The 247806-nt window shown below is 41.9% G+C and overlaps 7 protein-coding genes, 4 long non-coding RNA genes and 1 pseudogene across 16 annotated transcripts; 5 read left to right on the top strand and 7 right to left on the bottom strand.

Moving 5' to 3' along the window:
• The first annotated feature begins 3887 nt into the window (after positions 1–3887).
• LOC144302930 (uncharacterized) lies at positions 3888–8347 on the top strand. Its single transcript, XR_013369918.1, has 2 exons — positions 3888–6864; positions 7269–8347. It is a non-coding gene; the product is annotated as an uncharacterized LOC144302930 (long non-coding RNA).
• Positions 8348–22578: 14231 nt separating this feature from the next.
• Positions 22579–36200, bottom strand: EMC7 (ER membrane protein complex subunit 7). Its single transcript, XM_077880433.1, has 5 exons — positions 35879–36200; positions 31923–32042; positions 26840–26978; positions 25502–25582; positions 22579–23051 (listed from the first exon to the last, which is right to left on the bottom strand). The coding sequence occupies exons 1-5, from the start codon at positions 36109–36111 to the stop codon at positions 22899–22901; spliced, it is 726 nt and encodes a 241-aa protein (XP_077736559.1). The 5' UTR covers positions 36112–36200; the 3' UTR covers positions 22579–22898.
• Positions 36201–43394: 7194 nt separating this feature from the next.
• On the bottom strand, positions 43395–49259 carry LOC144302916 (uncharacterized). Its single transcript, XR_013369912.1, has 2 exons — positions 48381–49259; positions 43395–43492 (listed from the first exon to the last, which is right to left on the bottom strand). It is a non-coding gene; the product is annotated as an uncharacterized LOC144302916 (long non-coding RNA).
• LOC144302917 (uncharacterized) lies at positions 47744–48643 on the top strand. Its single transcript, XR_013369913.1, has 2 exons — positions 47744–47842; positions 48101–48643. It is a non-coding gene; the product is annotated as an uncharacterized LOC144302917 (long non-coding RNA).
• Positions 49260–64280: 15021 nt separating the features above from the next.
• Positions 64281–124256, bottom strand: KATNBL1 (katanin regulatory subunit B1 like 1). 2 transcript variants are annotated; one of them, XM_077880448.1, is made up of 10 exons: positions 123979–124256; positions 78621–78751; positions 77649–77689; positions 75634–75913; positions 70547–70665; positions 69384–69434; positions 69210–69299; positions 68768–68857; positions 66800–66893; positions 64281–65297 (listed from the first exon to the last, which is right to left on the bottom strand). In XM_077880448.1, exons 2-10 carry the CDS (start codon positions 78735–78737, stop codon positions 65265–65267), a joined length of 915 nt encoding a protein of 304 aa, XP_077736574.1. In that variant the 5' UTR covers positions 78738–78751; positions 123979–124256; the 3' UTR covers positions 64281–65264. The 2 variants fall into 2 exon arrangements, with proteins under 2 accessions (XP_077736574.1, XP_077736572.1); XM_077880446.1 differs by lacking the exon at positions 123979–124256 and adding an exon at positions 107730–107863.
• A 62-nt stretch (positions 124257–124318) lies between these two features.
• EMC4 (ER membrane protein complex subunit 4) lies at positions 124319–128985 on the top strand. 2 transcript variants are annotated; one of them, XM_077880450.1, is made up of 5 exons: positions 124319–124535; positions 124853–124967; positions 127776–127929; positions 128220–128380; positions 128606–128985. In XM_077880450.1, exons 1-5 carry the CDS (start codon positions 124450–124452, stop codon positions 128639–128641), a joined length of 552 nt encoding a protein of 183 aa, XP_077736576.1. In that variant the 5' UTR covers positions 124319–124449; the 3' UTR covers positions 128642–128985. The 2 variants fall into 2 exon arrangements, with proteins under 2 accessions (XP_077736576.1, XP_077736577.1); XM_077880451.1 differs by having other exon boundaries at positions 124518–124535; positions 124853–124975.
• Positions 128818–217207, bottom strand: SLC12A6 (solute carrier family 12 member 6). Of its 4 annotated transcripts, XM_077880436.1 has the most exons (26): positions 216422–217207; positions 215750–216032; positions 174799–174843; positions 158335–158432; positions 156298–156429; positions 153939–154085; positions 152580–152634; positions 151274–151404; positions 150113–150354; positions 148805–149019; positions 147845–148003; positions 147569–147667; positions 147304–147361; positions 143700–143874; positions 143264–143382; positions 141960–142058; positions 139939–140058; positions 139041–139145; positions 138473–138641; positions 136088–136283; positions 135322–135491; positions 134454–134585; positions 133776–133883; positions 133380–133564; positions 132856–132989; positions 128818–131960 (listed from the first exon to the last, which is right to left on the bottom strand). In XM_077880436.1, the coding sequence occupies exons 2-26, from the start codon at positions 216018–216020 to the stop codon at positions 131869–131871; spliced, it is 3456 nt and encodes a 1151-aa protein (XP_077736562.1). In that variant the 5' UTR covers positions 216021–216032; positions 216422–217207; the 3' UTR covers positions 128818–131868. The 4 variants fall into 4 exon arrangements, with proteins under 4 accessions (XP_077736562.1, XP_077736561.1, XP_077736564.1 ...); XM_077880435.1 differs by having other exon boundaries at positions 215750–217206; XM_077880438.1 differs by lacking the exons at positions 215750–216032; positions 216422–217207 and adding an exon at positions 200563–200819.
• On the top strand, positions 138339–194439 carry LOC144302933 (uncharacterized). Its single transcript, XR_013369921.1, has 3 exons — positions 138339–139194; positions 154601–154755; positions 192960–194439. It is a non-coding gene; the product is annotated as an uncharacterized LOC144302933 (long non-coding RNA).
• Positions 217208–221938: 4731 nt separating the features above from the next.
• NOP10 (NOP10 ribonucleoprotein) lies at positions 221939–222744 on the bottom strand. The gene is made up of 2 exons (XM_077880432.1): positions 222589–222744; positions 221939–222310 (listed from the first exon to the last, which is right to left on the bottom strand). Exons 1-2 carry the CDS (start codon positions 222640–222642, stop codon positions 222164–222166), a joined length of 201 nt encoding a protein of 66 aa, XP_077736558.1. The 5' UTR covers positions 222643–222744; the 3' UTR covers positions 221939–222163.
• A 330-nt stretch (positions 222745–223074) lies between these two features.
• Positions 223075–234391, top strand: NUTM1 (NUT midline carcinoma family member 1). The gene is made up of 8 exons (XM_077880410.1): positions 223075–223296; positions 224965–225060; positions 226682–227372; positions 229392–229520; positions 230566–230705; positions 231201–231472; positions 231742–231858; positions 232211–234391. Exons 1-8 carry the CDS (start codon positions 223209–223211, stop codon positions 234266–234268), a joined length of 3591 nt encoding a protein of 1196 aa, XP_077736536.1. The 5' UTR covers positions 223075–223208; the 3' UTR covers positions 234269–234391.
• A 608-nt stretch (positions 234392–234999) lies between these two features.
• Positions 235000–242474, bottom strand: LPCAT4 (lysophosphatidylcholine acyltransferase 4). Its single transcript, XM_077880431.1, has 14 exons — positions 242281–242474; positions 241032–241174; positions 240490–240710; positions 240018–240130; positions 239849–239909; positions 239510–239568; positions 239287–239321; positions 238635–238689; positions 238437–238519; positions 238051–238176; positions 237602–237734; positions 236377–236475; positions 235839–235995; positions 235000–235604 (listed from the first exon to the last, which is right to left on the bottom strand). Exons 1-14 carry the CDS (start codon positions 242383–242385, stop codon positions 235450–235452), a joined length of 1545 nt encoding a protein of 514 aa, XP_077736557.1. The 5' UTR covers positions 242386–242474; the 3' UTR covers positions 235000–235449.
• A 2085-nt stretch (positions 242475–244559) lies between these two features.
• Positions 244560–245999, bottom strand: LOC144302845 (elongation factor 1-gamma pseudogene; annotated as a pseudogene).
• Between the last annotated feature and the right edge of the window lie 1807 nt (positions 246000–247806).

The following is a 247806-nucleotide window of genomic DNA, read 5'->3' as shown; positions in this document are numbered from 1 at the left end:
GCACCTTGGCTGATTATACCTGCGAATGTGTTTTAACATCTCCAGGCTTCATTTCCCTTAATGTAGACCATTTGTTTACAACCCTATTTGCTGAGGGAATGGAAAATAGCTGCTTTAGTGGCCCCAGGAATTGTGAATGTGCTTGAGTGTAGGAAAGTTTCCACCTCCCCCCTGAAAAGGGAGTCAGCCTGTTACACCAAGTCCCAAGAAGGTTTCAGGGCAGGACAAAGCAGGTACACGCGGGCCTCTCCCCAGGCCTTGTGGGAACTTGGTGAAGTTGAGATGAAGCATCTCAGAAGCAATACAGCTGCTGAGCCTTCATCAAGGGCAGGTTGAAGCCTGCCAAGAATTTCACGGAGAAAATTAATTAACTGGCTCAGTTCTCAGGAGATGCTCCCAGGCCGACATGAGGCCAATGGGGCTGTGACTTCATAAGCAAACCTGCTCCAACAGCTCTAGGTAAACAGTTGGTTCTTTTAGTTTAAGGCTTTGATTTGTGACAAAAATGAAAATCCCACTTGGAGCCTACATTGGCCATTCACTGTCCACAGTAGAAACATGGTCTAATTCAAACAAAAGAATGCAGAACCGGGGAGGGGGAGGGGGCGCCTTGAGTGGCTCAGTGGTTGAGCATCTGCCTTGGGCTCAAGGTGTGATCCTGCATCGGGCTCCCCACAGGGAGCCTCCTTCTCCCTCTGCCTGTGTCTCTGCCTGTCTCTCTTGAATGAATAAATACAATCTTTAAAAAAGAAAAGAATGCAGAACCAGTGGGGAGGGATGGAGGGAGGGACACTAGGGCACATTTTTCATACTCAATTGCCTAGGACTTGCCCTTTTGTGTGTATCTTTTGTGAAGTTAATTGAAAGACCTACACTTCCTTTTCTTTTTATATCACCGGCTCTCGGAGGCAGCCAGTTTTACATACTACTATGCCCCTTGACATTTACAGTGGACAACTTGATATTCCAGTCCAGAGATTAGGTACAGATTTCACAATTACAAAGAGGCAGACCTCAGCTTCGCCCTTAAAGGACATTCCCCTAAAAGAGCACAGCAGTGGCCAGGAATATTTAACAAAAATTGTACTGAAAACAGATCCCTTGACAAGCCATCAAATTCACAGTCAAGGGGAAACAAACCACAACGTCAGCAACATAGCAGCATCCAGCAGGTAACGAGTCAAAGCTTACATGGTCTACCACACACAGAGCTGGGGAGACTGAGGGTGTAAAAGGCTAAGATCTGCAGTCAGCTCATGCCCACCCACCCGCCGGGTCCCTGTAGTTTACAGTTGGATTCATTCATTCTGAGGACCTCACCACAGGCCCTGTTTTAAAGAAGTTTCGTTTCCCCTAGGTGTTTCTTTCTTTTTTTTTTTTTATGTCAAGGTGTATGTCTGGTACAACAAGATGCTCCGGGCTCATCTTTCCTATTCATACGTCAGCCCAGGAGTCAGCCATTTTTCAGGGAGTGCTGGTTCTAGGGGCACCTGGCTGGCTCAATTGATGGAATACGTGACTCTTGACCTCAATGTCGTAAGTTCAAGACCCATGTTGGGTGTAGAACATATTTAAAATGTAAAAAAAAAAAAAAAAGGAATGCTGGTTTTATCAAGTAAAGAATGATACCTGGCTCCAATATAGACTTAGGATATATTTGTTGCTATTGAGCCCTTTCAGGAATTAGAAATATGTACAATGTATACTTACCAAAAATGAGTTCATATTGGCATCTGCAATTCCAATCATCATAGGGTTCTTCCCACTCCATATTTATATCTGTATCTCTTGTCTCCAACAGTGAGAATCATCATTTATTCATGTGCTCAATTTGCTCCATCCTTTGATAATAGTTTCAAAATTGCAAAACCCCTATCATTGTGAAAAACCAACCTTTTAGTAAAGTTCCAATATTTGTTTGCGGTTCTTCCATCTGAAGGTTGAAGGTGCATAGTCAAGTTACTAATTATTTGTGTTCATCTTATTTCTTTCACTTGAAATCTGTTAGATTTGTTTCTCTTGGTATTCTATTTAAGAACTTTGCATTCTTATTTTTTTTTAACAAGTAAAATGTTAACATGGTTGTAAAAGTCAATTCTATACAAAATGATGTACTTAGCTCCATTCCCCACCCCTTTCATCCCATTCCCACCTCCTCATACAAGAGAATGCAACAGATTTTCTTCATTCTCTTATGGAGGCCAAGAAAAATTAAGGCCATTCCACCTCAAGTTTAGCATTAGCACAAGTACAGCCATCTTAGGCCCCTGGGAATAAGAGCTGAACTTTACAGGAAAAACTGCAGAATGTCCTAGGCAGGGAATCCCACATCGGAAAGGCAATAAAGCTCAGAATGCCCTCAGCAGAGAATCCTGTATCAGATCTTAAGAAACTCCCTCACCCTTTCCCCCATATTAGAATGGAAAAAATTCCTCCACCCCTTCTGAAGATCCCCTAGACCAGCCCATAAAAAACCCAGCTGTAACCCACTTCGGGTCCAAGTCCCTGCTCCGCTGTGTGGGGTGCACTTGGACCCAAACTCGAGCTTGTAAATAAACCCTCGTGTGTTTGCATCGGTGTCGGCTCCTTGGTGGTTTCTCGGATTCGCGATCTTGGGCACAACATTTGGGGGCTCGTCCGGGATCCGAGAGACCCCCAGGACCCTATCCGGAGGGTCCCACGCGTGGAGAGTGCACTCAACCTTTTCCACCTTTTGCGCGCATATTTTCTGAGAGCTCTAAACTGTCCTTTTACCTGTAGGAATTCCAATCTGTATTGGGTCGACATTGGCTTAGGCGGACGTGCTGGCGGGCCACGACCGGGGGATCTTGAGGAGACGTCCTTTGCCCCTGCCTGGAGGACAGGGTCCTCATCTGTAAGGAGGGCCGCTGCCAGCCCTTCGAGTTACTGTTTTATCTCCGCGGCTGCACTGGGACGTTTGTCTGTTACTGTGTTCTTGTTAACTGTTTTGCACGCCGGTCTGTGTTACTGTGTTCTTGCGTTTGACTGTGTTATTTGTTAACTGTCACAACTGTCTGTGCCTTGGTGTGGACGAGGGACATAATGGGGCAGACACAAACCACTCCCCCCCCCCATCCCTTATGGTCTCCCACTTCTCAGATGTTAAGGAAAGAGCTCACAATCTGAGCACAAACATACGGAAAGGGAAATTTCGAACTTACTGCATGTCAGAATGGCCAACCTTTGACGTGGGATGGCCCCGAGAAGGAACTTTCCACCTACCTATTATCTTACAGGTTAAGGTCGCGATCTTCAGGGATAAACCAGACAGCCACCCTGACCAGATGCCCTACATCCTGGTCTGGTAGGACATGATTGAGAATCCCCCTCCTTGGCTAAAACTATTTTTACCCCCCAAAGCAGGACCTACCAAGATTCTAGCCTTGCGGAAAGGCAGAGAAGGAGACCAACTCTAAGACAAAAGAGCCTCTTTATCCAGTTTTACAGGATTCCTCACTGGAGGACCTGATCCTCCCACCGCCCTACTGGGCACCCCCTCGCCCTTCCACCTCCCCCACCATCAGAGGTACGGGGGGCTGCAGAAGGGGCGCCCCCCTCCCAGATGAGGGAATTCCTGTGCCAGCAGCAGGGATGTGCGGTGGGACCCACTGGGTGGTCCCACCCCCTAACAGGGGCCTGCAGACTCCACCGCCCTTCCCCTCTATGCCATGGGGCCCCCCAACGAGACTGGCGGACAGCTAATGTTGTACTGTCCATTCTCCACCAGTGATTTATATAATTGGAAAACCCAAAATGCAAAGTTCTCTGATAATCAGAGATCTTTTTTTTTTTTTTTAAGTTTCAGTTTATTGTATTTATGATAGTCACACAGAGAGAGAGAGAGAGAGAGAGAGGCAGAGAGAGAAGCAGGCTCCATGCACCGGGAGCCCGACGTAGGATTCGATCCGGGGTCTCCAGGATCACGCCCTGGGCCAAAGGCAGGCGCCAAGCCGCTGCGCCACCCAGGGATCCCCAATCTGAGAGATCTAATCGGGCTTTTAGATACTGTTCTCTTTACTCACCAGCCTACTTGGGACTGCCAACAGCTTTTGCAGGTTCTCTTCACCACCGAGGAGAGAGAACGAATCAGGTGGAAGCCCAGAAGTCTGTCCTGGGAGAGGACAGACAGCCGACTCAAAACCCAGACCTCAGAAATGCTGCCTTCCCCTTATCCCGCCCCACCTGGGACCACAACTCGGCTGAAGGTAAGGAGAGACTCCGGGTCCACCGCCAGACTCTAATGGCAGGCCTCCAGGCTGCCACGCGCAAACCTACCAATCTGGCCAAGGTATATGGTGTGAGACAGGGCAAGGATGAGAGTCCAGCAGCCTTCTTAGAGAGAGTCATAGAGGCTTTTAGGCAGTACACCCCTATGAACCCAGAAGCCCCAGAAACAAAGGCTGCAATTATCATGGCTTTTGTTAACCAGGCGGCTCCCAACATTAAAAAGAAATTGCAAAGAGTAGAGAGACTGGGAGAGAAAAGCTTGCAGGACTTAGTAATAGTAGCAGAAAGAGTCTGTAATAATAGAGAAAGTCCAGAAGAGCAACAAACCAAACTAAGCGACCAGTAGACCTGAAACCTGGTCAAGATCCTGCTGGCCACAACCATGGATGACCCACGGGAAAGACAGAGGCACCTCAAGAAGCTTGGATGGCTTCTTGGTCCCCATCGGGAGCGCCCTAAACTGAACAAATGTGCCCATTGCAAGGAAAAGGGCCACTGGGTGAAAGACTGTCTTAACAAAAGGCCCCTGCCAAGATCTTGGAGATGGAGGACCTGGACGATTAGGGGAGTCAGGGTTCGGCACCCCTCCCCGAGCCCAGGGTAACTCTCGGAGTGGAGGGGCAACCTGTTGAATTCCTAGTGGACACTGAGGCACAACACTCAGTTTTATTACAACCCCAAGGGAAATTGGCAAGCAAGACTTCATAGGTGCAAGGGGCCACAGGCATCAAACAGTACTCGTGGACTACCCAAAGAATTGTGGATCTCGGCATGGGCCAGGTATCCCACTCCTTCATGGTCATCCCTGAGTGTCCTACCCGTTGTTAGGTCAGGATTTGCTCACCAAGATGGGGGCACAAATTCGCTTCCACCCCGAAGGAGCAAAAATCCTAAACAAGGAGGGGCACCCAATTCAGGTGCTTGTCCTGAGTTTAGAAGACGAATAACAAGAAGACCATCAATTACTTAACACTGCCCCCTCCAGATTCCCCCACCAGTGTCTCAGATAAAAACTGATGATGGGGAGCAAATTGATTGACTTTAAGTGGATCCAGATGGGACATAGCAAATAGGTCTTGAAAATTATCACTACTAAGCCTGAAACTTTTATGCTATTGAGGCTTACTGAAGGTCACATAAGTTGTTATCATTTTGCAATTTGTTAGTAAAAAATTGGCTAAACTGATGGCTAATTGTCTGTTTCCAAGTTTTCATAAGTAATTGTTAAGATACCTTTCAAAGTCCTTGGTAACCTGAAACCTTAGTTACACTTTGATGATAAATGGAATTAAATTCATCGGACATCTAGGTCTTTTCCAAACAGGAAAAAGTGCTGAAACGTTGATTTGAATCTGTTGGTGAACATGCTTTGTACTTAACTGTTTCATAAATTAGCCGTCTAAAGAGTTCTGGTGTTCAAAAATCGGTTACTCCTTAGTTTTCATTGGACACTAAGGTTCCTAAGAATGGAAAAACTCTGCTAAAGTAAGACTGATGACTGATAAAGAAAGCAACTCTGTATGTAGAAAAGGAGATATGTAAGAAAAATGTAAGGAATGGGAATATATTTTTGTTCAAGGTAAAAGAAAGTAATTTTGTCCCAAATGAGACTGACTGGAAAGAAATGGCTTGGGACAAATTCTGAATGCAGAGGAAGGTGTAAAAGGGTTGTGAAAGGAAATCCTTGGAAAGGAATTTTAGATGTGGTCAGGACAGACTAAGATCAAAGTAAATGGATTTTAAAGTACAAGAGTATAAGATTAAAAGTCTACTTTCTGTGCAAAAGTTTCCTTGATTTGTTGGTCTGCTCTTGATAAGAGCAGCAGTTTTGTCCGAGAAGGAGTCAGAGATGCGGGGGCAGCCGCGACCTCGGAGACGGAGACCGTCTGGGCGGAGCCACTGGCAGCGGAGCGTCGGCTCAACGGGCAGAACCCGCACTGGCCAAGGCGCTGACCGTGGGGGAAGGTGAAGGAATCAACGTCTACCCCGACAGCGGGTCCGCCCTCGCCGCCGCTCACGTCCACGGGGCCCTTTACAGGGACAGAGGGCTCCTGACCGCAGAGGGAAAAAAACTACTAAAAACAAAACAGAGATCCTTGACCTCCTGAGGGCCCTCTGGCTGCCCAAGGCACCATCATCCACTGTCCAGGACACCAGAGAGAGACACACCAGTAGCGGGGGAAACCTGCTGGCCGACTCAGAAGCTAAGGAGGCGGCCCTTCTGGTGACCCAGGTTTTAACAACCACGCGACCTGATCCGGGGGCCCGACCCTGCCTGACACCCCCAACTATACTGACGCTGACTTACACTGGATCAAGTGCTTGCGTGGCTGGTGGAGGGCCGCAGACTCCAGCATCATCCTGCCAGAGGAACTGGGACGGCGAGTCCTATCCAAAACGCATCGGAGTACTCACTCGGGAACAAGGAAGATGGAAGACCTCCTACGACATGCAAAGATCACTATTAAAGACTCTCGAGGTAAAACCTGGAAAATATGGGTACAAGTATTTACTAGTGTTTGTAGATACTTTTTCAGGATGCACAGAGGCATTTCCCACCAAACATGAAACAGCACAGACCGTGACCAGGAAACTGCTGGAAGACATCTTACCGAGGTATGGTTTTCCTGTTAAGATTGGGTCAGACAACGGCCCGGGATTCGTCTCTAAGGTAACACAGGGAGTGGCACTAGTACTTGGGGCAGATTGGAAATTACATTGTGTATATAGGCCCTAAATCTCAGGACAGGTAGAGGGGATGAACAGAACGTTAAAGGAGACCTTAACTAAACTAAGCGACTAAATTAGCCCTGGAGACTGGCGGGTACTGGGCGACTCTCCTCCCCTTCGCCCTATATAGGGTGAGGAACTCCCCATATAAGATGGGACTGACTCCCTATGAGATCATGGTCCGTCTTCCTCCACCTGTTATCCCCATTTTAAAACTTGAGGTGCTTGCTGAATTTGATGATCACCAACTCCTTTTCTCCCTCCAAATGTTACAACGAACCCATGAGCAGGTGTGGCCTAAGCTGAGGGCCCTCTACGAGACTGCGCCACCCCCGGGCCCCCATCAATATCGGCCAGGTGACTGGGTGTACGTGCGGAGATACCAACACCAGACACTTCGACCTTGCTGGAAGGGACCCTACCTCGTGATCCTGACCACTCCCACCGCTCTCAAGGTCGACAGGATTACTCCCTGGGTCTGCTACATCCATGTCCGGCCAGCTGATCCAGAGGCCTTCTCAAGGACTTTGTTCCAGAATGGAAAGGCCAACCAGACAAGGACAATCCCCTAAAGCTAAGACTGCGCCGTTCTCACTTACCCCACTAATGTTGCTTATGCTCTGTCCCTTCGTGCCAGAACCAATCCCCATCAGCCGTTTAAAAATGTGCACCCAATTCAGCCTTGCTTTTAAAGTCTTTTAAGGTTTAAAAAGATAGGAGCATCTTAACTGTAGAGAGGCTTTTGCAAGGGGGGGGGGGGGTTATGTGCTGCCCCAAATGAGGAGTGTTGCTTCTTTACTGACCACTCAGGAATAGTCCGGGAATCTATGGCAAAAGTCAGAAAAGGTTTGGCTAGTCGTAAACGGGAGCAAGAACAGCAACAAGGTTGGTTTGAATCATGGTTTAATCATTCCCACTGGCTCACTCTGAGACCAGCCTGCACCCATGATTGGGTCCTTCCTTAGGTCCTCTGAGAGGGGAAAATGTGGAGGTGGAGAAAAATTAAGGCCATTCCACCTCAAGTTTAGCATTAGCACAAGTACAGCCATCTTAGGCCCCTGGGAATAAGAGCTGAACTTTACAGGAAAAACTGCAGAATGTCCTAGGCAGGGAATCCCACATCGGAAAGACAATAAAGCTCAGAATGCCCTCAGCAGAGAATCCTGTATCAGATCTTAAGAAACTCCCTCACCCTTTCCCCCATATTAGAATGGAAAAAATTCCTCCACCCCTTCTGAAGATCCCCTAGACCAGCCCATAAAAAGCCCAGCTATAACCCACTTCGGGGTCCAAGTCCCTGCTCCGCTGTGTCGGGTGCACTTGGACCCAAGTTCGAGCTTGTAAATAAACCCTCGCGTGTTTGCATCGGTGTCGGCTCCTTGGTGGTTTCTCGGATTCGCAATCTTCGGCACAACACTCTGAATTATTAGTGTTATTTTTTTTTAATTGGAAGATTTTTTTTTAAGATTTTATTTATTTATTCATGAGAGAGAGAGAGAGACAGAGAGAGAGAGAGAGGCAGAGACATAGGCAGAGAGAAGCAGGCTCCATGCACCGGGAGCCTGATGTGGGATTTGATCCCGGGTCTCCAGGATCGCGCCCTGGGCCAAAGACAGGTGCCAAACCACTGTGCCACCCAGGGATCCCCCCAACAGACACATTAAAAAATGCTCTATATCACTCGGCATCAGGGAAATACAAATCAAAACTACAATGAGATATCACTTCACATGGGTCAGAATGGCTAAAATTAACAAGACAGGAAACCACAGGTGTTGGCAAGAAAGGGGAACCCTCTTGCACTGTTGGTGGGAATGAAAATTGATGCAGCCACTCTGGAAAACAGGATGGAGGTTCCTCAAAAAACTAAAAATAGACCTATTCTATGACCCAGCAATTATACTAGTAGGTACTTACTGGAGGACACAAACATAGTGATTCAAAGGAGCACTGCATCCCAATGTTTATAGCAGCAATGTCCACAATATGGAGGGAAAAATAAAATAAGATGAAGACTGAGAGGGAGGCAAACCATAAGAGATGCTGAACTCTTGGAAAGAAACTGAGAGTTGCTGGGGAGGAAATGGGTGGAGGGGACAGGATAATTGGATGACGAGCATTAAGGAAGGCACTTGAACCCAATGAACACTGGGTGTTATATGCAACTGATGAATCACTAAATTCTATCTCTGAAACTAATTAAAAAGAAGAAGAAAATAGTGTACCAAATTATACATATAAATAAATTTTCCCAGGTGTTTATAATAAACCTGAATGTCTTCTATAATGAAAAAAAGGAAGTATCTACAGACTTCCTACCATGAAAAATTAAGATCAGACTCTTACACAGTGCTGGCTAATTGCCAAACACCAATCCCTCCAGTGTTCAATTTATAAAGCTGTGCATATATGGGTACCTTGAGGAAGTAATTGCTGTTTGGGTACTGACTGGGTAATAGCACTCTATCAAGCTAAGGACATGGATTCTAGAGAAGAATACACATCCTATGCCTTGTTTGAGTATATGCCAATACTGAGAGCTGGGGAGACCAAGTAGAGCAAGTTCAACAACCCTGAAGACATGAAGTAATGATAGGCAAAAGACTGACACTTAAATATTCATATTAAAATCAAAGAGAATGGGACACCTGGGTGGCTCAGTGGTTGAGCGTCTGCCTTTGGCTCAGGGCGTGATCCTGGGGTCCTCGGATCAAGTTCCACATTGGGTTCCCATGGGAAGCCTGCTTCTCCCTCTGCCTGTGTCTCTCATGAATAAATAAAATCTTGAAAATAAATATCAAAAAGAGCACATCCACAGGGTAAATTATCCTCCCAATGAACTGTATTGTCCCCGATCTCCTTTGATGAATTACTGAGGGGGAGGATGAGTTACAACCTGAAGTTTATTGTGATTAGGCAAAGAAAGCCAAGTCCTGACTCTGCTCACTGAGCTTGACCATCATCCAGACTTGTCTACACAAGTATGCCTTATGGCAATCTATTTCTCCAAAAAGTTCTCATCTTCTTATTTTATATGGCCCTTGAACAAGCCTCATACCACCAGATGCCTCCAGGATGCCCTTGTGCTCCTGTTAAGAGCAGTTCTCCAAAGTTTTATTCCCAGCAACGATTTTCTAGAGAGTTATCTTGCATAAATGCATCTGCAGTGGCATTCTAGTAAAGCAATGGGCACGGTTACTTACCTTCAACAAAGAGCAACTCATACTCAACCCACTTATTCCCAATATCAGTAACTGGGAGCTGGTGCTTAATTTTAGTCATCCAGCTGCTTTCAACCAAAATCCATGAAGCTCCTGCCCATGACATGCTAACTACAGCCAAGTCCTCCCAGTGTGCAGTGGAAAACACCAGCAGCAAAGAAATGGAAATACAGATTAAACCTGGGAAGTGGAGGACCACTCTTGTCCCTAAAAAACTAGATTGCCATGGTTGAACATCTTTTGACAGGTCCTTTATATCCAGAAGTAGGGCCTATGCAGGAGAATCTGAAACAAAAAAAAAATTATACTAGGTTTGGTTTTATAGTCACTATATTAATATAATGATTAATATAATATTAATTAATATTAATATAATTATAATTATATATTATAATTATATATTATATTATAATTATATTTATAATTAATAAATATTAATTAATATAATGATTAATAAAATAATACATACTTGCTTGGGAAATAAATCAGCAAATCATAAAAAATTACAGTAATTCTATAACCTCTGATAAATACCTCAGCATGCATCCTTACAGCCTTTTTTACTATGAACAGACATACACTTTTTAAAACTCACAGAACTGCTATGTATAGTTCAGCAACTTATATGGTCATATCTTGCAGGAAATATCTAGCTGCTCAAGCTCTTCCAAAGCAGAAACTCTTAAGGCTTCAATTAACACGGGGAGCTCCCATCCATAACTAGGTTAGAAAGGTTATTTCTGTCCTCTTTCATCTGTTAGAGACTCACAATCCTTGGCTTAGCCCTCTATAGTTCTGAACTTTGAGAAGAACCAATTATTATCTGGAGAGAGGTTTTTTGTTTTATTTATAAAGTCTAATTTTTTAAAATGACTGTATTTGTTTCTTAGGACTGCAGTACTGGGTGCATGGCAAACTGGGTGGCTTAAAACAATAGAAACGTATTCTCACAGTCTGGAGGCCAGAAGTCCAACAGATACCCAGGTATCAGCAGGGCCATGCTGCTAGGGAAGGAGCAGGGGAAGTCTTCGTTCTGGGCTTGGTAGCCTCAGGCCTTCCCTAGCTCTGCAGTGTCATCTTCCCTGGTGTCTGTCTCTGTGTCCAAATTTCCCCTTTTATAAGGACACCGGTTATACTAGATTAGGTCACATTAAAGATCTCATTTTAAATTGATTACTTCTATGAAGACCTCATTTCCAAATAAGGTTACATTCTGAGGTACTAGGGTTTACAGCTCCAATATTTTGGTGGGACACAATTCAACCCATAACAATAACCAAGCAAGAAAAATACATTCCTATTTAATAGGTGAGCAAACTGTAGACCAATGCTGAGTAGTACCAAATGGGAAGGATTTCAGGTCCTACTGAGCAAATAAGGTGTGCCCTCAACTGCCTTATGGAGGCCTGGCAGGTCAAGGTAGTCTTAACTGGAATTAGACAGTTACCTATAATACCTATTTTTAAAATTTATTTATTTATGATTTTTAAAAAAAGATTTATTCATGAGACACACAGAGAGGTACAGGCAGAGGGAGAAGCAGGCTCCCTGCAGGGAGCCCGATGTGGGACTCTATCCCAGGACCCCGGGGTCACGCCCTGAGCTGAAGGCAGATGCTCAGCCGCGGAGCCACCCAGGCATCCCTTATTTATGATTCTATATTTATTTTTTCCCCCAGAGGTATTTTTTTCTTATTTTTAAAACTTTCTATTTCTTTTTCAAGTTTTTAATTCCAGTTAACATACAGTGTAATTATTAGTTTCAGGTGTACAATATAGTGACTCAACACTTCCATACATCATCACCTGGTGTTCATCAGGACGCGTGCCCTCCTTAATTTCCATTATCTATTCTCCCAGTCCCCCACCCACCTCTCCTCACCATCAGTTTGTTCTACAGTTAAGAGTGTTCTTGGTTTGTCTCTCACTCCCTTTTTTTCCCTTTGCTCATTTGTTTCTTAAATTCCACATGAGTAAAATTATATGGTATTTGTCTTTCTCCAACTGGCTTATTTCACACCTAGTATTTTATATCTATATTTTTTAAGATTTATTTTTATTTGAGAGAGAGCACATGAGTAGGGAGAGGGCAGAGGGAGAGACAGACTCCCCGCTGAGCACAGAGCCCAACCAGGGGTTCCACCTCACAACCCTGAGATCATGAGCTAAACCAAAACCCAAACTCAAGATGCTTAACCGACTGAGCCACTCAGGCATCCCAACACTGAGTGAGTATTTTTAAAATATGTTTGCCTCTGCTCTCCCAGCCTGAAAAAACTGCATGAAACTAAAGAAATGAAACTAGATTTTTGAAGCTCCTTTTCTGTGTGCAAGGAACATCTCTGGAGGCTTTAGGGCCTCACATCTTGAACCTAGCTACAGGTATGCTCTCTGAAACTCCAACTCAGAAATTCTTTAAAGGAAAGTTTCCTTCCTAAGTTCCCAGCATCACCTCTTTGGGAGACCAGAGAGCTTAAATCTCAGAATAGGACAAAATAAAAACCTTGGGCTACTTATTACCTATAATCAGGACAAATGCCATTAAGTCAATCCTGACCAATTTCTTAGAAGTGTTCATGAAAGCACTCAGGGATTTATCTCTACAGTGAACAGGTTCTATTCAAAATTAGGAACCCTTGTTTCATTTTTACTTGTCATTTTTTTCTCTACTTTTCACTGTAGCCACCTTCTCCAGATGTCCAAAACCTATGTACCCTCTTTCCTTCACCATCTTCTTAGATCCAAGAACCACAAGTAGGTAACTTGACTTCTCCTTTGATTATTCATTTGTTCAGCAAATAACTACTGACCTATGTGGGAATCTTGGGATACAGAGGAGAGTAAGATACTGTCCTGCTCCCCAAGAACACAGACTAACAGACTATGAGGCACAGAACAACTATAGTACAGAGAATCAGTCCAGTGATAGCTGAAGGCTCTTCTTCCCAAGCACAAAAGTTTCCCTTCTCCAGGCTTCTTTGTTTCTACTCTATGGCTCAAATGGGGAAACTAGCACCTGAACGGCACAGGGTAGACCTTTATATGACTGAAAGGAGAAGGTAAGTGAAGAATGACAAGATGGATGTAGATTACACCCAACATCCCACTTAGAAGCTCTCAGGAGCACAGTCCTTCTGGTCTTTTTTTCCATCTTGGTTCCCAGTTCCTGGGCTATATGCCGAGATTATATGCCTTCTAGAAAGGAGTCTTTCCCTGCCTGGAAATAGCCTAATCCTCCTTTTCCACACTCCAACCCCTTCTCAACCGTAGAGGTCAGGTAGGAATGAAGAAATTCAGTAGGATCCTATAAGGACACTTTCAAAATCAAATGCATATCATCAGGAATATATTTACATAGTGAAGCCAGAGAAAAGCCTCAAGGCCTAGGTGGGGGCAGCCAGTTCAAAGAAGGAGGGATAAGAACTTATCAGAGGCTAAGAGCCCTCTAAGAGACCTTGAAAAGAGCAAGAACCTCCTTCCTAACCAACCCCTACCAGCTCCAAAAACAATGGAGGGAAGGAGAAGCCATCTTTATGCCAGAGACCTCAGCTGGATCACATCATTTAAAGATTTGAAGTAGGGCCAAAGGTGGGTGGGGAGCAAGGCAGGAAGACAGGCAAGTTTGGTTTTCTTCCAATTAACATTATCTCAGTAGTTTGGGGGACCCAGGCATTTTTACTAAGGATTCTGGCTTTGGGGCGAGGATTTTCATATGCCACAGTTTGCTCAGACTGATTATAAGTAGTAAGTCACAGCAGAGTGAAGGGCTCTCCCTTATGGTTTGTCCTGGGGAGCAAATGTATCCATGGGAAAATAAGGCAAATTCAGGCCCTCGATGCCTCGTGGTGATTTCCTCTCTTCTGGAAGTGCTTCCCTACACTGTTCCTTCAGCCCCTTCAGGGGCTGACTTCTCCTACCTCAGCTCAGGCTGGGAAGCTCCTTTCTCATCCCACTTCTCAGCCTCAGCCTTGGTAATTCCCATAGTCTTTCATCTTGCCTCCCAAGGAAGTGGCCTGACCTTTGCCCTCTACTCTCCCATCCAGGTGCCCATGATGTAAGCTATTATAGCACCTTGGATTTTCCTAGGAGCACTTATCAAGGTTCTCATTACACATGTGTATGTGTTTTGATTGACGTCTGATTTCCTTATATTCTCCCGCGGAACTCTTAAGTTCTGAAACACTGTTTCAGTGCGATTTTGCTCATGATTGAGCTAACCCCCTCCCCTCATGAAATAATAGAGATGCTTCACATGAGTTCTTTACTAGATAAGTATGTGCCTACCCTAACATCGGAAGCAGTGGCAAGGCAAGGTTCCTGGGTTTTGTGGGGAGTTTTTTCTGGCATGACTAGTATCTTTGTGGTTCCTGAGAAATAGCTTAATTCACCATGGGTCTCTGGTCTTTGTCTAATGATTTGAGTTGGGATCCCAGCAGTACATGCTGAAGCTCTATATGGCAGCCACTCTAGAACTACTATAGAAGATCCCTTCTACCCTTCCTTGAGGACAGGACTATTATATTACTAACACTTTACATCCAAGAGCTTAGGGTCTTGAGATGGAATTCAGAGAAGTAAAAATCCAATAAAATAAAGTGCTTACCTAGCTCTGAGGGCATCTGGAAGGTTTCTTTTCTTTTCTTTTTTTTTTTTTTTGTTTTACATGTCTTTTTTTTTTTATAAAATATTTATTATTGAAGTAAGGTTGACATACAAGTTTATGCAAGTTTCAAGTATACAATACAGTGGTTCAACAATTCTATACATTACTCAGGGCTCACCATAAGTGTAGTCACCACTTGTCACCATTATCACAATAATATCGACTATATTCCCTATGCTGAATTTTTCCTCTCTGTGATTTATTTTATCACTGGAAGTTTGTGCCTCTTAATCCCCTGTCTGGAAGGTTTCTGTCAAAGGTGATTTCCACACCAAGTCCTGAAGAAGGTGTAAGAGGTAGATAAGGGAAAGGGATAGAGGTGGGGCAAAGCTGAGAGGAAGAAATAATTGAAAGACCTAGGGGTGCTTGGTTGGCCAATTGGTAGAGCATGTGACTCTTGAACTCAGGGTCGAGTTTGAGGCCTACGCTGGGCATGGAGCCTATTGGAAAAAAAAAAAAAAAAAAAGAAAGAAAAAGAAAAAAGAAAAGGTCCGGACAGAGGTAAGAATGTGTATAAAGCATCCAGAGAACGGCAGAAAAACTTAAGATCTATGTGGGGAGGAAAGTGCAAGAGGTGAGTCCGGTGGGAATGCGGTTAGGGGGTTTACCTGAAGTCTATCATGTTTTAACAGAGAAGTGACCCCCAAGATTTGCCTTCTAGAAAGATTTTTATGTTTACAGTGTCTGAAGCTCTGGACACCAGAAACTAGGACTAGGACTGCTTTCTCTTGGAAGTCCATTTCTCTTGACTATACCACCATTCCAAGCAGTGTTTCAAGAAGAAAGGTAAGTCCCTAGATCATGCCATAGAAACACACAGAAGATGGAAAGTTGGAACAGACGTATGCCTCTGCATTAAGCATATAATGTTTAGTATAAAAATGTTTAGTTTTTTTTCAGTTTCACCTGTGAGAGAAGCACTAGAGGAAATAGTTAGGATTCACTCCAAGTTACCAGCTGGTGATCCTAGGAAAATTTTAACTTGTTTCCTCATCTGAAATGTAAAAATATTAATAATTACAAACTTTTTTTTAAAGAGGGGAAAGGCAGAGAGCGGGAGAGAAGCTCAAGCAGGCTCCATGCCCAGTGCAGAGCCCAATGCAGGGCTCAATCTCACAACCTTGAGATCATGACCTGGGCCTAAATCAAGAGTCAGATGCTCAACCGAGCCACTCAGGCATTCCCAACAATTACAAGCTTTTATTGAGGACTTATGCATAGGGTTAATGTGAATATTAAATGAGATAATACGTGTAAAGTGTTCTGAAAAGTTCTACTCATGAATTAGTTATTTCCCCCATTTTACAGTTGAAGCTTTTGATCCATTTTATACATGATAAAACTGAGGTTCAGAAAAATTAACTCTCAAGGTCATATAGTTAGTAATTAAACCCATTCATTCAAGATGGATGTGGAGGCAACACAGCCAATTTTGTATTGAATAAGGAAAAAGGAGGAGCTTTCAGCAAGTTGGAGCTCATTTTGGTCAGTTCTGGAAAAGTGTGTAAATTAGGTGCAACTTTTTTTTTTTAAGAGTGAGGCCATGTGCAAGCAGTTGGTGGGGGTAGGGGGAAGTGACTAGGGAGAGGGAGGGCAGAGAGAGGGAGAATCTCAAGCAGGCTCCACACCCAGCACAGAGCCCAATGCAGGGTTCCATCCCACCACCCCATGATCATGACCTGAGCCAAAATCAAGAGTTGGACACTTAACTGAGCCACCCAGGTGCCCCAAAATTATGTAAATGAGGACACATGGAGTCAGGTGACAGAGACCCTTTGGAACTAGCTTCAGTAAAACACACAAACCCTACGTTATAAGACACAGCACTGTTCCATGGAACCCAAGGGCAGGAATGCAGGCATCTCAGTAAAGAGTTTGAACAAAGGAAAAAAAAATTTTTTGAACAAAGGCACAGTTCTCAGAATTCATCTTCCGTTGCAGCTCCTGTGTATCTGCTCCTTTCTATATGTTCTCTTTGGAATTTTTTTCTCTTTTTTTGTGGTTTGCATGATAGAATATATAGCCATGAACATCCTGCAAGTTTTTGTGTTGCCATTTCTCCTCTACTCCCTCAGTTTTAATTTCTAATTCCCAAGGAACAGCCATCAGCCTAACCTGGGTAAGATGCCCTTCCCAAAAATCAGCCATGCCCAAAAAGCAGGGCCACCTGCCATGAACTCAACCACTGGGACACACTCTTGTGGGGTACACCCACTCCACAGGGGAGAGCCAGTTACAAGGTGCAAACTGGATGACAACTCAACAGATAGATGTACATTTAAGGAAAAAAATCATTTACTGTCAGAGTTTACTTTTCCCTCTCCCCTCTCCACAGCCCAATTTTATTGCTATGTCTCATTTCCTCCTCCATAAGATATTGATCTTATCATTCTTCACATTCTAGGAATAAAATAATTCATTTTTTTGGGAAAGGAGACTATCAGGTAGGTGTAGATATTATAAGCCATCCTCAGAGGTGAATTTTGTCCAGTTTTTTAAGAACTCCAAGAAAAGTCAATCTTATAGTTACTAGCATTTCACAATTTGGTTTACTATGCCAAGAAATTCTGCACAACAAATTCCTTCTGCTACAATTTAAGTCCATCTCCTTTCTCAGACTTCATGGAGCATTAGGAAGCTGATAAAATTGGCTTTAAAGGGACTATCAAGCATTTGAAAACTCCTCAGCATTCTATTTACCAAACTGCAAAAATTACAGACCCTTCGATCCTTCCTTAATTAGTTCTAATTAATATAGTCATGAGGTGAGTAGAACCATTTGTATAGACAAACATGAATATTACTCACTGGCAACTTACTTGTCTCTCGACCTTCTCTGAGTGTCCTAATCTAGAGGATAAAACTGGATGCAGGACTCACCTAGTCAGGATAGATGATAAGGGGTTAGGGTGGGGAAAGTGAGGGAAGGGATTCAAGAAGGCTTCATGGAATCCACTGCAAGAAGGGCAAGTGAACCTCTGTGGACCTGAAAGATTATCCAGCAATTACTCTCTCCATCACTCTCTGGGGTCACCATGGTCTCCAAGCTGGATATTTGCTATATTCTTTGCAGGCCAGATGCCTTAGCTTTGTAAATTCCGTGGTTGATTCTGCTTCCCTGTAGCTTATAGTCAACATGATGCCTTCTCTGATCCAATACCACCTCACTGACTGACTCAAGTCCCTCCCTTGGTCCAACTAGCTGTTGGTGGGGAGGTCCACACAGTCCTGTGGAAAGACGAGTGTAAAATGGTATTTCTCTTTTTAATTAATTTAAAGTAGGCTCCACAACCATTGTAGAACTCAAACTCACAAACCCAAGATCGAGTTGAATGCTCCACTGACTGAGCCAGCCTAGGTACCCTGGTATTTCTTTCTTGTGTATAATGCACAAGATTCCATGATAACAGTTATTACAAGGGAGCTTTCCTTATACATCTTCTCACGGTCCTTTATGATTCATCTCATAACACTTCTAGATGATTCTATTTTATTTATTTACTTGAGAGAGGGCAGGAGGGGAGGGGCAGAGGGAGAAGGGGAGAGAGAATCTCAAGCAGACTCCTCACTGAGAGCAGAGCCCAACACAGGGCTCAATCTCACAATCCCAAGATTATGATCTGAACTGAAACCAAGAGTCAGACGCTTACTAGACCAAGCCACCCAGGCGCCCCTGGATGATTCTATTTCTTACTTTGCATGGCAAATTTTCATAAATTCTAAATATTTTCTAATTTTTAAAAATATAGTTATTTAGAAATATGTTTTTAAATACTCAATTATAGGGGTGTCTGGGTGACTCAGTTAAGTGGTACTCTTGATTTCAGCTCAGGTCATGATCTCAGGGTGTTGGGATTGAGCCCTACATCGGGCTCTGCACTCAGCTGGGAGTCTGCTTAGGGAGAATATTCTCCCTCCTTCTTCCTCTGCCCCAGTTTGCTCGCTCACTATCTCTCATAAATAAATCTTTAAAAAAATACTCAAATATATATAGGAGTTCATTATAAGTGAGTGGAATAAATTACCTACATTCATATGGGAAATCTGAGATCTAAGGAGGTACACATGTGAATCTTGAATTGCTAGTTTATTAAATTTTAGTGGAATTAAATGCCCTGTCAAATGTTTTCTATTGGAAATGCCGTGCACAGTTAGTTTTTTTTGGCTCTACCTATTCGTCTTGTTTACTACTTGACCCTCTTAATTCACTTGCTTGCCTGGCTGGCTCAATCCCACCAGAATGTAGCTGTAATGAACACCTTCAGTTCCCCTATGCTCCCATAATAAAGTCATGTTACAAAGGGAAAAGAGATGTTAGTATTTGGTGATATTGGAGGGGGGACTTTTTTTTTTCTCTAAAATAACTCTTTTAATAGTTCATCTTTGTTTCAAGAACATTAAGACAATGTTCATAATTTATAGTCAACATCTGAATTTTGTAAAATCCATCCTCAAGTTCTCCTGAATAATACACTTTTACCAACTGAATATTTTCACATACCTTACAAATTAAAAAATAATTAACTCCAAATGACAATAATCACACCTAAAATGCTACAAGAAGAGTACAATACAACTAGGTCCTGTCTCAACATAGTCCTTGAACAGAACTGAAGGACTCAGCCACTAGTTTCTATTATATTCCCTGAGATTAGTACTTAGCAGAATTTTTGTTGAGTTTAAACAAAATGGCACATGAATAATTGTAAACATGGAAAAATAGGTCTATTTGTAACCTAGAAGGCAATAAACAAAAATGAAAATAATTGGTTTAATTTTTTCTTTAAGATATTTAATAAAAATATTTTCAATAGATATTTTTTTAATTTGAGCACTTCCTGAAAGCTTGAGTGACTACTTAAATAAAAAAGCTCTCCTGTATCATTATTGACATTCCTCATTGGGACCTTGAAACCCTTCTAATTACTGAAAAGTATGTTAGTTGGTTGTTTCTTCCCTCCTGTCAGAGGAAACATAAGAGAAAAATAAGATACTTTACTATTCTGGGCAGGCTAGGTAAAATCTTAAATCTTTTCAAAATGATAGCCAGACTCAGGATGAGTCCTGAGGTTTTCACTTCCAAAAAACTGCTTAAAAACTTGGGAACTATGGATCCTCCCTGGGAAGTCATTCTGGGCACTCAGGACTTCCTGGCAAGAATGGGCAACAAAGGGAGGCCCGGGTGGCTCAGCAGTTGAGCATCTGCTTCGGCTCCGGTCATGATCCTGGGGTCCTGGGATCGAGTCCCACATCGGGCTCCCTGCAAGGAGCCTCCTTCTCCCTCTGCCTGTGTCTCTGCCTCTCTCATGAATAAATAAATTTAAAAAAAAAAAAAAAAAAAAAAGAATGGGCAACGAAAATTTGTTTTGCAAAATCACCACTCAGGTTTAAATTAGAAGTGAAAAATTTTAAAACACAAACTTATATTAAGGAGATATGTGTACACTGAATCTAAGGCCCTAAAGAGCAAAATAATACTTTGCTCTGTTCCAAATGGGGAACAGCAGAAAGAATCTGAGGAAGTGGAAAAGAAAAACTTGGCACTGATTTATGGTTCTTGCAGGTAGGAAGTAGTAGGACCAGCTTAGAATTGTAGCGGAGTAATTTTAGATCTGAAAAGGAATTTACAGGTCTAATCTAAATCTCTCAATTTACAGAGGAGGAAACTTGAGGCCCATTTATTTATTCATTTAACAAACATTTATTGTGTGCCCACACGCTCAATGCTGGAAATACAACAATGAACAAGACAAGACAGGGCTCAAAGAGGGAAAGTGACTTGCCCAAAGTCACAAAGCAAGTTAGCAGCTAAATGGGTTCTTTGTACTGAACCCAATACTGCCTAATAAAATACAATCATCTCTGTACTTGTAAGCACACTAAGCATTTGATGAGGGTTCTATGCAAAGATAAGAGTTTCATATATAATTGATGTAATAACATTCTGTACCGTAAGGGATGTATTTTATATTCAGATGGCTTTATAATTTATGTAAAATAACCACAAAGTTTCTTAATTAGCTCATGAAATGATAATTTCCTTGGAAGTGCTTTCCTAATTTTTTGGTCATTAGGTAGTCTGTGTGCAAATTTTGACAATTCAAATTTTGAAAATTTTCAGGATAATTTCTAGCCATACAATTGTGACTCTCACTATATTCTGTCTCCTTTAAATTGCAACTTCCGGGCAGCCCGGTGGCTCAGCAGTTTAGCACCACCTTCAGTCCAGGGCATGATCCTGGAGACCCAGGATCAAGTCCCACATTGGGCTCCCTGCATGGAGCCTATTTCTCCCTCTGCCTGTGTCTCTGCCTCTCTCTCTGTGTGTGTCTCTCGTGAATAAATAAATATTTTTATAAATAAATAAATAAATAAATAAATAAATAAATAAATAAATAAATAAATTGCAGCTTCCATTCAAATAGTATTCTAGTATTTTAATTATTTTCAATAAATGACTATTTTCAAAGACCTACCTGGTTCTACCATTAACCAGTCTATCCACCTTAATCATTCATAGCTTAATCAGCTTGGTAACTGTAGTATATAATTTAAAAATAGATATAGTTAATAAAATGTTCTGTATCAGAACTTACATCTTTATAAGAAAACTTACGAACCTCATTTCAAAACGAACAATGGTACCTACACAAAAGGGAAAATAAGACTTTGGAATCAATCTTTTGTTGTTATTGTTATTTTTGGCTGATTTAACAACCTTAAGAAAATAGGGGGGTTCTTTAACATAGAAAAGGATAGGAGACCTTTATTAGAGTATAGTTTTGGAATTCACATTTAATTAAAATAAAGCAAAAGAAAAGGTCTGAAATTTTTATGACTTTTTGAAATAAAAAAAAGCTTTTGAGATAATCCTGAATGGAAAGTAAGGTAATCTATATTCCAACAAGTCTGAGAGTGATAGAAGAGATGACAGGATTTACTTACTTACTTACTTACTTACTTACTTATTTATTTATTTATGATAGTCAGAGAGAGAGAGAAAGAGAGAGAGAGAGGCAGAGACATAGGCAGAGGGAGAAGCAGGCTCCATGCACCAGGAGCCCGACGTGAGATTCGATCCCGGGTCTCCAGGATCGCGCCCTGAGCCAAAGGCAGGCGCCAAACCGCTGCGCCACCCAGGGATCCCCAGATGACAGGATTTAAAAGCTACCTGTGCTATACTACCAACATTACACCAGGAGCTCGAAGGTTGATTTTCCACCCTTAGTTTCCAGGAGGCTCTGCCACCACTGCACTTCCTTCCCCTGACCATTCATAACCTGTTATTATTTGTGTTTCCTCCCTACATAACAAGCTCTATTGTGGACTGGCACTAGACATCATCCATCTCTGACTCCCACCTTGAAGCACAGTCTATTACTGAGAGTCAATAATGAATCCCATAGACGGTAACCAAAATTTAAGAACTAGTAACATGTACTCTCATCCATACTCTGAAACTAACTATAATAACATAAGTTAAAACTACATCAGGAACATATGGTTCCACCCCAAACATTCCCTGATGTTTAAATGCAGGGCAGGGCTAATAATTTTGTAAGGTCTGGCTACACAAAAAAACCATGGCACATGCAGCTCCAAAAATATAAGCCACTTCTTTTTAAATAGGAAATGTCAATTTTAAGCCTCATATAATGAAAGAAGAAAACTGTTTGGAATAAAAGAAACACTAAGTGAAAGAGAAGTAACAAGATCATTTCATCTCTGGATTAAGACATTTTAATATACATAATGTATAGTACGTCATATAATTTATTAACGTCATTTTCTATAGGACACTGTAATTAATTCAGTGACATCAATATTGACCTCATACAGATAAAAGATGAAAGCTGGGTTTTCTTGTGTACCAAGTACAAAACACGTGCTGAAGAGTTACCACACACAACAGTTATAAGAGATCAACTTTAAGGATGACTCAAATTTACAGTAGTTGCTTCACACGGTTTCCCCTCAAGACTTGGATGTCACCCAGTGTTGCTGTGTTTGTGCAAATGCTATCTCCACATGGTCCAACTACCTTCTTTTGCCAGCCCCACTTTTGCCTGTTTTACTGCTGCCGCTGCTAGACTTGCCAGACGATTTTGAAGAGAAGAGTCTTGTCATGAACTCAGAAACATCAGGCAATTCATGGTTGGAATTCAACATGTTCATTGACTGTTCCATCTCCTGCAAGAGGACAAAGCACAATAACTGGAAAGGCACTGAGATCTTTCAAGTCAGTTAACAACTATCACTTCCATTAAAGGAGAGGAATACAAGTAGAAGCTACTGGTTCTCAGCAATGTTATACCCACCAGCCCTTCAGAAACCATGTTTCATACCTCCTTTTTACTACTAAGTATTGTGATCCTTAATTAATCCCCAATAAATCTTGCATAGGGTTTGATTCAGCTTATGTTTTCATAACGGGTATTTTCTAAGATTATATGTGATCATATTCTTGCCATCTTATTTTATGTTTTCTGATAAAAATGCTTTTTTACTGTTTTACCAAGTGTTTTTTTTTAACTCATGCTTTCTTTAAATGCATATAAAAAAGAGTATCAATCTTTAATTATATACCAAGGTTATCAGAAATGTTTGAAAAGTAACTACAGTATTTCCAATATTCCATTCCTAAGGCCCTTAGTGGTAAATCTATACAGCCCGAGTAACCTCATCACAGCATCTCAAGCAAGCAACATAAATGTTACAAACAAATCACTGGCAGGACCTCATGTGGATTTGGTATCTTCATTTTACAGTTTTGTCCTCTACTGAGCCAACAATCTATAAAGTACTGTTCTACCTTTAAAAATACTAATGTAAAAAAAATAAAAATAAAAATAAAAATAAAAATAAAAATACTAATGTAATACATGCTACATTTAAATTTTACATTACATTCCAAAAGTGAACTTAAAATTGTATTAGTTCACACATGAAAAACGAATAGCAAATACTGTATTATCTATCATTTAAAGTTGAACAACACTACTTGGATATTAGCTTAGGCTTTCTTCCCAAAGGTAGAATTTATACACAGGTTCTCAGGGAGAAAGTGCTTTTACATATATGGCTAGGAAAAGAAATGTTATAAGCATAAATAAAAAATGTTAACATGCTCTAATAATCAGGAATTAAATGTATATGGCAAGAGATCTTGAGACCCTGCATAAAACATCAATTCTATTTTTTAATCTCTCCAATTCTGAAGCTCTTTTTTTTTTTTTTTTTTTTAAAGATTTTATTTATTTATTCATGAGAGACACAGAGAGAGGCAGAGAGGCAGAGACACAGGCAGAGGGAGAAGCAGGCTCCACGCAGGGAGCCTGATGTGGGACTTGATCCCGGACTCCAGGACCACACCCTGGGTCGAAGGCAGGCACCAAACCACTGAGCCATCCAGGGATCCCCCAATACTGAAGCTCTTGATTAAAGAATTTTTATACTGCTTATTATGTGCAAAGCACTTTGCAAGGAATGAATTTTTGATCCAATGTGACCACTAGTGTTTCCTTCTACTAATGCCACAGAGTTAACTGGCTTAATAGATACAAGGATTACAAGGATGTACACTTTCTGACCAATGCTGAAACTAAGATGTCAAATTTGGGAATAAGATATTCTGAAATATCATAAAGCTTTCTTTAAACATGAGGTTTTTTCTGCTATTCCAGTTTGGAATAAATGCCTTGCCTTCTACAGAACTTGATCACCTACTACCTCAGCAAACATTTGTATTTATTTTATGTGTATCTTATTTTCGCATTTAAAACACACACACACTCACACATACACCTACATTCCTGATAGCAAGATGAGTGTTCATAAATCCATTATATTTCCTTCATTTAACTGACTCTGAGCTTGTTGACCACAGAGATGATATACAATTTATTTTTGTATCCCAAGTGTCCATACCTAGCTATCAATCAATAAATGTTAATTCAGCAATGAATAAGGTGTCAATACATCAATATATTATATAAAATGGAAAAACCTGGAACTCAGGAGATATTTGTTGATGGTTTCCAGGTAGAAGAAAAGTAATGGTTAAAAAAATTCTGAAGATTTTATGGAAGCCAAAATTTTAAAAAGACAAAGCAGTGGCACCCAAATTTGAAGGATCTTACTTGGCAACTCCCCACCCATTGACAAATCAGTATGATTTTGTGGTGAAGTCTGGAAGCCACTATTCTAGTTTTCTCCCTTGGTGATCAGAATTTGTGTGTGTATGTATCTGAACATATAAACTAAATGTGTATTCTGAAGGGTTTTGTAAAGTAAAAATAAATTGTAAGAAGCTATCATTTTGCAAACTATTTGGATTGGGATACCAGGATTATTATGCATTTCAACTATTTAACAAATGAGGCACAAACACAGTACTAGGCAGAGTTTTTTAGCTATACGAAGAGATCCAGGCTTTTATGAGGCAGAACCAACAATTTATCTGGTCCAATGGAAACAACTAATTAAATGGCTGGAACACGATACCGTGTTAACACAACCTCTGAATGAATTTGGCTTGGGAATTAGGATAAAGCCAAAAAAACCCCAAGCCGGTCAGCCACAACAGCTGGTTCAGGCATCAGAATACCATTCAAAAATCCACAGTGGGGGAATAATCTTACCCGTCTCATGTCAGGATCACTTGTGTTGACCACTTTGGGCAGAAGCACAAATATTAATAATGGTAGAACCATCATCATAACCTGTGGAAAGAAAAAAAAATCCAAAAAATGTTTGAAATGATGATAAAATTAAAGACTCAAATGTTATATACACAATAAAACTAGCGGCAGCACCTCAATTCTACTGACCCAGTCCTGTTGATATAAGGTGCTCCTCAATGTTTAACTCCTATAAAGTATAAGAGCCTTACCTACGTAGGTTTGGACTTTATAGTCACCTCACTTCCTATCTACACCACTTACCATTTTGCAGAGTTTACAATTTAACACAGTTTGCTAACATAACTATTCACTTTCTTTAATCTGCAGTCTGGCATTAAGAATGATGATCCTGATGGCCAGCTAGGCTCTTTCCAGATAACTTTGTGGTTCTTGCAGAAAATATTATATGCCCCTCTAATTAATACACATCCTCTCGAGCCTGCAATATAGGCTACTAGGTGACTACTATAACAGATGAGTTTTAAAAAATGCCTTAGAAGCTTCTAGTAGTAGGTATGTTTCCATGGAATTTCAGAAATGAAAACATGGAAGATATTTCTTAATAAGCTTTGGAGTCTCATTGCTGATTTCCCCTATCCACTCTACTCTCCTGCTTCTTTATGCCTGATAGCAGATTTTAGGTACTATTTATTCCTTTCAAAAAATGTACAGTCCCCAAATATTCTGTGACTTAAATAAGCTATCAGAAAGGAATATGATCACCACTTACACAATTGCAAGATAATAATTCAATTTCCAGAAGCAGAAAAACAAAGTCCATTTGTTTCTAAAGAATGCATTCTATTAGTGTTTTATTATCAGTGGATACCATAACATTAGTTTCATACCTTGTATTTAAATTACCACAGAATAATTTTTCTGTTTACTACACATAGGCAAAAAGGAGAAAAACCCTTACTCAAGCCACCAATAGTGGCTGATCAATAAATGATGGCACATTCATCAGTGGACTGATATGCAGGTAGTATGAAGGATGAGACAGCTAACTCCATGTGACTTGCCACATATTCTTATTCCATTTGCATTTTAAAACATTTCATCATATTTATCACATTGCTGTTGCACATTTCAATGTCAAATCTACCATGCAATTCTCACTATATTCTTTTCATTAATATTCCCAAAGATACTATTTTCCTGAAATCAATAAAACTATTCACAATTATCCTTTCATCTTAATAATTTGACTTTTCCTCCTCACCAGGGTTAGAACTTTTCAACTACCTGGAATCAAATTAGAGATTAGTAAAGATACTTAATTGTACAGATACATACCATCGGATTCATTAGAAAGTCTGTCCAGCCCCATGATTCCCTTTTAATAAAGTAAGAAGGTGGACCTGAAGACTTCATTTGAAGAGGATAAGGCAGTCTGACCACTTCTGATGTTTTGATATAATTCACATATCTTGCTCTGATAAAGCAACATGAAAAAAGCTTCAGTAATTTCATCAAAAACACTACTAATTAAAAAAACTACTCATAATACATTAGCAGTGCCTTATAATTACCTTTAGCTTTTTCTAAAATGCTCTGGCATCTAAATTTTTTATCTTAAAAATCTGATCAAAGTAGCTTTATCTGTATTTCTAAAATATTTAGCAAACTGTAGAGGAAGAACACTAGACTTGGAATCAAGAGACCTAATTTCTAGCTATAGTTCTGTTATTACCTAGGCCTGTGGGATTAAACAAATTCTTCTCTGGTTATATCAAAAGTTCTTTGAGAATTCTTCTAGCTGTAAAGCTCTTTGATTATATTTAATAATAAATTGTTACAAATATATAAAAATGCTAGATTTTACTTCTTTGATTGCTTGAGATATGCATTAATGAACACACTCAATTTTCACGTTTATTTTGCAGGAAAAATTTATCATTTAAGAAAGTCCTGCAACAGTGCCATAGGTAATACTACATTTTCACCAGAGATGCCACTAATTTTAATTAACACTCTCACCCATGTTCATACATGTTCCGGTTTACTTCTTGAAAACTGCCTCCCCACCATTCGCTCATTTCCTTATGGAATTTCTACTTGACACTTGTTCCACTTTTTTATTCTGTACTTGGCATCTTATTAAATTCTTTCACCATGTCCATTCCTTTAGGTGTACTGCATTCTGGGTAAATTTCTTCTGATCCATCTTCCAGTTCATCAAATCCCTGTTCAATTGTTTAATACACGCATTGAATTTTGTATTCCAAAACCTGTATTTATTGTAGAAGTTCTATTTTGTCCTTTTTTCAAATATATATGGTCTATTTTTATAGTATTTTACTCTTACGGCAATAAATCTTTTATTTGTATAAGCATTTTAAACATACTTTAAACTATTTCATAGTTCATATCCAAAAATTCTATTATCTGAGGTTCTAAGACATCTAATTCATCTACTGACTCATGTACATTGTTTTTTGGGGAGTATTTGATAAGTTATATACTTTATTTATGTGTGGACCTGGACAGAGTATTTCCCTGCAGAGAGGTTATGCATTTGTCTCTGCCAGGAGTCCAAGATTATGAAAACGGATGATCTTGTTAATTGCACAGCTTCAAAGTTTCTGGATTATGCAAGAAGTAATAAATTCACACCCCAAATTTCAGTGAAGGTAGGACTGTGACTATTAAATTTCAGGACAGATTTTTCAGATTGGGAGCCTGGTCTTTTGGATTTTAGTGCCAAGGGTCAAAGGGGGAATCAAGTCTTAGATCTAATTCTGGCTCAAAACAATCTTAAGGCTCTTACCTACATACTGCTAATAAAATCTAAGCTTTTTTTATCCCCCCAGTCTCCACAAGCTGAGACCTGAGCTAAGATCAAGAGTCAGATGCTTAACTGAATGAGCCACCCAGGTGCCCCAAATCTAAGCATTTTGGTTAGAGTATCAAAACCCCCAGGTGGGAAAATGGTTTATAGTTTGTCCTCCCAGGATTTCCCTTACTCATTTGGGTGCTATATATTTAAAAGGAAATGTCTTTCATATTACCATGCATGTTTACAAAATGTTGGTCACGAATATTAGGATCTTATATGAATCCCACTCTGTTCTCTATTCTGTCCCACTTCCAATTATTAAAATAATAAGGGCCATGATTTTTACCTAGTTTCAGGCATCCAATCATCAGGAAGGAAACCGAGAACATGAATCCCACTGCTGCAACTAGTCCTTAAATGCTAAAGCAAGAAGTACTCTTTACCCACAGCAAAAAGCAAAAAAAAAAAAACCTTCATATACAGAAAAATATTTCCATCTTCTTAGACTACTTTATTCAAAATTTAGAGCAAAAGTAAATAAAAATGTAGTTTCTAACAGACAAGTATCCCTTTTAACAATCCTCATTTCCTCCAGGATTTGGCATTTTTGATATTAAAAAAAAAAAACACTTAAATGTGTATATAATAGAAAGTGTAATCTACATACCCACCCAACTCTAAGCTTACAATTCTAAAATTTGTAAAAAGTCATGATAAGTCCTTTAAAGTTTAAATTTAACATACTAGGATTTTACCTATTTAATTAAAAATCTTTATGTCTCTAAAAAGACGAGAAATTTGATACCTAATGAGGTTCATCTACTTTGAAATTCAAAGTCCATTTATTCTATCAAAGAATATTTATAAACATATTTATAAGATATTACCTTCAATTCAAGCTTCACCCTTGCTCTAAATAGACAACAGCAAGAAATATGATTAGAATTTGGACAAACTAGACTATTCTAAGACAATAATTTAACTTCAAAAATAGAGGGGAAAATTTTTAAATAATTTATTTTTAGTGCATCATTATATTAGTTTCATGATAGTATCAAGAATTTAGGGATCCCTGGGTGACTCAGTGGTTTGGCGCCTGCCTTTGGCCCAGGGTGTGATCTTGGAGTCCCCGGATCAAGTCCCACATCAGGCTCCCTGCATGGAGCCTGCTTTTCTCCCTCCGCCTGTGTCTCTGCCTCTCTTTCTCTCTCTCTCATGAATAAATAAATAAAATATTTTCCAAGATCTATAAAGAACTTATTAAACTCAACACCAAAGAAACAATCCAATAATGAAATGGGCAAAAGACATGAACAGAAATCTCACAGAGGAAGACATAGACATGGCCAACAAGCACATGAGAAAATGCTCTGCATCACTTGCCATCAGGGAAATACATTTCAAAACCACAATGAGATACCATCTCACACCAGTGAGAATGGGGAAAATTAACAAGGCAGGAAACCACAAATGTTGGAGAGGATGTGGAGAAAAGGGAACCCTCTTACACTGTTGGTGTGAATGTGAACTGGTGCAGCCACTCTGGAAAACTGTGTGGAGGTTCCTCAAAGAGTTAAAAATAGACCTGCCCTATGACCCAGCAATTGCACTGCTGGGGACTTACCCCAAAGATACAGATGCAATGAAACGCCGGGACACCTGCACTAGCAGCCATGTTTCTAGCAGCAATGTCCACAATAGCCAAACTGTGGAAGGAGCCTCGGTGTCGATCGAAAGATGAATGGATAAAGAAGATGTGGTTTGTGTGTATACAATGGAATATTACTCAGCCATTAGAAACGACAAATACCCACCATTTGCTTCGACATGGATGGAACTGGAGGGTATTATGCTGAGTGAAATAAGTCAATCGGAGAAGAACAAACATTATATGGTCTCATTCATTTGGGGAATATAAAAAATAATGAAAGGGAATAAAGGGGAAAGGAGAAAAAATAAGTGGGAAATATCAGAAAGGGAGACAGAACATGAAAGACTCCTAAAAAAAAAAAAAAGAAAGAAAGAAAGAAAGACTCCTAACTCTGGGAAACAAACTAGGGGTGGTGGAAGGGGAGGTGGGCGGGGGGTGGGGGTGACTGGGTGGCAGGCACTGAGGTGGGCACTTGTCGGATGAGCACTGGGTGTTATTCTGTATGTTGAAAAATTGAACACCAATAAAAATAAATTTATTAAAAAAAAATCTTAAAAAAAAAGAATTTAAATTGCCACCAAATAATCATCTCTGTTCACTCACATTTAAAATGGGGAGGAGGGGACCCCTGTCTGTCCATAACAGGCAGTGGCATAAATGGACTAATAAGCAGCTGATATAAAGGATGAGACAGCTCTATGTGTGACTCATTCATTATATGTGAATCATAGCATATTTATACATTATACTTTTATAACTTTCAATGTCCAAAAACAAAAGGCAAAGAAAGAAGAAAAACATTTTAGGCATAAACTCAAATGTAAATATTATGGCCAACTGAACATTATTTCTATCGTGTCAGCTGAATTTGGGGTCTCTACAAATCAATCTAAATATTCTTTGCACATACCAAAAAGATCAGTAATAAAACAGAGCTCCTCGAACCCCAAATCTATTTTTACCTTTGCAAGACCTATGTTTTATTACTATAACATGGAATTATTTTGCGATAGCTCAAAGAAGAGGCATTACACCACTCAAAATTCTTTCATATTGGTCACCATACCTCAATAAAGCTAGAAAAAATAAACAAGTACATAAAATAAATAAAATCGTTTCATATACTTCCTGGTCAGATTAGACCAAAGAGAATATTACTGGTATGGGACAATAAAAAAAAAATAACTGGGGTTATAACAGAAAGAATAACTGTGGACATCTACACAAGGGATTCCAACTTCAAACGGATTTGTGATATTCCATACTCACAACCTGAATTAGTCCAGCATTCTTTTCACCTAAACTTCAAAGCGTATGTTCATCTACTTAGAAATTTTGAAATTTTTCCTAGTCTGCCAACCTCTAATACTGTGCTTTTTTTCTTATCACGATCCTTACTTTGAGATAAACTAAACAATGTAATCTACCATTTGCCTAAAAAATACTAAATTTCCAATGTACTCTAAATATTTCAGAAAGGAAGAACTGTAGAAATTTCTAGATCAATACAACTATTAAATAGGTATTAAGAGGTATTATCAAGATACTCCAATGAAAAACAGGTAGTAATATTTCTAATTTAGAAAAGTTAAATTATTTCCCACTTCAATAATCATATTGCAATTATAACCCTCAGAGTTTTTGCTCTCATGATAGGTAATCTTGCCTCTTCTCTATTATAATCATATTAGGAGCTTTAAAATAAATTTTAAATCAGAGCAGGAGGAAGTTCAACTTTGCAATATTACCAATACTCAGATTAAAATAATATAAGGATATTTTAGGTGGCAGAGGGGAAAAACTTAATATTAAAGATAATGTAAGGATGTTTCATGGAATATCTGTAGTTTACATGAGAAACTTTTCAACCCTAACTATAAATTCTAAAAGCAATATAGGAGGTATTTGGTATCCTCGCCTTTTGTAAAAACTAAATCAGATGCTCTTACCTCATTTTTCCTTTTGAAGTGATATCGACTCGGACAGGATCAAATCTGTAAGCTGGAGATATAACTTCCACTACATAAGATCCAGAAGGTATATCATGAACCACAAAACTCCCATCTGTCCTGGAAAAATGAAAATCATTATTTGGATACTGCTGATCAACAGCTTGCTTTCTTCTTATGTTTTAAATCATCTGTTAACTCCTAAATCAAGCTCCTCCAAATGACACAGAAGTTAGAAAAAACAAAACAAGAAACAAAAAAAACACCCAAACTGGCAAGAATTGTCCTCATGCTTCAGCTTCCACAATCACGCTGAAAGGATTCTGACAACTCTGAGCACTCCACAGGAGCAGAGAATCCTGACATAGAAAGCACTTCTAATTCCTTCTGTGGGACAGCTGATAAAGAGGGTACTGTTTCAATTCTGAAGCCATGTCTTCATTCAAGGGAAATTATCAATAGGCATTATTACTACAATATTAAGGTTTCAATTTTGCCAACCTCCTGCAACAATTCCTTAATTAAAATTTAATGGCTTTTTCCTAGTTTTTGTTTGCATTTTGTTGTCTTTCTAAGAAAAAGGTCATCAAACACCATTTGTTCCACATATTACATATAGTTCCCATCTACTTTGGTTACTTTTGTTTGGATATATAGAAGTTTAATAGATTTATGTGGTTAAAACCATTTGCCTTTTCTTCCTGATTTCCTCTATTACCTTCTAGACTTAGAAAACCATCCCACGAAGAGTTGATAATCTCAGGTTTACAATCAAAATTAATTTGTTTTGATAATGAGAAACTGACCTTCTGAAGAAAAAGAAGTATCTGTTTCAGGAAAACAAATGATCCTAAAAAGATCTGCTTTAGGGACACCTGGGTGGCTCAGTGGTTGAGCATCTGCCTTCAGCTCAGGGCGTGATCCCGGGGTCCTGGAATCAAGTCCCACATGGAGCCTGCTTCTCCCTCTGCCTGTGTCTCTGCCTCTCTCTGTGCGTCTCTCATGAATACTAAAATCTTTTTTAAAAAAATCTGGTTTATCAAAGAAGTCCTAGTATAATACATTGAATAATGCTTCTTAAATCATTAGGCTCTTTCATAGCTAAAGAAAAAACTGATTCTGCCACATTCACAATACTTACAAAGAAGCAGGAGGAAAAGATACTCCTTGCTACTTCAAAGTACACACTAAACTAAAACAGAATTGAAATGTAAACATCAAACTAACTTATTCCTGGGCTGGAGGTCTTCACTGGCCCTTCAGACCCACTCTCCACCCTTTTCCTCCCTCTTTGCAGACCGGAAGGAAAGAAAATGAGCTTAGCATATTTTTCCTCAGCTCTCTCCCTGAGAGGCCATCTCTGACTTGCTCCATCACAGGGCAGAGCTCCTCTTGCGGCAGTCCTTTCCTGCCCCAGTAACCTTTACTTCCCCTACTTCCTTCAGGCTTAGAGGTGACAGTGGCTTTGAGGTTGTAAACTCCAGAGTACTGCACAACCTGGCTGTTTCCCTAACACCATGACTACACTGTTTAATCCTTTCATTAGACTTCCCTTGAATTATTTATTCTGGAGTGTAAATTATGCTTTATATACACAGTGATGAGAGCAAGAAGTGGCATGAAGCATCCTCAGTCAAAACTCCCCTCACCTCCATTAGCCAAGACCCAAGCCACCCTCAACAAGCAGAACTATAAGTCAAAATGGCATTGTAGTTATGCATAACAGGTGTAAGACAAATTACTATCCCTCTTCCAACAAGAGTCCCACCATAAGCTCTTCATATTCTTTTTTTTTAATTCTTAACATTTCTATATACAAATGCCAGAACATGAAAGGATGTCATAAACTGCTCACAAGATATTAAGTGGAAAAAAAAAAAAAAGGCTACAGAGTACTATATATTGTATTTTACTATTAAAAACAGGTCATATGATTACAAAAAGGCTGGAAAGGATACGATAAAATGTTGTCTTATCCCTTACCTCTTGTTTATGTTTTCTTCAACAAACATATAACTTATACCTTATTTTAAAACAAAAATTATAAATGCTTCTTAAAAGAATTATATACCACAGAAAAGAGAAGCCAAGTGGTCAGTTTAGGCTAATTTCCCAAGGTTTTTATTATGTTTTTTTTTTTTTTTAAAGATTTATTTATTCATGAGAGACACAGAGAGGCAGAGACACAGGCAGAGGGAGAAGCAGGCTCCATGCAGGAAGCCGGATGTGGGACTTGATCCCGAGTCTCCAGGGTCACACCCTGGGCTGAAGGCAGGCGCTAAACTGCTGAGCCACCCAGGGATCCCCAATTCCCAAGGTTTGAGTTTCTTCATTAAAACATCATTAGAGGCAAACCCTAAAGAACGCCCTAACGCCAGATTTGTAAAAACAAATAGCATTAAGACTAGCTTCTCGGGCAGCACAGATGGCTCAGCGGCTTAGCGCTGACTTCCCCCAGGGAGTGATCCTGGAGACTTAGGATCAAGTCCCACCTGCGGCTCCCTGCGTGGAGCCTGCTTCTCCCTCTGCCTGTGTCTCTGCCTCTCTCTGTGTGTGTATGGCTCTCATGAATAAGTAAATAAAATCTTAAAAAAAAAAAAAAAAAAAAGACTAGCTTCTCATCATTATTAATCTGAGATTCAAATTCTAATTCAACAGCACCCGGGTGATCTGAATATTTGCAAATCAGATTTAGAAATAAACGTCCAAAAAAAGAAAGAAAGAAAGAAAGAAAGAAAGAAAGAAAGATCCACATTTACGATGTCTGGTTTTCAAATACCACTTGCTGGTATACAAACCAGTCAGGAAAACACTTTTTCCTAAATATTTTTATTTTTTTTAAGATTTTATTTATTTATTCATGCGAGACACACAGAGAGAGGCAGAGACACAGCAGAGGGAGAAGCAGGCTCCCTGCAGGGAGCCCGATGTGGGACTCGATCCCACGACTCCAGGATCACGCCCTGGGCTGAAGGCAGACGCTCAACCGCTGAGCCACCCAGGCATCCCCCTAAATATTTTTAAATTATTTATTTATTCACGACAGACACACACACACACACAGAGGCCGAGACACAGGCAGAGGGAGAAGCAGGCTCCATGCAGGGAGCCCGACGTGGGACTCGATCCCGGGTCTCCAGGATCACCCCCCGGGGCCATCGGAGCTGCCCTAAATATTTTCTTTCAGTTCAGTTTCACACCCCAAGCAGCGAATGAAAGACTTAAAACATCACAGTTGTGCCTAAACATCTGAAAAGCAGGTTACTGCAAAACTGGAGTGCTAATAAATTCACCACGTTCTTTAATAGAAGTTGAAATCCCATTTTTACAATGAGCTAGAAAAGACTGAACCATGTTAGCAAATATGGAGAAACCCCAGTCTCACACAAATGCCCCAAATGTAATGTTGCAAATCCCTCGATGAATTCAACTGTAAAAAAAGAATAATCCCACCTCCAGGCAAAAAAAAAAAAAAAAAAGGTGCTTTGATTAGGGACTTCAGGGCCCATTATTTTCAGAAGCAGCAACATTAGCCTCCCAGTCTATGCCATCATAGAAATCCTTTGGGCTTTGAGAATTCCCACTCGCTCAGCATATTTCTACACAACATCAAGCTGCCAAAAGACAGAAATGAATGCAAAAGTGGCCAGATTCGGGGACCCCTGGGTGGCTCAGCGGTTGGAGTGGTCGACCCCGTAACAAGGCAAAAACGGAGTTGAAGAAAACTGACCCCCCCTGCTCCGCCCTGGGACAAGCACCTGCCACCCTCGCTTCCGAGGTACGGGGAAACGGGGTGATGGGGAGGAAAGGGGAAGCGCAGGGCTGCCCCCCAAGGTCTCCCCGCACAGACCGCTACCGGCGCCCACCCCTTCGCCCTCCGCTACTTGGCTCGCGTAGGGGCAATTCCTCTCTAGCGTCCACGCCAACCGCTTTCCCGCTGCCCACAGGAGGCTCACTTAAGAAATCCGACATGCTCTTCTCCGTCTACCAGCACTCGCGCCGCCGAGATCCAGTCCTGGGGCTTCACCCCTGGAACAACCGCACGTCCCTCAATCTTGAAGCGGTCTCCTGTGCCGACCCCAATCCCGCCTGACCCATCGGCAGCAGCCCCAGGCAGCTCCGAGCTCTGGGCATCCCCTGAGAGCAACAACAGGAGGAGGGAAACGAAGCCCCACTGCACGGCCGCCATGACAGCAGCTCGCACCAGCCAGGCCTGCAGCCCAGGAAGCCCTAACCGTCCCCCAGTCTTCGCCGCCGCCGCCGGCCGATGTCGTCATCACTGCGCGCAAGAGGCGGGGGCCGGCTCGAGCTGTGGGCTCCAAGCCAAGGGAAGGAGGCTTGCGCCAATCGCTTGCGAGGCGGAAATGGGGCAAAGTACTTCCGGCGCGCGGGGCCGGAAGGCGGTCTGAGGCGAGGGTCGGGTGCGTCCCGTCGTCGCTCCACCCACGGAGCGGCAGTGCGGCCCTGTGCGCGGCGGCGGTGGTGGCGGCGGTGGCGGCGGCGGCGGCGGCGGGACCGCGCCGGAATGGGAGGCTGTGAGGCCGAGAGCGACGACCCTCTGAACCGGTGTCTGCAGATGAGGCCCCGGCTTCAGGAGACGCGGGTCCGGAAGAGAGCGCTTAAAAAGTTGTAGGGATGCTCCGAGACGTGCGAGATGCAAAGGCTCCCGCTTGTGTGCGAAGGGGATGACGTCTGTGCCTAGAAGAGTGGGGCCGGTACACAGACTGTTCACTGAGGGTCGCCTCCGGTGAAAAGGGAGAGGGTTGAAGGCCGCTTACCCGCACGACACCGATCCCGGTTTTCAGGGCTTTACCGTAAACAACGGCGGGGGTCGGGGGAACCAAGCTAAGATGGCAGAGAGCATCTCCAGTATTTTCACCTTCTTGATGACAGAAAGAGAAAAGACTTCTGCCTAAGATTTCTGTTGGTTATAAACGTTGTGCTCTCGATGACACATTTCTGTTGAAGATTATCGAGCGAAATGCGTGTTTCTGTTCTGTGAACTTAGACTTAGCTTCCCGAAGAAAAGTAACAAAAATTGGGAAAAGGGATGGAAGAGCCAAATACTCTTGAGCCCCTGGCAAGGGTTAGAGACGCGGTACCCGCGGCCACCCGTGCTCTGTCCTCGGGAGCGCCCGCAATTGTCGGGCGGAGGTACTTCCCCCTTTCTTCACAGTTGATCCTTGGAAGAAGCAGAGCTACTGTAGAAAGGTTATCATGTGTTATGGCCCTACCCTCGACCACCTCCTGTCAAAACTGTACTAAACCATGAAATAAAATTTCACTTTTCAAGAACGATACAAAATTTACAAACATGCCAAAATAAAAATAGCTTCATCCCTAAATGTTCACATATTTTTGGTGATCTGCTTTGCTGGTGTCTCAGACATGTTAATTTGATTAATAGGTAATCAGTGGGGATCCCTGGGTGGCGCAGCGGTTTAGCGCCTGCCTTTGGCCCAGGGCGCGATCCTGGAGACCCGGGATCGAATCCCACGTCGGCCTCCCGGTGCATGGAGCCTGCTTCTCCCTCTGCCTATGTCTCTGCCTCTCTCTCTCTCTGTGACTATCATAAATAAACAAAAATTTAAAAAAAAATTAAAAAAATAGGTAATCAGTGTTGGTCTTTTTTTTAAAATGATTTTATTTATTCATGAGAGACACAGACGCAGAGACACAGGCAGAGGGAGAAGCAGGCTCCATGCAGGGAGCCCGACTAGGACTGGATTCTGGGACTCTGGGGTCATGCCCTGGGCGGAAGGCAGACGCTCAGCCACTGAGCCCATGGTGCCCCCAGTGTGGGTCTTAATACCATATAGGAGCGGTGGAGTTTACTTTTTTGAGGGGCAATGTGGAAGAGGACCAGCAGCAAACAGCAACTGAGCTCTCAATTTCTTTCTCCTTGTTCCCCTATCTTATTGTCACTCTAATGCCAAAGGATCTAATGATCTGAGCCCCTCGAATGCCAGGCTTCTACCTCCATGAGCACAGCTGGAATAGAGAAGACTAAGGAATGTTTTCTGGTAGTGTGAAATTCTATGACCGCTGGTGTTTGCCAAGCAAACCGTAGGAACTGCATAGGTTTCTAACTCTAAATTATACAAGAGTAATTCCATAATGTATCCCTTGAACTCATGCCTTATAAAAGAAAGTATAATTATAATGAAATATTTTAGAAAAACTATGTCCTGGACCTACTCTGTTTGTCCAGCCAGATGCACTCTACCCCTCACTCTACTTTGTGCCTTAGAAGGCAGGATCTTGAAGGATTGCAAAAACTTGGTTCCTTGACTTCTGGAGGAGGTATATGGAGGACACTTCAGTTTCCTTTACTTCTGCCCATACTTGGAAGAAGTTCAACAAAGGAATAATTTACAATAAGTCCTTCAAGTCTTCCATCTATTATTTCCTGTCAAGATCTTGACCCATAGAGATTTCGAACAGACTTACTTACCTTGATTATGGAAAATACTGTTAAAGTGAGAGGTGATCCGTTTATTATCCAGGCCCTTTGGTTTTCTCTTTCTCCTCTCTTTTTTCTGCCTAGCTCTTGGCTTCTTCATATCATGGCCACAAGGGGGTGAACAAGGATAGGAACAGAGAGACAACCCTCAAAAAAACCACACTAGGGCAGACCGGGTGGCTTAGCAGTTTAGTCCGGCCTTCTGCCCAGGATGTGATTCTGGAGACCTGGGATGGGTCCAGCGTCGGGCTCCCTGTGTGGAGCCTACTCCTCCCTCTGCCTGTGTCTCTGCCTCTCTCTCTCTGGGTCTCTCATGAATAAATAAATCTTAAAAAAAAAAAAAAAAACAAGGCACTTAAAATGTTGGATTGTACCAGCGGAGGTTGAGCCTGGGTTTTACAGGTAGTATTTATTTCCTTTTTTAAAAGGGTGTTATGTTTCTGATTTTTTGCAATATTTTTATAACAAATGTTTTATCAATGTAAATTACAAAAATAGAAAACCTTTTTTAAATAGAGACACTAACATATATATATAATAGAATTTACTTTGAATTCTTATGGTTTGAATAAGCCAAAAAATGGTTGCCATCCTTATCTGGACTTTTCATGACCACTTAAAGTGCCATCTTTTATGATAGTCTTTTCCTCCCTGTCAATAATTTGCTTGTCAGCATCCTCCAGAGTGAAGGTGCTTTTTAAACAATTCTTGGTGCATTGGCTATTATGGAAGAAGGTAGTAGGTTAATGAGGTGTGACTACAAAGTAACGAGGATCATGTCCTTCACTACTTCTATTTAAATCAGGGGGCTTTAGGTTTTTTTTTTTTTTAAGATTTTATTTATTTATTCACGAGAGACACACAAAGAGAGAGAGAGATGCAGAGGGAGAAGCAGGCTCCATGCAAGGAGCCCCACGTGGGACTTGATTCTGGGTCTCCAGGATCACGCCCTGGGCTGAAGGTGGCGGCGCTAAACCACTGAGCCACCCGGGCTGCCCGGGTTTTAGTTTTTAAGAATAGAATAATATTAGCAGAATGCTTGGGAAACCTCACATGTGCTGATCCCCAAACAGCCTGCTATTTACTTTAAGTGGTTTTTGCCCTCTGAGTTCTCAAACCTCATTTACTTCAAGTAGATTAGCTAATCTTTTTCACTCAAGCTGGAGCCAATTTCCTTAATATTTTAAAATGCCCATCATCCACTAGGACTCAAGTTTGACTTTCTGAAGTTCCCTGTGGAGTCCTCTGAAATGGGATGTCATCCACTGTTCTCAGAGGGGGTTGAAGAGATATCCAACTTGCCTTAATGTCCTGCAAAGATAAATTCAGTGGAAAGATTTCACTTTTCATTTTACTCATAAGTTCTCATCCCTTCCACCAGATTCTGTGAAAATCCTAAGTAAAATAAATTGGGGTAGTGTGAAGACACGCTAAACAACTTATAAACATGAGGAGGAAACCTTTAATATTAAGAAGAAAGGCAAAATTCTCAACATCCAGAGAAATTCTAGAGAAAGTGCTTTGTAAAGACGAAAATATAAACATTGTTACTGTGGTTGGACACTAGTGTATAGAGAACTAACATGTTAAAAGGAAGGAGTGATGTAACTACCATCTGTGCATTTGGGCCCTTTTGGCCTGACGGACCCAGCTTCTTGCTGGCCTGTGGCTGCAGGATACCAATGTTCAATGCACCACAGGGACAGAGGCTGAAGGATCTGCTCCAAAGCCAGTCGCGAAAGTGGAGAAGTACAGTAGCTGAACTCATTTCACACAAGGCGTCTCTAAGCCCTCTTTGAAACATCTGTTTTGTCCACCCTGTCTGCCAGCCTTCACAAAGTGTCCGCCCTCTGTTTACATCTGTGCGTAAGTGTAAGTGTAAAAACTAAATCTTCTTGATTTATGCCTTATCATCTTTTTTGAAAATTGTGGTAAAATATACATAACATGAAACATACTATCTTAACCATTTAAAAAAAAGATTTTATTTTTTTTATTCATGAGACACACACGCACACAGAGAGAGAGAGAGAGAGAGAGAGACAGAAACATAGGCAGAGGGAGAAGCAGGTGTGACGTGGGACTCGATCCCGGGTCTCTAGGATCACACCCTGGGCTGAAGGTGGCACTAAACTGCTGAGCCACCTGGGCTGCCCCATCTTAACCATTTTTAAGTGCACAGTTAAGTAGTGTTAAGTATATTTACACTATTGTACAGCCAATCTCCAGAACTTTTTCATCCTGTAAAACAATACTCTATTACTTAAAGGAATCCCCATTTCCCTCTGCCCCAGCCCCTGGGGACCACCATTCTACCTCACTGATAGCTCATGTAAGTGGAATTGTATGGTATATACCTTCTTGTAAGTAGCTTATTTTACTTAGTATAATGTCCTCAAGGTTCACAATGTCACAGTTTTCTCCTTAAGACTGAATAATATCCCATCGTATGTTTATACTACTTTTTTAAACCATTCATCCACTGGTGGACATTTGGGTTGTTTCTAAGTTTTAGTTATTCTGAATGGTACTGCTAATAGTGCATGGGTGTACAGATACCTGTTCGAATCCTTGTTTTTACTTCTTTTGAGTATGTTCCCATAAGTGAGATTGCCAGATCATATGGTATTTCTTTCTTTTTTTTTTTTTTTAAGATTTTATTTATTCATGGCAGAGAGAGAGAGAGAGAAGCAGGCGCCATGCAGGGAGCCCGAGGTGGGACTCGATCCCGGGTCTCCAGGATCACACCCCAGGCTGAAGGTGGCGCCAAACCGCTGAGCCACCGGGGCTGCCCCATATGGTATTTCTATGTTTAATTCTTGGAGCAGTCTCCATACTGTTTTCCACTGCAGCTGCACCATTTTACATTCCCACCAGCAATGCATAAGGGTTTCGGTTTCTCTACGTCCTCACGACACTTGTTAGTTTTTTTTTTTTTATAATAGCCATCCTAATAGATGAGAAGCAGTATCTCATTGTGGTTTTGTTTTCACTTCTCTAATAACTAGTGCTATGGTCAAATATTTGCGTCCCTTCAAAATTCATAGGTTGAAATCCTAACTCTTAAAGGTGGTTGTATTAAGACGTGGGGCATTTGGGAGGTGATTAGGTCATGAAGGAAGGGCCATCATGAATGGGATTAGTATACTTGTAAAAGGGACCCCACAGAGATCTCTAGTGCTTTCCACTATTCAAGGACACGACCAGGAGATGGCCATCTATGAACCAGAAAGCAAGCCTGCACCAGAATGAGATCATGCTAGTGCCTTGACCTTGGACTTCCTAGTCCCCAGAATTGTGAGAAATTTCTGTTGAATATAGGCAATCCAGTCTGTGGTGTTGATGTTGCTGCTGAGCATTTTTTCATGTGCTTATTAGCCATTTGGATTTCTTCTTTGGAGAAACGTCTATTCAAGTCCTTTGCCCATTTTTAAAGATAGTTACTTTGTTGTTGTTGAGTTATAGGACTTTTCATATGTTCTGAATATTAACTCCCGTTTAGATATATGATTTACAAATATTTTCTCCCACTGTGTAGGTTGTCTTTTTCACTCAGTTCATAGTGTCCTTTGATGTACAGAAGGTTTTTTAAAATTTTCATGTATTACAGACATATATATCAATGGAATAGCTGTAATCATTAAAAATGGTCCTCCATTTATGGGTAGGCTATGAGTATCCTCCAGTCCAGATGCCAGAATTGAAGTTCTTTCTTATGATCACATGACAAGCAGTTCTGTAGGGTTTCATGTAACACTAAATGCTATATTTTTAAGTTATTAAGACCCACTAAGATTTGGAATCCGTGGATTACATTAGCAGAGTATTAACAGTTTACCATAGGGCCTTCTGATTTGGGGAGGTCCTAGGCACTTTTGCTTTTGTTGACCTATTCTTCCATAAAAAAGATTAAAATTTTATTTTATAACTGCACTGGTATAAAGACAAATATAATTCAGGCAGATCCTTATTGTTTTGCTTATTTTCTTCTTATTTTAAAAGAAATTAAGATATTTATGTGGGCTCCCTAAAAGTATCCTGGGCCCTAGGCATTATGCTTACTGTGCTCAATACATCAGTTGGCGTTGGTTTGCCAAAGCTAAAACAGAATTCCATGAGGAGTGCTGGCGGTCATACAATACTTGGCAGGCTGCTGAGCTCCCACAATTAATGAGCAGTCAGATAGTTAGAATTCCTACAATTTTCAGACAGGATGCTGTCTGAAACACTGCATCAGCACTGTTGTGAGTTGGTCATAATTTTCAGTTGCTGCTCTTCGTGCTTTTCAATTATAAATCACTGCTAGTGTACTTTATCTGTTAGTTTGTGTGAGTCAATCCAAGGAAGTCTAGTGACATAAACCAATGTATTTTTCCAAAAACCAGACTGTAAGACGTACATGTATTATTGTAGTTCTAAATGCCATTCAGTCCCTTTTGCTAAAGCAGATATATAGTTTCCCATGGTGTAATTTTCAGTTGTCAGAGCATGTTTACACATTCATATTGTTCTCCTATAAGTACAAATGATTCATAAATGGGTTTTTGTTACTGTTGTTCTTTGTTTTACATCTGAAGAATCAATTTGAGGGTTGCTTGGGTGGCTTCGTCAGTTAAACGTCCAACTCTTGATTTCAGCTCAGGTCATGATCTCAGAGTCATGAGATTGAGCCCTGTGTTGGGCTCCTGCTTGAGATTCTCTCTCTTTCTTTCTCTCTTTATTCCCCTCTGTCTTACCTCCCCTCTCCCTTTAAAAACATAATTTTTAAATGTTTTTATTTATTATTTTTTAAAATAATTTTTAAAAAATAAAGAATCAGGGATCCCTGGGTGGCGCAGCGGTTTGGCGCCTGCCTTTGGCCCAGGGCGCGATCCTGGAGACCCGGGATCGAATCCCACATCGGGCTCCTGGTGCATGGAGCCTGCTTCTCTCTCTGCCTCTCTCTCTCTCTCTCTCTCTCTGTGACTATCATAAATATATAAAAATTAAAAAAAAAATTTAAAAAAAAAAAAAAATAAAGAATCAACTCAGCTGTTGAAGAGGTCATCAGTGATGGTAGGAGTCCAGATGCTGAAGAGGTGGTGGCAAAATATCTTGGATAGGTTGTCTAAGAGCAACAAAGAGAGATCAGAGTCATTTCAGGAAAAGATCCACAATACAAAGACAACAGGCTGGAAGTATCAGGGGAGCTAGGGGGGGAACGGTGGCCTCTCATTCTGACCCCAGGAAAAAGATATTGGAAAAGGGACCATCTCGCATTCTGGTCTGTAGAAAGGATGGTGAAAAGGAAATGTACACCTGAAAGAAGACATGTTAGAATCGAAGTTCTTGGGCTGTGAAGACATACATGTTCTTTTGTCTTTCCAGCTCCACAGGAGCAAATCAATCACAGGAAGCTGATGTGCATTATATTTCTCATTTAGAAGAGACCTATTAACAACCACCAGGTTTTTAGAAGGTTCTGAACATCTCACAGTGAAAGTAAACATCTTGAATCTTAAGTATGTTTGCTACATCTAACCTAGCAGGCTAATGATATTAATCTAAGATGGAACACTTAAAATGCTTTGAGAAAATGTAAGTTCATGTTTCTTTTTCTGTCATTTGGACCTCTATATTTAAGTACCCCAGATATCATCTGTTTATAAAGAATTGCTAAAATTTACTTCTTAAAAAAACAATATGAATCACAAATATAGTCGAAGTCCTATAATTCTAAGTTCTTGTGTCAGAAAATAGCCTGACAGATGCCCTGGTGGTGGGACAAACAGCTTACATCAAATAGTAAAGCATCCCGTGAACTTCCCAGAAAACAGCAAGGGAGTTACTTTCTTAAGCCAAGGTTCTGGCTGATTTGGGTAAGACATTCTGATAGAGGAGAGAATTAGGACCAATATATGAAAGCTCTAGAGAAATGGATTTCACCTTGTTAAAGGGAAGCATCTGTAAGTCAGATGGAATAGACTATTCCCAGGAAGTGCCAGCCATGTAGCAGGAATAGGCCACTCCGCCCCTTGGCAGAGATGCTGTAAAGGAGAATCAAGTAACATATGGCTGCACGTGACGACTGTAATCTTGGGATTTTGTGATTCTTTATTTGGAGTCTGAACAGTTGTTTTAAACTGCCTAAGAGTTTATTAATACTAGTTACAGGAAATACAAATACCATTGCTCACATGCCAGGTAAGAAAGCCTTGAACACACACAAAGCAGAGTGCTAGTTGTTGTCATTAACAAACAACCTTTCAACAGGAAAAAGGAAACATGAGGTGACAATCAGCCCCATGATGAGGGATCATACCATCAGTGTTGCCAACTGATAGTCACTCTGTTAATTTAGGATTATGGTTTGAAATTTTTGCATTACAATTTAGCCTTTCCCAGGCTTCCTGTGAGGCCCTCATTAAATCTGCAAACCTGAGCATTATCATTTCTGAGAAGAGCCCTCCTACCATTCACAGACCTCAGTGATCCTCAGCCTTCTGTTGTGTCAGAATCACCCGGGAAACTTATTAAACATCAGATGCCCTGTCTCCACCCACAGAGATTCTGACTCAGTGGGTCTGGGATGGGGCCCTGGGCATTTCCAGGTTTATAAGCTCTACGAGTCATTCTGATGCACCCGAAATTTGAAAGCTGCTGACCTAGCTCAGCGGAAAGCATTTGCATTAAACAAGTAGCCTTGTAAAACTCTTTGAAAACAAAGTAGAACATAAATGTCGACCTTTATTTTTAGGCAGAATGCTTGCTGTGTGGCTACTAATTGTCAGCAAATTCTCAGAAGCAGAAATCATCACGTCCGTATATCAGTTTACTAATGAATTTCTCTTTAGCTCCAACCCAACACTTGAAAGTATAGGGGTTGATGGGATCCCTGGGTGGCTCAGCAGTTTGGCGCCTGCCTTCCGCCCAGGGCGGGATCCTGGAGTCCCGGGTTCAAGTCCCACATCAGGCTCCTTGCATGGAGCCTGCCTCTCCCTCTGCCTGTGTCTCTGCGTCTCTCTGTGTGTCTCTCATGAATAAATAAATAAAATCTTAAAAAAAAAAATAAGTAGAGGAGTTGAGAACACACAAACAGGCTGTGGGGTTATACCAGCGTTTGGGTCTTGGCCGTGTCAGTCACTAACCGGGAGACCTTGGCTAAGTGGCTTCACGTTGCCACACCTCAATTTCAGGTGGAAAAAAACAGGAATTAGAGAACTTCTTTCACAGGATTGTTATGGGAATTAAATGAGCGACTATGAATGGGGCATCTAGCACAGCTGCGGGTGCGTGGGAAGCACCCAATAAATGGAAGCACTGTCATCATGACTAGTCACCCCATGATTTCAGTGCGACGTGGCTGTGATTGATGCAGGATTAGAAATAGAAATAGAATCAGTTTAATGAGGGATCCCTGGGTGGCGCAGTGGTTTAGCGCCTGCCTTTGGCCCAGGGCGTGATCCTGGAGACCCGGGATCGAATCCCACGTCAGGCTCCCGGTGCATGGAGCCTGCTTCTCCCTCTGCCTGTGTCTCTGCCTCTCTCTCTCTCTCTCTCTGTGACTATCATAAAATAAATAAAAAATTAAAAAGAATCAGTTTAATGAGATTTCTGTGACCATATATTTGTTCCAGGGGGAGGATGAGATAGATATGTGTCTCCATTAGAAACTGAAATCAGGAGCAGCCCCGGTGGCGCAGCAGTTTAGCGCTGCCTGCCGCCTAGGGTGTGAGCCTGGAGACCCAGGATCGAGCCCCACATGGCTGCATGGAGCCTGTTTCTCCCTCTGCCTAGTAAGTAAATAAAATCTTTAAAAAAAAGAAACTAAAGTCAATGTTTTGTTTTAAAGCATGTCATTTTTAAATGACATGGAGCCTGTTTCTCTCTCTGCCTAGTAAGTAAATAAAATCTTAAAAAAAAATAAAAAAGAAACCAAAGTCAATGTTTTGTTTTAAAGCATGTCATTTTTACCTAGTACTTTCCATTCTTCATTTGTTTCTGTCACTTAGAAGTAAACGGGCTATCCCAGGGCTATGATTTCACAGAAAAAATTAATGCCCTGAATGGGCTGCCCGTGTCATACTGCAGAGCATACAGCAGACAGAAGCCATGGAAATCTGAGATTTGGGAGGCTGATTTCATACCTCAGAGCAAAGCTCTCCCTCCAAACCAGAATGCTTCTCTGAAACAAAAATGAGTATTTCAGTGGTGACAAGCATGTGTCCTAACAGCAGAAGGAGAGCGGTAGCAGTGCCCGGCAAACGGTAGCCCTTTGCTCTCGTTGGAGCGCTCTGACCCTTTCCATTGACATGAATGTGAACACTTTTCAGATGAACAATCTTCAGCAACCGCATTTCCAAGAGAGAAGCTTAACCCGCTTGCCCCAGATTGCCCAGCTCGGGTTCTCGGAGATCTCTGGTCTTCTCCTGGAAGAATGACTCTTCCTTTCCCAGATACTATGAGTTTGTAGGGGTGGAGGCGGGTGAGGTGGGGGCAGAAAGGCTCAGGAGCTAACCGGCAAGTCCCAGAGGCCACAGGCCGCCCCGACCCGCGGCCGACGCAGAAGCGCGCGGTCCCCGCGGCGGCGGCTCAGGGGAGCAGCGGGGCGCGGTGAGCCGGAGCCTTCCCGCCGGGTCCCAGGTTCGCCACTCGCCCCTGGCCGTCGCTCCGGGCACTGGAACCGCCCGGGTGCGGCGTCGGGCACGCTGCGGGGCAGACACCCGACACGGAATCCCGCCGGGCCGGGGGCCTCGGCCTCCGGATCCCCGGGGAAGGCGGCAGGGGCCGAGGCTGTTACGGGACTCGGTGACCCGGGCAACCGCCCCCGGTAGAAACACAGGTGCCGGCGGCGGGCTCCGCGGAGCCGAAGCCCCGGTGAGCGCGCACCCGGCCCTCAGCGGAACCGCCCGGCGACCACGGCCAGCGGCCGCGCGTTCCTGCTTACTCAGCTACTGCGCACCTTCGCACCCAGCATTCTCGCTCGGGGCGTGCAAGGCCGGGGGGGGGCCCAGGGCGCCTTAGGCAGGCCGCCCCGCCCCGCCCCAGAAGCTGCCGGCCGGCCACCGGTGACCGCGCAGCCCCCGCCAAACGCGCGTCCCACGCGAGGCAGGAGCGCGCCGCGACCCGAATCCCGAGGGGACGATAAGCCGAGTCGCTTTAAGAGGAGGTGGGAGAGGAGGGCGGAGAGGGAGAGAAGCGAGCTCTTGGCAGAGGGCACAGGAACCAGGAAAGCTGGGAACTGAGATCGCAGGCTGTGCGGGGCCCCTGGCTGCAGGGTGAGGTGCGGCCCTGTGACGTCAGGATGCCACGAGGCCGGAGAGGAAGACCAGGGAGCGCCGAGGAAGCCAAGGCCTCCCCCGGGACCATGGACGACCGCATGGCCCTGGAGAGCCCCCCCCCCCCCCCCGCCCTTGCAAAAGAGAAGAGAGAAGACTCAGTCGCTCTCTCCACGCCTGCCTCGAAGACAACCTGCCAAGTAGGTTCACCAAGTTTTACACCCCAAATGGTAGCCTGTGGTATTTCCTAAATTTACAAAAGCCGTTGGAAGGCTGGGGGAAAGAAGGCCTGATGGGGTCACCGGCCGCAGGGAGGCCAAGCGATCGACTCCAGGCTCTAAGCCAAACTTTAGAGGGCTCGGCTTTGTTTGTTTCTATGGTAGGTGTTGATGCCTTCACCCCTTATCTCCCGAAGCCTGTCTGATCCCAATTAACCATAAAATTACTTTGGTTTGTAGCAGTAATGAAAGTATCCTGATTGGAAGACAAAGGTGAAGACATTCTATCTACCATGAGCTTATAAAGGTATTTGAACAAATTGGGCGTGTGATATCTACTGCCTGAAATTGCTAATTTAGGTGCAGAGAGCAAGTTTTCTAGATTCCCTCAGGCTAACCTAATTGACCTCTATCCAATCACATCCACCAAAAAGAAAACTAAAAACAAGAGCACACACAACCCCGCTGCTCCCTCTACATGTGTGACGCCACTTATTTCCATTTTTCTGCTGCGTATTACCTTATAAAGCCTATAAAACCTTGTACAAAGCAGGTGCCTCTAGCGGGGTCTTTTTTCCGTGGAGATACTCTTCAATCTGTGTGTTCACATGTATAACAGTCTGTTGGTCACCACACACCAGGAGACTCTCCCGAACTGTGGTGCTGAATCCGACAGGAGAAGTAAAGTCATAGGGACTTCAAGAGATCAACCCAGAAGGTTTCGTTCCTAACACGGACAAGAGGGTTGCCAAAGGGACCCTACCTGTGCTGATTTCATACATACCCCCCGTTGCAAAAACTTCACGTTTAAAATATTTGAAATTATAACTGCTGTCCTCGAAGGGTAAGGGCCAGATTCCTGGGTGTTTCTTGGTGCTCCGTGGGATTCCTGGCCTCTACTTTTCTGACGTGGAGGATTGACACGGACTGGCTGGCTGGGCCCACGGGTGGGTCCTGGCTTCACACAGGGCAGAGATCACACACGAGTGTGAGGTGAGGAAGTGAGAGCAGAGCTGATTGAAGCAGGGAGGGAGCGCAGATCCAGACGGGGCATCGGGGGGCTTGGGGGGTGGGGGGCACTGAGCCTCCTCATTCTCAGGATCCAGGGTTTTTCTTAAGGCTCGTGGCCTGGCGCACGTGTCTCCACAGACCTCAGGAACCGGTGAATACGAAGAAGGCAGGGTTTAGGTGTCCTCCGCCAGCTGCAGTATGTCCTGCACCCGGGCCTTGGTGAGGCGGGCCCTGGGGCCCTGGGGCTCTGGGGCTCTGGGGCGCGCGCGAGGCGAGGCTTGCAGCTGGGGAGCGCGGCGGGCCCTGCCGGGAGGGCGGCCCTCGCCTCCTGAGCGGGACAGCGGGGATGCGCCTCGTCTGAACGGCCGACCGGCGCGTGGAGGGCGCGTGGAGGGCGCGTGGAGGGCGCGTGGAGGGCGGGCGCGGGGGCAGGCGAGACCAGACCGAGACGAGACCGCGACCAGACCGCGACCGCGGGCGCCAGGCAGGCAGTGGGCGGGCCCGGGTCTCCGTCCCCGCGGCGCCCGGGGCGGGGCGAGGAGGCTCCCCAGTGTGCGGGGGGGGAGGGGGCCTGGTCTCGACCTGTCTCTGCCGTCTTAGGCGGACGCGCCTGTTCGCGGCCCATCCCTCACGTTACAGTCGCAGTCGAGACACACAAACCCCAAAGCACAGAATGGTCTCTGCCTTCTCCAAGAAAGGCCTCCGGCGGCCGGGCCTCCGCGGTGTGCTGCGACCCCAAGTCACTCCGTGCCGTCGCACACGCGTATTTCTGCCGCGGCCGGCGACAGCCGCCTCCGCACCGCCGGGGCAGGGCCGGGCCCTGGGGCAGGGGGTCGCCCGTGGGGCCTGTGACCAAGATCCCGCGGCGCGGAGGAAGGGCTGCTCCCGCCTTGCCCGAACTCCTGACTCCCCACATCCTGAGCGTAGTAGAATAGTTGTTTAATGCCACCAAGGTTTCCTTTTTCTGTTCTTTTCTTTTTTCTCTTTTTGCCACCAAGGTTTTCTTTCTTAAAACGTTACTGAAATACAACCCACATGCCGTGTGATTCACCCCTCTCAAGTGTACAGGTTAGTGACTGTCCCTCTGCTCGCACGGTTCTATGTCCATTGCCATCATTGGTGTCAGGACAGTCGCACTCCTGCCACCCCTCCAGTCTCACCTCCCTCGGCTGTCGCCGCCCCGTCCTCCCGGCCCACCTCCCAGCCGGCGGCAGTCGGTGGCCTGTTCTGGGCATTCACATAAATGGGATCGCGCAGCACCGTCTTCCGTGAGTAGCTTCACTCACTTGGCCTGCTGGTTCCCAGGCTTGTGCTGTAGCCCGCAGTACTCTGGTCCCCTGGGGGCACCTGGGGCTCCGCGGTTGAGTGTCTGCCTCCGGCTCAGGGCCTGACCCCAGGGTCCTGGGATCGAGTCCCGCATCGGGCTCCCTGCAGGGACCCTGCTTTGTCTCTCATGGATAAATCTTTAAAAATAAATACCCCTGGGCAGCCCCGGTGGCTCAGCGGTTTAGCCCCGCCTTCAGCCCAGGGTGTGATCCTGGAGTCCCAGGATCAAGTCCCGCATCGGGGTCCCTCCATGGAGCCTGCTTCTCCCTCTGCCCGTGTCTCTGCCTCCTGCCTCTCTCTCTCTGTCTCTCATGAATAAATAAATAAAATTTTTTTTAAAGAAATACCTCACTCCTATTATGAAGTAATATTCCATTTTATGTCTACATCACATTTTATTTATCCTATTATCACTTGATGGGATTTTAGTCTTTGTCTTAGTTCAGGCTGCCATAATAAAAATGGCATAGACTGGGTTGTTTCAACAATAAACACTGATTTTGTGCAGCTCTGGAGGCTGGGAAGGCCAAGGCCAAGGCCCTGGCAGATTTGGTGGCTGGTTCGTGGGTGGCTATCTTCTCCGCCTCTCCTCGCATGGCAGGAAGGGCCACAGAGCTCCCTGCGGCCCGTTTTCTGAGGGCACGGATCCCATTCACAAGGGCGCCCCCCCCATGCTCCAGTCACCTCCCAGGGGCCCCACTTCTGACACCACCACACAAACATTCTGTCCATGACACACTTTGGTTGTTGTGAATCATACTGCGATGAACTCTCACGTACAGGATTTTCACAGATGGACATTTTCATTCTCTTGCATGTACGACTAGGAGGAGAGCTGCTGTGTCTTACAGTACCTCAGCTTCCCTACTTGAACAACGACCACAGTGTGTTCCAAAGTGGCTGTGTCACTTTACATCCCCACCAGCAAAGCACAGAGGCTTCAATTTCCCTGTAACGTCACCAACACTTTGTGTTATGCATGTTTCTCGCTGTGGTACGTTCCCTTTGTGGCTAATGATTTGAGCAGTTTTCCTTATGCCTGTATGTCTTCTTTGGAGAACTAACTGTTCAGAACCTTTGCCCATGTTTTTTTTTTTTTTTTTCTTTTTCAGTTTTTTTTTAATTTAATTTTATTTATTTATGATAGGCACACAGTGAAAGAGAGAGAGAGAGAGGCAGAGACATAGGCAGAGGGAGAAGCAGGCTCCATGCACCGGGAGCCCGATGTGGGATTCGATCCCGGGTCTCCAGGATCGCGCCCTGGGCCAAAGGCAGGCGCCAAACCGCTGCGCCACCCAGGGATCCCCCTTTGCCCATGTTTTAATCGGGTAGTCTTTTTATTGTTGAGCTGTAATAGCTGTTGATACATTTTAGATAGGAGTTCCTTATCAGACATCTGACTCACAAAAATTTTCTCTGATTTGGTGGGTTCATCAAAACCCAAGTTTTGGTTTGGATGAAGTCCAATTTATCTGATTTCTTTTCTTTTGTTGCTTGTGCTTTTGGTGTCTCACCTAAGAAACTACTTACTAATCCAAGGCTGATGACTTATATCTATGTTTTCTTCCAAGAGTTTTATAGTTTTTGCTCTGATATTTAGATCTTTGATCCACATTATGTTAATTTTTGTGAGTGATGTGAAGGGTCCACATACATTCCTAGGCATATAGTATTTGGTTGTCCCAGTGATGATCATCAAAAAGATTATTCTTTCTGCATTTGCTTTAGCGCCCTTGTGAAAAATCAGTTGACCATGCATGTGAGGGTCTTTTCCCCTATTCTCCATTCCACTTCATTGATTTATATACCTCTTCTTCTGCCAGCACCACCTGTCTTGATTACTGCAGCTTTGTAGTAGGTCTTGAAATCCTAAAGTGTGAGTCTTCCAATTTTATCCTGCTTTTTGCAAGACTGTTTTAGCTCTTCTAGTTCCCTTGCAATTCTATATGCATTTTAGGATCAGCTTATCAATTTCTGTGAAGTCAGCTGGGATTCTGATTGTGACTGCATTAGATCTGCAGATCAACGTCAGGAGTATGGCTATCTTAATAATGATACCTATTCTGAACCATTACCATGGGACATCCTTCTATTTCTCTAGGTCGTGTTTCGTCTCTTTCCACAATGTTTCATGGTTTTCAGAGTAGAACATTTCCTTTTTTTTTTTTTTTTTGAGTAGAACATTTCTCAGTTTCCATTTATTTCTAAGTATTTTATTCTTCTTGTGCTACTGTAAATGGAAGCGTTTTCTTAATTTCATTTTCTTTTCTGAATGTTTTAGTTATTTGGGGGGAGGGGCCGAGGGAGAGGGAGGGAATCGGAGTGCACTCCCCACTGAGCCAGGAGCCCTAGGTGGGTTTCCATGGGCTCTATCCCAGGACCCTGAGATCATGACCTGAGCCAAGTCGGAAGTCAGACGCGGGATCCCTGGGTGGCGCAGCGGTTTGGCGCCTGCCTTTGGCCCGGGGCTGATCCTGGAGACCCGGGATCGAATCCCACATCGGGCTCCCGGTGCATGGAGCCTGCTTCTCTCTCTGCCTCTCTCTCTCTCTGTGACTATCATGAATAAATAAATAAAATCTTTAAAAAAAAGAAAAAAAAAGGAAGTCAGACGCTCAGGCGACTGAGCCACCCAGGTGCGCCCTTAATTTCATTTTCAACCGTTTCATTGGTGCTCTACAGAAATATGATCGTTTTCTCTACGTGGACCTTGTCCTCTGCAGCCTTGTATTTCAGGGCAACGGATAAATGGCGCAGCAGTCCCTTCCTTACTCGGACGGCAACGTCCCTGCTGACTGACCCCTTCCCGCGGTGTTCTTCGCGCACGAGCTGAGCTGCGGCTCCGCACAGGGCCTCCTGCCTCCGCACAGCCCCTGCGGCCGCCGCTGCAGCCTCGGCTCCGGCTCCGGGGTTGTCTGAGGCTCCACCTCGCCTGCGCTTACCTGCTTTGAGCCCCCTGCGCCCGCGCACACGGCCTTCCCCAGCGCCCGCCCCGGGCCGCGCCCTGCGTCTGGGCTGAGCTCCTCGCGCCGCGCGGGCGGGGACGGGACACGTGACGTCGCAGCTCCGCCCGGCGGCTCTGACGTCACGGTTCCGTCTCCGGACCCGCTGCGGGTTGCGCGACCGCGGGAGGCTTGGGGGGAGCGAGGGTCCCCGCGGACTCGGGGCTGGGGACGCCGGGGGGCTGCGGCGGGGCTCCCCTCCCTGCGCGAGCACCTGCCTCGGGCCGCGCCGGGACCCCGGCTTCCGGGGATCCAGTCCCGCTCCCGGCTCCCCGGGGGCAGGCGGCTGCTCCTCGGCCGGCCCGCGGCTCTGCCTCTCGTGAATAAATACAATCTTCAAAACAAACGTTTTTCCGGTTCGTTTAATGGAGGCTTCACCCCAGCTCCCAAAGGCATCACCTGCTAAAGCCGCCGTCGTTCACTGCAGGTGCCAGGTTGCGCAGCAGGCGCTCTCCTGTGTCCGTGCAGCTTTGCATCCTTTGAGCAAGTCCCCTCCCCGGCAGCCACCATTCCATTACCTGCTCCTACAAATTCAGTTCAGGCACCTCACGCAAGTGGAATCCCGCAGTACCTGTCCTGTGATTGATCCCACTCAGATGGCTCCCAAGTCCGTCCAGGCTGTCACAGACGGGGACAGTTCTTCCTCCTGCCCAAGGCCGAATAATAGTTTATGTATATGACATTAAAAAAATCCACTCACCTGTCAGTGAACATTTGGGTTGCTTTCTCATCTTGGTTACGGTGAATAATGCCATACTAAGCTAAAATTTTGATGAGCACAGATCTCATGTTAAGTGTTCTTAGCACATACACAACAAAGGACACAAGGAGACTGGAGGTGATGGATCTGTTTACTGCTTGGATTGTGGTCATGGTGTCTCAGGTAAGCATCTGTGTGCACAGATCTAAACGCATCAAATTGTGTGTATTAAAGATGTGCAGTTTCTGTATATCATTGATACCTCCATAAGGCTGTAAGAAAAATTAAAGCAAGCTTAAGGTGACGTGGAATTGGTGTAATCAGAATTCCTCTGGGTCAATTCTTGTAAGAAAAACCTCCCAGCAGCTCCCCATTACACAAGTAATAGTATGTAGGGAAAGGTGGAAAGATAAAATGTCCTTGAAAGTTGTAACAACCCACTGATGCCACTATTCTCAAATGACATACTGGTGGATAAATAATAAGCTAAAAGTATGAATCTCATGTGTCGAATTTAAAAATAAACGGTATACAAAACTCCCTATTAAACTTATTACTTGAGTTTTAATTATAAAGTTCAGAAGAACTTATCAACACCAGGGCAAATAGCTTCCTTCTTCTGTAGCCAGGCATCTAGTAAATACACTGCATAAGGAAAAGACTTCAGTACATTTAGTGTTTTTGAACAACTCTCTGAGGACAGGGGTTGTACCTAACCTTTGTGCTTAAGGTCAATAAACAAAGAGCAAGTATAACCTATTGATTATGGACAGCTTCACTATCTCACCCAGCTGACATCTTACTATCCACTGGGTGTCTGGTAGCTTAATGCCTATGTTTGTTTGTTTATTTATTTATTTATTTATTTATTTATTTATTTAGATTTTTATTTATTTATTCATAGAGACAGAGAGAAGCGGAGACACAGGCAGAGGGAGAAGTAGGCTCCATGCAGGGAGCCCGACATGGGACTCGATCCCAGGTCTCTGGGATCAGGCCCTGGGCTGAAGGTGGTGCAAAACCGCTGAGCCACCAGGGCTGCCCTTAATGCCTATGTTTAGCAGTAAATGAGACATGCAGTAAATAGAGAACTTTAGATAGAGCCTCAATCATACCTTAGTATTCATCAGACTTAAACCATGTCCTTACTTTTCCAATAAAAGTTTTGGGAAACTTAACTTGAAGTATGACTTTTAGAGAGCTGTATAATCAAACCAACAGGAGAAATTTCTATTAGTCTAACATGAAAAAGGAAAAAAAAAATCCATAGATTTAACTTGAATTTTGAGGCTGGTTTTTTTTTTTTAGGCTGTTTTTAAAATAAAGCTTGTTAATGACTTCTTACATGATGAACCTAATTTTTTGGGTATTTATAAACATTTGGCTGTACACATATATTTCTAAACTATCAGTGTTAGAATTTACTCAGATCACTGGTAATACATATTACTAGGATGTTCTTGAAGTTTTTCCTTCTGTGTAGTCAGCTGTCACTTTTTTTCTAAAAAGACTGATCAAAAGATAAAAGTAACAGACATGAAACTCACACCATATGACAAATGGGAGTGTACCAGCTGCTGCAAGCTGCTCATGGAGGCAGTGTATATTTTATAAATATCCTGAAGTATTTCATTTCAAGGATATAATGCAGTTCCTCAAATATCACACTAGTCAATAGCTGAATTAGCATTTAAAAGCACTAAATTCTATGTCACTTAAACACAAAACAGGTAACTGAGTCCTCCCGTAACAACTTATGTTTCTAAAGAATTATTAGGTCCCACTGCCTAATAAAGATAACAGAAAAAGAAAGTCACATTATTTTCATTTAGTTCAAATTACAAAAGTATATCAAGAAAACTTTGTCCAAGAAAACTAAGAAACAATGTAATATAATTCTAAAACATTAGCTACCCTTTTGAATACTACACTAAATACACATCAATTATCACGGCCACTAGAGCTTTCATTATTTAATTCCAAACTTATGTCGATATTTAAATAATTTAATAATTTAAATAATTACTTCAGTCCCACTACTCCTCTCTTGTGCCTTGCAGTCTGTTCTCAACAGCAGCAGCCACAGGGATTCAATTATTTTAAAGTATAGTTTCTCATCATCACCAAAGCCTTTTATTTTTTATTTTATTTTGTTTTTTAAGATTTTATTCATGAGAGAAGGCAGAGACACAGGCAGAGACACAGGCAGAGGGAGAGGCAGGCTCCATGCAGGGAGCCCGATGTAGGACTCAATCCCGGGTCTCCAGGATCATGTCCTGGGCCGAAGGCAGACAGACGCCCAACCGCTGAGCCACCCAGGTTCCCCACCAAAGCCTTTTAAAGCAAACTTTTGCCATTTCATGTTTTGAAGATTTGTAGAATGAAGTCATTATATACATTAGCTATGTAAATTCTGACAAAGCAAGAAGTGATTAAATTATTAAACTAAGGCAATAATAACATGGCCCTGGATCAATACTATCATTCTTTTTTTTTTAATTAAGATTTTTAATTTACTTATTCATGAGAGACACATACACAGAGAGGCAGAGACACAGGCAGAGGGAGAAGCAGGCTCCCTGCAGGGAGCCTGACACGCTAGATCCCAGGTCTCCAGGTTCATGGCCCGAGCCGAAGGCAGATGCTCAACCACTGAGCCACCCAGGCGTCCTTATCAAACATTCTTAAAAACCTAAAATGTTGGGATCCCTGGGTGGCGCAGCGGTTTGGCGCCTGCCTTTGGTCCAGGGCGCGGTCCTGGAGACCCGGGATCGAATCCCACGTCGGGCTCCCAGTGCATGGAGCCTGCTTCTCCCTCTGCCTATGTCTCTGCCTCTCTCTCTCTCTCTGTGTGACTATCATAAATAATAAATAGAAAAATTAAAAAAAAACCTAAAATGTTAGGTTTACTTTGTTTCAATTGCTACAGTTACCTTTGATTAATATATCTTTAAAGTTATTGAATAAAAATATCAAAATATTTGAATATTTTAAAATTATTAGAAGGGTACTAACAATTTTCTGACCTATTTTGCTGTTGTCTTAATAAGTTCAAAGAAAACAAAACTATACCTGGCTAAATCACCAATAACTTTACAAATAATATGGAGAGTAAAGTTTTATTGCTATTCTTTAAAACAAACATTTAAATGGATATGAAAGTAAACCAATGTAGCGGGACCCTAGAGTTGACAAAGACTAAGTTGTTTTACCTAGTTAGTATAAAAACATTCATATGCTATAGAAGAATTCAGTAAAAGACATTAGTGCCTCCATTTGTAAGAAAACCTCCCTCCCTGCGGTGCCTGGGTGGCTCAGTGGGTTGAGCTGTCCCACTCTTGGGCTCAGCCCAGGTCATTATCTCATGGAGATGGAGTCAGCAGGGAGTCTGCTTGAGATTTTCTATATCCCTCTGTCCCTTCCCTCCTTCAAGTGGTCACAAGCTCTTTCTCAAATAAATCTTGAAAAAAAGAGAAAATCCTCCTTCTTTATTCTATATAAAAATATAACAATCTTTATGGTTTATTAGCATAGAATAGTAGGTTGATGCTAGGCATAGAATATTCATACTTTTCATACATATATGAGTGTGTATATTTATAATTGTTAGCTTTACCTATCTCTGTTCCTATTATTCACCATTAGTTTTTCTCCATTTCTAGCATTACATGACTTCAGGATAGAATGCAAAGATTTTTTTTTTTTTTCGTTATTGAGAGAGAGAATGCATGTGGGGAGGGGCAGAGGGAGAAGCAGACACCCCCCACCTCCCCAGGGGAGCAGGGAGTCTGTCATGGGGCTGGATTCCAGGACCCTGAGATCATGACCTGGGCCCAAGACAGACTGATCCAGTGACCTCAGTGCCCCAGGTTCTGTATTCTTAACTAAAAAGTAATCATGGCAGGGCATCTGGGTGGCTCAGTGGGTAAGCATCTGCCTGGGGCTCTCAGGTCAGGATCCTGGAGTCCTGGGATCAAGTCCTGGGGTCTTGGGATGGAGCTGGGTCAGGCTCTACGCTCAGCGGGGAGTTTGCTTGTCCCTATTCCTCTGCCCCTTCCTCCCCCCACTGTTCTCTCTCCCTTTCAAATAAAATCTTAAAAAAAAAAAAAATACAGAATCTAAGGAAAATTATTTAGGCAGAAAAGAAAATTATCCAGCTAGAAGCACTTCATTAGATAGACCTTCTGTAAAAAATACATTGAGAGTCAAGTTATTAGGAATTGATTTATTCAGATAGAGCTGAATCTTAAAAATAAAATCTTAGTTCTATACTGACTTGATATTCATAGTATTGCTTAACATTATGAGTTTCAGAAATAAAGGGCAATCTAATTTAGAAAATTATGCTTGATGGCTAGAATACATCAGAATATAAATTGAAATTTTGTTCCTAATTACTTAAGATCATTTAAACACACTTATATGTTTCTTTTTCAAAATAGAGAAACTGTTTTTCCTTATAAGCACTCTTGCTAGCATTTTTTAAAAATTAGGTAATAATTAGCAATGGTCAAAGAAAACAGAATCCTATATTAAGAATGCTCCAAAAGTAATTCTCTAATTTTTTTTGGCTACTTCCAATTTCTCCACAGAAGTTAATAACTGCTCACAACATATAGCTTTAATAGGCAAAAAAGTTTTTCAGTTACCTTCAAGCTTTTCCAGTGTATGAAAGTAGGAAACAATATACCAAGTATCACTATGTAGAGTTTGAATTCATTTGCAATAAAAATATACATACACAAAAAAGAAAATCTGGAAGGAGACACATTGGTTCCTCTGGGTGGATGAGATTATGGATGATTTTCTTTTTATTAGTCTATTTTACAGGGGAAAAAAAGCCACTGTACCTCACATGATTCTCAATTATTTTAAGACAAAAACAAGAGAAACACAAAACACTGTGAAGAGATACCCTAAATTTCAAGCAAATGTATGTTTTACATATTACATGAAAATACCTTCACTTTGCACTATATAGATAGTCCTCTCTTACATGGATCCCATGTGAAGAGTAGACAGTACACAATAGAAAAACAATTGCAACAACCTTTAAGAATCAAACACATTTTATTTTTTTTTAAAGATTTTATTTATTCATTGAGACACAGAGACAGCGGCAGAGACACAGGCAGAGGGAGAAGCAGGCTCCATGCAGAAAGCCTGACCCGGGACTTGATCCAGGGTCTCCCGGATCACACCTGGGCCACAGGCGGCGCTAAACCGCTGAGTCACCAGGGATGCCCTCAAACACATTTTAGCTAAGGTTTTAACCTGTTGTAGCATGAACATTTACAAACCAATTTCCTAAATCAAAAAAGTGAGAGAAGAAAACTGGATATTCTTATTCTAAAATTATTCATTTTTAGCTGCTGTCACAAACAGCTTTGGATTATTCAATAACTTCCTCAAACAATGTATGCCCAAAGATGCCAATCCTTGCATTATTCTGTAAGAATCAATGCCTACTGTTTGCCCGGCTTTGTGCTCAGTACAGGACACGTGACGGAGAACAGTCTCGGCCTCAGGACGTTACCAATCTAGCTGGGACAACAGATGAACAGTTAGAAAACACTGACATAACAGTAGTGTTAGGACGACAGGGTTAAGATGAGAGTGTGTAGCAGATACCCCAAATGGTTTTAGGAGGTGTTTAAACTCCGTTTCCGTTGAGACCTGAAGGAAATGATAAATGGGTGAACTTGGGGAAGATTGTTCAGGCACACAAAACATTTGTGAAGAATGTCTTCAGCTTTGCAGTTTTCCCAGAAATGGAAATAAGTTCATTCTAGTTGAAGCACTGGAGGAGAGGAGGAGGAGGAGTCAACAGACTGTAAATCATACTGTTTATTCTAAGAGGCCTTAGGAAGTAAAATTTGTGCTTTATTGACTATGCGAGGGCAGCTTGTGTGGAGGCTAGCATAGAGAGATGCAAGAACAATGCCAGAGACCAGCAGGGGGCTGCTGGAATAATGTAGACCAAGGTCATAGCGGGAGAGGTGGAGAGACGTAAGATGAGAGAAACTGAGGGACGTGCACCAACAGGATCTGATGACTAATTTGGAGATGATTCAAAGCTCCGTGGCTTGATCATTGCTGACATTAGGGCTATTCTGTGAGAACGGAAACCCAGGACCAGGATACTTTCTGTCCCTGGGGGTGGAGGAGGGGGGGAGTGAGGGGTGAGTAGGGTTGGTGGAGGTGGAGAATGAGGTCAGTTCTGGATATAACGAATTTAACGGGTCTACAAGATGTCCCAATGGACGTTCTCAGTAGGCAACTGCAGATATAATTTATGAGCTAAGAGATTTAAGGCAAGATATTTCAGAATGATAAACATGTTCAATGTTTTCACAACCTTTAAAAAAAAATCCGTGTCCATTTGATCCATCAAAAAACAGCCTCTCGTCCACCCCCAAAATGAGAACAATGAATGTAGACAGTACAGGAAACTATGGGAATAAACAATGTTTTTCAGGGAACTGGTAGAGTGAGAAGAGACCTTGAAACAGAACTTTGCTGACATCTAAGGGATAGGCAGAGAAGTCTTCAAAAGAAGGGACTGAGAAGTGAATTGGTTGTCCCCTCTACCAATTTCTGATCTAAGGAGAGGAAAAAGAATCTGGAAAGCTAAGGGGAAAGATAGGTCCCTCCTAAACTTTCTGAGCTTTAGAATCTGCGTAAAAGTATCAGCCTTCGTTTTTCCTGCCATTGTTGAGGCTAAACTACAGTTGTACAGAAGAGGACTGGTGAGTATACTAAAGGCAAGTCAGGGGTGAATTAGGTCCTCGTTCATCTAGTCAACTAATTGTACACAAAGGGCTAATGAAGTTTTTTTTCCTCTCTCTTTTTAAAATCAAAGTAAAAAAGTAAATGGACACTAAACCTCTCCTCCTGACTTCTGGAAGATGAGGTCCAATTCTAACTCAAGCTCCATGTTGCAGGTTTGGTTGATAAATAGTTAATTCTAGAAGCAAGTAATTCTGGCAATTCATGGTGTCATAACAGTCTTGGCTAGGTTCAGGAATATATATATATATATATATATACACACACACACACACACACACACACACACATATATATATAAAATCCTGGTCTAAATCTGAATGAAAGTACAGGACACTGTAAAGGATAAAAATCAATACTTGTTCAAGTGTATTTGGGGGCTGAATCCTCATCTAGACTCCTGGCATCTCTTATTTGAAAACTTTGTAATTCAGATAATGGTAATGCTGTTTATCAAAGCAATAATATATAACAAGCTTTGCTATGAAAAACACTGGCAGCTCTGGGGCTGCCTTTTTTATAGAAGTCACTGTCTTTTGTGTTTTATGATTAATCACAGTCTATAAGAGAAAATACGGTGGTATATACTATGTTTCATTTGTACTTGATTTTTACTGACATTTGATTTTAGTAGATGCTGTTAAGTCAATGATCTTACCCAGAGAACGTTACAATGACTACAATATTTTATTTATTTACTTATTTATTAAAGATTTTATTTATTTATTCATGAGAGACAGAGAGAGAGGGGCAGAGACACAGGCCGAGGGAGAAGCAGGCTCCATGCAGGGAGCCCGACGTGGGACTCCATCCGGGGTCTCCAGGATCACACCCTGGGCTGCAGGCGGCCCTAAACCACTGCGCCACAGGGGCTACCCAATGGCTACAATATTTTAAATATTAAGTACAGCACTGGAAAATATACTCATTATACTGGGTATATAATACATAGTATTTTTTATTGTTATACCTATTGTCATAGCTACTGAATCAATCAAGCTATCTTGCAACTTAAAGGCATACAGTGTTTAGGGATGAATTTTTTAATTCTATATTCTTGTTACAGAATAAAAAAGTAGGAGTAGTTGGTCACAAAGTTTTATGTCAATTTTCATATTTAGAGTTAGAAATTAAGGGAGAATGAATACCAGCCAATGTCCAGCAATACTATTTCCATTTGAAGTAATCCAGAAAATAAAAATTTGAAATATAAGTAGTGCATCCACATGGATCACTCCAGTTAAGTCAGTTGCTTGTGATTCTTTTTTTCTTCTTTAAATCAACAAAGGCAATTGACATTACCGTCTTGCTCTTAAATAGGAAGATAACTGGGAGTGACTGCTAAAATATTAACTTAAATTTTGCTTTTCAAGCTCCTTGACTGATTTAAGTAGCTAAATATTTAAATATAATTCCTACTATCTGCATTTAATAGCTAATAATCATTTCTCAAGTTATCCATTCATGTTAATTATACCAACAACTTGCCAAATACAGAAATGTTCTAAGTTTGTGAAAACTATTACTATTTCAAAAGCCAGAAATGTAGCCCTGAGTCCATATGACCATTTTTAAGATTAGGATATAACATGTATCAAGAATGTTTAAGGGCATAAAGATTTCATTCCTCAGTAGCCCTTAGAGTTTAGTGCTGATATTAATGATTTCCCCAAGTAGATACAGTATTTATATCCAAATCCTCATATCTCAGGATTCAAGTAAATAATCTGTCAAATTACTTTTGAAATTACTGCCAAATGATTAATTTTAAAAACCATCTGATAATGCTTGCTTCCTAATTTTTAACCCTTATCTGATCATGACCACTTATTACAAAATTCATTCACCTTATCTCTAGTAGAAGCAAATTACTTGATTACAACCCTCTATCATCTCCATAAACTTCCTGTTCCTAGACCTGCAAAGTTAGCAAAGTCAAGTACAGAATACCTAAGAAGGTAGAAGAGGTAGAAAGGCATAGAGATGTTGGGTGGTCCCTCAGTTCTGTATACTGCTCAGCAGCACAATAACAAATGAGTGATGACAGACAGTAATTGTTCTAATGTAGGTCAATATAGCAGCCAAAATACTTTGGAAACACTTTCTTTGGCTCTTTCTGAAGATCAGATCAACACTGTTCTGATTAAATAGCATAAGAGGAGCTTAATAGCAACCAAAGTGTTCAACAGTATTTACTTACCTAACATCTTTTATCCAAAAATCTAAAAGTAGCACTAAAAATAATACTAATAATCATAACTCAGTAACTGAGAAACGTAGGTACTAACAGAAACTGCAATGGGGCCAAGAACATAAATTAGGAGTTGTGTGGTACTGAATAGTATTTGTGAGCTAAAGACTCTACTGCCTCATATACCTCCGAGTATACTTTCCTTTAACAAACTCAAACTTAGACACAAGAACTCAGTGTTAATAGGATTTCACCTTTTCTTACTATGTTTTATTTGTATCTGATTTTTACTGAAATTTAACTTATTGAAATTTGATTTTTAAAAGATACTATTTAGAAAATGATCTTACTCAGAGAAAATTACAGTGACACAATATTGTAGATATTACATTAATACTATGTTTAAATATTAGATTAAAAGTCTATACTATCACAAATACCAATTATTTGAGTTGTTTATCCATTTGAGATGAATGTTTTATGCTAAGCTATACACATCACCTTCCTTGTGACTAAGCTGAATTTGTAAGATATGTACCTAAGAGAAGTTGTAATCTGTAGCCATGAATAGTTCTGTTTATGTGTATAAAGCTAATCAACCTATAAAAGGATTGAACTCCTGTCCTTAGCCTTATTAGCACCTGCTCCAACTGAGTTAACTGGTTCAAACTGTTAGATAAGACAGTGATAATTAAAGGAATAGGAACAAAGAAAGGTTATATTTCATCATCTTAAGGTTTCACAGAGATGACGCAGGTTGACAATTCAAATTCCCACCTTCTGAAAAACAACTTCTAAATAACTCAACTCTCAAATCACCGAAATGCCGTACTCTTAAATTATTCTAAAGACTTAAGAAAATAGCCAATTATTAAAATTGATGTTCACTGTGAGGAATACATAGCTATGTGAAATATAGGTACACAAAAAGTAAAGCTCAGTGACAAATAACATTTTTAAGGGAAAAAAGTTGGGATTCACATCAATACTGGCTAACTGGATACATGCTAAAGATTTACATTCAAGTGCTTTTAGAATTATTGCAGAGAAATTACTAAAAATCTTTGCTCAGATACCTCTCAGGCTTATAAAGAGATGATGCACAAACTACCAATAGTGGTATTTAAATCCCAATCACTTTCAAGATAAGATATACAGCTGTTAAGACATTCCAGAAGTGGGTGCACTGACACTCAAAATGGTATAAAAAAAAGGACCTCATATGGTCTGCTGGCATTTTATACCAACCACTGGAGGAGGTAGTAACGTAAAGGGTTGGAATTTAAAACAAGGTCAGCACTAACTGTAAACGTTTCTAAAGAACTGTATGTAATTCTTTAAAACATGAGTAGTGAAAAAGAATTGGAACTGATATAAAAGTAGAATTAAATGAAGCAAAAATTAGAAATATTTAGTGAATTTACTCAAATGAGGAAAGCTTAAATGATACAGAACTGAAAATATTAGAAATCTATATACAATAAAAAGTGAATATAAATTAGCCAATTCCATGGACATTTCCAGTTAGCATTCACACAAATACATATTCACTTTTTTCTTTTTATATAGGAATAACACATACATACATGACAATGATTCTGACAAAAAAAATCAAAGATACTAAAAATATTCTCAAGTTTTAAAAATGGTATGGAATAAGTTTTAACAACAATGTTCTACATGAATGGAAACCCTTGATTTGATTCCATGATTTTATCATGCCAGAAGCATGGCTGGTTTTAATTTTTTTAAACAGATATTGGTACACATTGGCTTATTAATAATTAAGGCTTTTTGTATACACAGTGTCTCAGTGTGGACAAATTTTTAGTATTGATTATTTGCTATGACATTTAAACTTGCAAAGTCTTTTCAAAATAAGAAAATAGCTGCACACATTTAAGTGTTTTCTTATAAAACACAATCTTCAAAAAGTCATTATGATAGGTCTTTGTGATTTCTAGTAATAAGTCCTGTCTTCTTTTTTTTTAAAGTCCTGTCTTCTTTTTGACACAGTATAAATTATATTCTTAAACAAGATTGCATTAAGACCCAGTAGTTCTTTTTTTTTTTTTTTTAAGACCCAGTAGTTCTTAAACAATGTTACCAAATAATCATATAAATCCCAAATGCAGCAAAGGTGAACCATCCTCATAGTGCACTTTCACCTCACTGAAGTTGAAGCTGCTCCTTTTGGATATTTTCCCACTTCAATGTGAAGTAGATTGTTAGGTTTTCATTAGTGGTTTCATATGCGGCTTTTTAAAGAAAAAAAAAAGTTTTTATTTCTTCCACAGTTCACAGTTCTCAGATGAAAATTCTTTTTGGAAAGCTCAGTCTAGGGATGTTTTGAATAATCAAATGCTCTTTAATAGACGGATTCTCTCAATGCAACTGTAATAAATAAGCGTCTACATCCTTAGAAAACAAAACAAAAACATTTCATTAGCTGGTACGGCAAATACACAGATGCACACCCCATTTTCCTCTCCCTTTTTGTCACTTGACTTGCTTTTGCTTTCTTTTGTGACCTTCTGAGGGTAAAAAATGTGTCTTACTGAATTAAGCTGCATTTTGTTTAGCCAGGGTCTGGCTAAAAGCATACAGCACATTCTCAATAAATGTTTAAGTGTTGAGTGAATGCTTTGGTTCCTGTGATCAAACAACTCTGCTTTTATAGTGAAGCAAGATCATGAAATCACTTCCAGCAATTCCTGCAGTGTTATATAAACTCTAGGCCAGCTTGATGACACAGCCTTTCTGATTTCTACCCTGGAAAAATTAACAATTGAGGGTTTAACACTGTAAAAGAGGTTTTTATCCCAGTTAAAGGAACTTCACAGAACTTGTAATCATTCACTATTCTATTCAATAATAAATATAGTATCTTAAGGTCATAGTCACAATAAAGCTTCTCTGGATAAAAAATTGCAATTGAAAACAAATTTCTAAGGAAACAATATTTTTTCAGTACTAACAAGAATGCAAGGTGCCTCCAGAATGAGGTGATATATGATGCATGCTCTATATCCATTTTCTATCAAATTTTACTTTCTTTTCCCTCCCATTATTGAAAGAACAAATTAAAACAACAAAGCACTGGGAAATTGATTTTATGACATTTTCATTAAGAATTCTACAAAGTAAAATTACACACACTTATAACACACTTGATACATCATTTTGCTTTTCTTGAAGGTATACAAGTAGAATATCGCAACTAAGCCCATAACATAATTATCTCTTACTTAGAATATTGTGTTTTTAAACTAAAGAATGCTTGTATATTTGTAATTAATGCCCATTTATGCCCAGTAAACAGGTGCAAATATTTCTTAACAGTGATTTTTTTCCCCCTGAAATTATATTTTAACTACCAATGTTTTCTGGAGTTTAAATATTAAAATCCAAATTAGCAATGTGCATTTTCCTTTAAGAGATAAAAAAATAAAGACTAATGTCAAATTTGTACTGTGATTTGAACATTTACTTTCCCAAAAGCATGACATTAGCAAAAGCCAAGTAAGAATTAATACCCTGAAACCACTTGATCAGGTTCCTCATCCCCTTGCTTCCTGAGTGTCCCTATCTTTTCAAATGTCTTCCTAACCTGGGTTCTTAACCTTTTCTCTAATGGAACTAGTTCATTAAATTCCCTCTAGCACATCATTTCCACAGCTATATCTGAAACATATTCAATGGCTAATTCCTGTGTTCCTTGCAAAAGTCATATTCATACCCAGAGGACCTTAAGCATTTGTAAATATGAAACTGACTTTAGGCCTTATTAGAATAATACTATATTGGATATTTGAAAGACTTCCTTTATGGATGCATAATACCAACATATTATTTCTAATATTTAATTAAGCTTAAATAGAGATTTTAAGCTTAACTTTTTAAGCTTAAATATAGATTACCTTGGCTATATTACCAGTGTATCCTGGAACCAAAGTAAGATGGTTTTCCTGTTCCCATAATCCACTTAATTGTTGTTTTAAAATCTGAATATTTCTATGAGAAAATAAGAAAAAAATGCAAATATAAGAATATGAACATAGTAAATACACTTAATGAACAGTTTTTAAAATTTCAAGTATTTATCAGGAGAATTGTACCACTTGAAATCAAGGAGCTATTTATTTATTTATTTATTTATTTTCAAGGAGCTCTTTAAAATAATATTTGCAAATCATGGAAATGATTTAAATGATTTACTTATTTGTTTTTGTTTTTTTTTTTTAATTTATTTGTGATAGTCACAGAGAGAGAGAGAGAATGAGGCAGAGACACAGGCAGAGGGAGAAGCAGGCTCCATGCACCGGGAGCCCGACCTGGGATTCGATCCCGGGTCTCCAGGATCGCGCCCTGGGCCAAAGGCAGGCGCCAAACCGCTGCGCCACCCAGGGATCCCTTACTTATTTGTTAAAGCAGGAAAGAAAACCAGGCATTTGGAGCATTTGGGCAACCTGGTCTTGGGTTGAAGTGGGAAATTTTTGAGAGCCTAGAGAGAAAATCTTTAAGAAGATTGTTGGGAGGGACACCTGGGAGGTTCAGTGGTTGAGCGTCTGCCTTCAACCCAGGGCATGAACCCCAGGGTCCTGTGATTGAGTCCTACATCAGGCTCCCAGCAGGAAGCCTGCTTTTCCCTCTGCCTGTGTCTCTGCATCTCTCATGAATAAATAAATAAAATCTTAAAAAAAAAAAAAAAAAAGAAGATTGTTGGGAGATAATTTTTTGCAGCTTCATGAATCTGGCTCATTTGGTAGAATGCCCATACATTTTTACATCAAGGCGATACTCAAATTATAATGATTATAATACAGTTTTTATTTTTTATTTATTTTTTTTTAAACTTTTTTTTTTTTTTTAATTTTTATTTATTTATGATAGTCACACAGGGAGAGAGAGAGGCAGAGACATAGGCAGAGGGAGAAGCAGGCTCCATGCACCGGGAGCCCGACATGGGATTCGATCCTGGGTCTCCAGGATCGCGCCCTGGGCCAAAGGCAGGCGCCAAACCGCTGCGCCACCCAGGGATCCCTATAATACAGTTTTTAGAATTACAATCATCCACATTTGATTCTCAGGTTAATGTCTAGGTAGTCAAAAGACTTATAGGTTGCAGGATGCTTCCATCCCTGTGCCTCAATACTTAGTCCACCAGAAGCCATCTCTTTTTTTCTCCTTTACTCATTGTAACAGATATGAGGGTTAAACAACTACTGTGCTTTTTCCCTCCTAAAATGAAGTGTAAGGTTCTGTCAGAAAAAGAGAGGGGATTACTGGGCTTTGGAATTCAACTTCCATGTATAATTTTCACATGTGAACACTATTCCAATTTAATATTTCTCTGAAGATAAAGAAAATCAGTTATTATTTAATGATGATAATGGAATAGAATTATTACCTAGTTTATTTTTATTTTTTAAAGATTTTATTTACTTATTCATGATAGACAGAGAGAGAGAGGCAGAGACACAGGCAGAGGGAGAAGCAAGCTCCATGCCGGGAGCCCGACGTGGGACTCGATCCCGGGACTCCAGGATAGAGCCCTGGGCCAAAGGCAGGGGCTAAACCGCTGAGCCACCCAGGGATCCCCTTATTACCTAGTTTAATCAAATAGCTTTTCTTTTTTTTTTTTCAAAGATTTTATTTATTTATTCATGAGAGACACAGAGAGAGAGAGGGAGGGAGAGAGAGAGAGATGCAGAGAGAGAGGCAGAGGCACAGGCAGAGGGAGAAGCAGGCTCCACGCAGGGAGCCTGACATGGGACTTGATCCCAGGCTGAAGGTGGCACTAAACCACTGACCTACCCGGGCTGCCCTCAAATGGCTTTCTGAAAAAAATTTTATTAGATTGAGTTTCTCTTTAAAGATATACTCACCCATCATTTATAATTTCTGTTTTGGATGATAGTTCTGACCACCACCTTTTTATGACTGCTTGAAGCCAGTTTAAGCCAACTATTATATATCTGAAATGACATTAGGTTACAAAATTCAAGTGTTTTCATACAAGAAGACTTTACAAAAAAGGATACAAACTCTGCCCCCACTTCAAAAAGCAGACACACTGATCTTTCCCCTTAAAAAAGAATTTTATTTTTACTACTTTCAAAAGCTGTAATTTATGTAAGTTGTTTACAGATGCTTTTGTAATTATTCTTTACTCATTTCATATTCTTTTCTTAATTGGACTATAAATAAGCTCCTTGAAAACAGAAACCATGCATATCTCATGGAGCTCAATCTACTGCTATACACTCACAAGAAACAAAATCAAGGATGTTGAAAGAGAAAAATCAACTGAGTCACATTAGCACTTACTCTTCAAATCTGCTCTTAAGTAGGGACTTTACTAGAGGCAACAAATCTACACAGCAGCCAAGTGAGATGTATTGTTTTTCTTCCTGTAAACTAAAACAAATACTAAGTTGTAAAAATATGAACAAGGCATTTGTCCTCCTTTAAACTTACTTTTTCCTGAAAAATATTTTTTACCTATTGGTGAGCACAGGAAGGCAATCCACAACAACTCCAAGGTCTTCTATCCTGTTGGGTACAAAACTGCTTAGAGAGCTGATTTCCTTATTTATAACCTGCACATTACTTTTGAGAAATCTATTCATTGAACAAATAATCTGAGTCTCTATGATGAGCCAGGTGTTGGGGATACAGCAGTAAACAAAGAGAGCGTTTGTATTTCAGAGCGTGTGTGGGGATGGTGTGTGGAAGAAGGCAGAGACAGATAACAAGTAAAATATATAGAGCATGTGGATGGTAGTAAGTGCTACGGAAAAAAAAAAAAAAAAGGAGAGACAGAGAGTGAATAAATATGTATTTTGAAATAAGGTGGTCAGGAAAGGCCTCATTAAGATAATGCTTGAGAAACGGGGCATCTGGGTGGCTCAGGAGGGTAAGCATGACTCTTGCTTTTGGTTCAGGTCATCATCATCTCAGGAACATGAGATCTGGTCCCTGTGGGATCTGTGCTCTGAGCACGGAGACTGCTTAAGAATCTTTCTCTCCCTCTCTCTCTCTCTGCCTGCCACCGCTTCCTCCACTCCCCATGTGCCCACATATTCCTCGCCCTCTATCTCTCTAGGGAAAAAAAAAATGTTTGAGAAGAGACTAGAATATACTGAGGAAGGCCATGCTTAAAATTTTCACTCAAAGGGGATTTTTAAAAGGTTACTTTCCCCAACCTGATATTTCTTAGTTTTATTTATTTTTTTAAAAATTTTTATTTATTTATGATAGTCACACAGAGAGAGAGAGAGAGAGGCAGAGACACAGGCAGAGGGAGAAGCAGGCTCCATGCACCAGAAGCCCTACGTGGGATTCGATCCCGGGTCTCCAGGATCGCGCCCTGGGCCAAAGGCAGGCGCTAAACCGCTGCACCACCCAGGGATCCCTATTTCTTAGTTTTATATATAAGAATCTTAGAAAAGGTAATAGCTTTGTTCAATATGATGAAACAGATGCTTTCCTGTATTTTGGTTACTCATAGACTAGTGATAAATATAATTTAAGCTATACTGTTGTAACTGAAGCCAAATATAGGAAATTTAAAATACCAGTATAACATAAAAAAGAAGAGGCACTTCAACATAAAACACTGGAAATTACTTTATTAATTTATCAAGCTTGGAGGTCACACTTACCTCACCAAATAAGCTACAAGTTCACTTATACTTCTCTTTCTCCAGAATGTTAAAGCTACATTCAATCTCAAATTCCTGCTGAACAAAACCTGTGCCATTGTTTCATGATCCTGAGAAACCTGAAAGGCAGTAATCTAATTTGTTAAAAAGCACACTGAAAGCATGAAATCATTTTTTTCCAATTAAATTATTCTGGTAGACATATTTTATAATTATGCAGAGGTGACTCCTTTTACTGACCCCATAAACAGAACGTTGCAGTTGAACATGGTAAACAAATGACCTGAATAAATTTAGGATGTTTATTTTTTTATCAATACTTTTAATTTGCTACCATTTTTTAAAATCTCAATAATTTGCAAAGCAAATTATTTTTAGTTCACCTATAAACCTAGGATTTAATTTATTATATGGATTAAAGGAAAAGGTAAATATATACAGGATAGTCATTATCAACCGAGTAACATGGGAAGGAAACAGTAAAAATTCAGTTCTGCAACCAGCATTTATATTTATTCACTTGGGACACCTAGGTGGCTCAGCGGTTGAGCAGATGAGCATCTGCCTTTGGCTCAGGTCATCATCCTCGAGTCCTAGGATTGAGTCCCATATCGGGTGCCTTGCGGGGAGCCTGCTTCTCCCTCTGCCTGTGTCTCTGCCTCTCTCTCTGTGCCTCTCATGAATAAATAAAATCTTTAATAAATAAATACACTCAGTTTTTCTATATAATAAAGTAATATATTTCTATTGTAAAAAGTTCAAATAGGGGCAGCCCGGGTGGCTCGGAGGTTTAGCGCCACCTTTACCCCAGGGCCAGGTCCTGGAGACCCGGGATCGAGACTTTGGGCTCCCTGCATGAAGCCTGCTTCTCCCTCTGTCTGTGTCTCTGCCTCTCTCTCCCCGTCTCTGTATGTCTGTCATGAATAAATAAATAAAATCTTAAAAAAAAAAAGTTCAAATAGCATGGAAATGAATCAAAGAAAAAGTGAATAATCTCTATGTGTCCAGATAAAATCTAGTATCACTTCCCAGAAGTAATCACAGTTAATAGACTGGTATGTATCTTTCCAAAGCATTTTTCAGATAGACAAATTAGGTAGATATAAAATTAAAATACTATAATATCTGTATTTTTGAAAACTTTGTTTTTCACTTTTATTTTATAAAGATTTTAATGTCAAAACATAGATCCTCATTTTTAAAAAACAATTATAGTCTCCAGTTGTTATATACCATAATTTATTAAAATTGGCTGTTTTTTTCCTATTAAAACTACACATCAAGAAACATCCTTCTGTATGTAAATATGTGCACTTGTACAAATATTTCTGTAAGATTCATTTTAGAACTGAAACTAGATCCATTTTTAAAAAATAACAATTAAAATATAATTCACATACGATAAAACAACCATTTAAAATGTACAATTTGGGGGATCCCTGGATGGCTCAGTGGTTTAGTGCCTGCCATTGGCCCAGGGCGTGGTCCTGGAGAGCCGGATCGAGTCCCGCATCGGGCTCCCTGCATGGAGCCTGCTTCTCCCTCTGCCTGTGTCTCTGCCTCTTTCTCTGTGTCTCTCATAAATAAATAAAATCTTTAAAAAAAATGTACAATTTTTAGATGTGATTATGATGACACAGCAAAGGTCTGTGGTCCTAGGTCTACAAATGTGTGGTGAGGAATTAGGACAAACTGGAGACAGGCTGTTTGACACATGGACTGCCTAGTTGGAAAATATTTTGACTCCAAACCTTAAAATACTCACGTGGTGTCTGTGCTCACTTCATTCACACAGAGCTCCCTGGACAATGAACCTCTAAAAAAAAAAAAAGTCTCCCCTGGAGCAGGAGCATCAGGGTTTGCTTGGGCCAAGGCAGAGCTAAACTGCTGGGTCACAGGGGCTGTCCTACAATTTGGTAGTTTTTAGTACATTTGTGGAGTTGTACAATCCCCACAATCAATTTTAAAATCAACATTTTCATCATCCCCAAGAGAAACCCTGAACTCCATTCTCCCTTCTTTCTAGTCCCTGGCAACCATTAATCTACTTGTTGTCTCTATGACTTCACCTATCTAGACAGTTCATATAAATTAAATTATACAATATGTGGCCTCTTTTGATGTGGCTTCTCTCCCACAGCACAATATTTTCAAGGTTTATACATAGTGTAGCATATATTGCTCCTTTACTTCTTTATAATAATCAGATAATATTCCACTGCATGAATATTTTGTTTATCCATACATCAGGTGAAGGACATTGGAATAGGCTACTATGAATATTATGAACATCTCTTTATAACTGTCTGTGTAGACATGTATTTTGGATTCTCTTGGTTATATACCCAGGCATATAGAACGGCCGAGTCAAATGGTTATGTGTATTTGAACTTTGACAAAATAATGTCACTACTTTTAGGTTTTTAGAGCAGGCACTAGTGAGTCAGGAAAAAAAGGTATGGAAAAAGATCAGGGGCTTCTGGGTGGCAGAGTCAGGTAAGTGACTGATTTGGTTTTGGCTTAGGTTGTGATCAGGTTGTAAGATCAAGCCTGGCACTGGGCTCATTGCTCAGTACAGAGTCTGCTTAACACCGTCTCTGCTTCTGCCTCCCACCCCCCGCCCCAGCTTTCTCTCTCTCTCTAAAAATAAATAAATCTTTTAAAAAAAAGAAGAGAAAGAAATAATAAAATCAATCAACTTATTAGTTGTCAGGCTAAGGAAGGTTTGTGCAAAGTAATCAAAATGAGAGCAAAGTAAAAGGAGGTCCTTGAAAAAATGACTCACCATGGCACTAATTCAAATGTACAACTGAAACTTTATTTTATTTTATTTATTTTAAAGATTTTATTTATTCATGAGAGACATAGAGAGAGACGCAGAGACACAGGCAGAGGGAGAAGCAGGCTCCCTGCAGGGAGCCTGATGTGGGACTTGATCCCGGGACTCCAGGATCACGCCCTGAGCTGAAGGCAGACACTCAACCGCTGAGCCACCCAGGCGTCTTTTTTTTTTTTTTTTTAAAGATTTATTTATTCATGAGAGACACAGAGAGAGGCAGGGACACAGGCAGAGGGAGAAGCAAGCTCCTTGAGGAGAGTGCGATTTGGACTCGATCCCAGGATCCCGGGGATCCCGACCTTGGCCAAAGGCAGATGCTCAACCACTCAGTCACCCAGGTGTCCCCATGGTAGTTCACTATTAAATCAAACTTCCCTGCTTCCTTTTTTTTTTTTTTTTTTTTTTTTTTTAAGATTGATTTATTTTTGGAGAGAGAGAGAGAGCTAAAGAGAGTGAGCTCACACACAGGAAGGGGCAGAAGGGGAGAAAGAGGAAAAGGGAAAGAATCCCAAGCAGACTCTGCACTGAGCACAGTGTTCTACAGGGACTCAACCTCATGACCCCAAGATCAGGATCTGAGCGGAAATAGAGTCAAAAACTTAAATGACTAAGCCATCCAGGCACCCCCCTGCTTCTTCCCTTCTCACAAATACTGTATGTACTTCCTTCACTTCTCCTGGAATTATTTCCTATTACTTCAGGATTTTATTTTTACAAGTAAAAACATATTCAAATGCAATCTCTTTTTTTGCATCAATTCATTATGGTTTTACTCAATAATATTTAAATTTCCATCCTCCTTTCATCTTATTTACTTGTAATTATTATTATTTTTTTTTAATTTTTACTTATTTATGATAGTCACACACAGAGAGAGAGAGAGAGAGGCAGAGACACAGGCAGAGGGAGAAGCAGGCTCCATGCACTGGGAGCCCGATGTGGGATTCGATCCCGGGTCTCCAGGATCGCGCCCTGGGCCAAAGGCAGGCGCTAAACCACTGCGCCACCCAGGGATCCCATACTTGTAATTATTATCCTAAATGTGATGTTCATTTTCACTCATGACCATTTTAATTAATTTTTTTTTCTGGGGTGCCTGAGTGGCTCAGTTGATTGAGCGTCAGACTCTTGGTTTCTGCTCAGGTCTTTATGTCAGGATCATGACATGGAGCCTGTGTGGGGCTCTGCACTCAGAGGGAAGGCTGCTTGAGATTCTCTCTCCTTCTTCCTTTTGCCCCTCCCCCTACTTGTGCATATGCGATCGCTCTCTAATTAATAAATAGATCTTTAAAAAGAAAATTTTTTGTTTGCATGCCACAGAATATGTTTTTCAAGCTATCATGCCAGAGAGAAATAATACTAAGTTTACCAAATCATAGCAAAAGAAATTAATGTTATGTACCCATTAAAAAATTGTGGAAGCATTTAATTATATGGAAAAAAATCCAAATTTGTTAAACATAAAAATCAAGTAAGCAAACATGTACAATATGATAAAAATAGATACATTAAAAATTTAATACTGTTATTTCTAAATGTTGAGATTATGACTAATATTTTCCTTGGGGTTTAGTTTCTACAACATATACAATAAACATGTAATAATTATTATAAATTCACATTTATAAACTTAACTATTCCTTCAAATGACCATTTTTTTAAAAAACCTGTTTTTGAGGTGTTGTATCATAAATCCCTCCCATTGAAAGTATGTAATACAATTTTTAATAAATTTACAGAATTATACAACCATCATTACAATCCAGTTTTAGGGTATTTCTTATTACCCACACCCACCCCGCCCCTCAATTCCCCCGAGCCTGTTCAAACAATTACTTTCACCCGAGTTAAAAGAGCAGCAAACCTCAGCAGGTTTGTTTGCCTGAACGAAGCTTCCAGTGGCAATTCTGAGAGCCAAGCAAAACGTTCCTGGGTAACTAGCTTTGGTGGTCTACGTTTTAGGCAAGATTTCTTCTTTTCCTTTCCTTTAAATTCTCTGCTGCCTAACTTGCCATTCTGAATATTTAATGCAGCTTATCAACCATTTCATTCCATTTCAGATATCGCTAACTTAGGGAAATGGAGTAACTACTGATTCAAATTTGGTTAATCTAGAAAACTGTCTCAGGGAGTTATAATCACTCAGTCTGAATTCAACAGGCAATGGATGACTCTGCTAGCAGAATATGACAAATAAAAATACGAATAGTGCAATAGGAACAAAGTTAAGCTCATTTAAATAACTTACCTCAGAAAAAAACCCACTATATTTTGATGATGGGCTTTCTGTCTGTGAAGAACCAGCATCACTGGAGTTAACCAAATATGTTCGACTATCATGGCGTAATTTTTCAGGCAGGTGGCCTGCACAAGCTAGTTCATTTTCTTTATTTGCCATGTCACAGCCCCCACTTCTAGGGGACTGTTTTTTTCTGTAACAAGGATTTGGAAAAGGATGATGCACTTTCTTTCTGCGATAGATCACCTTGCGTAGTTTATCTGGGCTTTTCACAGCTTGTCCAACTGTTCTGTAAGAAGGATTGACTTGTTTAAATGAAAAAGAACATGAAAACTGTTACAACTTTTTAAGCAGAAAGATTTAATAGGCCACATTTTGTGATCACAATTCACTAAAATTAGAAGAGAATTTTTTTTTAAGATTTTATTTATTTATTCATGACACACACACACACAGAGGCAGAGACACAGGCAGAAGGATAAGCAGGCTCCCTGTGGGGACCCTGATGGCGGGACTCGATCCCAGGACCCCGGGGTCACAACCTGAGCCGAAGGCAGACGCTCAACCACTGAGCCCCCAGGCGTCCCAGAAGTAAAGAGAATTTAAAAACTCTTAACTCTTAGATCAAAGTGGAAAGTAAAAGGGAAAAAATTACAAACCATTTGGAAAGCAATGAAAAGAATACTTTATACCAAATGAAACTAGGGGCATAATAACTAGATGCTTTAAAAAAGAAATAGGGCGGGGATCCCTGGGTGGCTCAGCGGTTTAGCACCTGCCTTTGGTCCAGGGCGTGATCCTGGATTCCCGGGATCGAGTCCCACGTCACGCTCTGGCTCCTCTGCCTGTGTCTCTGCGTCCTCTCTCTCTCTCTGTCTCTTGTGAATAAATAAATAAATCTTAAAAAAAAAAAAAGAAAAGAAAAAAGGAAATAGAAGTTTGAATTGTGAAAATCTGAATATATATATAAAGATTTTTTATTTATTCATTTGAGAGAGACAGAGAGAGGGAGGGAGAACATGAGCAGAGGGAAGGGTTAGAGGGAGAGGGAGAAGCAGACTACCCATTGAGTAGTTTGCTTGACTTGGGGCTGGATCCCAGACTCGGGGATCATGACTTGAGCCAAAAGTAGATGCTTAAGTAACTGAGCCACCCAGGGGCCCCCAAAATACTTATTTTGATTAAAATTAAGTATATTTAATTTAAGTATGATAAAACACAACAGAGCAAATCTTTCATATGGTGATTCTCAAATATTCTGGCCTCAAAATGCCTTGCAACTCTTAAAAATTATTGAGTTTTCAAAAGAATTCTTTTATGTGGGAAATATCTACTGATATTTACTATATCAGACACTGAAACTGAGGAAACTTATTGATTCACTTAAGAAATAATAAGCTCATTACATATTAACACAGAATATTTTACCAAAAAACCTGTCTTCCAAAACAAAATATAGCGAGAAGAATGGCTCTGTTTTTTACATTTGTGCAAAATCTCTAATATCTAGTTTAACAGAAGACATCTGGATTCTCAGAATTGCTTTTGAATTTAATGTACTATGGTATCAAATATCATGTAGCCCCTGGAAAACTCTACTGTATTTGTAAGAGTGAAAATGAAGGTGAGTTAATGTTATTGTTATGAATATAGTCTTGACCTCATAAACTACCAGGACCCCTACTGTCCTCAGGTCCATTTTGAGCACCAGCAGTTTAGTAGAAAGTGCCTTTAGAGTTCAGAAGATCTGAGAATGAATGCCATTTTTAACATTTTCTGGCTGTATGACCCTGAACAAATCACACATCTTTAGTTTTTCTCAACTATTAGGGTCCACGATAGCTTTCTAGTTGGGTTATTTTAAGGATTTGGAGATAATACTGATGTGTTTTCCACAGTGACGGGCACGAAGGAGCTATTTGACAATAAATTGCTTATTAATAAAAGAGAAAACTTCTCTTTTCCCCTCTTTTCATTCTCACCTTTTATTATTTGTTTCCTACAAACTTTAAAGAAGCTCTTACCTATTTTTGTAAGCAGCCAACTGTTTTGGAGATTTCTTAACCTGAAAAATAAAAGTAGATAATTAACAGCATATTTAAGTTCTTTTGTGAAGCTACGTAAACTTTGTGACTGATATCAACAAATATGAAATTCCATAGGTAAGTTTTTCAGATTAAAGCTGCAGTCTCAGTCTATAGTTATAACATTGTGTGTAGGTATACTTGACAAAGCAACATACCTAACTCCCTATTTTCCATGCCACTAGTCATATATTTTACTTACATGGTACTTAGTAAGTATGTTGACTTTTAATATCATTTAAAAGAAATATCAGCATGAATGAGCATTGCAACGGTGAAAAAAAAAAAGCACCTCCGCGTTTCCTCTTTAGAATTAAACTATAATACTCAAATGATATACCAAAACACCATACTGTCCATAAACTGTTTAGATCTCTTGGAATATAAACAGTTTTCAATATTTCATTAATTCCACTTGATTTTGGGAGATTAAGCAAATCATCACCTTTTTGTTGTTTAAATAATTTAACTAAAACTATCCATAGACTTAATGGTTTAAACTTTCTGTGATGTACTAAATGACTGTGTCTCCCCAAAATTCATGTTGAAATCCTAATGCCCCAAATGAAGGATATGAGGAGGTGGGGCCTCTGGGAGGTGATTAGGTCATGAGGGGGGCACCCTCAAGAATGGGATCAGTACCCTAATAAAAGAGACGGTGGGTTGCTCTCTTGCCCCTCCTGCCATGTGAGGAGGAGACAGCAGAGAAGACAGCCACCTATGAACCAGGAAACAGGCTCTAATCAGATACCATATTGGCCAGGGCCTTTATCTTGGACTTCTTCCCAGCCTCCAGAACTGTGAAAAATACATTTCCATTGTTTATAAGTCCCCCGGTCTATGGTATTCTATAGCACCATGAACAGATGAAGATATACTGTCTTACCCATTACCTAGAAACTATGCACTTACCTCCTTCATGTTCTTATTAGTAAAATTAGAGATCCTTTTTCTAGGAAGATCAGTGGAGTGATCCTCAATATTATTACAAAAGGTTCGTTTTTTAACATTGTGGGCTTCAGATGCCATAATCTCTTAAATACCTAAACAACAAAACAAAAATAATATATGGAAAATACAAAAAGCAAAAGAGCCTGATTATACCCTTAACAGATATATATAAAAATACAATACTATGTAAAAGAGGTTTATGAGTAAAGCAGAGGACATAGTTCTAATTTATATACTTTAAAAAATCTTAGAGGAAATACAAGACAGGAAATTGGGCCCTTTCTGTTCTCATTCCTTAGTTGTAGCCAGTTAATGATATTATGACAGATTTTTGCCAATGCAATATGTCAATCTTTCCATTTTCTCTCTCTCTCTCTCTCGATATATATATGTATATATTAAATTAAAATTAAATTTAAATTTACAGGTTATGAAATAATGTCTATATAGTAATATCAATGATATCCATATGTCTTGAAGCCTAGTTTTAGAATCAAATCACTAGGAGCACCTGGATGGCTCAGTCAGCTAAGCATCTGACTACTTCAGCTCAGGTCTTGATCTCAGGGTCCTGGGATGGAGCCCCATGTCAAGCTCCGTGCCCAGCAGAGAGTCTGCTTCTGCCTCTCTCTCTTTCCTTCTGCCCCTGCCCCTGCTTGTGCTCTCTCTCTCTCTTTCTCAAATAAATAAATAAATAAATAAATAAATAAATAAAATCTTAAAAAAAAAAAGAAGAATCAAATCACTGGGTCAAATACAACTACAAGCAGGCAGAGGAACAAAGCTATATATATCTGACTTGTTTTATGCCCAATCCTTAAATTTTTTTCATTCTTTCTGTTAGCTCTTCAGAGCTTTCCTCTACCTTTGTTTTTTTTTTTTAAGATTTTATTTATTTATTTATGATAGACATGGAGGGGGGGGGAGAGGCAGAGACACAGGCAGAGGGAGAAGCAGGCTCCATGCCAGGAGCCCTATGCGGGACTCGATCCCGGGACTCCAGGATCATGCCCTGGGCCAAAGGCAGGCGCTAAACCGCTAAGCCACCCAGGGATCCCCTTTCCTCTACCTTTGAAAAAACAATCACAATTTTCTATTCCTTCAATTATATCCAAAGAGGGGGAAAATATACTATTACTTCCTTTACATAAAAGAATAAATTAGTGATTCCCCCACTTGCACTCAAGTTTCCCACAGGAAATTTATTTCAAGCCATGACCTGAACACAAGTTCCTCCCTCACTCATTTTTTAAATGTTTACTGAGCATCCACTATATGCCAGGCACTGGAATTAATGTAGATGATGGATCAGAGATGCTCTTCTAAACAATCACTTGGGAAGCTTTTAGAAAATACGATCTTTCTGGGCCCTAACTTCAGACTAGAACTCAGCAGGTCTCTGGAGTGAAGCCCAAAGCAATTATATTTTTAAAAAGCTCTGCAGCATTTCTGATGCACACTCTTAGAAGAAAATCTGCCTTAGAGAATTTTCCAAAAATATGCACAAACACATGAAAATTTGGAAATAATCTCAGGGTACTCTAAGATTTCTTGCCATTGATCCATGGACATCCCTTCCAGCTGCAACTCCAGGTTTAAAGACCTTTCAGATGAGACTTTTTAAAAAATAAATAATTGCAGTAATACAATAAACACTCTGACAGAGGGGCAGTCATGTGAGTCAGGAAAGCTTTACTGAGGAGAGACTTAAAGGACAAATAACACATTGAAAAAACAGCATGTGCAGAACTGAAGGGCATGAAGCAACATAGTTTGTCTGGCAATCTCTTAAGATGCATGTGACTGGAGCTTAGGCTGGAAGTGGGTTGTAGCAGAGTGAAAAATGAGGCTGGAGAGATAGAAGCTGGATCCCATAAAGGATCGTTTGTACAGGTAAGCGTTTCTTTTTTAAAGATTTTTTTTTTTAATTTTTATTTATTTATGATAGTCACAGAGAGAGAGAGAGAGAGAGAGAGAGGCAGAGACACAGGCAGAGGGAGAAGCAGGCTCCATGCACTGGGAGCCCGATGTGGGATTCGATCCCGGGTCTCCAGGATCGCGCCCTAGGCCGAAGGCAGGCGCCAAACCGCTGCGCCACCTAGGGATCCCAAGCGTTTCTTTTTTAAAGAAAGGGGAGCTTGGGGCAGCCCAGGTGGCTCAGTGGTTTAGTGCCGCCTTCAGCCCAGAGCCTGATCCTGGAGACGGTGATTGAGTCCCACGTCCCACATCAGGCTCCCTGCATGGAGCCTGCTTCTCCCTCTGCCTGTGTCTCTGCCCCTCTCTGTGTATGTGTGTGTCTCTCTCATGAATAAATAAATAAAATCTTAAAAAAAAAAGGGGAACTTTTATTAAAGATAATGGACTAAACATATGTAATTTCTTCTACCCTTCCCTGAAACCCCATTACAATGATAGTAAAGGGTTTTTAAAGGCATAAAACGCATAAGGACAAAGAGAAATAATGAGTTGATAACAATAACATTTGAAAACTGAAAAGCAGAAATGATAAATGACAGCAGATTTGAGAAAGCCAAATCCTAAATCAGCAGTGAGGAATGGTAAAAAGCAGAATCCCCAAAAGGTTCAGGAATTGGCAATATTGAGGACATCAAGAAGTAGGGATAAATGTGGGTTTAAGAATACGGAGAATGACTGAATATCCATTTAAGACACAATTAGCCCCTAGATTCCTTTCCCTATTCCTTTTTTTTTTTTTTTAAGATTTTATTTATTTATTCATGAGAGGCACAGAGGGAGAGAGGCAGAGACACAGGCAGAGAGAGAAGCAGGCTCCATGGCAGGGAGCGCGATGTGGGACCCGATCCTGGGCCTCCAGGATCACGCCCCGGGCTGAAGGCAGGCACTAAACCACTGAGCCATCCATCTAGGGATCCCCATGAGCCATCCAGGGATCCCCCCTTTCCCTATTCCAATAAAAGTTTTATTGTATGGAATATTTAAAACAAGAGCCCTTGGTTTAGGAAACACCAGGCATGAATGAAGGAGCGGAGTATAGTCTAACAGGGGATCAAATGAAAATTTACATACTAAATGTTGAGATCTAACCTTTCTACCATTTGCCTCATGGATGCTTGCAGCCAGCTTTATATACTCCAGGAAGAGTACAGAAGATCCTTCTTTGGGAACTCTGATAAGTCCCAGGGGAAAACACACACACACACACACACACACACACACACACACACACATTCTCTCTCTCCTCTCTCTCTCTCTCTCCTAAAAATAGTGACATCAGTGATGGTCAAAGTCCTCAAAGTACTGTTTTCCATCTTGATAATGGTGATAGTTACCTGTCAAAACTAATAGAACTATGCACTAAAACAGGTGAATTTTTATCATACATAAACTATATCACAATAAACCTGACTTGCAGAAATCCTCGAGAGACAAGAACAAATTGTATACATGAACCACAAATGAGACAAGAAACAAAGCAACAAAGATTTGGAAAATAAAAATAGGATATAATAAGACAGAGAAAAATCAATAGAAAGCTTGAAGAGAAACTTGAGGCTATCTCCTGAAATACAGAAAAAAAAAGGTAACATTGGCTTAAAGGAACCAATATCCAAATAAATGGAATTTCAGAAAGAATACAGAGAAGACAAAGAAGAAATCAAGGAAATAACTGAAAAATGTACAGGATTGAAGGACATGAATTTCCACATTGAAAGAGCACAATGAGGTCAGCATTGGGGATGAAAATACACCTACAAGGCACATAATTGTAAAATTTCAGAGCACTAATGAATCTGAAAATATATGGAGCAAATAAACAATATCCCCTCCCAATGACTGATGGAACAAATAGACAAATTCAACAAGGCTATAAGACAATACTATCAACCAACAGGATAAAATCAACATCGATCAAAAACTCCAACCAACAACAGCAGAACAAGGACATGCCATGATGATGATGCAAGTTAAAACCACAATGACGCACTATTTCACAACCACCAGAATGGCTATAATAAAAATGACACAAAATAGCAAATGCTGAGAAGGATGTGGAGAAACTGGAACCATCACACATTACTGTAGGAACGTAAAATGGCACAGTGACTCGGGGAAAGAGGTTGGCAGTTTCTTGAAATGTTAAATACGGATTTACCATATGACCCAGCAATTCTTTTTTTTTTTTTTTTTTTTTTATGACCCAGCAATTCTACTCCTACATATTTACTCACAAGAAATGAAAGTTTATGTCAACACAAAGACTTGTATGCAAATGTTGATAAAAACATTATTCAGAATAGCCAAAGAAGTGGAAACAACTCAAATGTCTATCAGTTGGTGAATGGAAAAACAAAACATGATATATTTGTTGGGAATACTACTCAACAAGAAAAATGAACAAAATATTAATACATGTAACACTATGTATGAAACATCATACTAAGTGAAAGAAGCCAAACACAGAAGACAAGATATTATGTGATTTCATTTATATGAAATGTCCATAGAAGTAGAGAGGATACAGGGGCACTTGGGTGGCTCAGTTGGTTAAGCATCTGACTTCAGCTTGGGTCATGATTTCAGGATCCTGGGATGGAGCCCCAAGAAAGGTTCTCCACTCCGGGAGTCGGTTTGTCTCTCTCCTTCTGCCCCTCTCTCTGCTCGTGCTCTCTCTCAAATAAATGAAATCTTAAAAAGAAAAAAAGTAAAGAGCACAGAGACAGAAAGTAGATTAATGGTTGCCTACAGCTGAGGTGGGAGTGAGAGTAACTGGAAATGGACACAACGCTTCTCTGGGGGTGATGGCAGTGATGGAATGTTCTAAAATTAGATTGTGGTTGAGGATTATACAATTCTGTATATACTTGTACTAAGTGAGCTATAATTTAAAACGGGTGTATTTTACAGTATGTAAATTATACTTCAATAAAGCTTTAAAAAAGTAAATTATCAAAATTGTAATTGGCAATGTCTCATTACAAAGGATTTTTTACACTACAAATTCCATTTTGTTTTATATCTTATGCATTTGGTGCCACCCTTCTTGGGCAGTAAGATTATCCTTTCCCCTCCAGAGCATTTGACAGTGCTATTAAAATAGTTTAAAGCAACTGCTGAGGCTCCTAGGTGTTTCCACAGTGCTGTTTGATAATATTCAAAAAGAGAATAATCTGAAACAGGATTAAAAGTGGATGAAGGGATCCCCGGGTGGCGCAGTGGTTTAGCGCCTGCCTTTGGCCCAGGGCGCGATCCTGGAGACCCGGGATCGAATCCCACGTCAGGCTCCCGGTGCGTGGAGCCTGCTTCTCCCTCTGCCTGTGTCTCTGCCTCTCTCTCTCTCTCTCTCTCTGTGACTATCATAAATAAATAAAAATTAAAAAAAAAATTAAAAAAAAAATAAAAGTGGATGAAGACAATGATTATAGAAACTAGAAAAGATAATCTTTTAATGAAAAAAGAATAAAAGGAAGCACCTAAAGAGAATAAAAGGACTAGGAGATACTGAGAAGAATCCAAAATACTAACTTTACCTAACTTTACGTTCTGAACATTGAATATAACACATTATTTTTTATTTTTATTTATTTTTTATTTATTTTTTCACATTTTTAAAAATAAAGATAAGAAAGTGATTACTATGGATATTTTCTTTAGAAAGTAGGAAAGACTCAGCATGTAGAAGGAGCTGAAGGGTTGAATCCCCCTTACACAGTAGATATCTCTTATCAGAAAGATGAAAAGGGATTCATGGCTGTCAAATCAAGACATTAAACAGCTCTAAGTGTTTGCATACTCCCTACCTACTCACAGCAATGGAAAAAACTCATCATAAAGGAATGAAACATGTCTGGACTTTTGTCCCTAATAACTTATTATATAGTTCAAGATCAAGTTAATTTAAGCTTTCATTTTATATTAATATACTAGCAATATATCAACCATTTACATTGTATTTAACTCTGCAATCTCACTAGGCAACTTCATTCCTCTTCTTAAAAAGCAAAGCATGTTTGTGCACAGAGAATTATAATCATTAATATTCTTGGTATCAAATATTCTCCTCCAATTACCACCACAGACTCTCACAAAAGGCTTGAATGGTATTCCCTAAGAGTCCAGAGGCTGAAAACTGTATATAACCATTACTGTGTAATTTTAAAATACATAAATAAAGTGGTTTTAGAATTTAAAACTTGAGCCTAACACTGCAGTCCAGGAGATAACTAGGCTGGTCAAGGGCAGAGTGGAGGGCACAGAATCCACGCTACGCTACCGCATCTTTGTCTCCGTGAAGTGACTGCACCTCATCCCCATCCCTAACCACAGGACCATTAACACTTGCCAGCCAGGACAGCTAAGATGAGGGTACTAATTCTTCTAGGAGATGTCAAGAGACAAATGAATATCAACTACATGGGAGTCCTACCTCTTATCCTTCCCTTACCCTATAAGGGGAAACTCTTCTCTCTTCTAAGTCCAACAGTCGATGTGTAAGGCTAAGAAACGGACAAATCACAGGTTTCCCCAGAAGGCAGCTGCCACACAAAAAAATAAATGGGAAGGATGAACACAGACTTTTTTCTTCAAGAATTTCAATGAAGGTGAGAGGAACAGAAGGTTAAAGATGAGATTTTTCTGGTACAATCTTTAGAGCCTGAGGCTATGGATTCCCTCCACCTAAATTCAGCTACCAGACACTTAATAACTGCTTTGGTATCTGCAGCACTTATTGAAATATCTAACAATGAAGTTTGCATCAGGTTAAAAAACAAGGTGATAAAAAAAGGAAATTGAGAATGCTAAGGTTCATACAGATGGGATCAGTGCTTACAATGAAATATTAAAAACACCATTTTCAAAGAATGTTTTGTGAGCGGAAGGTTCAAAAAATAATCGCCTTATAAAGAGGTTAAAAAATGGTCATTCAAAAGCTATCTAAGCTATATACATATAAGTATGTGTGTGTGTATATATAAATGATCAATGCATTCAAAAGAGCTCTATCAAAACTAATAAAAATTATTTATTGCTAGTGGAATTACAGGTGACTTGTTCCCTTCCTTTATAGGTTTCTCGGGCAGCTCAGGTGGCTCAGTGGTTTAGCACTGCCTTTGGCCCAGGGTGTGATCTTGGAGATCTGGGATCGAGTCCCACATCGGGCTCCCTGTGTGGAGCCTGCTTCTCCCTCTGCCTGTGTCTGTGCTTTTCTCTCTCTGTGTCTCAGGAATAAATAAATAAAATCCTTAAAAAATATATATATATATATTTACAGGTTTCTCTATTTTCTACAATGAACATGAATTATTTTCATAATCTGAATAAATAACATAACGAGGTCACGGTCTTATAAGAAACGGTTTAATTATACAACTCCCTTATAGTAAAAAAAAAAGTGAAAAAGGTGTAAATGCCAACATGCAGAGGTAACATTTCATAGGAAGGCTCTATTTTACCTTTTCCAAAATTAGGACAGCTCTATCTAGAGCTGAGAAAATTATCTCAGTTCGTGCCTTCTCACCTCATTTGGGACTTAGCTCCTCCACCCCCCTTCTATATCTTCAGTTTCTCTGTTTGAACTGATTCCTCCCCTTTTGCTTTCGAACATTCTCAGGTTTCCTCTACCAACTCCTATACTCTTTCTCTAATTCTCTTTCCTGCCAAACTTCTACAATGAGTGCTTTTCAGTTTCCATTTTCTCTTTAACCCTTTACAACCTTGATTTTATTTTGTCCTCCCATTTGAAAAACAACTGCATCTTCAAGGTGACTTGAAGCTGTAAGGGAGTCTTTTATAACACTGATGCTGCTCATAGCAGGGTCAGCTAAGCCAACCCTAAAGATTGCTCATTCTTCATCACCATTTAGCTTTTTCATCACTTCACTACACCCCCAACACACACACACACACATGCGTGCAAACTTATTCACAGACCATAGCACTACAGTATCTTGACTCTCCTTGTTCCCTTACTCCCTTTTTGGTTCCTTTTCTTTCAACAACTCTCATTTCTACACTAAAATTGAAAAAGCATGCTCTCAAGGCTTCAGCTACTTCTCTAGACCCAATCTCTCCTCCTGATCTGGCATTGGTAGGTCCAAGTCAACACACCTAAAATAAACCTCTTCAATCTCTTCCAACGTCAAACCAACTAACAGCCCTTCCTACCTACCACATTTTAAATTGCTGGCATCAAACTTCTCTCAACTAAAAACCCAGGAGTTATTCTGACTTCTCTCTCCTTCCCTCCAACTGATCACTAAGTCTTCTTGAATCTTTCTTTAAAATGTTGCATGGATCCGTTCTGACCTTTTAATCCTCCCACTGTCAAAACGCTAGCCCTACTAGCAGTCAGGATGGCCAAGCGGTTCAAGGTGCTGCATTTGGAACTCTAGCCCCATCACTTCAAGCCCAAATTATTGTAAGAATTATTTGATTTTCCTGTCACCAGTCTTTCCTGGTCTCTAGGAATCATTCTTTAACCTACAGTGTTCATGACAAAATCCCCAAATCTCTAATAGTTACCTACCTTTTACTACAGGATTTCCTGAATTATGTTCGAAGTATTCACATAGATTAATAGATGTTTTACTCTATTCACAAAAATTTGGATATGCTGCATATTAAGTTACTTCTTGGAAATTAATTAAATACATTAGTAAGGCTCTGAGAGGCCTAATTTTATTTTGCTCTGCTTCCCAAACTTGGCCACTATCCTACTTTTTAAAATTTTGACAGATACATATAAAATTTGAAAGATGCAGATGTTTCTAGGAACATAGTTTGTGGAACTGATTTACTACACCAAAGACTACACTGTCTAAATGTTGAAGGCCTTCATAATTGGATACTATATTATTAAAGATTAATATAATTTTTTTAATTAGAAGGAGACAAGAGCAAAATGTACACCAACTATTTTTTTTGATGGGGGGTAAGTTTTTGTTGATGGAGAGAAGTTCCACTGCAATGCTGTTAATGAAATAACGATATCATGAAAAATTAATAGGTAGCCTTTAGCAAAAGCTTACCATATGCTAGCCATGGGCATTTAGACACCCCATCATGCCCTTTTAATAGATGGTGAAGCAGAGGCACACAAAGATGACATAATTTGCCCAAAGTCAAACAGCAAAAAAGTGGTAAGAGTCAGGCGTGGGACGCAGGCCTTCTGCTGCCACTGCCTCTGCTCTTACCCAACACATTGCACCCCAAGTAATATGAGATTAAGGGTGAATGTGCATATAGATGATGTAGGTTTTATCACTTTCTAGTTCATGATTTTTGGTAGGTCATTTATTCTGTTTTTTTTTTTTTTTTTTTTTATTCTGTTTTTTTTTTTAATCTGTTTTTTCAAGTACAAAATGGGGATGCTATGAAGATCAAAATAAGCTTATCTGTAAGTTATTACTGCTATTATCACTCACAGTATTTATATAAAATATATATACATACAATTTTGGTATTTTGGAAAACAAATCTGACAACACTGCAGAGCAAGTGCATATATATAAATGCAGAGCAAGTGCATATATATAAATAAAATTAATCATCCAAATCAGGATTGAGAATGAAAGGAAGCAGTATTAAAAACTGTGCTGCGGGCAGCCTGGGTGGCTCAGCACTTTAGCGCCGCCTTCAGCCCAGGGTGTGATCCTGGTGTCCTGGGATCGAGTCCCATGTCAGGCTCCCTGCATGGAGCTTCCTTCTCCCTCTCCCTGTGTCTCTGCGCCTCTCTCTCTCTCTCTGTGTTTCTCATGAATAAATAAAATATTTTTTAAAAAATTGTGCTGGGTGAACAGGCATAAACCAGTTTTATACCAAGCAAATTGGGATATGTGGTCACCCCACCTCAGTTAAAAAGTTTACTTTCTATAAAAATTACCAACTACTCAGCAATAAAAAGGAGTTATTAATACATATGACAACAAATATGTCTCAATCTCATTATGCTAATGAGAAGTAAGACTCCAAATGCTATATACTATATAACTTCATTTTTATGATATTCTAGAAAAGGTAAATTTATAGGGAAAGAAAAACAGCAATGGTTGCCAGAGTCCCTAGGAAGGAAAAGTAGATGTAAAGGGCTATGAGGGAACTTTTTGTAGTGAAGCATATGTTTTATTTCTTGAATGTGGTAGTGACTATACATACAACTCTGTGTATGTCAAAACTCATGTCAGTAAGACCTCAACAACCTGACTTTAAAAAACTGGGGTGCAGGGGATCCCTGGGTGCCTCAGCAGTTTAGTGCCTGCCTTCAGCCCAGGGCGTGATCCTGGAGTCCTGGGATCGAGTCCCACGTTGGGCTCCCTGCATGGAGCCTGCTTCTCCCTCTGCCTGTGTCGCTTATGAATAAATAAATAAAATCTAAAAAAAATAAAAATAAAAATAAAAAACTGGGGTGCATAGCACATGTCATTCATGGCTTTTCATTAGGCCTACTCCATTCTTTTTCTCCAAGAATTGGTCCAGATTTCAGTGTTGGAGGTTCTAGAAACATTCCTCAAAGCATCTGAAATATCTACCTGTACAAGGCCTGCCCTCTGGCTCTATGTTCAACTCATCTATGTGGGCTCTTGCCCTGAGCACGGAGATGCCCTCGGTGCCCTCTGTGTGCAATGAGTGCTCTCATTTGGAGGCCAGTGGCAGTCAAAAGCTTAACCTGAAAAGGTGTGCAGTCTCCTCCTGCTTCTCCCAGCTCTCTGGAAAGCTTTCTGCTCACTGTGCAGTAGGTATCAAAACTCACTACTTGGGTGAAAAATTAAAGACTCACCCAGCTTAAAGTCTAGTGTAGCTAAAAGATTAGGTCAAATAGTCCCATGTTCAAATCCCCAGCTTTCCTACTTAACTAGCTATGTGACCTTGGAAACAGCTGAGCCTCATTTTTCTTGTCTATAACAGTGAAGATGGGGGATCCCTGGGTGGCTCAGCGGTTTCGCGCCTGCCTTTGGCCCAGGGCACAATCCTGGAGTCCCGGGATCGAGTCCCGCGTCGGGCTCCCGGCATGGAGCCTGCTTCTCCCTCTGTCTGTGTCTCTGCCTCTCTCTCTCTGTCTATCATAAATAAATAAAAATAAATCTTTAAAAAACAAAACAAAACAGTGAAGATGTTTTTGTATTTACGTGGCCTCCAAAAGTAAAAGAAAACCTGTAGATAATAAAACAGAGGGTTTTGTTTTTGTTTTTAATAAAGGAAGTACTGGGACAAAGAGAATGGGGAATAAGTTAATTTCCTGTCAAAACTTAAGAGAATAAACTGACTAAAGAGATTTCAAAGCAGCAGGCAAACTCTGGGGAGAGAAAGAGCAGTAACACTGGAACTTCACAGACGGGTCAAGGGCATCAGTGTAAGAGAAGATGGCATAAATTTAATAGACTAACCACATTAATGCTTTCACAAAATGAAACAGGGGAAAGGGTAGGGACTCCCAACCTCAACTGTAAGCATCTTCAAACAGAGGAAAGCATACTTTATAACAGTAAGTCTCATCTGTTTTGTTATTAATACTTCCTGCCTCTCCCAAAGTTTCATTTTCATGGAAATGAAATGTTTTTTTTTTAATTTTTATTTATTTATGATAGTCACACACACACACACAGAGAGAGAGAGAGAGAGAGAGAGAGAGGCAGAGACACAGGCAGAGGGAGAAGCAGGCTCCATGCACCGGGAGCCCGACGTGGGATTCGATCCCGGGTCTCCAGGATCGCGCCCTGGGCCAAAGGCAGGCGCCAAACTGCTGCGCCACCCAGGGATCCCGAAATGTTTCTTCTTTTATGGAAACAGAAATGTCCCTTTCCACTCCATCACAGCCTCTCTGACCATGACTGAGTTCAACTCTTCCTCTGAATCATTTCTTGATTCCTACCTTCATTGATCTCTTCCTTCAGCACCTTCTTATGGTCCTTAAATGAATACCACATAGTTTAGAACTTTAACAATTAACAAATAACTGATGGCCTAAAGGAAGACATGACTGAGCACTAATTGATCCAGGTGTGTCTCCTCTTGCCAACTAGACTGCAAAACTTCTCATAAGCAGGAGCTGCATTTCACACCTTTAGATACACAATCTAAAAGGTAATTCAACAATTCTTAGTTAATTTAGATATATACAAAGACACAAAAATAGGTGTGTGTGTGTGTATATATATATATGTATATTGTCCAGTGAGCAAATGAATATCACAAAGGACTAGTGTTTTATTTTAGTTTTTAAGGATTATTTATTTATTTATTTATTTATTTATTCATGAGAGACAGAGAGAGAGGCAGAGACACAGAGGGAGAAGCAGGCTCCCTCTGCAGGGAGCCTGATGTGGGACTCGATCCCAGGACTCCAGGATCATGCCCTCGGCCGAAGGCAGGCACTAAACGGCAGAGCCAACCAGGGATCCCAAAGGATCCCAAAGGACTAGTATTTTAAAGTTCATTTTTTAAATGATTAAAGGAAAGAAAGCACATGTAGTCAATTCAACATGCATTTACTGAGCACCTACTATGTATCAAGGGATGAATAAGTAGTACATGTCTTATTTCTCAAGAAGCTCATGGCCTAGGGGAGGGAGGGGGATGACAAGAAAGTAAGAAAGTGAATAAATATAAAACAGTACGTGCTATAAAAGAGGAACAGATTTGTACTAAGAGGAACAGATAGTACAGGTTGCTAAAAAAGCAGCAGCAGTGAATCTAATTTGAGGGGCAGTGAAATATCTGGAAATACATCTTGTGTCATACCAGAGCTGAGTCCTGAAGACAGAGTTACTATAAAAAAGAAAAGCACGCTCTCTATTTAAGCAACCACAGTAACAACTCTTAGGCACCTGAAAATCAGAATCTGGAGCATTCCTTATTTATGTATTTTCAGTTCTTCTCCAGAAATGGTTGTTCAGTTTGAGCATGAATACAAAACCAAAACAGATACAGAAGCTGAGGGGGGAACTGTTATCATGGACACATCAGGCTGCCAGCACCCAAACCCCTTCCCAATGTTAGCATCACAAATGAGATTCTGATGCTATACGCCTTCCGATGTGATACAACAGGAAAGACTCCACAACACTATTACATATCCTTGCCAAAAAATCTAGCCTGAACATCAGCAAACTTCAACTGCCTGTTACCAACTACCAGTCTACACAACTGATGAATTACTGAACATTACATCTGAAACTAAGGATGTACTATACGTTGGCTAATGGAAATTTAAATTTTAAAAAATTTAATACAAAATAGAAGTCAGAGAGGAACCTATTAAGCACTACCATGGAGCTGTAATCAGAAAAATCAAGAAAACAAGTTCTTTGGGACACAAAACTCAGTTTCCTCAACAAACACTTTGCAAGAAAGAAAAATAAAGAGGAAGCTACATACTAAAAGACACTGCATTAACTGAATACGATGTGTGGACATTGCTTAATATCCTATATTTTAAAAACTGTTAAAATGTATAATAATTAGGGTCTCCTGGGGGGCTCAGTCACTTAAGCAACTGCCTTCAACTTGGGTCAAGATCCCAGGGTCGTGGGATGGAGCCCCACATAGCAGGGCGCCCACTTCTGCCTCTGCCTCGGCCTTTCCCCACTGCTTGTATTCTCTTACTGTCAAATAAATAAAACTTTTTTTTAAGTATAATAATTAGGGAAATTTGAATATTGACTGGATAAATGATATTAAGGAACTCTTTACAACCTTAAAGTAAAACTAACAAAAAATAAACTGTACATAAAGTGTATTTAGGCATACACACCCATTAAAACATTATCATAGTCCATATATCCCTCATCTTCAAAAATTTCCAGTGTCACTTTATAATTCCTTCCCAACCAGTTGATCTGCTGTCACTATAGATTAGGTTGCATTTTCTACTATTTCATATAAATAGAATCATATACTATATACTCTTTTTCTGGAGGGAGGGTATGGTTTCTTTTACTCAACATAACTAATTTGGGAATCAACCATGTTGTTACATGTATCAAGCCCATTTTTTTTTTTTAATTGCAGAGCAGTATTCTATTGTGTGAGTATACCAAAATTTGCTTATCCATTCATCTGCTGATGGACATTTGGGTTGTTTCCAGTTGTAGCTATTACTAATAACGCTGCTATGAATAGTCCTGTATGAGTCTTAGCATGAACAGGTACTTTCATTCCTCTTCGGTAAATACCTAGGAGTGGGATGGTGATAGGTATGTTTACCTTTTTAAGAAAACTGCCAAATTTTGATAAGTTGTACTATTTTACATTTCCATCAGCAGTGTATGAGAGTAAGGAATTATTATTAATCACTGTTAATTATTTCTAGTTGAATGGTATTATTACGATATTTTTGTTTTCTTTTAAAGAGTCTTTTACAGATACATATACATATATAATACAGATGAAAACAGATTATTTTTGGGATTTGCACCAAGTAGGGGAAAAATCAATGAAACAAGAAATGCTGATAATGACTGAAGCTGAGTAATTGAGATGTTCAATATACCATCCTCTGTTTTTCCATGATTTTTTTTAAAGATTTTGTTTATTTATTCATGAGACACGCACAGGGAGAGGCAGAGACACAGGCAGAGGGAGAAGCAGGCTTCCTACAGGGAGCCTGATTAGGGACTCGATCCCGGGACGTGGGATCATCATTTGAGCTTAAGGCAGCCGCTCAACTCCTGAGCCACCCAGGCGACCCTGTTTTTCCACATGATTAAAAATTTCCATAAGTTTGGGCACCTGGATGGCTCAGTTAGTTGGGTGTCTGCCTTCAGCTTGGGTCACGGTCCAGGGGTCCTGAGATGGAGCCAGACATCCATTAGGCAGCTTGCGTCCCCTCTCTCTCTGCCTCACTTATGCTCTCTCTCTCTCAAAATGAATCAATAAAATCCTTAAAAATAAATTAAAATTTCCATAAGTTAAAAAGACAGATCAGATACTAGATTACTTCAGTGAGCAAAGCTTATTTGTGGGCTATATAAAAATATATATACCAATGTCCTGCAATGATATAGTTTAAATGGCATGTCCTTGCTCCTTGGGCTGGAGGTAGTATTCCCCTCAAGGACTGTAGATGCAGTCAGCAAGAGTCATGTGAAAGTTAGGGAGGGAGAAAGAGAGAGAATCGGATGTGGGCACAGGAAATCTATGTCCTGTTCCTTCCTCTCTAACTCCACATCCCTGGATTTGGGGGCAGAAGGAAGCATGTTGCAAAAAAAAAAAAAAGGAAAAAAATCGGAAATAAACATGGTTAAAAACTCTCTCTCATGTTAGAGTGTCCTAACACACACTGAATGCTTCCACAGCGGTGAACCACACAGCTGGGGAATAGAAAAAAATTTTTAACTTTATGCTCCTTTTATACAAAAAATTGCCTTTTTTTAAAAAAAATTCATTTATTCATGAGAGACAGAGAGAGGCAGAGATGCAGTCAGAGGGAGAAGCAGGCTCCCTGCAGGGAGCCCGATGTGGGACTCGATCCCAGGACCCCGGATCATGACCTGAGCCAAAGGCAGACGCTCACCCACTGAGCCCCCCAGATGCCCCCAAATTTTGCCATTCATACTAATATTACTTAAAAGTAATTTATATTATTTTCATACTTAAAAGTAAGTCATATTAAAACAAAAAGTCACTAGAAATTCAACCACCCATACAATTCAGTGCTTCTCCTCTCATGCAGTTTAGTTTTATAGGCTGTGTTTTATCATTAACATTATGTTTTCCTACATATTAAAACATCTTGGGTGCCTGAGTGGCTCAGGGCTTGATCCCAGGGTCCTGGGACCAAGCCCGCATCAGGTTCCCTGCTCAGCATGGAGTCTCCCTCTCCCTCTGCCCCTCCCCACTGCTCATGCTCTGTCTCTGGCTTTCTCTCCTATAAAATCTTTTAAAAAGTATATTAAAAAGTCTTTTTGAAAATTATTTAAATGAATATATACTATTGTATATGAATGTTTTTATTTTTGCTATGTCAGAAAATACTTTGATGGACATACATATTTGTACAAAATTGATTATTTCCTCTAGATAAGCACACGACTGGGTCAAAGAATATGATCATAGAGCTCTTCAAATATATGATAGAAGCCCTTTCATAATGTGACTGAGAATGGTGACTTTTTTGTCAAAAAATCATTTAAAATGAGGATTCATTTAAAACAGAGATGTACACATGTACCTTAAAATAATGCATATCCATCATTTATGATTTCTACTTTGGGATTCTTTCAAGTGGCCCAAGAACTAATGACAGTCACCAAGCAGTATCAGTACAAAACTCTAAACCGTTATGGTTTCACTTCACTTATCTTTAGCTTTGTAACCTCCATCCAAGTTGGTATGAAGCATTTGAGTCATTTGCCTTTATCTGGTCTATCTAAAGTATTCCGATTAGTTTTCATAAAAACAATGCTTTCAACTCCTATTTGAAACTGCTGCCTCCACTGCACTGGGAAACAACAAAAGGCTGGCAAGGGGCAGAGGGACAGCCGCCGTCCAATCCAAGCTCTGCTGACAGAAATGGACTATGAGCACTACTGGCACCCCTGATGACAGAAGGCTCTGTGGTATGAGTTTGCACCTCTGGAAACTTGACAATGAACAAGACCATGTTTTAGTCTGCACCTGAAAGTAGTAATATAAGTTGTACTTTTCTTAGGTGATTCAACTGAAAGGATGAGGCTCTATGTTGTAACAGGGCAACAACACAAGTCCTAGAGTCAGACTCCCTGGTTTGAGTCCTGCTTTAACCGCTTAATAGTTAGGCGACCACAGGTTAATTACTTAACCTCCTGTTTTCAGAATAGTCTTGTGAGAATTAAATAAAATAATCCATTTGCTACAGTGTCTGGCAAATGGTTAATCACTGTAAATGTTAGCTATTGTTAAGCTATATGTAAACTTCACTGATGAAGCAAGGTGCCTTTGGTGCAAAAAAAAATAGGTAGTTTTGTGGTGTCAGCAAATTTTAATACCAGTTTCCTACATGTGTTATATATTTCCGTGTATGTGTACACGTAGCACAGGAAAAAATTTTAAAGAGACTGAAAGGACAAAAGTTCTTTCTAGAGTGGTATCACAGTTGAATCCCTTTTTCCTGTTTATTTTTCTACAGTTAAATCATCATCTTCAGTTTATTTTTCTGTGTCACTTTGCTACAGTAAAAAAAATTACATTTATTTATTTATTTTTAATTTATTTTTTTAAAAAAGATTTTATTTACTTATTCATGAGAGACAGAGAGAGAGAGAGAGAGAGAGAGAGGGAGAGAGGCAGAGATACAGGCGGAGGGAGAAGCAGGCCCCATGCAGGGAGACTGACGCAGGACTCGATCCCAGGCCTCCAGGATCAGGCCCTGGGCTGAAGGTGGCGCTAAACTGCTGAGCCACCTGGGCTGCCCCAAATTTACATTTTAAATAAAAGAATTTTCTTTTTAGCATAAGATAATACATAACAGGAAATGATAAAGTTTCTTACGCCTCAAAACACATAAATTCTTAAGTTATGTAGAGAAACACAAAAGAATTATAAAATTATAAAATATAGTGACCTAAATCACTTCAGTGTAGAATTCTGGTGTTATATACAGCTACATCATGGCAACTAGTAGTTTCCTGCCTCATTTCTGCTCATACCCTTAAATCTCCCAACTTTTCCATTGTAAAATTACTCGTTTATAGTGGGAGAAACACAAAAGAAGCCATTGGAATACAATACGTTAAGTGTGGCAATATCTCCAATGATTTATCAGATAGTTTAGGGGGGAAAATTGCTCCTTGAGTTAAATAATGACATAGAAGAAAGTGGCTTAACAAAGATATTTAAAGAGTCATTTAAGGATCCCTGGATGGCGCAGCGGTTTGGCGCCTGCCTTTGGCCCAGGGTGTGATCCTGGAGACCCGGGATCGAATCCCACATCGGGCTCCCATTGCATGGAGCCTGCTTCTCCCGCTGCCTGTGTCTCTGCCTCTCTCTCTCTCTGTGAGACTATCATAAATAAATAAAAATTAAAAAAAAAAAGTCATTTAAAAAAATAAAATAAATAAAGTCATTTTACAGAGTAACAACAGCTTCTAGTCCAGTAGGACTCATCCAGTGTTCTCAATGAAGGTTTCACTAAATTTTAATCAATGTGTTAAATTTATTTTTATAATTATTACAATGATGATCAAAACAAATGTTGGGCTGAGCAGATCACGTAACCTAGTGTAGAGCAGTTACAACTTATCACAAGGACTAAAAAAAACATATTTTAGAGACACCTGGGTGGCTCAGTGGTTGAACATCTATCTGCCTTTGGCTCAGGTCATGATCCCAGGGCCCTGGGATTGAGTCCCGCATCGGGCTCCCTGTAGGGAGCCTGTTTCTCCCTCGGTCTGTGTCTCTACCTCTCTCTGTTTCTCATGAATAAATAAATTCTTTAAAAAAATACTTTACTATCAAGCCAGATTTAAAAAATGATTCCATTATTTCCTAAAGGTGACACTCCTTTCTTAGGTATATTTGGACAAAGGGGAGGCAGTTTACAAAGACTGCAAACACTTGTACTCAAAAAGTGACAAAGTGAATGGCCTGTTAATGTGCTGTTTAGAAACAATATGAAATGCTAGTATATTGGCAGAAAAATGATACATTCTTTTGAGTTGTTTGGAGCCTTTTAATCCTTTCTAGATTCAAATCTGATTGAGGATTAACATTTTGAAAGAATGTCTCAGTTACATGGGGCATGGATTGATTGGCAGGAGATGAATAACAATAGAGAAGAAGAAAATGAAGGAACAAATATAAGCAGTGCTTATTCATGCACCCTCCAGGGAACTGGTGTCCCATCAAGTTACCTGGATGTCTACTGCACTTGCTAGGTTTACTCCTGAGGAAATGGATTTACCAAGAACCTGATAATATTACTCAAATCATAAAACTAAGTACCCTTACTCTGATTCCATGTTCAGAACGACTCAAAGCCCCTAGTACCTGGAATAAACCACAAGAGCTTTTTATTTGCTGATGATTCATCACATCATCTTCTATTAATTCAGTCCACCATGTATGGAAAGCTGGTTTGAGAAATAATGTCAAATTCAGGAAAGCAGATCAAGCATGAAAATACAGATTTTTGGAGATTTAATGGGTATAAGATAAGACATCATTTCAATCAATTAGACCAAACTGAAATCTTTTTTTTTTTTTTTAAGATTTTATTTATCTATTCATAGAGACACAGAGAGAGAGGCAGAGACACAGGCAGAGGGAGAAGCCGACTCCACGCACCACGCAGGGAGCCCAGCGCAGAACTCGATCCCGGGTCCCAGGATCACACCCTGGGCTGCAGGCGGCGCTAAACTGCTGCGCCACTGGGGCTGCCTGACCAAACTGAATTCTAACTCTCTTATGGCTAAGTTACCCTGAAATGATAATTTAAAAATTGGTGTTATATGGGAATTACCATTCCCACCATCTCTTCCTTATTTTTAATAGTTAAGTCCCCAGAGTATACTACATTACGGAACTGGTATTAATGAGAAAAAGAAGTTAGCTAAATTCTGAGAACTAGGTGGCTGCTTATCATCACTTTACCAGTAATTGTGGACCTACAGACTTAATTTTTTTAACACCTTACATTAGAAAGTGTGCAGGGCTTGCCTGAATATTCACTGAATATCTCTGAAAGGTTAAACAAGAAACTGGAGACAAAAGTCACTTCTAGAGAGAGGATATGTGGTATGGCTGGGAGATGAGGTGAGAGGGAGACTTTTCCCTTTTGGACTTTCTGAATTTTGTATCAAATGCATGTATTATTTTTTAACTAAATTAAAATGCATTGGTAGTGGGTGCCTGGCTGGCTCAGTTGGTAGAGTGTGTGACTCTTGAGCTTAGGGTTGTGAGTTTGAGCCCCAAGTTGAAGACAGACATTACTTAAAAATAAAATCTTTATTTTCCTCCCATGACAGACTCTTAACTATAGAGAACAAGCTGAGGGTTGTTGGAGGGGAGATGAACAGGGGAGGGGGAGGGCTGGATGGGGGGGTTAAATGGGTGATGGGTATCAAAGAGGGCACTGGGTGCTGTATGTCAGTGATGAATCACTAAATTTTACACTTGTAACTAATATTAAATTGTATGTTAACTGAAATTTAAATAAAAACATGACAAAATATTTTTTAAAAAAATAATAAAATGTATTGACAATATTAATATATGTTTCTTCTTAAATAGCTACATAAACACTTGTTTTTTTTTTAATTTTTATTTATTTATGATAGTCACACAGAGAGAGAGAGAGAGAGAGAGAGGCAGAGACACAGGCAGAGGGAGAAGCAGGCTCCACGCACCGGGAGCCCGACGTGGAATTCGATCCCGGGTCTCCCGGATCATGCCCTGGGCCAAAGGCAGGCGCCAAACCCGCTGCACCACCCAGGGATCCCAAACACTTGAATGTTTAGGAAGACTTAGGGTTTCTAAAGCCAAGTGATGATTATCTTATCATGTTTTGGTGTCTATCTCTTATTCTCCCTGTTAGAATATTCCAGCATTTTTCTGGAAATATTCATAAGGAGGAAAAATAATCCTTTCTTATTGTCTTCTTAAACTCAGAAATGTATATAAACATATACATATATAAAACATCACCTTAAAGATCCTTTCTGACCCCTTGTTTAGCTACTAAAAGTATTTGTTTTGTTTTGTTTTTTAAGATTTTATTTATTAATTCTGAGAGACACAGAGAGAGGCAGAGACACAGGCAGAGGGAGAAGTCGGCTCCCCATGGGGAGCCTGATGTGGGGCTCCATCCTGGGACCACAGGATCATGCCCTGAGCAGAAGGCAGATGCTCAATCGCTGAGCCATTCAGGCATCCCTACTAAAGGTATTTCTGATGCATTCCGTATAGAAAGACTTTATGTATAAAAGGATATTCCAATAAGATATACAGCTCAAAAAAAAAGAAAAGGTAAGCTAATATAAACTAATCTTAATGTTCTATCTTCATGATCTGGACTAAGGTTACCAATCTATAACACTTGTGCCTAACTTTGAATTCAACAGGATGAAGTATATACCCTAACAACTTCAAAGTAAAAAGGGTAGATTGCCCTTTGAGAATTAAACAAATCAGCAAAAAATGAATTTTATCTTTTTATCTAGCATCCTTTTATAACAATGGTTCTTTTTTTTTTTTTTTTCTTAAGATTTTATTTATTTATTCATGAGCGACACAGAGAGAGAGGCAGACACATAGGCAGAGGGAGAAGCAGGCTCCCTGCGGGGAGCCCAACATGGGACTTGATCCCGGGACTCCAGGATCATGCCCTGAGTCCAAAGGCAGATGCTCCACTGCTGAGCCACCTAAGCATCCCAATAACAATGGTTCCTAATCCTTCCTATACTCTCCTACACGCCAACATCTGCAAGGATCATCGCATATCCCCATCCATTTCAGTGGTTTGTTATCACTATGTCCCCTGAGCTGAAATCAGAATGTATGCTGACATTTCAAAATGTCCCCTTCTCTTAGGGAACATCCTTCTCCAGCACAGGAATCACATCATATCTCCAACTGCCTGTGAGTAGCTCCATGTGGATGTCAGTTCCAGTCAACAATTCTTGAACTTCACATATTGAAAACAGAACCCTTAATATCCACCCTCTCAAATCTGATCCTCACAATTGTTCCTAGTTGAGTAAATAGAAACATTATCCTCCCAGTTGCTGAAAGCCCCAAAGGATGCATTCTTAGTTTCTCTTTTCATAAATTCCGTCTCCAACCCATTGACTATGCGGTTTCAACATATTTCCAAACTATTCATTTCTCTTAATTTTTGTTACCACCATCCTAGACCCAACTACCATCATTTCTCTCTTGGATTATATCAGTTTCCTCCTAATTCCTCTAGCCACACTGGTCTTCTGTCCTTAAACATGGCAGGTTCATTTCCATCTTGTAACCAAACCATTCCTTTTGCTTAAAATATTCCTCCCATATACTCTCAGGGCTACTACCTCTCAGCTCAAATGTTACTCACCCAAGAGGATTTCCCTGACCACCCCATCAAGAATGACCCCAACCTCACCTTCATTCTCTATACCAGTACCTTGTATTTTTCCCCCACCACGGCAATTATCACTATCTGAAATTAGCTTGTTTGCTCATTGTTCATGTCCTCCCACTAGACTGTGAGCTCCATGACAGCAGGAATCATGCTCATTGTATCTAGAATAGTGCTTGGCACATAGTGAGTACTTAATAAACAGCTGATGATCAAAGGAACCGATCTAAAGAAAGACTATGTCAATCATGAAAGATAATGGTTAGCTGGGAGTGAGGAGTCACAAAATATTCAAAATTGTCAGTGGGAGAGTGCCTTAACTGTGGTAAACATTAAAACTGTGCCATGATATTCCAATTCTCCTTTCAGACACATGATAGAGTTATGCTTGCCCAGCATCTTGAAGTTAGGTATGGTCAGTGACTTGCTCTTGCCAATGAAATATAAACAGAGGCCTTTGAGAGCCACTTTGTGTGATTCACTCCTATTACCATCCCTCTATTGTGGCAACTAGCAACAAGACAGAGATTAAGGTTCCATCTGCCCACATTCCTCAGCAAGAATAACACTGAGCAGAGCCCCCAGATAACTCACATGTAGGACGAATCAAGGAGAAATAGACCTTTGTTATTTGAAGCCGCTGAGACTTGGGGGTTGTTACTATAAAATAACATAGGCCATCCAGACTGATAAAGCAACCAAACAATGTTGTGGGCACATAATAATGTAGTAGGGCTCACTAAGTAGTCAAACGATGCCATTAAGTACACATAAGTAATTTCCTTCTGATCATTACTTCGTTTCCAAACAGGTCTGCCAACAAGAAGAGAAAAAATTGTTTATGTGGAGTTCATGAACTCTTGTCCCTGATGCTATTTTTCAGTAAATATTCCCCAAATAATGAATGCCACCCTATGCAAGCATACCTACTGGCCTTTCCTTACCTGGAAACAGGTAAGAAAAACTGTGCCTTTTATTATCTACACCAACTACTCAATAATTAAATAGTTACTAAGTTCAGGTCATTATGGAGGAAATAGACTAGGAAAAGTAGACTGGATAAAATGCAGAAGTCCTGGATACCAGGTCAGGAACCTGGACTTTAATTTTATAGACAAAATACAGTTACTGAGAAGGTTTGTATAGGAATCATGAGATTCAAAACTATTCTTGGGGCGCCTGGCTGGCTCAGTCAGTAAAGGACTGACTCGGGACCTTGATCTCAGGGTCCTGAGTTCGAGCCTTACACTGGGTGTAGAGATAACTTAAGTAAACTTAAAAAAAATTTGTTTTTAAACTATTCTTGGGCAGCCCGGGTGGCTCAGCGGTTTAGCGCCGCCTTCAGCCCAGGGTGTGATCCTGGGATCAATTCCCACGTCAGGCTCCCTGCATGGAGCCTGCTTCTCCCTCTGCCTGTGTGTGTGTGTGTGTGTGTCTCTCTCATGAATAAATAAATAAAATCTTAAAAAAAAAAAACTATTCTTGAAGATTATTTTACATGGTAGTTGTAGAAATAGGATAACCAGAAAAGGAATGCCAGGAGTACTAGTTTCCCACAGCTGTGCCGCGAACCCTCCATAGATAAAAGGCCAAATTTTAATCAATCTATATGATTTACTTTGGCTACAACAGCAAATACACTGTTAATGATGGTATTTTTTTTTTTTTTAAAGATTTTATTTATTTATTCATGATAGTCACAGAGAGAGAGAGAGAGGCAGAGACACAGGCAGAGGGAGAAGCAGGCTCCATGCACCGGGAGCCCGACGTGGGATTCGATCCCGGGTCTCCAGGATCGCGCCCTGGGCCAAAGGCAGGCGCCAAACCGCTGCGCCACCCAGGGATCCCTGTTAATGATGGTATTAAGTGGCATAGGAAATAAACAGAGTTTTGCAAATAAGAGTAAAAGGCACACTCAAAAGTCAAGGTGGCACTAAAGTAAGATCTGATAATGGACAAATCTGTACTCTCAGTATGAGGGGCAATCAGGGCAGTAATTACTAAAGAGTTTTGAAAGGCAACCAAGTGAACAACAGATGCTTTACTATCACTTGGAGGTATTTTTATATTCTAGGAATGACTGGGTTATAATCGAGTTGGTTTGTATTCTGAGTTCTTTCCAGATACTCAGAGCATCTGTGCAGTACTCCAACAAGCTGGTCTTTCCTTAACAACAAACCATTCCTTTCATTCAACAAATATTAATAACATGTTACAGGCTAATTACCATTCTTGGCAGTGAGAAAACATGAGTGAACAACACAACCATCCCTGCCCTCCTGGAGTTTATATGCTAGTGGCACTTAAATTCCATTCTAAAATTTCTCCCCCAATTACATGGGAGTAGCTTTTACAAATGCCTTTGGAAGACAGCACATGATTAATGCACTCTAAGAGGTGAAAAACTAATAGTCTCACCAGAGGTAATTACCCTTGAAAAGCAAATACGTCACAGATTCACAGACTTTTAGAGCTGGAAAGGACCTTGGGGATAATTTCGATTTACAAAATGAGATTAAACACTCAGTCACCAGGAGGAGAAGAAAGCCTAAAACTGTGACACCCAGTGTTAGTGCCTTTCCATGTAACACCAGGCTGCCTGTTTTAAGATTATACTAGGGAGAAGAAGAGATGTTAGGGCATTCATGATTCATACATAGGTAAGCAGTTCCTGGATGACTGTTCAAGGTAAAAAGAGTTTCACACACCATTCAAACAGTGTGTAAAACTGAAAGAGAGGTGGTTATAGGAGAAGCAAACCGGGGTATCTTTCAGAAGACTCCTTCTCCCACCTCTACCCTCATCATGTCCCAAGAAAAAAGACAGGAAATAAAAAACTTCTCCACAATTAATGCATATTAGAGAAGGTACTTGGACATGAGCATGAAGTAGTTAACACAGCATTTGAATCCAGCAAAGTCAAACTGTATCTTATCTAAGTTGAAAGTGTATGTTCCACTAAAGGTACCATTTGTAAAAGGTTTATGGTTATTTTTTTTTAAATTACTTTCCTAAATACATTTTCCAGAAAGCACCAAATTAACTGATATAGGTCATGAGTATGATGATTGATAATGCAATATTGTGATGTTATATTGTAATGTTATATTGTGATGTCATATAATATTGTAATGTTACAAGGCACCAGGCAAGCATTATTAAAGATAATTCCTCTTCCTACAGAAAAGTTATAATCATCTCTTGCTTATAAACTGTACCAATCTATACATTCGAAAAACCCAAACTAGTCCTTTAATCTTTCAGATACATGAACAACCACCAGAGCCTTATTTAGTATTCTAATAGAAACTGTATTTTCAAGAAGAGGAAAAAGGGGGACACCTGGGTGGCTCAGTGGTTGAGTGTCTGCCCTCCGCTCATGGCGTGACCTCTGGGCCAGGGATGGAGTTCCACATCAGGCTCCCTGAGAGGAGCCTGCTTCTCTCTCTGCCTGTGTCTCTGCCTCTCTCTCTCTCTCATGAATAAATAAATAAATCTTTAAAAAAAAAAAAAAAAAAAAAGAAGAGGAGGAAAAAGGAAGAACTGCTAAGAACTGAAAAATAAGCTTTGCACAAAAGAAAAAAATAAAAGAAAACCAAAAAAAGATTAATTTTAGAGTTTTAGGAAGAATGTAAGCTGACAGGTAGCAAGGGTCCTCATTAAAATCTCACTATAGGTCTCTGTGAGGGCACAGAGATGAAAATTATTATGAGAAACCTCCCCCTCAAAAAAATTATTGAGACTTCCAATTTATTTCAGTAGCTCTACCATTCTTTCAGCTTCCAAGGTTTAAAACCTTGAAGATACCACAGACTTTCACCCCTATTGTTTTCTATATTCAGTCATCATATTCTATTCTTCCTTCAAAATGTCTCATTTGAATATAAGCGAAATTCCCAATTACAAAAGAACACACAAAACAAAGACTGTGATCGTAAAAAGAGCATTTTTCAAGAAATGGGAAATACTCATAACATGCTGAGTCTAAAAAAAAAAGGCAAAATAATAAAAACCCACAGGGAGAAAAATGTGTAATCCTAGTTTTATAGAAAGGAAAATTATTATCAGCATAAAAAAAAGATTTGAAAAAAAACCACCATATGAAAATGTTAACACTGTTCTTTCTGCTTGGGGGTGAGGGTGGGGGCTATAAGTTCTTTTAATTTTTTTTTCCCACAATCTCTGTATTTCCAAAATTTCCTACAGTGAACATGAATTATTTTCAGTGAAGATAACATTTTCAAACTCAGAAAAAAATGTTATTTAAATAATCATCTCATTTTACTACTACTTGTCATTCTCATTACCCTCGTCCTATTTCCCCACAGCCTCCCCGCTCCCAGGACTCTAACAACAGCCTCCTTCTTGAGGCCTCGGAGTCAGCTTCTCCCAGCTGTATTGCTGCTTACCATTCGTCACTCCTAACATTCGTCGTTCACACTTACATACAGCACATGGTAGTAGAGGCTGGCCATATAAGCAATCAACTCCCAACATGGTTTCTCAAACTCAGCACCACCGACATATGGGGTCTAACTATTTCTTACAGAGGGGTGGTCCTATTGCAAGACGTTCAGCAGCAGCATTCCCGGCTTCTACTCACTAGATACTAGTAGCTCCTCTCCCGATCCCAGTTATGACACTGCCTAAGGTCCCCTGAGGGACTAAAATTGTCCCCAGATGACAGTCACTGACTTAAAAGTTTTAAAACTTCCAAAATCATCTGTGTATATACATATATGTCAAACCTAAACTTCTTTGCTATATGTGTCTTACACAATTCTCCTTATTCTCGGTCCTGCCCACATAATCTCATTTTCCTCAAAAGGAACTTTCCAAATAGATCAGTTTCACTGTTCCCTAGAAAAGTCCTTTCATTCTCACTTCCAAGTTCTCGAACACAGTTTCCTCACTAAAATTCCTCATTCACGCTTCTCTTCAATGCCCTGCATCTATCCTTTAGTTGTTGACTCTTTGCAGAAGCATCAACCCTCAGCCCAGTTCAGTTCATCATACACCCTCTGCACTAAACAGATTTTACATTGCTGTTGTTAGGCTCACATCCCAAATTGAGGTTCGTCGCCCTGGCATATTTCTTTTGTATAAATCTGCACCTAACCCTGCTGGGCATAGAGACAAGCAGAAGCTTGATAACTGATGAATGAAATTTAAATGCTCTGCTATAGGGACGCCTGTGTGGCTCAGCGGTTTGGTGCCTGCCTTTTGGCCCAGGGCACGATCCTGGAGTCCTGGGATTTCCGGATTTCCGGAGCATCGGGCTCCCTGCAGGGGGCCTGCTTTTCCCTCTGCCTGTGTCTCTGCCTCTGCCTCTCTCTCTGTATGTCTCTCATGAATAAATAAAATCTTTAAAAAATAAATAAATAAATAAATGCTCGGCTATAAATCACTGTAAACTGCTGACTTCTTATGAAATGGTTCTGCTCTGAACCTTTATTTCTTCTCATGCAGCTGTAAGTACAATCATTCCAAGTACAGAATGACGGCTCAATATGGTTTCAGAATAAAAACAATATAGAATGGTATATTTTAAGGAATATATAGGCTTCAAAGTGTTCTGTATACTTTCGGGAAATGATGCAAAGGAATTAAAACTACAAATTACAACACAAACAGGAACTTGAAGTCCATTTATCTTAAAATACCCAACAGAACTTCTGCTCAGTGCACAAAACTAAAGTATGGTCAACAAGAGCAGAAAACTTGATGGAATAGTATGTGAATGTATATATACACGCACTTCACACAGATCTCATCCGCGGTTGAGAGAAGTAAATGAAAGGGCTTTGTAGACTAGAGTCACACATAAGGGAGGCAGTTAAAGAAGCATAGTTAAAAGCATGAAGCCAGCCTGCTTGCATCCCAAATATATCAGCTGTGTGTCTTTGTACAAGTGACTCAGCTTCTCTGCGTGTTGCTTCTCTCCTCCTCAAGGAGGGGGTAAGAGGGACACCTGGGTGGCTCAGCGGTCCCGGGGTCCCGGGGTCCAGTCTCACATCCGGTTCCCCGCAGGGCGCCTGCTTCTCCCTCTGCCTGTGTCTCTGTGTCTCTCACGAAAAAGATAAACAAAATCTTCTTTAGAAAAGGGGGAAGGGGGGGATAAGGGTAGCATCCATCCCAAAGCAAAGCTCTCAAACAGCGCTTGGCGTATCGAAGGTCCAAAATAAGTATTCGCCGTGGCTGTTATTTCAGTGCTAGCTGTTGGCCAAGCACAAGCTTCGATGCATAAAGTTCTGAGTCAAGTCTGAAGCAGGTTCAAAGAAACAAACAAGAAGCCAGAATAAACTACACAAATCTAAGCTACGAGGTGGTCTAGTTTCTCGGAATTTTTGCGAGTCCTAAACTATTACCACACAACTAATTTTTGTTATTTTTTTCTTTTCATCTGTAAACAAACTGACACAGACACTTCTGTTTTCAAGGAACTTTACGAGCTACAAGGGAACAAGTGAACTCTTTGTTGTCTCCACCTTCAAGCCAACTTAAGAATCTGGTAAAAGCCTAGGAACTGTTACGAACAACTTCTCAGAAAATACAACGCGGTGTTTAAAGCAGCAACCGGCAATCCGTGCGCAGTTATGTCGTTTTCGTCCTGCCAAACAAAAGCTGATCTGTCAGGAACCAAGGACCCGTCAGAAAACAAGGAAACACCGTGGCCCGGCCTAGGCGGCTCGGGAAGACCGGCCTCGGCCTCGGAGCAGGTCGCCGCGGAGGCGCCCCCGCGTCCCCCCGCCGCGCCCCGCCGGCCCCGCCCGCCCCGCCCGCAGGCAACCGAGTGACAGCCGGTCGCGGCCGCGCCTCTCCCGGCCCGGACCCCGCCGCCCCCGCCGCCCCCGCCGCCCCCGCCGCCGCCGCCCGGACGCCGCGAGACGACGGACCGGCCGCCCCCGCCCCCGCCGCCCCGCCCCCGCCGCCCGGCTGCCCCGTTCCGCCGAGCGGAGGCCGCCGCGGGGCCTGCAGGCGGGCCCAGGGCGCGTCCCGGCCTCGGCGGGGCAGCTGCGGGCACCGGGCTCGCAGGGGGCCCGGCCCTGGCTTACCGCGCCTCATGGTACCGCGGCGCCCCCGGCCCGGCAGCCCCGACCGCGCGGCAGCCCGGAGCGTCCCTCGGGGCCCGGGCCGAGCTCCAGCCCGAGCCATTCAAACGCCGCCGCGCGCGCAGCCCGCCGGGAAAGCGCTCCGGGCCGGGCGGGGCGGGGCGGGGCGGGGCTCCGGCCGGCCCCGCCCAGCGCCGGCCCCTCCCCCTCCCCCCCCCGCGCCCTGGCCCCAGGGGAGGGGCGAGGCCTGTGGCCACAGTGCCCCCTGCCGGCCGCGGGCGCGCACGGTAGTCCTGCACCGGGGCGGGACCGAAGGTGGAGACCGTGACTCAGTGATGTCCCGGGCGGGCGGGAAGGGTCTGCTGCAAACGGATGCTGAAGGCAGACATTTGTTCACTCCCTCCCGTCTACGTGCACTAAGGCAAGTGTTTAAAAGCATGGCCCCTGGATCTGTGCGACCTTGGGCAAGTCACATCCATTCCTGGTGCTTCGGGTCGCCCATCTGTGAAGGGCTTCTGCCTCGTAGGTATGAGGATTAAATGAACTCACACATATAAACTGCCCAGAGGACTGCGTCGGCCTACGGTCAGCACAGTATCACTGTTAACTACTCTGTTTCAGTTCCTATTATGTGTCAGGCTCTGTGTTAGACTCTGAAGAACACAAGAAATATGTATGATGCAACCCCTAGCCCCAGGAAGCAAGCTGAGGCTCTTTGGTATGGGACACACTAGAAGGTGAGGTCGGGGTTGGGTCTGTCCCTTACCTCCTTTTCATCACTGAGGAAAATTCTCTTCATCGTAGTAGGAACAGAGTGTACCCATCTTCAAAGGTAAGCCACTGGTCAAGGTTAACAAAATTGTGGCAGGAGCAAGGCTGTCTTTGCTGGGCCTCTCACCCCTTGCAAAAGCCAATCAAGTGGTGCATTTGATGAGATATGTCCTCACTGCAAGTACCGCGTTCCTTGACTCACATTTTTAGGCTCTTGTTTCCTGAAACTCCTCAGGGCTTGCCTAAGGAATGTTTATGTTTGGTTCAAGAATATTTTTGAGGGCCTACCATGTGCCAGACTGACGTCATACCAGCTGCTCCAGAGAGCCCAGAGGACAAACAGGAAAAGAGATGGTTCCAATACACATGGTGGGAGCAATGACAAAAGGTATATCCCAAATGCTGTGGGATTTCAGAGCAATGGGGGGCCTGCTAGACAAACCAATCAGAACTAAGGTGTCATTAGATGATTTAAACAACAACAATGTATTTTTCTTCCCTAGTAACTAGGTCCTTACCCACTTAGTGCAAAAAATTAAGAAATGATAAAAATTTGGGCCATGGCTTTAGGTTGATAGGAGAAATCCTTGAAGGTATATTTTGTATAAACGATGTCTTTGCGAGTCAAGCACAAGCAGGCACATGCCTACATTTGGGGCCACACCTGCAGCAGGTGAGGCTGTCAACAGACTCCAGCAGGGTGAGTGAGGGAAGGGAACAGGAACCCTGGGTTCTAGGGGTGTGCAACACAGAACATGCCTTGAGCATGACTTCTACTAATAGGTGTGCTATTTTAAAGAAAATAAAAATTCAATGAACATGGGTGAAGTCACTTTCTCTCAAGCTATTTCTTCATCACTCTCATCATAAACAGGAATTTCCTGATGACCCACAAAAGGCATCGTGTGGGGCCTGCTTCAGAAGAGGACAGAAAGAGTGTAAGACATAGTACTTTATCTCAAGGGAGGCTGGTTGATGAGAGAAGACAAGTAACAGAGTCCTAGGACTCATAGGAATCTGCTGTTAGCATAGGAAGATCTCAGCTGAAACAAGGCCTCAGATTGTCCGAGGCCAGAGGAGAATCCCGATATTCTCATTTCTAGAGCTTCCGAGGGCCCAGCCTCTCAGGCAGTTTGTCCCCAGACTCAGGTTCTGAGGTTGTGCCAGTGATGAGCACCCCTGGCTCATAGACCTCATGGGGCTGCCGAGTATCAACATAATTTAAGGTGAAACTAGGGATCCCTGGGTGGTGCAGCGGTTTGGCGCCTGCCTTTGGCCCAGGGCGCGATCCTGGAGACCCGGGATCGAATCCCACGTCAGGCTCCCGGTGCATGGAGCCTGCTTCTCCCTCTGCCTGTGTCTCTGCCTCTCTCTCTCTCTCTCTCCCTGTGTGACTATCATAAATAAATAAAAATTTAAAGAAAGAAAATAAAGAAATTTGCCTTCCTATTGCTATGTTTGAAATATATACCATTTTAGTGATGAGACTGCAGGCCAGTTTTCTTCATCAATACTTTTTAGTCAACCAAAGTTGATTTTTAAATCTTTCCCTTGGAGCTCAATCAACTTTTTTCTTTTATAGATAGCAAATAAAAATAAAAAAAAGAGGGGTGGCTGGCTGGCTCAATTGGTGGAGCACGCAACTCTTGATTTCGGGTTTGTGGGTTCAAGTCCCACGCTGGGTGTAGAGATTACTTTAAAAAATAAATTTAAAAAAATGGCAGCCCATACATATTTTTGTTATCCCTGCACCAGTCCTTCGGCATGGAAAGGTGTTCACTGCGAGCCCTCACTGTGAGCGGTCTCCAAGGGAATTTATTCCTCTGGTCATTCCCTCATTCCTTCTTTCTGAATACCTATTAGTCCTTGCATGTGAATGAACAGGCAGCTAAGTTAGCCCTCCTGCCCCGACCCCATCTGCCTTACTTAGGGTGTGGATGTCGTTCAGGGATGGCGCATAGAGCAATCCTGAGCATAAACGCCCCTATGAGAGAAGAACAGCCATGCAAAGTCTTCTGTGTTCTTCTAGCTGGAGCGCCGGGGGGTCGGGGTGGGGGTGGGTCATGGTGAAGATCTGAACCAGGCACGAGCAGGGCAGGAGCAGAGAGAGAAGCAGGCTCCCCGCTGAGCAGGGAGCCTGACGTGGGACTCGATCCCAGGACCCTGAGACCATGACCTGGGCTGAAGGCAGACGCTTCACCAGCTGAGCCAACCAGGTGCCCCTGTAATTGCTTTTTTTTATAACTTATTACCTAAGTCAGTCCATGACAATTAATATAAATGCACATAATAAAAATGGCAGTTAAAAAAAGGCACAGGCATTGAAGAGGAAGTGATGAAGTTAAGTCAGTACTTTAAAAGGATCACTCTGGGAGGATTGGTGGCAAGAACACTAAGTATGCAGGTGTTGTGGTTTGGACCAGAGGTTCGAGGAACCGTAGCTTTTACTGTGGTGTGTGTCCTTCTCATCAGTGTGGACTGATGCCAGGCCTGATGAAGGACAATGCTTGAAAAGACCTAAATAAAAGGCCTATTCCGTATCCACTGCTCAGCCTCAGGGCCTTTGGGAAATTCCAGGCACTTGACTCTGGCAGTCCAAGTGGGAAGTCCATCCTTTCTTTTCTGCTCCTCCCTTCCCCACCTTCCTGATGTAGACTATAGAAGGAAAGAATGGCATTGGGGAATATTTCAGATAAGGCAGTAGTGCTGGAAATGAACAAATCTCATTTGTAGTTTACCAGATTCATGGTTATTTCAATCACCACCATGGTACTGAGGCAGAAGCAGCAGGGATGGGTTTCTTTTTTTTGGGTGGGGGGAGGCTGAGTGGTGGGGAGTGTTGATTGGCAGGGGATCCTCCTATTAAGACAGTTTCTGATGCACTGTTACACCTCAACAGAGAGTAGGTGACCATATTCATTATGTATAGATTTTCGAATCTGAATTCCGAGACACTATTTCCCTGCTTCTCCAAGTGGTTTCCTGCAATTAGGGTATGCTGCTGTCAAGTAGAAGGTGGTAGGAGCAGGATGTTGGAGTGGAAAGAGCACTAGCTCATCTGTCAGGAGCCTGGGTTGCTGCTTCCAGGCCTTTCTACTCCATTTTTACCTTAACTGCACAGTGGAAATAAGAGGGGATCTTCTCTCAGGGGATGTTGGGAAATAGGGTAACTACGTAAAACTACCTAGTGCAATGATTATGTCTCTCTCTGCAAAATATCCCTCCCTCCTAACTTCACTGATTCAGTGATTTTTCTGAGAGAACACAGTATGTATGGTTGAGTGCTGCCTTTGGAAAGCAGAGTGCTGGAATTACACCACTGGCGGAGGGCCAGTGGTGGAAGACAGACTCACTGATGGACTGGTACTCACTCCATGGCATCTGAGACCTAGGGCCATGTGCAACACTAACCTAACTGTGCATTTGCTTACAGGGTACACTAAGGGGACTCATAACAAACAGGCCTCGTGGAGAGGAGGCCAAGGGCAGGGTGGCAGGCAGGAAGGCGATGAAATGGGCAGGACAGCAATTATGAGAAGCAGGATAATGTCCATGGAAAGGAGACTTGAAAGAGCAAAGGAGATCTCCAGCCTCAAGAAATCACAGGACTGAAATGCACTTGTCAGAGCTGGACACAAAGGTGAAACCACTCTTGCAGTGACAAAAGTGACTGAACCTGAACTGGTTCAAGGTCCTACCCCTGATTTGGGGTATGTTCTTCCCAATATCAGTTCTATATTAGTAGATTGAAAAAAGAAAGAAAAAGGAAAAAAAAAAGGCTTCCTTACATTTGGTAATCCTTCACATTTGGTAACTTTGGATCAAACAAATATTAAGCAAATATTTATTTACTGTAGTACAGTCTTTAAATACTAACATTAATCGTAAATTAATTAAAAGAAAGATGTACAGAGGGGCCTCTGGGTGGCTCAGGCAGTTAAGCGTCTGGTTTGGGCTCAGGTCATGATCTTGAGGTCTCAGGCTTGAGCTCCAGGGCTCTGTGTTTGTGGGGAGTCTGCTTGAGATTCTCTCCCTCTGCCCCTCCCTCCACTCATGCTTGCTGTCTCTTTCAAATAAATAAATAAATAAATAAATTTTAAACAAAAACCATAGTCTTTTCATGAAACAGCATGCTATAAAACAGTATGCTAGGTAAGTCTAAATATAAATAAAAAAAGTCTGGAAAAGTCTAAATCAAAATACCCATGGGGAAAAATATTTTTTTGTATGGTATGATTTGTTATCTTTTTTTTTTACTTAACTGAATTTTCCATATTATATGATGAATGTCCTTCTTTTGTAATTAATTTGTAAAAATCACTTTATTAAGAAAACCAATCATAAGCAATTAGGAAATGAAATAAAACTTTTGGTGCAAGTTTGGAATTTAATTTGCAGCTTTGGTGATACTATTTTTTTTAAGATTTTATTTATTTATTCATAGAGACACAGAGAGAGAGGCAGAGACACAGGCAAAGGGAGAAGCAGGCATCATACAGAGAGCCCGACATGGGACTCGATCCAGGGTCTCCAGGATCACGCCCTGGGCTGCAGGCAGCGCTAAACCGCTGTGCCACCCGGGCTGCCCTGGTGATACTATTTTATTACTTGTTATTTTTTTTCCACTTAAGCTAACCCTGGTTAGCTCAATTCAGTTGAATGGACCCCTCTTAAAAAGAAATTTGTATCCTTTTCCCAAGGTTGCTATGATGCAGTATCAGAATCTGCATGGCTTACATAAAAAAGAAGAAAGAAAAGAAAGAAAGAAAGAAAGAAAGAAAGAAAGAAAGAAAGAAAGAAAGAAAGAAGAAAAAAAGAAAAGAAAAAAGAAAAGAAAAGAAAAGAAAAGAAAAAGGAAAGAAATCTTGCCATGTGCAACAATGTGGATGGAACCAGTGGTATTATGCTAAGCAAAATAAATCAGAGAGACAATTATCATATGAGTTGAGAAAAAGAGGAGCATAGAGAAAGGGAGGGAACAACAAAACAAAACAAAATCAGAGAGGAAGACAAACCATAGGACTCTTAACCATAGGAAACAAACTGGTCACTGGAGGGGGCTGCAGTAACTGGGTGATGGGCACTAAGGAGGGCACATGATGGGATGAGCACTGGGTGTGATTTAAGACTGATGAATCACTGACCTCTGTCTCTGAAACTAGTAATACACTATATGTTAAGTATTTAAATTTAAATTAAAAAAATTAAATTTATAACAAGAATCTGGGTGGCTTAAAACAACAGAAATATAGTCCCTCAGTTCTAGGGGCTAGAAGGACCAAAATCAAGGCATTGCAGGCTCATGCTCTGTCTGCAGGCTCCAGGAAGGAACCTTCCTGGCCTCTTCCTAGCTGCTGTTGGCTCTGGCAGTTGTTGGCTTATAACGGCATCATTCCCAACTCTGTCTCCATCAGCATATGGACTTCTTCCCTGTGTTTTCCTCTTTCCTTAGGACACCAGTCATTGGATTTAGGGCCCACCAACCATCCAACATGACCTCGTCTTAACTAACTACATCTGCAAAGACCCTATTTCCAAATAAAGTCACATTCTGAGTTTCTATCTGGATAGATGTGACTTTTGGGGGGACATTCTTCAATTTGCTATAGAAATAACTTAGTCCACAAACCCTTCAAAATATAAATTAGCACATTTTGGAGAGCCTCTTTGAACTTATCAATATTTTAACTGTACCATCTCTGTGGTAAGCAATCCTAATTATTTATGACTCTCCTATAGAACTGTGTCAACAAGCTCCCTAGGGATTTTCACAGCAACATTTTTTGTAATAGTGACAAATGGCAACAACCTACATGTCCATTATCATATACCCACGTCACGTATATGCTATAGCCTTTAAGACTAAGGTAAAACTGAGTGACAGACATGAAAAGCATCCAAAATAAAGTGAAAAAAAGTCAGTGCACAGTGTTTAGTATGTTTCCATTTATAAAATAAGCTCTTATAAATTTAACAACCGTACACTTATGTTTATGTTTTAAGGGATGACTTTGTCTTTCAAGTACCAAAAGGTACTTATTGTTCTCCTTCAATCTTTCTGAATCCTACTTCATCCTACTTGTTATGTTTTGCCATAACAAAATACCATAGATTGAGTGGTTTAGACAACAGAAATTTATTTTCTCAGTTTTGGAGGCTGTGGAATCTGAGATCAAGGTACTTGCTGATGCAGTTACCGATGACAGCTCTATTCCAAGCTTGTGGACAGCCGCCTTCTCACTGTGCTCACATGGTGGAACAAGACAGTGATAACCTTATCATGCGAGCCCCACCTTCATGACCTCATCTAACTCTAATTACCTCCCAAAGACCCCAACTCCAAACACTATCACATTGGGGGTAGGGCTTCAGCATATGAATCTTGGGGGAACACAAACAGTCCACAACAATCTTTTTTTCCAAAGAATTCAGGCTATAAAGAAATGTTTATAACTGAACCAATTGCTTTTAAAAATTAGCTCATAGGGAGGAACCTAGGTAGCTCGGTTGGTTGGGTGTCTGACTACTGGTTTCGGCTCAGGTCATGATCTCAGGGTCTTGGGACTGAGCCCCACATCAGGCTCAGCATTGAGTGTGGAGTCTGCTTACCCCTCTCCCTCTGCTCCTCACCCCATTCCCCTACTCTCTCGCTCTCTCTTTTTCTGGAATAAACAAATAAAACCTTTGGGGTGCATGGGTGGTTCAGTCGGGCGTCTGCCTTCAGCTCAAGTTATGATGCCAGAGTCCTGGGATTGATCCCACATCGGGCTCCCTGCTCAGCAGGGAGTCTGCTTCTCCCTCTGCATCTCCCCTGACTCATGCTTATGCTTTCTCTCCCTTTTCTTTCTCTCTCATATAATAAATAATCTTAAAAAAAAAATCTTTTACAAAGAATTAGCATATAGGAAAAACTGCCATAAAAGACCTGAATTGCTCATTCAGACACTTGATGTAGAGACCATTTAACTCACTTTCTAGATTGCTGAAATTAATCATCAGATTGAATCCAAAGTAACCGAGCTTGAAGAAACATGCTAGGCCATCAGTGATGTATCATTATGACTCATGCTATGGTTGTCATTCTTATCCTTTAATAAGATCTGTGAGAATGGCAATCCTCCCAGTTTCCTAATCAAGTTCTGGAGGGAAGTGCTATAATGGGAACTTGTTAAAATGGGAGTTGCACAACAGCTCTCCTGAAATAAAAAAAGAGGTGGTTGCTAGGAAGTGCATTACTTACTAACCAACATTTTCTCCCTGGACTGTCTAGTTCATGTCACTGCTGACAAGGGTATTTCATGACACTGCAGAGCCGTAAACCAGAAATTAAAAAAAACAAAAACAAAAAAAAGTGATCCACATAGGAATGATGCAGAAACCCAGTAACAACTAGGAAGGTAGTATCTTACCAAACAAAACAAAACAAAACAAAACAAAACAAAACAAAACACCAAACTTGTTTTTTCACTGAAGGGTTTTGAAATTTCAGACAAAATGGAGGGGGAAAATTTCCTCTCATTAAGACTCTTACTGCCACAAAATTAGTTGCATCTTAAGTAAAATAGCATAAGATGGTCCTTTTCAGAAGGCAGTGATAATAGTAGAGTCAAATAACACAAATAACCAGGATTTGAGGGACTCCTGGGTGGCTCAGTGGTTGAGCATTTGCCTTTGGCTCAGCACGTGATTCCAGAGTCCTGGGATTGAGTTCCACATTGGGTTCCCTGCAGGGAGCCTACTTCTCCCTCTGCCTATGTCTCTGCCTGTCTCTCATAGAGAATAAATAAATAAAATCTTAAAAAAATAACTGGAATTTGCAATGAAAACCCATTTTACGGAAGCTACCAAAATAGGACCTTTTAGAGCATACTAGAGGAACTGGTTGGATCATGGAGGAGAGCAGAACAGAAGTATTATAGAGACATTGTTAAATGGGCTTAGACCAATATAAGACATTATCTACAAAAGCTTTTTTTTCCTTTAGAGAGATCCATTCTTGCAAATCTGGTTGTTTGATAGAAAATTTACTTTTTCAGGGCATCTGGCTGGCTCAGTCAGTAGAGCACAGTGTTTAGTATGTTTCCATTTATACAATAAGTGACTCTTATTGTGACTCTTGATCTCCAGGTGGTGAGTTCAAGCCCCACTTTGGGTGTGGAGCCTATTTAAAATTTTTTTGAAAAGTAAATTAATGGAAAGAAAATTTCCTTTTTCAAGTTTTTTTTTTTTAAGATTTTATTTGTTTATTCATGAGAGACAGAGAGAGGAAGAGACCCAGGTGGAGGGAGAAGCAGGCTCCCCGCAGGGAGCCCGATGGATGTGGGACTCGATCCTGGAACTTCGGGGTCACGCCCTGAGCCAAAGGCAGACGCTCAACCCCTGAGCCACCCAGGCGTCCCTAGTTTAGACTTTTGAACAATCATATTCTCCCTAATAATAGGATGGACCAGAAGTAAGTTAGTTATTTTTTCCATTTAAAAAACATTACTAGGGCAGCCCAGGTGGCTCAGCGGTTTAGCGCCGCCTTCAGCCCGGGTTGTGATCCTGGAGACCCTGGATCAAGTCCCGCGTCTGGCTCCCTGCATGGAGCCTGCTTCTCCCTCTGCCTGTGTCTCTGCCTCTCTCTCTCCTGCTCTGTGTCTCTCACAAATAAATAAATAAAATCTTAAAAAAAAAAAAAAGCATTACTAAACTTTCAAGATTGTCAAGGCTAAGTACTGCTTCCAGACTCTAAACATCGACTGAGGCCTCAGAAAAGTCATGCAAATAAGTCTGTCTCTTGAAGTATGGAGATGGTTCTGCTCAATCTGGTGACAACGAGGAGCTTTCCTTTCTCCTTGTCTACACTGGTATCATGAGCAAGATTCTTTCGCTTTACTTCTGATTAACTTGCCAAGTATAAGTTCTTCCTAAAAAAGAAAGTTTTCGGGGATCCCTGGGCGGCTCAGAGGTTTGGCGCCTGCCTTTGGCCCAGGGTGCGATCCTGGAGTCCTGGGATCGAGTCCGTGTTGGGCTCCCGGCATGGGGCCTGCTTCTCCCTCTGCCTGTGTCTCTGCCTCTCTCTCTCTCATAAATAAATAAATAAAAATTTTTTTTTAAGTTTTCTTTTCTCTTCTTTTCTTTTTCTTTCTTTCTTTTTTTTTTTTGATGTGGGACTCGATCCTGGGACTCCAGGATCACACCCTGAACCAAAGGCAGACATTCAACGGCTGAGCCACCTAGGCATCCCTGTTTTCATTCTCATTCTTATTATAAATGATAAAACCAAACCTGTTGCTTAGAGAAATGTATAATTACATTTCAAAAATTTTACTGGGTTTCATTTTAGAATACTTTGAAGCCCTAAAAACTAAAAATGCTAAAGAAACAGTCTAAGATGATGGTAAAAACAAATAAAAAGCACAGGATTGGAAATCAAGAGACCTTGCTTATTGTACTGATTTAATCTGTGCCTTTAGGATAGAAAATCCTATCCTCTTTCTACACCATCATTCCCTTCATCTTTCCACCAAGAGAGTGGAGTAAGAGTAACATGAACTGTTACCTCCAAAATGGCTTGAGTAAATAATAGCAAAGCAAGGACAAGGGTCATCAGTAGTCACCATTAAAATATTTAAAAAGATGGAAATAAAAGAAACGAAGAGGGACGCCTGGGTGGCTCAGCTGTTGAGCATCTGCCTTCAGCTCATGGCGTGATCCTGGGGTCCCGGGATCGAGTCCCACATTGGGTTCCCTGCATGGAGCCTGCTTCTCCCTCTGCCTGTGTCTCTGCCTCTCTCTCTCTCTCTCTCTCTCTCTGTGTGTGTCTCTAATGAATAAATAAATAAAATGTTAAAAAAAAAAAAGAAAGAAATGAAGAAAAAAAAAAAAAACCCTGAGAAAATTCTTAAGAGAAAGCAAATCCTCAGATTGAATTTCTAGTATTATGAGTCAGGGCATCGCGGCAATTGAGGAAGGAAGACGACCATGCTCACACTCGCCCTGGTCAGTTAAGAAGGAAGATTGAATAGTCATTTTGTGAAGAGCCCTGTTCTTGATTTGTTTGGTATGCTACAAAGAAGGAAAGGCAGAGGGAACCCATGTGGTCAACCAGCAGGTCTCTTGAGAGTAAAAATGTCAAAGGATAATTAGATTGCACTGGGTTAATTTTAACTTTTTGGACTCTTTAAGGGATACAGTCTTATGCAGAGTTTGGAAAAAGGCGGGGAACATAATAAGGAGGGGTGATAGGCTGAAAGTTTCAGGGTGAAGCAGTTCCACATTAAGGTTCTCTTTTTCAGACTATAAAGCATCTCATGGAGGCAGAGAAGGTGAAGGGCTTCTGCCAGCTGGTGGTGGCGGCCAAGCTGAGGGAGGGCATTTCCCACCTCATCCAGTCCTGTGGCCTTGGAGGCATGAAGCACAACACGGTGGTGATGGGGTGGCCCAATGGCTGGCGCCAGAGTGAAGATGCTCGAGCGTGGAAGACTTTCATTGGTACCAGATGCTCTGCATTTTATCCTGAGGGCCCAAATCAGGGCTACCGTTAAATCGTTAAATCTCCGTTACCTTAACTTCACCCAGTAGCCTCTAAGGTAGAAGCCCGTGACATTGCTGCACCACAGTGCCATGAGGGCACTTAAGTAACTGCTAACATTAATATCCTTATTCTCCTCACCCCCTCCAGCCTTGTATGATGTTCATAAGGTATCTCTGTCAAGTATCATGTTAGGCATTATCTCTGAAAATTGCCGTCTTTTCATCTGTGATCTGCCACATTGACGTTCTCATGAGAATTGGAAGGATTGTCTTCCATCACAATCTACAGAATTCACATATCCCCTCAGAATACAGTGGTCAGAATATATCTAGTAAATCATGGTTCTGAATCTAAATTTTTTTTTTTTTACATTTTTTAAATTTATTTATGATAGTCACAGAGAGAGAGAGAGAGAGGCAGAGACATAGGCAGAGGGAGAAGCAGGCTCCATGCACCGGGAGCCCGATGTGGGATTCGATCCCCGGTCTCCAGGATCGCGCCCTGGGCCAAAGGCAGGCGCCAAACCGCTGCGCCACCCAGGGATCCCCCTGGTTCTGAATCTAATGCTGTTAGTCGGACCATGTAGAAAACAGCATGCAATATTAGAAACAGCTTCTTAGACTCCTAAAAGTGGTGGGGGGTGAGATTCAAAACCAAATACAAAAACTGTGGAGATGGCCCAAATATAAAGTCAAACAAGACAACTCACATGACCTATGCAATTATGATATGCTTTCTCAGTTTAATTAAAGTCATATTTGCTCAAAGACACAAAGGGAAGCTTAACATATATTTTTACAAGTTAAGTATTTCCATTAGTCTAAGTCAAGTTTAGTCCAATAGGAGGCAAGCACGGAGGCTGCCCAAAGCTGATTGTTTGCTTAGATTACTTTGTGTAAGTTCAAACCTTTTAGGCAGCAAAATGCTCTGGGTCCGTGGTTCTTAGTTCTTGCTATACAGTAGATGCCCATGATCAACCCTAAGCGAATAAATTAGAATCTCTGGAGTGTGACCCAGGTGTCAATAGTATTCTTTAAGTGCTTCCAAGGTGATTCTTTGGTGAATCTAGGACAGAGGACCATCATGCTTTGAGGTGTGGAAACACACGTTATATTACTGACATTTTTTCTAAATCCAAAAGTAGTAACTGCACAATGCAGAACTAGGAAAAGCATAGGAAAGCAGAATTTTAAAAAGATTATGTGAAATCCCATTAGTCCTTTGTGTTTATTATTTTTCTATGAATATATATATGAAAGAGTAATATACAAAATTTTTGAAAAAAATATATTTTAGAATTAGAAGGTATCCTTAGAAGTCATCTAGTAGAAGTGTCTTTTTTACAGATGAAGAAATTAAGGCCGAGTTCCTAACTCAAAGCAACACAGGTCGGGATTAGAATCTAGATTTCCCTTGATTATTCTTGAAAAATATAATTTGTAAAACAAAACAAAACAAAACAAAACAAAAACCCAACTTGAATCCTCAATTGAATTTCAACTTGAAAACTCCATTTTTATAAAGGATCTATTATTTCTTATGATATTCTAATAATCTTGAAAAACAAGCAGAGCTTTTCAGGGAGTACCTTCATCTTTTTCCTGAAAAACTCTAGCATGCTTAAGGAAAGTTGTCTCACTGTATTCTATGGATCACTGACTGCATAGGAAGTTAATAGGTGTGATAAGGGGAAAAAAGGGGGGAGCTTCTCATTTAGGTGGAAGGGAAACAATTAAAGGAGATTCTACTGAATCATATCTCATTATTTTTTAAAAAGATTTTATTTATTTATTAATGAGAGAGAGAGAGAGGCGCAGAGACACAGAGGGAGAAGCAGGCTCCACGCAGGGAGCCCGACGTGGGACTCGATCCCGGGACTCCAGGATCATGCCCTGGGCTGAAGGCAGGTGCTAAACCACTGAGCCACCCAGAGATCCCCAGTTTTAATGTTCTACCAATTCCACTGGAAATCTCTAGGGTGTGTGTGCAGAATAGCATCTGAAGTTTTTCTCAAATGTGTTTGACTCTGGAATCCTTCCTCAATTCCGTTCCAGTGATCACCTGTCTTCATGTTCTCTGCAACACGTTTTAGCAAATAACACTATAAGGATTCCTAGGATAAAGGAATAAATGACCTGGACTAACATGAGGCCAAACCACCTTGATTGGGGTTACAGGTGAAAACATTTTTATAGCAAGTGGGGGAGTACTTTCAAAGGGAAGGAATATATGATTCGAATGACTGACAATGTTTTCAAAAGTGTTGCTTTACAATTTTTTTAAAGATTAATTTTTTAAAATTTTTATTTATTTATGATAGTCACAGAGAGAGAGAGAGGCAGAGACACAGGCAGAGGGAGAAGCAGGCTCCATGCACCGGGAGGCCGACGTGGGATTCGATCCCGGGTCTCCAGGATTGTGCCCTGGGCCAAAGGCAGGCGCTAAACTGCTGCGCCACCCAGGGATCCCGCTTTACAATTTATTTAAGAAGCAGGACAATAGTTTGATCAAAAAAAATTTCATGGAAACCATTGATTGAATATATAACACCCTAACATGTATTCTCTTTGAGTTTTTACATTTTTTCACATAAATGTAATTATAGTATATTTACTTTCTATTAACTTGCTCATATTCACTAAACATTTATTCAATACATTATGTTCTAGGCAGTGGAATCCAAAATAATTGACATGTAGTTCCTAACTTAAAGGAATTTAGGGCATAGTGCAACAAGAGGGGTAGATACGTGCTCAAGGGACGTCAACAAACACAAGTGCAATTTGGTAAGTGCTATTACATAGACTGTTCTGGGACAAAGAAGATTGCCCAATAGGGCCAAGACCCTTGTACAGTCTGACATCAGTCTCAAACGTTCATTAGAGATAACAGATAAAGCCAGAAAAGTAGAAAGAAGCAGGAAAGCAATCCACAGGTCTGGTCTTCCTATGATCATATAAATACACATTTTAGAATGAACTGGAAGGGGAAAAGCCTTTTCCACCTTATTCAAACAGTCTGCCATGAACACAAAATATCTTTAAAAGGAGAAGACAAAATGGGGATGGAAATCTTGTGTCCCTAGATCCATCTTCAAGGGTCCAAACTCTCTAATTGGCCCTTTTCAACCTCACCTCCCAACCAGACTCTCATAGCACTCTTCTTCCCTCACCCCAACCCTGACCATATCAGATAACTTGGAGTCAAAGGAATAAAAGTCTGAAAATACAGAACCATTTTCAAACCAATTTAAAAATAATATAAGGCTGGTGGAATGCAAATGGGTGCAAATGGATACTGCTAGAAGACATTTAAAATGAAAATTCCTTAAAAATTTGCAATCTTTGGGGATTCCTGGGTGGCTCGGCGGTTTAGACCTTGCCTTCGGCCCAGGGTGTGATCCTGGAGTCCTGGGATGGAGCCTGCTTCTCCCTCTGCCTGTGTCTCTGCCCCCTCTCTGTCTCTGTGGCTCTTGTGAAGAAATGAATAAAATCTTAAAAAAAAAAAAACGTGCAATCTTTGATCCAGCAACTGCATTCTTAGGAATTTTAGTAAGAAAAGACATAGGGTTAATAAACACTGTTTGTTTACAAAAGGGGAAAAAAAACGGGAAACAAGTATCCATAACAGGTTATATTATTATATAGGTATAGAACTCAATACAAAAATCCAATAGCTAGTGTGCTTTTTTTTTTTTTTTAAGATTTTATTTGAAAGAGAGTAAGAGCTAGAGAGCATGGGTGGGGGAGTGGGCAGAGGTAGAGGGAGAAGGGATAAGCTGTGTCCCCACTGAGCAGGGAGCCCGATGCAGGGCTCCAATCCAGGACCCTGGGATCATGATGGGAGCTGAAGGCAGATCCTAACCAAATGTGCCACCCAGGCGCTTCTTTAGAGTACTTTTTTAATCAAAAAAAAAAAAAAAAAAGCATTCGTGGCAGGCACTCCTTTTACCCTCATAAGCCTTGCACGTAGGTAATTTTTTTTTAAAAAAAGATTTATTTATTCATGGGAGACACCGAGAGAGGCAGAGACACAGGCAGTAAGAGGAGAAGCAGGCTCCCCGCAGGGCGCACGATGCGGGCGGGACTCATCCCAGGACCCCGGGGTCACGCCCCGAGCGGAAGGGAGGCGTTCGACCGCCGAGCCCCCCAGGCGTCCTAAAGCAGGTGGATTATCCAACTCCTACCTACGAGGAGGCTGAAGCCCTAAATATCTAACGTGTCCAGAGTCACACAAGTAAGTAAAGAGCTAGGATCCGAGGGAGGCCATCTGAATGTCAAGCCCTTAAGCTGCCCACGTCCGCACTGCTCCCAGCCCTGGGGCAGCAAGGTCACAGAAGGATTCGCCTTGCGCGACGAGGGCACACAAGGCTGAGGACGGAGCTCAGCGGACACCGCGCCGACGAGGCCCGCCCGCCCCAGGGGATGTGGCCTCCTGAGGCGCTCCTGCCGGCCCTGACGCGAAGGGAAAGGAAGAGCAGCTAACCGAGGGGCTACAGTTCTACGGCACAAGTGTCCCTCGGGGTCTTTGAGATTCACAAGAAAAACGCATGCGTATCAGCAGCCTAACTTCCAGAAGGAGACGCCCAACCGTCCGAACGTTAACGCTTTACTAGAGGAAGAACCGCCTTAACTGGCCGCCGGCAAGGCCGCCAGTGGCCCGAGGCCCGAGGCCCGAGGCCCGCGTCAGCCTACAGACATTCGTTTGAAAGCCTCCCTTGCCCTCAAGCCCCCAGCCCCCAGGTGTAGCGTCAGCCACCCCCGGGAACCCAAGGGGGCTGCAGCCCTTCCTGCCCCCAGGTCCCGTCCCGGGCTTTAATGAAAGCACCATTTTGCACCAAAGACGTCTCCAGACTTCCTCCTCGGTCGTGGGCTGCGGACCGGACCCCACCCCACCCCACCCCACCCCACCCAGATTCCAAAACTTCATCAGCAGGGTTGATGTGACTTGAATAACACAGACCCAACTCCCGGGACCTGGCAGGCGCTCGTTCGCCTCGGGAAGCCAGTCAAGAACCCGCTCCCGGTCGGAGGACCCCACGCGGATCCAGGCGTGAAGCCGAGGCCTGCGCCTCGTGTTTCCGGGGCGCGCAGGAACTCGAGAAGGCGAGCTCGGCTTTCACCCCTAGCGCAGGGGCAGGGCGCACCGCAGCCCGCCTCCCGCTCGCTCGCTCGCGTGCACGTCGGGGCTCCGGGGTACACCCCCAGGGCCGCGCGACCCGGGGAGCCGCGGCCGGCCGTCCTCCGCGGCGGGGCCCCCCGCCCCCACGGAGGCCCCGCCCACTTCCAGACCGGAAGTGACGTCTCTGCTAAGCGCCGGAAGCGGGCCGCGGGGAGACCCAGACGTAGCGGCGTCCGGGGCCGGGGCCGGGGCCAGGGCCTGGACCCTGCCGGGGAGTGAGGAGGTTCGCTGCTCCGGTAGGAGGCGGGTGCCATGACGGCCCAGGGGAGCCTGGTGGCCAACCGAGGCCGGCGTTTCAAGTGGGCCATTGAGCTGAGCGGGCCTGGAGGAGGCAGCAGGTGAGGAGCCGGGGCGGAGCTCGGTAACCCGAGCCTTCAACCAGAACGGTCGCCCGGGAACGGGACCTGACCCCAGGTCCAACCCTCCGAGAATGACGGGTGGCACAAAGACGGGCCCCGGGGAGCTTTCTAATCCTCAGAGGATCCTGATTTCACTCACTCGATAGGCAGACGTCTGACGAACCCACGAGACGGCGTGTTCTAATCTGGGCGGGTGTATTTTAGGGTCTTTGGAAAATTCCATGGTTAGTGGAGCGGGAACGTGGAATGTGAAGGGTGGGAGGCTGCAGCCTTAGTTTCTTGGTTTGGTTCCTTAGGAGCCGAAGTGACCGGGGCGGTGGCCAGGGAGACTCGCTGTACCCCGTCGGTTATTTGGACAAGCAAGTGCCCGATACCAGCGTGCAAGAGGCGGACCGCATTCTGGTGGAGAAGGTACAGAGGTACAGCTGTCACAGCCCGGCTGTGCTCAGCCCGGCTCTGCCCTGCACGGCCCCCTCCCGTCCCAGGCAGCATATGAATATCCAACTGTAGGAGGCTTATCCCTAATATGGGTAGATAAACTGCTTGAGATTAACTTACAATAGTACAAGCGCTTAATAATTGGAAAAATAAGATGTTTGAACGTATAACTAGGTTGAAAATTATTAGTGCCAGCGCGTAAGAGTTACTCTAGTTCCCTTACAACCACACAGCCAGTGTGTCAGGATATTCTTTTTGCTTTATGTTGGGACAGATGAAAAATTTGCTGTTTTTCACTGCTTCCTGTTTTAACTGTCATTCTGAGTGATTTCATCTCTTACCACTTTCCCGTTTGTTCTTCATTCCACTCTAGTCAGAATGGCCTCCTTGCTGCTCCTTGAAAATAGCGGGCAGGCTTCCATCTCTCTCGGACTGCTTGTACATGTTCTTTCCCTCTTCCTGGAACACTCTTCCCCCAGATACCTTTAGGACTTGCTCTGGCGTCCTTTAGATCGCTCGCATGTTACCTTCACAGTGAAACCCCATGGCACTACCTATCCTGCTTATCCTTTCCTCGTATTAGTTTATATGTTATACTTACTACCATGTAAGTGGTAAGGTCCATGAGAGTAGGTTTTGTCTCCCAAGCACCTAGAACAGGTGGCACTCTTTCCTCTTATCCTTAATATTGTTCAGTACTAAATGATCTTCATTTCATTAAATGCAGTGATTTTTTAGATGAAAATGACAGCTTTTCAGTGCTTTTCTCGATAAGTATATCATTTTTCATCTTGGTACATCAAATTGTAATATGAATTTTGATCTTTAAATTCCCAGATAAATGATCTTTTATGTAAGTGACACACCAGGGAACTGCTTAACTATGGCCATCTATTAACATAAGCTGAAAGGGATAGTAATATATTCTTCTGTTGCTAGATTTAATATTTTGCTTAGTAAGATTTTTTGCATTTAGGTTCAGGAGTGATGACGATCTATGAACTATTTTAATAATGTCTGTATCAGGTTTTAGTATTTGTAGGGCTCAATGTAATGAGTTATGTAGAATGTTTTTTATATTCTTTAAGAGTTTATATAAGATTGGCTTTATTTTTTCCCTAAATGTTTAGAATTTGCCAAGATAAACCATCTGGGCTTAATTACAATCAGTTTCTTAAACAATTTTCAATTTACTATGCCATGTATTTCTTCTAGGAATTTATCCATTTCCCCAGATTTATAATATGGTCACTTTAGTACACTGCAAGAACTATATAGATGTCCCTCTTTTATTCTCACTGTTGAATCTCTCTTCTTCTTCCTTCACTGGCTCACTAGTATTTTTATTAATCTTAAAAAAAAAAGCCCTTGTTGATTTACAGAACAATTCATTAATTCCTTTTTTCATTTTTATTTCCTTTTCATTTCCTTGGGTTTAATCTATTCCTTTTTAGAATTTCTTGAAATAAATGCTGGCAGTGTCATGGATGGACCTAGAGAGTAGCATATGATTTTCGTTCATAAATGAAATTTAAATAACAAATGAGCAAAGGGGGAAAAAAAGGAAGAGAAGGGCAAACCAAGAACACGACTCTTTTTTTTTTTTTTTTTTTAATTTTTATTTATTCATGATAGTCACAGAGAGAGAAAGAGAGAGAGGCAGAGACACAGGCAGAGGGAGAAGCAGGCTCCATGCACCGGAAGCCTGACGTGGGATTCGATCCCGGGTCTCCAGGATCACGCCCTGGGCCAAAGGCAGGCGCCAAACCGCTGCGCCACCCAGGGATCCCCCAAGAACACGACTCTTAATGATAGGGAATGGATGGTCACCAGAGGGGAGGTGGGAAGGGGGATGGGTGAAACAGATGGTGGGGATTAAGGAGGGCACTTGTGATGAGCACCAGGTGATGTAAGGAAATGTTGAATCACTATATTGTACACCTGAAACTAATATTACACCGTGTGTTAGCTGGAATTTAAAGAAAAACTTTTAAAAAACTGCAAAATAGATGCTTATTTGTAGTCTTACAATTTTTCAGTGCCTTGTGTCCCCCAGGTGTTAATATGTGGCATTTTTGTTACCGTTAACAATATTTGTTTTCCTTTTAATTTCTTCTTTGATTTGTGGTTTAGACGTTAATTCCAAGGTGTAAGGAATTTTCAGTTTCCTTTTTGTTGCCGATTTCTAGCTTAATTGCATCATAAGCAAAGAACTTGCTTTGTACTGTTTGGGTTGAGAGTCGACATGTTCAAGGCTCAGCAAGCAGTCAGCTTTTGTAAATGTCCCATGTGTGTTTGAAAAGAATGCGAATTCTCTAAATGTTGGGTGCAATGTCCTGTATATATCAGGTTAAGTTTGTTCATAATATTGTTCAGGTCTTCTGAATCTTGTCAGTTTGTTCTTTCACTGATTGAGGTATGCTAATCTCCCACTCTATGGATTTACCTCATTCTTCAGTAGTAGGTGGGGCAATGAGAGATGCAGAAGTACAAGAACAAAAGTAGGCAAGTCTGGTGTTTTTTAGCCAGATCATGGGGAAAAATGCCACCTGGAAAGAAAACCAGTGGGGAAAAACATAACGAATGGTGAGGATGCCTTAGCTTTAGTAGAAGAGCAAGTTTCCTATGGCAACATGGAGAAGGGCAGACAGAGGTGCTAGAATGGAGGAGTTTGCTTAGTCAGAAGTACAGAATTACTTACTGCGTTCATTTGAATGCTGGTGATCCGACAAAATGGGGGACTGAGGATAGAATCATAGGTTAACACTGTGTTTGTTTTAGCGCTGCTGGGATATCGCCTTGGGGCCCCTCAAACAGATTCCCATGAACCTCTTCATCATGTACATGGCAGGCAATACTATCTCCATCTTCCCTACTATGATGGTGTGTATGATGGCTTGGCGGCCCATTCAGGCACTTATGGCCATTTCAGCCAGTAAGTATTCTTGATACAGCAACCATTCCGTTAGTTTTAAGAATTAAAGACAAATTCTCAGTGAAACCATGAAAGTCTCTTAGCTGGTTGCCAGGGGGAGGGTGTGCAGGGTGGTGATGGTAGAGGTGGGGGCCTGGAGGAGGGAAATGGAGCTTATGTTTTTTTGTTCACTTTTAGTGGTCCTATTTGCTTAGTTTTGGGTTGCTCCATGTTATTTTAAAATACGGCCTGATGCATGTGGGGAAAAAAAAAGTCATTTTGGTTTTGACACTTTTTTATTACCTCAATAGCTTTCAAGATGCTAGAAAGTTCAAGCCAGAAGTTTCTTCAGGGTTTGGTGTATCTCATTGGAAACCTCATGGGTTTGGCATTGGCTGTTTATAAGTGCCAGTCAATGGGACTGCTGCCTACACATGCATCAGACTGGTTAGCCTTCATTGAGCCCCCTGAGGTAAGGCAAAAGAAAAGTTAAATTTTGGGGAGTTGTAAATAGCTAATCCATTGGATGGTGAGGGATTTGAGGTATCGGAGCTTATTTCTTTATAAAGATCCCTTGGGAATTTGGAAGTTGTTATTTTAAGGATAAAGCGAAATACAGCCCGTGATTAGATAAAGTATGTGATGAGTTAGTTCAACACCCATTCACCAATCACCTACTTACCTTTTCTTGTTTCAGAGGATGGAGTTCAGTGGTGGAGGACTGCTTCTGTGAACCTGAGAAAGAAGCACCTGCTGCCTATGTAGGCTCTTTCCCAGCACACTAACTCTCAGTGTTAGCACTTATGCTGAAGAGAACCCAAAGCTCTCTTTACTCCTTGGTGAGGAGACCAATCCCAGAAAGACAACATATGTTATCACTGCAAACACAAAGAAACTATATCACAGCCCTTGACTGAAAATAATGTAGAAAACTTTATTTATGTTTCCAGTACAGAGCAAAACAACAAATAAAACTGTAACTCTATGTAAACAAAAGAATGGTTGCTGCTAAATCAAGAACCACAGCAGCATCTCCTTTCAATAAATTAAATGGTCGAGAACAATGCTTCAAGAAAAGTTGCACAAGTTTCCCTTAAATCTATTTTCCTTATTTCACCTCTATATTATTTCACCTCTATTTAACACAACCTGGGAACATAAAAATTCTGTTGGAGACACTTGTGGAAGATGTGAGAAACTAATGTTGGATTCAGATTATACATGATGAAAAAAACCAGACAAAAAGAGCACATAAATATGCTTACAGTATAATTGCTACTTTAATATCCACAATAATGGATTTTTAACACATTTAGGGGGAGTGAGGATTGGTGCGCTAGTTGGGGCCACAGGAATCTGAGGCAAAGGAAGATACACAGGAGTGATCTTTCCCCTGCCAAGAGGAACTGGGCACCTGTCAAGCAGATGCTGCAATTCACACTTCAGCTTTTAAGATAGCTTTAGAAGGCAGAGGGCCAGCAACTGGAGAATGTACATTGTTATAACCTGCCCTGGTAAATCATACTAAGACTTAAAAGCTGGCTTTTAGTCAAGAGGCAGGAAGAGGTCTTTCCTTTCTCTTCCTTCTTGAAACACAAAAGCCCCTTCCCCTAAGGTGCATTCTCTCTTATCAAGTTTTCAGTATTGCTTTATTTGCAGTGATTAGAAGAGACAAGACACTTCACAAACAACATAAGCAACACAGGGACATGAAATGCTCTAGACAGAGATGAGTTTAAATCTGGCCTAATAACCATTTTCCCAAGTAATGGTGATTTTATGTTTTAGAGGCTAAAGCAGTGGCTATATTAATAGCTCTATCCCTTTAAAAGGGATATTAACAACTCCCTTATCCCTTTAAAAAGATTCTTATAGAGCTCCAACCACAAAAAGCTCTTTTAAAACTAACATTGTTCTGCCCATATTTTTTCTATATGGAAAAAAATACATATGCATCAACCACTTTGGTGAGAGGAAGTATATAAATGTAGAGGAATTCCTGGGCAGGCTGACCTTTAAAACACGAGGGCTTCAATATCTTGGGTCCTAGGGTACCTGTCCCACTACCGTGGACTCAACTAAACAATAGAGTATTACAGTGGAAGCTGTAAACAATGCCTCTACCCTCTACAGTGAGGAGCAAGAAAAACTTGTGTCTGCTTTGCTACCTTGACTAGGTCTTGAGGTTGGAAAAAAAAGAACAAAGGAAACAAAATACTCAATTTCTAAGCCATACTGAAGGGTTTTCTCCTCTGTCCATAAGGTTCAAATGAATAATCTGCTGATACCTAGGTTTGCTTATTCCGTATCCAATAGGATATGGAAAAAAGAGTGGCACTATTTATCATTAATAAAGTGATAAAAGTGATCATGAATACAGGCAAAATAATTTCTCTAAATACTTGTCCTATAAAAGAAATGAACATTTCACATATTTTCAGTTACCAATCGAAGCAGTTTCCCTATGCTTGAAAGCCTGGTGTGTTATGACCAGTAAATGAAGACAACCAGTGAATGTTTTACGACCAGCAAATAAAAAGCTAAGCTTGCACAAGTATTTCCTTGACACGCTGAGAGCTTTCTGAAAGCAAATGGAATAGCAGAGGACTGCTGGCTTGGATAATCTTAGTTCAGAGCCAAGTTCCTGCAGTCCCAATGAAGAATAAAATTGAAAAAAGAAAAATGCTCAGACTCTGGGTATTTAGGTGAGCTGAGGGCCTTATGTCTTTGCTATGGCTTTGGAAATGAGTCCACAGTTTCTTAGTGAAAAAGAAGTTTCTTGACAGGCCAGTGCCAATCCTGTGCCACTTCAGGGAGGCAGGCAGGGAGAGTAGCAGCAGCTCAATCTTTGGCACTATGGAAGGAGTATGGCTCTAGAACTTCAAATTCCATTGCTAGATTCCCCCTTTAAAACACAGTCCCACGCTTTCAGGGATTTCAGTGAGTCTTCTAGCTAGTCTTTATTCCTAGGATTCTGGACCTGTCTACTAACCCAGAGGGCAAAAAAGAAAGGAGAGGAGAAACTACTGGTCAAGGTGCATCGTCACCTAGATGTCCTAGGTAACAGCTTGTATGTACTGCCCACGATGCACAGGCAACCAAAGACTTTCAGTAGATCTTAATAGCTACCTTTTGGAGTTAATTTTAATTTGGCCATTTGAAAACCTGAAAGATATCCTTTTTACTCCACCTTTAAAAGACAATTTCCAGGATAACAATGCTTGTATTACAATGTTAACCATGGAATGGATTTTGAGAACCAGCTGACATGTAGACCAACACAATCTGTCCTTGAAACTGGTATTTTGGGGGAATCTTGTTTTGAAGGAAGAATTAGAGGCTGCAGCCATGTTTCAGTGTTTGTATATTAGTACTCTAATATAAAACAGAGTCCTTGAGAGGAGTGGATACATCAAAGAAAATGAGCTAAAAAAGGTTTTCATCTTGGTTTGCCACAGGATATCCCACAACGATGTTAGGTCCCCACATACTTAGCCATGTAGTCTGTATTACGATGAGTTGTGTCTCTTTTACCCTCATGGTGTCATCACTGAATTGTGACTTTGGAGATGCCCCTTTAATATCGGACATGTACTTGCTTTTTGTCTTCAGCTGAATTTCTAGCATCCCTTTTGCCAATTCATTTTAATAGTTTAGCTTGTTAATTCTAATTTGTCTTCAGCTAGGCCAGACATGGCTTTCAGGACTTGACCAGTGTTCTGAAGTTGAGGAAATACCTGCTGTTCCTGTCAGGACTGGAGATTGTATGGTAGCAAAGAGCAGAACGACGTGTACTTTTCTGCACAAGTACTTGAGGCTCAGCCTGTCAAGAAATTCAATGTGCTGTGTACAGAACCCCAGCTTCTACTGGATGGAAGTGGTAGTAAGGAGCTGGCTTCCTATGCAGAAACCTTTTATAAAGGGGAGGCCTTTTAGAAAGGCAGAGTCTTCAGGAGTAGATTAGGAATAAATGGTGATCACTTCACTGCCACCACCTCGGACGAGGAGGACTCGCTCTAGTCCCTCGGTGAGCACTTCTAGGAACTCCATGTCTTCAGAATTTGTCAAGGAGAAGAGCACACTTTACAGCCTGACGTCATGAGAATCGGGGTTTGTCTGACTACAACGCTGCAAAGTTAACATGCTTGTCTTAATTATTACCTGCTCAGAATGGGAGAAGTCTGAACTCTGGATTCGGTTAACCCCTATGAACTAATCCAGGGATCTAGTTCTTTTGCGTATATAATACAAGACCTTCATTTGTTAGATTTTTGTTCTAAATGTTATTTTACAAATGAGGGAACTCACAAGTAATGTGTGTGTACAACACAGTAAAATAAACCAAAAGAGAAAAGCCACACAGGGCAGCTCCTAAGACTGCTAGAGAACCCAAGTAATTTCTAAGGGAGCTGCTCAAATCAGTTTTCTCTGCCAGTTCTTTTTCTTCCTTAATCTCTTTTCCTTAATGGTACTGATGGGAGAGGGCTAGTCTACACCACTGCATTTCTGAAGGGGGCCCATAAAAAAAATGAGGTGTGATGAGGGTATGAGGAAAAACCCTTATCTTTTTCCCCTCTGAGAAGATTTCACTTAAACTGCTTCTCCCCTAACTACATCCACAAGAAAGGCTTTGCGAAGTGGGTGAAGCCTGAAAAGGAAAAAAGGATGTGGGTCTTGTGTCTCTAGGACTGTTTCAGAAAGGGTTCTGTACTGTGAATGTTAGCAATCATGTTGCAGAGTTACCACCTCAAGAGTCTATGGACACCCAACTCCCCCAGAGGGGCTCAATCTCATTGCTGTGTAAGAATCCTTGCCTAAGGCTTTCAACAGCCTTCCCTTCTCAAGAACGAATGTGGGCACAGACAGTGATGTTAAGGCTACTCAGTGGTCGCATCTCAGAACCACTAACGACTTCCCTACTGGTAGTTCCACTCTTGGAAAGGATACAGTTTTCATCACCCTCGGGGTTTCGGGGTGGCCCTGGCATATTCAACAAAACCAGCTTTGCTTCATGGGACTTGTTAACTATGACCTCATTGAGTTTCACTGCTGTATGCATCCGCCTCACGTTGGATTGGTCCCTGGATGGGTAGAAGGGAGAAACAGAGGTGGTTAAGGCAAAGTGAAAGCTAGACACACAGTCAACTTTAAACACCATGAAATACAGAGCTTTTTTACTTTGGTTATGAATAATGTAATGAACAAATGTTTTCCTTATGCTAATATCCTGGATTTTCTCATTCTACATTTGCTTCTTTTATGCCAGGAACACAGTATGGTGAGAAAGAAGGCTGGTTAGCTTATGTACAAGACTAACTGGTAGCTGACAGGCACAGGCAAATAACAAAGAGGCTGGATCTGGGGTGATGTGAAGAACGGACTTCATCCTGTGTATCCAGGCAGAGTTACATATGTGCCACTCTGACTAGGATACCACGTTATGTGATAAGCTTGTGAGCTGCAAAACTTACGGACGCATGTTAAGCAGGTCCTGGAATCCTTCCATTGACTTAGCCTTTTGTCCCCGGGATGCCATGTACTTGTCTTTTGTCCAAGTCATGTGCACCTTCTCCTGATAGGTTTCTGTCTCTTCATCCTCATCAGAGCCAATGCTGGTCAATCGCAGCATTGAGTTCCGGTCTTTCACCAACTGTGCCTGAGGAGAGCCCAACACAGCTATGAGAGCTATAGATACCCAATTTCCTCTCATGCTTCAGCTTCAGTTATTTTCAAATAATGTGGTTATAGTAGAAGAACTGATAAAGTGAGAAGGGAAGAATGTGCCATTCTAGGAAAACAATATAGTATCATCCCTTTCAGTGAAGACTTCACAGGGCCAAGATTCCATGAAAACAGGAGGCTCTCACCTCTCTGTCCCGCTCTGTTTTGGATAGTCGCATGTGCCGGAGCATCTGGGACCTTTGCTCCATCATCAGAGTGCGCTCGTAAGTATAAGCTGATATGTCACTGTCATGCTGCCATAGATAACACCAAGAATGGGCAATAAGCACAAAGAAGAAAGAAGGACGAACCATACACTTCCATTTCCACTCATTAAATTAAGCCAGAGAAAGTATCACAATATCAAGCTAAGTTCACCCCTCACTTTGTTCAGTCACTGAGCTATAAGATATTATGGACTGTAGATTAAATCTAGAAGCCCCGAGAGTCTTTTCCAAAATCTACCAATTGGATATATGCTTCCTTGAAATGAAACACATATATATTTTTTAATACTGCCAGTTTATTAAAAAAGCTACGTTACTTTAACATGCACATATGAATTAAAACTTAATAAAACTATATTTAAGCAGACATGATTCTGAGAGAAATATAAAGGCTGTGTAACAAGAAAGCAAAAATAAAAATACACCACACATACATATTCTACTTATCTACTCAATATATTCGGGTTTTGTTGGAAATAAGGGATTAATTCACATTTGCAGGTGAATATTTCCCCAATCCAGAACAAGTTCTAGGAAGACAGGGTAGGAAATGAAGTAAGGATGGTTTTTGTTTGATCTCAAACTCAGCTTTCTCACCATCTCCACCACCTCCACCTCGGCCTCAATGCGAAGGTGGTAGAGGAAGGTAGCCAGGTCCTTCTTCATCTGAATACTGTTATCTTCTAGTTGTGCTACTGTGAAGATCCGTATGCTGCATTTTCGCCACACCTGAGACAGTACCATACATACGTGGAAAGTTAGAGGCAAGAAGGCAAAACAAGACTTGTTCCTAAAACATAAGTCATCTTTTGCCTTGGAAACCTTGCTATAGTATCAGGATATTTGTTCTTAGCTTCTTACCTGCTGCTGTATTGTACAAGGGCAAACACTTGACTAAGAAACACATTAAAAAGAGCTTTAAGAAGCTCTTAATTTCCTAACAAGAAGAAAATTGGCAAAAGATATGAGATACATTAAGAGGGTGCTGTATTCAGAGAGCATGTTGATGGCCCCACGCAGACTCTAATAGTCACTATTTTAAATTTCAGTTTAGTCTTACCAAAGGATGAGTGTATGTGTGTATGTGTGTGTGTGTGTGTGTGTGTATATATATATATCATATATATATGATACACACCAGAACCTAGGATTCTAGTATTTGAAGGCTTTGGTCATTTTTGTTTTTTTTTTTTTTTTTTTTTTTAATGGACGTGTTCACTTTGTTAATGTTTTTCCAAGAGCTCCTATGAAACTTTATTAATTTGTTGAATCTCACTTGGAGATAGGTAGGTAACCACTAGAAAGAAAACTTCTAAGATTGGAACTAGGATCATGGGGAACTTAGAAAAATCCCCAATTCTTCTATGCCCCAACACTGTAGAATCAAAGAGGAAGGAGGATCTGTCTAGTGAACCAGGACAAATATTAAAGGAGAAAGACTTTTTTCAAAAGGTGTCTGAAATACCTTATGCTGTTTCAGTAGGAACGGTAATAACATGAGCATGCCCCCATCATGCACGATCCACCACACATCAATGTTGCCCTCAGAAAACTGCTCCACATTGCTGGGAAAGAAGGAGATGTTTTTAGCCACCAGCAGGGCCAGGTGGGCAGCAGTCGTCACTCGAACTGTGCCTGGGGAGAACAGAGATCGGGAGAGACAGGGAAGACTCCTTAGGCTTGCCTTGCTCCTCACCACATCAGGAAAGCAAGATAACACCCCCCACCCCCTTTTTAACATCTCTGTAAGAAGGTATTCTGTTTACACAGTGGGTTTATATGCCTTATCAGGTGGCAGCCATCATTAAGAAGAATCCGACTAACAGCAACAGCATTAGATTCAGAACCATGATTTACTAGATATATTCTGACCACTGTATTCTGAGGGGATATGTGAATTCTGTAGATTGTGATGGAAGACAATCCTTCCAATTCTCATGAGAACGTCAATGTGGCAGATCACAGATGAAAAGACGGCAATTTTCAGAGATAATGCCTAACATGATACTTGACAGAGATACCTTATGAACATCATACAAGGCTGGAGGGGGTGAGGAGAATAAGGATATTAATGTTAGCAGTTACTTAAGTGCCCTCATGGCACTGTGGTGCAGCAATGTCACGGGCTTCTACCTTAGAGGCTACTGGGTGAAGTTAAGGTAACGGAGATTTAACGATTTAACGGTAGCCCTGATTTGGGCCCTCAGGATAAAATGCAGAGCATCTGGTACCAATGAAAGTCTTCCACGCTCGAGCATCTTCACTCTGGCGCCAGCCATTGGGCCACCCCATCACCACCGTGTTGTGCTTCATGCCTCCAAGGCCACAGGACTGGATGAGGTGGGAAATGCCCTCCCTCAGCTTGGCCGCCACCACCAGCTGGCAGAAGCCCTTCACCTTCTCTGCCTCCATGAGATGCTTTATAGTCTGAAAAAGAGAACCTTAATGTGGAACTGCTTCACCCTGAAACTTTCAGCCTATCACCCCTCCTTATTATGTTCCCCAGCTTTTTCCAAACTCTGCATAAGACTGTATCCCTTAAAGAGTCCAAAAAGTTAAAATTAACCCAGTGCAATCTAATTATCCTTTGACATTTTTACTCTCAAGAGACCTGCTGGTTGACCACATGGGTTCCCTCTGCCTTTCCTTCTTTGTAGCATACCAAACAAATCAAGAACAGGGCTCTTCACAAAATGACTATTCAATCTTCCTTCTTAACTGACCAGGGCGAGTGTGAGCATGGTCGTCTTCCTTCCTCAATTGCCGCGATGCCCTGACTCATAATACTAGAAATTCAATCTGAGGATTTGCTTTCTCTTAAGAATTTTCTCAGGGTTTTTTTTTTTTTTTCTTCATTTCTTTCTTTTTTTTTTTTAACATTTTATTTATTTATTCATTAGAGACACACACAGAGAGAGAGAGAGAGAGAGAGAGAGGCAGAGACACAGGCAGAGGGAGAAGCAGGCTCCATGCAGGGAACCCAATGTGGGACTCGATCCCGGGACCCCAGGATCACGCCATGAGCTGAAGGCAGATGCTCAACCGCTGAGCCACCCAGGCGTCCCTCTTCGTTTCTTTTATTTCCATCTTTTTAAATATTTTAATGGTGACTACTGATGACCCTTGTCCTTGCTTTGCTATTATTTACTCAAGCCATTTTGGAGGTAACAGTTCATGTTACTCTTACTCCACTCTCTTGGTAGAAAGATGAAGGGAATGATGGTGTAGAAAGAGGATAGGATTTTCTATCCTAAAGGCACAGATTAAATCAGTACAATAAGCAAGGTCTCTTGATTTCCAATCCTGTGCTTTTTATTTGTTTTTACCATCATCTTAGACTGTTTCTTTAGCATTTTTAGTTTTTAGGGCTTCAAAGTATTCTAAAATGAAACCCAGTAAAATTTTTGAAATGTAATTATACATTTCTCTAAGCAACAGGTTTGGTTTTATCATTTATAATAAGAATGAGAATGAAAACAGGGATGCCTAGGTGGCTCAGCCGTTGAATGTCTGCCTTTGGTTCAGGGTGTGATCCTGGAGTCCCAGGATCGAGTCCCACATCAAAAAAAAAAAAAAGAAAACTTAAAAAAAAAATTATTTATTTATTTATGAGAGAGAGAGAGAGAGAGAGAGGCAGAGACACAGGCAGAGGGAGAAGCAGGCCCCATGCCGGGAGCCCAACACGGGACTCGATCCCAGGACTCCAGGATCGCACCCTGGGCCAAAGGCAGGCGCCAAACCTCTGAGCCGCCCAGGGATCCCCGAAAACTTTCTTTTTTAGGGAGAACTTATACTTGGCAAGTTAATCAGAAGTAAAGCGAAAGAATCTTGCTCATGATACCAGTGTAGACAAGGAGAAAGGAAAGCTCCTCGTTGTCACCAGATTGAGCAGAACCATCTCCATACTTCAAGAGACAGACTTATTTGCATGACTTTTCTGAGGCCTCAGTCGATGTTTAGAGTCTGGAAGCAGTACTTAGCCTTGACAATCTTGAAAGTTTAGTAATGCTTTTTTTTTTTTTTTAAGATTTTATTTATTTATTTGTGAGAGACACAGAGCAGGAGAGAGAGAGGCAGAGACACAGACAGAGGGAGAAGCAGGCTCCATGCAGGGAGCCAGACGCGGGACTTGATCCAGGGTCTCCAGGATCACAACCCGGGCTGAAGGCGGCGCTAAACCGCTGAGCCACCTGGGCTGCCCTAGTAATGTTTTTTAAATGGAAAAAATAACTAACTTACTTCTGGTCCATCCTATTATTAGGGAGAATATGATTGTTCAAAAGTCTAAACTAGGGACGCCTGGGTGGCTCAGGGGTTGAGCGTCTGCCTTTGGCTCAGGGCGTGACCCTAAAGTTCTAGGATCGAGTCCCACATCAGGCTCCCCACCTGTGGGAGCCTGCTTCTCCCTCTGTCTGTGTCTCTGCCTCTCTGTGTGTGTCTCTCATGAGTAAATAAGATCTTAAAGAAAAAAAAAAAAGCGTGAACTAATAAGCTCTACAAAGGTAACCTCCTAGATCACTAAGGAAAGGGATTAACTGAGAAACACCGCATCTTACAACTTAACATCACAAAGCCATATGCTAAATTCCACTAAGTCAATAAGCCTTGGCTCTTACCTGCTCAGCAGCTAATGCTTCCCCGTAGTTCTCCAGAAAGTTCCCCACAATGACAGAACCCACAATAGTGAGACCCTTTCCAGCTTTAAGCTGTGAGGCAAAGGTGAGGAGGCGAGGATGCTTGACGTGTAAATCTTCATCTAGTTTCAGCAACACAAGTAACTGAGGCCTGTAAAGATGTTGGCAGGAGGGTGGAAGAGAGAAAACACTTTGGGTTTGGGGAAGAGAATGTCAATTCTACCTTTTAATTCAGGAGATCTGTATAAAACATGTAATTGGGCAGGAGGAAGAGATTAAAGGGAACGACAGGATGAGGGTGTATGTTTACTTGAATCCTCACAGTATTACCACAAATTGATCATTTTGCAAGGAACAATAAAAATGGTAGAAGTCTAGATCAAATATCCCATGAAGAAAGTATGAAGGATTTGGAATCATTCAAAACAGGTGCATTATACCAATTCCTCAAGCTGCTTGAATTCCTTATCCTGTAATCATTGAAACACACCATTCTGTGTGTTAACCATGTGCCAAGCACCACACCACTAAGCTCTCTTGATTTCTTTACCTCCAGTTTTTAGTGTGTGGAGGGCCTTCTTCGAGCCGAAGCAAAGCAAACCGGGCTGCACTGAGGGATAGTCCACGGATTCCATCCCCCCATTCTTTCTCTGCTCTGGGAGAAAAAAAGAGAAAACAGCAGGGACAGATTTAAACCACAGCAGGTACAATTTCAAAACACAAAGTTTATTTTTTTTTTTATTTCTCTAAAACTAACATATACACAAGGTAGAAAATTAAAGCTCAGGTTAATTGTTCATATAATGCTCTTTATTAACATCATAAACCCAGAGGAAGTAGACCCACACTGCCCTTCATCAATGGACTACACTGCACACTAAACAATTCAGATAAGGACTGGAAGCATCACTCATTTGGCCTATGTAACTATTTAAAGGCAGTAATGTAAAATAGCAATCTGGAGAAGGAAATTATACAGACTCAAAGTTTAATTTAAATTTTGAGAATAATGAGGAGAAAGCAAAACTCAATGTAATCTTCTGAATCAGTGCTATTTATTCCTAATTTTTGCAAGTTGTTACTGAAGTCTTAGTTGTTACAAAGTTATTCAGGATTAATTTCTTTTTCATTTCAGAGATAATACCTAGACTGAAGACAAAAGCAAGAATACTTGTATTTGTGCTTTAATACTCATCATCATTTTTTGACATGTTCTTTTAGTTATTTGTTTCACTGATCTGTTCACACTTTCTCAGTAGGTTCCCCCTGTTGATTCTGTATGCTTGTGTCTGTCAGATGGCTAAAGAATTGGAGATATAAAATTTAGTTATATTATCTATATATGAGGTTACCTGGATCCTTCATGCAATTTTCTCTGGGCCGACTCTACCCAAACTAGTCAGTTTTGATACCTTTAGCAGTAATCACGGTCGAAGCCACAGACTCACCCTTGGTACTCAATGTACTTGTAGATCATACCAGCTATTACCATGGCTACAATGGCATAATACCAGGAAGAAATGAACATCAGGGCCAGACAGATACTCATTCCCATGAAAGAGAGGGCCCTAAAAAATTAAAAACAAAAACACAAACAAGTGTTTTTCTAAGCAGCTAAAAAGGAAACCTGGGCTGGAGGTGCTTCTTAAACTGATGAGGGGTTGTTATTATATTTTAAATTCCAATATATTACAGACTATAAAATTTATATTGTAAATGCAATAAAGATGAATTATTAGAAAAATTACTATTTGCCTGGATACTGTGACAATGGTCAGGTTGCTGTAAGTTTTTAAATGCTTTTTCTCAATTTTTATAGTTGTCTTATCATGGACTGCAACAGTCAGTAGATCTGCACTGAGGCCCAAACCAAACCATCCTTTGTCCTGATGTTTCCCATTGCTGGAAAAACATAAATGAGTAGGATATAACGAAAAGTTATCTACAGTTGTGAATGAATTAATAACTACTTGGCAAAGCAGGGACGGGGCATGTAGTTAGAATTATTAACACGATCTTTTAAAAAAAAGTATTTCATGTAAATATTGCTAAAAACCTTATGAATGTTCATTAGCATACACATGCAGAACCCACTGAAGAAAATCTGCCATTAGTTTCTCTACTTTACATAAAAGAAACCTGGCAGAGAGGCACCTGGTGGCTCAGTGGGTAAGCATCTGACTCTTGATTTTGGCTCAGGTCATGATCTCAGGGTCCTGGAATCGAGCCCTGCTTTGGGCTCAGTGCTAAGTGTGGAGTCTGCTTAAGAGCCTTTCCCTCTCCCTTTGCCCCCTCCCCTTGGCTCATCTTCTCCCCCCTGTCTCCCTTTAAAAAAAAAAAAAAAAAGAAAGAAAGAAACTTGGCAGAGAATCATGAAATGCTTGTTTTGATGATCAAATAGGTTAGGTAGACAATCATGCTTACTGAAGATCTTCTGTGTACAGAATGAACTTCTTAGCTCTATGATGAATTTCAAAGAGTGAACAGGAGAGTTGTTAATATGGAGAAAATTAGGATCTAATAAAAACATAGGAGAAGGAGAAAGGGAAAAGGTAATAAAAGCAAAATAGTAGCACAACAAAGTTCACAGTGGATGTTTAATTAAGGTTAAAATTAGAAAGAGGATTAGAGGTGATAAAATCAGTGAGGATCCAAATTTTTGCCACTTTATAAAGCTCACACTACTGCTCATCATTGGAAAGTGAAGCCAGGAAAGGGTCAAGGAGAAAGTTAGCAAAGAGGAATGTAGCAACAGGACATACTAAGGAACCTTTAGCTATGATAGAAAAGAAATGAGGAGATAGGATGGCAGCTAAAAGCTTGATGACCCCCTTAGGACTGGGGAGACTTGAAAGCAGCAGCAGCAAATGCAGCAAAGTTTCACTGAGAGCTTTACTACGTCCCTGGCACTGTGCTGAGCACTTCAGATCATCTCAAAGAAATCCCATGAGACAGGTAATACTATCAGTCCATTTTACAAATGAATAAAATTAGATTTTATGTGGTTATGTGCTTTGTTAAAAGTTACAAAGCTAGGAAATAGTAGAGCAGACACTGAGCTGAGGTCATCTGACCCCATAGCTCACACTCTTACCTGCTAAATGAAACTTAAGAAGACAGTTTGAGAATGAAAACTGATGAGGATAAAGACAGAAAATTGATGAAATTCAGTGCTTAGCTAAGAGAGAAATGGGAAAATAGATATGCAAAGGGTAGGTTGGTTTAACCTGGAAAAATGCAGCAGGCTGGAAATATTTATTTCATAGTTTTGATCTTTATTCTAAGTGGGTGTTATAAATTATAAAGTGACCTATGAAAAAACACATAAGATGGTGGAAATTCAGGGAATCACTGGATGTTGAAATAGGCAGTATGGAATGGCTGGCCAAGAAAAACTGTGTTGACCACCCAGACTCTCCTCGTTTTCTAGTTAAAACGTGGGGAAGAAGAAGAAAAAGGGCAGACTTACCAGTGGTAGTAGCGGAACCGAGGTCTCCAGTTGGGTGTTCGAAGTAATGTTTGCAGAGCACATGCCAAGTTCACAAAGAGGTAACACATGAGGAAAAACCTGGTGGAATCAAAGAAGTTAAGAGGCACTGTAAAATGACTCTCCCAAGGGCTATTTTAAATAGACCTTGTTGTATTTAAGCCTCTGGTGCAGCCCACTAGCCTTTGATTCAGACTAGGATGCAGAGAAACTTAACTTCTCCCCACACCTTGCTCCTTCTCCTATGTTCTCTCTCAGCGAAAAACACAACTACTCTTTATCTAGTTGTTCTTGGGATAATCCCAGTTTCCTCTTTGTTACTCATCCTTGTTCCAAATTGACTTATCAAGTCCTATGGATTCTACCCATTCACAAATTTTTAAACTTTTCCCCTCCTTTCCATCTCTATTACTATATTACCTTACTTCAGGATCTCATTTTTTCCTTGCTGGATTAAATAAGCTTCCAGTTGGCATTCCCAGCTCAATTTTAGCCTCCTTCTCACTTACCTTTTATACCAGATTACTCTAAAACATAAATATGATCATTCCATTCTCAAAGGATCACTCGCTACCACCAGGTAAAAGTTCTAGGTCTTTTGTGACCTGGTTCTACCTAAGTCTCTGCCTGGCTACCCCCGAACAGGCACCCTCCCATCAAAGCCAAACTACTTTCAATTCTCAGATGTGCTGCATCGTTTCATTCCTCAATTCCTTTACCCACATTCAGTGTCTGGGACTTCTCACTCTTTTGTTGATTGGTAAATAATGTCCTCCTTCAAGATGCAAGTGTCTCTTTATCCAGAGAACCTTTCCCGAGTCTCAGTCCACTTAGGTGCCTCCCCTTAGAGCTTTCACGGTAGCATTCACCTTTACCACAGTTCTCATCACACTGCACAAGGACCACTAATCTCTTTATCATCGGTTCCTTAGGGTTGTGTTATTCATCTTTATATTCCTAACATGCTGCCCAGTGCCAGGTAGATATTAAGTCATCACTATGTCAGTTGAAGGATCAAAGCTAACAGCAGCGGTGAAAGCTATAACCAATTGATAATGAATCAGAAATGAAGGCAAAGAACTTCTGAAGCTATACAGGTAGGAAGAAACCATAAAATTATAAAAGTCAGCCTTACTTGAAACTTCTTTGGAATATGTATTATTTAGGTGAAGTTACACCTGTACTTGGCTTACTCTGTTATCACTACTATTATATGCCTGAGGGAAATTAACGTGTAGTACATATCACAAAAGCAAGAAACAGTGAAGAGAAGAACTGGCTCTTACATAGAAAGAATTGGGGCCACAAGGTCCAGGGAGGCGATAAGAATCCCCAGCTCTGCAATGGCAGCAGTTAGAAGTAAAGCCCAGGTAGGTTCCCCATTGGCTTTGCTGTGACCAAAAACCTGTACAGAGAAGGGATATATTAGTCACAGGTGTGTGGGGAGTGTCTGAGTCAATGCTCCCCTCACTGCTACAGTTTCAGACACAGCACAGGATACAACTGTGCTGTTAAATACCTCTACCCCGCTTACATATAAACTCTTCCCTCATAGGGAAGGTCTTGTACTAAAAATCCACCTGTCTTCACATTATATGATCTGGTAATTCCTTTTTTTTTTTTTTTTTTTTCTGATCTGGTAATTCCTAAGCCTATGAAGACCACACTGTTTCTCCTAAAATCTGAGAAAAAGGCAATAAAGTATGGGAGAGGGTCACTCACCCTCAGGAAGGGTATGATGTTATCCTTTGCTATAGCCTGTAGCAGCCTTGGTGCACCCGTGAGGCTCTGAAGTCCAGCCCCACATGTGGAGAAGAAGGAGCCAATAACGATCACCCATGGTGATGGCCAAGATAAGGTACCCACCACCAGATTACCTTTCACAGCATCCCCAAACCTGGGAAAGGAATGAGAGTGGGGAAATTTAACTACAGATTAAGAAAACTAGAGAAACATTCACCTAATTTTTTCTATTTATAATTTTTAGAGAATTAAAATGAAGACAGACATGAATAGTAACATAAAGGTAAGCAGATTTGATCAAAAGACATTGTTAATCTATATTAAGAAAAAATAACTTGTAGGACCAAGAGAATAAAGCCAAGCTTCAATTAAGGCTTTTGCCCTCAAAATATCGTGTTCTTTACAGAAAAATTGGAAAAAAAATATATAAAAAGGAGGGAGGAAATCCATATAGTAGCTGGCAGCATTTAGCATGCTTTGCACATTTTAGTCTATTTACTATGTTTTTTTAAAACCTAGATGAGATCACACTACCCCTATAATTCCATATTCTTTTTAACTTAGAAGCATTTTTCTGTCATGAAAAATTCTTCATGAATAAAAAATTTAATGGCTTTAGTAACATTGCATCATTTATATAATCCATTCTTCTAGCGTCGAATTTGTACTGTGAAAAATACTGTGATTAACATCTTTTTTTTTTTTTTTTTAATTCTATTTAAGAGAAAGTGTGTATGAGTGAGGTGGGGGGTTGAAAGGAGAAGCAGACTCCCTGCTGAGCGGGGAGCCTGACTTGGGGCTCCATCACAGGAGCCTGACATCATGACCTGAGCTGAAGGCAGACGTCTGAATGACCCACGCAGGAGCAGTGCTCCTGTGATCAGCATCCTTAACGCACATATCTATATTCATACTTCAGATTTTTTTCTTTATGGCATATTCCTAAGAGGCAATAGCTGCAATAAAAATCATGTATATATATATATATATTTTTTTTTTTTAAAGATTTACTTACTTGACAGAGAGAGAGAGAGAGAGAGAGAGTGCGCGCAAGCGAGCGCACAAGCAAGGGGAGCAGCAGGCAGGGGAGAGGCAGGGTGAGAAACAGGCTCCCAGCTGAGCAGGGAGCCCAAAGTGGGGCTCACTCCCAGAACCCTGGGATCACAACCTGAGCTGAAGGCAGACGTTTAACCAACTAAGCCACCTAGGTGCCCAAAAGGATCCATGTCTTAAAATATTTCAAAATCACTACCAAACTGCTTTCCATAAAGGTCATAATAAATTTTATTTTCACTGGAAGTATATGAAGGTTTAAGTCTTAGAGCACATATATATTTCACACCAGCTTCGAGTATTAAAAACTTAAAAGTCAATGCTAATTTGATGAGTAAAACATGGCATCTCATTAATTATTTATGGTTTTAACCATTTTTATTATCACGCACAAAAACCCCACGTATATTCCAATAAATTTTCACAAAACATCCACACAGCTACTCTCTAGTCAAGAAATAGAACACTTCCATCACCCAAAAGTCTTATATACCCACTTGCTATCACTAGTCCTTTTGTACCCCCATCTTTTTAATGCTATGTAGTTTTACCTATTTCTAAACTTTTTTTTTTTTTTAAGATTGTATTTAAGACAGAGAAAGAGAGCGAGCAAGCCTGTGTGAGGTGGGAGAGGGGCAGAAGCAGGCTCCTTGCTGAGCAGGTAGCCTGATGTGGGTGGGGCTCCATCCCAGGACCTGAGCCCAAGGCAGCTGCTTAACTGACTGAGCCACCCAGGCACCCTTTGTTTTTAAACTTTAAATAAATGAAACACAGTATATGTGTTTTGTGTTTGGTTTCTTTCACTCAACAATGTGAAATTCATCCTTTTTCTTTTTATAGCTGTGGTTCGTTTATTTTCATTGCTCTATGGCTTTTCAATGCATGAATACATAATTTATCCATTCCACTACTGATGAACATTTGGACTATATCCATATTTGACTATTAATAATAACACTGCTGTGAGAATTGTTGTGTATTATTCTTAATGCACACGTGCATGCATTTCTGTTGGATCTACCTAGCACTGGAACTGCTAGGTCATGAGGTACGTGAATGCTCAACTTTAGAAGATAATTACCAACAGTCTTCCAAAGGGCTACTGTAGCTTACACTGTGAATACTTTTTATATAAGGGTGTAATTTACCAAAGCTCTATACACCCATGTATTTTCAGCGACAATAGTATAGTCATAGTAAGCCATGCTACTTATTCTTTTTTTGTCAACAGTATGTATATATAGCATCTACTGGGGATTCCGTCCTAAAAAAATTAAATCTAGTCAGGGAGAGTGATACGAAAAGCTACAATGTAGTAAGTGCAATACTGTACTGGCTGAACGAGGGGGGATGTGTGTGGTTATCTCTGCTGGGTGAGTGTAGGAAAGCTCACAGGACAGAAGATCCTTAGAGGGTCTTAGAGGCTCAGTGTGTCTGCTGGGTGGGAGTTACCCACTCTGAACAAAGCAAACTGCACAAACAGATGCATGTCTGCCTATTTAACTTCTAGTTATGGCTGGAGCAGAGGGAGTTTATGAGGGAATGAATGATGGGAGAGGACATGAGAAAAAGGTACACAGGGCCAGACCAAAGTGATGGGTTTCAAGGGGCTTTGGCAGGCTGTGAAGCAGGAAGGTTTGTATGATCTAATTCTGTGTTGTACAGAAATCACTCTGGGGGCAGCATGAAAGAAGGACTGGAAGGTGGTAAAACTGAAAGGGAGATAATTACAATAATCTTGGCCAAAGATCCCCAAGGCCTGTGCAAATGGATAGGTATAAAGAATAGTGGAAAGACGAAAAAGGATGAACTTCACAGTGTTGAATGAAAGAAACCAAACACAAAACACATACACTTTCATCATTAAAATGAACGGTGGAAATTCCAGGACTTAGGGACCAACTAGATGAGGGAACTGGTGGAGAAAGTCTAGGATGGCACCCATGTTTCTGTTTTGAGAAAGGGTAAATGGTGAGGCTAGTAACTCCCCCAGATGGGGAAAATGGGAACAAATCTGGCAAGTTTAGGGGAAAGATTTTTCTAGGAATCTCTTAGAAAAACATATTTTTTGCTCATAGGTGAAAGGAAAGGATAAATACCCAGCAGCCTTCATGAATGAAATGAAGAAAGTTCAAGATTTTATTTAGGATGCTAGATAGATACATACTTCCCTGTCTCATAGAGGAGAAGCTAGAGACACCTGAAAGTTTTTGTTTTTTTAACCCTCTCTCTTTCACTTTTCGTCTTAGTTTCCAAACAGCTCTTAATGTACGGAAGCCTTTGTTATGCAGACAGATTCACTACTTTACTGAATGCTATACTCATTGCATCTCACCTATTTAGAATAATACAACTGGCATTTATTATTCACTAAACATTTTGGGAACCATATACATATATTTCCTAATTGTTAGTCATGACATATACCTCAGTTGGGTTTTGAATTTGTGTCTTGGGGCAATGTGGAATGATCAGATACAACAGAAGGCACACCACACACATAAATGTTACAAAGAAATCAACTACTTACTTGTCTCTAAGAACAACACCTTCAATACAGGCACCAAAAAGGACAACATTGCTTAAATCTACCATACTGAGAGTCAAGGAACTGGCCTCTAACCCTCTGAGATACAAAGCTGTCAGTAAAATGAGTTGCTAAACTCTTTTCTGAATTTTAGAGATGAGGTGAGTAGATTTTCTGGTGAAAAGTGAGCTGGTAAAGCAGGTATTTTTACCACCAGGATAAAAATACTGATCACCCTCATTCCACAGATGTGCCATGAAAAGGATACAGACAAAGGAGGTGGTCAGGATAGCAAGTATAGTGCCAATGGGAATAGACTTCTGAGCATCCTTCAGATCTCCAGATCTATTTGATCCAGCCATGATACCTTTAGAGAAGGAAAAAAGAAGGTAATAACTTCTTAGTTCTGGATACTTTGATATTCATACTGATACCAAAGACTCGAAGCAAGTCTGAAAAGCCTGAGAATATAATTTTGTCTCCTAAGAAAAATCACTCCCTGGGTTTCATAATTTCTAAAATAGACAACAGCCCTTCTGCTTACCTGTGACAGAGGGAAAGAAGATCCCCACGAGAAGGGTAAAAGAGGTGGTGATGTCAACAAGGACATACTCGTGGTTTAAGTTGCCCAAGACATCAGAAGATCTGGCTGAGGACTTTTCAATTATTTCTCCCTTTGGTAGGTAATTACTCCAAAGATTCTCTGCAGTGGGAAGAAAAAAGCATATAAGCAACAGAAGTTTGTAAAGAAGATAATTAGGTAATTTTCTGTCTAAACAATATTCTAAATCATATTCCTCATTTATATACTTTTTAAAGGTATGTTTGTTCCTGCACGAGCACATACGTATCACACAATAAAGAACACATAAATAAAAACCAAATGCTCTTTCTCATCTGATTCAAATGTAATATGACAAAATGATTTGGTACATACAAATGCAGTTAAATTTATTAATGCAAATTAGTATAATTTAAGCAGATTAAAGATGAATGCCCTGCAAAGCCTATTTTTTAAAATTAGTAATTAATGCTATTTCTAACATGTTAGTGTAAACTTGCTTACATGCAAAGACATCTGTGGACCAAACATTTAAGACAGAAATCGCTTAAGCAAAGAGTTTCAGAAATTGGGCTGAGTGAGGAAAACACACATGTGGGTGTGGTGACACTGAAAGTGCCATTCTGGCTGTCACGGTGGGGAGAACACTGGCAGTTTTACAGGATAGTTTATCATTTTATCCTACTTCAAAAAGTTATTTGCTTAACTAACTCTGCTTCAAAAGGAGGGAAATTTTAGCAGAAAGCACTGCAAGGGAGTCCTGAAAAAGTGTAAGTTCACTAACAGAAAAGCAGAAGATGCTGAATCAAGAGCTGTGTGGTGAGCTTAGGGAGGGAAGTGATACTGTGGCAGTGAGATGTCATGGATAATAGGAGAGTCTAAGGTTGAAAAGCCTGTTTTCCTGAGAAAATTAAAAACTTGTTCAAAAGCTTCCTAACTCACCTGTAATGACACCACTAGCCAATCCAGGAATGCCCTGGATTGAAGTGATATTATTGTGAACAAAATATTCGTCACAGGTAGCATTGAAAAACTGACTGGAGTTACAGAAGAAGCCCCATAATTTTGAAGGTACTGTCATGTTGTTAATTTCCTTGGTTTTGGAGCAAGTATCAATGTGTCTTGATGAAAGGGTGCGGTTACCCAGCATGCAGACCCTAAGTGAAAGCAAATCAAAGAAAAACAAAGAAAAATGAAGCAAGGAGAAGAAAACATTTTAAAAAGAAGATAGGTTAGAATTAGGTTAATAATGGAAAAACAAAACAAAACCACCTCATCTCTAAGAGGATGCAAAAGGAACTAATATTTATTGACTCATTCTGTAAATGGAGGCTTATTTACATTTTCTGCAGTTTAATCCTGATAGTCACCTCAGAAAATACGCATTAGTATTTCTATGTTGTGGGTGGAGGAACTGAGGTTTAGGGAGACTAAGTAGTCTGCCCGAGTCATACCAGAAGTAGGTGGTAATGACAGAATTCAAACTGAAGAATTTGATTGTATTTATGGGATCCCTGGGTGGCTCAGTGGTTGAGCATCTCTGCCTTTGGCTCAGGGTGGGATCCTGGAGTTACAGGATCAAGTCCCACATTGGGCTCCCTGCATAGAGCCTGCTTCTCCCTCGGCTTGTGTCTCTGCCCCTCTCTCTCTGTGTCTCTCATGAATAAATAGGTAAAATCTTTAAAAAAACAAAACAAAAAACTTCAATGTACCACACTACGTATGATATATAATCTAATGTCTACATAGAGGTATACATGCCAACAGTGTGACATTTAGTTCTCTTTATGACTAGAAAGTATACTATGGTATTAACAACAGATTAAAAAGTAATTAATTACAAATATTTAGGTAGGAGTTCAGGTGTCTTTGACTCTCCTCATATTCTATTAATAACAGGAAGCCAACATTTAAGTACTTTACAAGGCTTGCTGGTAATAACTATACTACCTGTAAAGCTCTTCATGAATAATAGTTCAAATAAGCACAATCATTCATTATAAGGAAGTTTTGAGAAAAACCTAGTATCTATACCCAAACGATGGTTACAGCTGCCAGTTCTATGCTTGGGACATAAGAATGAGGATCAACACTCTCCCAGGAAGCTGGGAGGCTTCCTTCCTCAATGCTAACTGAGCTTATCCATGAGTGAAATCTCAGGGAGAGTGTGAAATTGTACCTGAAGTGATTGTATCACCAGATACTATTGATGACTACCCAATAATAATGGCCAGGCAGTGAGATACGTACGGGAAGTGTGGAGGTGCAAAAGAAGACTTGATGGCTCCAGCATAGATGGCCAAGATGGATACAATGACACAGGCCAGGAAAAGTGAGGCAAACTTGTTCACATAGCGTACACCGATGAACACCACCAATACCATGAGAACCAAGAAGGCTGTGCCATAGATGCGCATGTTATTTAGCATGGCTGCTGACTCCTTGAGTGCATCTTCACTACGAAAGATGGCAGCTCGGGGGACAATATATACCTGTTAAGCAAAAGAAGTAGAAAATGAGATCATTCCAAAGTCATCAAGTAAAAGGGCTGTTGTGGTTTGCATCTGTTTTCCAAAGGAAAGCAAAGACAGAAAATGAGTGGAGACTTAACCTAATTTCTACAGAAATTGGATATCATTTCTTTTTTTTAAAGTCTATATGCTATTCTGAATACCTACATTTCCAAATGGAAATAGCAAAAAAAGCATTAATAATTTATTCAAAGTGTCATATAAAATAATTACAATGATTATCTTGAGTCCTACACCTCATTATTCCTACTTACATAGGACTATTTTAAATTCAGTAAAAAAAAAAAAAGACATTCTAGTGAATAAAGAAATGAAAAGCATTTTATTTCATTGAGTTGAAGATATCAAAAAAGATTTTTAAGAAAAACCTTTTACTTTTTCCCTATTAGTACAAATCTTGCCTCAATACTAACTTCTTGGGGTTGCCTGCTTGGCTCAGTTAAGTGTCTACCTTCAGCTCAGATTATGATCTCAGGGTCCTGGGAGTGAGCCCTGCATTGGGTTCCATACTCAGTGGGAGCCTGCTTCTCCCTCTCCCTCTCCCCCTCCCCCTGCTTGAGTTCACTCTCTGTCATAAAAAAAAAATAAATAAATAAATAAAATAAAATAAAATAAAATAAAATAAAATAAAATAAAATAAGGCTAGCTTCTTGGATGAAGTGGTAGGGTGTTGGTGAATGGGTGTAAGGGAAGCAGCAGGCAGGTAAAGGATACTCACTATCTTTCTGACTTATATTCACAATAGGATGTCAGTTAACAGGTTAACAATCACATGACTGATTCTGTAGTGGATCTCTCAGAAGTTTTGCTATCAAACAACAAAAGATATCCAAATCTCTATCTTCTCTACACCATTGACCACACTTAAGCTATTACTCACCAGAAAAATTTCAATGGCACCCAGGATATACATGGCTGCTGCAAATGTGGTACCGAGATAAAAGCAGAGGCCAACAGCCCCACCAAACTCTGGGCCCAGTGCCCGGGAAATCATAAAGTATGAGCCTCCAGCTAAAAGACAAAATAGAATGTAAGCAGGAAAAAGAAAGTACATCAGTAAGAAGAATGTAAACAAGTCATAAATAAGAAGGATAAATGTTTCAAGTTTTTCAAAACTCTGAATGTGATAAAAAGTAGATTTGTTAACGGGAAGTGAAAGATAAAACCTTTACGGTGGAAGATCTTACTAACTCAATAAAATATATTCTAACTAAAAGAAGCTAGGAATGTGATACAAATTAAGGATTCCAGTTTAGAACATAAGAGTTTTTCCTATTTGAATTGACGTATAGTTGACATAATAAAGGTTGTATTAGTTCAAGTGTACAACATAGTGATTTGACGATTCTGTATACTACGCACAGCACAGGAAGCGCAATTACCGTCTTTACCACACACAATTACAATATTACCGAATGTCTTCCCTACGCTGTACTTTTCATCCCCATGACTTATTTATGAATAGAGGTTTGTACCTCTTATTCCTTCTCACCTATTTTAACCATTCCCCAATTCCTCTCCTCTCTGGCAACCATCAGTTTGTTTTCGACATTTATGAGTCTGTTTTCCTGTTTGTTTATTTATTTATTTTTTGGATTTCATGTATAAGTAAAATCATATGGTATCTTTCTCTGACAGTTCACTTGCATAAAGTGGATCTCTAGGTCCACCTGTATCATCACAAATGGCAAGATTTTGTTCTCTTTTATGATTAAGTAATATTCTGATGAGTGTGTGTGTGCGTGTCCTTCCCCATCTTCTGTATTTATTTATCTACTGATGGCACTTAGGGTTTCTTCTATAACTTTGTTATTGTAAATAATGCAGCAAAAAAACAGAGGGGCTCATATAAGGTTTTGAACTACTGTTTTCATTTTCTTTAGGAAAATACTCAGCAGTGAAATTACTAGATTGTATAGATTTCTATTTTTAATTTTTTGAAGTACTTCCATACTGTTTTCCAAAGTGGCTGCACCAGTTCATATTACCATCAACAGTGAAGAGGGTTCTCCTAGTTTAGAACATAGATTTTTAAAGAAAGTATTTATTCTCAAGTTACATAGTATGAACAGCAGACCAACAGATTAAATAGTATTCTATTCCTGGGAAGTTTGCACCTCTGACTTTATAGCATACATACACAATAGTCACTGACAATCCCTGAAATCCAATCTTAGCCTACTGACCTGGCACCACTCCATTAGTGGCAATGGCACTCATGGAGATAGCAGTCAACAGTGTCTGTAAAGGAAGTGAGAGGAGAAGACTGTTACTGTATTCTGTACTATTTAAAGTGCCTCACAGCACTTTTTGAAAAATTAGCTCTTCTTATTTTTATGGAGTTGGCCACCACACCTAAGAGTGTGGAAATGAAATGATGGTGGTTCAACTCACTGTACTAGTCACATTACTGCGATCTTGAGTGTTCTGTTAAAATGCTTCTATAACATAATCAGTAGGTTAGGTGCTAGTAGGAACCACTGATCTCACCCTGGTCTCCTAGTTAGCTTGGAAAACAGACTGGAAACTAAGGACTAGTTACAATTAGAAGAACAATATTAAGGAAGGAGGGGAGTCACTGAAGACTTCTGAACAAAGAAACTGTATTTTGACAACACTGCCTGGTAGTAGCAGAGTACAGAATGGACTGCAGACAGGGAGCAGGTGAAGGCAGAGTGACTTGTTACTAGGTTATTATAGTTCAGTGAAAAGTAAGGGCTATAGGGCAAGTATAGGAATATTAAGAAGGGTTGTATATAAAAGAGGTCAGAGGGAGACTTGATTGACCTTGGTAGCTGAATAGATGTGAGGTTATCAAGGAGCCAAACATGGCCCTGAAGTTTTAAGACTAAGAAACAGGTAGTACTGTTAATTTTAAGTTATTAATGATACAACTATGTTTGGTTACTCTGCTTTATAAAGCACTCAGCTGGGCATAATGCACAAGGAGGGTATAATAATGATAGTAATAAAAGAGGTCAGCAGTTGAATAAAAAATAATTTTTATTAACTTATAAAAAAATTGATAGATGTGGCTGGGATATGTGGGTAAGAGGAGTTTAAACTCCAGTAAGATCAGAATGTTCTCAGTACAGTGGGGAGAAGACCTGGAAACTACATCTGAATTTCTAGGGTAGGGGTAACAGATCTGGCTTCAAAACAAAACAAATACCCCTCACCCCAAAAAAATAATCAGTTTTGTTCCTCAATACCATACTGGTGTAGTACATCATTTTCTAACTTTGGTGCTATCAAACTCAAATGATTTGGATTCTGAATTCTGTGAATCAAGGACTATACTTCCACTTCCTTTAAAAGTCTTCCTTTTTAATATCTAGTATATATTATGCATATACATAAGAAGCGAAGAACAGACACTAAATAACTGAAAATCCTTCAGATGTTAATATCAAAATAATCTCTCCTGTTGAGATCATGAGTCTTTCCCTACTACTCTTTGTTTTATTCTCAAACAGGTTCATTGCAAATAATCTTGAGCTCTTGCAATGTTCCAGGTGACCTCTAGGAGCCAAATAGGGACTTACACAGCAACAGCAGATAAGGACAATTGCAAAGGCCTGAAGAACTCCAGCCGTGCCCACAACCCACGTAAGGCGCAGAAACAAGATCACTCCAAAAATATTTTGTAGGCATGGGAGGTAGACACCCATGAAAGTTCCCATTTGAGGGGTCTGAAAAGAAATATGTTGACAAAAGAAAAATTATATAGTCATCTAGAAGAGATGATTTTATCCCTTCACTTGTATATAAAAACTTGTTCCCTAATTACCATATTATTTACAAAAGAGGTAATTAGTATAACCAATATCTTAAAAGAGGCACATATAAAATCTCCATCTTATAAACATTGATCACCATACTTTTTAATGTTCATAGAGCTCTACATTTTCACTTTACGTAGGTCCCCATATTTTTTTTCCCCATATCATTATTTTTAATGTTCAACGTTTATGAGGGCCAGGGCTTTCTCCCCAACTCAAGTTTATAAATTTTCAATTGGTTTGTGAGGCCAATAGGGATACTTCTTGTCTAATTTGGTTTCTGGGAAGATTTCATTCAGGTCAATGGTCATCTGATCAAATGGAATTATGTTCTTCATTTTCTCTAGCTTTTTCATATTCTTCAATCCTGGCCTTTGAGAGAGACAAAAACTCAGCACAGCTTTTCACATCTTCTTTTTCCTCAGCATCCACCTGGACAGTGTATTTATCCTCTAGCACAGGAACCTTCAGGGCATTAAATTTCTCAAAGTCATCTACCAAGCCAGCCTTTGCCACAATGGCCTTGTAATAAGCCCAGTCGACAGCAGGTGGTTTCTCACGAAGAGTAGCCAACCTGGAGGTAAGCATCTCATTCCAGGATTTCAGGGAGTTGGCAATGGCCTTTTGGTTTCGAGGTATGATCTCCCAAAAGCTACCCAGTCAGTGGTTTTTAGAGCAAGTTTTCGCCCAGCCATCTTGAGATACTTCACCGACCCCGGTGGCCCACAGTCCACAGCGGTCCCCATATGTTTTTACATGGGCATTTTACCACAAACTTTTAAGTGTACCCGCAACAATTAAAATGTTCTTGTTTGGGACGCCTGGGTGGCTCAGTGGTTGGGCATCTGCCTTGGCTCAGTACATGATCCCGGGGTCCTGGGATCGAGTCCCACGTCGAGCTCCCTGCACAGGGTCTGCTTCTCCCTTTGCCTGTGTCTCTGCCTATGTGTTTTTCATGAATGAAAAAACAAATCTTTAAAAAATAATAATAATAAATAAATAAAATGTTCTGTTCTTGAAGCTATTAGCTTTCCCTTCTCTTTAAGATTTTATTTTTGGGCAGCCCCAGTGGCTTAGCAGTTTAGCGCTGCCTTCAGCCCAGGGCGTGATCCTGGAGACCCGGGATCGAGTCCCACGTCAGGCTCCTTACACGGAGCCTGCTTCTCCCTCTGGCTGTCTCTGCCTCTCTCTCCTGTGTCTCTCATGAATAAATAAATAAAATCTTTAAAAAAAAAGATTTTATTTTTAAATAATCTCTCTAATGAGGGGCTCAAACTCACAATAGTACATGAGTACAAGAGTCGCATGCTCCACCAACAGAGTCAGCCATGGGCCCCTAGCTTTCCCTTTTCATTTAAAAATTGAATAATGATTTGATAGAATTCCTTCAGAATTTGGCATAATCCTTCATGGTAGCTGGTAAATGCATTTGGCAAAATGAAGATCTGAGGGTCACTTTATTCCTGAAGAACCAGAAAGCTAACTTGTAATAGTGTTCCATATTTTGAGAAAAACTGAAATTTAGTATTTGAAAAACCCAATCACTTCACAACAGAGACGGCACCAGTGGACAGGTGTGGACACTCTTCTTCCGAAATGCCACTCCATCTGCCTGGAATGCTCTTCTCCTAACTGGGTGGCCCATGTCTCTCACTGGTTAGGTCTCTGCTTAAATATGGCCCTGTCAGCGAGGGCTTCCCTGACCAATCTCTCGACCCCTCCTCTGCTCTGGCTCTCTTGCTGGCCAGTTTCAGTGTCTTTACCCTGCCTTTTGAAGTTAACACACAATGTTACATTAGTTCCTGGTGTACAACAAAATGATTCCATGTCAAGTCTTTGCATATGTTATGCCATGTTCATCACCTATCCCTGCTTATATTTTTTGTTAGAGTGCTGTCAACACGTAATATTCAGTTTAACAACGATCTCCTCATACTAGACTTCAGACTGCATGAGAGCAGCACACTACATGTGTTTCTGCTATGACCCCCACTGCCCAGAACAGCGCCTGGCATGTATCAAGCATTCAACAGTTACTGAGCATAGAGTGATACCCTGGATACTTCCTCCTTTCTTATATATGGGACTCTTTTTATTTATCCTTGTTATTTGAAAGCCTCACCTTGGTGGGCTTCTTTTTCCCTTCAGTAATGTTTTCTGCCTCCTCATGCTCTTTTGCTCCTTGTGTCAGATTAGTATAATTGGCCATACGGTTGAGGAGAGAAGATACCTTTGGTCTGGTGTCCATTTCTTCCTAAAAAACCAGAAACATGGAAGAAATGAGTAATAAAGAACACTGGAAATAAGCATCAAAGTGACCTCTGTACCAGAAAATTACAAATCAAATGAGAAAATACTTCACAGGTAAATATTTTAAGAAAATTTATAAATGAGGCTTTATTCTCCTCCCACATTAAAATGTACACTTAATCAGGGCTACATAAATCCTTATAAAATTCTCAAGTGAAAAGCTTTATCATTCTAATGGCTTAACTTTACATTAAAAGCAAAATCACACTGGCCCCTTTAGACAGCTGTATCCTTGTAAAAAACATTGATAATATTACCTTTAACTACAGTGCCTCTTTCTTTAGGCCACTAACATTCTTAAGACCTGAGCTAAGATCAAGAGTCAAATGCTTGAACCAAATGAACCACCCAAGTGCCCTTAAGCTACTAACATTCTAATAACATCTATGGCTATTATTTATTACACCAAGCACAGGAAGCTCAATAAAAAACTTCTGTGACTGAACTAAATATTCACCTCTGATATTTTCTTGAAGAAAGCTGAAAGAAGATATCATTTAAAAAGTAGATGCACTGAGGTGTGCCTGGGTGGTTCGAGTCATGATCCCAGGGTTCTGGGCTCAAGTCCCCGAGTCCAGCTCCCTGCTTGGTGGGGAGCCTGCTTCTCCCTCTCCATCTGCCACTGTCCCTGCTTGTGCATGCTCTCTCTCTCAAATAATTAAATCTTTTTTTTTTTTTTAAGATTTTATTTATTTGACAGAGAGAGAGAGAGAGAGAGAGAAAGAACACAAACAGGAAGAACAGCAGAGGGAGATGGGAAAGCAGGCTCCCTAATGAGCAGGGAGCCCAATGCAGGGCTCTGTCCCCAGGATCCTGGGATCATGACCTGAGTTGAAGGCAGAGGCTCAACCAACTGAGCCACCAAATAAAATCTTTAAAAAATAAAAATAAAATAAAAAATAGATACACTGAGAGAACTGGCACTCACATGCATCAATGTCCAAAGCCAGACACAAAGTAGTCTTGGACTAAAGCAGGCTCCTTTCAACAACCTGACTATAGACCCCATCAGAGTCCCTATGGTCTCAGTTAAGACATATAGGCTCTCAGGGTGCCTGGTGGCTCAGTAGGTTAAGCACGTGCCTTTGGCTCAGGTCATGATCCTGGGGTCATGGGATCAAGTCCTGCATTGGACTCTGTTCAGTGGGAAGCCTGTTTGTCCCTCTCCCTCTATCTCCCTGCCCTTTTGTGCTCTCTCTCAAATAAATAAATAATTAAAAAAAAAAAACATAGGCCCTCTTAATCTGGCAGCCGACTTCCTACACTGATTTTCGATTAGTAGTTATAAGATAAATGATAGTCTTCCCAAGCACAGAGTTGAAAAATACTCTATTTTATACTTCATAGATAATTCCAATTCAAATATTTAAATCCTAGCTAAATTCAGCAGCAAGGTTCTCCATATGCCTGTGATGTCAACATTCGTCCTCAATCATAGAAATCTGATTTAGGGCAGCCCAGGTGGCTCAGTGGTTTAGTGCTGCCTTCTGCCCAGGGCATGGTCCTGGGGACCTGGGATCCAGTCCCGCGTCGGGCTCCCTGCATGGAGCCTGCTTCTCCCTCTGGCCTGTGTCTCTGCCTCTCTTTCTCTGTGTCTCTCATGAATAAATAAATAAAATCTTAAAAAAAAAAAAAAAAAAGAAATCTGATTTAATGGCTACTTATTCGTGATAATTAAGTTATACAGAATAAATCAACTACAATGACAAATTATAGTAAGTATTATATTTTAACAAATAGTTCTTAAAATTATCCAGCCTGTACTGCTTTAAAACTAAATGGGATAGAAAACAGTTATCTTGAAATCTCTGTTCCTGAAATCTCCATCCTAGTTTTCTCCTATTTTTACCTCAAAGAGTGCCAAGTTTCTATCAAAATATTCATCTCCTTCTTCATAATTGGAATTATTGAGATAAGCATTTCGAGCTTTCTTATTATGCCCATCATCTGGAAAAAAAAATAAATCAAATTAGTTTCTCATTGGTATTAAAATATCAGCACAAAATAACTTCATGTTGCCTCTGTATTAACAGAATCCATTTTCATATTCATATTTTAATCTTAAAGTGGGAGAACTCAATGAGCCATGCTTAGAGAATGTGGCTCACTCTAGAACAGGAACAAAAATAAATCTCTAACAGGTAAACAATATGAAGGCTTAACAGCATGAAGACCTCTGGAAACACTATTTTTTTTTTTTAGGATTCTAGCCTATAAAGACCCTACTCTTAAAGTCACCCAAATCTAGAATAAAATTTTTAAGAAGTACTTATTGAGCTCTTAGTGTGTTGCTTTAGACTTTATATACTACTGCTATTGATAATGGCAGTAAGACCCTCTACCTCCATCCAGGTATGTCCAACCGTTTATGTGACATTGGGTAAAAAAAAGAAAAATGACATCAGGTCATGTAACCAAACATTATTTTTGTACAAACCCTTGCCACTTTTTTTTTTTTTTAATGTTAAAAGAGATACCCTACAAGAATTTGGTGAACCAGCTATGAAGAAAAAAAAAAAAAAAAAAAAAGAAAAAGAAAAAGAGACTGGGTTCCCTCAGGCAGTAGAGTCTGTGTGAATACTTCCTTATTAGCTCTGGTTCTTTGCTGTGCCTAAGAATTATATATAATTATAATTGCCTTGCAGGAGAGAAAGAAAATAAAAAATTATTCAAATGTCATTAAGAACACCTCAAGTATTCAAGAAATAGATACTAATATATAAAAGCTACAGAAACTAGGGATCCCTGGGTGGCGCAGTGGTTTGGCGCCTGCCTTTGGCCCAGGGCGTGATCCTGAAGACTCGGGATCGAATCCCACGTAGGGCTCCTGGTGCATGGAGCCTGCTTCTCCCTCTGCCTGTGTCTCTGCCTCTCTCTCTCTGTGTGTGACTATCATTAAAAAAAAAAAAAAAGCTACAGAAACTAATTCAAAGTCTTATAACCTTAAATACAAGTTTGGGAAATAGCCAACAAGCTATCAAAATAACTAGATCTTGTCAAAGGACAGAAGAGCCAACCTGATGGTCTTCATTAGCTAAAAAATGGGTAGATGTGAACACTAAAAATAGCTATTGCATTGAACTGAAATGTAACTATGTGAAATATCCAGTATATTTTGAAAAAACAGTCATCTTTACAGACTAAGGAAATAGCATATCTGAAAAACAATAAAGAGAAAGAATAAGCAATTATCTTGCCTTTCCTGTACCAACCATATTTCAGGATAACTAAAATGTCAAATAAAATTTCTTTATAGAAAAATTCTAGCTAATAAATGTGGAATTTAAGAAATAAAACAAACAAGCATAGGGAAAAAAGGGAGATAAACCAAGAAACAGACTCTTATTTCAAGTTTTTATTTAAATTCTAGTTAGTTAACATACAGCATAATACTAGTTTCAGGAGAAGTTAGGGATTCATCACTTACATATAACACCCGTGCTCACTGCAACAAGTGCCCTCCTTAGTGCCCACCACTGGTGTACCCCATCCTCCACCCACCTCCCTCCATCAACCCTCAGTTTTGTTCTCTATAGTTCAAAATCTATTTTATGGTTTGCTTCTTCTTTCTTTCCCCTATATTCATCTGCTTTTGCTTCTTAAATTCCACATGTGAATGAAATCATATGGCATTTGTCTTTGACTGGCTTATTTTGCTTAGCATAATACATTTGAGCTCTAGCCACATCATAGCAAATAGTGAAGTGTCATTCTTTTATATGTTGAGTAATATTTAATTGTGTGTATCATCAGTCAGTGGACATTTGGGCTCTTCCTATATAATTTGGCTATGTTGACTATGCTGCTATAAACATTCAGGTGCAAGTGCTCCTTCACATCAGTATTTTTGCATCCTTTGAGTAAATACCTAGTATTGCAACTGCTGGGTCATAGGGTAGCTCTATTTTTAACTTTTTGAGGAACCTCCACACAGTTTTCCAGAGTGGATGTACCACTTTGCATGCCCACCAACAATGTAAGAGGATTCCCCTGTCTCTGCATCCTCACCAACATTTATTGTTTCCTGTGTTGTTAAATTTAAACATTCTGACAGGTGTGATATCACACTGTAGTTTTGATTTGTATTTCCCTGATGATGAATGATGTTGAGAATCTTTTCATGTGTCCGTTAGCCATTTTTATCTCTCTCTTTTTTTAAGCTTTTATTTACTGACGAGAGACACATAGGCAGAGGGAGAAGCAGGCTCCCTGTGGGGAGCCTGATATGGGACTCGATCCCAGGACCCCGAGATCACTCCATGAGCCAAAGGCAGATGCTCACCCATTGAGCCACCCCGGTTGCCCCCATTTATATGTCTCTTAACTATAGAGAACAAATTGATGGTTACCAGAGGGGAGGTGGTTGGCGTGGAATGGGTGAAACAGGTGAAGAGGATGAAGAGTACACTGTCATGATGAACACTGAGTAATATATAGAATTGTTGAATCACTACACTGTACATCTGAAACTAATGTAACAGTGTAATGTTAACTGGAATTTAAACAGAAAATTTTTAATGCATATGGCATAATATAATTAGGAAAAAAATCACCAATTTTCAATTCCTAATGAAATAATGGATCTAGGCAATCAGCGTCAATATTTGCTAAAACCATTAGATGAAAGGCTGAGACATAACTTTATAATGGATGGATCAGGGTGATCGGGAACTCAATGATCAATTTCAACATCGCTAAAAGTGGACAACACAATCTTCTAATACAATGAAAAAAATACACTGTGCAACCTGGGATGTATTCCTACTAAAAGAATGGAAGCTGAATCTAATCAAGCCTCTAAATCTACCTACCATTTCCCAAAACACAGAGGAGGAAGATGTTAAACATCACCACAATGATGCTGCAATAATCAAATTCAAAATGTGAGAAATTCTACATGACAAATAATCTCACTCAACAAGTAAATGGCATAAACTAAAAAAAGGTGATTTCATAAATTAATACTTGAAATGATGCCTCAACCAAATGTAAGGTGTGAACCTTGTTAGAATCCTGACTCAAATCAAATATAAAAAGACAATTCTGAAACAGAGAAATTTAAACTTTTTCTTAAAAAAAGGTACATAAAATCATGTGATATCAAGAATTTTCTTTAAGATATTCCAGGAAAAAATCAGGTGGAACTTGAAAACAGATTCTTAACATTGTTTAAACTGAGTGATAGGGACGCCTGGGTGGCTCAGCAGTTGAGCATCTGCCTTCAGCCCAGGGTGTGATCCTGGGGTCCTGGGATCAAGTCCCACGTCAGGCTCCCTGCATGGAGCCTGCCTCTCCCTCTGTCTATGTCTGCCTCTCATGAATAAATAAATAAAATCTTTAAAAAAAATAAACTGAGTGATAGTTTCATGGGGGTTCACTATGCTATTCTGCTTTTCTGTACCTTTGGAAATTTCCACAATTTTTAAAAAAAGGAAAATGTAATTATTTTCCTCTAATGATTCCAGAAAATTCTAAAGAGAATGACATAGGTTAAAATTACCACCACTTTTTTTTTAAAAGATTTTATTTATTCATTCATTCATTCAGAGAGAGCGAGAGACACAGGCGGAGGGAGAAGCAGGCTCCATGCAGGAAGCCTGATATGGGACTCGATCCCAGGTCTCCAGGATCACACCCCAGGATGCAGGCGGCGCTAAACCGCTGCGCCACCGGGGCTGCCCTTATCACCACTTTTGAGTAATTCATTTATTCAATTAATTCACCAAGCACTTATTAAGTTCTTATGATGTGCTGGGCACTCTAGGTCCCAGGGATATAGCAGTAGACAAAGCAGTTAAAGTCTTTGTAGACTGTGTGTAGACTGAAGTCACAGAAGACAGAGTTAAATATACACACACACACGTGACTTATGATGTTAGCTAATTTCCACGGTGTAAATACACACACCAATTTTAAACTATTAATGTGAAGTCATTAACATGGTTTTGGAGAGATGCATACACTTGGCTCTCATGAGTTAGTGTAAGCTGGCTGTAGCATACCCTTGGCATAGAAGGGTCAGGAAAAGCCAGCATTTCAAGCTGAGAGAGTAGTAATTTTAAGAGATCCTAAAGCAGAAACAATCTTAATAGATTCATAAAACAGAGTGAGTAACACAGCTGAAACAGAGGAAAGAAGAGAGTATTTAGAAAGATAGAAGAAGCCAGATCAGGTAGTTATTAGCAAATAGTTCTCCAAATCCATTTACTGAGCGGTCCTTGTCCCACTGACCTACACTAGATAATAACAACATAATGGGGTTTGGGGCTGTAGAGAGAGGGATGTGAATGTGCTAATGTTATTTTCTTTATTTGGAAGATATAGACAGCATTTTTAGATTGTATCAATAATACCAATAATTATAATAATGTAAATAAACTTCATTTGTTAAAACATAGGATTAAACAAAACAATGCAGGTATATACTGTTTTAAGAGACATATATGACATGTAAAGGCTGAAAGTAAAAGAAAGAGATCAGGCAAATACTAACCAAAAGAAATCTGATATGGTTTTATTATCACTAGATAAATTTTTTTTTTATCACTAGATAAATTTTTCTTTAAAAGGAAAGCCTTATTATGGATGAAAGGGTAACCACATAACAAAGTTGAATTTACCAAGAAAGTATTTTATTTTGTAATTATTATTACTATTTTTTTTTGAGAGAGAGAGAGAAAGACAGAGAAGAGTGAGTGCATGAGGTAGGGAGAGGGGCAGAGGGAAAGGAAGAGGGAGAAATCTTAAGCAGAGCTCCATCTCACGAGCCTGAGATCATGACCTGAGCTGAAATCAAGAGTTAGATGCTTAACCAGCTGAGCACCCTGGCCTCTCAAGAAAGTATTTTAAACATATATCTATGGTTTATAGTTATCTTTCTGCATAGTAAATTACTCTCACATTTAGTAGCTTAAACACACTTTTCATCTTACAGTTTGTATGGCCAGCAATATAGGCATGACTTTGAGCACTCTGCTTCAGTCCTTATGAAGTTCCAATCAAACCTCTGCCGAGACTGTGTGGTCTCATTTGAAGGCCTGGGGAAGATCTACTTCCAAGTTCACTTACATAGTTGTTGGCAAGATTCACTGTCTTTTAGGTTGTTGGTCAGGGGCCCATCTTGGTTCCCTGCTACACGGGCCTTTCCATAGTACAGTTTACAGCATGGCAGCTGGATTCCCTCAAAGCAAGTCATCAAAGAGAACCAGAGAGAGAGTACGAGACAGATGTCATGGTCTTTTTGTAATCTCATTTTGAAAGTAACATTGCTTTGCCATTTTCTGTTAATTAGAAGGAGTCCTTAAGTCCAGCCCTCAAAGGGCAGAGGATTACACAAGAGCATGAATACCAGGAAGAAAGGATCACTTGGAACCAATCTAAGAGGCTGCCTACCACATGCATTTATCCATTTATTCACTTACCCATCCATCCATGACTCAAAAGCTGAGGCAAAAATGGACAAAACTATAGTAAGAAATGATAAATCTACGGTCATACAGGGAAATGTTTAACATATATTTCTCAATAATTATAGATGAAGCAAACAAAATAAGGGTGAAGAGACCTGAATAACACAATGAATAACCTTCACCTAATGGACATAAAGTTCTGCAAACAAAATTAGACAATATACAAAATAGACATACATGGAAAATTCATAAAATTTATCATGTGCTAGATCTTAAAGTCAACAAATTTCAAACAGAGGGAATATAGGCTGTGACTTTGATCTATAGCAAAAGTTGTTAGAATTATGAAAAGATACATTTTTAAATCCTTCCAAGTTTAGAAATTAAATATGCTGTAGAACAACACAAGAATTGAAGTTTAAAATACTTTTAAAAATTAAATGACAATAAAGACATTACCTACTGCAACTTGTAGGATCCACCAAAGTAGCACTTCAAAGAAAAGTTATCGTCTTAAAATTTTACATTAGCAGACTAAAAAGAATAAAAATTATTTGAGCTAAGTACCTATCTTAGCAAGATAGAGCAGAATAAACTCTAAGTAGAAAAGATGACAACTATACAACTGTCCTTTGGTTCAACTGTTTCACTGTCCATTTTCCTGGGTCCTTATGTTTTGGGTAGATCTCCTGTAAACAGTAGATAATGGTATTTTAAAAAAATCTGACAATCTGTCTTTTTAACTGTCAAGTTTAGTCCATCAACTTTAGCAATTTATATGTTTTTATTGGATTCTATCATTTTAAAATTTCTATTTGGTATTTTTTATGATTCATTCTCCTTTTCGCTACTGGGTTTTTTGGCTTATTTTTCCCTTATTCCATTTGTTCTCTCCTTTTGGAGTTTCTACATTCTATATCTATTCTTTCAGTAAATACCTTTGAAATTTTACCACATATTTTACTTAAACTGTTAAGCGAGTTTAAACAACAGTCTGTCATCCTCCCAAACAATAAAAAACTTGAACACTTCAGTTCTCTTTCCTCTGATTCATGTACTACTGTTCTGTCCAATATCTCTAGCAGTTTCTTTTTTAAGATTTTTAAAAGATTTTATTTATTTATTCATGAGAGACACAGAGAGAGGCAGAGACCTAGTCGGAGGGAGAAGCAGGGAGCCTGATTAGGGACTCGATCCTGGGATTCTAGGATCACGCCCTGAGCCAAAGGCAGATGCTCAACTGCTGAGCCACCCAGGTGTCCCTATGATAGCTTTAAAAAAAAAAAAAATTTTGAGACAGAGAGCAGGCACACGAGAGAGCGAGAGTGAGAGAGAGAGGGAGAGAGCGTGAGCACAAGCAGCGGGGAGGAGCAGAGGCAGAGGGAGGAGCAGGCTCCCCACTGAACATAGAGCCCAATATGGGGCTTGATCTCAGGACCCGGAATCAGGACCTGCACTGAAGGCAGATTCTTAACCTACTGAGCCATCCAGGCTCCCCTCTAGTAGCTTATTTTACTACACAAATAAGATACTAAAACTATTTCATAAAGACAACACTGACTTGGGTGAAGTGAAGGTCCATGTTTACCATTTGGGTGAAGTGAAGGTCCATGTTTACCATTTGAGTTGTTCAGTATTTTTGTTACATTTCAGAGTACTAGTCTTCTGCGATCATTTTGCTTTTACTTGAGGTACCTTCTGTAGAATTCCTTTTTAAAGGAGTGTTTCTCAAACTCAGCACATAATAATTTGCTGTGGCAGATGTCCAATGCACTGTAGGCTGTTTAAGAGCATCCCTAGCCATGAGTCACTAGATGCCAGTAGCATCTCCAGCAGCGACAATCAAAATAAACTCCTCAGACATTTCCAAATATCCTCTGGGGGACAAAATTGTCCTCAGTTATAAACCACTAGCTTAAAGCAAGTCTCAAGGTGAAAAATTTTCTTGTCTTTTATTTAGCAACAATTGTATTTTGTCCTTATTACTGAATTTCTTGCTAATAAGCATAACTCTACTCTAGAAAGTGCTTTGTAAACACTTTAAGGCATCATTTGTTATCTGTTTTGTTACTGAGAATTCTGTTGTTCTGCTATTCCCTTGATGATCTGTACTTTCTCTCTGGCTGATTTAAAGATCTTTTCTTAGGTGTTCTGCAGCTTCAGTAAGATGTGTCTAGATGTGGTTTTCCTTTTGTTCTGTTCATAAACCCCTTTTACCTGTTTCTAATCTGTTACCTTTAGTTTCTATATCAACAACTATTTTATTTCTCTTCTACAAGTTCTATTTGTTCTCTCTAAACAGTCTTTCATTCCTTAGTATGTTTACCTAACTGCACCCTTTATTGATTTAAACTTTTAATAGTCTTGTATCTCAGACTCAGGACCATTTCATCCCTCTTGAGGGTTATAGAAGTAGGAGTCCCAGATCCAACATACTACTCTGCTGCTTCACTAGCCTTACAATACTGTTGCTATTAAAGTCTGGCTTCACAACAATCCTGCCCCATGCTGCTGCCTGCTGGTCCAAGCCTTGTCCCAACAGCTCTGGTTCCCCTTCTGCGACCAGGGCACCTCTACATGTGGGGCCTCTGCAGTCTCAAGTTTCAAGTGCAACCATCTTAACTTCCTGACACTTTAGTCCTGGATGTTTCTGGCCCAACTTTTCTTGCTTGGTTTTTTGGGGGGTAGAAGAATATCCCTGGAGACTTTGCCTACATTCATGAGACCAATGATGCCTCCAAGATAGTCTTATCAAGGTCTATGTGTGGTAGTGGAATGTGAGGGTCCCATAGAGCTCCTGGTCAATCATCAAAGATCAAGGCTTTCTAGGCAAGAAAAAACTCTCAGCAAGAAAAAGCTCTCAGCAGGAGTGGTTAATTGAAAGGCATGGATCAATTCTTGATCTCAGTTTCTTGGCAAGAAATCATGCTGCTTCATAAGGACAGCCTTTAAAAGGGGGGGGGGGGCACCTGGGTGGCTCAGTGGTTTAGCGCCTGCCTCCGGCTCAGGTTGTGACCCCAGGGTCCCAGGATTGAATCCCACACATCAGGCTCCCTGCAGGGAGCCTGCTTCTCCCTCTGCCTGTGTCTCTGCCTCTGTGTGTCTCTCATGAATAAATAAAATCTTAAAAAAAAAAAATAAAAGTACAGCCTTCATTCTTTCTTAAAAATGAAACAAAAAAAAAAAAAAAAAAAAGGAGGGGCACCTGGGTGACTTAAATTGGTTAAGAATTAGACACTTAATTTCAGCTTAGGTCATGACCTCAGGTCATGAGATGGAGCCCCGCATTGGGCTCTGTGCTGGGCATGGAGCCTGCTTAAGATCCTTCCTCTCTCCCTCTGCTCCTCTACTAATATTCTTGCTCAATCAATAGTGCAGCCTTTCATAAATCTAGGTCACTACTGTGACCTCAGGACATCTCAAATGGAATGGAAGTTCTAGAGTTTCTGAATAGTAAGTAAGTTTTACTCAGCAGGAACTAAGAACCAAATCCATATCCTAGGGCTGTGTTAGGATTATCCAGAATCCTAAGAGAATTCCTTTGGAGGCATCCACTGAGACTGGCTTCAGTAATGCTAAGAATTAAATAGCCCATCAGATCATTAAGTTGTTTTATTCCCCTCATTTTACTATCCAGATAAAGCTAACATGACTAGGAACTTACTCAACTCAAAACAGATATAAGTGCCATTGATTCTACTACAGATTTCAGATTTCCATTTTTTATGGCATATATATTTTTTTGTAAACAGGAATATGGTTTATCAAATGTTTTGCTCTTTATAAAAAACTTTATTGTTGTGGTGCTCTTATCTCTATATTGCTGCTTCTGTAATTTGCCACTTATATTGCAATTTGGAGCTAAGATAAATAAATCTGATTCTTCCCTTAGTCTCCTGATCCTGTCAAATGGTCTTTGCTGGTCTGAGACAGGCAGAACAAGAGCAGTAAATTTACTTAATTTCCCTTAGCACAGGTTTGAGTCTTAACTATGTGACTGTGTGAACACGAAAGGCTGTCTCAAATGTTATAAATTGTTTTTGATTTTTACAATTTGAGTATTCAATAAGAGGCATACATTATGTTGATTTCTATATCTCTTAAGTCAACAGCTCTTCTTTTCTTTACAATTTATTTGAAGAAACTATGTCATATGTTCAGTAGAGTTTCTGATGTTTTTAAGATTTACTTATTTGAGAGAAACAGAGAGAGCGCGAGCACACAAGCAGAGGTAGGGACAGAGGGAGAGGGAGAAGCAGACTCTCCACTGAGCAAGGGGCATGATGCAGGGCTCCATCCTAGGACCCTGGGATCATGACCTGAGCTGACAGCAGACGCCTAACTGACTGAGCCCCCCAGGAGCCACTAGTTTCTGATATTGATGACAACATCCAATGTGATGCTGCTTAAATGTTGTTCTGCTTTATTTATTTCCTATATATTGCTAATGAGGTCCAGAGGCTGATCCACCTTGAGGATTTTTAGGGGAGAGGTAGGAAAACTTCACAGTAGTATTTTGATCTTCTGTTAGGGGGTATATGTCATCTGATTTGCTTTCTTTTTGAGATACTAACCAACTGTTGGTGATTAATGACTGGATCCAGTAATTTATGAGGGATTACAAAGTGGTGATACTCTTCTATTATTCTTCCTTAATTTACTAGGTGAAATACTTTGATAAAGAAGCATTCCCTCTATAAATAATAGTGAAAGGGAATAGAAAGGAAGGGAGAAGAAATGGGTAAGAAATATCAGAAAGGGAGACAGAACATAAAGACTCCTAACTCTGGGAAATGAACTAAGGGTGGGGGAAGGGGAGGAGGACAGGGGGTGGGGGTGAGTGGGTGATGGGGCACTTGACGGGATGAGCACTGGGTGTTATTCTGTATGTTGGTAAATTGAACACCAATAAAAAATTAATTTATTAAAAAAAAGAAACATTCCCTCTAATACACTATTTGGTTACCCATTAGTATAGTAAAGGCAAGATAAATACTTCATTCTTTCTATTAAGCAATTCTCAGAGTAATGAGTTAGTTCACTAAAATACACTAATGGTGATCAATTAGTTTATTTTTATTTATTTTTAATTTTTAAAAAAAGGTTTTTATTTATTCATGAGAGAGAGGAGAGAGAGAGAGAGAGAGAGGCAGAGACACAGGCAGAGGGAGAAGCAAGCTCCCTGCAGGGAGCCCATTGTGGGACTCGATCCCAGTACCCTGGGATCACATGCTGAGCTGAAGGCAGATGCTCAAACACTGAGCCACGCAGGGGTCCCATCAATTACTTTTTTAAAGTGTCAATATGACCTCATAAATTTAAATATTGGATATATTTCAAATGAAATTATTTTCCTGCATCAGTTAAGAGGATTCATTCTTTAATCTCCTTTTTTTTCAGGGTGGGGGGGGCAGGGGAGGAGAGAGAATCTAAAGCAGGATCTGTCCAGTGCAAGCCTGATTGGGGCAAGATCTTACAACCCTGAAACCATGACCCGAACAAAAATCAAGAGTCAGACGCCTAACTGACTGAGCCACCCAGGTACTCCTCATCTCCTTTTGTTAACACAATGAATCATATACATTGATTTTTAATGGTAAATCAACCATGTATTTCTGGCAGAAACCCAAACTGGTCACAGGGGTAATTAAAAAAAAATACATTGCTTGATTCAGATTGCAAATATTTCGTTTAGGACATCTGTATTCATAAATAAAACTGGCCTATACTTGTCTCATATTATCATTGCTAAGTTTTGGTATGAGAATTATGCAATCCTCAAACTGAGTCGGGAGTGTTTGTTTTCCTATTCCTTGAGAGCAACTGTAGAAGAGGAATTATTTTTCCTTGAATGTTTGGTAAAAATTATTGTAAAAATGCTAGGGCCCAAATGCAGCTCATTTGCTTACTTGCTTACTAAACTGTTTCAAATTAAAAATTATACACACACAAAGTTCATAAATCATAAATATATTCATTCCTCCATACAGCTTCTCAGCCTGACCCTGAGATTTATGAGAGATCTGATGAGTCAGTGGGAACAATAGATACATTAAAGTAACTGTGCCCTACTAACAGGAAGAACATTTAGAAGTCTGAAAGATGCTATTATAAATTCTATTCAGCAGGCAAGACAATTGAAGCAGTTTTTAACCTACCACGCCAAATTATGCTAGGCAAGATTTTCTTTTTTTAAGATTTTATTTTATTTTAAAGATTTTATTCATTTATTCATGAGAGACACAGAGAGAGAGGCAGAGACACAGGCATAGGGAGAAGGAGGTTCCTTGCGGGGAGCCGGATGCGGTACTTGATCCCAGGACCCCGGGGTCACAACCTGAGCCAAAGGCAGACACTAAACCACTAAGCCACGCAGGTGCCCTTAAGATTTTATTTTTAAGTAACCTCTATATCTAAGGTGGGGGTCAAACTGCAACCCTATGGGATCCCTGGGTGGCGCAGCGGTTTGGCGCCTGCCTTTGGCCCAGGGCGCGATCCTGGAGACCCGGGATCGAATCCCACGTCGGGCTCCCGGTACATGGAGCCTGCTTCTCCCTCTGCCTATGTCTCTGCCTCTCTCTCTCTCTCTCTCTCTCTCTGTGTGACTATCATAAATTAAAAAAAAAAATTAAAAAAAAAAAAAACTGCAACCCTAGATCAAGAGTCACATGCTCCACTGACTGAGCCAGCAACTTGCTCCTAAGCAAGATTTTTATAGACAGCTGGCAAGATTTTAATTCAAGTTGCGAATGCAACTGGAATTAAGGAACTATAAGATGGCTGGAAAATATAATCCAAAAAATCATCTTTCTGCCTTGTGCAAACCTCTCCTCCTTTCTTCCTTCTTTCCTCCTCTTCCTCCTCCTCCTCCCCTTCTCCTTCCTCCTCCTTCCTCTCCTCCTTCTCCCCCTCCCTCTCCCCCTCCCCCTCTCTTCTTCTTCTTCTTCTTCCTCCTTCTTCTTTCTTCTTCTTTCTTCCTTCTTCTTCTTCTTCTTCTTAAAATAAGCCAGCCTTTTATGGATTTTGAGACTGTAGCTTAAACAAAGATACTCAGAAGGGTGCCTGGCCAGCTCAATCAGTAGAGCATGCAACTCTCAGGTTGGGAGTTCAAGCCCATGCTGGGTGTAGAGTTTACTTGAAAAAGAAAAAGAAAAAGAAAAAAAAGAAAAAGAAAAAGGAAAGAAAAGAAAGAAACTCAGGATGCGGCACAGAAGATGGTAGTTATTAAGAGCATTAGAAAAAAAGGAGAATTTCATCTTATCTAACGAACCTCAGAGGGAGCACCCAGGGTAGCAAGATGAACTTACCCGAGAATCTAGCCAGACAACTCTGGATAAATTCCCAGGTTTGTTCAAAATTGAATGCAAATGTAGGTTGCCAAATGAGATTCATGTCTAGAGTAGTCTCTCTGCAAATATTAGGGTTGTTAGCGAATACTAAGAGAAGTCTTCTTCACAATCGCATACCATTTCTTTTTGCCCACAATTCATTTACTATCTTTTACTACAAGTACTTCATTGGAAACAAAACCCAGCTTACACTGGAATGGTACCAACTCCCCTGATCATCCATTTCATTAGCTAAGTCCTTTCCTACCTCCATGACACACATGTTCCTGGCCAGATGATAAACCACTCTCAAATTCCTCTACTTGTTGGCGTACCAGAGACGGATGCAATTTAATAGTTTACGGGTGAAATGTACTTTCTGTGGTCTGCCTAAATCTTTCAATGAAACCTTAGTCATTCCTGGTCCAAATGTGAAATTTTTATATAGAGAATAATAATTTTGAACAGTCGAAATAAGCTATCCAATATAAAAGTCTAAATATTCACAATTTTTATCTGTGGTATTATATGCACAATGGAATATTCACAAAGAGAACAGTGCCAACCCCAATATCACAAGGCCATGACTCTTGAGAGCAGACTTCTAGTTATATGTTTATGTCAAACCATTTAACTAACAAATATTTATTGAGGCTTAGGGTGTCAGCTACTATTCCAGCACATAAACTTTCTCAAAGAAATGAGAATTAAGATCAGAAACTTATGTCCTTATCATAGAAAGAGCAGAAAAGGAGTATCCCAGTTTCTTTAACTAAGACCCTGAACCTGTAATAAGCAAACAAGTACTTTCCTTACTTTGGACTTAATAGCTTACACTTTATACAGCTGCTCTGCACACATTCAAACAGCTAAAAGTTCAGCAATGTACAAATCAAAATAGTCTCAAATCAACCATCATGCACCCCTGGTGTAAATGTAAATTGGACCAACCACTGTGAAAAAGTGTGGAGGTTCCTCAAAAAATTAAAAATAGAATTGCCATATGATCAAACAATTCTATTACTAGGTATTTACCCAAAGAAAATTAAGTTTGAAAAGACATATGTACCTCTATGTTTATTGCGACAGTATTTGCAATAGCCAACTACAGAAGCAACCCAAGTGTCCATCATTGAATGAATAGATAAAGCTTTACTTTGGGATGTATACTATTTTTATCCCCCTACCCTCTTTTTTAAAGATTTTATTTATTTATTCATGAGAGACACACAGAGAGAGGCAGAGACACAGGCAGAGGGAGAAGCAGGCTCCTTGCAGGGAGCTCAATGTGGGACTTGATCCCAGATGCTCAACCACTAAGCCACCCAGATGCCCCTAAAGATGTGGTATTATATGCACAGTGAAATATTCAGTCATAAAAAAAATGAGATCTTGCCATGTGGAACAACATGAGTGGACCTAGAGGACGCTAGGCTAAGTGAAGTCTGGCAAAGAAAGACAAATACCACATGATTTCACTTACATGTTGTATATAAGAAGAAAACATAGGCAGCTGGGTGGCTCAGTTGGTTAAGTGTCCAACTCTTGATTTCGGCTCAAGTCATGACCTCAAGGTTGTGAGATTGAACCCTATGTCCCAGTATGGAGCCTGTTTAGGATTATCTCCCTCCCTCTGCCCACCTCCCACAAAAAAAGAAAAAAAAAAAGTAAAGAAAAACAACCCTTAAGTACAAAGAACAAACTGGAGGTTTGCAGAGAGGAGGTGGGTGCATAGGGTGGGTAAAATACAGGGGATTAACAGCATAATTTATAAAGAAGTTGAACACTATGTTGTACACTTGAAACTAATGTAACATTGCATATGAACTATATTCAAATAAATTTTTTAATAGAAAAAAGTAACTTCCAGTTATAAAATAAGTCATGGAAATGAAAAGTACAGCATAGGGAATTATAGTCAGTAATACTGTAATAATGCTATATGGTGACAGATGGTGACTATATTTATCGTGGTGAGTACTGAGCAATGTATAAAATTGTCCAATCAATATAGCGTACACCTGAAACTAATATAACACTGTACATTAATTATACTTCAATGAAAACAAAGCAAAAACAAAAAACTCAACAAAAAATAAGCCTCAAATCAAAAGACACACACACACATACACACACAAAATGGCTGTTAATATATTTAAAAGCATTTAACCTCACTTATGATTAAAGAAGTACAAATAAAAACTAGAGATGCCATCTTCATCTGTTAAGAAAAGAAAAAGTTTTTTTTTTAAAGATGTATTTATTTATTTATTCATGATAGACAGAGAGAGAGAGAGAGAGAGAGAGAGAGAGAGGCAGAGACACAGGAGGAGGAAGAAGCAGGCTCCATGCCAGGAGCCCGATGCAGTACTCGATCCCGGGACTCCAGGATCACGCCCTGGGCCAAAGGCAGGCGCCAAACCACTGAGCCACCCAGGGATCCCCAGTAAAGAAAAAGTTTTAAGATTGATATTTGCTGCTTATGATAGAGATGTATCTTCTTTAAGGTATGTATTCCCTTTGACCAAGGAGTTCTACTGTTAGGAATTTTTCCTTCAAATATACTGGCAATGAGAATGCAAGAATATATGTACAAGATGTTCACTGTAACAATTTTTAATGGTAAAACATCTGGAAATAAGTGGTCAAGAATAGGAAACTGGCTGTATAAAATTAGAACATGGAATATTATTCTATAACAAACAAGGAATAAGGCAAATCTTTATATACTGAAATGATACATCCAAGACAAAATGTTAAGTGAAACAAAATAATTTACAGTCTGTAGAGTATAACTCCATGGATAGAAACAGGAAAGAAGATGGTCATATATTGTAAGAAAATGTGTAATTAAAAAGTCCTAAAAGAATTCCCAAGAAAGTGTCAATAATAAATATCTTGGGGGATAGAGGTGGGGTGGTGGGGAGAAGAGATACTTTAAAGGGTTTTATCTTACTTTTTTTCACATATACATTTTGTATTATCTGAATTCCTCATCAGAGTATGTATTATTTCTGTATTTTAAATTTTTATCAGTTCTGAGATGTGAAGTTCCTGTTAAATAACAAGCTTACTGAAATTTAAATATATGATCCCTAGAAGAAATAAATTTATTTATATAACTTATTTAACAGATAAAGAACTGAAACATCCTCTACATCTTGCTTATTAAGTTCAAGCTGTTTATGAAGTACTTTCAGTAATCAAAAAAGAGGGTGATAAAAGACCACGAAAAATAATAAAAAGGGCAAAGTAACAGCAAATTCTAAGATATGATAGAGTATTATAGTATCTTTTTGATAAAATTATCTTGGAAAAAAGAAGCTCTAATTCTTACAGACTTTTCTTTTTAAAACATAGATAATGTAATTGACTTTCAAATGTAACTACATTAGGTTTTAGTCAATTGTAGAAGTAGTTTCCTGAAACTTACCAAGTTGGGAATAGATACAGCAGGAAAAAGGTTGAGGAGTGAAAAGTAGAAGAGGAGGGGATAGAAAATAAGAGTAACCTCTGTTAGTACAGGCAAGAAAAGGGTGATTTTAGAGAAGGTCAATCCCCACAGTAATACTATACCTAACAGTTGGCTGTGTTCCCCTGTGATGGAGTTCTGACTCGGGTCTGAAAAACAAACAATTGAAAAGAAAAGAAAAAATGAATGACCAAAACAAATAATTTCTTAAAAATCAGCAACAAAAGTCAACCAAGGAAATAAGCAGAAAAGCCAAAGCAAAAGCTTTTTTAATGCTCAAAAAAACATTAATAAAAGAATGAAAAGAAACTATTATAAAAAATAATCACAACTTTTTTGAAAAGTTAAGCAACAAAATTATCATGTGACCCACTAATTCCACTCTTAGGCATATACTCAAAAGAACTGAAAACAGGGACTTGACAATATATATAGCAGCATTACTCACAATAACCAAAAGGTGGAAACAACCCACGTGTCCTTCAACAGATATATGGATAAACAATAATGTGGCATACATATAAAATGGGATATTATTCAGCCATAAAAAAGAAAACAAAGTCCAGATAAACACTACAACATGGATGAACCTTGAAAATCCTTGAAAATATGCTAAGGGCAAGAAGCCAGAAGCAGAAGGACAAATATTGTATAATTCCATTTAAAATAAATATTGAGAAAAAAGTATATTCAAAAGATAACCACAAATTTGACCAAGCAGTAGTAGTTCCATAAAGTAGTACGATTTGGGGCTTACCACATGGGTTACATTTTCTCTTTCTTATTTTTTTACTTTTTTTTTTTTTTTTTTTTTTTTTTACATTTTCTCTTTAATGACAAAGGAACATATGGTCATATAGCTCAAAGTCAAGACATAAGTATAACACTCATTACTACTAGCAGTAATATTCTGATTTGACTTCATGATGAAACGACTAAACTGACTTCTAGAAATATCTAGTTCTTCTAATCTATAATAAAATTAGTGGCAATAAGCCAAGTTCCTAAAGCAAGAGATTTTTTTTTATAATAAACTTATTTTTTATTGTTCAATTTGCCAACATACAGAATAACACCCAGTGCTCATCCCGTCAAGTGCCCCCCTCAGTGCCCGTCACCCCTTCACCCCCACCCCCGTCCTCCTCCCCTTCCACCACCCCTAGTTCGTTTTCCAGAGTTAGGAGTCTTTATGTTCTGTCTCCCTTTCTGATATCTCTTACCCATTTCTTCTCCCTTCCCTTCTATTCCCTTTCACTATTATTTATATTCCCCAAATGAATGAGAACATATAATGTTTGTCCTTCTCCAATTGACTTATTTCACTCAGCGTAATACCCTCCAGTTCCATCCACGTTGAAGCAAATGGTGGGTATTTGTCGTTTCTAATGGCTGAGTAATATTCCATTGTATACATAGACCACATCTTCTTTATCCATCATCTTTCGATGCACACCGAGGCTCCTTCCACAGTTTGGCTATTGTGGACATTGCTGCCAGAAACATCAGGGTGCAGGTGTCCCGGCGTTTCATTGCATCTGTATCTTTGGGGAAAATCCCCAGTAGTGCAATTGCTGGGTCATAGGGCAGGTCTATTTTTAACTCTTTGAGGAACCTCCACACAGTTTTCCAGAGTGGCTGCACCAGTTCACATTCCCACCAACAGTGTAAGAGGGTTCCCCTTTCTCCGCATCCTCTCCAACATTTGTGGTTTCCTGCCTTGTTAAGTTTCCCCATTCTCACTGGTGTGAGGTGGTATCTCATTGTGGTTTTGATTTGTATTTCCCTGACGGCAAGTGATGCAGAGCATTTTCTCATGTGCATGTTGGCCATGTCTATGTCTTCCTCTGTGAGATTTCTCTTCATGTCTTTTGCCCATTTCATGATTGGATTGTTTGTTTCTTTGCTGTTGAGTTTAATAGGTTCTTTATAGATCTTGGAAACTAGCCCTTTATCTGATACGTCATTTGCATATATCTTCTCCCATTCTGTAGGTTGTCTTTGAGTTTTGTTAACTGTATCCTTTGCTGCTAATGCAAGAGATATTGACAATCATCATTTAACAACTAAGCACTTGCTTATTTTAAAGGCTTGAAAAGCATTAAGGGCTAAATATGGAAAAGACTTTGAGCTCCAGTTTTCTCAAAGATTAAGTCTCTTGAGATACTGAGGATTACTTCTGGCTTCCCTAAATGTCTCTGAGGAACAAAAATAATTATAGACCAGGGGAGTCTATGAACAAATGGGTAAAAGGTTACATCTTTATTTTCACTAACCTATAATTGGAGTTTAGTATTTTCTCCAAGTATGATGTCACCAACAAACTACCTAAAAGTACCTATGCTTTGTCAACATTAAACATCTGATTTTTCATATCACATTACAATTGTTCTACATAACTCATAATGGCTTTTAGGTACAATGCTACTTTGAAATTATGGTAGTTATTAAAAGGCTGCTAGGTCTTCTTCAATGCATTGATAAAAAAAAAACCCACTTATATTATTAGATCACAAACTTAATATTTTGATAACTGTATTTTAATATAAGAGGGTTCTTTTTAATCCTATATATGTATATGTATTTATATGCATGTGCAATACTTTACACATTTAAAAACATTTCTGAAAAGGAATTTGTAGACTTGAGACTGCTAAAGAAGTCTCAGATACAAAAAAGATTTAGAATTACAGTTTTAAACAAAATTCAAGTAATATTTTTGATAGTGTTTATAATAAATGCTTTCATATATAATCTAATTAAATCTAACACTTTAAGCACCCCACACAGAAAGAAACAATCAGAATACTAAACAAATTCTGGTTTCTGATGTACACAGTACATACTATAGTATACTTTACATAGTCAAATTAAGGAGGAAATAAGGTAGAAACCTGGTTGATACAACTAAAGTTTTAAATGCTATGTGAACGTTTTAAGATTTTTTTTTTAGATTTTAGATTAGGAATCCCTAATTTGGTTTTTAAAAATATATTCTAGGGCAGCCCTGGTGGCTCAGGGGTTTAGCGCCGCCTGTAGCCCAGGGCATGATCCTGGAAACCCTGGATGGAGTCCCATGTCAGGCTCTCCACATGGTGCCTGCTTCTCCCTCTGCCTGTGTCTCTGCCTCTCTCTCAATCTCTCTCTCTGTGTCTCTATCAATAAATTAAATAAATAAATAAATAAATAAGATATTCTAAGTATTTATTTATTTATTTATTTATTTATTTATTTATTTATTTTATTTATGATAGTGAGAAAGAGAGAGAGAGAGAGGCAGAGACATAGGCAGAGGGAGAAGCAGGCTCCATGCACCGGGAGCCCGACGTGGGATTCGATCCAGAGTCTCCAGGATCGAGCCCTGGGCCAAAGGCAGGCGCTAAACCGCTGCGCCACCCAGGGATCCCAATATTCTAAGTTTTTATAGTTTCAGATATTTTTCTCAACATACCACCAAATAGATTCTGGTTTTTAAATTTAAACTCATCTTATTTCCTATAGAAATAAACAGCATGGGTTTGTGCATAACAACAAGTAGGAATAACAGTTCTATAATATATTAGTCTATTAGATTCATATCTCTCTTATACATACACACACACACACACACACACACACACACAGGATAAACTGGGCCCTATCATCATAGAAAAGCAGGTGTCTAGGCAGCATGGAAGAAGGAGTAGAGAAAGAATCAGATTTTTAGAACCAGAAGAACTATGGTCATCATCTAGCTCTACTCTAGTGACTCCAAAGGAAAAGTTGGAAGAATTATCAGCACCATCTGTTTTTTTTTTTCCCTAAAACTATACCAATAACCCTTCTCCAGATTCTGATTCCCAGATACTGTCATTAATGGGAATGCCTTTTATGTATGTATGTTGGTATGCGACAAAGTTGAGAACCTCTTAATATTTATAATAGGGGCACCTGCGTGGCTCAGTCAGTTAGGTGTCTGCCGTCAGCTCAGGTCATGGTCCCAGGGTCCTGGGATGGAGCAAACCACATCAGGCTCCCTGTTTGGCGGGGAGTCTGCTTCCCCTTCTCCTTCTGCCCCTCCCCACCTGCTTGTGCTCTCACTGGCTCTCTCTCTAATGAATACATAAAAAGTCTTTTAAAAATATTTATGGTTGAGAAGATGAATGCTGTTAATATGTGACCAAAGACATGGCAAACCATTGTCAAAGAGAAAGCCTAGAGAGATAGTCTGAATCTTTTGAGGACCTATCTTCATGTTTCTGGATACTCTAACTTTTTTGTCCTAAAATTAAGAATAGTCTAAAACAAGTTATTTAGAATTGCTGGAGAATCTATGAATAAAAACAGAAAAACATCTCAGATAATTCAGGCAGAATAGGTATGATTTTAGATGGGAAAATACCAATGATTTTTTTCTTACAAATTACCTCCTTCTATACTATATATACTTCCTTGCCTTCTAAGCTGTGCACATGCCATAAGTGCACTTTCTAGTCAAGCCAGGACTCTTTGAACACCCTCCTATCAGAGATGAGTAGAAAGAAGTCTTTCGTGTAGTTCCCTACAAGTTCAACTTAGATTTTTGTTTTTCATGTTTTATAAATGAAAGAAGGCAGGGCAACTTTTACTTGATACTTATTTTGTAATTTGAAGATTAACCTCCAAGAACCTGCAAATACTTCACTGATACACATAAAACTCAAAACAAGGGCAAATCTAGGAGTAAACAGGTTCATGAACCCACTAGAATGAAATTAGCCTTGCCTATAAAAATCACAATTGGTAAGCTACTTTAAATTGAGGGGTGTTTCTGGGTATGCAATCCAAATGACCTAATCCAAATGCTAACACTGCTCTGAGATATGTCTGGCATCTTTCTATTGTCTTGTCTCAACTCTCCCATTTAACATTTTTCCTGCTTAAGTCACCGGTGAGGACACACCCAAGTTTGCTGAAGACTGGGAGTTGTTCTAAACATTACTCAAAATGACATTTATTTTAACCAAATTACTTCCTGTAATAAAAACAACTTGCCAATAATGTAACTATTTTTTACCTTTGATGGCCTTCATAAACTAAGCTATGCATGGTATGTTATAATTCAGAAGGTTATACGAGGTGATACTTAAAAGCCTGTGATTCTTTACCAGTCAAAATGGTAGTTCCAACAGAAACATGTACCTTTGCACATGTAAATACAATCAGAAAAATGACCTGAAAGTATTTCCTTGTAACAATAATGATACAGCTTTACAAATGTGCACTTTATCTTGGGTAAATGGTAGAATGGAGATTTTATTTAGTTTCTTGCCATGTGCCTTGGAGGATAGAGAGAAAAATGATTGTGGGATATACTCACTTGCAAACCTGACCCTGTAAATAGTTTTTCTGAAGAGCTTTATTATCTCCCTTAGTTTGCTCATAGCAATAGCCTTTTACTGAATTTGCTTTGCTAATCACTTCATCTACCTTTCTGGGTAGAGAACTGGAAACAAATAAAGGCTAGCTTGTACCTTGTGTCCAAAACTCAGCATAGGTTTTAGTCTAAAGTCGGTATCAGCCATGTCATTAAACAGCACAATCAAAAGTGGAAATTGTTAGGCCTGATTATCTAGAAAAAGAAGTAGGTGTGACCAAATGCATATACATGAGGACAATCAGCTCATTATGCTACTGTCTATATTATCTAGACATACCTCGAAAACCTATTTCAGGATACAAAATACCTAAAATCACCAGTCTTAACACATTCCTAATTTTCTGCACTCCAACTTTTTTTTTTTTTTGCCCCACCCCTGCACTCCAACTTTTAAAAAACCAAAGTAGTAGTATTATAAGAAACCATTTTGACTCAGAATTAGGCAAAATGTATTAAAAATTACTCAAAGACAATTACTCTAACATTTACATTAATTAGATTCTGTCTCTCTGAAGGGGTACTTATTGTGCTGAGAAACCCAACAAGGAAGACAAGGTAAATTACCTTGTTCATTACACTGTAATAAAGTAAAATCTGAAAAAGCCTATCTTCTTTATATACATTTTGAACTTATTACAATAAGACCAGAAAGACCTAGAAAATTTACATGTGATTAATTGGATTTAAATAAATAACTGGGTGAAAAACATAAGGCAATTGTAGGCAAAATAATTTAGCTATGAGATGTAAATGTAAAGCAACACATAGAGAAGTTAATAAATCACTATTAGTTCTTCATGTTTCTAGCCTACCCAACAAAGGAGAGTCAAAAGATCCTTACCTGAATTTTTATTATAATAAGAACATAATTTTTAAAATATTTAGAATATACATCTGTCAAAAAACATGATTTCTGCTAGGACATAGTCTAATCCAAACCATCAGTCATGCAAGTGATTTGTGCAGACAGCTAACAATGGAGAATGAGCTATTGCAGCAATGAACCAAGGACTGTACTTCCTATACCATGCATATTTCTTAGTTTATTAAGAGAGATTTGCTGAGAAAATGATTTGGGCTAGGGGTGGCAAATAAACTTGGCAAATATATGTAGCAGTCAAATTCCTATAATGTTTAATTTCTCAGACCCTTCAATATGCTAATAATTACCTAACTAATCTCCAAAAGAAGAATATTTATCATTCTTAAATATATCTCAGAAGAGATAACTCACTTATCACCAAACATCCTATATAATTAGTAATCTATTATATATACTCTGAGAAGTGTTCAACTCATTCATTTCAATATACTAAGGTTAAAAGATAACTTCCTGAATCATCATTCCCATTTACTCACTCATTTCACTTAGTATCACCATTAAACCAGTATTCTCCAAATTTGCCCAGTCAAAAGAATCATCTCGAGTTATTTGTTATACAACAAATGCCTGGATCACATGACCATAATGACTTGATCTCATGGGCAAAGCCTGAGATTCTGCTGTTTTATGAAGGATCCAGATGATTACTACATATCTTCATTCACCAATTCAATTAGTGAATGATTAAGAAGTCCCAGGCATTAGGGATAGAGCAAAAAATAATAAGACAAATTCCTGCTCTCATAAGAGAAATAAAGAATAAAAGAAAATAAGATTATTTTCTAGCATTTATCATAAACCAAAATTAAGCACAATGAGTAAGAAAGTGGCTTTAAAAAGTCCTCAAACTAGGTAGCAGATGCATGCTGTAGTATTGTAAACCATGGTAAAGAGTATAAATTTTATTCTAAAAGTGAGGTGAAACAATTGGAAGGTTTTAAATAGCAAGAGAGGTCTCATTAGCTTTTTAAAAGATGCAGGCTGCAGGGTGAAGAATGGACTGTGGAGGGAGCAAGAGCAGAAATGAGGAAAGCAATTAGGAGTCTACTCCAGGAATCTTAGGAAGACATGGTAATGGCCATGGTAAAGACTGGTGAAATCCATGGTGGAGAGTGTGATAATATCTTCCAGAAGGAGTACTCTTGAGCTAGTCTTCATAGGTAATGTCCATGTTACTCTAAATTTTTAGTTCTTTCATTCATATACCCAACAAAATTTTTTGAGCACCGTCTACAAGCAAAACACTATTCTAATTACTACAAATGTAGCAAAATCCTTGCCATCCAAGAGCTCACATGATCAAAGAGCAACATGTATGTCAAGAGTGATGAGTTCTGGGCATCTGGGTGGCTCAGTGGTTGAGCATCTGCCTTTGGCGCAGGTCGTGATCCTGGGTCCTGGGATAGAGCCCTGCATCAGGTGCCCTGCAGGGGGCCTGCTTCTCCCTCTGCCTGTGTCTCTGCCTCTCTGTGTGTCTCTAATGAATAAATTAAATCTTTAAAAAAAAAAAAAAAAAGGTGATGAATTCTAAAACCAACCAAAAAGCAGAGTAAGAGAATGCAGAAGATTTGTGGGGGAATGGTTTGTGTGCTAGTTTAGATACTGAATCTAAAAAAAAGTCTCTCAATGTGATATTTAACCAGAAACTTGAAGTGAGGTATCTGGTCATACAAATATCTGTAGGAAGAACATTCTAAACAGAGGGAATGGTTAGTGTAAAGACCCTGAAACAGGTGCATGTTGGCATGTTCAATGAACAGCAAGGAGGCCTGTTACTAAAGGGAACTGGGTAAAAGTGACAGAACATGGGATAAGAGATGGATATGTGTGAGGGAAAGACAACACAGATCATGTGGGGCCTTGTAGGGCACAGTAAGGACTTTGGGTTTTACTTTGAGTGAGCTAGAAAGTCATCGGAAGGTTTTGATTTATGCTTTAATATGATCACTCTGGCTGCTGTCTAAAGAATAGATAGGAAGGAAGGAAGGAAGGAAGGAAGGAAGCAAGCAAGCAAGCAAGCAAGAGGGGCATATAGAAGGCTTTTACAATGGTCCAAGAAAAGGTAAGGGTAGTTTGGATCATATCAGAAGTACCAGAGCTTGGTAAGTGGTCAGAGGCTCGGTATGCTTTAAAGGAAGGATTCACCAGGTTAGCATACTAACCTTGACTGGAGACGGTGGGGTAGGGTAGGAAGAAAACGAATCAAAGTTTTTTCCAAGAGCAACTGGACATACAGAGATGCCGTTTCCCGAGTTGTGGGAGACTGAGAGGAGGCACTGTGACAGCTGTGCAGCTGTCCTGGAGTAAATTTGAGGCACCAAGAAAAAAGAACACAAGATCTCAAAGCAGATTAAGTTCAGGTGAGATCCTAGCTCTATATATGCTATTCATGTAACTCTGCAAAAATGCTTCAATATTTCTTAGTCTTAATTTACTATCTATGCAACAGGAATCATACTACATCACAGAAAGTTATTGTGAGGATTGGAGATGGTAGATACTCATTCATTTTTTTTAAAGATTTTATTTATTTATTCAGAGAGAGGGAGAGACACGCAGAGACACAGACAGAGAGAGAAGCAGGCTCCATGCTGGGGGCCTGACGTGGGACTCGATCCTGGGTCTCCAGGATCACACCCCGGGGCTGCAGGCGGCGCTAAACCGCTGAGCCACTGGGGCTGCCCTAGATACTCATTTAATGGTAACTATTCCGAAAATTGAGATGAGCCATGAAATGACCCTTAAGAAAAATAATAAAATCTGTAGGGCTGCAAATAATTGTGACTAAATTAGAATTTATTTATTTATTTATTTATTTATTTATTTATTTATTTATTTATTTTTTCTAAATTAGAATTTAGATAGCTGGAGTTCTTTTTTAGAACTTTAAACATTTTGTAGTACAACGGTACTTAGAGTAATATGGGTGAATCCTTGGATTGATATACCCATTGACTTAAAATTGTACAGTTAAATGATGCTTATATTAAGTCACACTTGTCTTATTTTGAAATTTGATACATTGATAGTTTAGACTAAATATGCATTAACATATGATTTGGGATTTTTTGATAATTACAATAGTAATTGTCCAAGAGTATCTGGATTACATTCCCATACAAGTTTATTAATGACTCCTATTAAAAAAAACAATAACAATTCAATAAGTTTTAAATATACCTAAAACTGTGTTGGGTACTATAGGAAATAAAAGAATGAGCGTAAGGTACTTCCTGACATTAAGAAGCTCACAATCTAGTTAAAGAGTCACATTCAACTTAAGAAACTAAAAAAGAATGGCAGTAATAATAGTATTTTATATTTAATAACATTTTACAGTTTTTAAAATATTTTCACATATTTCATTTGATTCCCATGATAACTCTGTCACATAGATAGGAAACATATAAAGAAGCTAAAGCTAAGTTAGGGTCAATGGTTTGGCCAGAGTATACGCAGAGTAAATTTCCTGGATTCTGATTCTCTACATTATGCTGGTCATAAAACATAGGTAACAAGAATGAATATTAGTAATATAGGTAACTCTTCATTATCCAGTAAAATATATTAGGAAATTACAACAAGGCATTTATGAAATAATTAAATTACAAATCAGCAAAATATATACATATTTTGCATAGCACAAACAGTGGTCATTAAAAACACTACTTATCCCAATAAGATGCACCGCTTCCCCTTGATTGCTTTTTTTTTTTTTTAACAGGCTAAGAGTCTCTGCTTGGCAACAGTATCTAGCAAGATTAATACCATTTATATTAAATCTATCTTTAGTTTATTCTCTATTTATAGAGTGGCAAGCAGCTGGTATTTCATTTAGTGATAAAGGTCCTCTCAGTGATTTAAGATAAAATATTAAATGCAAAGACATGAAAATGGAAAGATTATAAAGGCAGTCTTTAAATGACTCAATTTAGGGAACTTTCCTATTATCATCATACCAAATCCACACAGCAGGCCTGTGAGGAAGAATTATTCCCATGTTTCAGAAGAAACTAGCTCAGAGAAAGCTGGAATGATTTGCCCAAGGCAATAGAGCCCATAATCTGTGCTGAGGAGAGGAGCAACATAGGCAGTATGAGTTCTAAGTAGAACTTTTAAAAACCTTAAAAATCATGGAGACCTCAAGATCATAGGAGCAGAATTAACATGGCACGTGTCTGAGATGGTCTGGTTAGAAGGGTTGGGTTGTATTAGCAAAAGTCTTAAGTCTAAAGCAGATGGAAAACAATTGAAATCCTCTATATAGAAGTCTCAAAACAAATCCAGTGTTTTAGGCAAGGAAACAAGTGCAATATGCAAAACAAAATGAATGCCAGAGTTATTAGAGATGGCAGGCATAACATTAGACCACCGTAATGTATCCATGTGCTAATGCCCATCTCTAACATGGTCTCTAGGATCACTAATATTAATTCAACTGATACTCTGAATGCCTACCATAGGTCAGATACTGTGCTAGGTACTACAGATACAAAGAAAGTTACCCAGGGATGCCTGGATGGCTCTGTAGTTGAGTGTCTGCCTTCGGCTCAGGGAGTGATCCCAGAGTCCTGGGATCGAGTCCCACATTGGGCTCCCCATAGGGAGCCTGCTTCTCCCTCTGCCTGTGTCTCTTCCTCTCTCTGTGTGTCTCCTCAGGAATAAGTAAATAAAATTTTTTAAAAATTTAAAAATTAAAAAAAAAAACGAAGAGAGTTACCCTTTCTTCTACAGAAAGGGTAGAGAGGAATTCCTTTAGAGAGGAATTATACAGTTATGAAACAATAAAAATAACTGTTACAGTAGGTACAAATATTGTGGGAATCAAAAAAGAAAGAAAACAAAATAAAGCAGTCAGGGATGGTATCAAGGAAATAACAGAGGTAAATCTTGAAGGATGGATAGTTTATCAAAAAGCAGAAAGGTGAGAGAAATGGAGAAGGGGAGACTTTTTTTTTTTAAGGATTTTATTTATTCATGAGACACACACACACACACACACACACACACACACATACACACAGAGGCAGAGGGAGAAACAGGTTCCTTGCGGGGAGCCCAGTGTGGGACTGGATCCCAGGATCCAAGGATCACACCCTGAGCCGAAGGCACTCAACCACTGAGCCACCCAGGCGTCCTGAACAGGGGAGACATTCTAAACAGGATTAACAGTCAGGACATAGATAATGGAGAAATTCTAGAAACATATAGGAACTATTATGCCTAATAATATACCTTTAGATAATATCAGGTATATACTACAACCAATAAACAATGATATATAATGTAATATTATGTATTAGCCTATAGTATCATGCATATAAATATATTGTACCTCATATACAACACTTAAGTTGACAGAAATGAAGAATGCTGTCATTGACCCAAAATAAGTGGGTAATAAGAACCAGTCAGCATACATGTTTCCAACTTCCCTGCCCTCATTTACCAAATCTAGTCAACTTCTATATCCATCTCTTCTTTTCTCCTGCACTGCCATAATTTAGATTCTTGTCCTTTCCAGCCTGAACCATGAAATAGCTCAATTACTTTCCCTGCCAATTCTCCCATTTTCAAACAATCTTGCATTTTCCTTCATGCTAATAATCCTAAAATCCTGCCTTTATTAAGTTCCTTCATTGCTTAAAAAACCAAACACTTTCAAAGGTCTCCTAATAACAGTGCCAGGAGTCGCCAACAATTTTGTGAAGAAATGATCATTCTCATTTATTTATATCCAGACATCGTGTGTGCGTACCAGTTCAAGTCCCTCCAAGGAAAGGAAAGGACTGCCTTTGTAGGTTCTGCCTCCATTCGTACTATGATTTCTCAGGCTGGGTGGGCATGGGGGTGCTGGTGGTAGCCGGGGCTAATGGATTCAACACCTATAAATACACACTGGTTTATTTTTTTGGATCCCTTGGCTTACAAGATGAACTCCAAAAACCTCATCCTAGCTTTCAGGTCCTTTTATAATCTTGCACTAGCTTTCTTTTCTCTAACCTTATCATTTGCTGGGGTTTGAACTCATGATGACCTCGAGACCTGAGCTGAGATGAAGAGTTGGATGCTTAACCAACTGAGCCACCCAGGCATGACATAGATCCTTTTATCGTTCATTACATCAGTTTTTCCATTGAAAGTGTCCTTTTCTTTCTTTTCCACTTACCTGAATCCTATGTCCTTTAAAGGGCCTAATCAAGTGCTTCTTTGTTTAGAACTATCCTGAGGTTTAATTTTCTGTTAGCTTTAACCTTCCTCTCAATTGTTGGGCATATACTACCTTATTATATTTTCATTAATCAACCTACTAATTCAAAGAATATTTACTAAGTACCTGCAAGTGTCAATACTATATGCCAGGCACTTGGGGATACACAACAGAACACAGTCGCTACCCTTTGGGATTTACAGCACATATGGGTAAAACAATTAACATTATGGTGATTAAAGCACTATAGGGTAGAGGTATATAGATAAAGAGATATGGGAGTGTGTAAAATACATTACATTCCCTGAAGAATATAATGGAGAGGCCATCAAGGAAGAAGTTTGAAGTTTGAACTCAGTCTTAAGGGGATTGTTAAGTTGGAATGCTCTAGATCATGAAGGCACATGTATGACTTGGTAAGCAGAAGAGACTTGATTCTGCAGGCAATGGGGAGACAATACAGTGTTTTAAATGGGAGAGTAAAAGGATGAGATTTATATTTGAGAAAAATTCCTCTGGTACATACTATAAGGATGGCTTTAGGAGGCTAGACAAGAAATGACAATGAACTATCCTGAGTATAGCAGCAGTGAGGATGAAGAGAAGGGGAGAGATCTGAGAAATATTTGGGAGACTAAAGGGTCAACAATTGGCAAAAAAGAGGGAAATAGGGAGAGGGAAGAGACAGACTATTTTAATACACTGAGGGGAAAGGGTCAATATATATATTTTTAAAGATTTTATTTATTTTATTCATAGACACACAGAGAGAGGCAGAGACACAGACAGAGGGAGAAGCAGGCTCCATGCAGGGAGCCCGATGTGGGACTCAATCCCGGGTCTCCAGGATCACATCCCAGGCTGCAGGCTGCGCCAAACCGCTGCGCCACCAGGGCTGCCCAGAAAGGGTCAATATAGAAAACACAGGATAGAGAGGGGGCAAGCAAAGTTCTAGACCAAAGGTGTATGGATGAGTATTAAATAAGAATGAAGAATGTAAAGGATAGATGTCAATATGGATGTTGGGAAGAGGCGTTTTGGAATTACAGTGTACTCTAACAAGTACAAGTTCAGTCATTTTCTGAATATAAGAGAATAGAGGATTGGGGGCTTAACAAGCATTTTAAGTTTTGTGAAGAATTTAAGAAAAAAAAGAATTTAAGAGAAAGGAGACTGACTAGGATTATTTATAAGAATTTCTAAATAGTGTTAACAGTACAGTTGGAGTTGGAAATAGTGAATTTTTGGTGGCACCAATTTTCATAGCTGTGAGATAACGCACCCTCGTGTCCCCACCCCAGCAACACAGCTGCCAAGATTAACAAGAAGAAGAAAAAGTAAATGAAAAAAAATTTTGTTAAAGAAAAGATAAAAAGAGCAAAGGCCCAATAAATCAATCTAAGGTTGGGGGCTGGGAGGTGGGCAGGGTCAGGGTCCTTCTGCCCATTTAAAGTACTTGAGGGCAAGAAATTTAGTGTTGCTGTGACAATTATAGTTCTTTGTAACATAGTGCTATCTTGCATTCTATAAAACACTCAATGTTTGTTAATTGACTGATGATGAACTGATTTCAAAGAAAAATGTCCAGAGATAGAAATTCAAGACTAATTTCAATAAAAAGTTAGTGATAGAAATAAAAGCTGCAATAGACCTAGAACCAGGACCAGTCAGGAGTCTTATCTAAGCCACCCAGCCTGACTCTTGCAGCAGGGGCCCTTGGTCGTTCAGGGAGGGGGACATATACTGATGTTGGCAGAGGTGAAACTGATGGCACTGGGGACAACGGGCTCTGGGTAGAAGTGGAAGGAAACACTAGGTTATACAGGCAGAGCTGCCACTATTGCTGGGCGCTCATCAAAAATACCCTTCAAGTTCTCGTGCATATGCCAAGTATAAGCACTAGATTAATAGAGACCCCTGAGGAAACCAGTGCTGTCTAGAAGTGTGTTCCAAGCAAGAGAAATGTTCTTAGAAAGCCCCTTTTATTATTTGGGCTTCTGATTTGTAAAATGATGATGACATCTAGAACATATAAATTATGTTTTAAACTCATCTGAATAACTCAGTTGTGCTGAAACTCTTCATTTAGGAGTAAATCCACCAGGAGTTGAACTCATCTATGAAGAAGAGAGTTGTGATTTTAACACATAATCAGTAAAACGTGGGAGACATAGCAACTGTAATAGCAGAAAGCAGCTTTAATAAAAGCCCACAGTATAATATAATGGTTTCTTGGGCCAAATCCACATAGAAGAGGGCAGAACTTACATAGTTAATATAACAGAAAAATCTCCAAGAAGTAATCCTTATTTAGGATTTGAGGATTGTTGCAAACATTCAAGAAGGCTGTTGATACCTTACATCCTTCTTTGACAATGTGGATGACTTAAATGATTTTTCATGCACTATAGAAAAATATATTTCATGTTTCCTTCAATTTATATATTTCCTTCCTTCCTAGAGTTGGATGCTCACGCAACTGAGCCACTCAGGTGCCCTTCACGTTTCCTTCACTTTAAAAGATAGTTTTGGAAGAACAGGCCCAACTACTCCTTAACAAGGAGGGTAGGAAATGGACTTGAATTTTAAGGAGCTAAAGCTTTGTATTATGTGGACTAAGAGCATACAATAAACATTCCTGATGTTTTAAGAGAATATATTGATTTCATGTCACAGTCAAATGTTAATTGCTTAAATTTAACATTTTCTAAAGTTTTAAACATAAAGAGAAGCTAAAATGGCAACAACTGCTATACATGTTGTATAGTGAAATTTTTAAAAACATTTTTAGTGTGTGTGAATATACACATGCACACAAACAGGTTTTGATTATTAATAAACGTGTCATGATCTTTTATAATTTAAAAATGCATAAATGTAATCTCATAGTCTCTTTTGAGACTGGCTTCTTTCATTCAGCATAAGGCCTTGGAGATTCATACAAGTTTTGCATGTATTGGTACTTAGTCTATTTATTCATTCATTCATTCATTCATTTTCAGTCCCTTTATTTAAATCTTTTATTAAGATATGATTTATATACACCATGTAATTACCCATTAAGTGTTCAATTCGATGTTTAATATATTCTCATTACTGTGCAACTGTCATCACAACATTTAACATTTGGTTCCCATACCATAAGCTGTCAATCTCTATCTCACTTCCCCACCTTACCCAATCCAAAGCAACCACTAACCTACCTTCCGTTTCCTAAACTGGTCTACTCTGGACATCTCATATAAATGGAATTATACAATATGTGGTCTTTTGTGACTGGTTTTTCATTTCACATAACGTTTTCAAAGCCCATTCATATTGTAGGATGTATCAGTCCTTCATCTGATTTTTATTGCAAGAAATATTCCTATTATGTGGATAGATCACATTTTATTTATATATTGATCACATTTGGGTTACTTCTCTCTCTTTTTGGCTATTGTGAATAATGCTGCTATGAACATTCCCATGCAAGTTTTTGCATGGACATATACTCTCATTTCTTTTGGGTATTAGGAATAAAATCACTGGGCCATATGGAAACTATTTTTAACTTTTTAAGGAATTGCTGATCTGTTTTCCAAGTGGTTACACCATTTTATGTTCCCACCATAAGCATATGAGTGCTTCAATTTTTCCATATCCTTGTTAACTAACACTTGCTATCGTCCATCTTTTTATTAGAGCCATCCTTGTGGATGTGAAGTGGTATCTCATTGTGGTTTTGATGTGTATTTCCCTCATGGCTAATGATGTTGAACAGCTTTACGTGTGCTTATTAGCACTTTTTCCTCTCCTTACTTTCCTTTGGAAAGCTTCTGCCTCTTTTTCCTCCCATAATGAGGTTTTCTTCTGACTCATTTAATACTTCGTCATAATTATTGAATTGCTCCCTCAAGTATGTCCCTTTGTTTAGCATTTATACAACACATTCCCAGAGAGTCTGTCATTTCCTATTTTTTTTTAAAGATTTTATTTATCTATTTATGAGAGAGACAGAAAGCAGAGACACAGGCAGGGGAGAAGCAGGCTCTCTGCAGGGAGTCCAATGTGGGACTTGATCCCAGGATCACGCCCTGAGCCTAAGGCAGACGTTCAACCACTGAGCGACCCAGGCATCTCTACTATTTCTATTCCTTTCCCCAGTGATCTCTGTTCCACTTCATTTATTTGGTGGAAAACCTTTCTTACATATTCTCAGAATATTTAAGGGGTTAAGCGGTAACACATTTTCTAAATTTTTGCATATTAGGTAACACGTGTCCCCTTTTTTAGTGGAGATATCGTCACTGGAAATAAGGATTTAACAGTCTTTTTTCTCTTGGTAATCTGGATATTCTTCCACTGTCTCCCAATTTCCAGTGCTATGGGTTAGAATTATGATGCCAGTCTGACACTTTATAGATATATCAGGTTTTATCTGGAAGCCTCCAAGATGAATCCTTGCAGTTCAAAAAATTTACCAGGATAACCCTAGCTAGGTTTGTGTTTTTTATCACTGATCTTCCCTGGAACTTCTTTCTGCATGTTGAAGCCTTTAGCTCAGGAAATTTTTTCTATTTGTTTAATTATTGCTTTTCCTCCATTTGTTTCTTTTTCTGGAACTTCTATTTTTTTTAATTTTTATTTATTTATGATAGTCACACAGAGAGAGAGGCAGAGACACAGGCAGAGGGAGAAGCAGGCTCCATGCACCGGGAGCCCTACGTGGGATTCGATCCCGGGTCTCCAGGATCGCGCGCTGGGCCAAAGGCAGGCGCCAAACCGCTGCGCCACCCAGGGATCCCTGGAACTTCTAGTAGCTAGGTTAGGTGCCCTGAATCTATGCTCCAAATCTTATCTTTTTTTCCAATCTCTTTGTAATTTTGGCTCTATGCTTTTGAAATATTTCTTCCACTTGATCTGCCAGGCCAATAAATGATCACATTCATTCATTCCTTTATTCAATAACTATGCATTCACTGCATGCTTCTATGTGCCAAGTGTTCTAGGCATTGGGGGTTGACAACAGACTAGCAGTGTACATAAGAGAAAAAAGTTCCTGCCCTCACAGTGCTGACACTTTAGTGGACATAGTATATAAAAAAAAGTGTTTATACAGGGATTGAGAGTCAGATGGTAGTAAGTATTTAGCTGGTAAATCATATTTTTTGCTCTATAAAGTCTTTCTTTGTACTTCACTTGAACTTCCTTAAAAGCTATTGTTTATTATTTTCATATTCAAGTTACTGTGTCCTCCAGTATTTCTTTTTTTTAAATCTTTTTTTTTTTTTTTTAATTTATTTATGATAGTCACAGAGAGAGAGAGAGAGAGAGGCAGAGACAGCAAGCTCCATGCACCGGGAGCCCGACGTGGGATTCGATCCCGGATCTCCAGGATCGCGCCCTGGGCCAAAGGCAGGCGCCAAACCGCTGCGCCACCCAGGGATCCCTCCTCCAGTATTTCTATTTAGCTAATCTATCACATTGTTAATATATTTTTTTTCATTGTTAATATTCTAAGTGATTTTTCTCTTTCTGGTTGCTTGGCTTCCCTACATGGGTTTTTTTCTTTCTTGTCTCAGAAACACTTAGGTTTCATTGTTGGAGGACCACAAGTGAGAGGAATGGATAAAGCAGGCAAGATGCCTGTAGGTGGGCAGTCCAGTAGGCAAGCTGACAGCCTTGTGGAAGCCCATGGGGAAGCCTCCCAGTGTTCAGGTGTCCTTATACCTCCCAGCCTTAGAAACAAAGAGAGACCAGTTCCCTAACTTTTTCTCTTTCTTCTTTCCTCCAGGAGTCCATGGATCCTTATCAAGCCAAGCTCTTTCCTAAATCTGCTATTGTTACCCTCATCCCAAGGCTCTTGTCTAGCCCTTGAGGAACAAACAAGCCCTGTGCCATCCCTCACTGACAGAGCTCCCACAGAACCCAGGCAACACGTGCACCTGGATCCAGGGGCCACTCGGCTCAAATAAGGCAGATGATGGCTGGAATCAGGAACAGAGAGATAGTGAAATCTAACCTTCCCAGAACCTGCTCTGAAAAGTTCTGTTTACAGACTAATACTAAAAACATTTAAAACCTGGCAAATAGGTCAAAAATTTTAAAAGCCTGTTAAGTGCAAATATCTGTGAGTTATATCATTTTCAACTACCGCCCTAATGATAAGCTCTGGAAATAAAAAAGATCTTAATGTTACTTGGACTTCAAGGATATGACTAGATGAATGAATAGTAAAATAACTATGTTAAATAAAAGAAGTCAGACAAAAGACAGCACATTCTCTAGGATTCCATTCATATAGAATTCTAGGAAATGGTAAACAAATGTACAGTGACAAAAAAGCAGATCAACGGTTGCCTGGAGACCAGGGAATTAGGTGAGTGGGTTACAAAAGGGTACAAGGAAACATTTTGAGGCGATGGAAATGTTCATTATGATAGTCATTTCCGGGGCATATACAGATGTCAAAACTCATCAAAATGTACACTTCAAACATGTGCAATCTATTTCACATCAATTATACCTCAATAAAACTTTAAAAGAAATACTGGTTGGGAAAAATATTTGTAATTTATATCATAAAGAGCTGATATCCCTAAATATAAAGAACATCTAAAGATAAAAACACCAACAGGTAAGAGGTATGAACAGAAAGTTTGAAATTTTCCATAATAAAAATATATAATTTCTAAAAAATATTAGGACACTATTCTTAGCCCTCATATAATTCACAATATGGTTGAAGAGATATGGATATAATTATGAAGTCATTGCAAGTTCAGGCCATACTGCAAAGTATATGTGCTGATAGATATGGATAGATACAATGATCAAAGTTGGGGTAGAGGATCAGGCAAGTTCATCTTGGAGGGTCTTGAGATGATGGAGTCTGTACAATTTTTTTGTGGTAGACAGGAAGTAGGAAGAAGAGAAGAGGGTTCAGATGAAAAACATGAACAAAGGCAATGTGATTGGGGAGGGGGTGGAGATAAAGACAGCTTTTGAAAAGGACTCTTGCTGAGTGAAGTAAGTCAGTCCGAGAAGGACAAACATTATATGTTCTCATTCATTTGGGGAATATAAATAATAGTGAAAGGGAAAATAAGGGAAGGGGGAAGAAATGTGTGGGAAATATCAGAAAGGGAGACAGAACGTAAAGACTGCTAACTCTGGGAAACGAACTAGGGGTGGTAGAGGGGAGGAGGGCGGGGGGTGGGAGTGAATGGGTGACGGGCACTGGGGGTTATTCTGTATGTTAGTAAATTGAACACCAATAAAAAAATAAATTAAAAAAAAAAAAAAAGAAAAGGACTCTTAACTCACCATTCTTAACACAACCATTGAAATCTTTTCTCACCAAAAGGCTAGGTGTTGCAGTGGAAGGAACCCAAAGGAAAGGAAACCTAACTCACTTTGTGAGGGGTTTGGAATGGATCAGAATCATTTACACTACTTATGCAACCATATTCAATCTTTCCCATGTCTATGTTCTACCTGTAGTAGTATTTTTCTCTAAACAGACTTGTGTTTTTATCTAGCTTCATTCTAAGAATAAGATCCATGAAAAGAAACATAATTTTTTCTAATACACTAAAATAAAATAATGCACTCATATGTGCATTCTTAAAAGTTATATTAAAATTCTTTCACTTAGGGATGCCTGGGTGGCTCAGCAATTGAGCCTTCCGCCCAGGGCACAATCCTGGAGTCCTGGGATCTAGTACCCACATCAGGCTCCTGCATGGAACTTGCTTCGCTCTCTGCCTGTGTCTTTGCCCGCCCCCCCCCTTTCATGAATAAATAAATAAAATCTTAAAAAAATATATTTTACTTACTCCATATGCCCATCATTTACCCTTAAGCCTTTAATGAAACCTCTTTTCCCATCTCACTGATAAGTGTACATCTCTCTAGAAATCTCAGGAGCAGAGGGCTAGTGAACAATTAGAGTATATCAGGATCCTTGCTTGTTCAGATTTCTCAAATTTCAGCATCATCTGAAAGAGTATTCTATTCGTGGAAATACTCTACATCAAATTAAAAAAAAAATCCAACATGTGAAAAGGTAGAAGCAACAATTTTTTCTTTTTTTTTTTTTAATTTTTATTTACTTATGATAGTCACACACAGAGAGAGAGAGAGAGAGAGAGAGGCAGAGACACAGGCAGAGAGAGAAGCAGGCTCCATGCACCGGGAGCCTGATGTGGGATTCGATCCTGGGTCTTCAGGATCGCGCCCTGGGCCAAAGGCAGGCGCCAAACCGCTGCGCCACCCAGGGATCCCAGAAGCAACAATTTTCAATTAAGTTTGAGAAATACACAAAGACAAAAGAAACAATGTAAGAAGAATTGGTAACTACTGAGACAACAGAGCAATAAATAATTATGCGTCTATTTAAAGTAGAGGGAAAACCTGGTGTGGGGAAAAGAAGAGGCTTTAGTCACAGAGACCCTTATCTAAATTCCCAATCTATCACTTAAACAGGGTAATTTCTTAGCACCTAACTTTCCTCATCTCTATAATAGGGATAATGGTTACCTGTCCTGGTTGTTGTGAGGATTAAATAAGCCAATATCGGTAGCACACCTGCACACTCCAGGTACTCAACAATTACTACTATAATGTTGATGACATTTTGTAATGTAAAGTCATTTCCTTTTTAACCTGGCAAAACCGAGACATGCTGAAGTTTTTAAAGTCTATCAGCTTACAATCTATTTTGTAACCTATGCCAAATGTATAAATTCAGTCTGAAATGTGAAAATGGAGTATTTTACAATATGCTACAACTACACTTAATATTTTATAACCCTAAACTAAATGTTGTTTTGAGTGTAGAATATAATATTAAGCAATATACATGCATATATATTTTTGAGAAATTTTATCTTTATAGCATTAAACGAGTTCCAATCTGGTGTGACCCTTTGGGGCAAAGTAGTAGACGGTACACAGAGGGTTGAACACCAAGCAAGGAAAATTGGGGAAAGATTTAAAAAAAAAAATTGTAAATAAGAGTATTGAAATTTGGGGAGGTGTTCTTTCTGACAATAATGGAATAGTAGGGGCTGGGAAGGTAGGCAGAAAAACATGAGCAATGTTTAAGGAAAACTTTTGACCTTCATATTTTAAAACAGCGTATCTAAATTTTTGTTAATTAGGGATGCGTGGGTGGCTCAACAGTTGAGTGGCTGCCTTCAGCTCAAGGCGTAATCCCAGTCCCTCCGGCAATTGAGTCCTGCACTGGGCTCCCTGCATGGAGCCTGCTTCTCCCTCTGCCTGTGTCTCTGCCTCTCTCTCTCTCTGTCTCTCTCTCTGTCTCTCATGAATAAACAAATAAAATATTTTTTTAAAATTAAAAAAATAAAAGGGCACATAACAGAACTTTTACATCTTAACTATTTCAATGTTAGTCAGTAAAAAGAAAGCAGTCATATCACCTTCTTTAAGACATTGGCTTTCATGGGTAACAGCAGTCTAATGGCTTGCGGATTTCTAATAAAATTTAAACTAACACAGAATCTCTCTCACATAGGATGTTCTCATTCCATTTGGATCACTTGACAGCTAATGTCTAGAGATACTGTTCAATACCAATACAGGTATCTTTCTTTCCTGTTACAGGTCTGTTTCTGAAAATTTCCTTAGAATCCTATTTCAAAGGAAGGGGAAATCCTCCAGTCTGCTACCTGTATCAAGTGAAGGTAAATCCAGCAGCTGAAATCTGCCTAACCCACAGACAGTGTAAGATCTGATGAATAAGGCATCCCTGGGTGGCGCAGGGGTTTGGCGCCTGCCTTTGGCCCAGGGCGCGATCCTGGAGACCCGGGATCGAATCCCACATCGGGCTTCTGGTGCATGGAGCCTGCTTCTCCCTCTGCCTGTGTCTCTGCCTCTCTCTCTTTCTCTCTCTGTGACTATCATAAATAAATAAACATTAAAAAAAAAAAAGATCTGATGAATAAGGGAGAAGATGTGGAATAATCATTTCAGAGAAATACTTTAACAAACTCAATATTTAAATGAATGAAATATTTATACCTGATTAAGTAAATGCAATAAACAGTTGCACTGTCCTATAAAAGCCATCACAGATGTGAGAACTACTCATATCAAATCCTCTGGACACATGGCACATTAAGATATAATGTAACTTACTTTTAAAAAACTAGGACTTGGCATCCTGGTGTGATGTTTTAACACTGGCTCTGCTACTACTCACCATGTAATTCTAGGCAAGCACTTACGGTCTTAATACCCACTATTCCCACAGAGTGAGATGAAATTGATAATCCTTCATTAAGTAGCCTCATTTCTTAGCTCTCTTTACCACATGTTCAATATGCTAACAATTTTTTTTTTTTTTTAAGATTTATTTACTCATGAGAGACACACAGGGTGGGGAGGCAGAGATACAGGCAGAGGGAGAAACAGGCTCCATGCAGGGAGTCCAACGTGGGACTTGATCCTGGGTCCCCAGGATCACGCCCTGGACCGAAGGTGGCACTAAACCGCTAAGCCACCTGGGCTGCCCCTGTGCTAACAATCTTAAACTTTTGTTTCCCACATGCCCTGTACCTTCCTCTCCTACCTTATATCGTGCTTTTACTTGTCATCTTCTCTAGACATCCCTTCAAGAACCAGTTACGTCCTATCCTTCGAAATACCTGTCTAGGGTCTCTTCTAGGCAATATTATTATTCTTTCCATCACCTGTTACCCAAAGCTGTTTTTGTTCTTATTAAACCACTAATTACAATAAGTAAAAGGTAGGTCTTATTTTTGAACACTGTGTCACACGTGTTAAGTGCTTTATATTCATTTTCCCATGTAGTTCACAACCACCATGTAAAGTAGGTACTGCTATTCCTTTTATCAAAGAGTAAAGTAGGCTAGAGAAGTAACTTGCCCAAAGTCACTCAAGTAATAATTAATACAAATTATCACTACTTTTATTTAGTAATAAATAATTAATTACTGGGATTCAAAGCCAGGTCCCTGGCTCCAAAGCCATTCTGCTGTCTTTGGTGGGGAACTTATACTTTCTATGCCTTTATAGCCTTAAGATAAAAGTACAACACATGGCATGATACTTGCACTGAACATGTGTCTAGTTAAAGAATTTAAAAGGCAGAGAAAAAGTCTATTCACTGAATAGCCTCTCAGGTGTAATTCGACTGAATTTGTAGATACACAAATGATCTGATAATGTCTCTATCCTCCAGGATATCTAGTTTGTTTGCTGGGGGAAGAGAGACAACTGTAACAGGTGATTGCAATACAGATGTGTTTCATACAATTTCTATGCACAGGCTGCTGGGAAAACAGGATGGGGCACCTAACCTAGACAGGGAAGGAGGAAAATAGTCAAGAAAGATGTTATAAGTCTGAGTTTCTGCTTTTCCCTTCAAAACTAATTAAGCAGGGTTCCAGTAACTAACATAGCAGGGATTAATGTACTTCTTAAAATTACCTATTATGTCTATATTCATATTTCTATTTTATCTCAAATTACCTGTCTAGTTCAAATACATCTGTTTTAAAAAACATACTTTAAAGAATGATTTACTTTCTAAATATGTTCTATTTATATTACAGTACACATTTTTCTCTCTTTACAAATACAGAGAAACATGAAAAAAAGCAACTGGTTAGAAAAACAGCTGTTAGAAGTGCTTCTAACATCCTCAAAAATGTTATAATCCTAAAATCAAAACCAAAAAAACCCCCGAAAACCCAGAAAACTTAATTAAAAGTTTTCTCCATATGTTTCCCTCCTTTTCCTCTAATTTAATCCTATAGTAAACAAAATACAATTTAGGTAATATATTCCCGTCAGTTGTTCACTTACCAAACAACAGTTCATTCAAGTGGATGCTTTCCGGCTGTCATGGAAAACGCCAAAATAAAACGCCTTATTAAGTTCAAGTTAGATTGTATCTGTCACTTCTTCTTTGCCCAAAGCAATAACTATGGAAGAACATAAATTAAGCCTAGCATGTCACTTATTACAAAGTTGGCTATCAAAAAATTTTTTTACAGCTTTTCTAGGTTAGATGACTTCAACAGTGTTGTAATCTGAGTAAAGCAGATTTCACCAGACATGATGGGACAAGTAAAGATGAAATAATAAAAGGAGTGAAGGAAATAAAAACCAATGAAAAGTGGAATGAGGTACAGATAATTTCACTTGTTTGCATTTTGTGAAATTAAGACAATAGCAAAGCTAAAAACCTAAAAGGAGTAAAATATATGGGCAGCAAACAAGCAGCTAAGAAAGTTTGAACTTCAAACACACAATCAGGAAAAGAAAACCTTAACTTCTTTGAGTTAAAGTTGTGGAGAACCAGGTTCAAGTTCAAAGTAGGCTAAACATTTCAATTTATCACTCAACTATTCAGCAAAACAAAAATAATCTGGCAGACAGATTTTTCCATAAAATCCTATTTCCCCCTGGTAAATTCTCTCACTAGAAGGAAAAAAATAAGCAAAGGGAAATTTTTTTAGTCCTTGTCTGTAAGGTAGAGATTCTTAAAAATTCACAAAGATGACTTGTAAGACAAGAGACAGTAAATAGTTTACAGAAAGGAATTATGATGTGTTACTTGCCATAAAAAGAAGTTAGACTCATGGAATTAAAGGGAATTTTGAGACATTCTCTTAGCCTTTATTCACATACTAGATAAATTCTTGGATAATTCATGAAATTTAGAGACTTAAAAAATAAAGGGCTTCAAACCACACCTATATTTAATGCAATATTAACTAACATTTTAATTACATTTCAAAATTCAAAACCACAATTCCCCCAGCAAGTGTAACTGTTATCATTTAGAGAAAATAGAGATAATCTCAAACTTAACCCAATGCTGTGCTAGTCACCATAACGATCTACTGTACTTCTTTCATTAAAGAATTCTTAAACCATTCCGCTACTGAATTAATGATTAACTGGTAAACTGAGGCAAAATACTGAATAACCTGAGAAGTCACAAGTGCAGAGTCCACTGTACAAAACTACTGAACCATACTCTTCCCTTTTATGTACTTTCCCAGATATAATTTAAACTGTCTGAGCAAAGGGTGCAATTTAAATTCCACGTAAATTGACTTTTACTGTGCCTTTCTTTTTTGCTTGAAAACTCTTTTCACACATTGCCACTGATTGAATTTCACCTGTAGGTAATGAACACAGAACTCATTGTGGGGAAAACAAACCAGAATGTGAAAAGAGAGAAGTTATCAGATATACAAGGGAGTGATACAGTTGACTGAATAGGACTTCAACCACAATACTTTCTCTCCATCCTTCAGGGGTTACGTTTAATATTTTAGTTACCATTTCTTTCTGGAAAGACCCCGTAAGTTCTGAAAGCTCCCAAGCTGAGGACTCACCTGGTTCATCCAAATGCTGAATCAGGGCTCTTCTTTCTGCTAAGCTGGGCTCCCCCTCTTTGGAGAGCGACGCTGCTGCCCCCTCTTCTGGGTCCTCTACCTTAGTCACGGTGAAGTGTGGCATAGCTACAGTTAGGACTCCTGTGCTCCCGCTGGATTTACACTCTCCTTCAGCCTATCTTCCCTTGCCTGCCTCCTCCTCAGTGCCCCTTTCAGACTCAAATCACTGCCTACGGGAGACTGAGGCTGGAACAGGGAAGTACTTTCTGCTCACGTGACCTGCAGCCCCAAGGGAGGGGAGCCAGGGAAGACACGCCTTGCGCCTTGCTCGGTGTTTATCACTCACTCTAAGGATTAAGTACTCCACCCCTGCTCACGGTAGTTAAGCTCAAGGATCCCAAGAACTGTGTGGGCAGCTTTCCCAGAGCTGCCAAAACTGAGAGTGGGCACAATTCATGAACTGCCGCCCACTGTGTGCTCACCCACGTTTCCTTCAGTTATTTCCACCCCTATGTGCACATCATCACATCAACCTCTGCCCTCATATTTCACACCAGAAAGATTAGGGAACAAGTTCATTGTATAAACATTCCTTTTAAAGAAAAACTGGCACACTACATCAGTTTAGAAAATGAAACTATTTGTAAGCTTCTGTTGTTGCTTTATTTTAAAGCATATGAAAAATAGTAATTTCTTATTGTTCATTTTTTAAAATGTTTATTCATGACAGACACAGAGAGAGAGAGAGGCAGAGGGAGAAGCAGGCTCCATGCAGGGAGCCTGACGTGGGACTTGATCCTGGGTCTCCAGGATCAGGCCCTGGGCTGAAGGCGGCGCTAAACCGCTGGGCCACCTGGGCTGCCCCTTAATAGTTGTTTTAGACCTACTTTGTACTCTGCACTAGAAACTCCCCCCCCCCTTTTTTTTTTTTTTAAAGATTTTATTTATTTACTTAGAGCACAAGCAGTGGGGTGGGATAGAGGGAGAAGCAGACTCCCCACTAAGCAGGGAGCCTGACGTGGGGCTTGATGCCAGGACAGTGGGATCATGACTTGAGCTGAAGGCAGATGCCCAACCAACCGAGCCACCCAGGCATCTTTAGGAACTTTTCATTATGATCTCATTTAATCAGCACAGAAATATTAGGCTAAGGAACTTGCCCAAAGCCACAGTTTATAAACAGTGAAGCTGAACCAAAATCCTGTAATACTCTTGTTAGTAGGTAGCATAGAAGTTTCAAAAAAAGACAACTCATATACACTCTTCTAGAGTTTATTTCATGGGTTCCTGTTTAGCACTGATTTGTGATCTTGGCTACATGCTGGAATCATGTGGAGAGTTTTTTTTTTTTTTTAAGATTTTATTTATTTATTCATGAGAGACACAGAGAGAAGTGGGGGGTGGGCAGAGACAAGCACAGGGAGAAGCAGGCTTCCCGCAAGGAGCCTGATGCAGGACTCATCCCTGATCCCAGGATCACACCCTGAGCTGAAGACAGATGCTCAACTGCTGAGCCACCCAGGTGTCCCATGTGGGGAAATTTTAAAACTACTGATGTCTAGGTCCTGTCCCAGATATTCTGATTTAATAGATCTGGAGTAGAGCTTGGGCAGTAGGACTTTTAAAAGCTCCTCTACGTCCCAGATGATTCTAACAAGCAGCCAAGCTTGCAAATTACTAAGCTATAGGAAAGAGAAAAGTTGATCACATAAGACGTCTTTGTCACTATTTTTATCTTTGTAATTATTTTATCTTTGAAAGGTGTAGTAGTGCCCTTAGTGATTTTTCCACACTTAGAACTCAGGTAGTTCCTCTACTAATTTATTCAAAGGAACTTAACTACCAAATTATCAAAGATTTCAGTATCATATTCTGGGTTCCAAATTCTTTAATATTTTAGTGCCAATGGATATTTCCAATAGGATCTTGGCCTTTCATAATTAATGAAAAGAGTAGAACTCTGGCTAATCATCTACAGTTGATGGACATGAACGATGACTTATGCTATAAATCTGGGTACAGCTTGTGCATATAAGCCTATGTACAAATATTATCCTGTCACTTCTCCCCTCTAAAAAATATCCTCAAACGAAACAAGCAGGAAGGTAACATATTCCTGTTAACCTATGATAGAAGTATTTCTTTACCAACTTGATGCTTTGATACCACAGTCTCAGCAATTTTAAAATAGTTCTACAATGGATTGTAGATAAAAGTGCAAGGGCATAAAAAATAGAAGGCAAAGTTAAAGTAATACAGGAAAAGTCTGGGGGAGGACTGGTAAAGCTGAGGTGAATGATGTGTGGGGAGTGATTAGATAGAGAAGGTAGGATGTAAGAAACAGTATTTTGGGCACCTAGGTGGTATAGTCCGTTAAGCGTCCAACTCTTGGCTTCAGCTCAGGACTGATCTCAGGGTGGTGAGATCAAGTCCCTCTTTGGACTCCATAGTCAGTGTGGACTCTGCTTGGGTTACTCTCTCCCCCCTTCTCCCTCAACTTCCCCTCCTTCCCTCTCTCTATATGTGCATGCTCTTCCTCTCTAGAAAATAAATACTTAAAAAAATTTTTTTGCATGCATGCTCTTTCTAAAATAAATAAATCTTTAAAAAAAATTACAAATAGCTATTTAAGTACAATAAACTACTATAATGGGGGCACCTGCCTGGCTCAGTTGGTAAAGCATGCAATTCTTGATGTTCGGGCTATAAGTTGGAGCCCCACATTTGGTGTAGAGATTACTTAAAAAAAAAAACAAAAAACAGGGATCCCTGGGTGGCGCAGGGATCCCTGGGTGGCGCAGTGGTTTGGCGCCTGCCTTTGGCCCAGGGCGCGATCCTGGAGACCCGGGATCGAATCCCATGTCGGGCTCCCGGTGCATGGAGCCTGCTTCTCCCTCTGCCTGTGTCTCTGCCTCTCTCTCTCTGTGTGACTATCATAAATAAATAAAAAACAAACAAACAAAAAACAACAACAAAAAAACAACTACCACCATAAGGTACCACTGCATATCACTATGATGGCTAAAATTAGTAAGACTGAGAACACCAAATCTGGTGAGAAGGTGAAGCAAAGTGTACTTTTATACATTGTTACTAGGTGTAAAGTGATTCACCCACTTTGGAAAAAGGTCTATCTAGTATTCTCCCCTATAACCCAGCAATTGTACTCCCAGGTATTTATCCCCCCAAAATGAAAACATATTCCCACCAAAAGACCTGTTTAAGATTATTCATAGCAGTTTATGAACAGTAACCCAAAACTGGAAACTCAGATGTATATCCATAGGAGAATGGATAAACAAACTATGATATATTCACACAAAAGATTACTATTCAGCTATAAAAAGGAATGACTCAGTGATACATGCAACTATATGGGTGAATTTCAAAAAGATTATGCTAAGTGAAAGAAGCCTTAAGAGAGTACACAGTATATGAATCCACTATATTCAGGTTTTAGAACAGGCAAAATTAATCTATGGTACAAGAAAACAGGACAACGACTGCCTCTCGGGGGATGGGAGCATGAGAAAACTTCCCAGAATGACAGTAATGTTCTGCATCTTGTTGGAGAGTTTAAAATTCCATGGGTGTATGCATTCATCAAAATTTAGTTGATGTTCATTTAAAATTAGTGTAATTTATTATATGAAAACTTTATCTTAAAAAAAGCTGCAAACCCTCAATTATAATTAATAATATGTATTTTGAAGTATCTGGGGGGAGGTGAAATGATATCTTTAATTTACCTTGAAATGCAAATAATAAGATGGATAGATAGATACACATTAGGAAATGTTAATGATACACTCTGACTGGAGGTGTTCACTACAGAAGTCTTTCAACTTTCCCGATGTTTGAAATTTTTCATAATAAAATGTTGGAGAAGGGATCCCTGGGTGGCTCGTGGTTTAGTGCCTGCCTTTGGCCCAGGGTGCGATCCTGGAGTCCCAGGATCAAGTCCCGCATCGGGCTCCCGGCATGGAGCCTGCTTCTCCCTCTGCCTGTGTCTCTGCCTCTCTCTCTGTCTCTGTCTCTGTCATGAATGAATAAATAAAATCTTAAAAAAAAAATAAAGAAAATGAATATACAAGTCAGAGACTGGGAGAAAATACTCCTAAAATAGACACTCAACAAAGGACTTGTATCTTGCATATATAAAAATCCTCTACAACTCAATAATAAAAAGACAAAAACTATACAAAATAGAAAAAAGATTTAAATAGGCAATTCACAAAGGAATTTATATAAATGGCTAAAAGCTCTTGAAAAAGTGCTCAACATCATTGGCTTTCAGGGAAATACAAATTAAAATCACTATTAAAACTGTTAGGAAGGGCCCCTGGGTGGCTTAGTTGGTTAAGTGTCTGCCCTTTGGCTCCAGTCATGATCCCAAAGTCCTGGGACTGAGTCCCTCATCAGACTCCCTGCTCCTTCCTCGGCCCCACTCCTCTGTTTGTGGTCTCTCTCAAATAAATAAATAAAGTCTTAAAAAAAAAAGCCATTAGCAAGGATGAATAGTAAATGTAGGTGGGAATATAAAATAATACAACCACTTTGGAAAAAGGTCTGGCAGCTTTTGTTTGTTTTTAAAGATTTATTTATTTGAAAGAGAGTGAGCAAGTGTGCACATGTGCAGAGGGGAGAGGCAGAGGGAGAAGGAGAGAGAATTCCAAACTGACTCCATACCGAGTGCACAACCCAAGATGGGGCTAGATCCCAGGACCCCAAAATCATGACTCAAGCCAAAACAAAAGTTAGATGCTTAACAAACAGCCATCCAGGTGTCCTGGTCCGGCAGGTTTTTAACATAAATTTTGAACAAGTATGTTTATAGTAGTTCAATTCATAACAGCCCAAATAGGAAACAGACCTGTTATCCATCAATAAGATAAAGAACCTGCAGTATATTCATATAATAGAACCAAGAATGATATATTCAACAACGTGGATGAGTCTCAAAAACATTTTAAGTTACATATTGCATACTAATCATATGCATATAGAAGAAAGCATTTAAATTGAAGTATAAATGATGCCTGCAACTTGCTTTGAAATGCTTCAAAAATAGATAGGTCCAATGGAAGGAATAAATATGTAGCAAAAACAAATACAGCAAAATGCTAATTGTAGCACTGGGAAGATAAAGATAGGGGTGTTCTTTCTATTTTTCTGTACACGTGAGAATTTTCATAATAAAATGTTGGAAAAAATACAATGAACCGAAGTTCACTGAAATCTTTATAAAGATCTTCAGATCTGAGTATAAAACAAATCACTTATGGGTCAAATTCCATTTCACATAAAATTTAGGCAGTTACATAAATGCTAGTTCTGTACTTCTACTTTATAGTGTAGAATGCTGTTTGAAATGAGAGTCATCATACAAATTTGAAATATTTAGTTTCACATTAAAAAAACTACAGTATTTTTAAGTAGTAAGACATAGAGTAGGCTAGGGCAAAAAAGGCATTGATAATTACTCCCATAGTGCTTTGTACATTAGGCCAAATATTCAGTTTCAGTAAAACTTTATTTGTGACTACATTCCATTTTTTATAAAGGCATGCCTGCCCGTTCTATAAAAGAATGGATCTACTATGGGTAATATTTTGAAGGTATGTTTTGCCATGCTACACTAACCAATTGCTTCTTTTTAATCATAGCTAAACAACTCATGACAACTAGCATTGTGTCTTATTCAACCCATTCATTAAAAAAACAAAGACAAATTTGATGTAGTAAAAGATTTAAACAGGGAAAGTCAGTGGGAAATTATTTTCAACACAGGATTCTCTTTCAGGTTGTACTATACTATATGGTTATAGTACATTTGTTCTAAAACTCAGTTTTAGAGCAAGCCATATATGTAGTTCCTCTTCGTTCTCAGAACCTGAGAACTGTATTGTACAAAAGCCATACACAAATAATCTAGAACCACACTCTGTCCTGCTGAAGTGATTGTTAAGAATCTACTAATTCATGTTAAAAATGGATCCAGGATGCAAGAAGACCGCCATAGTAAGTGAGCAGTAAGCAAATCCCTGTTTCACATACATTTTGAACACATGAGTTTTACCAAATGCTATTCTGTTCATTCCTGAGAGCATCCTGTAGATATGATGCTAAGGTTTTAGTAACATTAAATACTATTCTTTAAAAAAAAATAAAAAATGCAACTAGAGCTTGATCAAAGGTACCAGCATGCTATTAAAGTTGGAAAAGTATAAAATAGAACAGACTAGTTTCCAACACACACAATGTAGACTTAACTCATCTGTCTACACCTTTTCATAGAATTCTGTCTCTCATACTCTCATACACACACACACACACACACACACACACAATTTAGTGGGAGTGGTGTGCAAAGAACAATGGATTCTGATTTGGAAACAGATTCAAACCTTTGGACTCTCTCCTAAACTCTTGAGTTTGAAGATACTATTCAGAGTACTTTATCTACTATTATGATCCAGCCACACTTAAGAGAACTTTTAAAATTCTGACCAATTAATAGTTTTGTGATTATAGTATTTGGTTCACTACAAATGGTATTTTTATAAATAACAGAAAAGAGTATAATCTACATCCAAGCAGTTGCTTTTTCTGTTTTTTCCTCAAGTGTTGTTTCTAATGTAGTAACTTATTACTTCAAATATTTAGGATAGACATTCTCACTGAATCATTGTAACCACCAGCCAGCAACTAAATAGAAGTAGAAAATATTATGCTTTCATTTTCTTGATCAAGGTATATTTATGATAAAGTTTGAGCAACAAAGGTTTAATTATGTTTTATCATCAGTTATAAACCCCATACTCTTAATTCTATAAATCTAACAATAAATCTGTAATAATTCATCTTGAGATGTTGTTTGACAAGAAAAAGATGTGAATCACAGAATTTCTTCAAAATACCTGAATTATAGAACTTCTAAAAAAGTACAGAACTAAAAATGTTTAACTTAAAATTAAAAAAAAATTATTTATTTGACAGAGAGAGAGAAAAAGAGAGAGACAGAGGGCGTGCAAAAGCAAGGGAAGTGGCAGGCAGTGGGAGAGGGTGAAGCAGGGGCAGAGAGCCTGATTGGGGCTGGATCCCAGGACCTTGGGAGCATGACCTGAACTAAAGGCAGACATTTAACCGAAGAAACCACTCAGGCGCCCCTTTATCTTCAAATATTAGGAGAATAAAGAGATCATGTGTTAGAGCAGGGATTCTTAAGGAAAATATCAGACCTGCCTGAAGGACTAACCCACTCTACAACCCCAATTCAGTTACTCAGGCTTCAAGGGGCCACTGTTAGGGAAATACTAACTCATGTGGTATCATTCAGAAGTTTAGGCAAACATTCAAAAGAACAGTGCTTTGCAAATTATCTCTGGTAAAAGACTATTTTTTCTTTATATTCAACAATTCATTGTGGGCTACAAATTTTATCAAAAAATAATAAAAATGAAATACTAGAAAATGGAAAATATACAAAACACAAATTCTAATTTTTATTACTAGATTTGACATAAAATTGCTCTATCAAACTGCTATACAAGTTTTTTAAAAATTTCAATTTCTGAACTTATCTTCTCACTGACATGTTAAGTAAACAGCTCATGGAGCCCCAAGTGGGGAGTCTGCTGCTTCCTCTCCCTCTGCCACTTCCCCTACTTGTGCTCTTTCACTCTCTCTCAAATAAATACAATCTTATAAAAAACTAAAATCTCAAACTTATCACAAATCCTAAATTATGCCTTATTATGTGCATGATTATAGAGGGAATTTAATGAGTTAATCAATTACTTTGATGAAGACCAACTATCATGGGTAAAAAGAACTGAAAACTCCTAAAGCTCAGAATTACATAAAATTGTCTATGAAAATGGATTCTTATAAAATGGCATCAATGATGATAACATATTTGGGAACTAACAACTGAAGGACAATAAATACATAAAAGACCTATTGTCTGATGGATTAATATTGTACTGCAAGGAAAACAAAGACTTCTCTAAATCAAAACATCAGGAAAATCTCACGCTTTATAGAAGCTGAAGAAATCATGCATTATTCAATACATAGAGGAGTGCCCACTATGTGTGAAGAAATAGGAATACAATGGAGAACAAGCCATGTCGCTGCCCTTGAGGAGCTCACAATCATGTTATCTAATTCACTATGTAATAAAAGGCATTAAACCAGGACTGTAAATACAAGAGTGTGAACCTTGAGAGTACAACATACTACTACCTTGCCTAGTTATTTTTTCAGAGACCTGAAGCTGTGAGTCTTCCGTAAAGGAAAGGATGCCTGGAGCAGGATAGTTGATAGCTAACTAATTTGATAGCTGTTACCCATTTTGGCTGCTGACCAAAATATTAGAGAAGGCATTGTCAAAAGCTTCTGTGTACTCAAAGTCCTCAGCTCTTAGTCTTTACTTTTCCACAGTATTACACCTCCCTATATAAGGCTCTCTCTTTCATTAGTCTAATGTCATTACAGTGTAGATACTGTAGGACCCAAGAATCACCAACCAAAACCACAGCACCGGCGCCATGAACACGGACTATTCACAATAACTCGAGTACTCAGAATTTCATTTCTGACATATGACATTTCATTCTTTATTATGAAATACTTGCTAGATAGGCTTCTAGTCAACACTACAAACTGTGTAGAAAATGAAACCGCAATATATTGTCAAAACTTCATATTTCTAAAAATGTAAAGAAAGGAAAATGAAAACACAATTCAAAACAAAATTTTGTTAATTTCACCTCAGAAAACAAGTGTTTTGTTGTTGTTTTAAATAAGTTATTGCGGGATCCCTGGGTGGCGCAGCGATTTGGCGCCTGCCTTTGGCCCAGGGCACGATCCTGGAGACCTGGGATCGAATCCCACGTCGGGCTCCCAGTGCATGGAGCCTGCTTCCCCTCTGCCTGTTTCTCTGCCTCTGCCTCTCTCTCTCTCTCTCTCTCTCTGTGACTATCATAAATAAATAAAAAAAATTAAAAAAATAAATAAGTAAGTTATTGCTTCCTTCCTCCTTTGTAACAAAACTTCATTTTAAAAGCCAGGCACTGTGGGGTGCCTGGCTGGCTCAGTTGGTATAACATGCAATTCTTGATTTGGGAGTTGTGAGTTCCAGCCCTACACTGGAGGTAGAGATTACTAAAAAACAAAACAAAACAAAAAAAAACAAACAAAACAGATCTACTGAAACTTGGGTCAAAATAGGAATATTCATTAACTTTAGGAAAGATGAATGGACGTGCCTAAATCAATAACTATGTAATTCAGCATTACTAAACTACCCTGGGTATTTGCAGACCATTTATTTAAAAGACACTGAAATAGGGGCACCTGACTGGCTCAACTGGCAGAGCACAAAACTCTTAATCTCAAGGGTGTGGGGGGATGCCTGAATGGCTCCATAGGTTAAGCATCTGCCTTCAGCCCAGATCATGATCCCAGGATCCTGGGATCAAGCCCCATGTTGGGCTTCCTGCTCTTCCCTCTCCCTCAGCCCCTCCTCTCCTACTCATGCCTGGTGCCCTTCCTCTCTGAAATAAATAAAATCTTTAAAATAAAAAATAAAAACTTAAGGTTGAATGTTAAATTCAAATACTCTCAAATAATGACAAATTTCAATTGGATTCAACTTCTCATAGCTCCTCAAAGTGAAAATGTACATGTTTATACAAGAGTTTTCATTTTATTTTTTAAAGATTTTATTTATTTATTCATGAGCAACAGAGAGAGAGGCAGAGACACAGGCAGAGGGAGAAGCAGATTCCATGCAGGGTGCCCGACGCGGGACTCGATCCGGATCTCCAGGATCAGGCCCTGGGCTGAAGGCGGTGCTAAATCGCTGAGCCACCTGGGCTGCCCAAAAGATTTATTTTAAAAATGTTTTATTTGGGATCCCTGGGTGGCGCAGCGGTTTAGCGCCTGCCTTTGGCCCGGGGCGCGATCCTGGAGACCCGGGATCGAATCCCACATCGGGCTCCCGGTGCATGGAGCCTGCTTCTCCCTCTGCCTATGTCTCTGCCTCTCTCTCTCTCTCTGTGTGACTATCATAAATAAAAAAAAAAAAAAAAAAAAAAAACTTAAAAAAAAATGTTTTATTTATTTATGTGAGAGAGGGAGGAGAAAGAGAGCATGTGCAAGCAAGTAAGCATAAGCAAGGGAGAGGAAGAAGCCGACTTCTCACTGAGCAGGGAGGCCAAAGCAGGGCTCAATCCCAGGACCCTGAGATCCTAACCTGAGCTGAAGGCAGATGCTTAACTGACTGAGCCACCCAGGTCAGGTGCCCCTTTCATGATTTTCTTAATAACATTGTTTTTTCTATAGCTTATTTTATTGTAAGAATACAATATTGACTTTATATTATTGATAAGGCTTCCAGTCAATAGTAGGCTATTAGCAGTTAAGGTTTGGGGGAATCAAAAATTATATTCAAATATTCTATTGCATGAGGGCTGCCCCCCCTAACCCCTGCACTGCTAAAGGGCCAATTATAATATGAAAGATATATTTAAAAGAGTTATAGTCACCTTTGATTGGCAAAACAATGTAATTCACTTATTTTGATTTTGGGGAAAAATTAGAAGATTCTTGGAAAAGTCTAGAAAAGTACTTGGTACTCTGAAACATATTCTTAAAAAAAAAACAAACAGAAAACAAAATTAGATTGCTTTCCAATCATTTTTTCTGATTTAATCTTAGCATAGAGACATTTATAAGACCTCCAATAACACACAGAATTGGTAGATGAGCCAAAAAAGGCTAAACACACATGTGTAATGTAATGGCTCCAAGGCCAGATAAATATTTAAGACCTACTGACATTTAAGGAAAAGCCTACTGTGCCTATCCACTCAGTGAAACCCCAATCAGGTGGGAAAGGTCCTTCCACTTGTACGGCATTTATCACTCTTTCCTTTTGATCTGTGGTTGTCAATGCTGGCTTTATGTTAGAATCAGCTGAAAAGCTTTTAAAAACTGATGCAATTAAATCAGAATCCCCAGATAAGGGGCAGAAGTTTTGTTTTGCAGAAGTATTTTTGAAAAAGATCTTTAGATCATTCTGATATGCAACCAGATGAAGCATCGCTACTTTAAGTATGTACATTTCATTTGCCTTTATATTTTAAATTTTTGTTTATATTTCTATGTCTTTTTTTAGTCTAGAAGATCTTCAACTCATTATGTATTTTATTGAGTGCAAATTATATCTGTCATCACAGTAGATGATGCTGATGATACAAATCAACTTTGCATCCCTGTCCACGAGAACCTTATTGCCTAACTGAGAAATATAACATATAATGAAAATCAACAAAATTAAGTGAAATAGGTGCTATAGTAATAGTCTGTATAAGGGATATAGGAATGTAAACAACTGATCGATTTTATCTGGGTGTGGGGTTGAATCAGAAAGTTTTAGAGAGATGGTGATTCTCTGAAAGAGGGGCTTAGCTCTAAGTTATTTTTGCACCTCTACCAACTAACACCTCCAAATAAAAACCTGATAAACAGCCACCCTCGAGGATGGTATATTTAGAGCTCTTTGAATTAAATGGCTTTTACTTTTACTCCACTTCAAAAACCTACTCCCAAGGCTGCACACTAGATCATATTAACACAGGACTGCCCCACTCCGAAGCCATTAACTCCAACATTTAAGTGTGTGACCACAATCTTTAATCCTTCTACATCTTTCACTACCATTTTACCCCACCAAGTCCTCCAGTCTTTAAGTGTCTCCATTTTTACCTCAGTTCATTTTCCTTTGCCGTATTTTTCTATTACATTATTCTACAATGTGCTGTATTTTTATTCTTGTGTTTATCACGCAGCATTATAATATATATGAGCGTTCCTTTCTTTTCTCTAGTAGATCATAACTTTCCTTAGAACAGTCATCGAATGATTTTTCTTGGTCTGCATCCTTAATACCTAGAACAGGGCGTGGACCTCTAATAAGTTCAGTAAATGTTGAAAGAATGGATAAAATGTTCTTGTCATCTTCACCACTAGACCACAAGCTCTCCAAAGGCAGAAGCCATTTAATCTACATATTTCCTATAATTCCTACTGGAGGGCCTCACATATATCAGAGCTTCAGGAAGCATGCATTAAATTGTAAAAGGATAAAATGTATTAGAGCCTGTGTGAGACACATAAAAATATGTTCCCTGCTCTTTTTTGGGAATTATTATTTTAACAATCATTTAAAATAACCAGATGGTTATGAGGCAAATGTAAAAAATGTTCATCATGGCAGAAGCAAAATGAGATAATGGAAAGCATTGGATATAAGTCAGGAGGCCTGTGCTTCAGTCTTGGCTTTCCCACTCCATGATCTACAAATAACCATCTCTGTGAGCCTTAGTTTCTTCATTTATAAGATGAAGTTTAACCAGAATTTTTGTTTTTCTTTCAGAATTCAACTCTTGATCATCTGAGGTTCATAAGAGTCATACACCCTCAATATAAAAGACTGTACATGCCCTTCTGAATTTTTTTTTTTTTTTAAGATTTTACTTATTTATTCCTGAGAGAGACAGAGATAGAGGCAGAGACATAGGCAGAGGGAAAGCAGGCTCCATGCAGGGAGCTGAATGTGGGACTCAATCCCAGGACCCTGGGATCACGACTAGAGCCAAAGGCAGATGCTCAACCACTGAGCCACCCAGGCGTCCCGTTTCTGAATTGCTTAGGTAAAGAAAAGTTCCCATTCTCCACTCTATTTTCATAACTCTCCAGAGGTATCCATTCTCAACAATTCGTAGTACCTTTAAGGCACTGTTCATGTACAAGCAAGTTCAGTCTAAGATTCTTTTTTTTAGTTAAAATCTAAGGGAAACTTGACAAAATGAAAGGACATTTAGAAATACTTTGGTAGCAGAAAGACAATTATCTACTCAAAAGGCCAACAGTAGAAAAAATTAAAACAGATAGAAATAAGTATTTAACACTTCCTGTTTCACCACCCTCAGTTGTGCAGCGTGTTGGGAGTAAAAAGTGTATGACAAGAAAAGAAATTTAAAGTGGGAAGCTTAAATGTGATAGAAATGTGGGAGGCATGGGCATTGTGGAGAAAGGAGAGAGAATCATACCACTGTCACAACCACAGAAGGATGTATAGAAGGCCAAAAAATTATGAATTCTAAATATTAAAATAGGAAACACAATTCTGAAATGCACTATGAGCTTTAGAATCAACCGTAGAATGCGGTGTTGTTTTCCTATACTAATTTCAGCCCAGAGACAAATATTAGATTAATATATCCTTAATTTTCTTGACAACCACATCCTGTGAAGATCTATATCAAATTCTAACAAAGGCATCCACATATTATGAAGCCAAAGATGAAATAATTGTATTTTGACCAACCCTTCTGGAAGTGGGCAAAATGTATAAGATTATAGTTGTCTTAAGATTTTTTTTTTTAGTGGAAAGAAAAACGATAGGTCATTAGTAAAATAGGAAACTAGTTTCCTGAGAATATAGTGAAAATTGCAATCTAATGGCTGGACCGTTGATTTTTCTTTTGGTATTAGAGTATTTAAACATTAAGGAATGTGTTAGAGAGCCAAGCTTTAACTTCTATACCAACCTAGACAACATAGGTTTCACCTAGACATGTCTCCAGCATTATCCCTATCATGTAAAATGATACTACTCTCTATACTGTAAAGAATGCTTGTAAATAAGATAAGGACAGCAGGCTGGATAAGGATCCTGTTTTACAAGGCTAATGCATTACTCAGTAAGTTCACTTTTTAAACAGAATAAAATTACAGTTCCATAACATGTAAGTCACAAGTCTAACAACATTTAGCTATAAATTGCCTGATGACAATTACAGCAATAAAATAATTGATACTGTTATAGTCTTTATCTGGTATTTTTACAACCTAAATATAGTATGATGGATATAAACTAAAACTACAATTTAGAATTTATCTGGAGAAAGAGAAAATGCTAAGTTATTTTTATTCCATACTGTAATTTTAATACCATAGTATATGGTATAAAGTTTGTCAAGAAGTTGAAAATAGTTAAGTCCATAACTCCATAAAATTAACTAGTCAAGGATAAGTGAATTCTAGGACTACAAACTTTACCATATCTACCTTGTTTCCAGACATTCAGAAACACAAACAGAAATAAGGAACTAAAATCATTCTGGTTTCCTGCACTCTTTAGATTAAGAGGAACAATATCTCCTGACCCCAGAAAATGTCAAGTCAGAAGCTACGGTTTTCAAATTTGGGTAGAATACCATTTTAAGAGCCTTTAAGATTCTTAAGAGAAATTTTCATCACTTGACACATGTCAGAATTTAGCACAAAACTAAACATAAAGCAGTACAGTAATTCTCAAACTTCGCTACCTCACAGTCTGAAAAACGTTTTGACCTTTCCATTTTATCTCATTTCGTTCTTCTATCACCTTTTCCTACTAAATCCAGCAAAAACTTCCAAACCAGCTAACATAAATTAGTTTAGGCAGCTAAAGGTCTGTAGTGGTCAACTGAGTCAGACGTGGCTTGTATACTACTACTTACTGACCACAGAGACACAATACACTTCATCTAAAATTCAAAGTGAAAAACTTAAAAGTCAGGTCCTAAAAGCCTCTTTATATTTCTCCATTCCACAGGGTAGCACAACAGACCCACCAGCCTCACCCTGAGTGAGCTTGGCTTCTTGAACCACTGTCTCTAAAATTTAAATTTTTAAAAAGAATTTTGTGATACAATATCTGAAGTCTTTGTGGGAAAGCCAATAACTAAGATACGGTCAATAACTACTGCTGGTTACTAGCCTTAAAAGCAGACTGTGATAATTAGAGCCCCAAAGCTAACTCTCCAGTCAATTTCACAATTTAGGATCCTCTGTGCTGAAAACGGATTAAATTCTTTGATATTCATCCTTAACCGAAACACGCATTTCAATGTGAAGGAGGCAAAAATGCAGAAGTCAAAATATAAATCTACTTTCCTTCCCGCATGGCAAAGTATTGGGGCAGGCAGTCACTGTGCTGACCATTATTCCAAAGGAAGGTTCCTAGGCGTCTCAAAAAGAAGGACCTTGGTTCCTGATAATTACTGCATAATGGAAAAGTGATTTCCCAGGGCGGTAATGAAAGTATCCTATCCTCCGTCTTTCTACTCACCCTCGGTAACGTCCTGGGGGTTAGAATTCCGATCACTGGCTGGATCCAGGGCAACAGTGGCTAGAGAAGTGGTGGCTCCAGACATCTCACTCATAGGCTCACTGCGGCTTGTTTCAGGCACACTTTCCCGTGAGCTAAATCTTACTCGGGAACTGGATCGGGAGCTGAGGTCCGGGCTGGTATCTGACAAACCTGGAATGTCATCAATCTTCGTTGGTGTCACCATGAACCGAACTGAAGCCATCTTGGTGGTGGTTTCTGGAGGATGCATTATTCTGTTTTCCTTTAGAAGAACAAAGAAAAAAGGAAAACCCCGCAAAATCCTTCCTCCTACGCGAGCTACTTTTGGTTGCAAAAATAGAAAAACTTAAAAAAAAAAACCCTCAATAATCTTGATTTACACCACACAAAAAGTCCCAAATAAGAATCCTACGACTCAGAATTCAGATTATCTTAGAAAGTGCACTACTAGTAAATATTTAAGGAAAAAAAAAAAAAAAAAAGGACAAAACGTTGCCAATCTCGTGTAACTTCGTTCCTTCAGAAAGAAGAGTTATCTAGCTGTCTCCCCTGGTCCAGGGCTGCAGGCTCAGTGCCATGGTGTCAGAGAAGCAGGTGAAGCCCTTCTTCCCTCGACCCCCAGATTTCCGCCGAGGTAGTTAAGTCTTTTACCTGGAAAATGTCCCCCGGTTCTAGTTGAGCAAAGTGCGCGCAGGCCCACTCTTATTAGGCGAATATAGCACAGATCAGATTGCAAAACGGTGTACACCCGGCCACCTGTTGTGTATCAGGTGAATACCCCACAGGTCTGGCTGGGAGGTGTGCGCAGAGCCACCCGGTGTTTTTGAGGCCAGTAATCCGCTTGGGTCTGGTGGGAGAGATGCGCATGCATAACGGGAAAAATACCCCACACTCTGGATACAAGAGAATAAAAAGGGCGAGCAGAGGATGCCTCCTAGGGGTCTCGTCTTCCAAGTGGCCGGCCCGCTCTTCTGGCAGGCTGGCCCTCGGGATCCGGGAGGCGGCGGCTAGAGGGCGGATCGGGAGCCCTCGGACCGCAGCTCCGGGTCGCGGCGGGTCGTTGCTAATCCACCGAGCGCACGTCGGCTCGCCGGGCTTCCCCGTGCGTGTGCCAGGGCAGGCCACCCCTTCGCTTCCTCCCCCACAGGGCCGCGGCGGGGTCTGCCCGTCGCCGTCCTTCCTTCAGGTCCCAGCGAGGGAGAAGCTGGCCTGGCAGGCCGGCCCGGGCTGAGCGCAGCGGGCGGCGGGGCGAGGGGAGGAGGAGGTCGCAGGTGCGGGACACCAGCGCCAGCTGAGGCGGGTGCGCGCGCAGCTGTTGTTTACCAGCCGGTAACTGTTTCGCAGCCGCGGCGCGCGCCGGAGGGCTCGGGCTGCCGGGGAGGCCGCCCCTCCGCGGGCCGACGCCAGGGCAGCCGTTACGTGACCTCGCCGCCCCCAGCCCCGGGCCCGGCGGGCTGTAAGAGCGCCGCCGCAGCCCCTCCCTTCCCTCCCCACTCGTTCCTCATTCGAGGTTAACGGTCCGAAGAGAAGCCGGGGGAGCGGCCGGAGGGCGGTACCGTCCCGCGAGCGCCCAGGAGCCCCGCCCAGCCTCTGCAGTCTGCGAGCGGACGGAGAAGCCCACGCGCATGCGCCGCGGGGTCGCGGCGGGCCTGAGGAGCCAGCGTGCGAGGCCCGGAGGACGATGGGAGTTGTAGTCTGAGCGTTGGGGCCTGAGCTGTGTGCACCTGAGAAAACCTTTTTCCTCTGGAGGACTACTGCTGCGTTGCACAACCTCGCTCCGGAGGCGTTGGGAGGGCTGACGGTGCCTCTTGCCCTCAGAACCTCAAAAACCATATTTTCAATAAAAGCGCTTAAGATACCGTTCATGATTTCTTGAAAAATCACAATCCAGCTATACCATATGTCTAGGTATGACCCCTATTGAAATTTTTAAGACGTCTGTTTCTAAAGCACCGTATTCTCAAATTTATATATTTTGTGCTAAATTTCTTTTTCTTGTCCTTAAAATGTCTTTTTACCGTAGGTGCCTATATCAGCTCATCATGTGGTGCACCTTAAATATATACAATTTGGCCAATTATACCTCAATGAAGCTGGGGAAATAAATGCTATTTTCACTTTTTAGTTAGATTGAAAGTTCAACTAAAGAAAATGTCTGCAATTTTAGGCCTGAAGAAAACAATCAGAATCTTTTTTACTCTGTTGCCAGTGTTTTCCCTACTACTGCCACCAGAATATTTTTTCTTAGCATGTTCAATACATGAATAAAAGTGTTCCATAAATTTTGATTCATCAATGTTTTGTTTGAAAGTTATTTCCTATAGCTTATCTGTGCCCTGAGTTTGCCTGGGTCCTGACACCTTACAAATGTGTTTAAGCATCATCCTTAGCAATGAATCAGAACTGTACTGAAAATCTGAGCCAGGAAATTTTTTTTTCTTTTTTAAATATTTTATTTATTTATTTATTCATGAGAGACACAGAGAAAGAGGCAAAGACACAGGCAGAGGGAGAAGCAGGCTCCCTGCAGTGAGCCTGATGTGGGACTCGATTCCAGGACCCTGGGATCTTTACCTGAGCCAAGGCAGGCACCCCCAGGAAATTTTCTTTTATCAAATGACACAGAAAATTAAAAGTCTGGTTAAAGGTAGCCCTGGTGGCCCAGTGGTTTGGCGCCGCCTGCTGCCGGGGGTGTGATCCTGGAGACCTGGGACTGAGTCCCACATCCAGCTCCCTGCACAGAGCCTGCTTCTCCCTCTGCCTGCCTGTCTGTCTCTCTCTCTCTCTCTCTCTCTCTCTCTCTGTCATAAACAAATAAATAAATAAATAAATAAATAAATAAAATCTTTTAAAAATTAAAAAAAAAAGTCTGGTTAAAAAGATCCAGTAATCAAAATGTAAGAACAACTTTTTTGAGATATACAGTACGTAAAGACTGAAATGTTTAGAAAACAGAAACAAAGCAAAAATCCAAAAAAGATCCAGGTAACAACATGAGAAATAAATTTTCATTTAAAATGTAAACCTCCTTGTGTGCCTAGGTGGCTCAGTCAGTTAAGCATCTGCCTTCAGCTTAGGTCAGGATCCTGGGGTCCTTGGATTGAGTCTTCCATCTGGCTCCCTGCTTCTTGGGGAGCCTGCTTCTCCCTCTACCTCTGCCCGCTACTCCTTCTGCTTGTGCTCTGTCAAATAAACAAAATCTTAAAAAATAATAAAAATAAATAGTAAGGGCAGCCCGGTGGCTCAGTGGTTTAGTGCCGCCTTCAGCCTAGGGCCAGATCCTGGAGATCCAGGATCCAGTCCCGTGTCAGGCTCCCTGCATGGAGCCTGCTTCTCTCTCTGCCTGTGCCTGTTCCTCTCTCCCTCTCTGTCTGTGGATCTATCATGATTAAATAAATAAAATCTTTAAAAAAATAAATAAAATGTAAACCTCCTTAAAGTTTAATTCTCTTTGAAGCCTGTGATTAATAACTCAGGCTCACAGCTTTCCTGTGAATTCTTCCTTCCTGAGGTATTAATGTTTTTCTCAGCCTGTCCCACTACTCATTCAAATCTCAGACTTTCTCTCTTTTTTAAATGAGGTATGCCTGTAATTTATTATTCAGATTCCTCTGCAAGATTGAAGTCTTTTTCACATAGTATTACCATGCTCCCTGTTCTTGGTCCTCTTTTCCAAGTACTCATTCAAGCATTTTCTTACCTCCCAATTGAGGTCATTACAATGACCAAAAAAATCTCAGAATGCTGCGGTGTTTATGAGATTCCTTAAGCAAGTTTATCAAGACATTGCATTCTTCAGTGTGCAAGTGTGGAGATAAGCCAGGATGCATCTTTAGGAGATGATGAAGTAGAGCAGAACCACCTTACTAGAGGCCACACAGGGGCCAGGCCAGCTCCGGGTGGCAGCGAAGGCTCCTGCACTCTCCACAGCTAACCCTGCTGGGCTGTTGCTCTCCTAGACTTTCTCATATTTAAAAAGAAATGATAAGTTTCTGCAACATCCAATTTTGCTTCATACCACAGTGTATTTTCATTCACTTACATACACTAATACTAACATACTATACCACTTAAAACTTCCGTTTCTGAGCAGATCTCAGAAGATGTTAATATCCAGAGAACCTCAAGGAAAAACTCATCGATATATTTAAACCAGTCTGCCTTTTCTCCTCTATTACAATTAGGAATATTTCCAGATCAAAGTCTTTTCATTTCAATTTACACAGCAGGTAGCACAGAACAATAATAATCCTTTTTTGGGGGAGCAGGGGCAGGTAGTGGGTTACTAATAAAGACAAAATTACAGTCAACATTACAAAACATTGGTAGCAGAGTTCATTTACTGGCTTTAGTGCTTAAAAAGCTTCCACGCAGATCCTTTTTCTAGTTATTTGCAGAATTAACATTTCTTACATCATTATCCCCTTAATAGGACAGGGTAACACTTTAAAATTCTTCAGATTCAGTGCTAAGAACCCTGGAAATGAACAGGCTAAGATTTAAAATTGCTTGACAGGAAATAATTTTTTTTTTTCTCAGTAGGTCAACAACTATCCTCAACTTCTCTGTTGAGATAGATTATCACAGTCTAACAGAAACATATCTATCACTTTCCAGGAGCAGTCTTGATAAATCAAATTTATGCTGACTTAAGTTACAGCTGCTTCTAGAGTCAAGAATCTTGATGCAGTAGAAAAAGACTGTTATCATTAGAACACAATCTCCATAAATCAACTGTTAAATCGGCAGCACTAAGCAAATACTCAAATCCACAATGTCGAAAGCCACAAATGGGAAGATTGGAAAATAATGAGTTAATTTGGCAGAGAGGAAGATGCAAGCTAGCATTTCTTCAAAGCTTATACATTTTGCCTCATTGTCCCTCTACTATGAATTGTCCTAAGTCTTACGAAATCTCCCAGGGTTTGTTTTTTAAATTAACCCCAACAGTAACTTAAAAAACACCAAAATCCTGCTTGAATCTTTCATACCTCACCTCTGAAATTAAGATCCATGTAGAGTTCCACAAAGCAGCTGGCTGCCAAGGAGGATATCGAGTTATCTCTGAGGGGGCACCTGGAGGGCTCAGTCAGTTCAGCATCTTCCTTCAGCTCAGGTCATGATCTCAGGGTCCTGGGATGGAGCCCGGTATCTGGCTCCCTGCTCAGTGAGGAGTCTGCTTCTCCCTCTGCCTCCACACCCGCCGCCCCCCCCCCCCCCCCAGCCACTTGTGCCCACACACTCTCTCTTGTGCTCTGTAAAGAAAATAAATTTTTTTTTTTAGATTTTATTTATTTATTCATGAGAGACACAGAGGGAGAGAGGCAGAGGGAGAAGCAGGCTCCCTCCCAGGAGCCCAATATGAGACTGGATCCCGGTAATCCGGGATCAGGCTCTGAGCCAAAGCAGATGCTCAACTGCTGAGCCACCCAGGTGCCCCAGTAAATAAAATCTTAAAAAAAAAAAAAAGGAAAAAGGAAAAAGGAAAAAGGAAAAAGGAAAAAGGAAAAAGGAAAGGAAAGGAAAGGAAAGGAAAGGAAAGGGAAAGGGAAAGGGAAAGGGAAAGGGAAAGGAAAGAAAAAAGCTAGGTGTATGTGAGGAGACAGTTCCTTGATGGAGGGAACTAAAAGCCTGGGAATATTTTCAGAGTCAGTAAACAAGTATAAGGGCCTTTGTATTCACAACAGTTCTACTCGTAACTCAGTATACATACACGGATATCCACCACTAATCCCTATCAGATTTCAAGCTGGAAGAGGGCTTAGAAACGAGAAAAATGAGACCAAACTGGGTAAACGACTTTCTTAAAATTATGCAAAGGGGAAAATGCTGGTCTCCTGACTTCACTGCATTCCCTCTACAGTATAGCTGCTATTATTTTTCAAGCAACTCCTCCAGTTGAGTCAAATGTCATTTCAAGGGGCAAGAAATTACTTAAGTGACACAGGGATATTTTTCAGGGAATGCTTACACTTGCAGGAGTCTCAACCATCCATCCTATTCCCAACACCCTGTTGCACACAGCACTACTGCTACAGCAGCGACTCGAGTTTTTCTCCCAAGTGGTCTTCTTGTACCCCTTGGGTCCTCTTCTCTCTCATCTTCTTTTTTTTGTTTGTTTTTGTTTTTAAGCCCCTACCTTTCCCCCCACAACATACAAAACAAAAACTCGTTCAAATCATTTTAATAACCTCGATCTGATCCAAGATGTGAAACGATTCTGATTAGTTCCCTTAAGAGGGATGCTACCATGATTGCTTCACAGGAGCAGGCTCGAAGGCAACGAGGACACCGGATTCCCAAGCGCAAGGGTGCCGAGGAGCCTTCACGGCTCACAGTTTGAAGAGGCTGGTTTCGGAAAGTCCCTGAGGGGTAGCAGGAGGGACACGAGAGCTAAGGGGCCTCAGAGCACGGGGCGCGGCTGGTCATCAGCACCTTGAAGCGTTTCTTGACGGTGATTCGGTGACGGGAGTACTTGTCATCTGGGGAGAAGCGAGCGGGATGCGCTGAACAGGTCTGCTGTCCCATAGGGTCAAGCTTCTGCCCGAAGAAAAAAGAAAATTTCAGTACAGGAATGGCGGGAAAACCCGCCCGAGGGCGTCGACAGGGAGGCGGAGGTAGGGGACAGGGAGGAAGCTGCGCAGAGACGGCTGAACCAGAGGCAGGGGCCGGGCGCCCACACCGACAGCCGCACCCTCCTTCCAGCGCTCGAGGTTTCGGGCTTCCCAGGCCCCTCACCCCCGGCAACCGGGGGCGTCTCGCCGCTCCTCCAGCCTGCTGGTCCACAGGACTATTTACCACCTGCTTTCTTGTCTCACCTTAAGCGTATAGACCCGGTCTCCCTGCTCGTTGAGGTAATACTGGAGAAACATGACCACGCGGCACGCGCGACTCCCAACGCCGTCCGGCTCCCGCGGAGAGGGTGTCACGTGTTCGTCAAAGTCCTTCCGGTAAGGCCGGTAGTCTCTCTCGAGGCATGCCGGGAAGTGTAGTCCATTCCGGCCTTTCTCCCGCTGACCAGGAGGGGGCGAATGAGGGCGGGATTTGGCCCAGTTGCAACCCAGTTGCAACCTTGCAGGCGTCGGCTTCCAGTTGCAATTTTGCGGGCGCTCTGAGACACGTGGAGTGTGCCCACTGTGTGCAAGACGCTGCTAGGAGCTAGAGGGGGGTAGGAATGAATATGGCTTGAACATCGATGCACAGAGTCCTGCCTCTACTCGCGATGCGCACCCATTTCACAGGCAGTGGGTTTCTGGGGCCTGTAGAAACAAAGGCTCCGGGATTCCGAGCCCCTTTATCTTAGGGTAGAAAGAAGAAAGTTTTCTTCCCTCCCCTCTTTTCCATCCGGTTCCCCCGTCCTATTTTAAAGTATTGGCGGTAAAGAGTGCATGATGGGTATTCAATATTAGGCACAGCGAAGAGGGCGTGAAGTTATTTTATGAAACTGGTGAAGTATATTTCAGTGGTCGAACCGAGATTTAAACTCAGGTCTCTTTGCCACAAATCCAGCGCTCTTTCTTATAGTGGTGAGTAACAATAATAGCATAATACGATGCACCTCCTAGGGTTATTTCGAATTTTTAAAAGAACGTAGAAATTCTCTTTATAGGACTCTGATTTCTTTATGACAATGGGAGCCCAGTTATCATTACAAAGATTGTTGTTGCAGTGTTATTTACAATGGTAAAAGCATTGGAACATTTGTTAATTTTAATTTTGTTAATTTTGATTTTCTCGATTAATTTTATAACCGAGAAAAGCCTGAAAGGGTTTTTCTTTTCTTTCTTTCTTTCTTTCTTTTCTTTTCTTTCTTTCTTTCTTTCTTTCTTTCTTTCTTTCTTTCTTTCTTTCTTTCTTTCTTTCTTTCTTTCTTTCTTTCTTTCTTTCTTTCTTTCTTTCTTTCTTTCTTTCTTTCTTTCTTTCTTTCTTTCCTTCCTTCCTTCCTTCCTTCCTTCCTTCCTTCCTTCCTTCCTTCTTTCTTTTCTTTTCTTTTCTTTTTCTTTTTTTAGAATATAGTCTGTATTTATTTGTAGTTGCATAAAATATCTCTGTAAGGATTCACAGGAAACATATTATTGGTTTTCTCTGGGATAAAGAACTTGGTTCCAAAAAGAAAGAGGGAGGGAGAGAGAGAAGGAGAGAGAGAGATAGAGAGAAATCAGTTCCAGAGGAAAGAAGTGGGAAGGACACTTGCTGTATATTCCATTTTGCATAGTTTTACTTTAGAACCATGCTGATTTATTTCCCGTTTCAAAAACTAAAATCATTTAACAGAACTTTTAAACAACAAAATAATTTAACAAAAAAAGACTTTTTGGTTTTGGAATTTCAGGCTGAATGGCAGTTTTGGATAGAGTGGTGCTTTTCAGCCAAGGGTAAGCTGAACCTTCTGTGGACTGCAGGGCTGATGGTCGTGGACTGTCAGGGACTGCAGGACAGCTTTGTAAGGACATGTGCCACAGCCAGATGCCCAGGGTTTCTTTTTTTTCTTTTTTTAATTCTTATTTATTTATGATAGTCACACACACAGAGAGAGAGAGAGAGAGAGAGGCAGAGACACAGGCAGAGGGAGAAGCAGGCTCCATGCACCGGAAGCCCAACGTGGGATTCGATCCCGGGTCTCCAGGATCACGCCCTGGGCCAAAGGCAGGCGCCAAACCACTGCACCACCCAGGGATCCCTGCCCAGGGTTTCTGAGATAATCCTAGTTTCAAACATTCCATTTATTTGATCCTTAGATACACAGACGATATGCTCTGAATTTGGTTTAGAAAATATAGGCAAAAAAAAAAAAAAGAAAGAAAATATAGGCAATGTTGAATTTAGTTAAGGGTCTGCCACAACCTATTCATAGGAAGTCGGGTACAGAACTGGGTAGGATTGAAAGGCACAAAACTGTATATATTGGTGAAGAAACGTATAGGTAATCCAGATGTAAAGCTGTATTGTTGGGAATCAAAAAGAATTTATAAATTGCCCAAAAAAGACACAATCAACAATCAAGTTGCTCTAGTCTGGCTTGGGGGGCACTCCTGGTTACCACCTGCATCCCAGAGCCCTTTGGAACCTCTCTACCTGTGCCCCAGCCCCCCTCCCCTCCCCCACTGCAGAATGCCTTGAGTCCTAGATTCTAATTCCATTCTGATCTGGTCTTTATCTTCCCTTCCTTGGATCCCTGTATCTACTGGGGTCAGGTTGCCCTCTGGGTCCTGGACCCGACTGTCTCATTCTGGAGGCTTCCGGACAGCCACAGTTAGTGTCCACACCTGAGAGGATGGCTTCGGATGGAGGTAAGTCTGCCAGCAGTGGGGAAGGTCCTGACGATCTGCTCATGTCCTTGGGGATTCAGATTTGACACTTTACCCAGGGACCAGCTTTTGGGGCTGACCTCGAGGGATGTAAGAGCGCTAGAGCCCTGCAAAGCCCTCTGTCTTGGGGAGGCTGGGGAAGGAGACTGTGCCATTACCATGGAGATTAGGGGATGAAGAGGGCCTCCCTGGAGGCAGATCGAAGCCCCTCAGAGGAAGGTGCTAGAGTGTAGGAAAGGAATGGCAGTTAGAAACTTGTTTCTTGGAAGAGGAATCTCTCCAACGTGTGTTTGTGTGGCAGGGGCAGGGCCGTGCGGCACAAGTACTGCAGGGAGGGTTCAAGGGGGAAGGTCCAAATCCCCATTTCTTTGGGCAACTGAAGCCTGCTCTAGAATGATGCCCTGAGAGCACTGGGCTGGAGCCAGTCTCGATCTTGTCGAGTGGGGTGGGTGGAGATGTTAGCTGCAAAACTGTTCCCCGGGTCATCTGTTGCCTCATCTGTAGAGCAATGTCCTCCCAAAAGTGAGACTGGAAGGTACCAGATGGGCCTCTGCTCAGAGTCTCGTGGCTCCTTTTCACCCTGGTGATGGCTCTCTTGCAGTTGTGGGGCAGCTTCCCTTGCCCTCCCAGGCCTGGAGACCTAGATATCTCCAACCACAGTGAGAGCTGGGGCTTCCCTGAGATGCTCTTGGCTTTTCAGGCCTTTAGTCCTGTTTTGCATTGTGGAGAACTCCCAGGCTTCTGCTCTGTGATCAGGGTGATGAGTTGTCCCCTTCATGGTCAGGGAGTGGATGCTCAGTGTGGTTAGTTTGTCCGGGGAATGTTCTTTAGTAGAGGGGCAGAACACTTGTATGAAATTGGGCAAATCACTTGTAACATGGTGAAAAATCTCAAGATTCATGTCCTGAGGAATCACGTACACATCTTATGTATGTGCCCTTGGGTTCTTAGGCCAGAGTCCACGTGGGTCCCCAGCACACACTGTGGTTAGGACTTCACTGTCCCTCCTTCACAGTGGACCCTAAATTTCTGCTCTTAGGCGTCCGAGCAGAAGGACTGCAGACAGCCTGCATCACCAGACTGTAACATGTCCTGCAGCTGCTTAGAGCTCTGGAAACCTCCCTTCCTAGACACAGCGCTTGTTTCCTGGTCCTTATCTCTAGTCATTCCTGGCTGTTGTGTGACAAAATTTCTGGAAACCAAACATCTAATCCACCCACTCTGTCCAGGAAACAGTGCCTGTGTGAGCTGTGGCGGGGACCTCAGAGCCGTCAGGCGCGGGGCTAAGGTGGTTTGAACGTGTTTGGAGTGGGCGGGACGGGTCCCAGCACTTGTGTGCTGGGTGCCGTGTGTAGGGAGTGTGAGCCCAAGCGCCCAAGGGTCGCACAACTTCTCCAGGGCAAGCACTCTCACCCAGGAGTAAGGGACGTCAACATCCCTTTCAGAGGACTGTTGCCAACGCTGCAGGGTCCCCCAGCACACCCTTCCCTCACCTGTTGGGGGCGGGCGCTCTGAGTGCAGGGACTAAGTGGGATTCCAACGACCCACCCTCTGGCATCCTCTGCTCCTCCTCCATTCCCTCTTTTTCTTCTCATCTCAACAGCACCTCCACTGCCGGGACAGGATGTGACCCTGAAACCCGGTGCTGCCCTGTGTTCTTTCAGTGCACTCCCCTTCCCCCAGTCTGCTCCTGGCCCACCAGACCAGTCCCCCTGGGAGCCGCCTCCACAGCCCCCCCTGCCTCCAGCATTCTCTGCAGGGAACCCTCTGGTGCTCTCTGCTCTCCCTAGCCCATTGTTGGTGACAGGGGATGGGGGCCCTGGGCCCACTGGGGCTGGAGTCGTTGTCAAAGTCAAGACGGAAGGGGGGCCGGTGGAGCCCTCTCAAACTCAGAGTTTCATCCTCACTCAGCCAGCCCTCAGTTGGATCGCTGAGATGGCCCCCCCTGAGGGTCCTCCCTGTCAATTCGTGACAGCCCCTAACGTGAAGACCCTTCTGCCCACCAAAGCCATTGGGGTGAGCCCGGAGGGCCTCCCAGGCCTTCCTGCTCAGGCTCCAACACCAGCTGCCCAACTGGCCTCCGTCGTGCGCCCAGAACAGGCTTGGCCAGGACCACACGGGGCAACCAGAGAAGGAGGTCCTTCGGCCGCCCAAGCCAAGCCGTCACTGGGTGACCTCTCCTATACCTCCAAAGGTGTTTATGAGAACTTCCGTCGCTGGCAGCGCTACAAAGCCTTGGTGCGGAGGCACCTATCTCACAGACCTGATGCAGAAGCCCTTTCCTGCTTTCTTATGTAAGTGGGGAGATCTGAGGTTAATTGTGCTAGCACTCCCAACAAGGAGTGCTTTGGGGTGGAGCAGGGATTGTGTGATTTAGGGGTCCTTGAGGGCAGGTCAGGAGGGTGCTAGAGATACTCTGTGAGCAGGAAAGCATAAAGGTGCTGCTGCTGCTGCGCCTGTTTACCCACTTCCCAGGCTATATAAGCTTGCAGGTGTCTTCTCTCCAGTGAGCCTCACAGCCCTGAGTTCAGGCGGGCAAGCGTTTTAACATAATCCTCATTTGTAGAGGAGAAAACTGGAGCTCAGAGGTTTCCTATCTTTAAGCTGAGGAACTGTAAGTGGAGCTCAGGTCTCTGGCACCTCATCTGGGGGCCTTCCCATCTATTTTATTACTGTCTGACCTCACACTGAGCCATCCAAACCAGCAGGATGGGTGTTGGGCCCTGACCCTTCCTGGAGAGTGGAGGCTGCCGTGGGGCTGGGCACAGGGCGTGCTGCCCCTGGCCCCCACTGTCCCCCTAGCTTATTCAGAATTCCAGTTGGTATAGCAGGCAGGTGGTAGAGGAGCCTAGGGACCCTGGCCTAGCCTCCGCTGCTTGTGGGACTGCTGATCCTGAGCGCCCCACACTGAGGCCTGAGCCCAGTTTTCTCATATGGAAAGGGGCTGGTTGTACCTACCTCAGAGGGTTGCTGAGATGATGGAATGAGTCAGTATCTGTGACACTTGTAGCAGCGCGCCTGGCACAGACAGGGCCTCGTGGAGTGGCAGCTACTATCATCAGTACTGTTGTTATAAACGGGCAATGTAGACAAGGGGAAGAATTCCCAAATGGCAGGGCTGCCTGTGAGTGGATGCCTAGCAAGGGACCTCGGGGTCAGGGGCTGCCTGTGTTGTTCATAAGGCCGAGTAACTAGCCAGCTGTCTGGGGAAGCTTCTCTTCTTCCCACCCAGACCTGCTGCCTCCCCCACCTGCACGGTGCTCCCGGCATCCTATGTCGACCACTGTGTAACACATACCAGGTTTTACTGGGCTGGAGAGACAGGTGTACTGTTCCTCAGCCTCTGGGCTCCTAGAGGAGTCTCCCCCTCCCCCAACTCTGCAGTGAATACCTCTAAAGGCTCCCCCAGAGTCTTGGGTGTAGACCACCTTCCACTCCCTGCTTTCTCCAGATGGGTTCTGGGTTCTCGTGGAGCCCGGCAGGCTGCATTTCTCCCTCCTGGCCTCTCCATGCCCTCCGTACTCAGGGGCCCCAGGTAGGGTCTCCTCCAGAGTACGATCCAGATTCTTGGCAACAGTCGCCTGGGAAGCTGGTTGAATTCGCCGTGCAGAGATCCTGGGGCCCTGGAATTCCTAATTAAAACATGCTCCAGCAGGTGATTCCAGGCATGTGCTTGAGGATGCAGGCAGGTCAGAAGGGCAAAGATGAATCACGAAGAGCTTGAGGAGTATTGACAGTGGACTGTGTGTGAAGGGCATCCCAGAGGCAAGAAGACACTTAAACACCAATAAATAAAAACACCACACAGCCTTTCATCCTTTCATTAGACATTCATTTGGGTCAGGGAGTGCCTTTTTTTTTTTTTTTTTTTTTTTTGAAAGTAAGAGCCTTTGGGCAGGGTTAAGCCTACTTTACCGTGAATCCACTGCTTTAATAAGTGCTTTAACGCTTATTATATTATTATATTATATTATTATAATAAGTGCTTTAACAAGTGCATTCTTCCTAATGTTTAGTCAAGAGTGGCACTGTGAGGACTGGGGTGCTTGATTTCAAACTTTGGGGGTGGCGTGGGCAGACTCAGTCATCTGATCTTGAGTGAGATTTGAAGATTTCAGCAGGAAGAAAGTCCAGTGTGGTCGATGGATGGATGGGAGGTTGGGGGTCTGGAGGTCCAACAAGCCGTGGAGCGTGACAAGGATCGGGAGGCAACTTAGATCTACTGAGGGACAGTGGGGTATGTTGAGGTGTTTGTGAGGACGGGTGGATTGGGGGTCCACTGTGGAACGTGACTGACCTGATGGGGGTTTTAGCCCTGTGCTTCGCTCCCTGGCCCGGCTGAAGCCTTCTATGACCCTGGAGGAGGGACTGCCAAGGGCTGTGCAGGAGTGGGAGCACACCAGCAACTTTGACCGGATGATCTTTTATGAGATGGCAGAAAAGTGAGTCTGAGCAACCCCCATTCTCCTGAGGGGTGCTGGGAGGCTGAGGGACAGGGGCATGGGTGATTATTAAAAGGGGTGCCAGGAGGACTGGTGTAGACTAAGGTGGGGCCTCCTGGATTTTCACGGCTTCCACCACCTTGACCCTCGGGTTTTCCTGTCCTCCCTTGGGAGCTCCCCCTCCTTCAGATCCTGAATCATACAGGTCCTTGATACTGAAGCTCCAAGAATGGGGTTGGGGTCTAATTGGTGTAAAAATGCCTTGCCAAAGGGACCTATCCATGGGGAGGTGAGCCCTCTGAGGCAGGTTCTCTCCTGTCTCACTGACCAGCTAGCTAGTGGCTGCTGATGCAGACCTTGAGACCACTCCTCCTCTGGAAAAACTGCCACAGAAATCCCCATTATCCCAGGGAGAGCCTGGTGCGTGTAGAGCTTGGTCAGGCCAAGGTCCTGGATGCCCACAGTGGTCTTCTGGTTCTCCATGATGGTCTCCTTGGTTAAAGAAGCAATTCTGAGGAAAGTTAACCCTTTCTTCTGAAGCTTGGTTTCCATTTCTTCCCTTGTAGACCTCTTAGAATTAGTGTTCCTGGCCCCCAGGCCCGGCCTCAGGACTTGGGTCTCAGCACTGCCTCCTGGTGGGAAATGCCTTGAATTGCAGCCCCCCGGGCATTGCTTTAGGATTTCAGGCATCCTTTGTGGCTGTAGGTGGAGGCAAACGGAGCCTAGCCGCCTAGCCGGGCTGGCAGTAGGGACCCTGTTGGGCCTTGGCCGGAGGCTATATTAAGGCTGTATTAATTGCCACTGGATACACTCCATGATGCTGGGTGAGATCAGGGATGACATAGAAGTGAAAGCCGTGGCTGTGTCCTGGAGAAGCTTGACAAGCTCTAGACCGTTCATTTATCTCAACAAGTTTCCTAAGTGGTGGCTGCTGGTCAGGGATGTTGTGAGGTTTGCCCAGAATGGTTATTGGGCTCTCTGTGAGCAGCACCCTCCCGGTGTCTGGCCTCCTCGGCACTGTCCAGGCCTTCCTCACCCTCTGCAGGTTCCTGGAGTTTGAGGCTGAGGAGGAGATGCAGATTCAGAACACGCAGCTGACAAGTGGGCCCCAGGGCCTGCCTCCTGCAGCCCCTCTGAAACTCGACCCTCCGGGGCTTGTGGCCCCTGAGCTTAGCCAGCAGCCAGGTGAGGCTCCCCACCTCCAACAAGGGCCATGGACCAAAGGCTCAGAGTGGGGTGTGCACAGAGCAGGTGTGCATTAGGGGAGGCGGCGCCCTTCTGCTCTGAGGTTCCACACAGGACACACGTGCACAGCAGGCTGGGTCTCTGGGTCCCTTCGTCCCAAACTTTTTTTTTTTTTCTTTTCCTTCGTCCCAAACTTTGACCTTGGCCCAGTGAACCCATGGCTCTCTAAGTGAGACGTACATGACTGCATAATAGCTCATCTGCCTGGGAAGTGGGGGCTGGGTCAGAGGACGTCTTGGAATCTCAGGGCTTTCCAGATGCCTCAAACAGTGCTTCTCTGAGAGCCTCTGGTCCTCTCCCGGGCCGGTCCTGCTTCAGGCCGGGCCTAGCCCATGACCATCACGGCGAACCCGGATGGCTGCCCCAACTGACCCAGGGTGGGAGGCAGAGGCCATGGCCCCTCTGCCTCTCCCCATCCCTCTCCCACCCCTCTAGTGTACATTCCCAAAAAGGTGGCTCCCAGGGCACGCGCCCCCCGCCGGCGGCAGCGCAAACCCCAGAGGCCTGTGGTCCCTGAGGCGCCCAAGGAGGTCCCGCTGGAGGCTGTGAGGGAGTACACTGACATCGTGGAAGGGCTGCTGGGGGCGTCAGACTGGAAACAGGACGACGAAGAAGAGCAGCAGCAGGACGAGGAAAGGATGTGTCCCGACCCAGGCCTCCTCAGCTACATCGACGAGCTTTGTTCTCAGGAGGTCTTTGTCTCCAAGGTGAACTGAGTCTGCAGTCTGGTTTCTGGTGGAGCCTGGGGTGGAAACCAGGGAGCTGAAGACCCCGGGTTTGGCCTGAGGCAGTGAGGAACTAGGCAGTCTTCCTGCTGAGAGGTGGCCGTGACTGTGTGCCACTGGCAGTGGTCAGGGTTAATGACAGCCCTGGGTGGGGTGGTGGTGGGGTCAGGGACACGTGGCTCCTCTTGAGCCTCTCGCTTCGCAGGTTGCTTCCCATCAGGACTCCCATTATTTTTCCTGTGTTCCCCCAGGTGGAGGCTGTCATTCATCCTCGATTCCTGGCCGACCTGCTGTCCCCAGAGCAGCAGAGGGACCCGTTGGCCTTAATGGAGGAGCTGGAGCAGGAAGAAGGACTCAGCCTTGCCCAGGTACACCTGGGAGGTAGAAGTGTCACAGTAGGAAGCTTGTGTGACTATGTCTAGCCCTACGCTGTCCTGGATGGTGGAACTCCTGGAGATGGACGGCCCCGGGGTTGGGGTTCAGGTTCAGGCCAAGCAGGCAAGACATTGTAGACACTCAGGGATGGGGAGCAGGTGTGCAGGATCAGAGCATGGGGATGCAGCCCATAGGCGCAACAGGAGCGGTGGCATCTGGTTTTAGTGCTGGGACCTGTGCCACTTGCTGGCATCCCTGCCCCACACAGTACTGTCTCCTCACTGCCCCTAAGAGAGCCCTTCTCCCGGCCGCCTGGGGGACCATGTCTCCCTGATCTCCTTCTAGCTGGTCCAGAAGAGGCTCCTGGCCTTGGAGGAGGAGGATGCGGAGGCCCCTCCTAGTTGCAGTGGAGCTCCGTCGGACTCTAGTCACTCTGGTTCGGACGAGGATGAAGATGGGGGTGGGCGGCTTCGGCCCTCCCCTGGGCCTCGGGTTGCTGGGGGTGCTGTTCACTTGGGAAAGGCTGCTTCTCCAGGGGAGCGGGCTGTCGATGGCCTACAGGAGGTGCAGAGAGATGGGAATGCCGTGCCACCCCCCAGCAGCTGGGACCTGCAGCTGGACCTTCCAGCTCCACAGGGGCCTCGAGGGTCCAGAAACATGGAGAAGAGAGGGGCCAGGAAGGTGACAAATCAGATGTCCCCACATGGGGTTGACCCTCTAGGAGGTGTCATGTCACTGGGGCAGCCCCTGGTGGTTGACAGAATTGCCGAGACTCTGCCCCTTTGTTGGCAGGGAAGCCCCCCACCTGACCTGGGTTCCGGTTTGGGCGTGCGACTTGTAGAGCTGGCTCCTCTGCAAGGACAAGGGTCAGAAGAGCAGGTCCTGGGGCTGCAGACAGGACAGGGGCTAGGGGGGCCTGCAGTGCTTCCTCAAGAGATGGAGCCGTGTGCAGTGCCCCAGAAAGGCTCTTCAGGAGCCATGTGGGGGGATGACAGAGGTCCTCCGGGGGTTTCCAGTTACAATGAGAACCCCTCCCCCAGAGCGGCTGGTGACAGGGATGGGGATGTAGTCTCCCTCAGTCGGGGACTTTGGCTGAGCAGTGAGCTGGCCGCGGTGGGCTTGGAGTTGCCCTTACAAATGGAGGAGGTCATAGAGAACTTCCACAGCAGGGAGAGTGTCACTGAGCATCAGGGAGGCTGCCGGGCAGGGGGCTCCAGCAGCAGCAGTTCCCAGGGTCCTGGAGAAACCGTGGCACCTGGAGACGAGGGGGGCAGTGCAGTTTCCTGCGGAGGCACAACTGGCACATCTGCCCTGCAGAAGAGAAACGACTGCAGCCTGCCGGGCCCCCTGGGGGCCAGCAGCCCATCCTTGAGGCCTAACGTAAACTCAGAACAGGGCCCTGAGGCTGCCGGGGATCCCAGTGGTCTGTGGGTGGAAGGATGCCCCCCTTTGCCGGAAGGTAGGCTCAGTGCCCCCACCCTGGGACCTCCCAGAGAAACCCTGCAGCCCGCGTGTCCCGGCAACGTCCTGGTGCTGGGGGCCCAGGGTGTCCCCTCCTTTCCCCAGGCCGCCCTGGGGGCGGGGAGCGGAGGCCGGTCCCGGTCTCCTGTGTTGGAAACCACAGAACAACACGACCACCTACTGGGTATTGGAGATGTCTGCGGCCTCCAGCTCGGGGGCCCTGGAGGCCGTGAGGACACCAGCCCCCCGAAGTTTACTTCCTCTGCCGCCCGGGGCCGGGTTGGGGAGGGCGCTGGCCTCCGGCAGCCTCAGGGCTTGGAGTCCTTCCCCGGGAATCGGGAGGCTCAGGCACGGGGGCCGCCCGCAGCCGCGTCCCCCTGCCGGGGCCTGGGGCGCCCGTGCGCTCGCTGGGGCGCCAGGGCCGCCCTGGTTGTGACCGGGGCCTCCCCTCTCAGTGAAACCCGCAGCTCCGCAGCCGGGGCCAGAGGGAAGGAGGGGGACGAGGGGGAAGACGAGGGGGAGGACAAGAGGGAGGACGAGGGGGAGGACGCGGACGCGGAGGACGAGGGGGAGGACGAGGGGCTCTCCGGCTTCGCCTACCTCCTGGCGTCCAAGCTCAGCCTGTCGCCGCGGGACCCTGCCTTGGGCCCTCAGCCGGCCCCGGGCGCGGCCTCGATGGGGGGGCCTCGGGGGGCCCACGGAGCGCGCCCCTGCCGGCCCCCGGAGGTGGGCGGCCTCGCCCCGTCCCCGCGCGCCGCTGCCACGCCTGGGGGGGGGACGGCGGGCGCGGGAGGCCCGGCCCCGGCCCGGGCCCGGGCTGCGGCTGCGGGGGCGCGCGGCGTCTGCGGGGACAAGCCCCCCGCGCGGGCCCCACAGCCCCGCAAGCGGCGGCGGGACACTTTTGTCGGCGGCCGAAGGAAGAAGCGCCGCCGTAGTCAGTAGGACGCGGCCCCGGACCCGCCCGCTCGCCCCGGCTGGTTCGCGCCCAGGCCCTGGGGGTCAGCCGGCTCCTCTGCTGCTGCGCGGCGGGAATCACGGGCTGGGCGCCCCGGCTCCGAGGAGGGAGGGAGGGAGTCGTGTGGGGAAGAAAAATAAAGACTGTTCTGGTTGTTGGAAAACGCCTGCCCCGTGCTCTTCCGCGGTCGGACTGGGAGGAGCGGAAGGAGCTGCGGGTGCTCCCAGGCCCCAGCCTAGGCGCCTCTCCAGCCTCCAGGCCAGCTCACTCCCTGGCAAGCTCCGGCCCTGGGACGTCCCCAGGGACCACCTTGGCTCTCCCCCTCCACACCCAAGAGCCTAGACTGGACGCGGGGCACGGCCTCCATGACAGGCCACTGCTGTTGGGCTCCCTTGAAAAGTCTGTAGGATGGAAAGATGCCTTTTTTTAAAAAAACCTATCAGAACTCTGGGTTAGAGATCTAATTTCCTAAATCGAATTAATTTTCCATGACTCTATCTAGACAGCACCTTTCTTAGAGGGAAGTCTTGTTTTCTTCCCCCTTCCTTGAATAGGCTGGACGGAAGGGGCTTAAATGTCTCAACGCACCCATACCCTGGGCAAACACGGTCCTGAAGCTGCTCTGAGCTGCAGGGCGGATCCCGTAGCTCCGGACATTGCTCTCTGCTCCCGGGGGGGCGGGGGAAGACGGCTGCATTCTCAGTAGGATTATTAAATATAAAATGGTAGCTATTTTTTTAATCTCTAACAAGGACAGAACAAGAGGGAATAGGCCGAAAAGAGGTTCCTGAGGAAGTCTGTTAAAACGTGCATGTATATATATAACACAGCAGGCACACGTAGGACGACGACAGAAGGGGGGCTCCAAGAGCAGAATGACCTCTGCAGGGAGGACTGCCCCGGGGAACCTCAGGCTCTTCCCACCGGAGCAGGCAATTATTAATCCCTTTTGTTCCCAGCTGGTACTATCAATGTAACAGCCTCATTTTTTCTTAAATAGATATAGATATATATTTATATTTATATATAAAATAGTTTCTTACAAAAAAAAAAAACAACAAACAAACAGAAAAAATCAACTTAAACAACAATAACGAAAAAATCAAGCAGGAGCAGAAGTGGGCTTGAGGCCCAGAGCAGGCCAAGGTGAGCTGGGAGGCGGAGGTGCTCAGTCACCCTTTGGCTTGGGCACTGGCACAGTCCCATTGGCCAGAGCAGCGGGGCTGCTGGGGAAAGAGGCATGTGGCTTCCAGGACGGGCGCAGGTAGGTGTGGAGGAGTGTCCCGTGGAGTGGGTCATGGAGGGAGAAGTCCTGGAACTGACCTGGACACATCAGTGAGATAAGGAGAAAAGTAAAACGATCCAGGAAGGTGGGGGAGAAGGCAGCCTTAGTCTTTGGGAGTCGGGGTGCCCTGTCCTTCTCAACCTCTGCTTCACTTCTCAAGTCCAAGCTTCCGTCCTCCACCTCCCGATGGGGAACGCCCCCTCAGGCCACGGGCTCTAGTGTTTCCCCACCCCTCCCAGGGGCTGGTGGTGGCAGAGAAGGCTGTGACTCACAGAGAGAAAGGCCTTGGCGGGGTCCCGCCTGGCACAGCTCGGCATGCAAAGTCGCAGCGGCGGGGCGGGGTGACCCCAGCAGCAGGTGCAGGATGGTGCTGAAGCCGTCTTTGTACAGCAGCCGGCCCGCCTCCTCCACTTGCTCCTCGGCAAAGAGCTGGCACACAAGGGACCAAGTCAAGCCGGGTCCTCATGCCCCAGCCTCAGCCCCACAGCGCCCCGCAGGTTGGCCTCACAGGCTCCTCCCCTCTCCCTACTTGAGAGGGCAGAAGAAGGGCCCCCTGTCTCCCCTGCCCCTTCTGCCCTGGGCCCTTTGTGCAGAACTAGAAACTGCAGAGCTGATGCTCTTGCCCTGTTCTCAGCCAGGCCTCAACGACGACTGGAGTTATGTAGCCTAGACAGGGTGGCACTCGGGTGGATGCTGAGCGCTCGGTATCCAGAAGCTACTGGGAACAGTACCCCACGTAGGCCTCTTGGGTGGATCGGCAGGGCCACCGCATGTCTCCCACCCCAATCCCTCCCCCGACCCTCCTGAGACCTCAAAGGCCAGGCGCATCAGCTCCTCCAGGCTCCTGCCCCCATCCAGAGCTGCCAGTGCCAAAGCCACGTCTCGAAAGTCCACCAAACCCTCGGCATCCTGGAGGGAGAAACCCGGGCAGCATGAGGACCAACCCTGTGTTCTCCCTCTTGCCCTGGATTTTGGCTCCTCCCTCTTCTCCTCAGCAAGCACGGAGATGACCTGGTGCCTGCTTCCCCCCAGATCTGTGAGCTCTAAACTCTCCAGGATTCCTCATGGGTTCACTCATCCCCACGCCACCTGGTGACAAAGCTTTCCACAGGGATCTCCCGTAAATGTGAGGGAATCCCTCAGGAGTGAAGTTGTTAGCATCAAGTGTCTGACGTACCTGGCACTGGAAAAACTGGTTCTCCGCTGACTCAGCCTACCCGCTGGAGAACTGGTCTAGCAGACTAAAAGGGGGCCACTGGTGTAATTCCCTACCAAAAAACCCAAGGACACCTGCCATGGTGAAACCACGCCACTCCAGTTTTGGCTCCGCTCTCTATAGGCTAGGTGGAGAAGCTCTCCCTGACAGTCTGCCCTGAGCCAAGGAATCAGCGCCCCTGGCTCACTCTGAGGATGCTGAGAACCATGGTGTGCATCTCGAACCAAAGGGAGCTCTCAGAGGCCAGTGGTAGTCATTGGCAAATGTTAAGAATCTCCTAGGATTATTATAATGCAACAGGAACATATGGTTAAGTCCCAGGAAATCTATGGAGTGCCCACATTCTTGGGATAGCTCAGGAATCCCTCTGAGAAGCTGTGGGTTACTTTTAACAAGCATCGTAAAGACTGGAGTCTCACACCCATCGCCGTCTAACTGTCCCATGTTTTCCCCTCCAGAGGTTACCTTCCCAGCCAACTCCTCCCTGCGACCCGGAGGTGCCCACAACATTGTACGGTCCCCCGTCTCTGCCAATCTCTAAAGTGGTTTCAGAAACTTAGGGTCCTCACTGACCAATTATTTCTCCATTGTTCCTGCCACAGCGATTAAGACATTGCTCGTCAATGCACCAGGTTACTCCATAAAAAACGAGTCTCCCGGTGGAGCTCAGGGGAGGAGCCCCCAACAGCTGCTGTGAGAACACCCCGTGCAGCTTCCAAGCTGGCCACCTCTGCGGCCAGTTGGACAGCGTCCTTCCAGCCTGCAAGTGTCAGCCGCAGGGCAGGGCCTGGGCTCTGGCCCATGTCCCAGCTCCTTTACCTGCTGGAAGTAGCTGAAGGCCCCAGCCGCTGTCTGCGGGTCAGAGAGCTGGAGCTGCTTGGCAAACTCCTCCCGGTTGATTCTCCGGCTGCGGCCTGGCTCTGCCCCAGCATCCACACGGCCAGGGGACAGCCTGCAATGGAGCAGTGTACTCAGCAGCTTCCTGAACACGCTGCCCGGGTCCGCAGCCACCCAGCACGGTGTACCTGTGTTCTCCTGATAAGGACTCTGACTCCCGGCCTCTGAGAGCCAGGCCTCCTTCCTCACTGCGCTTATTCCATAGCTTTCACTCTCTTTTCACCTCCTTCCTGTATTCTGTTATCCTTGAGACAAATTCCTCTACCTTCCCACTTGCTTTTTTACAACTTGCCTTCCTTCTTCCCATTTCTCTCTTCTTTCTTTTCTCCCTCCAGATGACTGTGCCGAACCCTCCGTTCAAGGTCACTTACCCGGCCTTCCGAAGCACCTTTCCCAGTTCCCAGAGCTGTGGCTCCAGTGCCACCTTCAGCCGGCCCACCACGATCACGGGCAAGCTGCCTACAAACTCACACTCGGTGGCTGGAATGCCCAGGGCCCTATGCGGTGGAGGGCAATGGAACGGGGGTGGGGTAGGGGTGGGGGTGGGGGTGGGAAGGGGAACAAGGTACGAGAGACATTACTGGGTCTGGGCTGCTGAACACGGAGGAGACCAGGCCTCTGAACCACCCTGAGCTCAGCTGTTCAGAGCCCATCCCCCAGCCCACGCCCCCACCCTGCTTGGAACCTCAGTCCTTCACCTGCCCTGGCCTTCCGATGCCACATCCGTGCTATAGGAAATAGTCCATGGGATACTCACTGTGCCATCACCCTCTGGACGTTGTTGGCATACAGGGTGGGGTTCCCGCTCTCCTCTGGGCTGGGGTGGTATACAGGCAGGAACTGAAACACGCATGGCTCTCTCTCATCATGACCTCAAAGCTGTGGGGACCACCCCCCCTCTTCTCCCTCCAGGGGTTCAGCCTGGCAGTATGGGAAATGTGGGGAGGTATCCTACCTCCACGTCCACTATGCTGCAGGGCTGAGAGGCTGTGAGCCACAAGACCTTCAGTCTAAGAGAAGAGAGACCTCAGATGCTCAGCAGTCTCTAATCAGGGGGCCTCCCACCCTAAGGAGGGGGGTGGGAAAGTTCCACCCACTCATGTAAAGTGGCCCCCTAACCATCTGGTGGGCTGGGCAGGTGTGTAGCCGGGACACACAGGGCAGGGGCCCCTAACCACCCGGTGGGCTGGGCAGGTGTGCAGCCAGGACACAGAGGGCAGGGCCAGAAGGCGGGAGGGCAAGAGAGAGGCTGGCAGGGACGGGCTGGGGATGACCTGCCAGGGACAAGGTGTGAGCAACAGCAGAAGAGGTGAGGCAGGCCTGCTGGTTCCCAAGCAGGGCTGCAGCGGGGAGACCACTTAGAACATGGCCGGGGAGTCAGAGGAGCTCGAACACGGCAGAAGAGTTGCAGGGGGGTGGCTGCAGGCACTTCAGGATCGTTTGGAGGTGAGAACAAACCGGGAAGCAGGCACCCCCTCCTCTAGAGTAGAGGTCTCTCAATGTGACAGTGACGAAGGTCTGTCTGCCTCGTCTGGAGACTGGAAGACGGGCCAGGACTTCTCTGGGGGCCCTGCTCCCACCCTCACCCCAGGGACCCTGAGACTCACACTCCAGGGCCCCTCCATGCCCAGCTGGTGGTATCCTGAGGAGAAGCAGAGGCCAGGGGACACATGTGTCACTTTTCATCCCGGCTGAGCCTCCTCGGGGAAAGCTCCCCCCTCCCCAGGTTCCCGTTGCCACCTCGCAAACCCATCCCACTGCCACAGGCAACGCTGCCACTGATTAAGGGCGGATGCGTGTTCCCGCATCCTCCCTTGGACTCAGACTCACCAGACTGTTGGGGTATTGGATGAGGACGGGCTGTACAGGAACCCCGGCGATGAAGGCTCCTGAATCCCAGTCCCACCCCCCAGCCCCAGACAGAGGTTAGTTCATGGAGGCAGCTAGAAAGCAAGAGTGTCAGGTTCTGGGATGGTTCTGAAATGACGTCTGGTCTGGCTCCACTTCATTATAGTTTTCTTTCTGACTCCCAGAGACGTCTCAGGGTTGGCCAGGAAGTTCTCTCTCTTCCTTACTGTCGCTGTGCCACTTCCTGGGCCATTCCAGAGTGCCCTCCAAATCTGGGGCTCCTTTTTCCCACAGCCCACCCACCCCCATCATTTTATTCACCTGGCTTGAACTTGAGCAAAGCCTTCTTGTTGGAACAGGTACCCTCAGGAAAGAATAGTACCTGGGGGGAGAAAACCCCTGGAGTGAGCTGGGATGGCCTGAACGGGAGAGAGGGGAGAAAAGCCTGTCTGGGAGCACATACAGGGGAGACTTTGACAGGCTTACCCACCTGGGGCCACTTGCCTCCGGAGGTAGCCCGTCTTCGGACCTCCTCCACCACTCTGCGCCGAGACGCCGGGTCATGCCGGGACACGAGGATGGCTTGGTTGAAGCGAAGAAGGGCTGGGGTCCAGAGAGAAGACGAGTCACTGGATTCCTACCCAGGGGCATTCAAATCCGCAATCTCTCCGCTCCACAGTAGGAGGCACTCGCTTCTCAGTGACCTCTTTGCCCTGGAGACCCTCCTTTCACCGTGCATTTCCTTGAGGCAAGTGATCTGAGGACCTCCCAACACCTGTGTGCACCAGCCCTTGGGTACTAAGGGGTATCCATTTGCATCTTACTCGCCAGCCACAGGCGATTTCCCTCCTGACCTCTCCCTTCCCTGGAGGCCCATTCTTCTCTCCAGAGCATCTCGGATTCCTGCCCTTTCTGGCTCAGAGTTGTCATCTCTTCCCTCCACCCCTCTAGTGCTCTCTCACCTCCAATTACAGGCACCGAAAGGTTCTCGGCTCGGGACACAACCTTGGGCAGGTCACAGGGCAGCAGAACGATGGGGTCAAAGAAAGTGGAGTGGGGAGCAGCAACAAGGACAGGGGCCTGAAGGCGAGAGGCCCGCTGGCCCCGGACACGAATTCGAAGGAAGCCCAGCAGGAAAAAGAGCAGGCGGCTGAGGCCCAGCACCCCATTGTGGCACACAGTCCTGCAGGGCAAGGCCAGGCATCAGCAGAGACGTGGTCCTGTCCCTCATCACGTCCAGGCTTAGGCACCCCAAAACACAGCTGCCCTTGCCTAGTCCTCCATTCCCCTGCCAAGGGGCTGGAGCCGGCCTACTTGGGACAGTCAGGGTGCACCACTGAGAGCTGAGGCCCTGGGTACTGGGTCTGAGCTGGGCTGACCCATGCTACCTGTCCAGGCTGAGGAGCAGCACCTCAGAACCCTTCCTCCCTTTCTTCTCAAGGAGGGAGAAGAAAGGGTAACAGAAGCAGAGAAGTAGGGTCTCTGGGGGCTGAGCCCCACTTACTTCCTCCATCCAGTAATTGGCTCCTGCAGCTGCTCCTCCGTAAGACCAGCTACTTGCAGCCAGGCGAAGGGCCAGAGGAGAAAGAGGACAATAAAGGCCAGGAGCACTCGGATGGGGGCCAATAGTGCCCCCAGGAGGCAGAACTGCGGAGGGTGGGAGAAAACGCCCCTTCAGGACTGGAAGACCCTGTCTCCACTGCTTCCTTCTCCGCCAGCAATGGGGCAGAGGGCCAACCCCCTGTAGATCGGGAGCCAGTGGCGGTGGTGTGGGCACCGGCGGGGACCCAAGGTGAGATGGAGACACCAATAACGGCGACAGGATAAAGGATTCATGGGATCCGACAGAATTTTTTTAATCATAGGACGCCTCCAGCCCTGGGTGAGGCTGTTCAGAGCATTTCATGATCCGTGCGGAGGCGCCCGGCGCGGGGCTCGACAGGGAGGGGCCTGGAGACAGGTGCCCTCCGCACGGCGCATTCCGCAAATAGCTCCCACGTCCAACAGCAGCCAGGTGCGCGGTTCTGCTACCTCGGCCCTGGGAGGTGGCGGAGGCTTGGAACACACAGGGGTCCACTGTCCTGGCCCAGGCCGACCTAGTTCCACTCCACGGCACTCCCCGGGGACCGGGGGAGGGGGGAGACGAGCTCCTGGCTCCGCAGCGCAGAGTCAGGGTTGCCAGGAGCCGGAGTGGCTCCGGGGCCGCCCCGGGGAGAGTGCGGGTAAACACTCCGAGCCCCAGGAGCCCGCCTCGGGCGGTGAGGGAGCAGACCTTGGACACTCCCTTCCCACGCCCGTCCCCACTTCCTGCAGCCGGGCCCCCGCTCGGCCGCCCCGCCCCCCACCAGGAGGTGCTGCAGTGCGGGGAGCGGGAGCGGGAGCGGGAGCCGGAGCGGGAGCGGGAGGAGGGGGTGTCTCGGGCTCCGGGGCTGCAAACCTCTTCCCTCTAATTAGGGCCCCGGAGACGCCCTCGGCAGGCCCGCGCCCCCACCCCGGCTCCCCGTAGCCTCCACCTCGGTCCAGCTCGTCGGCCTCCGCAGCCCGGGAAGCGCAGTGCCCACGTCCTCCGTCCTCCCACGCCCTCGAGCTGCCCGTCGCCCACCCCCGCCCCTCCCACGTGCGCTGCTCCGGGCTCCCGCCCCGCAGGCCTCTCGCCCATCTTCTCCCGATTCGCGTCCCCGTCGCCGCCTGCGCCCTACACGGCCCCTGTCCCGGCCCGCGCGTCCCCCCGGCGCCCCCCGCTCACACGTTACCTTCACCCTCTGGAGACGGGAGAGACGGAGCTCATGCACGAAGGGGTTGGGGGGCGCCGCGGGCTCGCGGGGGGCGTCGCGGGCCCCCGGGCTTCCCTGGCTCATAGCGGCGCGACGAGGTGGCGGGGAGGGCGCCCCAGCCCCGACCCCGGGCCCCGCTCTGCAGAGCAGCGGCGGCGGCTGCAGCGCTCCGGCCGGGGCCCCGCCTGGTGCCGGGCGCCGGGGGGCGGGGAGCAGGCGGCGCGGCCCGGCCCGCGTTGCCAGGGCGCCGCCGAGGGGCGGGGCTTCCAGCGCCCGGGCGCCCCGGCCCCTCCGCGCCCGCCGCCGCCTCTCCGGCCATTGTTCGGCGGCGGCCGGCGTCCGAGGCGCGCTCGCCCCGGCCCGCGTCCCCGGGCGGTGCCCTCGGGACGGGGCCGCGAGGCAGGCGCGGAGCTGGGAGCGTCCCTCGACCCCGCCCGGGCGTCGCGGTCGCCGCGGAGTGCGGGGCGCGGGCCGGGGCTGGCGCCGCGCCGGGGCTCGGCTGGGGGGCGAGCGGGGCCCGCTGTCCCGGTTCCGCCCGCTGCCCTCGCCCCACCCCCGCCGCCCCCCGCGGCCCTTCCGCCGCCCCTGCCCCCCGCCCCCCGCGGGCTCCGGCCACCCCTCCCCGCGGCCCGCCACCTCCTCCGGTCGCGGCGTCGCCCTGGCGGGAGGCCTCGGGGCGCTCGTGCCCTCTGGCGGCCGCGGGGGCTCACCCTCGGCCCCAACCCCCGCCCTCCCCGCCCCCGCCGGGGGCTTCCCCGAACCCGCGACGCCTGGCAGCCCGCGACGGGGCCGTGGGACCGGGAGGCTGCGTGACCCGGAGGCGGCTTCTTTCCAGCCTAGTGTCTTCTCGGCGGGCGCCCTTGGATGTCTCCGGCCTCCTCCTCCGGCTCCAGCTCCGAACCGTGTCGGGACACTCGTGAAGCGCCAGCGCCGGGCGCCAGGCGGTGCGGGGATCCGAGAAGCCGGAGCGGGGAGCCCAGTCCCGAAGATGACGCCGCGACCGGCCGCACGAGAAGGCCGCGGCGGGTGGAGGAAGCCCGGGGTTCGCCCGCTGCTCTCGGGCTCCCCGGCGGGGGCGGGGGCGGGCCTCGGGGGCGGGGGCGGGGGCGGGGGCGGGGGGCGCTCGCGCGGCGGCACAGCAGCAGCCTCCCGGCCGAGGCTGGTCTCCTTCGGCTACCCCAGGTCCCCTCCCTCCCGGCCTCGTCGTGCGCGCGCTGCGTTCCGACCCGTGATCCTGACAGCATCCGCATTCTCAGGGAAAGAGCGGGATATCCTAGTCAGAATTTATGTATTTCTTAAACTCTTAGAAAAGATTCAGGGGCTCACTTACCTATTAAAAAACTTAAAAATCATTTCCAGCTTTATTGAGAAATTACTGACATTACGTGTAAGTTGAAGGTGTCCAATATGATGATTAGGTACGTGTATATCTTCTATCTCCTTTCTAAGGGAGAGCAGGTTTCTACACATCTTGGGTTTCCCCAGGTAGTTAAAATATTTTTATGATTTTTTCTTCAATTAAGGCAAGTCGTTAAATGCAGGGTTACACATGATTTGCTTTTTATGCATTTAATATTTTATTTATTTATTTTTAAATTTTTATTTATTTATGATAGTCACAGAGAGAGAGAGAGAGAGAGAGGGAGGCAGAGACACAGGCAGAGGGAGAAGCAGGCTCCATGCACCGGGAGCCCGACGTGGGATTCGATCCCGGGTCTCCAGGATCGCGCCCTGGGCCAAAGGCAGGCACCAAACCGCTGCGCCACCCAGGGATCCCCTGCATTTAATATTTTAACATGAATTATCTATAACCGTACCAGGAAGAGTTATTAAGCATAGGACTCAAACCCATAGAGTAATAATAATTATATGTAAATTGCTATGTAATTAAATGAAGCATGACCACATATGATCAATGATGTACAAAGAAAGTTCTGATACTAATATCTGATTCTATGGCATTGATGAAAATCCTTAGGCAATGCATCTGGTGCAGGTATCTGCTCTTTTATCATTGTCTTCTTCACCTTCTATGTCTTTTGCAATGTTCTTGCTCCTTGACACTTTCTGATGTGATGTCACTTCCTTGTTTCAGGTTTCTTGTCACTGGTTGCAGACCCAACTCAGTGTCTGTGACAGTTTTTAACACTTTAAATAAACCTTCATTAACTTTTTGCAAACATGTCCTGCAAATGTGCATGCTATTAGCTGCTCATTGCCTGGGTAGTTTCTTTGTCTTTGCACCTCTGCTCTCCATCTTTTTCTTTTTTTCTTTTTTTTTTTTCAATGTTCAGTTTCCTTTAATGACCCCCATCTCCCTGAAGGGCAGGTACAGGCAGCTAGGCGATGATGACAAGAGATGTTTACTTGAAGATCTTGCCCTGATTGAAGGTTTTGCCCACATGCTGGAAGGCCCCCTCCCAGGAAAAGTACTCTCGAACCAGCGTCTGGTTCTCCTCGCTGCCAGGATCCAGTTTCCGCCACGTATAGGACTCGTAGTCCACCTGCCAATCTGGACTCAGCGGAAAGGCAAGCTCCTGGCCTCGGAAGACCCAGACTCCAGAAATGGAGCTGCTGTTGTTGGTTCCAAAGAGGATGACACTGGCAAAGGCATTCTTCCTCAGCTTGTCCAACTGTTGGAACATTCCAGTGATGAGGTTACAACTCATAAAGGTCTGAGTGAGCTCCTCAGGGAAGCGGTACTCAGCATACCACAGGGACCAGCCATCCTTATCGAAGTGCTCCCAGAAATACGGCAGTGCCACAGTGAGAGTGTCCTCATTGGAGTACTTGCGCTTAAATTCGTCCAACACAAAGGTACTCTTGGGCGGGTGAGCAAAGGGGTCTTTGGCCTTTGGCTCAGCAGCCAGTGCCTGCTCACATGCATCCATTTCCTCCTCAGGAGCAGGGGCAGCAGCCTTCTTCTCCTCTTTCCGCTCAGCCTGGGGCTTCTGCTTCTCTTCCCGAGAACCCTTCTCTTTCCGTGTCTTTTTTAGGTTGGCTCTCTGCAAACTTTTTAGCATCAAACTGGACCATCTTCTCACAGAGTTTCACCTCCCCCAAGACAGCCCAGAACTGGGGCTGGTTAATGCAGGTAAGGAACCAGCGGTTGGTATTGGGGAAGGCCTGGCGGAAAGAAGGCTCCAGGACCTGTTTATAGAGCCACAACAGGGTGCAGACAACTGTGATGTCAGCCATGTCACACGTTCGCCCACCAGAAAAGTCCTCGTCTTCAAATGAGTATCCAGGAGCCCCAGAATTCGCCTCACTTCCTCCTTTGCATTCTCTGTGGCCTGCTTGTTGTGGTGCATGATGCCCAAGGTAGGAAGCACCCAGGTACTGGCTGGGGGCACTATGTCGCTATCAGCAAAGCTCACCCACTGCACCACCTGGGCTGCTGCCTCTGGAGTATTTCCCCGCAGCTCCTCATTGCTCACATAGTAGGCAATGGCATTGCTCTCAAACACACAGAATCCATCGTCACCCTCAAATGCTGGAATCTTGCCAGCAGGAAATTTACGGAGAAATTCAGGGGTGCGGTTGGTTTGGCCAAAGTGGAAGTGGGGTGGTGCGGAGAGCACGCGGACCTGAGCCCCGCTGTACTGAGCAGCAATGAGAGCCTTGAAGGCCCTCCAGTTTTCAGGATATGTGTACAGGGGCCCGGCCACCGTGGTGATTCCGCAGAGAAAGCTCTCCATCTCTTTCTAACTTGGATGTGCTGGTACTGCCAGTGCTGGACTGATGGGATAGAGGTTCATTCATACTTTGTCTTTTTTATAAACTCTTTGGGATTTGTATTTTTTTTTTTAGGTTTTATTTATTTATTCATAGACACACACACACACACAGAGGCAGAGACACAGGCAGAGGGAGAAGCAGGCTCCATGCAGGGAGCCCAATGTGGGACTCGATCCCGGGTCCCCAGGATCACACCCCAGGCTGCAGGCAGCACCAAACCACTGCACCACCGGGGCTGCCCACTCTGGGATTTGTAGTGGACAAGTTGGTCCTTTCTCCCTGTTTCTCCTTAACAGAACCCTGATTCAGTTCAAGTACCTAGCTGCCTCACATGCCTGTTGAACTCAGGGGCAGTCAGTTTGGGTGAAATCTATCTGAGGTCATCCTTTTCTCTTGGTCAGTGGTTGGTTTGGAAAGGGTGTGCGACTCTGGACAGTGAGACATGAATGAATATCTGAGGAGCTTCTGGGAAGTTTCCATACTTTTCCTGAAAAATGCCTTACAAATTAACACTCTCTTTTTATCCTCTGGATATTTCTAGATGTGACACCTTTGACTATTGGAGCTATCTTGGAACTATCTGAAGATCAAGCATCACATTGGATCGCAGAGTGGTGAGAGGCAAAGAATCCGAATCCTTGATGACAGAATTGAGCCTCCTTGATGACAGAATTGAGCAAACCTAATTGAAGTCTGAAGTACTTCTGGACAAAATAAATTTCTTTGTTCATTAGCCTAATTTAAGTCAGAGGTTCTGCTACATGCAAAAAACCACTTTGGTTTTCTGTTGCCGTATAACACTTGCCTTAAAATTAGCAGCTTACGGGGCCTGGGTGGCTCAGCTGGTTAAGGGTCTGCCTTCAGCTTAGGTCGTGATACCCGGGTCCTGGGATTGAGCCCCACGTCAGGCTCCCTGCTTAGCGGAGAGTCTGCTTCTCCCTCTGCCTGTCTCTGCTCAGGTTCTTTCTCTCTCACTCATTCTCTTTCTCAAGTAAATAAATAAAATTTGAAAAAATATTAGCAGCTTATAACAGCCTCTATTTATTATCACTGTTTCTCCAGGTCAGAGGTCCAGCTTAGCTAGGTCCTCTGCTTGGGGTCTCACAAGGCTGAAGTTAAGGAGTTGCCAGGGCCATATTTTCTCTTTTAGAGGCTTGACTAGGGAAGGATCTGTTTCCAAGCCTCTTCGTTGTTGTCGGCAGAGTTCATTTCCTTGAGGCTGGAGAATTTATGATAGCTTGATTTTACTGCCAGCACCAGAGAGTCTAAACTCCAGCCTCTCTTAAAGGGCTCACCTGATTAGGTCAGACCCACCCAGGATATTACGTTTGATTAACTCAAAGTCAACTAATTAGGGACTACTACTACTAATACGGCTACATATATAATGTGAATTCTATCATTTATCCAGCTTGCAGATAATATTTGGCATTTATATTGATTTCTAGGCCCCTTGGAATTGCTCCATGCAGTAGTATACTTAGCATATTTGACCCTGAGGTGGGGACCTCATGCCAAAGAGCTTGTGTTCTCTCTCTGAAATGTCGGGGCACGTGCGAAGGCTGACATCTGCAAGCCAGGAAGAAAGCCCTTACTATAAACAGACTGTGATCTCAGACTTCCAACCTCCAAAGCTGTGAGAAAATAAATTTCTGTTTCTCCAGCCACCCATGGTATTTTGTCAGCTGAGACACTATCACTACGCCATCATTGTTTATGTCAAAGCTGTTTAAATGTAGGAATACGGAGTTCTACGGAGGCTGGAGA

The sequence above is a fragment of the Canis aureus genome, chromosome 32 (assembly GCF_053574225.1).
Source record: "Canis aureus isolate CA01 chromosome 32, VMU_Caureus_v.1.0, whole genome shotgun sequence".
Classification (NCBI taxonomy): Eukaryota; Metazoa; Chordata; class Mammalia; order Carnivora; family Canidae; genus Canis; species Canis aureus.
The sequence above is the reverse complement of the archived record's forward strand: the minus strand, read 5'-3'. Positions and strand labels throughout refer to the sequence as shown.

Coding starts and splice junctions, on each gene's coding strand:
- SLC12A6 (XM_077880436.1), bottom strand. CDS start 216,020: ATGCATCCTCCAGAAACCACCACCAAGATGGCTTCAGTTCGGTTCATG. Junction 158,433..174,798: donor GGAACACAGCCAACTGTTAG/GTATAGTATTAC, acceptor TTTTTTTTCCAG/ATGATGGGCATAATAAGAAA. Junction 143,383..143,699: donor ACATCATACCCTTCCTGAGG/GTGAGTGACCCT, acceptor TTCTCTGTACAG/GTTTTTGGTCACAGCAAAGC.
- NOP10 (XM_077880432.1), bottom strand. CDS start 222,642: ATGTTTCTCCAGTATTACCTCAACGAGCAGGGAGACCGGGTCTATACG. Junction 222,311..222,588: donor ACCGGGTCTATACGCTTAAG/GTGAGACAAGAA, acceptor TTCTTCGGGCAG/AAGCTTGACCCTATGGGACA.
- NUTM1 (XM_077880410.1), top strand. CDS start 223,209: ATGAAACTGGTGAAGTATATTTCAGTGGTCGAACCGAGATTTAAACTC. Junction 225,061..226,681: donor GAGGATGGCTTCGGATGGAG/GTAAGTCTGCCA, acceptor TCATCTCAACAG/CACCTCCACTGCCGGGACAG. Junction 229,521..230,565: donor TTTTATGAGATGGCAGAAAA/GTGAGTCTGAGC, acceptor CACCCTCTGCAG/GTTCCTGGAGTTTGAGGCTG.
- EMC7 (XM_077880433.1), bottom strand. CDS start 36,111: ATGGCGGCCGTGCAGTGGGGCTTCGTTTCCCTCCTCCTGTTGTTGCTC. Junction 32,043..35,878: donor GAGCATGTCGGATTTCTTAA/GTGAGCCTCCTG, acceptor TCATTTTTCCAG/GACAGATGGGAGTTTTGTGG. Junction 23,052..25,501: donor GTGATCCTGACATGAGACGG/GTAAGATTATTC, acceptor GTCCTCTTGCAG/GAGATGGAACAGTCAATGAA.
- EMC4 (XM_077880450.1), top strand. CDS start 124,450: ATGACGGCCCAGGGGAGCCTGGTGGCCAACCGAGGCCGGCGTTTCAAG. Junction 124,536..124,852: donor GGGCCTGGAGGAGGCAGCAG/GTGAGGAGCCGG, acceptor TTGGTTCCTTAG/GAGCCGAAGTGACCGGGGCG. Junction 128,381..128,605: donor CCTTCATTGAGCCCCCTGAG/GTAAGGCAAAAG, acceptor TTCTTGTTTCAG/AGGATGGAGTTCAGTGGTGG.
- KATNBL1 (XM_077880448.1), bottom strand. CDS start 78,737: ATGGCATCTGAAGCCCACAATGTTAAAAAACGAACCTTTTGTAATAAT. Junction 70,666..75,633: donor ATAGTGGGTTTTTTTCTGAG/GTAAGTTATTTA, acceptor ACTGCCTTTCAG/GTTTCTCAGGATCATGAAAC. Junction 65,298..66,799: donor ACACTGGTAATATAGCCAAG/GTAATCTATATT, acceptor TTGTTTTCTAAG/GATGTAGACGCTTATTTATT.
- LPCAT4 (XM_077880431.1), bottom strand. CDS start 242,385: ATGAGCCAGGGAAGCCCGGGGGCCCGCGACGCCCCCCGCGAGCCCGCG. Junction 239,322..239,509: donor TCCAATACCCCAACAGTCTG/GTGAGTCTGAGT, acceptor GCTTCTCCTCAG/GATACCACCAGCTGGGCATG. Junction 235,996..236,376: donor TGATGCGCCTGGCCTTTGAG/GTCTCAGGAGGG, acceptor CTTGTGTGCCAG/CTCTTTGCCGAGGAGCAAGT.